General features: G+C 41.2%; 1 protein-coding gene and 1 non-coding gene across 4 annotated transcripts; both read left to right on the forward strand.

The window, feature by feature from the left end:
- Positions 1-106,444: 106,444 nt before the first annotated feature.
- On the forward strand, positions 106,445-238,674 carry LOC124711264 (N-acetylglucosamine-1-phosphotransferase subunits alpha/beta-like). 3 transcript variants are annotated; one of them, XM_047241243.1, is made up of 13 exons: positions 106,445-106,625; positions 106,753-107,000; positions 164,311-164,522; positions 164,597-164,805; positions 164,927-165,049; positions 165,148-165,347; positions 192,046-192,148; positions 226,741-227,903; positions 227,986-228,138; positions 228,236-228,416; positions 228,498-228,688; positions 234,077-234,338; positions 238,312-238,674. In XM_047241243.1, the coding sequence occupies exons 1-13, from the start codon at positions 106,494-106,496 to the stop codon at positions 238,381-238,383; spliced, it is 3,249 nt and encodes a 1,082-aa protein (XP_047097199.1). In that variant the 5' UTR covers positions 106,445-106,493; the 3' UTR covers positions 238,384-238,674. The 3 variants fall into 3 exon arrangements, 2 of the variants coding, with proteins under 2 accessions (XP_047097199.1, XP_047097200.1); XR_007005449.1 differs by lacking the exon at positions 238,312-238,674 and having other exon boundaries at positions 228,236-228,420; positions 234,077-234,214; XM_047241244.1 differs by lacking the exons at positions 228,498-228,688; positions 238,312-238,674 and having other exon boundaries at positions 228,236-228,420; positions 234,077-234,230.
- Trnaa-cgc lies at positions 138,843-138,915 on the forward strand. Its single transcript has one exon. It is a non-coding gene; the product is annotated as a tRNA-Ala (tRNA).
- Positions 238,675-261,066: the final 22,392 nt, after the last annotated feature.

Consider the following 261,066-nt stretch of genomic DNA (forward strand, 5'->3'; position numbering starts at 1 on the left):
AGGAGGCAATTAAAAGGGTTTATGGGCCTTGCCTCATTTTTTAGAAGATTCATAACAAATCAGGCGATGAACGCAGCAGCTCTAAATAGTCTGTTGAAGAAGGATGTGTCCTGGCTCTGGACATTAGAGTGTCAAGAAGCATTCGAAGAGATAAAGAAGCAATTTGTAAATGCACCGCTTTTGTACCATCCGGACATGCAAGAAGAATTTTACTTGTCAACAGATTCTTCGAATGTGGGTATTGGAGCGTGCCTTTTCCAAGTACGCAAGATAAATGGACAACTCACCTTCTGTCCTATTGCGTTTGCTAGTCATGTTTTGTCCAACTGTGAACAAACTTACACAACGACAGAATTAGAGGCTCTTACGGTCATCTGGGTATTTAAAAAATTTCATTATTATCTATATGGGTCAAAGAATATAGTGTATTGCGATCATCAATCATTAATGTTTTTACAAACGTGTAAACTGTTACACCCCAGACTGGCTATATGGACTCTCACTCTGCAACAATACCAATTTAAGATTGTGCATGTCTCAGGACAGCAAAACATTATTGCTGACGCTCTATCAAGGTCACCACAGGGTTTGCCCAAAGAGATTGAAGTAAATAATAACTCAGAATTCCCTGTATTGATGCTGCAGAAAAATCCATATAAGATGTACTACTTCAATTTGTGTGCGCATATAGCACAGTTACAGAAAAGAGATGCTCAATGGGGAAGTGTCATTCAAAGGTTACAACAGCAACCTTCAGATCAAATGGCAAATTATTACAAGCTGGTAAATGGCGTATTATTTTTCCGCTGTGGAAGGCCAAACAAAGTTCGTTGGTGTGTTTGTACACCTGAGGTGCAAATAGAGAAACTTGTATGGTTCACCCATTTAACCTGGGGACATTTTGGTGCGACAAAATGTGCAGGCAAGATAAGTGTGTACTGTTATTTTCCCAACATAAAGCGCAGAGTGCATGAGGTCTTGAAGAAATGCATAATCTGTCAAAAAGCAAAGCCGGATTCAAAAGGGAGTAAGCACCCATTATGCTCTATATTTGTCTGAGAACCAAAAGAATTAATTTCATGCAATCTGTGTGGACCATTACCTACTTCAAGAGGAGGTGTTAGATATGTGTTGGCATTTCTCGATGTATGTACGAAATATGTAAAGCTATACCCGATAAAGGCGGCTATAGCCAAAGTAATTGTATTAAGATTGACAAGGGATTATCTTCCACATGTTCGTATACCTAAGGCGATAATAACAGACGATGCTAAGATATTCACGGGACTTCGATGGAAACAGGCTGTGTCTCAAGTCAGTGTGAAACACATACTAACATCATTTTACCACCCACAAGGCAATTTGGTTGAGAGAATTTTTAGAGAGTTCAATCGATTTGTGAGGACCTGTTGCCATAATAAGCAGACTGTGAGGGCAAATTATGTGGAAGAATTTGAGCAGATATACAACAACATGCCCCACTCCTCCACTGGATATACACCTCATGAATTGATGTTAGAGGCAAAAGAAGAAAACTTCTGGACTGAACATATGCCCAAAACTCAGGAAACTGAGATGCCTTGGGAAGAAAAAATAAGACAAGGCATCATAAATAAGACGCAAAAGGCTGATCAGAGAAAACAACAATATGACAAATTAATCAAGAGGGTGCAGGCATACCACGTCGGAGAGAAGGTACTAGTCAAAAGACATACCAAATCATCCATAATAAAGAAGAGCATAAAGAAATGGGAGTTATTATATACTGGCTCATACATCATTCTACAAATTCGGAACCCTGGGGCTTATCTGTTAGCATACCCGGGATCTAACAAAATTAAAGGGTTATTTTCCCATAACGACTTGAAAAAATTTAATGAAGATTAGAAGAGAGGGAGGAATGGTGTTGCGAGTGACAGAGATGAACGCTCGTAAAAACATAACAATAATCTGTGTGTGTTTAGTGTTAGAAAACTTTAAACTGAAATAATTAATCAGTGACACAGATTGTAGAAATAGTGACTAACTATTACTATCGAGTGCTGCAAAGAAGATAGTGGAGATAGGCTTCACCTGTGTTTGGGTAAACATAACAACTTTAGCATTGCTAATGTCATCAAGAATTATAAAGGATCTGAATGACCTTCAAGAAGAAAGAAATATTTCCCTAAAATGACGCTGCATAATAAAAAGAGGTTCCCAGTGAATGTTCATATATAACTTCAAGTGCACGCTTAGATGTGTAAACGTGTGAAGTGAAGTTTTGTGGTTAAGTAGTGAATCATGAGTGACGGTTAACACCGCAAAGATAATTTCCCGCGCAAAACAACTGACGTCGGCGCGAGAGTTAGAATCGATATAGACGACACAGATATCCTTTGCAAGAGACTCGCATCAAACGCGAGGGGAAACTGATTGATGTTGAACTTCAAATAAAAGTATCATAATTAGATGTTAAGAGTTCTTGATTTATTGTTGAATGTCAAAAGAAAGTAATATTCATAGAATTAGTAGTTATTTAATGGGTCTTGTTCACTTTGGAATTTTGTTTGGAAATCCATTTCCGTATATGTGCATGTATGAATGCCAGATGAATCGGAGAATAAATGAAAGAAGTGAATCCACATTCCTCACTACTAATAACTTTTACATTACAGCAATCAAGCAGAGAAATATATGTATTTAGGATAAAATTTTTATGAGTATAGATAAATGATATGACTTTTCAAGGAAATGATGGATTATGTCTTTGTATAAAATGAACCACACTTTCCATTATTCGATGATTTGAATCCAAAATCTACTGCAAGTTGCATGAATCCTTTAAATTACAAAGAATAAATCATTGACAGAAAATGTGTCAGAATTTTTGGACTTACAAGCACAAGTGGTGATGCGAAGTCCAAAAGAAAATTCAAACTAGAGTAAATATTATGATGTTTTTGGCAACAGCATTAGTCAATCGATAAATGGAAACCTTAAGTCAATGGTTAAATTCCTTGCAGTACATCATGAGAAAAAGGATGCATGAAGCCATAGGGATTTTGTTTTCAAAAAGGAGAATCTTGGACGGTGCAACCTAACCAGTTCTTTTACAGGAAGAGTTTCCCTTTCGGTCATTGCTAATTCTTTTGGAATGAGTGTTGCATGTAAAATCTGGTATCCCTGTCCCTTCTATTCTTCCCATTGTGGGCCACGTAGAAGACCGACTACAAATGTGGACGTCGGGGACATGCAAGATCCGGGGGAGTTTCAGCACCACAAGATATTGTCCTGGGAACAAGATTGTAAAAAAAAAGAAATTCGAGTTATTCATTGTAAATTTTTTTTTTAGCTAGAGGTACAAATCACTCTTCTCCAAATCGTTATATAAATCGATCCCTATCTTTCCTTTAGAGATCAATTTCAAAATTATTTTTTTCTCTTCTGTAGGCTATCCTATCTTCTATGTACCGTATGCTAGGGGTCTAGGCTTAAGAGGTTTTCCATGGTTTCCCTGCTTAACGAAGTTCCCGAATGGGTGACCCTGATAAGAGTTTCATGAAAGATTATCTTCCTTGGTTGTGCACAGCAGACATAACACCTTGATGCACATAAAAGCAATACAGCCACGGTGCCTGTCTCTTCATTTCTTCTGTTTTCAATGTTTCTTTTCTTCGTCTGTCTTAAACATAATTTTTTTTTTTCAGTCGGAGGACTGACACTCATCACTCACGAAGTGTGTTTGGTAAATCAAAATTAGGCTCACAAACTTCGCTCGCTGCGAGGGGCATTGTAATGTCCCCACAGAAAATACCATCTACCACGCACCAATTAATCATTTTCAATCAAACCATCCACATTTATTCACTTTGGAAAAGCTATCTGATCTGATTTTCTTGTAATATATGCGGCGACAGCGCGTCGACGCCAAAGTATTTTCTAGTGCATTTATTCTTTGAAATAACACAGATGCATATATGCATTCTCCATGGTTGTTAAGAGGGTAACTAGGGCAGCTTCTGGAGTATCTGCTGAGGGATTGACGTGTTTCTGAGAGATACATATTCTGCTTTTCTTCTCGCTAAAGCGAGCCAATTAACATTTGTGCTGGTAGTGGTTTGTTTGAAGAGAAAGAGACTGTAAACGGAAAATAATTAAGGCGTGGAATCACCGGAGATCTGGACATGTAATGGAGATGGATTTAATACACAATTTCCTCCATAAATAAGGTTTGTGACTTTTTTGTTCTGGAGTGAATGAACGAATGAGTTTTTTTCTGAATCATTTGATGATCACGTTGGCCCTGTAATTAGTGGGGAAGTTTCACCTGTGTCGAAGAGAGCCTGCAATCACTGAGTCTGTGTTAAATCATCCAAAAAGGCTTTCTACACATCTGGAATTCGCAATCTTCTGTAAAAGGAACAAATTGTCCAAATGATTGATTCTCCCGACTGACTGCAGTGTTTAACAGTAATAATAAATGTAAAGATCTCTTAAAGCAAGCCAGCTGCTGATTACCAAGATGAAGGACTCCACCAAAGATCCTATTTGGCTGATTTCACGTAATGAAATATTATATTAAAAACTGTACATAGATAAAGGAGAGAAAGAGAGAGAGCGAATGAAAATAGAGATAATACTAATAATCCTCCATTAGTCTAATTTTTCGCCTGTCTTGTCATGGATCAGCCAAGAACTGGGAGGGCCTTACTTTACTGTACAGATTTATGTGTGAAGGTGAAGTGATCTTAAAGGCAACAGATACACGTCTATACAGACAAGACATTACACAGAGATAGCGGCTAGCTGCATTCATCATCTATTGTTAGATAAAGAGATGGCAACTTATTATCCGAACATTTAAAAATGTTAAATGCTGTCATGTTGCTGTCCTGGTGGGAGGTCCACTCACTGTGTGATTGTCTGACCTCTTCTCACAGTCATCTCTTCTCTTTCGTTCCTGACTGGCAAGCCAACGCTTGACTTTATGCAGTAACAATACAGATGGTACTGTTAGTTGGCTGCAAGTTGACAAAATTTTACCTTTAAGTGTCCCTAATATAGTATGTATTTGAAATTGATTATTCGGTACTTAAAATGTAACCTGAAACCTTAACTGAAAAATATTCTTGTATAACAATAAATATACAAGTATGGTCAAGCATGTCTGAAAGAAAAATGCAACACAAATTATGTTGGTAAAGTTAAAAATTAAAGGGAGTCAAGAAACCACATTCAGTTTCATCAAAATTGTTTGCAAACAACACTGCAAATGCATTTCAGAGACTAGATTGTCATGTCGAGTTATCACCACTGCAAGAAAGGGAATAATTACATATTTGTAGATGGCATCCTACTCAGTAAAATAGCAAGGTCGTCTGTACATTAATCACACTCATATAAGAGTTCTGAATCATTATGATGCAAAACCCTGGAGTATTTGTTAGTTGGATGGTGTTGATCAGTCACCATGAGACATGAACTACATTTACAGCAGGTTAAGAATGAGGGCACATACCTAGCAAATGACTGTCATTTAAAAAAAAAAAAAAAAAAAAAAAAAAAAAAAAAAAAAAAAAAAAAAAGGTGATAAGATCTCCAGAACACTGGGTGATACATAACTTTGACATCATTTATAATTAGGAGAAGGAAAGTACCCTAGTTAATAAGTCATACCTTGTGTTGACAATGTGTGATGGAAAACAGACTGCATAAGTGCACTCTGCCAGCTTCTCATCTCGCAGCTAATCTAGATATGCGCAAAGTTGCTTTTGCAGCAAAGTGTTTAACCATTAATCCATGTGTAAACAATATCAATAGGTACATGCTGGAAATAATGTTTGAATTTCAGAGCAGTTAAGATCAGAGAAGAAAATGTGCCTGTTCCTTACAACTCTCTTGGTTAGTTAGTGAAAGTTTTCCATCTTGTTTTCTGTGGCTCAAGTTGTGAAGTGTGTACCCACAGACCTACCTCATGAAAGTGCTGTGGAATTCTATTGTGTTGTGGCTGTAGGAGTTTTCATCTATAGTGTTCAGTTGCTACTTCATGCACTTTCTCTTGGTTTAATAATGCATTTTTAGCCTGTTTTCTGGACACTTTGTAATGATGTAGACTTTCTGGGGATTTTTTACTTTTGTATTCCTGGAAAGCTTGTTGCCTCTTTCTACTACATTTCTACATGTTGATTCCCAGCATGGGCGTTTAATATTCTCTTGCTGTTGTACTGGTTCATTTGCTTTTTGTGTGATCTTTCTATAGAATACTATCCATGTATTTGTTTGTTATCCTTCCCATTCCTGCTTTATACTGGATTCCATGATCTTTTCCATGTCAAACATTTCTATGTGTGCTCTTTTTCAATGGCTCTTCTTCAGTGTAAATTTTATTTGAGATTGGTAGTGTTCAGAATTAACATTCGCACCTCTGTGGATTTGAATATCAGGGTAGGAAATAATAATGGTCTATTTCGAATTGTACCATCTGTTGTATAGTTGATGTCTGTGTTTTCTGTTTTCACAAGGATTTCCTGAGGGATTTTGACATAATCTTCTGGTTGTTGTGCTGGTATAGTTCAATGAGTGTCACACCACTGCTGGTACACATGTGCAGGAGAAACTTTCCCATGATTCTCTGATATTTTTTTTTTCTGCAGATTTGTGCAATGACATAGCTTAGTCAGCTTTTTATGTCATTTTTTGCAATCTTGGCCATCACTGCTTCAAATGTTGCCCAGAATTTCTCCGCTGATTTGTGGTCCTCTTTGTTATGTCCATTTGTGTAAGTTAATCATGGTGTATTTCTTGTTAGTGCACAAATGCCGTTTTTCCTGCCCCATAAAATGAAGTCCCTGTCAAGTAGGAATGTGTATTCACTTTATTTGTTACTTGGTGAATAGCGCAACCAGCCACAAATACTTTTTAAATGTTTTATTTTAGTGTCATAACCGGTTTTAGGCTACCATGTCCATATTCAGATGGCTAATATTTTTGTACATAGATGTTTTAATCAACAGCACGTCGTCTGCTCCACACTGCTCAAGAATATTTGAGTATTTAGTGCCACTTTACCACTTGTTTCATTACTAAAAATATGCTAAAATGCTTGCAAATTATACATACAATATGCAAGCACTTTAGCAAATTTTTATTAATGAAGCAAATGATAAAGTGGTACTAAATACTCAAATATTGTTGTGCAGTGTCTTGGTCCATAAGATATCTCAGAGCTAATGTAGTAGTTCATATTTTCATTGCACTAATGATCATGGTACTTCGTAACTGTACCATGGGAGTGCCACTGTCCAACCTAATGTTTGTATATGATATACTGAGCCTCTCATTGTGTACTTTATTATGTAATTTCATCAAGTGCTTCATTTATAGTGTCCATGTGGAGTTCGTTATGTAGATCACCTATTGTGGTGTAACGGATGGCACCAAGTATCCATCGAAGTATCATATTTTGTACAACATGAAGGGGCTTTAACTGTGTTTGAGTAGGCATACTTCAAACAGAGCTGCCTACAGCATTTTTGAAAGGAATGTGGCTTTATACAGTCATAATTTGGCTGTGGTGCCTAGGTCTGAGCTTTTAAAAAAGGGGAAAAGTTTCTCAGCTGTTCCAATGGCTTTGTTACGGAGATCTTCTATATGCTTATGGAGGAAGAATTGTTTGTCCAGGGTAGCCCCTATGTATGTTGCCTTAGTACTCCAAGGAATGTACCTTGCCGTTGGCAGGGAGGCTTGCATGCCTCAGCGATACGGATAGCCGTACCGTGGATGCAAGCACAACAATCGGACAATTGGAAAGGGGGGAGGGGGGGGGGGGGTGTATCTGTTGAGAGGCCAGCAAACATGTGGTTCCTGAAGAGGGGCAGCAGCCTTTTCAGTAGTTGCAGGGGCAACAACAGTCTGGATGATTGACTGATCTGGCCTTGTAACATTAACCAAAACAGCCTTGCAGGGCTGGTACTGTGAATGGCTGAAAGCGAGGAGAAACTACAGCTGTAATTTTTCCCGAGGGCATGCAGCTTTACTTTATGGTTAAATGATGATGGCGTCCTCTTGGGTAAAATATTCTGAAGGCAAAATAGTCTCCCATTTGGATCTCCGGGCAGGGACTACTCAGGAGGACATCGTTATCGGGAGAAACAAAACTGGTGTTCTACAGATCGGAGCGTGGAATGGCAGATCCCTTAATGAGATAGGTAGGTTAGAAAACTTAAAAATGAAAATGGATGGGTTAATGTTAGCTATAGTAGGAATTAGTAAAGTTCATTGGCAGGAGGGACAAGACTTCTGGTCACGTGAATACAGGGTTATAAACACAAAATCAAATAGAGGTAATACAGGAGTAGGTTTAATAATGAATAAAAGATAATAGTGAAGGGAGACAAAAATTTAATAGTCATGGGGCACTGGAATTCATTACTAGGAAAAGGAAGAGAAAGAAAGGTTATAGGTGAATAAGGAATGGGGGTAAGGAATGAAACAGGAAGCCGCCTGGTAGAATTTTGAACAGAGCATAACTTAATCATAGCTAATACTTGGTTTAAGAATCATGAAAGAAGGTTGTATACGTGGAATATGCCTGGAGACAATGGAAGATTTCAGATTAATTATATAATGGTAACACAGAGATTTAGGAACCAGGTTTTAAACTGCAAGACATTTCCAGGGGCACATGTGGACTCTCACTACAATCTATTGGTTATGAACTGCAGATTAAAACTGCAAAAAGGGGGGAATTGAAGGAGATGGGACCTGGATAAACTGAAAGAACCAGAGGTTGTAGAGAGTTTCAGAGAGAGCATTAGGGAATGATTGACAGGAATGGGTGGCTTTGAGAGTTGAAATAGTGAAGGCAGCAGAGGATCAAGGAGGTAAAAAGAAGAGGGCTTGCAGAAATCCTTGGGTAACAGAAGAAATATTGAATTTAATTAATGAAAGGAGAAAATATAAAAATGCAGTAAATGAAGCAGGCAAAGTGGAATACAAACGTGTCAAAAATAAGATCGACAGGAAGTGCAAAATGGCTAAGCAGGCATGGCTACAGGACAAATGTAAGGATGTAGAGGCTTATCTCACTAGGGGTAAGATAGATACTGCCTACAGGAAAATTAAAGAGACCTTTGGAGGAAAGATAACTTGTATGAATATCAAGAGCTTTGATGGAAGACCAGCTCTAAGCATAGAAGGGAAAGCAGAAAGGTGGAAGGAGTATATAGAAGGTCTATTACAAGGGCCGTGTACTTGAGGGGAATATTATGAAAATGGAAGAGGATGTAGATGAAGATGAAATGGGAGATATGATAGTACATGAAGAATTTGACAACACACTGAAAGACCCAAGTCAAAACAAGGCCCAGGTAGTAGACAAAATTCCATTAGAACTACTGATAGCCTTGGGAGTGCCAGCCCTGACAAAACTCTACCATCTGGTGAGCAAGATGTATGAGACATGCAGAATACCCTCAGACTTCAAGAAGAATATAATAATTCCAATCCCAAAGAAAGCAGGTGTTGACAGGTGTGAAAATTACCAAACTCTCAGTTTAATAAATCACAGCTGCAAAATACTAACACGAATTCTTTACAGACATATGGAAAAAATGGTATAAGCCAACCTCGGGGAAGATCAGTTCAGATTCTGTAGAAATGTCGGAACATGTGAGGCAATACTGACCCTACAAGTTGTCTTAAAAGATAGATTAAGGAAAGGCAAACCTACATTTATAGCATTTGTAGACTTGGAGAAAGCTTTCAACAATGTTGACTGGAATACTCTCATTCAAATTCTGAAAGTGGCAGGGGTAAAACACAGGGACCAGAAGGCTATTTACAATTTGTACAGAAGCCAGATGTGCAGTTATAAGAGTCGAGGGGTATGAAAGGGAAGCAGTGGTTGGGAGGTAGTGAGACAGGGTTGTAATCTATTCCCCAGTGTTGTTCAATCTGTATATTGAGCAAGCCATAAAGGAAACAAAATAAAAATATGGAGTAGGAATAAAAATCCATGGAGAAAAAATAAAAACTTCTAGATTTGCCGGTGACATTGTAATTCTGCCAGAGAGAGCAAAGTACCTGGAAGAGCAGTTGAGTGGAATGGACAGTGTCTTGAAAGGAGGATATAAGATGAACATCAACAAAAGCAGAATGAGGATAATGGAATGTAGTCAGATTAAATCAGGTGATGCCAAGGGAAATAAATTAGGAAATGAGACACTTATAGTAGTAGATGAGTTTTGCTATTTGGGGAGCAAAATAACTGATGATGGTCGAAGTAGAGAGGATATAAAATGTAGACTGGCTATGGCAAGGAAAGCATTTCTGAAGAAGAGAAATTTGTTAACATCAAGTAGAGATTTAAGTGTCAGAAAGTCATTTCTGAAAGTATTTGTGTGGAGTGTAGTTGTGTATGGAAGTGAAATGTGGACAATAAATAGTTTCGACAAGAAGAGAGTGAAAGCTTTCGAAATGTAGTGCTACAGTAGAATGCCGAAGATTAGATGGGTAGATCATGCAACGAATGAGGAAATACTGAATAGAATTGGGGAGAAGAGGAAATTGTGGCACAACTTGACTAGAAGAAGGGATCAGTTGGTAGACATTCTAACATTTTGATGACATGAGAAGTGTTGCAAAACTGGATTGCATTCAAAATTCACACCTCCCTCTCATCAGTTGACCTACTTGATGCGTCTAGCTGATCCTCTTCTCCGGATAATCAGCTAGCTCGATCTTCCAAAACTTGTTCTCCGAAGACTCTCACTGATGATAGGAATTTAAAAGACTCTATTTTTGAAATAATTGGTTACTCGCTGAATACTTTCAGTTCAATCACAATATATTTTCAACTATCACAAAAAACAACTTTGCCATTTCTCGTATAAACATTTAAACTTGTGCAAGCCAACTTAGTCATCAAACAGACATGAAGTAAGTAAAAGTCTATGGTCAATTGTTCGTTTGTCTTTTTTACAATAATCACAGTACCAAAAAACCATGGAATATCACACAGACACTCCTTGTTCTTTTAATACAGCTTCCGATAAGCGACCGGCAAACACTTATTGGTGCCACTCATCTGACGCAGCTCTTGTCTTCCCACGATAACTGTCAATCATACACACACAGACAGATGTTGCACAGAAAATAGGCCCTCTCTCACACTTATCTTTAAATTATTGCGTGTTCAATGCGGCAGAAAGTCGAATGGTTTCAGAATTTACATATAAATTCTCAAAGCACTACAACATCTACATCTACATCTACATGGTTACTCTTCAACTCACATTTAAGTGCTTGGCAGAGGGTTCATCGAACCACAATCATACTATCTCCCTACCATTTCACTCCCGAACAGCGCTTCGGAAAAATGAACACCTAAAACTTCCTGTTAGAGCTCTGATTTCTCTTATTTTATTTTGATGATCATTCCTACATATGTAGGTTGGGCTCAACAAAATATTTTCGCATTCGGAGGAGAAAGTTGGTGACTGAAATTTCATAAATGGATCTCGCCGCGACGAAAAACATCTTTGCTTTAATGACTTCCATCCCAACTCGTGTATTATATCTGCCACACTCTCTCCCCTATTATGTGATAATACAAAACGAGCTGCCCTTTTTTTGCACCCTTTCAGTGTCCTCCGTCAATCCCACCTGGTAAGGATCCCACACCGCGCAGCAATATTCTAACAGAGGACAAACGAGTGTAGTGTAAGCTGTCCCTTTAGTGGACTTGTTGCATCTTCTAAGTGTCCTGCCAATGAAATGCAACCTTTGCTCACCTTCCCCACAATATTATCTATGTTGTCCTTCCAACTGAAGTTGTTCGTTACTTTGACACCCAGGTACTTAGTTGAATTGACAGCCTTCAGAATTGTACTATTTATCAAGTAATCGAATTCCAATGGATTTCTTTTGGAACTCATATGGATAACCTCACACTTTGCTGTATGGTGTGGCAGGTGGCAGCTGACGCTAAATAACGAAATCTTTTCTAAATCACTTTGCAACTGATACTGGTCTTTGGATGACCTTACTAGACGGTAAATTACAGCATCATCTGCGAACAACCTAAGAGAACTGCTCAGATTGTCACTCAGGTCATTTATATAGATCAGGAACAGCAGAGGTCCCAGGACACTTCCCTGGGGAACACCTGATATCACTTCAGTTTTACTCGATGATTTGCCATCTATTACTATGAACTGCGACCTTCCTGACAGGAAATCACAAATCCAGTCGCACAACTGAGACGATACCCCACAGGCCCACAGCTTGATTAGAAGTCGCTTGTTAGGAACGGTGTCAAAAGCTTTCCGGAAATCTAGAAATACGGAATCAACTTGAGATCCCCTGTTGATAGTGGCCACTACTTCGTGCGAGTAAAGAGCTAGCTGCGTTGCACAAGAACGATGTTTTCTGAAACCATGCTGATTACGTATCAATAGATCGTTCCCTTCGAGGTGATTCATAATGTTTGAATACAGTATATGCTCCAAAACCCTACTGCAAACCGATGTCAATGATATAGGTCTGTAGTTCGATGGATTACTCCTACTACTCTTCTTAAACACTGGTGTGACCTGCGCAATTTTCCAATCTGCAGGTACAGATCTATCGGTGAGTGAGTGGTTGTGTATGATTGCTAAGTAGGGAGCTATTGTATCAGCGTAATCTGAAAGGAACCTATTCGGTATACAACCTGGACCTGAAGACTTGCCCGTATCAAGCGATTTGAGTTACTTCGCAACCCCTAAGGTATCTACTTCTAAGAAACTCATGCTAGCAGCTGTTCGTGTTTCAAATTCTGGAATATTCCATTCATCTTCCCTGGTGAAGGGATTTCGGAAACTGCGTTCATTAACTCCGCTTTAGTGGCACAGTTGTCGGTAACAGTACCATCAGCACTGCGCAGTGAAGGTATTGACTGTGTCTTACCGCTTGTGTACTTTACATACGACCAGAATTTCTTAGGATTTTCTACCAAATTTCGAGACAATATTTCATTGTGGAACCTATTAAAGGTATCTCACATGAAGTCCGTGCCAAATTTCGCGCGTCTGTAAATTTTAGCCAATCTTCGGGATTTCGTGTTCTTCTGAACTTCGCATGCTTTTTCCGTTGCCTCTGCAACAGTGTTCGGACCTGTTTTGTGTACCATAGGGGATCAGTTCCATCTCTTACCAAGTTATGAGGTATGAATCTCTCAATTGCTGTTACTACTATATCTTTGAATTGGAGCCACATCTCATCTACGTTTGCATAGTCAGTTCAGAGGGAATGGAGATTGTCTCATAGGAAGGCTTCTAGTGACACTTTATCTACTTTTTTAAATAAAATTATTTTGCGTTTGTTTCTGGTGGATTTGGAAGAAATGGTATTGAGCCTAGCTACAACGACCTTGTGATCACTAATATCTGTATCAGTCATGATGCCCTCTATTAGCTCTAGACTGTTTGTGGCTAAGAGGTCAAGTGTGTTTTCGCAACCATTTACAATTTGCGTGGGTTCGTGGACTAACTGCTCAAAATAATTTTTGGAGAAAGCATTTAGGACAATCTCGGAAGATGTTTTCTGCCTACCACTGGTTTTGAACAAGTATTTTTGCCAACATATCGAGGTAAGGTTGAAGTCCCCACCAACTATAACTGTATCAGTGGGGTATTTATTTGTTACGAGACCCAAATTTTCTCTGAACTGTTCCGCAACTAAATCATCGGAGCATGGGGGTCAGTAGAAGGAGCCAATTATTAACTTAGTTCAGCTGTTAAGTATAACCTCCACCCATAGCAATTCGCACGGAGTATCTACTTCGACTTCACTACAAGATAAACCACTACTGACAGACACAAACACTCCACCACCAATTCTGCCTAATCTATCTTTCCTGAACACCATCTGAGACTTTGTAAAAATTTCCACAGAACTTATTTCAGGCTTTAGCCAGCTTTCTGTACTTATAACGATTTCAGCCTCTGTGCTTTCTATTAGCACTTGAAGCTCAGGGACTTTCCCAGCACACTTTCCCAGTCCACGCCACACAGCCTCCGCTACCCGTGTAGCCGCCAGCTGAGTGTAGTGAACACCTGACCTATTCAGCGGAACACAAAACCCCACCACCCTATGGCACAAGTCAAGGAATCTGCAGCCAACATGGTCGCAAAACCGTCTGAGCCTCTGATTCAGACCCTCCACCCGGCTCTGCACGAAAGGTCCACAGTCGGTTCTGTCAACGATGCTGCAAATGGTGAGCTCTGCCTTCATCTCGTAAGGAAGACTGGCAGCCTTCACCAAATCAGATAGCCACTGGAATCCAGAGAGAATTTCCTCAGATCCAAAGCAACACACATCATTAGTGCCGACATGTGCCACCACCTGCAGCCAGCTGCACCCTGTGCTCTTCATGGCATCCAGAAGGACCCTTTCCACATCAGGAATGACTCCACCCGGAATGCACACGAAGTGCACACTGGATTTCTTCCCCTCCTTAGCTGCCATATCCCTAAGGGGCCCCATTACGTGCCTAACATTGGAGCTCCCAACTACCAATAAGCCCACCCTCTGCAATTGCCCGGGCCTTGAAGGCTGAGAATCATCCTCTGAAACAGGGCAGGCAGCTGCATCTGGCTCAGCCAGAGACAGTACCTGAAACCTGTTTGTCAGACACACCGGGGAGACTTTCTGATCAGCCTCTGGGGACATCTTTTGCTGCCTGCCACGCCTTGGAACGACCTCCCAATCAACCACAGGCATGGGCTCAGCCCCACTGCGGGCAGCAACCGGGGCAACCACAGCGGCAGACCTATCTGGGGACAAACGGGACGAGGTTGACATCTCCATGATACCCGAGTCCGGCTCCCCACAGTGATGCCCATTGGCAACAGCCTCAAGCTGCATGACCGAAGTCAGCGCTGCCTGCAGCTGTGAGCGAAGGGATGCCAACTCGGCCCTCATCCGAACACAGCAATCACAGTCCCTGTCCATTCTAATCAATGTTGAACAACAGTTACTGAAACATGAGTCTGTGCCTAGATAATGCAAGGGAAACATGCAAAGAATGCATGAACTAACCTGTACAAATGCCTAACGACTGCACTACAATCTGCCTGAATTTATGATTACAGTAACTAAAACTCGAAATTACACCTCCTATATGAAACTATGCAACAAATAAGTGAGCTAGGAGTATACGACTTGCTGCTGGCAACTGCTTATCCAATGGCAGCAGAGAGCACACTGGCTGTGACCAACCGACACTGGCCATTCAAAACCAAAACAGAAGACAAACGACTACGCAAATTTACACTATTCAGGTACTAAAGCGCGATGCTACAAATCTCAAATACTATAATACACCCAAAATTTATGAATTAAACAATGCAAGTACCCAAGAACACACAAAGAAATTAAGAATTAAATTATGTAACAAATAAGTAAGCTAGGAGTATACAACTTGCTGCTCGCAGCTGCTTATCCAACGGCAGCAGGGAGCACACTGAGGCATCAAGAGATCACCAATTTAGTATGGAGGGCAGCGTGGAGGATAAACATTGTAGAGAGAGACCAAGAGATGGCTACACTAAGCAGATTCAGAAGGATGTATGTTTCAATAGTTACTTGTATATGAAGAAGTTTGCACAGGACAGAGTAGCATGGAGAGCTGCATCAAACCAGTCTCTCGACTAAAGACCTAAACAACCACATTGCACAAAGTTCCTGTTTTCATTACAAATACAAATTCTTAATTATTGCTATTTTATGAAAGATTGTTAATAAAGGCTACTTAAATTAAGAAAACAACAGTTTAATTTGTAGGACAAAAATGAAATACAAAATACTCTTTATACATGAAAAACAATAATTTTCACAACATCAAGTTTTACATTTAGCTGTCAGGAACTCCTTTGGAATCTTTCTTTTTATTATTATTTTTTACATGTGTGGCCTTTTTATGCCCTCTTCCCAGTTTGACAAGTACATCTTTTTTGCTTAATGAGGATATTTATGGCTAAAAAAAAAAAAAAAAAAAAAAAAAAAAAAGTGGTGGCAGTGCAGCCAGCAAACTTAGTTAATACTCAGGGTGGAGATAAATCTGCAGATATGATACCCCAGTCCAAATACCATTTCAAAGTTACTCACCAAAACTTTACAAGCCTGAGAGATAAGCACAATGATGTGGACAACATAGCATGTGTTAATAAACCAGATGTTTCAGTTATTACTGAGCACTGGTATCCCAAAAAAGAATCTTATTATTCACCCATTAACAAAGAATTTCTGCTCATCTTTCAGGTCAAGCCTTATGGCAATGTTGCAAAAAGGGGCAATAATTAGTGTCCCAAAGATGTAAGTTCTTTAAGTGTTGAAGGTGTTGCTGAACTTTCGGCAATAAACTATAGATGGGAAAGGAAACACAATTTTAGATATAGACAGATCTCCATCTGCAAGTACAGATTTTTTTAGCTAATCTCTATCAATTGCTTGTAGAGAGAGATAGTAAATACTCTGGGGAAAATAACTACGTAATTATGCTGATAACTGCTCACAGTCTAATAAAATCTTATCTAACAAAAACCAGTTTTCACTGTTAAGAACGACGAGTGACACACACAGAACTGTGTGAACTGATATGTAATACAAGGTATCCAGGGCTTTCTACCGGGATGCCTTCTTCTGTTGATGCATGTAAATGACAAAATACTGCTCCCCAAATTCAAGGATAGTTCCGTATGTTGATGCTACATCCAATGCGTGCAAGCATAAAGATCATGAACAACTAGAAATACTAAACTGTATTACAAATGAAATAATTCAGTATTTCAGTGAAAGTCATCTCACTGTCACCACAAGATAACAGCAGTAATCAATTTTAATTCCACAAGACAGATTTTGAAATTCAGTTGCGCTCTGGAACTGATATTGCCATCAAAGCGAAATATATAAAAATCCTGGCAATAACAATACTGGGATACATATGTTCACTCTCTGGCAAGCAAACTGGCTTAAAATATATATACGATAAATATGTGCATCAAACACTGTCACAACATCTGCGTGCTGTGGTCTGCTTATCATATGTCAATGTATTCTAGTATAAAGTATGGGATGCCAACCACAAGTAAATCTTCATAAGTGTTCACAGTTACAGAATAATGCTGTAACAATAATTTGTGGTGTAGAACTAAGAGACTCATGCTGTGCTCTATTACCTAAAGTTGGAGTATTAATTGTTATAAATTTGTACACTGATCAGCCAGAACATTATGGCCACCTACGTTTGTGTCTTCATACATTAACAAACTGTTTACTTGCTTTCATTTGTTTAAGAGAATGTAACACCACTTCAGTCTAGGAGAGAAATCTCTTAAGCAGTAGGACTGTGTCAGTCTCACCCTAACTAAAAAAAAAGTGTAGTCACAATCTACCCTGCTGTAAACATGACCAATCTGTTCAACAGTTCAGAGCAAATGGACTGAAAGGTACTGAGATTGAGATTGTAGTGTCACAGTGTTACAAACATCAAACTAAATGGAAAACAAAATTTCCTGTAGTCCACAAGACCCCACCGTAGCAATTACAGGTTAAACGGGTTAGGCCGGATGACTTGGCAGGCATTTGTCAAAACAATAAAACACCGGGAAGTTAACTGGGACAGTGAAATAAAAGAACCAAGTGAAAGTACAGAGTAAGTATGATTTTGAAGTAAAGATGCACTTGAGAACCAAATACAGGAAATAAATTTTGTCTAAGAATTGGAATATTTTTCAAACCTCTTGTATTCTAGAAACCACTGAACTTTCAGGTCAAGTAAATAATATATTTGCCTAAATAAACACTGGCATAAATTGTACATACATTTTTAATAAAAAATATTCTAGATGCCAGAATCTTATAAAAGTCATTGCATCTCACCAAACACAGTGTAAACTGCAACGTCAGAGTTTAAATGATTGTTCTGAGAGTTCTTGGTAAAGTGATCTTAAACACAGTATTAACTCATTCCATGAAATTTCTGTGAGTGCTGTGATTCACCTCTTCTTAGTATTTCAATGGCTTGTATGAATCATCTGTCATGTATTTTTAAATACACTAAAGATAGCAAAAATTGTAAAACGATTCAATTTTAAAAAAAAAGGTAAAAAGTGAAACAATGGCAGGATCATGAAACATAACAAATAATGGTGGGTTTTCCAACAACAAAGTACTGTTGTTTCTGAGTTGGGAGTATTTTTAATTATTCCTTTATTTAAATAAACACACAAGGCAATGGGGTGGAATGTAAAATTTTAATGATTGAATCACCAAGCATTGGTGTAGATATTTGACTAAATGTTAAACAAGCAATAACAGGTAAATGACAATTAAATATTGTAACTGGAACACAGCAGCTCTTTTGAGAGGCAAGATATTGTGGCATCGATAGGTCATATCGACCACGATTAACACCGTCTTTGGACTCTTATTGCTCTGCCGAGCCCCCATGTTAGTTTTTAGTTCTGTTCTGTATCTCATGCTGTGTACACATTTATGACTAACTATGAAATATATCTCTATGTGGAATTTAATGGGGATAGTTATTGCATTTGACCAATAATCGTATACCGTTCCCATACTGGTGACCCTAAAGTTTCTATGTCTTCCGCGACTTCCACACCAGGTGTTGTAAATGAACAGGTTATGAGCATGACACCACGGCTACCCCACCCAATGCTTTGTTCGAAGATGTGGAGGCCCAACTACGACAACCAGGGCACTCCAATCCTTTGCCAACGGCCAGCTCTCCATTAATCGACAGTGATTCGTGATCTCCAACCAAGTTAACCTCAAACTTTGTTGTTCTACAACAGTCGAGTGCTACACCATTAACTCAAACAATGGACTCAGGTTTCATGTCGCCGGACTGTGCTCGCCAACGTGTGAAATGTGAAGTGGATAATTTTCAAAACTGTGTAACTACCAATCGATCGTGTAATGTTCAAAGTGATCTACATTCACACACATACTTTGACTCTCAACACGCCACAACGTCGGTTACAGTAGTGCCGTGTGCAACACGGCCATTTGTGCAAAACACACACGCTATCAACCGCTATTAACATATTCCTGTTTTGCCTCACTCACAAACTAAAGATGGACGTTTTCATGCACCAAATTCCCCTTTCTCACCCACCAGACCTGTTGCTCAGTTTTTCAACCATGTGGGCTCAAGCACATCTTTCGGCACTTCACCTTCCAGAAACTTTTCACCAGTAATTTATAGTCCGACCACACGGGTTGTGTTCCCAATGTGCACAGAAAACTCACACTGTTGTTGCATGAAGTACTAACCCCCCCTCCCTCCCCCCACTTGCACCGGGGGCCTCAATTCCGACCGTTCAGCCGCTCAGCTCTCCCGTAGTTCCGCCTGTGTCTGCCACGCCAGCCTTCTGCATTATTTCCGAGGTAGACAATTTAAAATCTGTACCTCTAACCTCTAGTCCAGATTACAGGACCACCATATGTGTTGTGCAACTGCTCGTTCCTATGGTACCGACCATGCCAGCCATGTCATGTTTTCGCGACACGTCAAGGACAATGCAACCCACTGTTGCTTTCGATGTGCTTGCCAATAAAACACCTACGCCTATGGTGGTGGGCTGCAGTACGGCCCCTCCTACCACGGACCAGCAGGCCTTCCAAGATACACCGAAGCCGCCTTCGTCCCACCCCCCGGGCCAGCTGCCGAAGCTGTCCCCTTTGTACGAGGACAATTCCGTATCGTGGTTTGCACTTATGGAGCATCTGTTTGAGTTACAGCATGTGTCTGACAACAACTCTAAATTCCTATGTCTCGTCACGCACCTCCATGATCACTCGGGCTTAATTTGTGATCTACTCCTCTCGCCACCACCTCCACCGAAGTATGTGTTTGCAAAGAAAACAATATTAGACCGACTCACCTGCTCACCACAAGAATTAATCATCAAGATCTTGTATGAGGAGCACCTGAGGGACCGAACTCCATCACAACTCTGGCACCACCTTCTATTACTTATGAGTGAACATACAGTGCTGGACGTTACTCTGTGGGTGGTACGGTCGGCCAAGTTACCTACCGACCTACAGATTCATCTGCTACCGCACTCCTTCAAGTCAATTGGCTCTCGTCTTCACATCACAGACCAGCTGTATGCACTGCTACGACAACACCAACCAGCACATCACTCACTACTGGTTGGCACAACTCCTCCTGTTTACTGGCCATCTGTGGGCAGAGGAAGAGCTTGCTGCACCTCTGCGCCGTCTACACCACCTGGCAGTATCTGCTCACTCTCTCCTCCGGCCGAACACTCAAGAATCGCTCACAAACCATATGTGCCAGTATACTTCCTGGAACAAATGAATGAGGACAAGCCTCCTCCACTGCCACTGTCGCCACCACCACCACAACTGGCTCATCCGTATTGTTGGTACCACAAGATTTTCGGTGATGATACAAAGAAATGTCGATTATCTTGCCAGCACCCAAACGCCTAAAGCAGTATCTAGAAGATGCCGAGTCCTGCGGGGAACCTCACAGGCATCCTCACACATTCCACTCTGTCCACTTGTCCACCCGGCCGAACGGTCGTTTATACGTGACCGACATTTCGTCATGGCTCGTCTCCCTAGTCGACACAGGTGCTGACGTGTGTATCGTACCCACATCGTTGGCTCTTCCCAACTTTTCACCGACAAGTTCAGTTCTACAAGCTGTCAATGCATCAACATTACAAACCCCAGGCTCTGTCAAAGTTGTGGTGCACCTATCTCCTTCCCTGTGTTTTCTATGGACTTTCTACATTGCCGACATCGATGAACCAATTCTCGGTGTGGATTTTTTTGTCACTTTACAAACTCTCTTTGAACATGTTTCAGGGCTCAGTGCTACACCATCCCACTGACACTCAGATACTGTGCTCCTGCACTTATGTTCCACATTCTGTTTCTCTTGCAACATGTGAGTTAGTATGCGAGTGCTCCACCCTCGCAGGCAACATTCTGACCTGCGTCACTAACCTACCGTCAGAGTACGAATCGGTGGCACAACTCTGCTGGGAAAATGACGATCTGAAACAATGAATAGCATTCACTTACAATGAGCTGGTTGTGTCTCGTACCTCACTGCTGAAACTGCAGTCCACAGTGCCTCCACCTAATCACGTTTCTCCAGCAGACACCAGCTCAGACACTCAGCAGGTTAGTCCAAAAACATTAACTGCATGTGACGATTCACGTCCGGCAGGCACCGCACCGCCCCGATGCGCTCACTGTGTTCAGTGCCATGTGTTTCAAACAGTGCTTCTAATGACAGTAACGTGTGTGATACGAACGTGCCCACCTCGCAGGAAGCCACTCCACGTGTTGATAAACATTCCCCTCTCTCGTGCACCCGGCACATGACTCAGTGGCCATTGCTGTTCCCCGCGTGACGCCAATGCCTCTCACCTGCACTGGTTACCCAAGGCAAGGCTGACAACAGACAGTTGCTGCGCGTCCCGACCTGCTCCGCGTGAAGCCGACCTCTCTAAACAAGCATACGCTGCGCTCATGTAATAGGCATGTGACTTTTGTGCTGCCTTTTCCCACTCGCGCTAATGCTTACGCCTTGTCGCGCCTCACTCATCCAAAAACTTCATGTTAGGACATTGCTCAGTCTCGTGTGCTGTTCTCTGTTTCTTCCGTCACTGACGGAACGACACACAAGACAGTTACCACTGCCGACTCTCCTATTAGGCACGCCTCAACCTCCATAAGTTGCACACGGCCCGGCAGCAAATTAACGAACTTTTAGAGGCAGGTATCTTGCAACCGTCAGACAGCAACTGTCTTCACCGATTCACCTCGTCAGCAAACACGACGGTTCTTTCCGAATGTGTGGCGACTACAGACGCTTAAAGGCTCATACTGTCATGGACAAGTACCCAGTGCCGAGCATATACGATTTCGCTCATACGTTATTGGGCGCCACAATCTTCGGTGTTATTGACTGTAAGCGTTCCTATCACCAGATTTCTGTAACAACAGAAGACAATCCAAAGACAGCTATTATCATGCCACTCGGTTTGTTCCAATACAACTTCATGCCATTTGGCCTGAAAAACGTGGCACAAACATGGCATCGTTTCATCGACTCAATCTTACGGCAGTTTGAGTTTTGCTTTGCATATCTGGATGACATATTCATTTTCAGCAACTTGGCTGAGGAACACGAAAATCATTTATCCAAGGTCCTCCAGACCTTGAACTCCAACAAGGGCAAATTCCAATTGCGCCACTCTTCTGCCACATTTTTGGGTTACACCGTCTCCACAGACGGAATACAGCCTCCCAAATCCCCTGTGCAGGCCATCACGTCACTGCCGCCTCCAGCTACTTACAAAGAACTCCGACGTTTCTTGGGTACAATAAATTACTACCGTTGGCATCTGCCTTCTGCCGCTGCCGTGCAGGCCCCACTGACAGAGTCGCTGTAGGACAAACAGACTTTGGGCTTTAGACCAGTTCGCTGGACTGAACTTATGCTGGAGGCCTTCAAGGCTCTAAAATCTTCCTTAGCTCACGCCATGATGCTTGCTCATCCTGAACAGTTTGCCGAGTTGTTTATCACTACAGATGCCAGTGGCATCGCAATGGGGGCAGTACTATAGTAATGCAAAGACAACGTGGTTTCTCCCCTTCATTTCTTCTCTAAAACACTGTCTACGGCTCAGAAGAAATATTCCACTTTTGATAGGGAACTTCTGGCGGTCTATGACGCCATCAAACACTTTCGCCCCAACGTCGAAGGCCGTTCTTTCTTCATCCTTACTGATCACAAACCACTGGCAGACGCTTTCTACAACCCTCCCAAGGACTCACCCCCTCGGCATTTCCGCCACTTTGATTTAGTCTCTCAATTCACAATAGGCGTTTGCTACATCAAAGGCACAGAAAACATCCCCACTCAGTTTTCTCGCAGATCAATACTGTCTCACGCATCATCAACTTATGCAACCTGGCCACTCTCCAGGCCTCTGACGAGGAATCTCAAGCTCTCCTCAAAGATCCTCACACATCTCTTGAGTTTGCCGAAGCCAAGTTCCCGGGCGTTTTGGATGAGGTGGGGTGTGATTCTACTACCAGCACCCTGCGGCCGTTGCTCCCTCCCAAAATGCAAGCCTTTGACACCTTGTATAACCTCGCTCACCCTGGCATCTGGACTACCACACGGCTAATTTCCGAGTTTTTCATTTGGAAAAATATTAAATGGGACTGTCAGGCCTGGGCAGGCAGCTGCATCTCCTGTCAACGCAAGAAAATCGGCCGCCACACCTCCCCTCCACTAGGCTAGTTGGACATTCCGCAAGGAAGATTTCGTCATGTACATATCGAACTTATTGGCCCACTACCACCGTCAGAGGGTCACAGATATATTCTCTCCACAATCGACGGCATGTCTCACCGTGTGGAAGCTGTTCCTTTAGCCAACATCACTGCTGAAACTGTAGCCAAGGGTTTTGTCTCCTCATGGATTGCCAGGTTCGGTTACCCGACCATCATCACCACCGACCAAGATTGGCAGTTTGAGTCTGCCCTGTTCACCATTTTATGTAACATCTGCAGCAATAAAAGAATTCATACAACAGCCTACCACCCACAAAGCAACGAGTTAGTTTAACGGTGGCACCGCACCCTCAAAACTGCCCTAAGGTTCCATGACCTCTCGTCGGAGGCACTTCCTTGGGTGTTACTCGGACTCTGTTCGACCTTTAAACCAGACTTACAGGGAACCATCTCTGAATTCGTTTTCGGGGAGAACCCAGTCCTACCAGGGGAACTTATCCCGCCTCAAGCACCCGAGGATTTTCCCCCTCCCCAGATTTCATTAGTCTCATGCACACTCACTTCAAACATGCACAGCTACACCTGCCTATCAGCCATTCCCCACTGGAAACTTATATGACAACCACACTCAACACTTGCTCCCACGTTACGCTCAGGGATGATTCCGTTAGACAACACCTGCAATCACCCTACCTCGGCCGTTTTAAAGTACTCTGGTGGGGCGAGACAACTTTCGACATTACGGTTAAAGATCGTCCTCAAACTGTTTCATTGCACACGCTCAAACCTACTTTCGTGGACTCCGACGCCCCTCTGCCGTCTCAGTCGGACCCTCCTGACGACTTTTCTGCCACGGACCCTGAAAATTCTTTGTCTCATCCCAAGGCAATGTTTTCTTCTACCCATGATTTGTCATTGCCATTCTCAGGTTTTCCAGGCATGTCACCATCCACCCCACGTGCGGGTTTCGCCACCACTTCCCCGACTGCGGAGACTCGCTCTCCCACATTCAACCTGAGCTGCAACGTGCCACCACACCATGTGGATGACGTGTTGTCACCTTTGATGACCATGTGCTTGTGCTCCTAACAAACACAGCAGCCTCACCCAATGTCAGTGTAGTGCATAGCCTGTCCCTTCCCCACGAGTGCATCCCGTCAGAAATTTGCGTGTTCATCTCCTCAGACAGTCGATCTGCATTTGGGGCGGGCACGCGTGCACCACACTGCAGGCCATTCCACACGCCTGCTCTCGGGCCAGCTGACGCAACGTCTGCCCCTGCTGGATGACTGAATACGAGGTGGACCTACTGGCAATCACTCTGCCTCCGCAACCCACTTCGACCGAGAAGGAAATTCCGGTTGTGCGCATGCTGCCTCACATGACTGCTACCGACACTCACACCCACATGACCTCCACTCAGGCCTCACAGGTGGGTGGTACTCTCCATACTGCGAGGGGGGAGGGGGGGTGTCTCTGTGGCGTCGATAGATTGTATCGACCACGATTAACACCATCTTTGGACTCTTATTGCTTTATTTCTCCACCGAGCCTCCATGTTAATTTTTAGTTCTGTTCTGTATCTCAAGCTGTGTACACGCTTATGACTAACTATGAAATATATCTCCATGTGGAATATAATGGGGGATAGTTATTGCATTCGACCAATAATCGTATCCCATCCCCATAATATCCTGATAGGTTACTGCAGTTTCTAAGCCATGTTTGATTAAATTTTCAAACTAAAGTCACACAAGAGGCCCATAATGATTATGTGAGTAACTGAGCATGTCCCTATTACCATTTTAAGTCACTAATAACGAGAGTTTAATTGTTATTGAAACTTTCTTATTAATGCATTTTAGGCAATGCCCATCTTCAGAATATCTGTCAAAAAACATCATAGCTGCCATACAAGCACAAATTACGTACAACATATGAAGAGCAAACATAGGGGTTCATCAACAAACAAGTTTACATACCACAGAAAAACCTTACTTCAGAATATCATGTCAAGTATTATCTATTGTAACACTGGTGCTCAGCTGACAGTGCTGTGCCTTTACAAAATTAGCTATCATAACATACCATTTGGTAGCATGATGGTAGGGATGCTGGGATCTTGTGTCAAATTTTGATGGGCAGTTAACAAAATGAACAATAAAACCATAAAATAACTGTACACCATAGTAAAGGTTATTTCCTTTATGAAAACTAGGAATCATAAAACTGCAAAAGATCACATTCAAACAAAAGTTCATCATGAATACATGTGGTATGAACAAGGGATGGTGGGATGGGAAGGGAAGGAAAGGAGGACAAGAGAGAGGCAGTGGGAGGAGTACAACATAACCTCAGCTTATATAAACGACAGCCAGCACCATCTAGCATTGGCAAACTTAAACTAGGATGGTAGACTTACTGTAAGTGTACTAGGTGTTGCAAAAATACATAATAAGATGAAATTTCTTCATAGTGCATGAACATGTTGTTAAATTATTGCAACTGTATATACATATGTATTCCATATAATATTATCTACAGTCGAACAAGATGGGATAGGAAGAAGTGTGGGTGAATATGCACTGGAATGGATAGGAGGATTGTGGAGGAGCATAGGGTGCTCGACATATTTACCTTTATTGACTTACAATGCCACTGCACTAACAAAGTCACAGTACAATAAAAATTTTAAAATTTACAAACACCAAAAATGCAGTGAAGAGCAGCAATAGTATTCACCAGTACTTAGATGAGATCATGTACTCCAACATTAAATATAGGAAAATGACATGCATTTGAATACACCATGAAGAGCTTTAAAATTACAGTACCATTTTTCATATTTAATAAGACATCATTTATTCTATCAGTTAAACACAAATCACTCATCTTGGTTAAAAAAAAACATTACATTATTTTTTACAATGATTACTTGCCGGGTGTACAAGTGAAGAGAGGGAAGCAAGAAAAAAAGATGGAGTGACCATGCATGACCAGAGGAAGATGAAAACAGAAAATAAACTAAAGCTGTGGGAGGAAGGGCGCATTAGGGTAGGGAGGCATATAAACAAGGGCAGAAGGGAATGGTGCCTTTGATTGTGGAACCACAGGCTGACAGACACTATTTTACTGTTCCTTGTACTGGTGACTGTGAATGCCAATACTAACAGGTAAATGTAGATGTCATCTTATAATGACTGCTATTGACAATCGTTAGCTGCTGGGTGCAGTAATATGGTCCTTGTGAAACAGGTCTGGCCTGTGGCTTTGCCGTCAGGTGAAGGCTTTCTTCCTTCTCCCCATTTTTCAATATTGGCAAGAGGATGTAGATGAAAATGAAATGGGAGATACGATACTGTGTGAAGAGTTTGACAGAGCACTGAAAGACCTGAGTCGAAACAAGGCCCCTGGAGTAGACAACATTCCATTAGAACTATTGACAGCCTTGGGAGAGCCAGTTCTGACAAAACTCTACCATCTGGTGAGCAAGATGTATGAGTCAGACAAAATACCCTCAGACTTCAAGAAGAATATAGTAATTCCAATCCCAAAGAAAGCAGGTGTGGACAGATGGGAAAATTACTGAACTATCAGTTTAATAAGTCACAGCTGCAAAATACTAACGCGAATTCTTTACAGGCGAATGGAAAAACTGGTAGAAACCGACCTCAGGGAAGATCACTTTGGATTCTATACAAATGTTGCAACACGGTAGGCAATACTGACCTTATGACTTATCTTAGAAGAAAGATTAAGGAAATGCAAACCTACGTTTCTACCATTTCTAGACTTAGAGAAAGCTTTTGACAATGTTGATTGGAATACTCTCTTTGAAATTCCGAAGGTGGCAGAGGTAAAATACAGGGAGCGAAAGGCTATTTACAATTTGTACAGAAAGCAGATGGCAGTTATAAGAGTCGAGGGACATGAAAGGGAAGCAGTGGTTGGGAAGGGAGTAAGACAGGGTTGTAGCCTATCCCCGATGTTATTGAATCTGTATATTGTGCAAGCAGTAAAGGAAACAAAAGAAAATTACGGAGTAGGTATTAAAATCTATGGAGAAGAAATAAAAACTTTGAGGTTAGTCAATGACATTGTAATTCTGTCAGAGACAGCAAAGGACTTGGAAGAGCAGTTGAATGGAATGGACAGTGTCTTGAAAGGAGGATATAAGATGAACATCAACAAGAGCAAAACGAGGATAATGGAATGTAGTCGAATTAAGTCGGGTGCTGCTGAGGGAATTAGATTAGCAAATGAGACACTTAAAGTAGTAAAGGAGTTTTGCTATTTGGGGAGCAAAATAACTGATGATGGTCGGAGAGGATATAAACTGTAGACTGGCAATGGCACGGAAAGCGTTTCTGAAGAAGAGAAATTTGTTAACATCGAGTATTGATTTAAATGTCAGGAAGTCGTTTGTGAAAGTATTTGTATGGAGTGTAGGCATGTGTGGAAGTGAAACGTGGACAATAAATAGTTTAGACAAGAAGAGAATAGAAACTTTCGAAATGTGGTACTACAGAAGAATGCTGAAGATTAGATGGGTAGATCACATAACTAATGAGGAGGTATTGAACAGAATTGGGGAGAAGAGGAGTTTGTGGCACAACTTGACTACAAGAAGGGATCGGTTGGTAGGACATATTCTGAGACATAGAGGGATCACCAATTTAGTATTGGAGGGTAGCATGGAGGGAGGCCAAGAGATGAATACACTAAGCAGATTGAGAATGATGTAGGCTGCAGTAGGTACTGGGAGATGAAGAAGCTTGCACAGGATAGAGTAGCATGGAGAGCTGCATCACACCAGTCTCAGGACTGAAGACCACAACAACAACAACATAATTAATAAGTTGTTTTTTATCTTCATGGTGTATTACTGAAATGTGTGTATTTGTGTATTCATCCAAGCATGAGATTGTTTATAATGTTTGCATTATTTGAGATATTATGTAATATATATACTGGCTATCTAACAAATTAGCAGATGAATATGGGGTTGCTATTAATTCATATAGTACAGCGCTATAAAAATTGTGGTTATTCATTAGGATGTGTGGTCCACGGTCTTATCTTAATGCTTTGATGTAATGTCCTATGGCTTTGAATGCCTCATCACCCCAAGCCCTTATCCTCACTGCTTTATTTCCTATTTAGTTTAGTTCTTCCCTTGCCCATGCCTGCTCATGTTTCCATTAACCATGCCAAATCTAACCCAGCTCCAGCCCCATTGCAACGGATATTCTTCCTGTTTAATTAGGTCAAATCTTTCAAGGAAACCATTCAACTGAGACATGTGGTCCAACACATAGAACACTTCCCATTCTGTGGCGCAACAATAAGTAAGATAAGTAGAGCTTAAACTGGCCACAGAATCATACCGGTCTTTTGGCCAACCAGGAAAATTAAAGGAACATGATCTGTCAAAAACACTCTCTGCCTCAGAGTACCAGGGATTTATAATATTCTTTGCAAGTGCGGCATCTGTTATGGAGGGCACTCTATACAGACTGTAGCTAATTGCTGTGTTGAACATTGCTACCTTAAGTACAGAAACACTAAAAACAGCTGTTTCCTAGAACAGTCTAATAAATAAATACAACTGTTGGATATCTGTGATTAGGGAAGCGGTACAAATTAGACACTGTTAACATACTTAGCAATTAATTAACTTATTTATTTGCTATTGATTTTAGTCTTAGCTACATACAAGAACAGATAAAATATCCCACATAAGTTAATATATATGAATATAAAACATAATATTTTAACACATTTTCAAATAAAGTAATACAACTAAAGCAATGCATGGAAACATGCACTTGAGAAAGAATAATTGCTCAGGAAAACTTTACATAGTTTTACATACACCCACATACTCCACAAGCCACCTTATGGTGCGTGTCAGAGGGTGTTCTGTACTACTACTGGTAGTCATTTTCTTTCCTTGGAGTTTTCAAATTAACTTGGCTTGAGAACTGAAAAGATTTTATTCATTTCCTTTCTGTTCCATTCACAGATAGAGTGAGGGGAAAATGACTGTCCACATGCCTCCATATAAGCGGTAATTTCTCTCATCTTATGTTTTTGGTCCTTACGTGGGAGGTACTTTAGTGGCAGTAAAATCGTTCTGCAGTCAGCTTCAAATGCCAGTTCTCTAAATTTTCTCAATAGTGTTCCTTGAAGAGAACATCACTTTCCCTCCAGAGATTCCCTTTTGACTTCCTGAAGCATCTCCATAATACTTGCACGTTGTTTGAAACTAGTAGTAACAAATCTAGCAGCCCATCTCTGAATTGTTTTGATGTTTTCCTTTCATCCTGGTGGGGATCCCAAACACATTAGCAATAGTCAAGTATATGTCGCACTGGCGCCCTATGCGCAGAGTCCATTACAGATGAACCACACTTTTCCAAAATTCTCCCAATAAACCAAAGTCGACCATTAATAGCTTACGTACTACAACCCTTACATGCCTGTTCCATTTCATACGCTTTGCTACATCATACCTAGATATTTAAACAACATAATACTAATGCTGTATTTTGAACATTAAAATTGTTTTCCCTGCTCATCTGCATTACGTACGTTTTCCTACATTAGAGCTAGCTGCCATTCATCACACAACTAGAAATTTTGTGTAAGTCATCTCGTATCCTCTTAAGGTCACTTAATGAAGATACTTCTCACACACCACAGCATCATCAACAAACAGCTGCAGACTGCTGCTCACCCTGTCTGCCAGATCATTTACATATACAGAGGATAATAGCAGTCCTATCACACTTCCCTGGGGCACTCCTGCTGATACCCCTGTTGCTCTCCATGCTACTCTATCCTGTGCAAGCTTTTTCATCTCCCAGTACCTACTGCAACCTACATCCTTCTGAATCTGCTTAGTGTATTCATCTCTTGGTCTCCCTCTATGATTTTTACCCTCCATGCTGCCCTCCAATACTAAATTGGTGATCCCTTGATGCCTCAGAACATGTCCTACCAACCGATCCCTTCTTCTGGTCAAGTTGTGCCACAAACTTCTCTTCTCCCCAACCCTATTCAATACTTCCTCATTAGTTATGTGATCTACCCATCTAATCTTCAGCATTCTTCTGTAGCACCACATTTCAAAAGCTTCTATTCTCTTCTTGTCCAAACTATTTATCGTCCATGTTTCACTTCCATACATGGCTACACTCCATACGAATACTTTCATAAATGACTTCCTGACACTTAAATCAATACTGGATGTTAACAAATTTCTCTTCTTCAGAAACGCTTTCCTTGTCATTGCCAGCATTTTATATCCTCTCTACTTTGACCATCATCAGTTATTTTGCTCCACAAATAGCAAAACTCCTTTACTACTTTAAGTGCCTCATTTCCTAATCTAATTCCCTCAGCATCACCCGACTTAATTAGACTGCATTCCATTATCCTTGTTTTGCTTTTGTTGATGTTCATCTTATATCCTCCTTTCAAGACACTGTCCATTCCATTCAACTGCTCTTCCAAGTCCTTTGCTGTCTCTGACAGAATTACAATGTCATCGGCGAACCTCAAAGTTTTTATTTCTTCTCCATGAATTTTAATACCTACTCCGAATTTTTCTTTTGTTTCCTTTACTGCTTGCTCAATATACAGATTCAACAACATCGGGGAGAGGCTACAACCCTGTCTTACTCCCTTCCCAACCACTGCTTTCCTTTCATGTCCCTCGACTCTTATAACTGCCATCTGGTTTCTGTACAAATTGTAAATAGCCTTTCGCTCCCTGTATTTTACCCCTGGCACCTTCAGAATTTGAAAGAGAGTATTCCAGTCAACATTGTCAAAAGCTTTCTCTAAGTCTACAAATGCTAGAAACGTAGGTTTGCCTTTCCTTAATCTTTCTTCTAAGATAAGTCGTAAGCTCAGTATTGCCTCACGTGTTCCACTGTTTCTACGAAATCCAAACTGATCTTCCCCGAGGTTTGCTTCTACTAGTTTTTCCATTCGTCTGTAAAGAATTCGTGTTAGTATTTTGCAGCTGTGACTTATTAAACTGACAGTTCGGTAATTTTCACATCTGTCAACACCTGCTTTCTTTGGGATTGGAATTATTATATTCTTCTTGAAGTCTGAGGGTATTTCGCCTGTTTCATACATCTTGCTCACCAGATGGTAGAGTTTTGTCAGGACTGGCTCTCCCACGGCCGTCAGTAGTTCCAATGGAATATTGTCTACTCTGGGGGCATTGTTTCGACTCAGGTCTTTCAGCGCTCTGTCAAACTCTTCACGCAGTATCATATCTCCCATTTCATCTTCATCTACATCCTCTTCCATTTCCATAATATTGTCCTCAAGTACATCGCCCTTGTGTAGACCCTCTATATACTCCTTCCACCATTCCGCTTTCCCTTCTTTGCTTAGAACTGGGTTTCCATCTGAGCTCTTGATGTTCATACAAGTCGTTCTCTTATCTCCAAAGGTCTCTTTAATTTTCCTGTAGGCGGTATCTATCTTACCCCTAGTGAGATAGGCCTCCACATCCTTACATTTGTCCTCTAGCCATCCCTGCTTAGCCATTTTGCACTTCCTGTCGATCTCATTTTTGTGACATTTGTATTCCTTTTTGCCTTCTTCACTTACTGCATTTTTATATTTTCTCCTTTCATCAATTAAATTCAATATTTCTTCTGTTACCCAAGGATTTCTACTAGCCCTCGTCTTTTTATCTACTTGGTCCTCTGCTGTCTTCACTACTTCATCCCTCAAAGCTACCCAGTCTTCTTCTACTGTATTTATTTCCCCCATTCCTGTCAATTGCTCCCTTATGCTCTCCCTGAATCTCTGTACAACCTCTGGTTCTTTTAGTTTATCCAGGTCCCATCTCCTTAAATTCCCACCTTTTTGCAGTTTTTTCAGTTTTAATCTACAGGTCATAACCAATAGATTGTGGTCAGAGTCCACATCTGCCCCTGGAAATGTCTTACAATTTAAAACCTGGTTCCTAAATCTCTGTCTTACCATTATATAATCTATCTGATACCTTTTAGTATCTCCAGGGTTCTTCCATGTATACAACCATGATTCTTAAACCAAGTGTTAGTTATGATTATGTTGTGCTCTGTGCAAAATTCTACCAGGCAGCTTCCTCTTTCATTTCTTAGCCCCAATCCATATTCACCTACTATGTTTCCTTCTCTCCCTTTTCCTACACTCGAATTCCAGTCACCCATGACTATTAAATTTTCGTCTCCCTTCACAATCTGAATAATTTCTTTTATTTCATCATACATTTCTTCAATTTCTTCATCATCTGCAGAGCTAGTTGGCATATAAACTTGTACTACTGTAGTAGGTGTGGGCTTCGTATCTATCTTGGCCACAATAATGCGTTCACTATGCTGTTTGTAATAGCTTACCCGCATTCCTATTTTCCTATTCATTATTAAACCTACTCCTGCATTACCCCTATTTGATTTTGTGTTTATAACCCTGTAGTCACCTGACCAGAAGTCTTGTTTCTCCTGCCACTGAACTTCACTAATTCCCACTATATCTAACTTTAACCTATCCATTTCCCTTTTTAAATTTTCTAACCTACCTGCCCGATTAAGGGATCTGACATTCCACGCTCCGATCCGATGATACCCCTGTCTCTGACGAATACTCGCCATTCTGGATGATGTTCTAGGTTACTTGAGAAGTCTTCGAACTACTCATATACCTGGGTAGGCCTACCTATTCTGTACGGTATTCATCACCCGATATGAGTGATGGTGCTGCAAGCTATGCTGGACAGCAACACAAATGTAGCCTACGAATGCGGAGAATGTCACCTTAACATACACCATCTCCATGATGTCATCATGATGTAATTTATTCAACTGGGTGCCATCCACTGGGCATAGAAGTATGAGCCTCACCAGTTTTATGGCAGTCAGACTTAGTCTCTGGTGATGGTGATGAAGGCTGTTAAAAAAAGCTTGGGATTTTATACAAATTTGATGTGGCCAGTTTACAGAACTTTTTATCCGTGTGAGTAAAAATTATTGTGGAAAACCAATAGCTTAGCATCTTACAGAAATCTCTTCAGGGTCCTTGGGAATCTTACACTTACATGTCAATTTATTTGCTGCCTGTTAGTAACAGGTGCAATTTTTATTATGTTCATTGAAATGAACTTGCAAAATACTGGAAGTAAAAATAACGTCCATGTAGACTATGCATCCCTACCTGTGATTCCTAATGGAATTTAACATTCCAATAAAAAAGTCCTTAACATGTTGATGCTAGACATCAGACGAAAACTGGAAATCGAAAGATATTAACAAAACACAAAGTAAAAAATTATTTTATTAGCCTCTCCTTCTATAATTAAGCATAATGTTTCAACTCTCAAGAGTGCATCTGCTGGTTTACACTAAGGTTAGTATTAAACAGAATTTTAACGTTACTGTTATATGTAAGGCTGACTCTTTGTAAAATTATGAAATGCTTTGTATGAAGTGTGAGAGAAAAACAGCACTTGAATAAAAAGCTATTTCTAGCTTTCAGGACCATTAGTTCCTTCCTCTGGAAAGATGTATATATTTTGGAAAGTGGGAATGAGGAGATCACTTAGATCACCTGTGTAGAACACTAGTGTGGCCCATTCCTGAGTACTGCTCAAGTGTTTGAGACCCACACCACGTCAGATTAAAACAACACATTGAAGCAACTCAGAGGCAGGCTGCTAGATAAGTTACCAGAAGGTTCAAACGACATGTGAGTATTATGAATATGCTTGGAAAACTCATATGAGAACCCGTGGAGGGAATGTTCTTTTTGTGGAACACTACTGAGAAAACTTAGAAGAAATGAGAAAGTAGGGCTCATATAGAGGCATACAGATAGCCTTTCTTCCCTCACTCTGTTTGTAAGTGAAACAGGAAAGAAAATGATTTGCACTGGTGCAAGGTACCCTCTGCCATACACCATTTACATAGTACCGTTTTTTTAATTAATTTATTTATTTGGTCCTGTTGATTACATATTATACAACCAGTGTACAAGTAATATAGGACAAGTCAATTGATGCAATTACAGTAGTACATTAATATTTATACATCACATTGCACAGACATTGGTTTATTTTACAAGAACAATTAATTGCATGCAGTATTAAAGCCTGCATTATGCCAAAAACAGTTTAAATGATAGTTTAAAATAGTAGAATAAGTGACAGTGCATATTTTTATGCTACTGACATATATAAGGAAGTAAATTTTCTTCGTGGTCATGGTTTGAATGAATACAAGTTTTAACTGCATTCCTTAAGAAGAGGTTTAAGTGAATGCTCAAGAGATTGGGATGCATGGGAGTTCACATTTTCTCATAATGAAACAGATAAATTTACATTTTATCACCACAATTTCAGTTAAACTACAAGTAACAGCATCACACTTTATCTTTAAGGGAGTGCTTTTCTCAGGCAGTTTCCCCCACTCTTGTACATCATAACTCTAAGTAGTCATTCATTTTATAGAAAGTTTGTTTGATGAGAAATAATTTTAGTTTCCTTTTGAAAACCTGTACATTATTTATTTCCTTTTTTATATTGATGGAGAGCTTATTGAAGACCTTTATACCTGAATCAGTAACTCCCCTATGTACTTTAGTGAGAGATGCAGGGCCTTAATGAAAATTTTTCATCTGTCTTGTGTCATGGTTGTGGATGTCACAATTTTCCTGAAACAGTTCCCTGTTGTTGGCTACAAATAACATCAGTGAGTATATACACTGACCTGTGATGGTAAGTATCCTGAGAGATTTGAAGAGAGCTCTGCAAGATGTCCCATTAGGGACCCCACATATTAGCCTCACTGCTCGTTTTTGTATTCTGAAGACTTGTTCAACACCTGCAGCATTTCCCCAGACGATTATGCCATAGGAGAGAACAGAATGGAAATATGCAAAGTATGACAACAACATTATTTCTCTGTCTACTAACTGATGGAGAGCTCTTAGTGCAAAGCACAATGAGCTAAGTTTCTTGACCAGCTAATCAATTTGTTCTTTCCATCTTAGGTGACTGTCTATCTGGATACCTAGGAATTTTGTATGTGTGGTTTCATTAATTTTGTGATTGTTAACATGTATTTCAGTGGCTTTACTTTTTGTCAGAAACTGTATCATATTGGTTTTTGAAATATTTAAGGTTAGGCTATTCGCAGTGAACCATTTGTGTACTTGAGTAGAGACTGTCATGGCTGTATCCTGCATTGTGGAGCTGGGTCCTTTTACGAGGATACTTGTATTGTTGGCAAACATTACTATTTTTGCTCTGTTGTTAATTGTGATTGGTAGATCATTAATGTAGATCAGGAAAATTAATGGCCCAAGAATTGAGCCCTGTGGGACTCCATACTTTATATTTCCCCAGTCTGATATGTACATACAGGTTGAGTCACGAGGTTTTCCCCGGTTTCTGGAGGGTATTCGTTAGTTTATTTGGAACAAAAATGTAAATAAAGTAATGGGATCAGATTCATAATTAAGGGGCTACAGTAATTGAAAAATTCAGGAAAATGGCAGAAAAAAATTTTTACTGTAGGATTTCACTATCAAAAATCCACATAATAACTAAAATAATTTTGCAGCAGTCTCTTGCATTCAGAGTGGATTTAAAACACGTGTTTAAAATTTCGTCCCTGCATTTGAAGGCAAAGATCTGCATGGGAGTGAACTGCGCGAGTAGCATTTCGTAATTTCACATGCTGGTTCCTTATAAATGGTGCTGCACCAAAAATGCGTTGTATCAATTGTTCCCGTGTTTCCCCCTTAACTTCGTATACAATGTCTTTCATCCACTCCCAGATGCAGGGGTGTTAAATCTGTGGATCTGGCAGGCCAGTTGATAGGGCACCCACGATCTATCCACTGATGTGGGAATTGCAGATTCAGATAAGCTGTTACCAAATGGTGGAAGTGAACAGGTGCCCTGTCATGTTGGATCTACATATGGCGTCTTGTTTCCACAGAAAAACCTTCAAGAAGCTGCGGTAAGTCTTCTTGAAAAAAGTTACCATTTAAATTTCCCAGGAGAATAAACAGTCCCAGTAGCTGGTCACACACACCACCACACCAGACATTGACACTGAATCTGCATTGAAACTGAGATAGTACCACTGCATGGGGATTTTCGTTTGCCCACACATGCATGTTGTTGATGCCATCTCTTGTAAAGGTTACCTCATCACTGAACCGTATGAAGCGATAGATCTGCAGATTTCCATTTAACCAGTTACAAAAGTGTAAACAGTTGGCGCAATGATGTGGCTCTGAGTGGTAAACTTTCTTCACATAAAAAGGATACAGTCCATTCTCGTGAAGAATGCTAAATACTTTAGATTGTGAAATGTTGAATCGGGTAGCTAGGCGTCTTGTACTCGAACAAGGACTGCGCTCTACTTAATTAAAAATGGTTTCATCTTCTTGAATGTGACGATGTCTTTCGGAGTGAATGCTGGGGAGAGTACCACTTTCTAGCAATGTTCGATATGTTCCACTAAATATTTTGGCTCTCGGAATCCTACGATTAGGATACCGATGGTGGTATTTGGCAATAGCAGCTTTCACACTACCATCACAGAAGCCCAAAATGTACAACATTGATGAAAACTTGTACAGCATCACAAAGTGTACTGTAGACAGGAGACAATAAAGATCGATTCACACTTAACAGAACATTGTGCCCTGCGTTTCTAATGGCGACGTCCACACTCGACGTCACCAGCCCGCATTCGTTTGGAGAATGTTTCCTGTTCATGACGGCGGGTCGACGTGATGTATCGATTCTAAATAACCGAGAGCTTATGTGTGCGGACTCTGTCAAGTTACTTGGCGTATGGCTTGAAGGAAATCTTAAGTGGGAGACTCACACAAATTATACCTCAAAAAAGCTCTCAACTGTGTGTTACATTTCAAGGATACTCAAAAAATCAGTCACAAAATCTGTTCTCATACATGTATATTATGCTTACTTCCATTCTACATTACAGTATGGAATCATATTTTGGGGGAACTCACCTGGAGGTAGATATATTTTCAAAATGCAAAAACAGGCAATACACATAATATGTAATCTAAGACATAACGAATCATGCAGACAACATTTCAAAACAAATGGCATTATGACACTGCCCTCTGCTTACATTTATAATATCGTCTCATTTGTCAAGTCATACCTGTTAAACAATGACTGCACACTAAAATTCAATGGAGATATTCATAACTATGTAACAAGGCAGCAATCTGACCTACATATGATTCAGTCCAGAACTACCTGCTACCAAAAAAGTGTTTTAAATGTTGGGATACAAATATATAATAATTTACCCAATGAAATCAAAGCAACAAAGAACCCAAGAGCCTTCTCACATAAGTTAAAAAAATATCTCTTGGACCATTGTTTTTATGCAGTTGATCATTTTTTTGAAAGGGGTTAAAAATGTAAACAATATGAGAAATGTTCAATTAGGTCTGAAAATTATATACTGTGCATGTCTATGAAATATACTGGATTATTATATACTGTGCATGTCTATGAAATACACTGGACTACTTTACTATTACATTTGTATTGGCTGTTTGTATTTTACCATACAACATTTGTATTTACTGTTTTGTTAAAGATAGCTAACTTGCACATTGCAAAATAATGTAAAATCAATTTATTAAATATTACTTGTAAATATGTTCCCTTGACCTGTCCAATATCGTATGTACAACCTTAGAATTCTATGATTTGTATTAACTGCTTTGTTTGAGATAGATTATTTCCTTGCTACAAAATAATGTAAACATCAATTTGTAAAAATCTGTATTAACTGTTTTGTTTAAGATAGATAATTTCCTTGCTGCAAAATAATGTAAAAATCAATTTGTAAAAATTACTTGTAAATAGCTCTCTTGACCTATCCAATATCATATGTACAGCTGTACAATACTATGATTGCCTGGATCAATAAAAATACAATACAATATAATACAATACAATATCTCTGGTTCTTGCGGAGGACCGCCTCCATATTTGTTCGGTCCATGTAAATATTTGGAAAGAGTGATGCTATAGAGAGGAGAAGTACGAACGATTTGGTTATGTAAATATCAATTTTTTATAGCCCAAAGTTTCGCTTTGTTATTTATTCTAATTGCATGTACCTTCCTGTGCGTATTATTTTATTTTATTTCGTTTTTTTGTTGAGACAATGGACATCAACGAGCATTTAATACAATAGTTCGTTCACACTCAGAGCTGTACAACATGAGCGATCAGTGTGGAAGGAAATTGGATTAGACATCGGGCGTCCAGGTAAATGAAACACTTTGGAATTTTATATGGTACTTACATGCATGTGTTTTCAGTACAACAATAAATATCTACAAGTGGACTACCGTATGCAACGTGCCACGGTAAAAACGTTATACACGACCTTCTTTTTAAGCTTTACAAACACCAGGAACATAAATACACAGTGTTAATTAACCGCATTTTTGTTGTATTGACTTGAACCTATCATTTGAGGACCTGTTAAATTGTGTACTGCACGTGGATCCTATTTAGAACAGCAGATAGTTTGTCAGATTTTTTGTTGTGAATGTTTCCAGTATTTTTCTGAGCGTAGTATTCGGTAATTTAGCAGAAATTTTTATGCTGTGCAGTGTACACATCCGAAAAGTAAAAGACATGCTTCATAAAATGCAACACTGTTCCTGTAATTTCGAAACATTCCAGTCTGTTAATATTACTGTAAAGAATATGCCATATAGAAAAGCTGGCAGTTTCCAGTGATGGAAAATGGACATGGGGCTGCACATATTCGCATGTTTTAAATTGCAAAAGTATGATTGCCGTTTTCAACAGAAGGAAGCAACACTTTTAATGTATAAAAGGCACATTTGTGGGGCGTTAATTGTAATTTGAGACAGACACATTTCTGAAGTTCTTTATTATTTCCTATTACTGGATAGTTATCAAAAAACCTTTAAAGGGATCACAGAGTATACCATCACTGACTGCATTAATTCATTTGTAAAAATGAAGCTATGTGACAATGAAATACATAGGCAATCATTTAAGGAATCTCTGTTTGTCCTATTCTAATATATATTTGGAGCCAGAAATAGTCAACAGGATGCAAATATGTTTGTTTGTAGTTTAATACATTACTACATTAGGCCTATTAAGTTTCTTCAGCTGTGTATAGGCTATAATTGAAATTTCTGTAGTGTGTGTTTACACATGAAAATTTTTGAACAACAATACATTTTTATAGACACCTGACAACTGCATTCCTATGTTAGCAAAAATACTTTAAGATATAGCAAAAGTTATATTATGGTGTTGTTAGGAAATAAGTCATTTCATTTGCAAAAGTGCTGCAGAAAATTAGCACAGTATGAGACTATGTGCTGCTTAACAGCATAGCAAATGAAAACTACCTCATATTCCTGGAAAGCTGTAAAAATAAAAGAAGCAAACCATAGTTGGTGTTCTTGTTAAAAGTTTGGAGTGTCCCTAAGTCATTTTTAAAAAAGATTTTGACTACTCCATGCACTCTATTAATGGCTGTACATGTTGTCTGATTTCAGGCCCCGAATGCAAGCAACGATGTGTGTCACTGAGAGACCAATTTAGAAAATGTGTTAATAAAAAGTTGAAGAGTGGCCAAGGTGCCGTACCCAAGAAGCCATGGAAGTATGAGGAGGTTATGGCTTTCCTGCGCCCATACATGCAGGAACGGGAAACAGTTACTAACGTGACTGCTGACATTTGTTCAGATGAGGAAGAAAACAAGGATATGTCTTCATTGCCTATTCTGGGCAGTGAAATTGACAGTGATTTGAGGCCAGAGACAATTAATGTGCAAAAGCATAGTGCAAGAGGCATAAAGAGGAGAATTGCAGAATCTGTGTCAGCTTCTCTAATTAATAATATTCTAACAACACAGCCAAAGGGAAATCATATTGACAGTTTTCTTTCAGGGATAAGTGCCAGTATAAAAACATTGTCCACAATGCGACAGATAAAAGCTAAAGATGAAATTTATGGAATAGTGTCTGCCATAAAAAGGGAGCAAGTAATGGAAGGTATAAATGGTAATTCACCTTGAACAGTGTTGTTTGTTACAACCTGTAATGTTGATTGTATGTATAAACTGAATTAAATCAAAAGTCTTTTGAGAATGTAATTCTGAAACTTCCTGGCGGATTAAAACTGTGTGTTGGACCGAGACTCGAAGTCAGGACCTTTGCCTTTCACGGGCAAGGTACGAGATGAGGTACTGGCAGAAGTAAAGCTGTGAGGATGGGGCGTGAGTCGTGCTTGGGTAGCTCAGTTGGTAGAGCAATTGCCTACGAAAGGCAAAGGTCCCAAGTTCGAGTCTCGGTCCGGCACCCAGTTTTAATCTGCCAGGAGGGTTTCATATCAGTGCACACTCCGATGTAGAGTGAAAATTTCACTCTAGAAACATCCCCCAGGCTGTGGCTAAGCCATGTCTCCGCAATATCCTTTCTTTCAGGAAACTGCAAGGTTCGCAGGAGAGCTTCTGTAAAGTTTGGAAGGTAGGAGACGAGGTACTGGCAGAAGTACAGCTGTGAGAAGGGGGTGCGAGTTGTGCTTGGGTAGCTCAGTCGGTAGAGCCCTTGCCCGCGAAAGGCAAAGATCCCGAGTTCGAGTCTCGGTCTGCCACACAGTTTTAATCTGCCAGGAAGTTTCATATCAGTGCACACTCCGCTGTAGAGTGAAAATTTCATTTTAGAATGTAATTCTGTCTTACCAACCAAATTTTTGACATGATCACCTATTCCTTACACTCAAAGTATTTTCTGTTGTGTTTGTGACTTATTTATGCTAATGATTAGTATTTTAGAGAACCAAAAAGCCAAGTCAATAGTGATTTAACATCATATTAAAAAGGGATTTTCTTTCAGGCTAGGCTCTTTTTTTGATGGATAGAGTTTGGGGAGGGTGGAATTACTTGACAGCTGAAGACATACTTACTAATCATGTTAATCCATTACAGTGACAAATTTTTTCTTGTGATACCAATTCATTTTCATAGTGACAATGTACATGCCCCTAATGATACTACTTTTTCACTCGAATTCAAAGCAAAACATGTATGGAAAAGTGTATTGCCCAAGCCTAATTTCCAGGTTAGGGATGGGGAATAATTGTATGTGGCCACTTTTTTATGAATAAAACACAAAACTGTACTATTTCAATTTCTTTATTGCTCAGGTATCACTGTCCCAATGAAATAGGAAGCTACCAGAGTATTTAATGGTTGAATACATGGCAACCCTTTTCTCCAAACTTTATCTTTAATTACTCACAGCTGAGCACTTCAAGTGATCTGATACTACGAAAAAGTTCCAGAATAATTTACACACAAACATAGGCAGTCACTCACTGTAACATATAGTGGAATTACAGACATTTAAAAAATAAAACAAAGAGAGGGAGTTGTTTGGAAACTGTTGAACACAAATTTAAATTACTCCCATGGAGTCCACCAGTAGGGGAATTAAAAAAATCTTTCATCTGTTCCCTCACAATAAAATCAGATGATGTAGCAGAACCACCCTGTCCACCTAGTACCTGCAGCGAATGGGTCCCATTTGCTGCTTCAAGTTGTGCAGGAACATTTCTTTAATGTAGTTATGTAAAATACATGTCGTCATAGCTATCCTGTCCACATTTTCTGGCATTGCGTTAATTCTCCTAAAAAAATTCTAAATTTCTGAGCTAATTGCCCAAACGCATTTTCAGAGATTCGACGAGCTCTGGATAGCCTGGCATTAAAAGCAGTCATGCTAATATCTCCACTTGCTTGATTTTTCATATATGGTCTTAGTAAATAATGTTTTAATGGGAAAGCTTCATCGCCAACAATCACATGTGGCACTACAACAATAGATCAGGAAGTCTCTTATCTTCTGGCACTTGCAATTTGCCAAGTTCCAAAGCTTTCCCCAAACTTGGAATGAGCAAATATGCCCCCATCACTATTTTTTCCATAAGACCCAATGTCTACAATTATGAACTATAGAATATGTTTGTTTGTAATTAAAAAACTGGGATCCACTGTTTGGAGGAGCCACAGTCGCAATATGTTTTCCATCAATTGCACCTATACAAATGGGAAAGTTCCAGACATCCTAAAACTGTTGTGCTGTGTGTTGTCAATCTTCTTCTGTTGGAATTACTTCAGGCAACATTGTATCAATTATACTCTGGCAGATGTCTTTCACTATATAATGGACAGTTGAATGTCCAAGTTGGTAGCTGAATGCCATTGTCAGAAAGGAGTCACCAGTTGCCAAATGCCTGAAAAACATTAGTCATGAATAAAGAACCATATAGAAAAGTTATCTAGCATAGCTTACAATGTACACAACTTTTCGCAATTTGCTATATATGACAGAACATGCACGTACATTAGTGTATAAATTGAATTTTCAAAAGTTTTGAAGTTCCCTGCTTCCCATCTGTTGTCACAGTTTATCTATAATGCAGTTGCACTGTATAACATCCTAGATTATAGCTAGAAAGTTGTTTCAATAGCAAAACTTTTTGTAACAGGTATGAAGAAGTATCTGATTCTTTACATTCGGCCAACCAAAGCATTCACTTACAAACTCAGACAAATTTCTAGTACAGATGGTGGAGCTTTATCGAATGTAACAGTGGCCTTCACAGAGTTAACAAGTGTTACATCAAGTACAGTGTGGTACTTACCCATGAAACTATCCCATATTGGTTCAAATGGCAAAAATTTATAAACTGACAAGAGGTATTGTACGCGTATAACCCCACTTATTTTTCGCAAAGTACTTCTTGAGAACTAAAACTGTATTAATACACAGAGTGGGAAAAGAAAGAAACTTCTTAAATTGAATTTAGGCATCTTCGCACTTCCGGTAGTTCCTTCGTCAGTCATCACACTAACTGCAAATAAACAAAGCCACACTGGTGAGAACCTTCTGTGACGTCACAGGGCGTTACGTTGACGTTCCAGTGCGAATGCTCGGACGATCTTATGGCAATTGACGTTACCTGAAGTGACAGAGACGTTCAGATAAGTGTGAAGCGACCTTAACAGTACACAGTGACTGCAGTATCAGCAAATAATTTCGCCAGTCGTTAGGTTCGCCCTGCAACTCTCACAGTAAATTTACGTAAGAAAACTGCTTTCGCTTTAGCAGCCACTGTCTACACCATTTTGACCGCTTTCTCTGTTTCCTGCGGTTGGTCTGAATGTTTTTTGCAACACAAGTTGCGAACACAGACCACAACAGACCTTCCTCCATTTCTATATTTCAAAATAACTGAATTAAATTTTTGACGTTTATGTGGAGCGTAGTCGCTTGCCACTGATATTTCTTTTCTACACCTACAAATGGCGGGTGAGTAGTAGGTTGGGGTTTGTGTCGTGTGAACACACCACATTTGCAGCGATCTTTTGCATGTGCAGACATCTGCTCCGATGTCTGCGTAGACAGATCGTTGCGTGTGGACCGGGCTTTACTATTGGAGATCTCAGTACCCCCACCCCTCCCTCCGTCCTCCCCCTTTCCATAGAAACATTGGCTGGAGCAACAAGTTTATATGTAGCATATAGTCTTAGGTCTACATTAAGTTTAAAATGAAATTTTTGTGACAGTTTAGAACTCAGATAATGAGAAATAAGGTTTTGGTAACAGACAGACGTGTGGCATTGCCTAACATTTTGTTTGCGCCATATTTAAACGCACTTTCCCATATTTAACGTATTTTTCATAATTAAAAAATAAAACTACTAGGCCATGCCCGAACACCATATATTAGACAACGTGTTTTCATGCATATTACGCACATACATCGTACACAAACTGCAAAAATGCAAGGGGTGTTCCACTAGATATCTTCTACCACATTTGATCTGTTTCTCCGCATTTGCTGCTCCTTTTATGGATGCAAAGACGAATTCGTAGTTAAGTATTGCAAACGTCTAAGTATGGTCTAATATATGTGTTCGGGCATGACCTAGTTTTTAATTATGGAAAATACATTAAATATAGGAAAGTGCATTTAAATATGACGCAAACAAAATATTAGGCAATGCCACACGTCTGTCTGTCACCACAACCTTTATTCCTCATTCTCTGAATTCTACAACTGTCAACAAAATTATCCCTTTTAAATCTAACGTAGACCTAAGACTATGCTACAGCTGCACTTAATATGTTAAAAAACATTTAGAGACCTAGTCCTGTAGGCATAATACAGGGTGATTCAAAAAGAATACCACAACTTTAAAAAATGTGTAATTAATGAAAGAAACATAATATAACCTTCTGTTATACATCATTACAAAGAGTATTTAAAAAGGTTTTTTTTCACTCAAAAACAATTTCAGAGATGTTCAATATGGCCCCCTCCAGACACTCGAGCAATATCAACCCAATACTCCAACTCGTTCCACACTCTCTATAGCATATCAGGCGTAACAGTTTGGATAGCTGCTGTTATTTCTCGTTTCAAATCATCAATGGTGGCTGGGAGAGGTGGCCGAAACACCATATCCTTAACAACCCCCATAAGAAAAAATCGCAGGGGGTAAGATCAGGGCTTCTTGGAGGCCAGTGATGAAGTGCTCTGTCACGGGCTGCCTGGTGGCCGATCCATCGCCTCGGGTAGTTGACATTCAGGTAGTTACGGACAGATAAGTGCCAATGTGGTGGCGCTCCATCCTGCTGAAATATGAATTGTTGTGCTTCTTGTTCGAGCTGAGGGAACAGCCAATTCTCTAACATCTCCAGATACTGTAGACCAGTTACAGTAGCACCTTCGAAGAAAAAGGGACCAAAAACTTTATTGGCTGAAATGGCACAGAAAACGTTCACCTTAGGCGAGTCACGTTCATACTGAGTTGTTTCCCGAGGATTCTCAGTGCCCCATATACAGACATTGTGACGGTTGACTTTCCCGTTTGTGTGGAAAGTTGCTTCATCACTAAACACAATATTTGAAACGAAAGATTCATCTGTTTCCATTTGAGCAAGGATAAAATCACAGAAATCAATTCTTTTAATCTTACCAGCTGCAGACAGTGCTTGAACCAATTTCAGACAATAAGGTTTCATAACTAACCTTTTTCGTAGGACTCTCCATACAGTTGATTGTGGAATTTGCAGCTCTCTGCTAGTTCTGCGAGTCGATTTTCCTGGACTGCGAACAAATGGTTGCTGGATGCGTGCAACATTTTCATCACTCGTTCTCGGCCATCCAGAACTTTTCCCTTTGCACAAACACCCATTCTCTGTAAACTGTTTATACCAACGTTTAATACACCACCTATCAGGAGGTTTAACACCATACTTCGTTCGAAATGCACGCTGAACAACTGTCGTCGATTCACTTCTGCCGTACTCAATAACACAAAAAGCTTTCTGTTGAGCGGTCGCCATCTTAGCATCAACTGACGCTGACGCCTAGTCAACAGCGCCTCAAGCGAACAAATGTACAACTAAATGAAACTTTATAGCTCCCTTAATTCGCCGACAGATAGTGCTTAGCTCTGCCTTTTGTCGTTGCAGAGTTTTAAATTCCTAAAGTTGTGGTATTCTTTTTGAATCACCCTGTATATGCTATGCTATTTATCACGTTGCCATTCAACTACTAATCCGTAATCAATTGGATTCAATCAATTGCGTAAGACTCTAATCTGTAACTCTGATTACGCTACAGATTAGTATGTCACCTTAATAGAGATTATTCCCGTTTGAACCTAGTTTCTATATTTAATTCTCATAATGGAAGCTTGTTCCAAGCAATTTGTATTGATTTGACGTTCTAAAATGACAGATGAAGGCAGGTTTGTATGAAGGCTGTGGCCAACACGCGAGGCCAAGTTGAGATTGCCCACAGCTGTCAAATAAGTCCAGATTATTCAATGGAGCTTAACTTATGGGAATTAAATGTAAAAACCTGGTTCGAATGCGAATAATCGATAATGCGGTGACATACTAACCCGGTTGCAGCTGTGGCAAATGCGGAAAAGCGGACCAAATGTATGTAACAGTTACATACCTATTTGTTGCATTTTCTGCAGTTTATGTATGATATTGTTCATAATATGTATCAAAATATTCTTTGAATGCTTATTCATTAACTATATTTTTCCATTTTACCTTGTTCTTTTAGGTTTTATTGCGAGAAGTGCAATAAATATGGTACCTTCAAATATAACGCAAACGTAAATATTAGGCAATGCCATATGTCCGTTTGTCACCACAACAATTATCCCGCACTCAAATTTTATGAGTTCCACAACTAACGAAATTATCACCCTTCAACTAAGGCCTCAGACAACATTATAGAGAAGTCCATAGAATAGATTTCCAGGGAGGAGGGGGGGGGGGGGGAGATCCCAATATTGTGCTCCTGGCAAAGTATGTGTTATGCTTCAATTTTGGTCGTTGTTATGTAAACAAAGAACGATACGTCAGTGTTATGCATGAAGTGCATCTTCCTATACCTTGTCTAGTTTTTCGGAATCCGGGTTATGTTCATATGGTATTGTGATAAACAATGCTGAATGAGAAATTATTAATAGATTAATAGGTCTAGACAATACTCACATCTCCAAATCGTGAGACTGTTATAGATGTAGGTCACTGGTAATCACAGTTTATCATTCACAGTGAAATGTGTAACAAAACATTTGAAATAAATCACAAAGTTTTAGAGTGATACCGTATGTTTTAATGTTTTAGACTCATAGTTCTTTTCCGTATTCTGTATTACAAACATAGGGCCCAATCTGCTAGCTACAATACGGTATGTGGTGATGGGTACCTTATATGACATTTCTCTAACTTTTCTCAATAGTGTTCATTGTAAAGAACATGTTTGTCCAAGGTTTTCTCATTTGAGTTAATGAAGCACATCCATAATAATTGCATGTTGATTGAGCTTACCAGTGAGATATCTAGAAGCCCACTTCTGAACTGCTTGGCTTCTTCCTTAAACTCACCTGGTGGGGATCCCAAAAATTCAAACGGTACTTCAGAATGAATTGCATCAGCGTTCAATGCAGGTGGGTTTCTCTCAACTTGTGGTCTGAGCGACACTCCCTTCATTCCCAGTCTTCCCAAATGTATTCATCTTCCTGGAGGAAGGAACTAGGAGTACAGAAAACCAGAAATAGTTTTTTTTCTCAACTGTTGTTTCCTCTAATAGTTCATACAAACCATTTTATAATTTTTTAGAGAGCACCATCAGCTGTTCATATAACTGTAAAGTTAAATATCTGTTTAACATTAACATTATTGTTATCCAGTATATACATCCTTGAGTCCAAACATTATGATTAATCATAGGAGAGGAGGCTAATGAGATACTCTTTTACTTTGTATTTATTTTCGATAATTTACTTTAAATCATTCTCGATCACAATATGAATTTATTTGCGGTCATTGGTTTTGACTACTTACGTGGTCATCTTCAGACCTGTTGGCAGTGGCTGTCTGTGGGGCAGAACTCCATATGGCAGTAAATCACTGTTTCAGAAGTAATTACATTTATTTAATATCTGGGGTTTCCAGTTTTCTGTCTGATGCCTGCCAGCATCCTGTTAGACTACAGGGTGTTAAATAAAGGAACAGTCATGGAGATCAGCACAGATAAAATTCTGATTTTGCACCTGAATGTAAATTTCTATTCTGAATCCCAGGTAGAGAAACAGTCTATGCACGTATTATGGCATTTAATTTCACAAATAATCCTAAATTCACACTTCTTATTAAACCAAATGAAATTAGGGGGTGAGAGTGAAAAACTCAAGGACAATGAGGGGGTTTCTGTAAGATGTCAAACTATCACTTTTACACAATAATCTTACTCACACGGATAAAAAGTTCTCTCATAAGATTCCACATCAAATCTGAATAGAATCCCATGCTTTTGATTACTGTCTCCATCACTATTGTCAGGGGCCAAGTCTGACTGTCATAAAATTAATGAGGTTCACACATATGCCCAGTGGACACAATGCAGTTGGCTGAATTACATCATGGAGAAAGCATATGCTAAAGCAACACCCTCTGCATCCATAGGTCAAATTTTTGCAAGCTGTCCAGCACAGCTTGCAGTGCCATCACTTGTAATAGGTGGTGAACTATGTGAAGTTTTTCTCTGTAATTTTTCTTTCCGACGTGCATGCTTCCATGCATTGCTTAATTATACTAATTAATTTGAAATTGTGTGAACATATTATGTTATATTCATATATACTGCCTCAAGTGCAACATGTAGTCTGTTCTTCTATTAGAAAATAGCAGATAAATAAACTGATAATTACATAGCTAGTGTGTATATTGTTGTGATCATACAGTCTACTTTCAGCTGCTTCCGTAATTACAGAGACCCAGTAGCTAGAAATATGGGCCAGATCCTCATCTGCTTAAAGGCTATCTTGCATTTACTCACTAAACAGTTCTCTTAAACTGCTGATTTTCATTTTTTCATGCTTGAGGTGATGATCAACACAGCAATTAGCAGTAGTTTGTACAGGCTGGTACACTGAGCCTGAGAGTATGTTTGTCAGGTCACAACCTTTCTTTAATTTTCCTTGGTGACAGAAAGACTCCTCTGATTCCTTGCCTGTTTACACTCTAACTTACCCATTGCACCACAGAATGGAAGCCATGCTGTGTCTTTGTCCTCATGACTTCGCTGATGATTTCTTCAACAGATTTGACCTAATTTCATATACAGAATGTTTGTTTGGAGGGTGGGGGGGTTGGATTGTGAAAGAGCAATGGGAATATGAGGAGGTATGGTCAAGGGTATAAGTAAAATCAATAGTGACTAAATGGTGGTGGCAAGGGGGCAGGGGGTGGTTTTGAGTCGTAATAAATACAAAAGCACAAGAGATTATGTCACAGCATTATGACAAGACTATGGACTACACATCATAAGGCATAATCCCAATTTATACAGCAGTGTTCTATCTGAATTAATAGCAAACTTAATTCTAACTGGGAATTTGCATAGATAGCCAATACATAAATTACATGCCTAATACTGCAAAGAATTCAAACATTATAAAGAATATCATGCTTTGCTGAATATGTAAACACACACAACAATTCAATAATAATCATGAGGATAAAAAAAATTGTTTGTACTATATATATACATCAAAACAAGTGTAGAAGGAAAAATGCCTTCAGCTGATTCCAAAATCACAGAGCAGACCATATCACAAAGACCATCATACTACACCTAATGACTGCCAATACCAATCATTATAAGATGATAATCAAATTTACCTATCAAACAAAGATATACCTCTCTTCTGCTCTTATTTTGTACACCTCCATGCCCCAACCCTCCTTCCAATGACCCTTTAATCCGTGTTCTGCTTACATCTTTCCTTGATCATGAATGCTCACTTGCTCACTTTACCATCTGCAATTCCCCCCCCCTCCCCCCCCCCCATCGTCCCAATGATCTGTCTCAATGTTGACCCTTTGCGCCTCAAGTGATGGAAATGTATTACTGACCGCCACTCACCCTATGGTCAGGGCAGACCCACCACATCAGATACACTAGAAGGTACCTCAACAGCAGAGCCTATGGTGAAACAAATGATACCTGAGCTGTTCCAAGCAATGCACCAGTTTCTCCGCCAGCATTACACCTGAATGCAACAGCCTGAAGACAGCTGACCATAGTCAGAAGCACCTTCAGCCAATCATGAACTGCAGCCAGCTCCTCTTGTGTCCAGCACACACCCTATCCATACTACCATTTCTAACTTAAGGATTAAACTATAGAAAACACACAAAAAAAGCTAAATATGTGACTCACTACTGTTTGACAGAGACAGATGGCTTCTCCCCACTTGAATAACATTATATTGAATATATTGTGTATTCTTATCTAAGTGCTGGAATAATTTAATAACCTGTTTATGCACTTTAAAGAAATTTCACCCTCAACTTATTATGTGTATGCGCAATACCTAATAGACTTACAGTAAGCCTCTATTCCCCATTTTTAGTTTATTAATACCAGAGATTGCTGGTTCTCATTTACATAAGCTGAGATTAATTTGGAAGCCTCTCACCACATCCCCCTTGTGCCTTCCCTTCCCTCTGTCTCTTGCCCATACCACCTGTATTAATACTGTACCTTTGTTCCAATGTGATCTTTGCACTCTCAATTGTGATTATTGGTTTTCCTAAAGGAATAAAAAGTCATTTAGCATGATGTACTGTTTTTATGGGTCTTCAGTTGATTTTTGTTAATTATCTGTCAAAATATGACAAATGAACTCAGCACTTCTACAATCAAGGCAATTAGTGGTATGTTATAACAGCTAATTATGTGATGGCAGAATGCTGTGAGTTGAGAGCTCCAAAGTTATGATAGATAACACTTGGCATGATACTCTGAAGTAAAGTTTTTTTCTCTGGTATGTTAACTTATTTGCCTATGAATCTAAGTACGCTTAATGTGTCATACATATTTTGTGTCGTTTCTGGACAGATATTCTGATGATGGGAAATGTCTGAAATGCATTACTAATTAATCATCAAAAGTGGGTAAAACATATACGGTTGTTTGCTTAACATTTTCTGGTGATTTACCCATAATTATTTAATCCTTGCACACTATTTCCTTTTGCATTTATTTTAAAAATAAAAGTAACTTCCTATACAGATACAATGGTACATTGTACATGGAAATTCAATCATTATTTTTTGTTTCATGGTCCTGCTAGTGTTTCAGCTTGTATTTATTGTATTTATTTTTAATTGAATTATTATAATTTTTGTCTGTTTTCAGTGTGTTCACTTAAATTATGAATTAAATTATTCATATTAAAGTACATAAAACATTAATCATATAACCTGCTGAAATATTAAGAAGCACTTCGAGAATTTCTGTAGAACGGGTTAACACCATTATTCTGATCACTTTACAGAAAACTATCGAAACAATCTTTTAACTTTTTCACTTTACAATTTATTAGTATATTTGGTGGGATGAATTTGTATAAGATACATTACTTCTTGAAAAGCTGCTGGCAACCAAAACTTTTTTATTGAAAATGTTTGTACAATATTATGCAAGTGTTTATTTAGGCAAATAGTAATATTATTTAAATAAACTGAAAGGTAGTTAGTTTTGTACGCTGCAAGATTTTGAAATATTTTCCAATTAATTCACAAAATTTACTTGCTTTATGGAATTTTCAAGTGCATCTTTACTTCAATGATACTTACTCTTTACTTTCACTTGCCTCTTTTTTCCTATCACCTCAGTTAACTACCTTCATCTCTTTCTTTTACAAATGTCTGCCAAGTCATCAGGCATAGCCTATCTAACCCATAACCAGTGTGGTGGGGTAATACAGATGCCAGGGAATTTTGTTTATATTTTAGATTGAATGCATGTAAAATTTTAGTGCTTTAGGTGTGCATACTTTGCACTCTGAACTGTAAAACCAAGTGGTTGTGTTCAGAGCAGGTAAATTTGGAGCCAGACTGACCCCACCATACTGCATGTGGGATTTCTCTAACGAACTGTTTCCTGTTCCTATAGATTGAAACGATGTTATATTCTCATAAAGAAATGAAAATAAGTGATCAACTCGATGAATGGCTACAGTCTATCCTTGACTAAGTACAGCTACATACACTGATTTACCAGAACCTTTTGACCACCTACCTAATAGCCGGTACGTCTATCTTCAGCACAGATAACAGTGATGATGCGTTTTTGCACGGAATCAGCGAAGCCTTGATAGGTCGCTGGAGGGAGTTGGCACTACATCTGTGCAGACAAGCCCCTAATTCTTGTAAATTCTGTAGAGTGAGTTCTGATGCCACGTTCAAGTTCAATCACATGCCAGTCTGTGTGGTGGGCAAAATCAAGTGTGTCTGTATGATCACCCTGTGTGAATGAGTTCTTAAATGCAAAATTTAGGACTTCTGCCTTCCTTCTACAGAAAGTAACCATGTACAACACCGAGTCGGGCCTTTATCTGGGTTACATAGCACCCATGACAGTAATTCAGAGTTAGGTGAAGAAGAAGAAAATGAAAACGAGGTAGAAAATGAAGAGGTGTTGGAAGAGGTCATATTTTGATCTAGCACTTACCAGGCAGTGGTCCTGCATAGGTCTCCAAAATTCTTGTTCTGAATCCAGCATCTGGTCATTCCATGTAATGGGTAATAATTTCGGAGAAATTCTTAGGGCAATGAATGATTTTTTCGTCTTTTTGTGAATCTATCAAAGGTGGGATATAGGACTGCAGCTGGCTTCAAATTCTTGTGAAAAACCTTGTACCAAACAGCAGTTTTACTTTTTATAAATCCTCTACTATATGCAACTAGTTTCGGAATCCCATTAATCTTAAGGCTATACATAAACCACCAGATGAATGTATCACATAGTTGGTCTGCATTATGCAGGTGCCACCAGTTTTTTTACTAGATTCCACGGACTTCTTCAGACTGACGTGGACACCTCAGTCATAAGACAACTAGTTATATTTCTACAATTATATGCATGGTATCCACTCTTTCAGATATCCGAAAGAACAGTCACAATGCATACAGTTGTTTCTATACATAGCCTAGCTTGGCATTGGGGAACTTTCTTCAGTTCAGATGCACTCATGCACTCAGAGCCATTTTCAGGAATATCTCATGGATACGGCGAATGAGATGGACTGCTGCAGTGAGGTTACTACTGCAGTAGTAGTGACATATGGAATTTTTGGTCAGGTGGGAGACTTGCTGAGGTAATCCACATAGTCGTGATGGGTACTCTGTCTGGGTAGTGAAGTAGTCAGTGCATCTGCCTTGAGAGCAGGAGAGATGGTTTAAAATCCCAATCCAGTAAAAATTTTCTTGTGTCACCATTGATATACGTCAACACAGCAAGAAAGCATTTAATAAAATTATCATAATACTCTTATGTCAGAGGCATCCACATGGAACTGAAGGATACATTCACCGAATCTAATAAAAAAACTGATGGGACCTGCAGAATGCAGACCAACTACGTAGACATGTTTATCTGGTGGCTTGCATACAGCCTTAAGATGGTTGCCATTGCGTCACCAAAACTACATGCATGTAATAATGTATTGATCGTAGAAAAACAGCTGTTTGATACAAGGTTTTTCACAAGAACAAATGAAAAATTCTGAAAAACTAGACTATCTCTCCAACAGAAAATACCTGATTGGTGATGCGTGTCATGCAATTTAAGGCTTCTTTTGATTATTACTCTATTCAGCTTTCTTGAAGTAAAAATGTATTTACAATGATGCCTACACAAGTTTATCTTGTTGTCCATCTTTTCTATAACCTTTGCAAGCTTTATAATAAAATTTGTATTGAAAGTTTACTGTCCTTGTTTACTTATCCTGTAGCTACAGCTAATTGATGCATAGCATAGTGCTATTGTGATGGGTTTACTCATATGTTAATTCAACTGACAGGTTTGTTTCTTAAGGTTTCAAAAACATACAAAATTTCCATATATTATGCACATGTCAGAACCATTTCAATGTAAACAATTAAATTATGGTGAGGAGTCTGTGATTCTTAACATGCTTCACAAGTTTGATTTTAATTGCTTTAACCAAAGAAAACTAGTTTGAAACCCTGGCACAGACCTCTTTTGTATATTATCCCTTAAATGTCACAATGTTGCCAGCAGCTGTGGCAGATGGCTCTGCTGTGGCTGTTGTTGGCCTCACAGCACTTACCATGTTAAGTAATTAACAGACATTAACTGAATTATTGGGCAAAAAAATTCCGTTGAAGGAAAATTCCTTAGACAGACATTAGAATTTTGGCTGCACTTTTTAAACAAGACTTCTAGATGCATATACTTCATGCTCAAGGTCCCGAAAAGCTGTTAACTCATCGACTGCAGTATTGTCACTAAAAGCCACACACCTCATGCGATATGCCTGGTGACTAAACATCCATCACTATACATGTCGTAACTGGCATGTTAAATATAGAAAATTAGACCAAGAAAGTCAGCAAAATAGATTCTTGGGGACTGTTTTAATATAAAGAGTAATAACTGGAACTGAATAAACAATTTTCAGCTTGTCCACGCTAATTTTGCTTTTTGACTTCATTCAGTTGTCAACTGTAGGATTCTGGTGAATACTCATACTTTACCTGTGAAAAATAGCAAAACCATTTGAAATTACTAGGTACATAGTCCAATTAATGTTATAGTTTAGTAGATATTTCAGTTACGTTTTGTTAACTATATGCAATAGGATAAGTGAGTCAGAAGAAACACACAAACAGTGACGTTTTCTTTATTAAGTACACTCGGATTTCCACATCACCCTGAGGTACCGAGAATGACGCGTTATTCATTTTTTTACATGGCGAGTTTCCCCAGTAGGCCTATGAACCATGATACCCAAACATGCACACACAACTGTAGGACAGATAAATTTAATTCTTAGAGTAAGTGTGATCAAAGCCAGCATGTACACTCAACACTTCACTGTCAGGTTGCACCAAAGTACTAGCAACATTTGACGTTTCAGCCAGGGTTGGTTTACCAAAGACACTTTTGGGACTGAAGTTCTGTTTCTTAGATGTTCGTTGAACTGGCACCTCCTCATTGCTGGCACAGTGTTGATCTCCTTTCTTGGAGCGATAGTTAACAAGTGACAGCAATTTCTTCCCACAGCTTCAGAATTTGCTCACTATCTCCCGGTCCTTTTGCTAAGAGAAATCTGTTACACATGAAACTGGATCCCAATCTGGGTTCCATGCGTTGAGCGATTAAAAAAAAGATAAAAAACCAGTTTCTACACAAATTATGGACAGTAAAAATAAGGTTTATTAATTACCCATTGTGGATTACAATGATTGTGACAGTAATGTCTTCTAAGGCCAGGCCATTAATACAAATAATCCTTTCATGTGAACTGAAAGAAACTTTGCAGTACAACATTGCACGAAATTACTGAATGCACAAAGAACGAAATTCTATAGTTTTACCAGAAACATTCCTACTATTGAATAGTAAAAACTTATTATTATGCGGTGTTTCTTACTGTCCATTGTCTGGAATACAATATTTTCATCTGCAGTTTGAACCATGTGCTTTTTGTCCACATGTGCTCCCAAACTAGCCAATGTGTTGAAGAAATAGCTGCAGTCGTCTTGTGGGCACTTAATCTTACCTTCTGTATTTGGCTCTACATCATGTATTATCCTGATGTGCGGGTATAAAGTTTTTCGAAGCTGAAATGCTTTATCGCACACAAAACACGTGTTGGAATCTGCCATTATAAACACAGGCCTAGAACACACAACAGTGAAGTACTATAACGAGTTGGCCACACACTGGATCGACAGACGAGTGACCTCGTTTAAAGAACAGCGCGTTTCAGAAAGTAGCAACGATCTGAATTGGCTGGTGTGGGAGACGACGTTATGGCACGACGTGGCCAATCAGCAAAGCCAATTCCTCGGCGTCCCCTAGACGCAAGTAAAGTTGGCGGGACATAGAACGGCACTTCATAAAATAAGAGGGGAAAATGAGGGGCCTCGGTGGCTTTATGGATTCTGTTTTTGATCGACTCGTTATCAACATACTAGAAGACTTTTCCACTCCTGTAAAGTATATGTCGGATTCAGATAAGGAAGGAGTTAAGCGATTACCAGACTACTGACTGTGCTTAGTAGCTTCAGTTGCTTCAGTATTCAACAATACGGTGAAATATCTTCATTTTCCTTGTATATTACACGCAGCTCGCTCGGAATAATTACATTATGTTTAACTTAAGGTTCACAACATGGCAGCAAGTAAAGAAGCAAGTGATGTGAATGTGACTAAAAGTTATAGTTTTACTGTAAAATATGGAGTTTTTAATAATTGTAAAAGTGAAATCGAGACGCTGAACGAACGATTACACAGCATTCAGCTAGTCGTTGACATTCTGTGGCGAGATACCAGTAATCTTCGAGACTAAAACTGCGAGCTACAAGCAGTAGCTTCAGGTAACATCCACAGCAAATTACCAGGCATAAACGTGATACAGAAAACTGAAGCAGATCGAAAACTCATGTGCACAACTGGTTACCATGTATCAGTGGGAAATAATAGTAAAAAGTGCGTAAGAGAACCACTTACACTTCCGAGTGAAAATAATGGCCAAAACAAATCAAATAGACGTACTAGTAGGCCTACCAGTGTAAACAACAGTGGACAGTGTGTTCTAATATCTAATACGGAGTCTAAAGTAGGTAAGATATTACTTGTAGGAAATGTGCAGAAACATAACATGGCTTCTTGGCAAATACATGTGTTTCCGTAACATCGAGCGCAAAAAAACTAAAAAACGATCTCTGGATCGTGCAATTTCTGCACTGTTGACAGAAAAATGTAATTTAAAGGTATCAGGCTTTGTCAAACCAGGAGCTCCATTTCGTGAGATAGCAGAACAAACAAATTCTGCTCAGATATCGAACTTAAATAAAGTTGATTCTGTCGTAATTTTAGGTGGCTCAAACGATATTTATCAGAATGAAACGTACAAGTTAATAAAAGAACTGAAGAACTGTTTAAGCAAATTTATACACACCGCTATCTGCATTGTAAACATACCACCTCGTTAGGACTTGCCTATCTGGTCGTGTGTAAACTATGAAATCTGTGCTGCTAACAAACAAATCTCTGAAATATGTTGTGACTTTCAGAATGTAGAAGTTATTGACATACATGGCTTAGGTCGAAGGTTTTTTGCAGCTCATAGACTCCATTTAAATAAATTAGGAAAAGAACTTTTAGCAGAAAAACTATGTACCAATACCTGTGCCATGTGGACACATTGACCAAGCTTAACAATCGCCACAAAAACACGAATTATGGATTGGTTTAAACCAAAAACTACTACCTTGTTAGCAGAAGCAGATCACTCTCACCAACTTGACGACATATTATGTACTGATGCAGAAGGAGAAGCCATCCCACCATCAACAGCCACCACAGCAGCAGAAGTCAATCCGCTACCAACAGCCAGCATGACAGCAACAACCACCCGACTCCCAGCAGGAGAAACCATCCCCCCATCAACAGTCAGCCCAGCAGCAGAAACCAATCCACCACTAACAGCCAGTATGACAGCAACAACCACTCGACTCCCAAATAGAAAAATCAAACAACCATTGCACTTAAAGGATTTTTAGTGCCAGTGAGCCTAAGGCAAATACAAAGGCAAGAAAAGTTTTTATTCATGATTGTACTGGTTCCCATACATTTCAAACAAAAACTGAAAATAAGGAAGAAGAGAATAGGAAGTGTAAAAATCCTATAAAGAAAGCTATTCTTGAAACCTTAGGCAAAAACAGCACTTTTGTATAATGCACTTGAACATAAATGGCATGGTTACAACCCATCAAAATGAAAGAATGAATAAAATTGATCAACTACAAATTTTACTCTGAGAATGTAAAAATATTAAAATTGTTTATTTACACGAGCATTTGTTTACAAAAGATAGTATCATATTTTAAATGGGCTAAAAAATTTCAATGTAGCCTCAAGTTTTTGTGGAACAAATGGTACTCATGGAGGCTCATGCATACTTGTAAATAACTCTGTAGAGTATAAAGTAAAAGATTTTTTAATTTTCTAAATGAAGAAGGAGTATTTGAAAGCTGCTCAATTGAATTAGAAAAAAATATTATTATTGTTTCTATGTATATAATACCAGGCATAGAGATAACAAAATTATTTTTACCAAAATTAAAAAATATTTTACAGAAAGTCATCAATGAGAAAAAGAAAAAGGTATCAATAGCAGCTGATTTCAATATAAATTTACTAAATCAAACAAATGACTCAATAAAGGTTATGGACTTAATCCAAAAATTTGGTTTCAAGGTAAACTTCATGGAAATCACAAGATAAAACGAAAATACAGGAGGCTGTACTGATAAAATTTTAACAAATTATAAATTTGATGATGCAAAGAAGTTACGTGTGGAACTTAGACTCTCAAACCATTCTGCTCTGTTCATTGAAATAGCAAATGCAAATGAACCAAGCACTAAAAGTACTTACAGCAAAAGACATTTTACTGCTGAAAATTTAAAACAGTTCTGCCCTAAATTAGAAGAGGTAGAGTGGCAAGTTGAAGATGATACTCCAATCTCTGTACAAGTTAACAGGTTTCTAGAAACTTTCTTACATGTGTTTAATGAAATATTTCCACTTAGAATATTCCACATAAATGTGACAAATAAGCTAAATTGGACCACCACTGGAATAAAAATATCCAGTTAGAAGAATAGACAAGTGCACAAGGAATTGAAGTACAACAAAGACCCTGTTATCATAAAGTATGCCGAACAGTATAAAGGCTTATTTAAAAGAGTAGTGAAGACTGCAAAAGAAATGGTAAATAAATAAATACATATTGGCTCATGAAAACAAATCAAAAGCAGTCTGGTCTGTCTTAAAATCAGAACTGGGGATGAGAACTAACAGCAAAGTTCTCTCCAAAAGTAAGGTGGGAAACAAAACTCTAACAAATCTTGGTCTGATTTAAGAATCTTTTAACATTTTTTTTAAATGTATCAAAATCAGTTGTAGATGTAGATTGTTACACCAAAAAAGTAGAGAACGCTATATTACAGCTCAAAAACAAAAATTTCGCAGGATGGGATGGCATACCTACTAAAGTAATTGAATCAGCTGCCAGGATAATAGCTCACCCCCTTTGCTCAATAATCAATAAACCACTCAAAGAAGGCCACTTTCCAGACGCCCTGAAGCATGCAGAGGTAAAACCTTTGTTCAAAATAGGCTCAAGAGAAGATATGGGGAACTACCCCCCACTCTCTACTCTACCAATTTTCTCAAACATATTTGAAAAAGTTTTAGTAATGCAAATCAAAAAAATTGTAGAGAAATCAAACATACTGTCAGATAATCAATACGGCTTTCAGAAAGGCAAAAACACAATAGATGTCATAAATGAAATTTTGAAAAGAATTTGTTCTGCCTTAGACAAGTCTGGTATAGTTGCAGGATTGTTGTGTGACCTTACAAAAGCATTTGATTCTGTAAACCATCAATTGCTTGTGTATAAAATAGAAAAATACAGAATTGGAGGTCATGTTTTAGAGTGGTTCAGGACATATCTCACAAAGATAAAACAAAGAGTAGTTATATCATCAAGCAAGGGAAATTCTTCTCCGAATGGATGATTATTTCACAAGGCATTCCACATAGCTCAATTCTGGGTCCAATTTTATTATTACTTTACATGAATGACTTGCCACTAAACATAAATTCACACTCAGTTTTATAAGCTGATAAGTCTGCACTCATCGAAAACAATCACTTAGAACAAATTCCCTCAACTGTCACAAATCTACTAGAAAACTGGTTCCAACTAAATGGGTTAAAATTGAATATTGGAAAAACACATTTACTACAGTTTCAAACTAAAAACTCTAAGATAAATGAAATTCATATTATCTGAAGAAACTAGGAACTGAAAGAATCAGATTGTGTTAAATTTGTAAGAACACATTTGGACCAAAATTTATCCTGGTCCTCACATATTGAATACTTAGTAAATAAGTTAAACAGCCTGACCATTGCTATGAAGATTCTGTCATATTCAACGAGCATGGAGATAAGAAAAGTAGTTTATTGCAGATATTTTGAGGCTGTTATAGGGTATGGTATTACCTTTTGGGATAACACAAGCCACATCTTTAGAATATTGAAATTACAAAAATCAATTGTTAGAAATATGTGTAGTGCAAGACCAAAAGAATCTTGTCTCCCACTGTTAAGAAATCTAAAAATATTAAGTGCGCCCTGTTCGTAGTCTATGAACTGATAATTTTTGTATACAGTAACCATACATTATTCACAGACAACAATTTTAAACATCAATACAACACTAGGAACAAGCCAAATTTCATGCTTCCTACTCACAGGTTAAAGTTATATGAACAAACTCCAGAATATATGTGCATGAAAATCTACAACATGCTAAAAAAGAAACAAATAAGCAGCATGGAGCTAGGGCAAATGAAATCAAAGCTGCACAGGTTATTAGTGGAGAAATGTTATTACTCCATAGAAGAATTTATGAATGATGATGTGGAAGTCTGAGCAAGGAAACATGACCCGTAAATTCAGCTTAGCAGTTTCATGTCAAATAAATGATTGTAAAAGTATGTTCACTATGTAAACACTGTTGTTATATATTACTTTATAATACATGTAAAATGGAGTGTTGATGTATTGTTTTTGTAATATTGTACATACAAATTGTAATTGTAATGTAAATGTAATGTTGACGAGTCCCCAGTATATCAGATCTGTGTTTTGACTTTGTATGTTATGGGATAATAAAAATTCTGATTCTCTTGTTGTAATTAGAATACTATATTAAGTAACGTAAGAAGCGTGCAGTACTGCTGGAGTTCTGCCGAATATTGTCTCGCTCTCTTTAAAAATCAAATGACATTTGAAGCTATATTGTTTCTCTGATCGTTTCTTTTTACGTCTGAACTGCAACTGTTCACATCATTGCAGTTTATTTGGATCAGCTGGCTGGTCAGTTCTGCCGAAGTTAAATGCGACGGTAAAGCTGTTGTCCCGCATTATCACTCGGTCTACGTGCGTGTAACACAGGATAAAACGTATCCTTATGACCGTACATGAGTGTACTGGACACAACTTGGCTTCCGCTCCATGTGAAACGAAATCCAGTGAGATTTAAGCAAAAGCGGAAGAATGATAGAGGTAAAAATAAAAACAAGGTGTAATGAGGTTCGCTTGAGCAGTTGCCAGCGGGCTCGTGCGCATGCGCAGAGCTGAATTCGCGTATGAGCAGTGCCTTCTCCGGCTTCTGGCTACTTGAAGCGTGGCTGTTTGCCGTATGAGCAGTGCTGGTAACAGCAAGTAGCCAGATGCTACACGGAAAAATTTTTCCGGCGTGCCTAACCTTCCAGTTTCGCGCATGCGCAGAGCAAGCTGAGTTATACTAGGGGGGGATCCTTCTCCAAGTGACCTGTGTATATGTTTCTACATATTACTGTTCTGTCGTCGGTTACAGCTCCCACGTCAAATGAAAACAAAACAAATGTGGCCGGGAGCCATCGAGTGAATTAATATACATTCTCATAATCATGAAAGACCAAAATAAGTTAGTAGCATAAATTTTCTGATTTTATATTATTTTCACGTTATTAGCAATCAACCATTAATGTCTTAATGAAGCTATTTCTGTTAGTTTTGTAGATAAATTTGCTTCTATTAATTTTTTCCGCTGAGGCAGTTAATTTATTTTAAACGAAGTGTTTCACTCCGCACTATTGGCTACTTTCAACTACGCTCAATTTCAAGTACAAATTTTCATTTTCTGGGACGAATGACAATATACCGTAATAAAGAACCAAAGATGAGAATACAGTACTGGATCTCCAAGAAAACTGGTATTACGAAAACCACATAGAAAGGCTGAATATCAGGTACTTCAGAGTGCATCTCGACATAGAAATGTGCAATGAAGGATTTTAGTATGATTTATGAAATTCCGATGCTACTGGAGTAGTCTGGTGTCCTGTTCCTTTTATGACACGGTAAGATCTCTTAATGCTAATACGTACGAACACACGTAAACATTGACTTGAAGCTGACTAAAGGCCTGGCCAGACAGAACCCGGCGCAGCGCGTGGCCGGGCCTTTCAGCGGCCAGGGACGCCACACCATCAGATGTTACACTGTGGAAGGGGCCGAACCCCATTATTAAGCTTGCATGCGTAGCGCCATTGTCTTGGCGCTAGACGATTTGGAAGCTTAACGCGGGACACTTTATCTTTGTGCGAGGTATTTTTTTTTTTTTTTTTTTTTTTTGTTAAGTGCAGAAATGAGTAGCTCACACTAGTGATACGAAATGGCACCAAGAAGAGGAGATGTTGGGTGCACGACATTAATAGCAAGAGGGAAAGCTTAGGAGAATACCATCGTCTGTGTATTGATCGAGAGTCTGACGAAGATAGGTTCCTCAAATATTTTCGTATGTCGCGAGAATGTTTCCAGGAACTGCATCGCCTGATAAAAAGGTAGCACCGAGAAGTGCACAACGAACTGGAGAAAGCCAATTGATACAAGGCACAGACTAGTCATTTGTTTGAGGTAACTTTTACCATTTGTGGCCTCTTTGTGCTTCAAACAGAAATCATATAATTTATTCCATTTCAGTTTTGCTGTATCATATGAAAGGTTCGGCGGAAGAAAGTGCTATCCCGCAACGTAGTTACGAGTGCAGTGATAAATTTGTCTGCAGTGTTTACGAATACAGCAAACGATAGTAACATCTAGTTCCGTATGTCCCGTTAGAGAGAACTCTCTACTTAATAGATTGTTTTGTTTCATTGTATTCATAACATTGTCATTGAATTTAGAGAAATATATCTTTGGTCGTTAACTTATCTATTCGTTCTATCCGCATAATTTATTTTAACCTTTTCTGTATACTTGACAACAGGCGACAGTCACCAGACCATAGCTTTTTCTTTTCGGTTAGGACGTTCAACAGTCTCAGAAATTGTGAAACAAGTGTGCCAGGCAACCCAAGTAGTTACCTACTCCTACAACAGAGATGTGGAAGAAATCTGAAGAAGGATTTTTAGAACTTTGGGGATTTCCGAACTGCCTTGGAGGCATAGACGGAAAGCATATTAGGTTAAAATGCCTGAAGGATAGTGGATCCCAGTTCTTCTGTTACAAACAATTCTTTTCGATGGTTCTCCTGGCGATCGTTGATTCATACTACGAGTTTACAGTAGAAGACATTGGAAATTATGGACGTCACAGTGACACCACTATTTCTGAGAATTCAGCTTTCTATCAAGAGTATATCGAGGGCAAAATTATTCTACCTCGAAATCAGGATCGCGTGTATCATACAAAAAGTTGTATTGTCTCACCTCCTCTGTAAGTCTTTCTGTGTCCATGATGCATGCACTACGAGCTGCGAGACAAAAACCGCCTCACGCCGCTGCTTCTAGTGTGACCACAGAGCAGTTGTGTGCGCCAACAGAGGCAAGCAGCCGCTCCGGCTACAAACCTTTAGGGAGAGCTCGGCTCGAAACGAAAATAACCAATAGCATTTCAGGGTAGCGATATCCAATAGGATTGCTTCGTTTCGAAGGAGCCATGGCGTAGACATTTTTATCTTTCCAAAGTTACACACACACGTGCGGTTTTGTCAGCAAATACGTATGGAATAAGTGTATTTTGCCTTTACTGTTACTTTGTGCTGTGGAGTTGTCCGTGTAAGCCGTGAACTTTTTGCTGTGTCCAACATGATTTTTCAGTGTCATGTATGCGATAAAGTCTATCCTAAAAAAGGAAATTTGAATAGACACCTGTTAGAGGTTCATGGACTGCAAATAGAGCAGAAAAAATTGTTTGTGTGCGCCCTGTGTAATGAAAGAAGTACGTCTGAAAAGTGCCTGATTGAACATTTACAGGCGGCGCATGAAGTAGATGTGAAATGTGAAATATTGTAGCACCGTTCATGAATTTCAGAAGTGGAAGGAGGAAACTGAGCAGACAACGCTCTCAAAGTTCTTCAAACGTCGTGGTTCCCATGCTAAGGTTGATTCAGAAGTTGTTTCTTATATTTGTCACCGGTCTGGTAATTTTGTGTCTAGAGGAAAAAACGTGCGATGTCTTAAATTGCAAGGTAGTAGTAAGATTGATGCAGTGTGCCCTGCTAAGATGAGAGTAGATATGAAAAAGAATGGAGCCTGCTGTGTGAAATATGTTTCAACCCACGTTGGCCACAAATCCGAGTTGTCTCATCTGCAACTAACAAAAAGAGAAAGGGAAAGTATTGCTGCAGATACAGCAAGTGGTATACCACTCTCTGTCATATTAGACAAAATTCGAGATACAGTTGTAGATTCGAACTTGGAAAGGATACATTTGATTACGAGACAGGATCTACATAATATAGATCAATTTTAGAATTTGTCCTTCAAGTCAATAAGACACCATAATGATGCAATAAGTGTAGAAGCATGGGTAAATGAAGTAAATGGTGGAGACAGTCCTTGTGTGCTTTTTTATAAACCACAGGATGTAGTCCTTGATTCGTACCCTCAATTAAAGCGCTCTGATTTTGCATTGATAATTATGAACAATGCTCAAGGCGAGATATTAAAGAAATATGGGAACGACTGTGTTTGTGATGATGGGACACATGGTCTTAATTGATATAATTTTGAACTTATAACTCTACTAGTGCTAGACGATCTGAGACAAGGGTTTCCATGCGCGTTTCTAATATCTAACAGGAATGACTCCCAGATGCTGTCCATATATTTCCAGCATATAAAGAGGCAGGTTGGATCAATTTCGCCAAATGTTTTTATGTCGGATTTGGCCAAGCCTTTCTTTATTGCATGGAATGATTCCATGGCAGCTCCATATGCGACTTTATTCTACATGTCATGTTGATAGATGTTGGAGGAAGAATATCAGAGGTAAGATTCAAGGTGTAGAAAAACAAGATGAAGTATACAAGCAAATCAGAACATTGATACATGAGCAGGATGTAGATTCATGTGATGAGATGTTAAATATTGTGCTAGAGAGATTGGAATGTGATCCTGATGCAGTTCAGTTTGCCACATACTTCCGAGACAACTATATTGGGAATGCGGATTGTTGGGCATATTGCCATAGATTGAATGCTGGAATCAATACCAACATGCATATAGAAAGAATGCATCACACTATTAAATATATATATATCTAGGTAGTAAATGTGTCAAATGCTTAGACAAAGCTATTTTTGCATTGATGTCATTTGTGAAGCACAAGCTGTTTGGCAGGCTTATTGCGCTAAATAAAGGTAAACTGACGAGTAAACTTAAGGACATTTGTCTTCGGCATAAATCAGGGAATAATATTAAGGAGGACTTCATTACTATGGAGTTTTCTGGTTGGAAAGTGCGTTCTTCTTCAAGAACGTCAACAGATTATTTTGTAAATGATAATGACTTTCAGTGCAACTGCAGATTGATGTGCATTAAATGTAGGGCTTGCATTCATAGGTATTCTTGTACACGTATCGGCTATACCATCAAATGGAATATGTGCAAACACGTACATAGTGTTTGCCAGTTTCAGTTAAAGCAGCAAACCTTCTGAACACCCAGGAAATAGTGAAGTTACACTTATTGAGAGTGAAGATATTTCTGTTGTAGATGAGAAGACAGAAATACTTGCGGAGGTAACGAAAAAAAGTGGTAATGATTCTGTACGTTTGTCAGTCCAAAGAAGGGAACTTATCGCAGAGTTTTCTGGTATTGTATCTGAACTAACCTCAAATGACTTGGAAACTGCTAAAAAAATGTTATAATTACTAAAGGCTACTATAGCCGTTGGAATGTTGCAGCAAAAACAGGCACCGATGCAAATAGAAAGGAAACAAGCACAAAAGATTTTACCTCAACGTAGACTGTACTCTACAAAGAAAAGCAAAAGGAGTAATAATGCATCCCTGGTGCTACCAAATTCAGAAGAATCTAGTTTGATTAAATTATCGCTACTGGCAGACAAAGAAGATGCAGTTGTGGATAAAGGTATGTTACTAGTGCCCCCCCCCCCCTCCCCCTCAATCCCCTCCCAACAACATACATCCCTGCAGCAAAAAAAGCTTGTAGTTAAGCAGTCTGGTAAAAGTATACGTATGGCTCAAGTGGCATAGTGTGCTGATGTTGGCAATGATCAACCATGATGTAAATAATTAATGCTGTTCCTGTTCCCTAGTTGTCAGGTTCTCGTATGTACCGTTGTTTGCTCAGTAATTTAATTATCCTTGTAAAGCAAACATTTAGAACAAGTAATTACAAGAAACAAAATATACAGAATAAATAAACAGTCATTGCCAGCATCACAGCACCACGCTGCCTGAGCTATATAGCGTCCCCAGTGCCATATTACGAAAAGACTTAAAAACAATATTTATAAATAAGAGACATTCCTAAATTTAATAATATATTTTTTTTTTCATGTAGCCGTAAAACAATAATTTCTCTGCCGAGAAATGCAAAGAAATGCAATGCAAAGAAATATAACAAAGTGATCTAAAGAGACGACAAGATACGCTCTTTTGTTAATTTTTTAGTCGTCTTCACTTCCATTTTTGTCTTGAGTGTGTACAGACAGACATCTTGCGAGTGCTGGCAAATGTAAGCATATTTGTATGAGTTAAGCATATAATATACTGATTTAATATTATTGTGCACTTTTAATTTGTAAGAGGTGATCCCGATTTCATGTCCGCCTTCCTTGAATTATCCTGCATTCAAGTAATTTACAGTTCAACAATCGCAGCAGCCGATGCAGCCAACGACGCCATCACGTGGCGATATTAACTTATGAAAAATTAGCGGAAGTGGAAAACTCGTCCGCTATTAACATAATATTAACTTTTCTCCACAGCCGCCCGACGTTGCAGAAAATACTTAGCTTTAAGATTCTTATTTTCAGTACCATAGCCGAGACCCAGAGCCAGGACTCTGACTACAATACAATGGTTAACGGAGGTAAGAAAAATACTCTCGCGCGTGCGTGGACCGCAATTTTAATTAATAACTAAAGATTTCTTGCTTTAAAGTGAACTGGCTAGCCGAGGAAATTAATATGAAAAGTTTATTACATTGTACAACTTATTGCTCATGTTTTAAGATTCAGCGAGTCTAACATTCATTAATGTAACAAATAATTTAAGATTAATATTGCTAAAATGGAGAACTTCAGGAAAGCATTTAATCGTAAAAATCAAAATTAAATGAAATATCATTTTTATTAAGGCCCACCACGTAAGTCGGCAACAATCAAAAAGTAATAATAAACATAACAATATATTAAATTATGACGGCCGACGGACGCGAGAGCTATAAGTACAATTTAACCAGTGCTCTATTATCTGTTAATGTCAGCAGTCTAATATAATATTCTGTTTGCAGGTTCAACTGTTCAAAAGCCACCAGCAATTAGAAATACAGAGGGTGTAGCAGGTCCATCCCCCATTACAGCATGTGCCCTACAGCAGAGCCCGACGAATCGTGAGTATTATAAATTCAGGCGTTAATGTACCTTTTTGTTGTAAAATATCATTCTAGTTTTATGCCCTAGTTCCTCGTAAGTTACAGCTATCCGGTTTGCAATTCTGCTTGCAGGCTCAACTCCCATGATTCAGCCAATAGCAAAACGGGCTGAGGTGGTATCTGGTCCGTCTCTCGCTACATCGTATGTGCTGAAACACAGCCCGAGGAATATTGAGTATTATGAATCAAGATATTAGTGCACCTCTGTGTTATGCCATTGTTTATTTTTGTCACAGCTCCTTATAAATTACTTACTGTAGCTTAGTTTGCATTTCTGCTTGCAGGCTCATCTTCCACAATTCAACCAATACCAAAACAGGCTGTGGTGGTACCACATCAATCCATCAGTACAGTGTGTGAGTTGCTACACAGCTCAACAAATGGTGATTTTCTATGAATTCAGGCATTAGTGCATCTCTTTATTATAAAATGTTATTCCAGCTTTATGCCATAGTCCCTTGTAAGTTAGTTATAGCAATCTGGTTTTAAATGCTGATTGCAGGTGCTGTTCTCCCACATTTAAGCAGGATAAGATGGTATCAGTGCCTTCCCTTGCTACAGCGCATGTGCTGCAACACGGCTATGGAAAGGTATTATAAATTCAGGCAGTATTTGTGGATCCTTTCTGATCTGAAATTTTGCTTGCCAACTACAACCTTCCTTATGAAATTTCATTTCTCATTTATACGAAAGATGAGTGTCCTTTTGTTTAATTGAATTTTTTTTACCACTTGTCAGACTGGTTTTTCTTCACAAAATATATTAGTACAAATATAGCTATCTAACAGTGTGATGCATTCTTTCTGTATTGATGATATTATGGCCAATATTTCACATTACTGGCATAGGCAATTGTCTTGGTTACAAATTAAACTGTATCAGGATCACATACATCCTTGTTGTGAATCATGTTATCTGCACTGGCGATTTGTTCATGTGTCCCAGTACACCTCGCACATTAAGTACACTTCACTAGGGAAATTAAAAAATGTTGTCACTTTTGAATCACTGCAGATAGGACAAAAACCCTTTCACCCTAATCCATAAGAAACACTACAGTTTACATCCTTAATGGACATTACCTGCAAGGTACACCAAGAATTATATTTAGCAATAGTTTTTAAATAAGGCTAAATTTCACTCCATAGTCTTCCTTATAATAATGTCATACACACTTTATTTTACTTCTGACTAAACTTGAATTCAGAGAATCTTACCTTCCTCACTGAGGAGAAAGTGTCAGATGCAGTAAACACCAAATGAAAAGGCTAAATAAGACAATGCAGTGTGGTAGTCAGCGCTCGGTATGATATAACCACCACTAGATATTGACGTCTTCAGCCTTTAGTGCATAGTTTCAAAAATTTGATTAGTTGAACAATCTTTTTAGCTTGAAGTAAATGAAGTTGTCAACATAGAAAATACTCAACATTTTTATAATTTTCATTCAAGTTATGTCTCACTATAAATAGATTTTTAAAACACAGGATGGTTGTGAGACAGCATGGATGTGATAGATGGAACTACACCATTGACTATGCCTCTGAGAAGCACAAGCAGAATGTGGAGATGGTACAGGATGAAGCATGTATCATTGACCATGACACCTAGCCAAACTGCTAGGTACAGAGTTCGGCTGTGTGGAGATGTACTTCATAGTGTTTACAATCCCAACATCAAGGGCACCTGCAGCTGCAGGGAATGATTCTTGGAGTGAAGGTCAAAGGTGCTGCACTTCATATTGGACAGATCGTGCTTCAGTAGTGTGCTAATTTGCTGTCAGTCAGTGTGACTGCACTAGACGTGTTGGTCAAATCTGGTCAAGTGCAGACAACTTTTTTTTAGTTAGGCTGTGTACTAGGATCTCTGAATTATATTCAACTTAGAGCAACATTGTTCCTTTTATTTGATTATTTTCTCAGACTGTGCCGTACGGTATAAGGCAAGATTATGAACTCACTTTGTACGAGCGTTTTTCTCCATAATTCTCTCCCATGCCTCTCAGATGTCTAAAAATGTGTTCTTTGTGAAGATTGTCTCTGTAAGTCAAAGCAATGACCAGCAACACAATATTCTGTTTACTCTTGATTCAATGCTTAACATATTCTGCAATTGACACTTATTACAAGTTAATAGCACATGCATAAGCCAACAGTGAATGTGTTAATTGCTAATATTTGAAACTTGTGAGTAGCTAAATGACATAATGCTAGTTTAATGGCTTCCTACTGTCCTCACAAATTATAAACATTAGTTTTTGAAATTTTTCCCCCTTCATACCACTTTTCAGCACCTGATATGTGCATGCAACATTTTTGCTGTTTGGAAAGGTTTTAAAAAAATTTATTTCAACACAATTAGCCAAGATATTTTTAGCCAAAATAATCAAAGTTTAATTCTGCTAGCTGCCATGGTATGCAGTGAACTTTTTAAATGCTATTAGTAGACCTTACATGAGGATTGATTGTTGGGGGATATGGTAGTTACTTCATGCATTGATTATCTCTTTGTCCTGTGTTCAGGAGTGTAACAGGCTCATACTGTATGTGATGAGACTAAAAGTTTTCCAATGAGAGTGTGGATGTGCAGTTCTTAACATACTATACTTCCAGTTGTTGGTGTGACAGTCAATTCCTAATATAACAACACGGGTTGGTTTTTTCACTATTTTTGAAACTCCCTCCAGACTAATAGCCAGAATGCTTCTTTTGAGAATTTAGGGATTTTTCCTCCTGACTTTGGATGCCTGTTTCGTTGTTAGCTGTTTCACCCCGTCAGTTACATACAATGGTAAAATTTTACTTGCGGTTCAGGTGGCGTGCTGTGCTAATGTCAACAGCGACCAACCATGAAATAAATAATTAATCCTGTTCCTACTCTATGGTTGACATGTTCTTGCATGTACCCGCGTCTGCTCAGTAAATTAATTATCCTAGTAAAGCGAACATTTAGAAAAAGTGCTTACAAGAAATGAAATATTAGAGAATAATTTCCAGTATTGCATGGTCGTTGCCAACATCACCGCACGACGGCGCCTAAGCTGTAAGTAAAGTTTAACCCACATAAATGTGATATCTTCTTGTTTCTTCATTGTCATGCCACAAGGAGCATGAGTGCACCAGCTAATGCGCAGCAATAAGTTAATAAGTTACCTGCCCTGTGATGAGTCGGAGAATTGAAGTGCCATAAGATTGCACCAAGATTCCTGGTACGACAGTGGCCACCAATAGCCACTGTAGTATTCGTGAGGATGAATGTGTCAAGTTGACAGATTCTCAGTATGTCCTACAAATAATTATTTGATAGTGTGCACACTTGATTGTATTTGGGCCTAACTTTTTGTTCTTGGTATTGGTTATGTTGAGGTTGCTGTGCATCTCTTCTCTACTGTGATTTTCAGAGCAACTGTATTACCTAAATTTCTAATCCAAAGTTCCATTAATGTGGTTGTTGTTGAATCCTGTCGTCTAGGATTATCTTTTCACACAATTTCTTATAGTATTTCCAGTACTTGAGAAGGAACTCACAAATTGTTCATTGTTTTGAACACATATTATCCACTGTCCACTTACTGTTCCATATTGAAGCATAACTACTGTTTTGTAATAGGATTAAACATTTGGCTTGTAAATGTCATGTGACGTTACACATTGTGCCACAATAATCTTTACTAATCGTTAACTGTGTCTAAAATTAATAAAGTCTTAGGCCAACATTCATTACTACTTCCAAACTGCTTGCAGTTTTCACCACTGGCTTGTGAAATATACTTGATTACACTTTCCATACACATAATGCACTAGTACTACCATTGTGTGTCTGTGATCAGTGCATGTCAGGAGATCACCAAACTGGGCAGTGACTCTTTAAGTATTTTATTTACTGCCAGAAATATGTCAATAAATGTGTTCTTTAAAAACAAATAAATCACCAAAGTAAAATCTGAGATTAACCCATCTGAAACTGACAAACTGCCATTGCTCGACTGATTGCTGTGGGATGTTGACAGTTGGATAAAATGGTGTCTTCTTCCTCCACAACATATGGTGTAAAACATCATCCTATCCCCTGTGTTAGTCTCACCTGCAAAGTTAACAAACATCCAAAGGTTATACTGGACAGTATTACATTTCCAGATCAGGATGTTCAGTATTTAAATTCTTTACATTTTCTGTACATTTGAGGTGCAATGAGTCTCATTTGCCATGACTCGTTGATGTCTTATGCTGCTTTCTCTTCGACAAGTAACTTATTGAAACTAAATAAGCTCACTGCACTGTTCATGGTAACATAACTTATTTATAGTTTCCATCAGATAATACTAAACTTACAAGAATTCTTGAGCTATAATTTATGGGTTGAAAGGCTGTGGTCAGTGTATAAAACTACTATTCCAAGTACTGGAGACATCTTCAGAGGTACAATGGTAACTTCCATTCTACCTCGGAAGATGTCTCCTGCAGTTAGAGATGAAACGTCGGGAAAAAGTAATTTTATAGATCAACCATGGCCTTTTAACCTGGAAATTTTGACTCAACAAAATGCTGGCCATGAAAGTCTACATTGTATGACTTTGCAAAAATTGTCACCTGCTATGTCCCATAGAAGTATAATAGTTAATAGTAGTAACGTTTAAGCACATACTAAATAAATCAATTACATTCAGCAACATGTTCAAGCATATTATTTAAGGATGTATCATTCAAAATTAAGCACAATTTGTTTGTTTTCACTGAGAGAGATATAGAACTACTCGATGTATTCTACACTATGCTAATCTTTATTTTACCTCTTTGTGCTGCTGTGGATTGGAAATAATACCTAGCAGAAGAGATATGGTGTGATTTGGATCCATTGTCTGAATGGAAATGTTGGTATACTTAAAAGCTTTATAGAAGAGGTCAGGACATGTCAAATTAGCAACAGATAAAATATTTACACACCATTACTTCTAGATACTATTTTTGTACTACAATATACTAAGAGGGCAGATTACTTATATTGATCTGTTTCGCCTTGTTCAAGTACTTAACACTATGTTGCCTACTATGTAGCCTTTTGACACTGCATACAGCTAAACAAAAGGACGATTTCATTTTGGGAACTGCTTTTCAACAATGAAATTATTTCAGAGATAGTACTCAGAACCATTGAAAAAGACTACATCATTGCCAGATAAGTAAATCAAAAGTCTGTGTCAAAAGTAACTGACAATGCGTAAATAAAGATAATTGTTGGTTTTTGTTATTTTTGGGGGGCTTTCAGATAAGAGTGTGAAGAACTGGATTGGTTATATGCTATCAACGGCACTGGTAGGCTGAATTTTGGAGCAACTATACCCTTGAAATGTCTATTATTTTGGCTTTGATTTGATGTTTCAGCAACCTGTGATGCCAGGAAACTCACAGATAAACTGTATCATGTGCCAGACGTCAAGCACCATTGTGTTTGGAAGTTCAATTGTTCTGTATGCAAACGGTTTTGGAAGTTTGGATGAATCAAGTTTCTGAAACTTACTGGAAAGAAACTTAATTTTCAAAAACTAAGATTTTATTGCAATTCATGATACTGTGAAATATTTTTATAATTGCAGTACATTCAGCTAAAAGTTACAGTAAATTTTCTTGTAAGTTATGCCTGCAGAAACTTTTATACTGAATTTAATCTTTTCTTTTGGTTTATAATTTTGATGTAACATCTATTTTCTGTTTCAATTTGAAGTTTCAATTGTGTATCTTAATATTTGTAGCTGATGTGTAGAATTTTTGTAAACTGTTTTTTCACATTCTGTATGTTTTGTACGTCACTGTAGTACTACATAAAGTCTATAAGATATGATGACAAATTATGAATATAGTCTTAAAATTGTACTAATAAATCCTAATTAAAAAATTAATATTTAAATTCCAATCAACTGTTTAATTTTTTCCCATAACATACTCAAAATGTAAATGTGTCCTGATGACCCAGGTGTATCTTACGTGTTGCAATGTTTAAGTGTGCCAAGTAACAGGTAATATTGAGAGACAATTCGTATGAGTGACTCTACACTGGCAGTGTAAGCTGTAAGCGCAATTTCATGTTAGCAAAAGCAAGCATCATCTGCAGGGAGCCAGCGACTGTTGGATATTGAAATTGTACGCCAGCCACAAGTCACATGTAATTTTTCTTTATTTTGAGTAGTTTCACTCAACAAATGTGAGCAGCTTTAGAAAATTATGTGGTCAACGGCCACACATTACTTATGTCAGACTGTACACAGCACTGAAATCATACAAAAAGAAAAGAAAAAAGAAAACAACGAACAAATGGACATCCATGTTAGTTTTTGGGATTTGAAATAAGTCACAGATCTCAACCTGATACTTTGATTCTGCCTTTATTCAATGCCGAAGAGCATATGCTTTGAAAGGACCTTTTAATTTGCATAATACTCCTAAAATTTTGCAGCTTGGAAGTTTTTGAATAATGAAGTAAAATAAATTTCTGGTAACATGAAACTCTTGCAGTTAGGTGGTTGTAACCCGTATATAGTTCATTGCACTTTTAAAACTGGAGTGTCACAAACAAATTGGGAAAGACCACCATTTTCAGAGCCTTATATTGTGTGTTTCACGATTTGGCTAAACGAAGGTGTCAATATACAGAATATATAGTGTCTTCAGCTTTTCCTTTGCAATTCTGTGGCATAAAATGGATTGAAAATGTGGCCAAACTAGCTTTAAAATTCTCCCACATCTAAGAATTTATATTTCTCAATTGGCTTAAAATTAAACTCTTATCTGATTCAGAGTGTTTGAAAACTCTATCTTAGCAGTTGGAGACAAATTCTTAGGTCAAAAATTGGCTGTTTTTCACTGTGACAGCACATCCTTTCAAAAATATTTATGTGATTGTTTTACTGATGTACCTATGGCTTATTTTTGTGTAATGAGTTGTTCGCTTTTACCACCTCATTAATGCAGCAAGTTGTCAGTTCAGACATTTATCATAATTGGAAAATCCCTCGTGTAGGCTGACATGAAGAATATTAAGAATCTGATCACTGCACAATGCGTCGTGTATTTTGGACTTTAGTGCAAAGGTATCAAAAGAAAGTTAAGGACTTGGCTGACTGACATTTTGAGACTAAAAGAAGAAATGCATTCTTGTATTATTGGTATAATACAAAAGCTACTTGAAGGCGATCCACTGAAATATAAACCTACACACGCCATTTCATGTTTGGACCCATCAGCAGCATTAAATCAAAAAGCAGCTGCATAAAGATTGACATTATGACTTTAAATTCTCTTTCTGGTGAAAATTTGTGTTGTTTGTGTCAAACAATAATTTGTCAATATTTGTAACGATGCTCATATTCAAAAAGAAAAAATTGGCATTGTTCAAAATAAGTGAAACTTGTTTGGATGAACCTCATTACATTGCCACTTAAGAATCCTTTAATTTTGTAGATTTTCTTAAAATAATATCAGTACTTTCACCTGGAAATGCTGTTGTGGGAAGAGGTTTTTCAATAAACTCTGAATGTATTTCCAGAATTGATGCTCACTCTGTAGCACCATGTGTGCTGATATGAAACTTCCTGTCAGATTGAGACTGTGTGCCAGAGCTAGACTCAAACTTGAGTAGGTGGTGACGTACTGGCAGAAATGAGGTTAGGGTTTGAGTCGTACACGGGTAGTTCAGATAAGAGCACTTGCCCGAGTTCGAGTCTTGGTCTGGCACACATTTTTAATCTGTCAGGAAGTTTCTGAGTGTATTGTTGAGAGTTAGAGTGAAAAGTATTCTTGCGCATAATGCTTGCACAGTGTTGACAATTTTAAAATCAACAGAAGTTTAATTCTGTGTATGTGTAATGCAAGTTGCTTGTACGTAGATGACAAAAGAAGCAACTAAGTGAAACTGAAAAACAACAAGAACAAAAATTATCCAGAAAAGGAATGAAATCTGAAATTAATGTGTTACAGTCCCTGAAAACAAAAGAGTCAACTGAAGCACCTAAAATTATGTCAGAAATTGATGTTTGAGAAAGTATACATTGGTAAGTGTGCTACAGAATGGCCGGTCAAAGTCAAACATGCAGGGTAGCTAATGCAGATGGGCAGGGATATGCAGGGTATATGTTGTACCTGTTACACACACTTGATCACTTGTCTTGACAGACTTGATGGGATGAAAAATCAGCTTTCTTGACAAACATTCAAACTGTCACATCACCAAGTAATCATTGATGAGGCGCCACAGTTTATTCAAATATAGTGAAACACGTATGTAACGTAGCAGCGATGGTGAGGCACGTTAAAATCTTTGACCAGAGAGCCTATTATCGTGGTTAGTCTGCACTTGACCGCGCGAGTGTTGCGAGCAGTTCGCTAGTAGTCGTCATGTAGAGCAGTACGCGAGTAGCAGTAGGCCAGTGCAGTCTGTCGATAGCAGTAGCTCAGTTCAGTTGCGTCCAGCAGTACGCTAGTAGTAGTCATGCAGAGCAGTATGTCAGTAGTAGCAGCCCAGTGCGGTTGTGTGATGTAGTCTGTCGGCAGTAGTGGTCTAGTCCTGCCACGGTCGCCAGCGGGACGCAGTCGGCGAGCGTCAACATGGCATTCTGGTCAAGATGCTGAATGGGGTATATTGTTAATTAAGGTAATCATCAGATAATGTAAAGTTTATTGTAGTTAATTTCCAACAAGTGCCCCAATAATAATTTTGATTTCAAAGCAATTTTTACAAAAAAAATTATTTAATTACGATTTCCTTTATTTCCCTTAAAGAAAAGTTTCAGTTAAATGTAAAAAAAAAAAAAATTTATTATTTGCAATGCAGTTCCTCCAAGCCGTGCGCAACAATAAGAGCAGAAATTTGACAAGCAGTTTCAATGAGGTAAGAATTTAATTCTGATTTTTTTGCACAGGGCCAAAGACAGATATTTCGGTTTAATTGAATTTCATTGTCACTGAAGTTTCATTAGCACTGAATTGTTTTTCATCATTTTCGTGACAGCTTACACTTTCAGTCAGATTGCGATTCTCATTTTTATTGTCATTAAATTTAATTGCTGGGGAGGTTACGCTTGGGTCCCATTCATTTATTATTTCTCTCTTTAAAATTTCAGTGGAGAGGTTACACTTAGCGCAGTGTCCATTAGCATTCTTAAATAATATTGTCATTTATAAAATTTTTGTGGGGAGGTTACAAGTAGCAGCCCAGTGCGGTTGTGTGATGTAGTCTGTCGGCAGTAGTGGTCTAGTCCTGTCATGGTCGCGAGCGGGACGCAGTCGGCGAGCGTCGACTTGGCATTCTGGTCAAGATGCTGAATGAGGTATATTGTTAATTAAGGTAATCATCAGATAATGTAAAGTTTATTGTAGTTAAGTTCCAACAAGTGCCCCAATAATAATTTTGATTTCAAAGCAATTTTTACAAAAAAAAATTTATTTAATTACGATTTCCTTTATTTCCCTTAAAGAAAAGTTTCAGTTAAATTTCAAAAAAAAAATATATATTATTTGCAATGCAGTTCCTCCAAGCCGTGCGCAACAATAAGAGCAGAAATTTGACAAGCAGTTTCAATGAGGTAAGAAATTAATTCTGATTTTTGCACAGGGCCAAAGACAGATATTTCGGTTTAATTGAATTTCATTGTCACTGAAGTTTCATTAGAACTGAATTGTTTTTCATCATTTTCGTGACAGCTTATACTTTCAGTCAGATTGCGATTCTCATTTTTATTGTCATTAAATTTGATTGCTGGGGAGGTTACGCTTGGGTCCCATTCATTTATTATTTCTGTCTTTAAAATTTCAGTGGAGAGGTTACACTTAGCGCAATGTCCATTAGCATTCTTAAATAATATTGTCATTTATAAAATTTCGGTGGGGAGGTTACACTTGGCGACCCTGCCAGGATCGTATTTCGTTGAGAGTCTTTTGAAAAACAGTCAGATATCTGCTCTTATTTGCTTAGATATAATTAGGATTTAGCGCAACGCTTTTACTAATCTTGTGACTTTCCATCTACAGGTCAACGGCAATTGGTTGCTCTGTTGTATTTGTGTGTTGTTTTTGCATTGTGCTTATTTATTTTGTGAAAAATTTTGGCTATTGTAAAAATGCCACGAAAGACTGTGAATAGTGTATCGCAAGGTATTATGAATGAAATTACCGACTCAAACAACTTTACCGATAGGACATATGACACGCAGTATAATGAAGACAATCCTGCGTTCACTAACGATCAGTGCATTCCAACCACTAGTGATGACTTTTACCCTGATAATGAACATACGAACTCAATTGTCTCGTCTGTTAATTTGACGACAATTGATGACGCAGAACGCTCTATTGTAATGAGCGCTGCCCAGCTTAACACACCCGATTTGGAAAACTCAAGTAACGTACAGACAAATTTGTCTAATGAAAATGAACAGGATACTCAAAGTACGACGGATCTATTTAATTCCGAAATAGTGTCTGACAATGTACATTCGACTGATAAACCTTTTTGTAAATTACAGAATGACCAAATGGTCACACAAAGCGAAACAATTCCAGTTCCACCATTAATTAGCACAGAGAATAGAAATGCTAATTTTGGCTCAGATCAAATTATGGCAGTATTGCTGCAACGACTTAACCAAATTAATGAAAAACTTGGCAATAATGACGAAAAACAAGACAAACTTAGTGAACAGGTCAAACAAGATAACGAAAATCTCAAACAGCACTTAAATGAAAAACTTGACAATAATGCCGAAGATCTCAAACAACTTAGGGAACAGAACAAACAGCTTAATGAAAAATTAGACGACAATTCCAGACAGTTAAATGAAAAATTAGACGACAATTCCAGACAGCTTAGTGAACAAATTAGAGCCGTTGCCGCGTAGTGCCATGACACTAAGGAACAGTTGCTCGTGGAAATTGAGGCTTGTTCACAAAAAAATAGCGAAGAAATTAAGTCTGTTGCGCAAGAATTAAGGGAAATGCAGACAGCCGCAACAGAAACACTCAGAGACGAAATTAGCGGAGTCGCTAAACAATGCTCTGAAAAAGCTACACAATTACGGGATGAGTTTAAAGCAATGACGGTAGAACTTTCGCGCACAATGGACGCAAAGATAGACGCGAAATTCGAACAACAGAATACTCAGATTGACGAACGCTTTAATCTTCACATACAAAACAGTGATACGCGTTTCCGCAAATTTATTCAAGATCAAAACAAAGTAAAACGACAAGTCATGGAAACAATCACTGCACAAAGACAAGAAGACAAACGTAAAATGTTCGCGAAAGCGAAGACGTATGTAGACAATAATATTAGTACAGTGTCCGACAAAATTAATACCATAGAAGAGTTGAACGCGGAATTACGGGATGAAATTTCTGATCTTAAATCAAAAACAGATACACACACAGTAAATATTCAAACAGTGACAGACAGATTCGAACAGTTAGAAGTAACACAGGATTGCGATGTCATCAAAGCTGATGTTAAAAAACTGAGCGAAACTACGCGTAAGTTGCAAAAACAGATTAATGCATCTGATTCTAAAACCGATGATCAGGTTAAAATACTGACTGAAAAATGTGATGAATTGGCCAGTCGTATTGATGTTATCGAAAATACTAATGACAATAAATCAGACGATACTGCACCGGTTTCATTTAACCAAACACCTGAATTTCAAAATTTACAGCAGACAATTAATGAGATCGATTCATCTAACAACACGTTACGTAGGAAGTTGTCAAATTTACAACAAGAAGTAACAGAGATGAAAAACATTTCAGTTAATAACATACCACAACAGACGCCACTTTATGAACATTTGTCAGACTCACGCAGCGCGTATTATTTGGGTAATCTACAGAGAGTACGGGACTTAGATTCCGATCAACCACAGTTCAATAGATTCTCTTACGATCCTGAACCTGTTCCATCACACAGAGATGATAATTTCGATTACAAACATTTTCTGTCAGTGAGAAAGTGTAAAGTTTTTAAAAACGATAGAACGCAGATTCACCCACTGGATTGGATTCAACAATTTAGCTTTGCTCTTCCACCGACTTGGCCTGTAACACACAAACTTGAATATATTTGCAGTTTTTTGGAAGGCGAACCGGCAACTCGTATGAGACCGATCGCGAGACAGTGTTACTCGGTAGAGGAATTTCAGAATGCTTTTCTGTCAGCGTACTGGTCGAAGACGACACAGCGCGGAATTAAAGATCAACTAATTAGTTTGCCAAATTATGAGAACTCCAATTTTCCCAGTGTCACGCAATTTTTTGAGCATATGGTCCAACAAAACCAGTACCTAAGTGAACCGTGCAGTGAATCTGCACTTATACAATTATGCATTTCCAAATTACCACGGTCATTACGAGTGTCACTTCTAACGGGGCAGCAAAAAGATAACATTTCAGCATTCAGAGATCTTTTACAGCTCTTGGAAGTACAACAATCTGATTATTCTTTTGTAAACAAAAATTTTTCTTATAATAACCAAGGTCAACAAAAGTACAGCAATTATGATCAGACACGTAATTTCAATAGGAAAGATAACAGACGCTTTAGGAACGACAACTACCAAAACTCTAATAACAGCCAAAATTCTAATTATCAATATCGTCATAATTTTCAGCAACAGGAACCACACTTTAGTAACAATAGAGGTGTTTCACAACAACAACATCAAAACCAGCCGGTTAGCATACCTAACCAACAATGGAATGCACAAGGTCAACCAGGCTTTAATGTTTCGCCGCGTGCACGTATAGTCCCTGATACAAGAAATAGTAACGTACAGCAGCAAGGAAACAACTACGTACAAAGAAGACAGTATTTCAATTCCTATCGTAATGCACCGTATAGGAATGACTATTACGACAGACGTAAAAACGATGAGCACAATTATCAGCGTACATATAATAACAGTCGGTCTCACCAACAGCAAAATTATCCGCAAGAACCTATTCTCATGAATGAACCGGACAGTAGGTATCATCCAGAGCGTAACACGTCTGGAAGAAGTAATAGGACAGTTCAAATAGTCGAAATGCCACAGAATCCTCCTAATAATAATAACATGTCAGATAGAATCTGACTAGATACTGTACAGATCGCATCTTCCAATAATACAAGCACTACTTTAGACACGCAAAATGTTGTTCGTGAAAATGTAATTACTTTTGACGACATACGAGACACTCTTTTACAGGAAAGACCAGTTGTTCAGAAAACTATTTCACATCCTGTTATCGAAATTAAAATTGGTTCATCGAAATTCTCAGCAGTAATCGATTCCGGATCACCTATATCAGTAATAAATGAGGAAGCTTTCAACGAGTGCAACAAAGAGAATACGTATCCTACATTACCATTAGGCAAAATGAAAGTAAAAGGAGCAGTATCGAGTAAAGGTGTAGACGTTAAATTACAGACGCATTTATCATTTTGTATTGGAGGTCATACTTTCCACTCAAAGTTTTTGATTGTTCCTTTATTGACAACAGACGTAATTTTGGGTACGAATTTTCTGGTACAACACGACGCAGTTATTGATTTTCAGAATTCTTATTTAATGGTGAAGGATGAAAATATACAATTTGCTATAGAATTTCAGCACTCACTATCTGCGGAAGAGCAAACAATTATTCGCACAGAGGTCATGTCCGCGTCACATAACATAGACTGTAATCCCACATTGTTCAGGGATACGTACGTACACAACTATAATACTCCAGACGAAGCTGACTACGACGTTATACAGATGATTTCTGATAAGGTTAAAGAGAGCAGTGCAACTACACACAACGAACGAACGCAATTACATGAAATTCTTTTACAGCAAGCTCCAGTTTTCGACAACATTCCTGGTACTATGTCCGGATTTATGTATGAATTTCAAGTCAAACAGCACGACACATTTAAAGCAAAGCATTATCCCATTCCGTATATTCATAGAGAACAGGTTAAAAAGGAATTGCAGGATATGCTTGACCAAGGAATTACAGAACCAGCAGTTAGTCCGTACATAAACCCGCTACATATTGTTAAGAAAAAAGATGGCTCACTTCGCCTTGTACTTGATTCACGTCACATTAATGACATTATTATTAATGAAACAGATCGACCACAGACATTAGAGGAACTTCTACAGAAATTTCACGGTACTGCTATTTATTCTACATTAGATTTGAAATCGGGATTTTGGCAAATTCAACTTCATCCAAATTGCAGAAAATATGCAGCTTTTCTCTGATTCGGCGACGTTATCAATTTTGCAAATTACCGTTCGGCTTAACTATTTCTTCTGCAGCTTTTATTCGCGGTTTGAACACTATACTTCCGACAGAACTTAAGGACAGAATTACAACGTACGTAGACGACATTCTTATTGCAGAAGCTAACTGGTCTGAACACAATATGATTCTTGAACAACTGTTGCAAACTTTTCATGCACAAGGACTCACAGTTAATCTTAGTAAATCGCACTTTGGCAAAACTTCTATAAAATTTCTTGGACACGTAATTTCAGCAGAAGGCATTGCACCTGATCCGGAAAAACTTCAAGCTCTACGTGACATTACTATTCCCACGACGAAGAAACAACTACGCAGTTTTTTGGGCTTAATTAACTTTTTTCGCAAATTTATTCATCACTCTGCCTTAGACACGCCTAGATTATGCCAATTAACAGGTAAAAACAGTATCTGGTCTTGGGATAAGCAAGCACACTCTGAATTCATGAACCTGAAACATGCTCTGTTGAATGCACCACTTTTATCGCACCCAGATCTTACTAGAAATTTTTCCATTGCCACTGACAGTTCCAACACGGCTTTAGGCGTACACATTTTCCAGGAAATTGAAGAAGATGGCTCAACAGTAATTAAAAACATCGCATTTGCAAGCCGCATTCTGTCACCTGCTGAACGAAATTACTCCGTTACAGAACTTGAAACATTATGTGTTGTATGGGCTTTTACGAGATTTCGGCACTTTCTTTATGGCAGACATACCACCGTTTACACAGACCATAGAGCTATACAATTTTTGCTTTCAGCTAAATTTACTCACGACAGATTAAGTAGATGGAAACTTTATTTACAGGAATTTAATTTTACGATTGTTCACATTCCCGGCACACAAAATGTTATCGCAGACGCACTATCGCGTTCTCTCGGCAACAATCAGCAAGACGTAGCAACCAACTTCTGCAAAACAAATTTCAGTGTCATGTACATTCAGCAAGTTGCATTTGAAAACTTTATTTCATCGTCATTACAGGACATAGCACAAGAACAAAATAAAGACAACGTGTGGAAAGAAATTAAACACCTTTGGGAAGATAAGAATAATGTTACGATTAGAAACCACTACACTGTACGCAATGACATTTTGTTTCGCCGCTCTCATCCTGACAGCAACAATTGGTTATTATGCATTCCTGACGAACTGGTCAACAAATTAATCTGGTACACTCATTTAAGTTACGCACATTACGGAGCACGAAAATGTTTTCTTATACTGAGACAGAACTGTTATTTTACTAACATGGAGAAACGTATACGACGAGTTTTAGCGTCTTGTAAAATTTGCCAGAAAGCTAAATCAGACACCACTTCACATATTCCTCCTTTATATCCCATTATACCTGTTAAATTAAAACATATGGCCGCAGTAGACATTTTTGGTCCGATTCCGAGAACTAACAGAGGTTTTTGCTACATCTTTGTCGCTGTTGAACTCACTTCGAAATTTGTTACTTTCACTCCGTTACGCAAAGCTACTGCTAAAACTGTTTCGAAAGCATTTGTAAAACATTTTCTATTTCATGTAGGGCATGTGATGAGAGTAATTTCTGACAATGGATCTCAATTTCGTAGTGCTATATGGACACGTATGTTACGAGCTAGAAACATTTCTCCGATTTATATATCCAAGTACCATGCTTCTTCGAACCCCTGTGAAAGATTAATGAAAGAAATTGGTAAGCTGTGCCGAATATACTGCCACAAAAGACATATTGATTGGGATACACACATACTCTCATTCCAAGATGTAATTAATTCCATTCCAAATGAATCCACTATGCTATCTCCGTCTGTTATATTGAAAAACGTTGAGCCACCAAACAAAATTAAGGAATTAGTAAACTTCCCTAAATGTCGTCGACTAAGACACCACGAAATAATTGACATTGCGCTGAACAACATCAAACGTGCCGCAGAGCGCCGGAGAAGACAGCAAAAACAGGTTTGTACACGCCGCGACTTTCACGTTGGACAGAAAATATTAGTACGTACACACTATTTATCCAGCAAATTAAAAGGTAAGTGCAGTAAATTTGAACTTCTATACGCAGGTCCATATCGGATTCGCAGCATCCCTCACCCCAATGTTGTACACGTCGAAACTTTGAGAACCAGAAAATCGAAAGGCAATCACCATATCTCAAACATTAAACCGTTTATTGAATGAAGACACTGTATGATTCAACACACTATGATGTCATTTACTAATGCAATTATTTCACCTGACTAATTACTGATGATTATCGTATTTTTTCTTGGCAAGTGCCCGGCAAGGTAAGGTTAGCAGGTCGCTTTTCTTGTCGTTACACATCAGACCGTGCATATTTTTCCAGATGAACTTACGTATTTTATGAAAAATTATGCAATTCTATGTAATCACGTAGTAATTTTATCAAATTCTCTCTCCATTAAAGTCTTTAATTCTCGCCTCTATTAACTACACTACATACAAGCTGAACACAACGAACGTCACATTTTGTCTTTTTATGTATGATTGTATTTCAGTTTTGTTTGTACGCACTGTAAAATAGTTAAGATATAACACACAGCAGTTGACTTTGACATTTTTGTTGCCCTATGACATCTCAAGATCGTGACTGTTTTACGTTTTTTGCTGCTGCATTGTATTATTCTGTGTACATTTTTGCATCTGAACACTGTCAATGTCTTTGACATATTACGTTTTCTGTCATGTTATGCTGTATGGTTAATTATGTTACCATAAACCAGTCATTATTTAGTGGGTATATGATTTAAATGCAAGACATTAATCTCTGTTCATCAATTTCAGAAAGAAATGATGCGTGTAAGAAATAAATCCAACAGATATGGGAATTTCACCTACGGAATAAACGAAAGAAGATGCAATAACTTTATGAGGAAGAGTAAATGGATCAGGATTAACGAGCATCAACAAGAATATACTATACTCATCGTAGAATAGCAGTCTTAACTAATTTTTTTCTTTCAGAATACAAGGTGATTGCTGCAGGCTGTCAGACAGAACTACACATCTTAGTTTTAGTGATGAAATATGCTAGAGATAAGGAATAGTTGTATAATGAGTAATGAAGTGATTTTTTTGCAGATGATAATGAATGCTGATGAATAATGATGAAGAATATGCTACTATGAATAATGAAGTTTTTCTTTACAGGTGATGATATGAGGATAATGTTGAAGTTATATTTAGGCTATGTAGTTATTTAAGTATTTGTTGCAGTTTGTTTTGACAGCAGGTGTTATATTGCATAGTAGGATGACGGAAAGTTTTGGAAAGGACAGCTATGGAACACATTTTTATACACATTTCACTACCTGTTAATTCGAAGTTCACTACTTTTCAGCATAGTGTGCGTTTCTTCTTTCAGGTCAATAATCCATTTTGTATTTTTTTTCAGGAGAAGCTTTTCATGATACTTACTAAACCTGTTACTTATTATACCTGTTCTAGTACTTGCATTTTTATTTTTTACCCATTTGTGTTTATCATTTATAAATGTGATCACATATACTGCCTTGTTACATAACCTTGCTACAGCTGACTCATGACGAATGACGTTAACTATCCTCATTTGCAGCAATAGGTCAAAAGCAAATAGTGTTATGCCTCAGCAATTAATTATCGATCCCAACGCAATGCATTGCTAACAAAAAATGTATTACCAGTCCCAAATAGTGATACCAGTTTGAGAAAGTTCTGAGTAATGCTGATTAGCTCTGAATAGTATGTCACTTCAGTAATGACTTCTTAATGATACAAAAAAAATATACATATAAAATAATGCTTTGTAACTGGCCAAGGACTGCCACTGTTTATTGTAATGAGACTACTTATAATGGCCATGATTATTAATGCTATGACTGTAATTAATTGATTTTTAATAATGACTTCGTAATGATTTGAATAATACTGAATGAGGAACAATGTTTTATTGTAATGAGACTACTTATAATGCCCATGATTATTAATGCTATGACTGTAATTAACTGATTTTTAATAATGACTTCATAATGATCTGAATAATACTGAATGATGAACTATGTTTTATTCTATTCAATACTTGCTGGCCTCTGAGTGCCAATAATTAATGTCACTCAATGAATTGTTATTAATTATGCCATTAATTAGCTCTTGTTTTCAATGTTGATACTTTGTAACTGGAAAAGAATGTGATTGTTTAATAATGCTTTGTAATTAGGAGAAGGCTAATGATTCTTAATTATGCTTTGTAACTGGAAAAGAATGTGATTCTTACTATATTGAAATGACAAATGATGCTATGCTTTGTAATTAGAAGAAGGCTAATGATTCTTACTGTATTGGAATGATTAATTAATTATGCTATTCTTAATTATGCTTTGTAACTGGAAAAGAATATGATTCTTACTATATTGAAATGACAAATGATGCTATGCTTTGTAATTAGAAGAAGGCTAATGATTCTTAATTATGCTTTGTAACTGGAAAAGAATGCGACTGTTTAATAATACTTTGTAATTAGGAAAAAGCTAATGATTCTTACTATATTGAAATGACAAATGATTAATTAACTATGCCATACTTTGTAACTGGAAATGAATGTGATTGTTTAGTAATGCTATGTAATTAGGAGAAGGCTAATGATTATTACTATTGGAATGACAAATGATTAATTAATTATGCTATGCTTTATAATTGGGAAAGAATGTGATTGTTTAATAATGCTTTGTAATTAGAAGAAGGCTAATGATTCTTAATTATGCTTTGTAACTGGAAAAGAATGCGACTGTTTAATAATACTTTGTAATTAGGAAAAAGCTAATGATTCTTACTATATTGAAATGACAAATGATTAATTAACTATGCTATACTTTGTAACTGGAAAAGAATGCGATTATTTAATAATGCTTTGTAACTAGGAAAAGAAGGCTACTGATTCTATGTAAAACAATTAATGAACATTTTTCTGTAATACTACATACTTGGTACAGAAATGTTCAATAACTGGGCTATGAATGCCGCAAACTACTAATGAAGACTGTAATTGTCAATATTATGTGACTTAATGTCCTTCACCTCATGAGCTAACTACCCTGAATTACTGCAATGTCCATTTGTCCTGTTTATCCTAGTGATCATGGAGCACTATATTTGGTTTTGCACTAATTCTACGTTGGTGTGCCTTGTAAGAGTGTGGTGTTGACACGACATGCTGTCCACCACCGTGAGCGATGAAGACGTTATTATGGTCCCACTGTTTGGTGTACCTAGTGTACTGCCAAAATGAGAACATGGAACATTACTACGACAGTTCAGTGTCTTGGCTACACTGATAAATTCTGATGGGAAAAGAACTTCAAATTGTGTCACTTGGTGTTGTACTTCTGTGGAAAGATATGGACTTTCAGAACAGCTGTGTGCAATCTAAAGTGCTACAACCATGATGCAATCCTTCCCTTTCCTAATTCTTGTCACATAGTGAAAATCATTTTTTTGTTAACATCATTTATGTTCATGGGTTATACATTTTAGATTTGCTGAACTCCAGTGCGAGTACACTTATGTCACTTGTCAACATGATTTTTTTGCCAGTCTGTTTATTTGTTCTGAATATGCTAAAGAATTTTTTCAGTGCGTGTGCACTGTGTTATCTGTCAAATAATTTGTATATACAGTTTTCTGATATGCTACTATGTTTTGTACTCACATTTTGTCTTTGTCTGATATATTTTGTACTCGGTGCGTGTGCACCACATTTAATTTATGTACTAAATTTGAATATTCTGTAAATTGTAAAAATTTCTTGCGATGGCAAGTCCAAATGACTCACCATCGCTGCCAAATTTTTGCCCCCCCCAGTGGAGGGTTATGAAACACGTATGTAACGTAGCAGCGATGGTGAGGCACGTTAAAATCTTTGACCAGAGAGCCTATTATCGTGGTTAGTCTGCTCTTGACCGCGCGAGTGTTGCGAGCAGTTCACTAGTAGTCGTCATGTAGAGCAGTACGCGAGTAGCAGTAGGCCAGTGCAGTCTGTCGATAGCAGTAGCTCAGTTCAGTTGCGTCCAGCAGTACGCTAGTAGTAGTCATGCAGAGCAGTATGTCAGTAGTAGCAGCCCAGTGCGGTTGTGTGATGTAGTCTGTCGGCAGTAGTGGTCTAGTCCTGTCACGGTCGCGAGCGGGACGCAGTCGGCGAGCGTCGACATGGCATTCTGGTCAAGATGCTGAATGAGGTTATTGTTAATTAAGGTAATCATCAGATAATGTAAAGTTTATTGTAGTTAATTTCCAACAAGTGCCCCAATAATAATTTTGATTTCAAAGCAATTTTTACAAAAAAAAAAATTTAATTACGATTTCCTTTATTTCCCTTAAAGAAAAGTTTCAGTTAAATGTAAAAAAAAAAAAAAAATATATATTATTTGCAATGCAGTTCCTCCAAGCCGTGCGCAACAATAAGAGCAGAAATTTGACAAGCAGTTTCAATGAGGTAAGAAATTAATTCTGATTTTTGCACAGGGCCAAAGACAGATATTTCGGTTTAATTGAATTTCATTGTCACTGAAGTTTCATTAGCACTGAATTGTTTTTCATCATTTTCGTGACAGCTTATACTTTCAGTCAGATTGCGATTCTCATTTTTATTGTCATTAAATTTAATTGCTGGGGAGGTTACGCTTGGGTCCCATTCATTTATTATTTCTGTCTTTAAAATTTCAGTGGAGAGGTTACACTTAGCGCAATGTCCATTAGCATTCTTAAATAATATTGTCATTTATAAACTTTTTGTGGGGAGGTTACAATAGCTAATACACAGTTCTGTAACTTCATATTACATAGTGTAAGCGTAATGACAATTTGTTGCAAAAGGAATTTTTTTGTAAACAAATCAATGTAAGATTATGAATGCCTTAACAAAATTCAACGAGAAACTTCAAGTTTTCTTTCAAGATTAACTCTAACATTCTACCATCATTAATCCATGAGATGTGACTGTGGATTTTAATCTGTCTGTTCTGTGTCACTTTTTTCGTGTACTGGCCATTTAACCCTTCAGTTGACCCTAATATGTCTGGCTTAAACAAACAGATAGTGTTGCGCAAATGCAGCCGTGTGACATTTTGATGTGCACTATCCTTCAGATGATCACTCCACTTGGTCAGTCATGCTGTATGTGGTGTACATCTTGACATGGTTCATATCGGACATCATATATTTTTAAAACAAGCAATTTGTTCTTTCTAGTGTAGTATGTATGCCTAACCCCAAACAGTAAATATAATACATGACAACACTGAATTTGAAAATTCAAATTTGGTGGCCACCCTGATGTTAGTACAAAGAATAAATTGCTTTTCTGCAAATAGATTCTGAAATTATGTAAAGCCTCAGTTTCATTATAATAGGTAGCAGCCAAAAGCAAGGAAATGTCCGGCCATAGTGAGGTTTAATGTGGCAAAAATTGAGGAAATGTGCAATTTCATTTTCAATATTTTCGTTTGCTTCTGTTATATCATTTAGAACACTTGCTCCCCACAGAAATTGAAACAATAGAATTACTGAAGTAATCTGTAAACTAATTTTGTATAGCAATCGTACAACCTGCCTTGAATTGTCCTTAATGGGGCCGTCAGTGGTGCCTCGACCCTACTTATGTTAAGCTACCATGGAACATGTCATATCCTAGTCAGTTTGCTGCACTAACTGTAACACTTTCAGAACATAAGCCACTAAATATTACATGCAGTACATGTGTGTGAAGCTACAGTTAGGGAATGGGACAACTTTGCTTTACACCCTTTATGTGTAAAATCTTAACTACTTTCACTAGGTCCAAATATAATGAGAATTAAAACATGTCGAAAGTGCGAAAATTACGCAACAAACAAACCGGAGTCGAACACCTTAATCTCAAATTCCATTCTCTGTTGCGTACAAAATTGTTTCTTGTGATACGTACTGACACTGCATACAACATAATGATTTAAGTTTGTCACAGGAATAACTCTTTATTACTAATCTGGGGGGATATCGAAAAAGTTGCAGAAGTGGATGGCTTTGAATATATCCACAAGAAACTAAACTGAAACTTTCAAAGGAATTTTACATTGTAATGTTACAAATTATTTTTCTACCGGCTTTACGTGATTTTTTCGCGGCATATACACTGTCATTTTTTTGTTATAACATAAATGATCATTTAACGACAAAATAAACAAATAATTGTAGCAAGCAACAAACTTCGTCAAGACAGATATTCATTAAACTAAGTGCTACAAATTACAAAAATATCAGTGGATCTAAACAATACGTGAATGTTCCAGCATGATAAGCACACACGTATTGAAAATATGGACCACATTATGTTTACCTGCCGTTTTTCACAAAAATAACAGCAGTGACAAAATACACCATTGCACTTCTTATAAAAACACAACGAAACATTTCACTAGTATAGTTGAGAAATCGTCAAAAACCTGTTGCCAAACAGGTATTTTGTCTTCCTCTCCTGAGTAATTGTACCACTAAAAGACTGTCGGTGCAAGGAAAACAGGCATTTACTGATGACGCGTAATTTTGTTGCTCGTAAAAATTGTTTTCAACACGTTTCACCTGGCCGCATGTAAAAACGGTAACTATCGTACTAACATAAGGAATTTCGCAGTAACTACGTTAACTGTATATCTATATGTGAAAAGGCAACATGACAAGTCTATTTATTGTTAAAATTAGTGCCTAATTTCAGCTATAAATGAGAAAAACAATAACTATCTCAAAAGATTGGCGCGTATGCATTCCATGTTATTGAAGATGACAAGTAAAAACCAAAGATAAAGTTGTCCACGCCAGGTTCATCCAAAGCGAAGCAATCCTATTGGCTCTAGCTACCTTGAAATTCTATTGGTTGGTCTCGTTTCGAGCCGAGCTGTCCCCAACGGCAAAACTTGCATCTAGGGGACGCCAGGGAATTGGGTCTGCTGATTGGTTGAAGCTCATGACGTCATCAGGGAGACAATCTGTGCAGCAATGCCGCCTGGTGACAAGACGTATAATGAGCTCTATTGACATTAGCGATGTCGATCACCTGTTGTTTAAAAATTACATATAGATTGCCCACAGTTGTCATTGTGGAATGTCAAATAAGACCAGATTATTCAATGGAGCTTAACCTATGGGAATAAATGTAAAAAACTGGTTCGAATGCGAATAATCGATAATGCAGTGACAGACTAACCTGGTTGCAGCTGTGGCAAATGCGGAAAAGCGGACGAAATATATGTGAAAGTTACATACATATTCCATCATTTTCTGCGGTTTATGTATGATATTGTTCATAATATGTATCAAAATATTCTTTAAATGCTTATTCATTAACTATATTTTCCGATTTTACCTTGTTCTTTTAGGTTTTATTGCGAGAAGTGCGATAAATATGGTACCTTCAAATATAATTCAAACGTAAATATTAGGCAATGCCATATGTCCGTTTGTCACCACAACAATTATCCCACACTCAATCTTTACGAGTTCCACAACTAACGAAATTATCACCCTTCAACTAACCTAGGCATCAGACAACATTATAGAGAGATCCATAGAATAGATTTCCAGGGGAGTGTCCCAATATTGTGCTCCTGGCAAAGTGTGTTATGCCTCAATTTTGGTCGTTGATATGTAAACAAGGAACTATATGTCAGTGTTATGCTCGAACTGCGTCTTCCTACACCTTGTTTAGTTTTTCAGAATCCGGGTTATGTTCATACGGCATTGTGATAAACAATGTTGAATGAGGAATTAGCATAATTTTCTTTCTGACGTGCATGCTTCCATGCATAGCTTAATTATACTAATTAATTTGAAATTGTGTGAAAATATTGTGTTATATTCATATATGCTGCCTCATGTGCAACATGTGGTCTGTTCTTGTATTAGAAAATAGCAAATAAATAAACTGATAATTACATAGCCAGAATGTATATTGCTGTGATCATACAGTCTAATTTCAGCTACTTTCGTAATTACAGAGACCCAACAGCTAGAAATATGGGCCAGATCTTCATCTGCTTAAGGGCTTTCTTGCATTTACTCACTAAACAGTTCTCGGAAACTGCTGATTTTCATTTTTTCTTGCTTGAGATGATGATCAACGCAGCAATTAGCAGTAGTTTGTATAGTTAATAGATTAATAGGTCAAGACAATACTCACATCTCCAAATTGTGACGCTGTTATAGATGTAGGTCACTGGTAATCACAGTTTATCATTTACACTGAAATGTGTAACAAAACATTTGAAATAAATCACAAAGTTTGAGAGTGATACCGTATGTTTTAATGTATTAGACACTCACTTATAGTTCTTATCCGTATTCTCTACTACAAACATAGGGCCTAGTCTGCTAGCTACAATACGATATGTGGTGATGTGTACCTTGTATGACATTTCTCTAAATTTTCTCAATAGTCTTCCTTGTAAAGAGCATGTTTGTCCAAGGTTTTCTCATTTGAGTTCATGAAGCATATCCATAATACCTGCATGTTGATTGAGCCTACCAGTAAGAAATCTAGAAGCCCACTTCTGAACTGCTTGGCTTCTTCCTTAAACTCACCTGGTGGGGATCCCAAAAATTCAAATGGTACTTCAGAATGAATTGCATCAGTGTTCAATGCAGGTGGGTTTCTCTCAACTTGTGGTCTGAGCGACACTCCCTTCATTCCCAGTCTTCCCAAATGTATTCATCTTCCTGGAGGAAGGAACTAGGAGTACAGAAAACCAGAAATAGTTTTTTTACTCAACTGTTGTTTCCTCTAATAGTTCATACAAACCATTTTATAATTTTTTAGAGAGCACCATCAGCTGTTCATATAACTGTAAAGTTAAATATCTGTTTAATATGAACATTACTGTTATCCAGTGCATGCATCCTTGAGTCCAAACATTATGATTAATTATAGGAGGGGAGGCTAATGAGACACTCTTTTACTTTATATTTATTTTCGATAATTTACTTTAAATCATTCTCGATCACAATTTGAATATTTTTTGGTCATTGGTTTCGACCACTTATGTGGCCATCTTCAGACCTGTTGGCAGTGGCTGTCTGTGGAGCAGAACTCCATATGGCAGTAAATCACTGTTTCAGAAGTAATTACATTTATTTAATATCTGGGGTTTCCAGTTTTCTGTCTGATGCCTGCCAGCATCCTGTTAGACTACAGGGTGTTAAATAAAGGAACAGTCATGGAGATCAGCACAGATAAAATTCCGATTTTGCACCAGAATGTAAATTTCTATTCTGAATCCCAGGTAGAGAAACAGTCTATGCGTGTATTATGGCATTTAATTTCACAAATAATCCTAAATTCACACTTATTAAACCAAATGAAATTAGGGGGTGAGAGTGAAAAACTCAAGGACAATGAGGGGGCTTCTGTAAGATGTCAAACTATCACTTTTACACAATAATCTTACCCACGTGGATAAAAAGTTCTCTCATAAGATTCCACATCAAATCTGAATAGAACCCATGCTTTTGATTACTGCTTCCATCACTATTGTCAGGGACCAAGTCTGACTGTCATAAAATTAATGAGGTTTACACTTATGCCCAGTGGACACAATGCAGTTGGCTGAATTACATCATGGAGAAAGCATATGCTAAAGCAACACCCTCTGCATCTATAGGTCAGATTTTTGCAAGCTGTCCGACGTGCATGCTTCCGTGCATTGCTTAATTATACTAATTAATTTGAAATTGTGTGAAAATATTATGTTATATTCGTATATACTGCCTCATGTGCAACATGTGGTCTGTTCTTCTATTAGAAAATAGCAGATAAATAAACTGATAATTACATAGCGAGTGTGTATATGGTTGTGATCATACAGTCTACTTTCAGCTGCCTCCGTAATTACAGAGACCCAGCAGCTAGAAATATGGGCCAGATTCTCATCTGCTTAAAGGCTATCTTGCATTTACTCTCTAAACAGTTCTCAGAAACTGCTGATTTTCATTTTTTCATGCTTGAGATGATGATCAACACAGCAATTAGAAGTAGTTTGTAGAGGCTGTCCCACATAACTGGTACCATTCTCACAAGGAATATTATAAATTCCTGGTACACTGAGCCTGAGAGTATATTTGTCAGGTCACAACCTCTCTTTAATTTTCCTTGGTGACAGAAAGACTCATCTGATTCCTTGCCTGTTTACACTCTAACTTACCCATTGCACCACACATTGGAAGCCATGCTGTGTCTTTGTCCTCATGACTTGGCTGATGATTTCTTCAACAGAATTGACGTAATTTCATATACAGAATGTTTGTTTGGAGGGAGGGGGGATTGTGAAAGAGCAGTGGGAAGATGAGGAGGTATGGTCAAGGGTATAAGTAAAATAAATAGTGACTAAATGGTGGTGGCAGGAGGGTGGTTTTGAGTCGTAATAAATACAAATCCAGAAGAGATTATGTCACAGCATTATGACAAGACTACGGACTGCATGTCATAGGCACGATCCCAATTTATACAGTAGTGTTCTATCTGAATTAACAGCAAACGTACTTCCAACTGGGAATTTGAATAGATAGCCAATACATATATTACATGCCTAATACTGCAAAAAATTCAAACATCAAAAAGACCATCATACTACACCTAATGACTGCCAATATCAATCATTATAAGATGATATCCAAATTTACCTATTAGTGTTGACATTGATAGCCATAAAAACATAGAGGGTATTTTCTGGAGTGTAGTTCCACAATCAAACAAAGATATTCCTCTCTTCTGCTCTTATTTTGTACACCTTCATGCCCCAATCCTCCTTCCACTGACCCTTTAATCCGTGTTCTGCTTACATCTTTCCTTGATCATGAATGCTCACTTTACCATGTGCAATCCCCCCCCCCCCCCCCCCCCCGTCCCAATGATCTGTCTCAATGTTGACCCTTTGCCTCAAGTGATGAAAATGTATTACCGACCGCCACTCACCCTATGGTCAGGGCAGACCCACCACATCAGATACGCTAGAAGGTACCTCAACAGCAGAGCCTATGGTGAAACAAATGATACCTGAGCTGTTCCAAGCAATGCACCAGTTTCTCCGCCACCATTACACCTGAATGCAGCAACCTGAAGACAGCTGACCTTGTTAAAAGCACCTTCAGCCAATCATGAACTGCAGCCAGCTACTATTGTTTCCAACACACACCCTATCTATCCTACCATTTCTAACTTAAGGATTAAACTATAGAAAACACACAAAAAAAGCTAAATATGTGACTCACTACTGTTTGACAGAGACAGATGGCTTCTCCCCACTTGAATAACATTATATTGAATATATTGTGTATTCTTATCTAAGTGCTGGAATAATTTAATAACCTGTTTATGCACTTTAAAGAAATTTCACCTTCAACTTATTATGTGTATGCGCAATACCTAATAGACTTACAGTAAGCCTCTATTCCCCATTTTTAGTTTATTAATACCAGAGATTGCTGGTTCTCATTTACATAAGCTGAGATTAATTTGGAAGCCTCTCACCACATCCCCCTTGTCCCTTTCCTTCCCTCTGTCTCTTGCCAATACCACTTGTATTAATACTGTACTTTTGTTCCAATGTGATCTTTGCACTCTCAGTTGTGATTATTAGTTTTCCTAAAGGAATAAAAAGTCATTTAGCGTGATGTACTGTTTTTATGGTTTTTCAGTTGATTTTTGTTAATTATTTGTCAAAATATGACAAATGAACTCAGCACTTCTACAATCAAGGCAATTAGTGGTATGTTATAACAGCTAATTATGTGATGGCAGAATGCTGTGAGTTGAGAGCTCCAAAGTTATGATAGATAACACTTGGCATGATACTCTGAAGTAAAGTTTTTTTTCTCTGGTCTGTTAACTTATTTGCCTATGAATCTAAGTACGCTTAATGTGTCATACATATTTTGTGATGTTTCTGGACAGATATTCTGATGATGGGCAATGTCCGAAATGCATTTCTAATTAATCATCAAAAGTGGGTAAAAAATATACTGTTGTTTGCTTAACATTTTCTGGTGATTTACCCATAATTATTTAATCCTTGCACACTATTTCCTTTTGCATTTATTTTAAAAATAAAAGTAACTTCCTGTACAGATACAATGGTACATTGTACATGGAAATTCAATCATTAATTTTTGTTTCATGGTCCTGCTAGTGTTTCAGCTTGTATTTATTTTATTTATTTTTAATTGAATTATTATAATTTTTGTCTGTTTTCAGTGTGTTCACTTAAATTATGAATTAAATTATTCATATTAAAGTACATAAAACATTAATCATATAACCTGCTGAAATATTAAGAAGCACTTCGAGAATTTCTGTAGAACGGGTTAACACCATTATTCTGATCACTTTACAGAAAACTATCGAAACAATCTTTTAACTTTTTCACTTTACAATTTATTAGTATATTTGGTGGGATGAATTTGTATAAGATACATTACTTCTTGAAAAGCTGCTGGCAACCAAAACTTTTTTATTGAAAATGTTTGTACAATATTATACAAGTGTTTATTTAGGCAAATAGTAATATTATTTAAATAAACTGAAAGGTAGTTAGTTTTGTATGCTGCAAGATTTTGAAATATTTTCCAATTAATTCACAAAATTTACTTGCTTTATGGAATTTTCAAGTGCATCTTTACTTCAATGATACTTACTCTTTACTTTCACTTGCCTCTTTTTTCCTATCACCCCAGTTAACTACCTTCATTTCTTCCTTTTACAAATGTCTGCCAAGTCATCAGGCATAGCCTATCTAACCCATAACCAGTGTGGTGGGGTAATACAGATGCCAGGGAATTTTGTTTATATTTTAGATTGAATGCATGTAAAATTTTAGTGCTTTAGGTGTGCATACTTTGCACTCTGAACTGTAAAACCAAGTGGTTGTGTTCAGGGCAGGTAAATTTGGAGCCAGACTGACCCCACCATACTGCATGTGGGATTTCTCTAACAAACTGTTTCCTGTTCCTATAGATTGAAACGATGTTATATTCTCATAAAGAAATGAAAATAAGTGATCAACTCGATGAATGGCTACAGTCTATCCTTGACAAAGTACAGCTACACACACTGATTAACCAGAACCTTTTGACCACCTACCTAATAGCCGGTACGTCTATCTTCAGCACAGATAACAGTGATGATGCGTTTTTGCACGGAATCAGCGAAGCCTTGATAGGTCGCTTGAGGGAGTTGGCACTACATCTGTGCAGACAAGTCCCCTAATTCTTGTAAATTCTGTAGAGTGAGTTCTGATGGCACGTTCAAGTTCAATCACATGCCAGTCTGTGTGGTGGGCAAAATCAAGTGTGTCTGTATGATCACCCTGTGTGAATGAGTTCTTAAATGCAAAATTAGGGACTTCTGCCTTCCTTCTACAGAAAGTAACCATCTACAACACCGAGTCGGGCCTTTATCTGGGTTACATAGCACCCATGACAGTAATTCAGAGTTAGGTGAAGAAGAAGAAAATGAAAATGAGGTAGAAAATGAAGAGGTGTTGGAAGAGGTCATATTTTGATCTAGCACTTACCAGGCAGTGGTCCTGCATAGGTCTCCAAAATTCTTGTTCTGAATGCAGCATCTGGTCATTCCATGTAATGGGTAATATTTTCGGAGAAATTCTTAGGGCAATGAATGATTTTTTCGTCTTTTTGTGAATCTATCAAAGGTGGGATATAGGACTGCAGCTGGCTTCAAATTCTTGTGAAAAACCTTGTACCAAACAGCTGTTTTACTTTTTATAAATCCTCTACTATATGCAACTAGTTTCGGAATCCCATTAATCTTAAGGCTATACATAAACCACCAGATGAATGTATCACATAGTTGGTCTGCATTATGCAGGTGCCACCAGTTTTTTTACTAGATTCCACGGACTTCTTCAGACTGACGTGGACACCTCAGTCATAAGACAACTAGTTATATTTCTACAATTATATGCATGGTATCCACTCTTTCAAATATCCGAAAGAACAGTCACAATGCATACAGTTGTTTCTATACATAGCCTAGCTTGGCATTGGGGAACTTTCTTCAGTTCAGATGCACTCATACACTCAGAGCCATTTTCAGGAATATCTCATGGATACGGCGAGTGAGATGGACTGCTGCAGTGAGGTTACTACTGCAGTAGTAGTGACATATGGAATTTTTGGTCAGGTGGGAGACTTGCTGAGGTAATCCACATAGTCGTGATGGGCACTCTGTCTGGGTAGTGAAGTAGTCAGTGCAACTGCCTTGAGAGAAGGAGAGATGGTTTAAAATCCCAATCCAGTAAAAATTTTCTTGTGTCACCATTGATATACGTCAACACAGCAAGAAAGCATTTAATAAAATTATCATAATACTCTTATGTCAGAGGCATCCACATGGAACTGAAGGATACATTCACAGAATCTAATAAAAAAACTGATGGGACCTGCACAATGCAGACCAACTATGCACACATGTTTATCTGGTGGCTTGCACACAGCCTTAAGATGGCTGCCATTGGGTCACCAAAACTACATGCATGTAATAATGTATTGATCGTAGAAAAACAGCTGTTTGATACAAGGTTTTTCACAAGAACAAATGAAAAAATCTGAAAAACTAGACTATTTCTCCAACAGAAAATACCTGATTGGTGATGTGTGTCATGCAATTTAAGGCTTATTTTGATTATCTACATCTACATCTACATTTATACTCCGAAATCCACTCAACGGTGTGTGGCGGAGGGCGCTTTACGTGCCACTGTCATTACCTCCCTTTTCTGTTCCAGTCCCGTATGGTTCGTGGGAAGATCGACTGTCTGAAAGCCTCCGTGCGCGCTCGAATCTCTCTAATTTTACATTCGTGATCTCCTCGGGAGGTATAAGTAGGGGGAAGCAATATATTCGATACCTCATCCAGAAACGCACCCTCTCGAAACCTGCCGAGCAAGCTACACCGCGATGCAGAGCGCCTCTCTTGCAGAGTCTGCCACTTGAGTTTGCTAAACATCTCCGTAACGCTATCACGATTACTAAATAACCCTGTGACGAAACGCGCCGCTCTTCTTTGGATCTTCTCTATCTCCTCCGTCAACCCGATCTGGTACGGATCCCACACTGATGAGCAATACTCAAGTATAGGTCGAACGAGTGGTTTGTAAGCCACCTCCTTTGTTGATGGACTACGTTTTCGAAGGACTCTCCCAATGAATCTCAACCTGGTACCTGCCTTACCAACAATTAATTTTATATGATCATTCCACTTCAAATCATTCCGTACGCATACTCCCATATATTTTACAGAAGTAACTGCTACCAGTGTTTGTTCCACTATCATATAATCATACAGTAAAGGATCCCTCTTTCTATGTGTTCGCAATACATTACATTTGTCTATGTTAAGGGTCAGTTGCCACTCCCTGCACCAAGTGCCTATCCGCTGCAGATCTTCCTGCATTTCGCTACAATTTTCTAATGCTGCAACTTCTCTGTATACTATAGCATCATCCGTGAAAAGCCACATGGAACTTCCGACACTATCTACTAGGTCATTTATATATATTGTGAAAAGCAATGGTCCCATAACACTCCCCTGTGGCACGCCAGAGGTTACTTTAACGTCTGTAGACGTCTCTCCATTGATAACAACATGCTGTGTTCTGTTTGCTAAAACTCTTCAATCCAGCCACACAGCTGGTCTGATGTTCCATAGGCTCTTACTTTGTTTATCAGGCGACAGTGCGGAACTGTATCGAACGCCTTCCGGAAGTCAAGGAAAATAGCATCTACCTGGGAGCCTGTATCTAATATTTTCTGGGTCTCATGAACAAACAAAGCGAGTTGGGTCTCACACGATCGATCGCTGTTTCCGAAATCCATGTTGATTCCTACAGAGTAGATTCTGGGTTTCCAAAAATGACATGATACTCGAGCAAAAAACATGTTCTAAAATTCTGCAACAGATCGACGTCAGAGATATAGGTCTATAGTTTTGCGCATCTGCTCGACGACCCTTCTTGAAGACTGGGACTACCTGTGCTCTTTTCCAATCATTTGGAACCTTCCTTTCCTCCAGAGACTTGCGGTACACGGCTGTTAGAAGGGGGGCAAGTTCTTTCACGTACGCTGTGTAGAAACAAATTGGTATCCCATCAGGTCCAGTGGACTTTCTTCTGTTGAGTGATTCCAGTTGCTTTTCTATTCCTTGGACACTTATTTCGATGTCAGCCATTTTTTCGTTTGTGCGAGGATTTAGTGAAGGAACTGCAGTGCAGTCTTCCTCTGTGAAACGGCTTTGGAAAAAGGTGTTTAGTATTTCAGCTTTACGCGTGTCATCCTCTGTTTCAATGCCATCATCATCCCGGAGTGTCTGGATCTACTGTTTCGAGCCACTTACTGATTTATCGTACGACCAGAACTTCCTAGGATTTTCTGTCAAGTCGGTACATAGAATTTTACTTTCGAATTCACTGAACGCTTCACGCATAGCGCTCCTTACGCTAACTTTGAAATCGTTTAGGTTCTGTTTGTCTGAGAGGTTTTGGCTGCGTTTAAACTTGGAGTGAAGCTCTCTTTACTTTCGCAGTAGTTTCCTAACTTTGTTGTTGAACCACGGTGGGTTTTTCCCGTCCCTCACAGTTTTACTCGGCACGTACCTGTCTAAAACACATTTAACAATTGCGTTAAACTTTTTCCATAAACACTCAACATTGTCAGTGTCGGAACAGAAATTTTCGTTTTGATCTGTTAGGTAGTCTGAAATCTGCCTTCTATTACTCTTGGTAAACAGATAAACCTTCCTCCCTTTTTTATATTCCTATTAACTTCCATATTCAGGGATGCTGCAACGGCCTTATGATCACTGATTCCCTGTTCTGCACTTACAGAGTCGAAAAGTTCGGGTCTGTTTGTTATCAGCAGGTCCAAGATGTTATCTCCAGATGTTATTCTATTCAGCTTTCTTGAAGTAAAAATGTATTTACAATGATGCCTGCACAGGTTTATCTTGTTGTCCATCTTTTCTATAACCTTTGCAAGCTTTATAATAAAATTTGTATGAAAAGTTTACTGTCCTTGTTTACTTATCCTGTAACTACAGCTAATTGATGCATAACATAGTGCTATTGTGATGGGTTTACTCATATGTTAATTCAACCAATGGGTTTGGTTCTTAAGGTTTCAAGAAAATATAACATTTCCATATATTATGCACTAAATTATGGTGAGGAGTATGTGATTTTCAACATGCTTCACAAGTTTAATTTTAATTGCTGTAACCAAAGAAAACTAGTTTGAATTTATTGCACAGCCCATTTTTGTATATTATCCCTTCAATGTCACAAAGTTGCTAGCAGCCATGGCAGACGGCTCTGCTGTGGCTGGTGTCGGCCTCATAGCACTTACCACGTTAAGTAATTACCAGACATTAACTGAAGTATTCGGCAAAAACATTCCATTAAAGGAAAATTCCGCAGACAGACATTAGAATTTTGGCTGCACTTTTTAAACAAGACTTCTAGATGCATATACTTCATGCTCAAGGTCCTGAATAGCTGTTAATACATCGACTGCAGTATTGTCACTAAAAGCCACACACCTGATGCGATATGCCTGGTGACAAAACATCCATCGCCAAGCATGTCATAACCGACATGTTAAATATAGAAAGTTAGACCAAGAAAGTCAGCAAAATAGATTCTCGGGGGTCGACAGAAACGTCCGATCCCACGCGTCGGCTTTGACCCGTGACGTAAGGGTGTTGTCGTGTGTGACGTCATGATGCCGCTGTCTCCAGTTCTGTTTTATCTTATTTTATTTACTTTTCTGATCTGTTCGTTCTATCTCGTGAGATTTTTTTTTTTAATTTAAAAACACTTATTACTTATTTTAATTATCTGTTTCCTCGAATTTCTGTTTTAGTTTATTATATTTATCTTTCTGATCTGCTCGTTCTATCCCGTGAGATTTTTTTTTTAAAAAAAGACAAAAAACACTAATCAGCTACTGAAGCATCTTTATCTTCTATGGGTTGCAGGGGTTACGACCCCTGGAACGTGGGTGGGTATTCATGCATGGCTGTCTTCACTTACACATTGTAGGTACGCAAGGCGTCTAAATTTGTTTATATTTAGTTTGCCCCCCACCCAAAACACCCCGTTTCCCGCGCTTGTCCCGTTAGTGTCATTAGGCTTCTTGTGGAAAGTGAGTGTGTGTTTGTTTTTATTTCCACCATATTTGTGACGTCATGAGTCAAAGCAGACGGGTGGGATCGGACGCTTCCGTATTTCCATTCTCGGGATCTGTTTTAATATAAAAAATAACTGGAACTGAATAAACAATTTTCAGCTTGTCCAAGCTAATTTTGCTTTTTGACTTCATTCAGTTGTCAACTGGAAAACATTTGTACTGTAGGATTCTGGTGAATACTCATACTTTACCTGTGAAAAATAGCTAAACCATTTGAAATGACTATGTACATAGTCCAATTAATGTTACAGTTTTGTAGATATTTCAGTTACATTTTGTTAACTATATGCAATAGGATAAGTGAGTCAGACGAAACACACAAACAGTGACATTTTCTGTATTAAGTACACTCGGATTTCCACATCACCCTGAGGTACCGAATATGACGCGTTACTCATTTTTTTTACATGGCGAGTTTCCCCAGTAGGCCTATAAACCATGATACACAAACATGCACACACAACTGTAGGACAGATAAATTTAATTCTTACAGTATGTGTGATCAAAGCCAACATGTACACTCAACACTTCACTGTCAGGTTGCACCAAAGCACTAGCAACATTTGACTTTTCAGCCAGGGTTGGTTTACCAAAGACACTTTTTGGACTGAAGTTCTGCTTGTTAGATGTTCGTTGAACTGGCATCTTCTCATTGCTGGCACAGTGTTGACCTTCTTTCTTGGAGCGAGAGTTAACAAGTGACAACGATTTCTTCCCACAGCTTCAGAATTTGCTCACTATCTCCCGGTATGTCTAAATTGTTCCTTTTGCTAAGGGAAATCTGTTACACATGAAACTGGATCCGAATCTGGGTTCCATGCGTTGAGCGATACGAAAAAAAAGAACAGTTTCTTCACAATTTATGGACAGTAAAAATAAGGTTTGTTAATTACCCATTGTGGATTACAATGATTGTGACTTAAATGTCTTCTAAGGTTAGGCCGTTAATACAAATAATCCTTTCATGCGAACTGAAAGTAACTTTGCAGTACAACATTGCACCACATTACTGAATGCACAAAGAACGAAATTCTGCAGTTTTACCAGAAACGATCCTACTACTGAATAGTAAAAACTTATTAGTATGCGGTGTTTCTTACCGTCTATTGACTGGATTACAATCTTTTCATCTGCAGTTCGAACCATGTGCTTTTTCCTCCACACGTGCTCTCAAACTAGCCAATGTATTGAAGGAATAGCTGCAGTCGTTTTGTTGGCACTTAATCTTACCTTCTGTATTTGGCTCTACATCGTGCATTTTCCTGATGTGCGGGTATAAAGTTTTTCGAAGCTGAAATGCTTTATCGCACACAAAACACGTGTTGGAATCTGCCATTATAAACACAGGCCTAGAACACACATCAGTGAAGTACTGTAACGAGGTAGCCACACAATGTATCGACAGACGAATGGCCTCGTTTAAAGAACAGCGCGTTTCAGAAAGGATTGGCTGGTGTGGGAGACGACGTCATGGCACGACGTGGCCAATCAGCAAAGCCAATTCCTTGGCGTCCCCTGGACGCAAGTGTCCCCTAGATGCAAGTAACTGCAAGTGCTCCGGCTTGCGGCGAATCTGTAATCTGTGTAGTGATGGGCTAAACTGCGATTTTCCGATATCAGTGATTTCTGTGAATGCTACTTTTCAGTATCTGTTATTCTTAACTGTGATTTGTCGCAGTTAAGAGTCGCAGTTAAGGAACATAGGTCGTGCATCCCTCCGCCACTGCTATTTTTGCGATTTCTGCTACTTCCGCGATTTCTGCTACTTCTGCGATTTCTGTGACTTCTGCTACTTCTGCGATTTCTGTGATTCCTGCGATTTCTGCGACTTACCACCGTATGAAAAAGTTACATCTGTCAACACAGAAAATTGCATCTCAACAAAACTGTCATTGGCAAGTATGTTTTACGTTTTTTCTTCCGTTGGCTTTAATTTTGTATTAAAGAAGCAACTGTGAAAATATTAATAGTGTAATTAATATGTAAGTAGCCGTACAATACCGTAATAGTTCGTATTTAGAAAATGAATTCTAACATATTGTTATGTTCACAGGTACCTGAACTACATTTCAGTCACTCAGTAAAGTGATAACTCAAAATATCTTTGTCAACAGATCTGAAGAAATTGCCACTGCGTCTTTAGACCGTTTTTGTCAGACGAGAGGTTAGTTTGTAAGCGTTTCGATGGACTTAATTACTTCAGTGAGATCGTTCTTGCAAATGTAATATTAATTATAGCAAATATTAGCAATCTACTCTGTCAATTATATTGCTAGTCATTAATGACAGCAACAATTGTTTAATAATCCTTGTGTTTTTGCAGACAAACATTTGCAAAAGGTATGTTAATTCAAAGAATTAAATTCTTAGTTTTCAAGTTCACGTTTCAGGATAATACGTACGTATCGTCGATAATCGAAGTGTTGAGTAACTCACTTTGTCTTCATCATGTACCAAATTAAAAGCTAACACTACATTAACTGGCGTAAAGTAAGGCCTAAACAGGACACTGTGTAGATTTGCCATTCTATGTACCGTATTTTAGTGAATATTGGTGGTAATGAACAGTGTTTCCCAGTAGTGTAACGTAACTGAAATGTCCCAGTACGTATTACAAACAAGATGTATTTATGGGGCTTTGGAGGGAGGGTATAGCTAACTTAGTTTTCAGTTTCTATTATTTTGTTTGTGATACACGTTTATTACTGAATTAACAAAATTGTATCGTTTACATTGAAGGCTAGCTATTTGTAATATTACATTAAAAACTATTTTTAATCAGAAGAAACGCGGAATTTCGCCTTTACGAGATTTTATTTTAAACAAAAACTTCGAAACAACCAATCTGATGACGTTACATGCGTATATGGTGCAATTAGCGACCGTAATACACGCAGCGCTATAGCACACTGGCAATGTTTTGGTCAGAGTGTCATGGCAGCGAGCCACGCCCCCATGGCTTCAAAACGTAGTACGGCTGGGATACGTAGCGCCATTTCCCCTTATTCTTACCTCCATGGCTACTTGCGACTCTTAGTTGCGACTTGTCACTGAAATCGCAGAAAGCAGTGCTAAATTCGACCAATAGGTGGCTCACGTCTTTGAATGTGAAATACTACTTGCGACTACTAACTGTGACTGAAATCGCGGTTAGATTCTGTAAAGTTGCTACTGTGATATCTGTGACTTCTCAGTCACTGTGATTTCTAACAGATACGCGATTTCCTGCCCACCACTAAATCTGTGACAACCCGGCGGCAGGCCGGTTGCCGGTGCGTCAGAGCCGCACTGTGTGTGACCGCCGCCATACAATAACGAGAGATTCAACAGTGCGGCCTGCCGGATGCGGTTCAAGGCCACAGGCCGGACGTCCAGGCTGCATTGTCTGGCCAGGCCTTAAGCAGGCAAATTTGGTCAGCAGTTTTGAACTAAATATTTTGCTTCAAACATATTGACGGCTGTAGCAGAATTTTACAAATCTGCTTTCCGTGAAACATAGGGTTTCTTCCATCACAAGACACTTGTCTAATACTTCCTCTAGGTCTGAAGCTATTTCTTAATTTGTGTTTACATCTTAAATTTATAGATTGCCATTCTATGCTAAATTGTAGACTGGCAGCGTACCGTGTTTTATCGTTTTAACTCCCCACATGGCTTTATATTTATTGCCTCACAGACAACCTTGTTAATTTGTAACACATTTTGAAATAGTCATGAAAGTTATTGTCATTTATTCTGGTGTAAGCTACAAAAGGAACTGTTTTTTTTTTTTTTAATTTTTTTTGCAAGTAATTTGTATTCCTTCCTACTAGCGTTTTTCGGTGCTGTGTAGATGTAAACGTGATTGCAAATGCTACATAACAATATTGCAGAGTACGAATTAAACAAGAAATCTGTCAGTCACCACATAGCAAAACGTTATGGTACTTTGAGCTGTAGAGTCTAGTTTTGAAATGAGTAATACGCCAAGAACTGCTCCCTTATTTGCATTCCTTATCTGGGTAGAACTGATAAAACAATTGCTACAGGTACAACTCCGTAGTTCCTTTCAATAACATGCCGCTGGGCTGCACATCGTGACGTGATGCCCCCACAACGTACGAAATTCCACACAGAAATGCGACGAAAAGCGTATGGCAAGCACCAAGCACGGGCCGTCTACGTCATCGTAGCTGCGCATGTGCAATACGGTGCGGTGTCTGGCGCTACCGAAAGATGGCAGCACGGTAGGCAAGCGTGTATCAAATAACAGTTTACAGTGGCGCTTGCGCGGCTGAGGAGTGTGCGTCTGCGATGGGGTTTCTGCGAAATAGTGATTGACGGATATGAATTTTGTTGCTAACACCAAGAAGATATTACAGAGACGTAGCTACGACTTTCTCTCGCAGAAATATTCTATTTTATTGATTACTTTAATCATTTTTTCATTGTTAACCACTGTAATACAATTTGGTGAGGTTAGTAAAACAATCATACCCGGTTGTACAACGATTTATAAGAAGTGCAGATAATATTTCGAGATTTTGTTCAGTGTAATTACGATTCGACAATTTTTTTCTCTTTGAAGCGTTCATTTGTGTGCAGGTGTGGTTACGTTGGAGCAAGGAAAAATACGAAGCTGCGTTCAATCCATTTAGTGACAATGTCATCAAAAAACCACTACAAGATAAGCTTTGCCAGCATGTACCTATTGATGTTGTTTACACATGGGTTAACGGTTCGGACCCTTTACTGCAAGGGCAACTTCGTGAGTATGAAGAGAAGCTGCGAGAGGAGAAGCCGGCAGAGTGCCCTTACGCAGTCTGTTTGCCGTCACACATTGTCACAGCGAGGTATGGCTTATTAACCAGGGTATTTTCCATTTCTTAATGATACATTACTTCAAAGTTATTTATCATCCATTGTTCTGGAGATCTTATCACTTGTTTCATGAATGACAGTCATTTTCAAGGTATGAGCCCTCATTCTTAACCTGTTGTTAAGTGTGGCTCATGATTCGTAGTTAATGATCAACACCGTTCAGTTTACAAATACTGCAAGTTATTGATTTGTAATTGAATCTGAATTTTAATATTAGTGCAGTTACTGTACAGACGATCTCGCTGCTTTACTGAATGGAATGCCATCTACAAATATGTAATATTTCTTTCTTACAGTGGTGATAAATGGACCTCACAGTCTAGGCTCCGAAATACATTTGCAGTGTTGTAAAGAATTTTGATGAAATTGAACTTTTTCGCTTTACTCTGTTTGAATGTTTGACTTTACCAACATAATTTGTGTTCCGTTATTCTTGTAAAATATGCTTCATCAGACTTCTATGGTATTGGAATGCGAAAATGCTTTTTAGTTAAGGTTTCCCGCTACATTTCGCGTAGCAGAAAATCTGTTTCAAATACATATTATGTTAGGGTCAGTTGTAGGCAAAATTTTGCCAGTTTGTAGCCAAAGTTGTAGGTATGTCATACCAGAAAAAGTAGATGATAACTCCAGTGTATAACTTGGAAGCTGGTATGCTTCCAATTTCTATAACCAGTCAAGGACATGTATGATTTAGTGTTAATGGTATCGCCCGATTCCACCCGCCTGAATTTGTGTGGTATTGAGTTCATGTGAGCTTTGTCATCGTGCTTACGTGGTTTTGAGTTTAGGTAGTTGGTGCGGTAACATACGGTAGGTTGTGGAAGTGTTTTCAGCTAGTCACTACAGTTATTTTGTTGATGTATTTGGAGTTTTTGTTAAGTCTGATTAGTTTGGTGTTTGTTGTGCGGAAAGAAGTCTAATTTTTTTGTTGCTTTTTTGTTATATATGAATATGGCAGTGAAGACAAGTGTGTCATTACGTTTGGAGATCGGTGATACAATTTCTGACAAACAGTTTCCGTAATGTTCAGACTTTTTGCTGAATATGTTAGGTGTCAAGTTTGTGGCAACAACGTGGGGTTGACGGAAGTTCCTTCAGCTCGGACCAGGGACATGTATATGTGGCATTGTCGGCGTGCGCACCCCCGTGCGTGGCGTTTGTGTGTGTGTGTGTGTGTGTGTGTGTGTGTGTGTGTGTGTGTGTGCGGGGGGGGGGGGGGGAAGTAGTTTTGGTTTTTTCCGTAGTAATTGCGATTTGTGTGTTGTATGTTTATAGGGCCTAGTTGTCTTTTAATTGATGTATTGAGTATAGGGTATTCGAATTTTTGAGAAGTTGGGGGTTTTCATTCCACTTTTCAGAGTTGTAGGTGCTGGTCTTTTGGATGTACATAACTGCTGGTTGAGCTGTGTAGGTCACAGGAAATGTCCGATTTCACTTTTCGGGGCTAAGCGGGTTGAGGTGTTGGGTTTTTGGTGTTGATGCATGTGGTTTAGCTGTATAGCTCAAGAGAAATGTCAGGTTACTGTGGTTTTGTTGCTGTGGTGTGGTGGGGAATTTTGTAATTTCAAGTTTTTTAAACTTATTTGTTGTGTGATGGTGCGGTGTTTTTTTTAATTGTTGTACACATACATTTAGCCTGACCCCGCCGTAAACACCCAATTTTACCTGGTTGTCCTGTCATCTTCATTTTACTTTTTGGAGTGAGATGTTATCGTGTCATTTTTATTGTTTGTTTGTTGGCATGTGTATGTAGTGACGTCATCATCATCATTTTGTATATGCTAAAAGCAGCTGTTCCTGCTGTATTGTTGACATCATGGGTCAAAGCACGCAGGTGGAATTTGTTGTTACTGTGATGTGCGTATTCTAGTATTTCTGTATTAGCTATTTAATTTGCAATGTGCAGCTCAGTTAGTGGAAACATTACTTGTAACTTTGATATTTTTAGAGCTCAGTGTGCCGAATGTATGTGTAATTTGTGGTGGTCTTTGTATCACTTTGGGCATAGTGCTCTCCTTTATTATTGCGTCGTATCCAACACATCTAATTCACTTCTCCTCAATATATTTGGGATCTGTTCATTCGTTGTAGCATATCTCCATTTGCTTCCGTTCTTCATCTCATTCACTGGAGCTAAGATTCATCTCATCAGCTTCTGCCTTCCTGGTGGTACATATTTCTGTGCCACAGAGAGAAACTGTGCATCGTGATTCTTGTCCAATATTAGGCTGAAGTTCAGTAGGGCCTCCTCCACAACCAGATTTCAGAACTATTCAAATATTGATCCTCTTTAATTTTGGTTGTCCTTGATTCAGTGCTATCCAGTACCACATTCCAAATCTAAAACTTGACATTTTTGCCATCCACAAACCTTTCATGTTTTCTGAAGGTGTCTTATCCATACATATTTAACTTCTAATTTTCTCCATACAGCTTGCATTTCCTGTCATCAAACTCCCTAAATACCCAAAAGATATTACATCTTCTGAGGTCTTTTCTTTCAAGTATATTTTTCCAGAGCTCTCGTGTGTGCTGATTCTCATCACTTTTGACTTTCCTACATTTATTGTCATTCCATACTCTCTTCCCCACTTTTATGATCTTCTACATCATAAATTGTAGTTTTTTATCTGATTAAGCCAACACTGCTTGATAATCTGCATAGTTAATTCTCTTTATTCTTTCTCTTCCTACTGTTACGTATTTTGCTTTTTCTATTACTTGGTATGCTTGTTTTTGAGCATAAATATTGACAAGGATTGTGACAAACGACATACTTGTCTAAATTCTCTTCCAAAGCTTGCCTTACCTGTTTCCTCATCTTCCATCTTCTGTCCTTCTTGTGTACACCAAGTTTTCAGTACCTTCAGCAAGATATTCCAGTCCACCAAGCTGTCACCAAAACATTCTGGATTGTTCACAACCCCATTAACTTGTAGCATTATGTGTCCTGTCATCTTCGTTCGGTAGCATCTTGTTCTCCATTTCCTTTCCTGAATCCTAACTGATCCTTATCCTTGCTTTCCTCAGTTCTTCATTCTAATCTTCTGAATTAAAGATTACACATGACCTCTGTGATATGGTATACGAAATTGTCTTGTAATATTTGCATTCTTTGGTGTTTTATTTCTTAGGGTAAAGGGAGTAAAATACTTTCGAGTTGATATTCAGGCCAGTGCCCTGATGATGTATCATACTGATGAGCTTTCTTAGTCAGGATATTGCTCTTCAGCTGGTATCTTATCACAGCCCGTTGCTTTCCTCTTTGTAACGTCTTTAATGGCATTTACTTCACGTATCAATAATATCGACCCCCCCCCCCCCCCCCCAAGAACCATGGACCTTGCCGTTGGTGGGGAGGCTTGCATGCCTCACCGATACAGATAGCCGTACCATGGGTGCAACGACAGCAGAGGGGTATCTGTTGAGAGGCCAGACAAACGTGTGGTTAGAAAATTTAAAAAGGGAAATGGATAGGTTAAAGTTGGATGTAGTGGGAATTAGTGAAGTTTGGTGGCAGGTGGAACAAGAGTTCTGGTCAGGTGACTACAGGGTTATAAACACAAAATCAAATAGGGGCAATGCAGGAGTAGGTTTAGTAATGAATAGGAAAATAGGAATGCGGGTAAGCTACTACAAACAGCATAGTGAACGCATTATTGTGGCCAAGATAGATACGAAGCCCATGCCTACCACAGTAGTACACGTTTATATGCCAACTAGCTCTACAGATGACGAAGAAATGTATCATGAAATAAAAGAAATTATTCAGATAGTGAAGGGAGATGAACATTTAATAGTCATGGGTGACTGGAATTCGTCAGTAGGAAAAGGGAGAAAAGGAAGCATAGTAGGTGAATATGGATTGGCGGTAAGAAACAAAAGAGGAAGATGCCTGGTAGAATTTTGCACAGAGCACACCTTAATCATAGCTAGCACTTGGTTCAAGAATCATAAAAGAAGACTGTATACATGGAAGAAGCCTGGAGATACTGACAGGTTTCAGATAGGTTATATAATGGTAAGACTGATATTTAGGAACCAGATTTTAAATTGTAAGACATTTCCAGGGGCAGATCTGGACTCTGACCACAATCTATTGGTTATGAACTGTAGATTAAAACTGAAGAAACTGCAAAAAGGTGGGAATTTAAGGAGATGGGACCTGGATAAACTGACTAAATCAGAGGTTGTAGAGTGTTTCAGGCAGAGCATAAGGGAACAATTGACAAGAATGGGGGAAAGAAATACAGTAGAAGAAGAATGGGTAGCTTTGAGGGATGAAGTAGTGAAGGCAGCAGAGGATCAAGTAGGAAAAAAGACGAGGGCTGGTAGAAATCCGTAGGTAACAGAAGAAATATTGAATTTAATTGATGAAAGGAGAACATATAAAAATGCAGTAAATGAAGCAGGCAAAAAGGAATACAAACGTCTCAAAAATGAGATCGACCGGAAGTGCAAAATGGCTAAGCAGGCATGGCTAGAGGACAAATGTAAGGATGTAGAGGCTTGTCTCACTAGGGGTAAGATAGATATTGCCTACAGGAAAAGTAAAGGGACCTTTGGAGAGAAGAGAGCCACTTGTATGAATGTCAAGAGCTCAGATGGCAACCCAGTTCTAAGCAAAGAAGGGAAGGCAGAAAGGTGGAAGGAGTATATAGAGGGTTTATACAAGGGTGATGTACTTGAGGACAATATTTTGGAAATGGAAGAGGATGTAGATGAAGATAAAATGGGAGATATGATACTGCGTGAAGAGTTTGACAGAGCACTGAAAGACCTGAGTCAAAACAAAACCCCGGGAGTAGACAACATTCCATTAGAACTACTGACAGCCTTGGGAGAGCCAGCCCTGACAAAACTCTACCATCTGGTGAGCAAGATGTATGAGACAGGTGAAATACCCTCAGACTTCAAGAAGAACATAATAATTCCAATCCCATAGAAAGCAGGTGTTGACAGATGTGAAAATTACCGAACTATCAGTTTAATAAGTCACAGCTGCAAAATACTAACGCGAATTCTTTACAGACGAATGGAAAAAGCAGTAGAAGCCGACCTTGGGGAAGATCAGTTTGGATTCCGTAGAAATATCGGAACACGTGAGGCAATACTGACCCTACGACTTACCTTAGAAGCTAGATAAAGGAAAGGCAAACCTACATTTCTAACATTTGTAGACTTAGAGAAAGCTTTTGCCAATGTTGGCTGGAATACTCTCTTTCAAATTTTAAAGGTGGCAGGGGTAAAATACAGGGAGCGAAAAGCTATTTACAATTTGTACAGAAACCAGATGGCAGGTTATATGAGTCGAGGGACATCAAAGGGAAGCAGTGGTTGGGAAGGGAGTGAGACAGGGTTGTAGCCTCTCCCCGATGTTATTCAATCTGTATATTGAGGAAGCAGTGAGGGAAACAAAAGAAAAATTCGGAGTAGGTATTAAAATCCATGGAGAAGAAATAAAAACTTTGAGGTTCGCCAATGACGTAATTCTGTCAGAGACAGCAAAGGACTTGGAAGAGCAGTTGAACGGGATGGATAGTGTCTTGAAAGGAGGATATAAGATGAACATCAACAAAAGCAAAACGAAGATAATGGAATGTAGTCAAATTAAGTTGGGTGATGCTGAGGGAATTAGATTAGGAAATGAGACCCTTAAAGTAGTAAAGGAGTTTTGCTATTTGGGGAGCAAAATAACTGATGATGGTCGAAGTAGAGACGATATAAAATGTAGACTGGCTATGGCAAGGAAAGCATTTCTGAAGAAGAGAAATTTGTTAACATCAAGTATAGATTTAAGTGTCAGAAAGTCATTTCTGAAGGTATTTGTGTGGTATCGGGGAGGATGCTTGGCACATAAGGCGTGTCGCGCTGCAAAAATCTGCCCGTTCTGAAATGGCCATCTCTTTGAATGGTGAAGGATCATTGAATGCTGCTTTATGTGACCTAGCAACCTTCCCTTCCCTGGCTACACCATGGGAGGAGGGTCAGGCTTACTGTCTTGGGATTAAACCCTTTCCTTGTTACCTTGTCTTCCAACAAGCATGGCCTCGGTTTTCTTCTTGTCTGAAATAAACACTACCGGATCTGAAGTACTTTCACCTAAAAATTATATTTATTCGTGCTTTTTGTTTAGTAACTACACCATTTTCAATATGAACATTACTACTCTAAATGCATTATACTGCACTGGTCACATAAACACGTCCATCTCCCTCCAATACTGACAAAGAAGTGGTGGGCAAGCCAATATGTGCCCGGAAGTTGCAGACATTCCTGCGTTCTAGATTCTTTGGTCTACTGACCTTAATAAACTCCAAAGATACATATAAATAAATACATACAAATGTACAGCATTTAACATCTCAAACGAATCCATTACTTATCATAAAAGAAAATATTCATAATTAAATAAATTAAACACATTTTCTGGCAACATAATGAATTTCCTTAACTCTTTACTGCGGGCATCGTACTTTTCACATGAGATAAACTTTACCTCCGACAGTTAATTACATTACAATAGCCCACCAGGACTTCAAAGTGTACCCTGGTCCACTTGCCAGTCCGATACAGAAATTGCATCACTGTCTTGGCTTGTATACAACTTTTTATCACAACTCTAGTAAAATGTTTATTCTTGTGGTGTCACCGCCAGACACCACACTTTCTTGGTGGTAGCCTTTAAATCGGCCGCGGTCCGTTAGTATACGTCGAACCCGCGTGTCGCCACTACCAGTGATTGCAGACCGTGCACCGCCACACGGCAGGTCAAGAGAGACTTCCTAGCACTCGCCCCAGTTGTACAGCTGACTTTGCTAGCGATGGTTCACTGACAATATACGCTCTCAGTTGCTGAGATGATAGTTAGCATAGCCTTCAGCTACGTCATTTGCTACGACCTAGCAAGGCGCCATTATCAGTTGCTATTGATCTTGTTAATCATGTACCGTCAGACCGACGTTCACTATTAATGGATTAAAGTTAAGTATTCCACCAGCTACGTCCGTTTTTCTACATTCTAATTTCCCTGTCCTGTTCCAGACCTCACGCCAGCCTGCGTGAGCTAAAACGCGTGCCTTTCGGCTTCCTCTAATATTCCTGGGTTGGCTCTCCTGCCAATCCACAATAATTCTTGCATCACCCGTTGACTTCCTCCTTTGCCTCACAACATAAATTACATAAACACACACATCGGTTTGTTGCTCAGAAATTTACTATAAAATAATACTAAAGTTAAAACATTTTCTCATATTAGAACAAACATAGTACTAACTCCTATATCATCAGTGAGGTTGCAAAAGTATTTCAATTCAACAACACTATTCTCTCATGAGCCTTGTAGATTATGTGATATCAAAATTAAGAGGCAAAATAAGCCAACATAAAGTATGTGTGTTGTGTTATCAACACAGCTGAATGAAAACAGTTATCATGGTGAGCATGGTGTAAGACAAAAGCTCACTTGCATATACAAGAAAGTATAGTCTATTAACTATAGAACATTTTTTTAATATAAGCATTATGGTCTATTTAAGTGAATGAACAAGATTTCAAAAATTATGAAATTTGCTATTCTCAAACTGCAGGGGTGGGTGACATGTCTTGTCTCCTAGCATCATCAGTCAAATAAAATCCCTCATTTATCAAGTTTACATATTTTGCAATTCATTAAGTACTGTACAATTACTTAAACAAACATGTTGGCATCATGAAATCTAATCTTATAATAGAATTGAGCGACAATCAGTCTAGATACATCATCATTTTGCATGATGGAGGTTACATGGGTTAGTATGGTGATTGCAATTTGTTCCCGTGACTTTATTTCACAGCATTTAGTTCTTTTTTTTCTTTTTTTTTTCCAGTAAAATTCTTTCCAGATAAAGGCATGTTTGTATGCTCAATTTGCTCTTTTCTCAATATATGGCTTCAGAGAAACAACATTCCTAAGACCAAACAGCTTTCTCGACTTGGGATATACTAATGGGTACGTATTTGGGTGGGGTTTCTCAATAATCTCAAATGGCCCAATGTAAATATCAAAAAACTTCTTGAGTTCTGCTGTTAGTAACTTCGATCGTTCGTGGGATTTCACTAAGACATGGTCACCTACTCTGAATGTGGTAGCATTTATTTTCCTATCATGTCTATTTTTCCTAGCTTCACCTACTTTCTTCATGGTTTTCTTTACAATCTCTTCATGTTCTTTCATTGATATTAAGCTACATCGTGGAAAGTCTATTAATTCAGAAATAAGATTCGCTGGGCTGAGATGAAACATAATTTCATATGGTGAAAACCCAGTAGAGCTATGCTGCAAGCTGTTCATGATATCCTCGAAGTTGTTTACATGGTCAGACCAACTACGGTGTTTGTGACTACAATACGTCCTACAAAGTCTCCCTATTTCTCTCATGTACCTTTCTGCTGGGTTTGAAGATGGGCTGTACACGGATATCAAGATGTGTTTTGTGTTAGTTTTTTCCATGAATGCTTTCCAGTTTTTGAAACAAATTGTGAACTATCAGATAGTATAGCTTTAGGTTTCCCTACACTCTTGAAGTAATCTCTCTCAATCTTTGTAATGATCTCTTTACTTGTAGCTTTTCGAACAGGATAAAGTTTAATTAGTTTGGAAAATACACCAACCATGACGAATATAAAACAATGGCCGCCTTTGCTTTTAGGTAAATGACCATAAAAGTCTACAGCTACTAAATCTAATGGCTTATCTGGAATAATGTTCTGCATTTCTCCCTGACATGTTCTGTTATTATTCAGATAGTGAAGGGAGACGAAAATTTAATAGTCATGGGTGACTGGAATTCAGTAGTAGGAAAAGGGAGAGAAGGAAATGTAGTAGGTGAATATGGATTGGGGGTAAGAAATGAAAGAGGAAGCCGCCTGGTAGAATTTTGCGCAGAGCTTAACTTAATCATAGCTAACACTTCGTTCAAGAATCATCAAAGAAGGTTGTATACATGGAAGAACCCTGGAGATACTAAAAGGTATCAGATAGATTATATAATGGTAAGACAGAGATTTAGGAACCAGATTTTAAATTGTAAGACATTTCCAGGGGCAGATGTGGACTCTAACCACAATCTATTGGTTATGAACTGTAGATTAAATTTGAAGAAACTGCAAAAAGGTGGGAATTTAAGGAGATGGGACCTGGATAAACTGACTAAACCAGAGGTTGCACAGAGTTTCAGAGAGAGCATAAGGGAACAATTGACAAGAACGGGGGAAAGAAATACAGTAGAAGAAGAATTGGTAGCTTTGAGGGATGAAGTAGTGAAGGCAGCAGAGGATCAAGTAGGAAAAAAGACGAGGGCTGATAGAAATCCTTGGGTGACAGAAGAAATATTGAATTTAATTGATGAAAGGAGAAAATATAAAAATGCGGTAAATGAAACAGGCAAAAAGGAATACAAACATCTCAAAAATGAGATCGATAGGAAGTGCAAAATGGCTAAGCAGGCATGGCTAGAGGACAAATGTAAGGATATAGAGGCTTATCTCACTAGAGGTAAGATAGATACTGCCTACAGGAAAATTAAAGAGACCTTTGGAGAAAAGAGAACCACTTGTATGAATATCAAGAGCTCTGATGGAAACCAGTTTTAAGCAAAGAAGGGAAAGCAGAAAGGTGGAAGAAGTATGTAGAGGGTCTATACAAGGGCGATGTACTTGAGGACAATATTATGGAAATGGAAGAGGATGTAGATGAAGATGAAATGGGAGATAGGATACTGCATGAAGAGTTTGACAGAGCACTGAAAAACCTGAGTCAAAACAAAGCCCCGGGAGTAGACAACATTCCATTAGAACTACTGACAGCCTGGGGAGAGCAGTCCTGACAAAACTCTACCATCTGGTGAGCAAGATGTATGAGACAGGTGAAATATCCTCAGACTTCAAGAAGAATATAATAATTCCAATCCCAAAGAAACCAGGCGTTGACAGATGTGAAAATTGCCGAACTATCAGTTTAATAAGTCACGGCTGCAAAATACTGACGCGAATTCTTTACAGACGAATGGAAAAACTGGTAGAAGCCGACCTTGGGGAAGATCAGTTTGGATTCCGTAGAAATATGGGGATACGTGAGGCAATACTGACCCTGTGACATATTTTAGAAGCTAGATTAAGAAAAGGCAAACCTACGTTTCTAGCATTTGTAGACTTAAAGAAAGGTTTTGACAATGTTGACTGGAATACTCTCTTTCAAATTCTGAAGGTGGCAGGAGTAAGATGCAGGGAGCGAAAGGCTATTTACAATTTATACAGAAACCAGATGGCAGTTTTAAGAGGTGAGGCACATGAAAGGGAAGCAGTGGTTGGGAAGGGAGTGAGACAGGGTTGTAGCCTCTCCCCGATGTTATTCAATCTGTATATTGAGCAAGCAGTAAAGGAAACAAAAGAAAAATTCAGAGTAGGTATTAAAATCCATGGAGAAGAAATAAAAACTTTGATGTTCGCCAATTTATTTATTTATTTATTTATTTATTGTTCCGTGGGACCACATTTAGGAGAAGTCTCCATGGTCATGGAACAAGTCAATACATGAAATTATAACACGATTGTAGAAACAGATAAAATGAAATATAAGAAACATATTCAGGTGACAAGTCGTTAGTTCAAATAAAGAAAATCAAGAATGTAACACTGGAATGTGCTTAATTTTTTAGCTCTTCCAGGAGCTCCTCGACAGAATAGAAGGAGTGAGCCATGAGGAAACTCTTCAGTTTAGACTTAAAAGTGTTTGGGCTACTGCTAAGATTTTTGAGTTCTTGTGGTAGCTTATTGAAAATGGATGCAGCAGAATACTGCACTCCTTTCTGCACAAGAGTCAAGGAAGTGCATTCCACATGCAGATTTGATTTCTGCCTAGTATTAACTGAGTGAAAGCTGCTAACTCTTGGGAATAAGCTAATATTGCTAACAACAAACGACATTAAAGAAAATACATACTGTGAGGGCAATGTCAAAATTCCCAGACTATTGAATAGGGGTCGACAAGAGGTTTTCGAACTTACACCATACATAGCTCGAACAACCCGTTTTTGAGCCAAAAATACCCTTTTTGAATCAGAAGAATTACCCCAAAAAATAATACCATATGACATAAGCGTATGAAAATATGCGAAGTATACTACTTTTTGTGTTGAAATGTCACTTATTTCAGATACTGTTCTAATGGTAAATAAAGCGGCATTTAGTTTCTGAACAAGATCCTGTACATGGGCTTTCCACAACAGCTTACTATCTATCCGTACGCCTAGGAACTTGAACTGTTCCGTCTCGCTTATAACATGCCCATTCTGTCTGATTAAAATGTCAGTTCTTGTTGAATTGTGGGTTAGAAACTGTAAAAACTGAGTCTTACTGTGATTTAGCATCAAATTATTTTCCACAAGCCACGAACTTATATCATGAACTACATTATTTGATAATGTTTCAATATTACACACAAGATCCTTCACTACCAAGGTGGTGTCATCAGCAAACAGAAATATTTTTGAATCACCTGTAATACTAGAAGGCATATCATTTACATAAATAAGAAACAGCAGTGGCCCCAGCACCGACCCTTGGGGAACGCCCCATTTAACAGTGCCCCATTGGGACTGAACATCATTACCACTCTCAATATTGCGGAGGATTACCTTTTGCTTTCTGTTCTTAAAGTAGGAGGCGAACCAATTGTAAGCTACTCCCCTTACTCTATAATGTTCCAACTTCTGCAGTAATATTTTGTGGTCAACACAGTCAAAAGCCTTCGTTAAATCAAAGAAAACACCTAACGTTCGCAACCTTTTATTTATTCCATCCAAAACCTCACAGAGAAAAGAGACTATAGCATTTTCAGTTGTTAAGCCATTTCTAAAACCAAACTGTACATTTGACAGCAAATTATGTGAATTTAAATGCTGCAGTAACCTTGTATATACAACCCTCTCGATAACTTTAGCAAACACCGATGGCATAGAAATGGGTCTATAATTGTCAACATTATCCCTGTCTCCCTTTTTATAAAGTGGCTTCACTACCGAGTACTTTAATCGGTCAGGAAACCGACCACTCCTAAAGGAAAAGTTACAGATATGGCTAAGTACTGAGCTAACATACGTGGAACAATACTTCAGTATTTTGCTAGATACCCCGTCATATCCATGAGAGTTCTTGGTCTTTAGTGATTTAATTATTAACTCAATCTCCCTCTTGTCAGTATCATGGAGGAGCATTTCAGGTAACAGTCTCGGAACACTTTTCTCTAAGAGCGCTATATGATTCCCTGTTGGGACTAGGTTTCTATTTAGTTCACCTGCTATATTCAGAAAGTGATTATTAAGTACTGTACATATATGCGACTTATCAGTAACACGGACATCCCCACTACGCACTGATTCTGTATTCTCGACCTGTCTCTCCAGACCAGCCACTTCCTTTACGACTGACCATATGGTTTTAATTTTATCCTGAGACTTAGCTATTCTATCTGCATACCACATACTTTTTGCCTTCCTAATAACTTTTTTAAGCACCTTACAATACTGTTTGTAATGGGCTGCTGCATTTAGATTATGACTGTTTCTAACGTTTTGATATAATTGCCACTTTGTTCTACAAGATATTCTTATCCCTTTAGTCAGCCACCCAGGCTGCCTGTTTGTGCTAGTACCCTGTTTTGAACGTTCTAACGGAAAGCAACTTTCAAAGAGCACGAGAAAAGTCTTTAGGAAAGCATTATATTTATCGTCTACTGTATCAGCACTATAAACATCTTGCCACTCTTGTTCCTTGATAAGGTTTACAAAAGTCTGTACAGCAACTGGATCAGCTTTCCTAAAAAGTTGGTAACTATATTTAACATGTGTTGCAGCACAAAAATCTTTTAGACTTAAAATTTGTGCATCATGATCACCTTTTTGCTAACAGAATGCCCTTCTAATAATGACGAATGAACAAAAATATTGTCTATGGTTGTTCTACTGTTCCCTTGCACTCTCGTTGGAAAGAATACGGTTTGCATAAGATTATATGAATTAAGGAGGTCTACCAGCATCCTTTTCCTTGCACAATCACTTATACAATTAATATTGAAGTCACCACATATAACTAACTTTTTGTATTTCCTATAAAGTGTACCAAGAACCTCCTCTAGCTTTAGCAAAAATGTTGTGAAATCGGAGTCTGGGGATCTATAAATAACAACAGTAAGAAGTTTAGCTCCACTAAATTTAACCACACCTGCACAACATTCAAACATCTTTTCAATGCAGTACTTTGAAACATCAATTGACTCAAATGGGATACCGTTTTTCACATACATGGCTACTCCCCCACACCGCAAAGAGCTCCTAGAAAAGCTGCCAGCCAACCTGTATCCTGGTAAAGGAAGCCTCTGAATTATCTCCTTATTTAAGAAGTGTTCAGATATACCAATAATTTCAGAGTCAACATCTATAAGCAGTTCACTAACTTTATCTCTAATACCTTGTATATTTTGATGAAATATACTAATTCCCTCATTAATCGGATACCCAAGCTTTGTAGAAAGTGGTTTCTTTGTTAGAGAGACTTCCCTTAAGCAGGAATACCTATCAGATGACTTCAATCTAAAAAAGGTACGGCTCTAACACCCACAACTACCGGAATTTTCCCATGAGTGATCCCACCACCCCCACCTATGCTGTCACCTATAAGTTTTGCCAACCTCCCCTTCCCATACCTGTTGAGGTGCAGGCCATGTCTAGTGAAACCCGTCCTACTGATAGACTCCACCGACACCACTGAAATGTGACTCATGCCTTCTGTCATCAGCGCACCCCCAAGTCTCATGTTATTACGCCTGACGGTTGCATTAAGATGAGGCCGATCGTGACGCTGAAACAGTTCCACGAAATGCACATTCGTGTTGCCAGTCTGAGTGGCTATCTTTTTCAGGTCACCATCTATGTCATACTCCCCATCCCTATCAATACTATCACCAGCCCCACCCACAATCACTACCTGATCCTCTTTAGTAAAATCCCTACATAACCCCCCTATGTTAAAAAGTCACCTGAGCCAATCCTGCATTAGGCTTCACAATGCTGGTGACCTGGTACTCACTCCCCAAAACTTCCTGCAACTGCTGGCCTACACCTCTACCATGAGAACTACCTAACAGCAGAACCTTCTTCTTTCTCTTAGACTTTGCAACTGTCCTAGCCACCGTAACTGCTGAGGTCTGCTGCATACTTCCTACATCTACAGCTACTAGAGATTCCTCTCCACTAGACTCTGACAGTTGGTCATATCTATTACAAACACCAATAGTAAAACTATCTGAAAATCTCCTTCTCCTAGCAGATCTCTTGCCAACAGCCAGCTCCCATTCCCCAACCCCCTTCTCCCTCCTCATCCTATCTAGCTCCTCCTGTGCGTTTTTCAACTGCACCTGAAGGGCACATATCTTACGCTCCTGCTCCTCTATCAACTTACTCTTGCTACATAACCTGCAGTTCCAGGAGAGGATCTCACCAGAATGCCCACTGGCTTCCCCACTGCATTCCCCCCAGTGAAAATACTTCGAACAAGTCTCACACCGCAATCCACTACTCACGAACCTACGGCAAAGCCCACACTTCTCACTCATGGTAAAATTTTACAATTATTGAAACAAGAAAACAACTTTATCTAAGTTCCGCTACTACAATAAGAAGATGTTAAAAACTGACTACAATTATCACAAACTTGCTCTACAAGGGAAGTAACTACTATTATTGACAGTATTAATCAACAACAAATGAGAATACAACAAAATACTAACACAGAAAGAAAATCAAACGTCTAATGACAGTAACGAAACTGAAAGCAGTTCGCAAAAATTTCTTCTGAAGTTATTTCTCCGGAAAACACCAAGAACACCGGTTGAAGACTACTAAAGTTCCTAAATAAACTACTATACACAAACAATTAATTAGTACTTAGCTTTCGATGCGCCGCTACAGCTGCAACTGGTCAGCGCGGAATGTAAACACGGGTAAGAGGTTAAGTTGCTCGATACGAAACACTCACAAATATCAGGCCACAACACAAGAAATGCAGAGGTGAATGAAGAAACCACTAATAATTCACTTATATAGTAAATATTATCAAAAAACAGTTAAAATATATATCAGAAACATAAAAATAGATGAAAACTTAGAGAGCGATCTCACACGCAGTCACGCGCTTATCAATGACATTGTAATTCTGTCAGAGACAGCAAAGGACTTGGAAGGGCAGTTAACGGGATGGCTAGTGTCTTGAAAGGAGGATATAAGATGAACATCAACAAAAGCAAAACGAGGATAATGGAATGTAGTCGAATTAAGTTGGGTGATGCTGAGGGAATTAGATTAGGAAATGAGACACTTAAAGTGGTAAAGGAGTTTTGCTATTTGGGGAGCAAAATAACTGATGATGGTCGAAGTAGAGAGGCTATAAAATGTAGACTGGCAATGGCAAGGAAAGCGTTTCTGAAGAAGAGAAATTTGTTAACATCGGGTATAGATTTAAGTGTCAGGAAGTCGTTTCTGAAAGTATATGTATGGAGTGTAGCCATGTATGGAAGTGAAACATGGACGATAACTAGTTTGGACAAGAAGAGAAAAGAAGCTTTCGAAATGTGGTGCTACAGAAGAATGCTGAAGATTAGATGGGTAAATCACATAACTAATGAGGAGGTACTGAATAGGATTGGGGAGAAGAGGAGTTTGTGGCACAACTTGATTAGAAGAAGGGATCGGTTGGCAGGACATGTTCTGAGGCATCAAGGGATCACCAGTTTAGTATTGGAGGGCACCGTGGAGGGTAAAAATTGTAGAGGGAGACCAAGAGATGAATACACTAAGCAGATTCAGAAGGATGTAGGTTGCAGTGGGTACTGTGAGATGAGGAGGCTTGCACAGGATAGAGTAGCGTGGAGAACTGCATCAAACCAGTCTTAGGACTGAAGACCACAAGAACAACAACAACAATGTTCTGTTGCTTAGTTTTACTCTTTGGCATTTGTCGCATGTTGATATTTCGTTCCTCACCTTCTTTACCATGTTATAAAAGTAGATATTTTCTTGTAACTTTTTTACACATTTCTGTATTCCACAGTGACCATAACTCTCATGGGTGTACTTTATTAACTTGTCTGCTTCGCACTCTCGCCAACATAGCTTCCAATTGTCAGAGTCCACATTTGTTCTTCTAAAGAGTATTCCCTCAAAGACCTTATAGTATTTGTCAAGTTTAGCATACCCTCTTTTGCCTAAACAGTCCTTAACCAATTTCCAATTAGGATCGTTATTTTGTCCCCTCCTGATGTTATTGCAAAGTGTCCTTATGAGCTTTTCATCTTGGATTCCCTTCATGTATCTTATTTTAAATTCCCTTTCTTCCTCTTGATCAAACATTTCCTGATCTCCTCCTACTGGTAACCTAGATAAAGCATCAGCTGCTACATCTTCTGACCCCTTAATATACTCAATTTCGTATTCAAACTGTTGCATGAACTTTGCCACCTGGTTAATCTACTGTGATACAGTCTACACTCCTGCAAGTAACTTAAAGCTTTGTGGTCTGAATACACTTTTATCTTGTGTCCTAACAGGCAGGTTTTAAATTTTGTAAGTGCCCAGTGTACTGCGAGTAATTCTTTTTCTGTGACTGTGTACGTTCTCTCATGTTTAAATAACGTTCTGCTGGCAAATGCAATAGTACAATGAAGATTTTTTCCATTCACAACTTTCTCCTGAAATAGTTCTGCTCCTAGTCCATAATCACTACTGTCAGTGTGAAGACAAAGTGGCAAACTAAAATCTGGTCTGTGTAAAAGTCTGTTCTAACAAAGTTCATTCTTAATTTTATCGAATGCTTTCTGACACTCTTCAGACAAATTCCATGTAGCATTTTTTCTAAGTTAGTTGCTTAAACATGTTACATTAAGGCATTGTCCATTTATGTTTTCGATGGAATCCACAGAGTCCATAGAAAGATTTTAATTCTTTTCGGTTTCTAGGAGATGGAAAGTTTACGATAGATTTTATTTTCTCAGGATCTGCACCTATCCCTTCCTTAGTAATGACATGACCTAAAAATTTGAGTTCTGTCACAGCAAATCTACATTTTTCCAGTTTTAATGTCATTCCCCCTCTTCTGAGTTTCTCACACACCTTTTTCAATAACTTAAAATGATCCTCCCAACTTTGATTTGACACTAATATATTGTCTACATAAATTGTTAATTCTGACACAACTTCTTGGCCAAGTAAATTCGGCGACTGATGAGTTTAATCCGAAAGGCACTACACCATACTGGTAACATCCCCCATTGTATAAGAAAGCAGCGTACTTTCTAGAACTAATTGCAAGAGGTACTTGATGAAAACCTGAAGTTAGGTCAAGGCTTGACATAATTTAGATATTTTTAAATTTGTATAACAACTCATCGATGTTCTTTGGGTGGTCAGTTTCTCTGTATAAACATTTGTTTAACTGTCTGGAATGTAGTACTAATCTCACTTGCCGATTAGGTTTATTTACAATGACTAAGGGATTATTATAAGGGCTGATACTCCTCTCAATGATTTCACACACTTCCATCTTTTGTAATTCTCTCTCCACTGCTACCCTTTTCAAGATTGGAATATTGTATGGTTTTGTAAAGAAAGGTTCATGTGGCTTCAACTGTAAAGTACATTGGTATCCAATTACTTTACCTGGTATATTGCTAAATACATCACTATATTCCCACAAAAATAATTTCAAATCTTGTTTTTGGTTCTCAGTTAGTTCTCTAGCTTCGGCTACTTTTTCATTTACCAACTTTTCAAACTCTATCTCATCTGTATCAAAATCTGTGACACGGCTTTCAATGTACTTACCTTCTTTTGTAAATTCAATACTGTTCACAGTCTTATTCATACACAACATATTTGATGTAAGAAGTTTCGTAGCGATGACTTCACCACTTGGTAGAGTCATCATTAATTTCTGTCCAGCCCAATCAAATGCTGCACTTACTTTTGTTATCCAAGACATACCTAGGATAAAATCCTCTGTGAGATCAGGAATGGCAAGACACCCATGTGACCATGATACTCCTTCAATTTCAAAAGTAATAAAAGTCTGACTCCTTTTTGATTTATTGTGCTTCCCAGTAGCACCTCTTATTTTAATTCCTACTACAGGTAACTCAACATAATCCTTATTAGTTTCCAGTTTTTTACTTAATGATTCTGATATCCCAGATACTTGAATTCCTATGTCCACTAAACATTTTCCTTTCCATGATCCTATCTGTACATCAGTAAACAGACTGCTTACATCAAAGTCAATTTTTTTGTTAATATTCTCATGTAATAAGTCATCTTCAATTTCACTGAATCCATATCCCTTTCCAATGTCCTTACCTGTATCATTACTACCAGAGTTATATGCTGTTATTACCCTAATTGGATTTTCTTGGGTCTGATTACTATTCCTGAATATTTCATTAATCCAACTACATTCATTTGTGCTATTGTGTGTCTCTCCTTTATATTTATCTCTTGCCATCTGAGCAATGTGATACTTAATTCTATGCCACCATTCTGGATACAAAGTTTCACATATATCAAGTGTTACCTTTCTGAAATTTTCATCATCCTTAATGACACTACCTTTAACCCATAAGTTAAACAAAAATTGCTCACTATCTGACATTTCATCATCTACTCCCTTAATGCTGTTAAGATTACTTGTTGTCAATTCCTTCTCGTTTTTCTTACATGTATCAAGATCAAACAACTCATTGACTAAAATTCTGGCATCCTTATCATTCAAATTGTCAACTGTGTTCATGTGTACCTCGCTAATTTCATTACTATCCTCTTTTATACAGGGTCCGGCATAAAAAACTCCCCGATTACAAAGTAACGTGCAGCGGACAGTAGAAGGAGCAGAGTGGTGGGGGGCGCGTCGTTAAGTAGCTGCCTATGTGCCGTTTTCAGTGTACGCCATGGCGTGGTCTGGTGAACATCGTGCCTTCGTAGTGGAAGATTTTATTCAAAATGGCGAATCGCCTATTAATACTCAACGTGCTTTTCGCGTTCTCTTTGCGCTCGGACGACGGGACCCTGTTCCCGATAAGAAAACAATTTATTCTTGGGTTGCTAACTTTCGTGAGACAGGTTCCGCATTAAAAAGGAAACCACCTGGACGACCACGGACTGCAACAGGCCCCGGAAATGTTGATGCAGTTAGAGCTTCAGTTCAACAATCTCCTCGACGATCCGCTAAAAAGCATGCGGCAGCATTACGGATATCTGATCGAAGTGTGAGAAGAATCTTGCATCGAGATCTTAAAATGCATCCTTACAAAATTGTAACTACGCAGGAACTGAGTGAACGAGACTGTGGTGTCCGTGTAAGTTTGTGCCAAGACCTTCTTCGGAACATTCGTCCCAACGATATTGTGATTTTTTCTGATGAAGCACACTTTCACCTTGCCGGAACAGTGAACAGCCAAAATTGCAGGTACTGGTGTGAACACAATCCCCAAGAACTTCATCAACGACCACTTCATAGCCCTAAAGTAACAGTATGGTGTGCTGTTTACAATTCCGGAGTGATCGGTCCTTACTTTTTCGAAGAAAATGACAGGAATTTAACCGTCAACAGTGAACGCTATTGTGCCATGCTCCGCGACTTTCTCCAACCGCAACTAAGGGAGCTTTTTGGTGAAATAGAGAACGTGTGGTTCCAGCAAGATGGTGCTACTGCCCACACAGCGCGGCAGTCACTGGCATTGGTGAAGGAAATGTTTCCTGGACATGTGATCTCGTTGCGTGGAGACATTGGCTGGCCCCCACGATCGCCGGACTTAACGCCCTGTGATTTCTTTCTTTGGGGCTATTTAAAAGCAAAAGTTTATGAACAACGTCCACAATCTTTACGAGCCCTGAAAGAAGCAATTACACAAGAGGTTGAAGCTATTCCACCTGAAATGACTCAAAGAGTAATGAATAACTTCAGGGAAAGACTCAAACAGTGTGTCGACAGTGCAGGAAGCCATTTAATGGATGTTTTATTTAAAAAGTAAGACCATAAGAGTATTTTCTAAAATGGCATAATATGTACTTTTATTTAGTATAAATAAAATTGTTCTACCTTATTTGTTTTTGTTTTTATTAGCTTTCCTTAAAGGGGAGGTTTTTCTGCTGGACCTTGTATTAGTAATCCCTAAAGCTTCCAACTCCTCACTTACACCAATAAAACATCTTTCTTCACTACTATCCTCAATCTCCTTTTCTTCTCAATCAACATCACAAAAATTATCCTCATGATCCTCTGCACTCTTACCTTCAGTATGCAGATACACATTTAAATCATCTTTACTAGGTGCAATTTTCATTCCTAGCCCACCAGACTCTTCCATAAATTCTCTAATTCCCAATACACTTTGATCATTTGAACAACTATTTTTCAGCAAGGTGCCCCTCTCAACCCACTCATAGGATGAATCTAAGTTTAATTCTTCAGTTTTCTAAGCAATCAGTGTCTTTAAATAACTTACCTTTTGTTTCTGGTTTATTTGTATGACATATATTATTTGTAACAGATACTACATTAATGGGATAACACTTCTCTTTAAAATAATTACTCATTATGTCACTGGTGTCTTTCTGTTTAGTTTGACGGTTTGGGTTGGCCCTTTCCATTTGTGTATAAGTAGCTCCTACCTTGCGGACCGCCAATGGAGCCCTATTCAGTGTTTCAACTCCTGTTCAGTTCTCCCCATACCACTATGACTATTCCACTCCTTTGGTTTATTTCCAAAGTGTCTGTTACCAGATTGATTATGACTATTTCCATACTGACCTTTGTAATGGAAATTGTGTCCTTGTGATCCCTTGAAGTTGTACTGGTGATTTCTCTGATGAGCGTCACTACTTCAAAAATTGTGTGGTTCCTTTTTATTGTGTTGTGTGTTTCCCCAATTTCTATGCCCTGTCTTTTGAAAATGGTTTTGACAATGGCGTAGTGGTTTACCCGTTTTCTCAATAATTCTGTCTAGTTTGTCAACATATTTCAAAAACTGATCTATTGTATCATCTGGACCATAAGCTAACTCCCACTGTGGTTCATATGGTAGTCTCCTTTTAAGTGCATCGATTTGAGTGAGTTCACCAAAAGGTTTGCTTAGGTGAGTGAGTTTCCTTAACTGATTTCTGCAAAATTGCTTCATGCTACGAAACTCATGTTTATAAACAGGTCCATTCAAGAATTCGCTTTTTTATTCTTGCTTGTTCTGTCTCTGACCAGAATTTACTTAAGAACCTCTCCTCAAACTCTGCAAAAGCCATTCCCTCCATACAATAATGATTAGTCCATGACAATGCTTCACCTTCTAGAAATCTTTTCACAAATTTAATTTTCAAATTATCATTCATATTTGGAAAAAAGTTATTTTTGCAATGCTGCAGGAAATCTGCCGGATGCATACTGCTCTCATCTGAAAAGTTTTTTACTGGAATTGTGCACCACAAAGTGCCAATGTTGTTCGGCAAACTATTGGTGACAATATTGCTACTAACACTTTCAAGTTTCTTAGTGATGTCATTAATACTACTTTCTAAACTATTGACTTCCTTTTTTGCTTATCTGATTATTCACATCTATTTTTTCAGTAATAATTCCTATCTTTTGTTCAAATTTGCTTTCTACTTTAACAATTTTATCGTCTACAAGAAAAATACGATCAGATACTGTTTCTTCTAGATGTTTGATATCTGAATGCACAACTTTAAACGCATTACGGATTTTTTCTGTACCTGTACTAACTTCAGTTTTCAGATTTTTTACTTTTTCATCTACATTTTTAACTTTTCTCCCGACATAATTGATGAGCTTAAGATTCTGGTCTAACTGAGCAGTGTTGTTTTGCTCTATTTGTTCCAAACGAATCTCATTAGCACCGAGTCGGTCTTTAATATTTCCTAACCACTGCCCATTTTTTCTGTTAGTGTCATCAGTTGCCTTAAATTTTCCTTCCATATAATTAATTTTGTTTATAACGTGTCTTTAACTTCATCCTGTTTTTCCGTATGAGTTTCAACTTTGTCTACAGGATCCAGACTATTACCGTTGCACTCACTTTCGTATGATAAATTTACATCGATACTAGCATTGGCGACACCATCGTCAATAATTTCCTCTTTTACAGTAGTCATCTTTTAAATAGGAATAAACAAAACACAAAAATTTATCTTTTCTAAAGGATACTAAATAACCTTACTCACAGTTTACTGATTTTCTTATCTTATAACATCTTCTTTGTTGATTGGTGCATTATGGAATTCACAACACTGAAACACTACACCTATATGAACATTGCTTCATTTTTGGGTGCACAACACTTTACACTTTTTTCTTGACTTATTGCGCCATTATTCTTGCTCCAGTAACTGCATTCCGTTGTCTTGAAGGTATCGTCATATGACTTCCTTTGTCTTGAAGGTATCAGCATACAACTTCCTTGAACATTTTCATCCAGGATGTACGAATACTGTCGTTTTCTTCGCAATCTCGGTGATAATTTATTTCGGTAACGTTTTCAATAATCCCGGACGACGCCACCATATTGTACTGGTTGTTACCTATCTCGTTTCTTAGATAACTGAAAAATTGTGGAATCTTATGCGGTATATTGTGGTAGGACCACACTCTCTTCACGTGTTTCTGAATGAGAATAATATGAGTAGTTCCAGCACAATTTCAGCAAGACTTATTTATTAGTAGTTGCTGAAAGATTACACACTGCAGATCTCGTTTGTCTAGGGGTTCTCGAAGTTTTGTCTGCAAAATAATCCTTCCAACAAGCATGGCCTGGGTTTTCTTCTTGTTTGAAGTAAACACTACTGGATCTGAAGTACCTTCAACTAAAAATTACATTTATTCGTACTTTTTGTTTAGTAACTACACCATTTTCACTATGAACATTGCTACTCTAAATGCGTTATACTGCACTGGTCACATCAACACGTCCATCTCCCTCCAATACCGACAAAGAAGTGACGGGCAAGCCAACATGTGCCCGGAAGTTGCAGACATTCCTGCATTCTAGATTCTTTGGTCTACTGACCTTAATAAACTCCAAAGATACATATAAATATATAGCATTTAACATCTCAAACGAATCCGTTATTTATCATAAAAGAAAATATTCGTAATTAAATAAATTAAACACATTTTCTGGCAACATAATGAAATTACCTTAACTCTTTACTGTGGGCTTCGTACTTTTCGCATGAGATAAACTTTATCTCCGACAGTTAATTACATTACACTGTGATAGTCTGAAATATCCCAGTGGCTATCCCTCCTCACCAATCTCTTTGGTCCAGGGAGTAATTTTTCATAGGGACTTCATCCTGCAAACTGATGAGGAACTTGGGGCTAATCTGGAGCGGCGTGGCGTTCATTTTGTTTGAAGTGTGCAGAATGGTCACAAAGACAAACGGACTAATACTGGCACCTTCATTCTGGCTTTTGAGGGGGATACTCTCCCAGAAAAGTCAAGGTTATGTGCTACAGATGTGACGTGAAGCCATACATCCTTCCACCTATGCGGTGCTTTCAGTGCTTGCGTTTTGGGCATATGTCTTGTGTGGTGGCTGTGGCCACCCACTCTGTGAGGGAAGCCTTTGTGTTCCGCCACCTGTGTGTGTCAATTGTGCTGACCGCCACTCCACTCACTCGTTGGATTGTTCAGCCTGCAAAAGAGAAAAGAAGATAGAAGAATACAAGTCTCTGTATCACCGTTCTTATCTTGAGGCTCACCAAAAGTATGAGATACTCCACCCAGTGTCACTATCTTCAACTTTTGCCTCTGTTACTTCATTTCCTCCTCTTTCCTCGTCCTTACCCCAGCCCCGTACCTCTCCCCCCTCCCCCACCTCTGCAGTTCCCATGACATCCTGTCAGGGAGCCGCTCCCCCTCCCGGCCGAAGAAGTTCCCCACTTCCTCGGCATCTGCCGGTAATTGGGCTCCCTCGCAGGACCCCTCTCCCCAGCGCCTCTCCCCCTGCCTGTCCGGGGGTTAGAATAGGCCCAACGCATTCCTACCTTTCGTAAGAGGTGACTAAAAGGAGCCTCACACATTTCGGCATTATGCGATGGTCTCCTTTAGGGTTTGACCTCCATTTTTCAAAATTTTCTCGAAGAGCGAGTCAATTCGGGAATGACGCCTTTCGTGGTGCACAGTGTCCGTCGTGCGCTGAGACCTCTTGCATCCTTCGTTGCTGTGGATCTGCACTTCTGCTCGTTCTCCCACTGTTGGGTGAGGTCACCCTCCTGGGTGAGTTTTCCTCCATCCTCTGTGCACTATTGCTTTCTGCACTGTTGACGATAATGGACTCCTTAGTCTGTTTGCGCCTGATACCCAGCACGGTAGCCAGTCTGTTGCAGTGGGGCCACCGTGTACCCTGTCGGTTGTAGCCCCCTGACCACACAGGGATTGCTCTGCTGATGCCCCACGTATGCCGAGGAGTAGATGCTCATCTCCCTGGGGCATCGGGACTTGCGGCAATGGCTGTCCTACTGGGTGGCCTTTGCTGCGGCTGGGTGGCACCTGTGGGGAGGGCCCCTGGTCGGAGTGGGTGGCATCGGGGCGAATTACACGCTGTGAAGCGTGGTACATAATCTCTTGCTGGTAGTCAAACACCGTCAGTCTTAAGTGGTCGAGGTCTAACTTCAGTGCTAAAAAATACGACACCAAATTGTCCCACCCCCGCGGCCACACCCTGGGAGGAACACCAAGATAAGGATGGCAGCGAAGCTTATTCACTCCAGTACCTCGTATGTACGAGAGTTGATAGGGAATCTTTCTTGTCAATGAAACCTCAGTTTTTTTGTGGAGCATTTAGATGATAAGTTTGGGGAGGTGGAGGGCTTATCCAAAATGCGGTCAGGGTGTGTCTGGATCAAAACAGCATCCTCTGCCTAGTCACGAGCACTATTCGTCTGTGACAAGCTGGGGGATGTTTCTGTTTCCATCACACCCTATAAGACCTTAAATATGTTCCAGGGTATCATATTACACAGGGACCTTCTTTTGCAGTCTGCAGGCCAATTTAGAGCGGCGAGGTGTCCATTTCGTCTGGCGCATCCACCGGGGTCCGAGGGATAATCAGGTTGCCACCGGCGCCTTCATCTTGGCCTTCGAGGGTGACACATTACCCAAGTAGGTCAAGGTGATGGTCAACCACTGTGACGTAAAGCCATATATCCCTGCCCCGATGCGGTGCTTTAAGTGCTGGAAGTTTGGCTATATGTCATCCCACTGTACTTCCAACGTCACCTCTTGGGAGTGTGTACATCCTTTACATCCCAATACTCCATGTATCAGCTGCAGAGAGCACCATTCGCCTTGCTCACCAGACTGCAGGATTTTCGAGAAAGAAAGAAAAATAATGGAATACAAGAGTCTGGACTGACTGATCTACACTGAGGCTAAGAGAAAATATGAGAGGCTACATCCTGTGCATATGACGTCAACCTAGGCCACCACTATGACAACAGTTCTACCATCTTCCGTTCTGCCGTTTAAAGTTGGCTCTCAGAGCTATCAGACTCCACTTACCTCCTTGATGGTGGGGGGCACTTCCCTCTCTGTTGCTCCTGCACAAGCTACTTCAGGAGCAACCCCCCCCCCCCCCCCCCCCCCGCCCCTCCGACAACCATCGGGGACGTCAGTCCCCACTTCTCAGCCGAAGAAGTGTCAGTTGTCTTTGGCTCCTTTCACCAGGAAGGGATTCCTTGGGTCACTCCCTTCCCAGGTTCCTACCATTGGCAAATCTGACATCCGCCAGTGGCTGAAGCAACCACAGGTAGTTGGTCGTAAGGGCTTCATGGTCCTCCTCAGTCCCTAAGACTGACTCAGTGAAATTCTCCCAGCCGGACAAACCTAAAAAGAAAATGACCCCCAAGAACCAAGACACTGCCATGGCACCCACACCACCACTACCTACAAGCTCTGTGTCTGTGGATGAGGTGGAGATTCTGGTGTCCACTGAGGACCTAGATGTCACTGGGCCCTCTGACACAGCAGGTGACCATGAGGTGTAGACTGCCTTCCCAGTCTCACGTATTCCTCCAGTGGAATTGAGACGGTTTTTTCCACCACTTAGCTGAGCTACAGCAGCTGTTAAGCTTTACACCTGCTTTCTGCATTGACCTACAGGAAACCTGGTTCCCGGCAATGCGGACCCTTGCCTCCACGGCTATAGGGGATATTACAGGAACCGTAGCAACTATAATTGAGTGTCAGGTGGGGTTTGCATCTATGTCCTGAACTTAGTATGCAGTGTACCTGTACCCCTTCAAATCCCTCTTGAAGCTGTGGCTGTCAGAATAAGGACGACGCAGGAAATAACTGTCTGCAGTGTATATCTTCCTCCAGATGGTCCCATACCCCTGAACCTATTGGCAGCACTGATTGCTCAACTCCGTAAACCTTTCCTACTTTTGGGAGATTTTAATGCACATAACCCACGCATACTCGCACCACGCATACTGACCGAAGTATGGAGGTCGAAAATTTACTGTCACAACTCAACCTCTGCCTCTTAAATACAGGTGCCTCAACAGATTTCAGTGTGGCACATGGCACATATTCAGCCAATGATCTTTTGGTCTGCAGTCCTGGTCTTCTCCCATCTATCCATTGGAGAGCATGTGATGACCTGTGTGGTAGTGATCACTTCCCATCTTCCTGTCACTGCCCTGGCATCATGCCCACAGACACCTACCCAGATGGGCTTTAAACAAGGCAGACTGGGAAACATTCACCTTTGCAGTCACCATTGACTCTCCCCCACATGCTAACATCGATGTGATAGTTGAGCAAGTGACTACGACAATCACTATCGCGGCGGAAAACGCAATCCCTCACTCTTAGGGTGCCCTCATCCAAAGACAGTCCCTTGGTGGTTGCCGGAAGTCACTGAGGCAATTACAGTGAGTCAGTGCGCTCTACAGTGACATAAGTGCCACCCTTCTCTAGATCACCTAATAGCCCGTAAGCGGCTCTATGCCTTCATTTGCCAGCTTATAAAACGATCAAAACAGGAGTGTTTGGAGAGGTACATTTCGACCATTGGATGACGTACATCACCTTACCAAATTTGGATGAAGATCAGATGTCTCTTTGGATACTAAACCCCCAACTGGTGTTCCTGACATTAACATCAATGGCGTGTTATCTACTGACACAAACACAGTTGCTGAGCGCTATCCTCGAGCCTCTGTGTCAGAACTATCCCCCCCTCCCCAGCCTTTTGCACCCTCAAACGTCGGATGGAAAGGAAAGTTCTCTTGTTCACTACATGCTACAGTGAACCCCATAACGCCCCATTTACAGAGTGGGAGCTCCTCAGCACCCTTGCACATTGCCCCGACACAGCTCCTCGCTGGATCGGATTCACAGTCAGATGATGAAACATCTCTCATCTGACTACAAGCGACATCTCCTCGTCATCTTAAACTGGATCTGGTGCGATGGCGTCTTTCCGTCGCAGTGATGGAAGACCACCATCATTCCTGTGTTCAGACCTGTTCAAAACCCACTTGATGTAGATAGCTACCAGCCCATCAGCCTCACCAACTTTCTTCCTAAGCTGCTGGAACATGTGGTGTGATGACGGTTGGGTTGGGTCGGGTCCTGGAGTCATGTGGCCTACTGGTTCCGTGTCAGGGTGGATTCCGTCAGGATCCCTCTATCACTGATAATCTTGTGTCCCTTGAGTCTCCATCTGAACGGCCTTTTCCAGATGCCAACATCTGGTGACCGCCTTTTTTTACTTACGTGAAGCATACAACACGACCTGGCGACATCGTATTGTTGCCACATTGTATGAGTGGGGTTTCCAGGGCCCGCTCCTGATTTTTACCCAAAACTTCCTGCCGCTCTGTACTTTCCATGTCCAAGTCTGTGCCTCCCATAGTTCGTCCCCATATTCAGGCGAATGGCGCTCTGTAGGGCTCCATATTGAGTATATCTCCATTTTTAGTGGTTATTAACGGTCTAGCAGCAGCTGTAGGGCCATCGGTCTCACCTTCTCTGTATGCGGATCACTTCCACATTTCATACTGCTCCTCCAGTACTGGCGTTGCTGAGTGGTGCCTGCAGGGAGCCATTCACAAGGTGTAGTCATTGGCTCTGGCCCACTCCAGTTTTCAGATGCGATGTCGTGTGTCGTGCATTTCTGTTGCCATCACACTGTTCATCCAGTACCAGAACTTTACCTTAATGATGATCCACTCACTGTAGTGGAGACATATCGATTCTTAGGACTGCATTTTGACGTCCGATTGACTTGGCTACCTCACCTTCGTCAGCTTAAGCAGAAGTGCTGGCAGCATCTCAATGCCCTCCCCTGCCTGAGCAACACCAACTGGGGTGCAGATCGCTCTACACTGCTGCAGCTCTACAGAGCTCTTGTTCAATCCTGCCTTGACTACGAGAGTACAGTTTATGGTTCGGTGGCACCCTCAGCTTTGCGTTTACTCTACCCAGTGCACCACTGTGGTGTTTGCCTAGTGACAGGAGCTTTCAGGATGAGTCTGGTGACCAGAGTCCTGGTGGAGGCCAGAGTCCCTCCATTGAAGGTTAGGCATGCACAACTGCTCGCCAGTTACATTGCACACATTCGTAGTTCTCCTGTGCATCCGAATTTTTGTCTCCTTTTCCCAACCACAGCGGTTCATCTACCACATCGGTGGCTCAGTTCAGGGCTTACGCTTAAGATTGTGGTACGGGTCCGGTCCCTTCTGTATGAACTGGAGTCCTTCCCATTACCACCTCTCCTCGAGGTCCATTCACGTACACCTCCATGGTGTAAATCTAGGCCACAGATTGTTCTGGACCTTTCGCATGGTCCTAAGGACTCCTTCAAACCTGCGGCTCTCCACTATCACTTCCTCTCGATTCTCGACATGTACCAGGGCCACGGAGTGGTTTACACCGATAGCTCAATGGCTGATGGTCACATAGGCTTTGCGTATGTTCATGGAGGACATCTTGAACAGCACTCCTTGCCAGATGGCTGCAGTGTTTTCACTGCAAAGCTGGCGGCCATAACTCGTGCTCTTGAGCACATCCACTCGTGCACTGGTGTGTCATTTCTCCTGTGTACTGACACCTTGAGCATCCTACAAGCTATCGACCAGTACTACCCTCACCATCCTTTGGTAGCATCCATTCGGGAGTCCATCTATCTCCTGGAACGGTCCCATTGTCGAGTGGTGTTTATGTGGATCCCAGGACACGTCAGAATCCCAGGCAATGCACTTGCTGACAGGCTGGCCAAACAGGCTACACGTAAACCACTTCTGGAGATGGGCATCTCCAAAACTGATCTGCGTTCTGTCTTGCACCGCAGGGTTTTTCAGTTTTGGAAAACAGAATGGTATAACAGTACATACAACAAACTGCATGTCGTTAAGCAGACTACGAATGTGTGGATGTCTTCCTTGCAGTCCTCCCGCAGGGAATCAGTTGTACTCTGCCTGCTCCACATTGGCCATACATGGCTAATGGATGGCTTCCAGTTTTCTCCCTCCAAAACACGGGTTAAGCATTTTTGTTGTCAACCCACAGTACAGCCTGATCCAGAACTTTATTTAGGGAACCAGCTCCTTGATGCTCCTTGTAACACAGTCCCGTTTCTTAGGCCTTATTTTTGATAACAAGCTGACATGGCTGCCCCACATTTGCCACCTACAGACTACATGTATGCAGAAGCTTAATGTTCTCCGCCTCCTGGCCTACACTTCTTGGAGTGCATACCATTCCACTCTTCTCCATTTTTACCATGCTCTGGTCTTGTCCAGACTAGATTATGGCAGTCAGGTTTATGGCTCAGCAGCTCCTTCCACTTTGCAACTCCTTGACCCTGTCCATCATTGTGGAGTGTTTCCGGCTATTGGTGCCTTTTGCACTAGTCCTGTTGATAGTCTCTTCACGGAAGTGGGAATTCCCCCTCTACACATCCAACAGAGCCAACTCCTTCTTTCTTATGCAATCTCCATTTGTCAATTCCCTAGCCACCCTACGTCCCTGTGCTCTTTGCCAGTGAGGGGTGTCGCCCTCCTAACACCTGCCCACAGGTGGGCTTGCCAGTTGGCATGTGTCTCACTTCCCACTGTCGGGATCTCCATTTCCACTCACTGGACTCCACCCCGTGTCTTTCCTCCGATACCCCCCTTGGATAGTGGCTAGATCACAGTTTAGGACCGATCTATTCCAGGCTCCTAAGGTCTCTGTTGCTCCTGTGGTTTACCGGCGTCTTATATGTGCCATCCTTGCAGAGTTCCAGGGTGCCACCATTTACACTGATGGATCTAAGACAGTCGATAAGATGGGATACGCTTTCACGTTTCCTACTATTTTCGACACACCATTTATTGTTGGGATCATGTAGTGTGTCCACCTCAGAGCTTCTAGACATTCAAAGGGCCCTCTTTTTGTTTCTCAGGCCTCCCGCCACGGGGTTTTAATTTTTTCAGACTCTGTGAGCAGCCTGCAGACTATCGACTGATGCTACTCTTGTCACCCATTGGTCTCTGCTGTCCATGACCACCTCTCTGCCCTTGAGCATGCCGCCAGTTCATTCGTCTTTCTCCAAGTCCCAATTCATGTGGGAAACCCAGGGAATGAATTGGCTGACCGTTTGGCTAGAGAAGCAGATACTTACCCCATTTTCCTTTTATGATTCCCATGATTCCAGATGTGGGTGTGCGGATCTATGTCAAATCTCTCTGTGCCCAAAAGTGGAATGCCATCTGGAGTGCTACTTCTCATAGTAAAAAACTCCACACAATCAAGGAGTTGGCACTCTTCCATCCTCTTCTTTCAGAAAGATTCCAATGTTTTATGCCGTTTACACATTGGTCGTACTCGTCTCACCCATTGTTTCCTCCTATGTAATGACCCACCGCCACAATGTGATTGTGAAGCCAAACTGACGATATCTCACATATTGGTCTTCGCAATTCCTTAAATTTATCATTACCAGATGGTCCACGGATTGTTGAACTGGTCCTCAGTTTCCTCTGTTAAAGTGGCTTTTATTTCCAGATATAAGGTTCTACTTTAGTCTTGGAGCAGTGACAGGTTGGCTGTGGTTGGGACTTATTTTACAGTCTTCTCGGTCTGTGACCCCATGACTGCCCCCTTTTTTCCAGTCTTTAGATTTGGTCTCACCTTTTATGCCTTTACTGTGTGTGTTTAATGATAATTATTTTATAATTTGACTCCCCTGACTGGATCCGGCCACTTTTAGCAGATCCTCTTCCTTTTGTGATTCACTTCGGAATTGCGAGACTGATGAGCTCACCATTTGGTCCCATAACCCCTCCAATCAATCGGGCTCCCTCCCCAGCAGAAAAGACAGGGTGAAAGTGCTACACCTGTGATAAATGGGACTCATACTGCAGTGCAACATTAATGGATTCAGGACACTTGTGGTGGAGCTACAACTGCTAGCACAGGAATGCCCCCTTGTGTTTGCAGAAAATTCATTCTAAAGGAGCTGATGCCCCTGTACTGTGGAGCTATACCCTCTGTCGCAAGTATGACCTGCCTGAGGAATGGGTAACTGTGTTTGTCAGTAATGCACACCAGTCCTTTGCTCTTCTGCTGGCTACTGACCTGAAAGCAGTTACAGTTGAAATTAGTGTATGTCATAGACTCTGAAGCTCTAACAGATCTCATAGAACAACTCCCCTGACCATTTTTACCGAGCGAGGTGGTGCAGTGGTTAGCACACTGGACTCGCATTCGGGAGGACGACGGTTCAATCCCGTCTCCGGCCATCCTGATTTAGGTTTTCTGTGATTTCCCTAAATCGTTTCAGGCAAATGCCGGGATGGTTCCTTTGAAAGGGCACGGCCGCTTTCCTTCCCAATCCTTCCCTAACCGGAGCTTGCGCTCCGTCTCTAATGACCCCGTTGTCGACGGGACGTTAAACACTAACCACCACCACCACCTGACCATTTTTCCTACTGGTACCTCTGCGCTGCACATCCTCATCACAGGCAGTCTCACTCATTTCTGTGCTGCTACTTAGTCATTGTCAGCCATCAACATCTCTTTCTGCTCTCTAGCTCTTGCAGACTCAGCTCAGTGGGAAACGATTGATGACCTTCATTTGAGGACCACTTCCCACTGTGGATCTACCTATTAGATAGAGCATTACCTGAACAGAAGACACTGAAATGGATTGTCAATAGGTCTAACTGGACGCTGTTCAGCGAGCTGGCTGCGTTTGAATGCCATGAGTGTCCAGGAGTGGGAGGACTATATCACACAAGTGGTCCACCACGCTGCTGACACCTCCATCCTGAGGTCCTCCGGTCATCTTTGGAGGCAATGTTGGTGGACTGATGAATGCCATTCAGAAAGCCAAGTCATGTGTGCGGCTCTGCGACAGTTTGAGTGCCACCTAATGGTGGGAAACTTCACAACCTATCAACTGGCGGGGGCCAAGGCTTGAAATGTCATTGAGGAGAACAAGAAAAGGTCCTGGAAGGCATTTCTGGACTCTTATCTACTGTTCCACTTGTTCTAAAATTGTGTATGAGAAGACATCAGATGGATTTTCAGTAAACACAGTTGTTGGCTAATAGTGGCAGTGCTGAATTGGAGGTATTGCGAAACATCCAGAGATATCTCCCAGACAATAACAGAGCATTTACAATGACTACTGGCAATAAAAGCTGGGATCTGGCATTCTGCCAGCACCGTACAACTGTAGAGATGGACTGGTTGGACTTCATATCCAGCAATTCTGAGTCATAACAAGTGCCCCTTCTCCATGGGGTTGCTCAGTTCTACATTGACCCCTGTGGGTCTGGGGATTAGAATAGGCTCGAGGTATTGTTGCCTGTTATAAAAGGCGACTAGAAGGAGTCTCACACGTTTCGGCTTTTATGTGATGGTCCCCTGTAGGGTCTGACATCAATTTTTCAAAATTTTCCCGAAGAGCGAGCCATCTGGGGAAGGGCGCCTTACGTGGTGCATTGTGCCCATCGTGCCTAGAGATCTTTAGCCCACTTTGTCATTGTCGCACTGCAGTCCAGCTCATTATCTATCTCTTGGGTGAGGAAGCCTTTCTGGGTGTGTTTTCCACCATGCACTATGCAGTGTTGCTTTTTGCATCGACAGTGACCGTGGACTTCTTGGCACCTCATATCCAGCACGGTAGCCTATCCTTCGTGGTGGGGCTGCCATGTACCCTGTTGGTTGCAGCCTCCTGACAACACAGAGATCGCTCTGCTCGTGCCTGCGCCGTTAGCTCCTCACATATGCCAAGGAGTAGATTCCCGTTACCCTGGGGCATCGGGACTCCCAGCAATGGCCATCCTGCCAGCTGGCCTACGATGCAGCTGGGTGGCGCCCGTGGGGAGGGCCCCTGGTCGGTTGGAATGGGTGGCACGAGGGAGGATGACGCACCATGAAGCCTACCACGTCATCACTTGCTGTTGATCAAACACCAACAGTCTCTAAGCATTCCAAGTCTCAGTACAGTACAAGAAAGTACAACCCTAAATCATTGCCCTCTCTGGCCACATCATGGGAGGAACACCAGGCTAAGGATGGCAGCAAACCTTATTCACTCCAGTACCTCGTATGTACAAGAACTGATTAAGCCTCAGTTTTTTGTAGATCATTTAGGATTGTGTGGAGTTTATTACTATGGGGAGGTGGAGGGCTTGTCCAAAATGTGATCTGAGTCAGTCTTGATAAAAACAGTATCCTCTGCCCAGACATGGACTTTACACGCTTGTAACAAGCTGGGGGATATTTCTGTTACTGTCACGCCACATAAGAGCTTAAATATGGTCCAGGGTATTTCTTCCACAGTGATCTTCTTTTGCAGTCTGACAACGAGCTACGCGCCAATTTAGAGCGGCGAGGTGTTCATTTTGTGCGGCACGTCCATCAGGATCCGAGGGATAATGAGGTTGCCACCGGCGCCTTCATCTAGGCCTTTGAGGGTGACACCTTACCCAAGAAGGTCAAGGTGATGGTCTACCACTGTGATGTAAAGCCATATATGTCTCCCCCGATGAGGTGCTTAAAGTGCTGGAAGTTTGGCCATATGTCTTCCATCTGTAAGTACAGCGTCACATGTCGAGATTGTGGATGTCCATCACATCCCAATAATCCATGTGCCTCACCTCCCATCTGTGTCAGCTGCGGAGAGCATTATTCACCTTGCTCGCCAGACTGCAGGATTTTACAGAAAGAGAGGAAAATCATGGAATACAAGACCCTAGACCGACTAACCTACATTGAGGCTAAGAGAAAATATGAGCGCCTACGTCTTGTGGCTATGGCTTCCTCATACGCTGCCGCTGTGAGAACAATTGGAGCCCCATCAGTTCAGCAAATTCCAGTCGGCTCTCAGAGCAAGAAGGCTAACTTGCCCCCTTGATGGTGGGGGGCATCCCCCCCCTCCCCCAGTGCTCTCACACCACCTACCTGGGGTGCTCTGCTCCCCCCCCCCCCCCCCCAACCGTTGGGGACACCAGCCCCCACTCCTCAGCTGAAGAAGCGTAGGTCTTCTTCGGCTCCTCTCAACAGGAGGTGATTGCCTTCCCAGGTTTCTGCTAATGGGAAAGATGACACCCGCTAGCAGCTAACGAGACCAAAAGCAGCTAGTCATAGGGCTTCACGATCATTCTCAGTCCCGGAGGCTGAATCAGTGAAACCCTCCCAGCCAGAGAAGCCCAAGGAGCAGTGAGAAAAGTCCAAAAAGAAGGCCCCTAAGACCAAGGAAATTGTGGTGGCACCCACACCACTGCTACCTACAAGCTCTATGTCTGGGGATAAGGTGGAGATTCTGGTGTCTGCCGAGGACCTAGATCTCGCCAAACCCTCAGACACAATGGATATAGATTGCTCAGGCAATAAGTAGGGAGCAGCAGGTGACCCTGAGGCGTAAACTGCCTCATTGAACATTCTGTGCCTTCCAAGTCTCAAGATAACCTCATCCTCCAGTGGAATTGCGACAGATTTCTCCACCTCCTGTGACGGTTTTCTCCACCTCCTGGCTGAGCTATGGCAACTCTTAACTTCTACAGCTGCTTTCTGCGTTGCCCTCCAGGAAACCTGGTTCCCGGTAATGAGGACGCCTGCCCTCTGTGGCTGTAAGTGATATTACAGGAACTGTAGCAACTATAATCGAGTGTCAGGTGGAGTTTGCGCATATGTCGTAAACTCAGTCTGTAGTGACACTGTGCCCCTACCAACCCCTCTTGAAGCTGTGGCTGTCAAAATAAGGACGATGCAGGAAATAACTGTCTGCAGTGTAGGTCTTCCTCCAGATGGTGCAGTACCCCTTGATGTATTAGCTGCTCTGATTGATCAACTCCCTAAACCTTTCCTACTTTTGGGAGATTTTAACACCCATATCCCCTTGTGAGGTGGCACCTAACTTACGGGATTAGGTAGAGATGTCAAAACTTTACTGTCTCAGTTCAACCTCTGCCTCTTAAATACTGGGGCCGCTACACATTCCAGCGAGGCTCGTGGTAGTTACTTGGCGATTGATTTATCACTTTGCAGCCCAGGACTTCTCCCATCTATCCACTGGAGAGCACATGATGACCTGTGTGGTAGTGACCAGTTCCCCATCTTTCTGTCACTGCCCTGGCGTCAGGCCCACAGATGCCTGCCCAGATGGGTTTAAACAAGGCAGACTGGGATGCTTTCACCTCTGCTGTCACCGTTGGATCTCCCTCACATGGTAACATCGATGTTTTGGTTGAGCAGGTACCTACAATGATTATTTCTGTGGCGGAAAATGCGATCCCTCATTCTTTAGGGTGCCCCCGGCAAAAGACAGTTCCTTGGTGGTTGCCGTAAGTTGCTGAGGCAGTTAAAGGGCATCGGTGAGCTCTACGTTGGCATAAGTGGCACCCTTCCTTGGAGCACCTCATAGCCTTTAAACGCCTCTGTGCCCGTGTTTCTTCCACCTGTGGGTCCTGGTGTTAGAATAGGCCCAAGGTATTACTGCCTGTTGTAAGAGGCGACTAAAAGAAGTGTCATGTTTCGGCCTTTATGTGATGGTCTGCTGTAGAGTTTGACATCCATTATTTAAAATTTTCCCATAGAGCGAGCCAATTGGGAAAGGGTGCTTTACATGATGCATCGTGTCCATCATGCGCTGAGAACTATAACATCTTTCATCGAGGTGGATCTGCACTTCTGCTCCTTCTCCAACTGTTGGGCGAGGTCACCCTCCTGGGTGTGTATTTTTCCATCAACTGTGCAGTATCGTTTTCTATGCTGACGATGATAATGGACTTGTTTGCTTGGTTGCACCTGATATCCAGTACGGTAGCCAGTCTGTTGTGGTGGGGCCGCCATGTACCCTGGTGGTTGTAGCCCCCTGACCACACAGGGATCGCTCTGTTGATGCCCATGTATGCTGAGGAGTAGATGCCCATCACCCTGGGGCATCGGGACTCCTGGCGATGGCCACCCTGCCAGGTGGCCTTTGCTGCGACTGGGTGGCACCCGTGGGGAGGGCCCCTGGTTGGAGTGGGTGGCATCAGGGCGGATGACACGGCATGAAGTGTAGCACATCATCTCTTGCTGTTGATCAAACACCAGCAGTTTCTAAGCATTCATGGGCTCAATTCAACGCACAGAAGTATGACCCCAAATCGTTCCCCTCCATGGCCACACCCTGGGAGGAATGCCAGGCTAAGGATGACAGTGGCTCTTATTCGCCCTGTTGTATCAAACACTCGAGGGATTGGTGTGTGTATGGGGGGGGGGGGGGGGAGGGGGGAGGGCGGGTGGCGCCACTATCTTAGTATTGCCCCAGTTCAGAAATATCGTAGATCCGAGGCTGATGCGCAGAGCAGTCTGAGTTATAGTGGGGAAGTGCGTAGTCTCCACTTGACCCATGTTTACATTTAGTTTACTGCTCTCATGTCAAATGAAAACAAAATGATGGATTTCTGTGGCCAAGAGCTATCAAGTGAATTAAAATACATTCACATAATTACGGAAGGCTAATTGTGGTGTGCGTACTGTAATACCTTCGGTACACACACCATCAGACTATTTGACTTGTCGCTCTAATGAAGTAGGCGAGTGTCAGCAATATGTCTCGCGGTCTAATCGTGGCGTGTTCATCTTCTGCCGTTAGGTCAGACGATAGATATGCCACTTGCACGCTTAGAGTAGCAGATCGACGGTGACCAACTTTAAACAGAACTTGATTAATTTTCACACACATTTATTAAAATAATAAAAATCATAGAAATTACTTAACTTGATTCTGGATGCTGTTTACAATTGACAATCTGAAGTTCCTTTGGTCTTGGTATGTTAATCATATTCTCACATATCTCTGATACTTGACAAAGTGTCTATTCATTTATCTTCATGGCTATGTACAGGAATATGATAATCTTATTAGGCGCAGACTGAAACTTGACTACATACTAATGCAGTCTAATGCAGACTGACTAATCGGAGGTCTGTACACTCGTTATAATACCTCGAGGGTTCAGGTGATCCGCGAGGAGAAAAGGTTCTATGTTAGCAGCAATCTCATTGACTGTGAGACATATTAATACGCGGATCGGCAGAAACAGAATTTGGTCCGTCTCTAAGACAGCGCCATCTCGTAGTGCGGAGACGGACGAGCGCTGCACCTGTGCTGTTGTGCTTAGCGGGGCACGCTCTATTGGGAAAGTTGTGTACGCGCTGACTACAGGGAACTGTGTACACAACACTAATATACGTTATTAGTTTCAGATTTTATTCTATTTCCAATTTTCTGACAGCCATGCATTAATCCCCTTGTAGAACAATGAAGTTATTTTTGTCAGTTTGCTAAAGGAATTTGGTTTTTATTAATCTTTTACACTGAGGCAGTCAATGTGTTTGAAATTAAGTGTTTAGTTCCACACTATTGGCTAATTTCAACTGCTTGCAGCATTTTAAGTGCATGTTTTCATCTTCTAGCACACATAGCATTATGCTGTAATAAAGAATGAGCTAATACAGTACTGGTACTCCAAGAAAATTTACATCCAGAAACCCACACTGAAAAGCTTAATATCAGGTCGAGGCCTACTTCATTGGGAATCTGGACATGTAAATGTGCTCTTTAAGTATACACTTTAAATGTGCCGTTTTAGTATGGTTCACGAAATTGCGATGCTCTTGGAGTATCCTCTGATGTCTTTTTTTTCTTTTATGACATAATGTTAGATCTGTCATTGTTTTACACGTACGAACATATGGAATTCCTGCATCATAGCAGCTGCCAAAGCGCGGTGGCGCCTGTTATCTGACGCTCTCTGACGACTACTGAAACAAACTTATTTCTAACAGGTTTCGGGAAAATATTGCGAATGGTGGTTTGAAAAGCATTACTTTCAAAGTAAATTTCCTTTTATGCAAGTCGAACAATGCGCGAGAATGTATGATGAATTTCTTAAATCACAGAGCGTTTGATGACGAGCCATTTAGAAGTATTTTGAGCCCAGAAGATCAGACATTCATGTCGTTATTATGAGCAAATTGATGTAGTGCTACAGAAAGCTCTCCTCTGCGGTAGTTCGTTCTTTTGTGGAAAACTTTGAGGACAAGTCACTGGACTCGCCTAAAAATTTTACTGGCATGTTTCTGCGATATATCTTAAATGGAAATATCAACATTATATGTGAAAGCTTTGCATTTCTTGTAGCAACACTATGTATATTAATTTAAAACATTAACTTTTCCTGTTTGTGTATCTGCGCTACTTAACAGTGATGTTGCTATTAGCTGACTACTTCACGTGTTCTGTGCTTTGAATATCTTCTGTCATCGGCTGGCGGGATCACATGACATGAGCTAAGACCCACTTACAAAAGCGCATCGCAATCTCGATTACAATGGTTTGGAAAGTAACATGCAGTGTTTGGTGGAATTCGAATTTATACTTTCGTAATACAAAAATATGCAGTGTACATGTTGCTGCGCACCAAAAATCTTTCCAAAAGGAGTTTTCTTCCCTGAGTTTCGTTTTCTAAAGCAGCGGAAATTCAGCACCCATGTATAAAGACATAACCATTCAAAGGATTGATAAGTTTTACAGTTGCAAGGGAAAATATACGGTCACTTAATAACACAGAAAAAGTGTGTTTTCGTCTGGGAGAAAGTGTATTTTTATCCAGGAAATCCGGGAAAATTCCGGGAATTTGTTTTCCTTGTCCGCGTATACACACTGATACAAGCCATCAAGCCACGCTTTGGTAGCGACTATCCAGGAGTCCACCTATGCCCTGGAACAGTCAATTTGTTCAGTGGTGTTTGCGTGGACCCTAGGTCACGTCGGAATCCCTGGCAACGAACTTGGTGACAGGCTGATCTAACAGGCTACACGGAAACCACTTATGGATATTGGCTTGCCTGAAACTGACCTGCGTTTGTTTTTACGTCGCCAGGTTTTCGGCTTTAGGAGATGGAATGGCATAATCTCAGTACACACAACAAACTGCATGCCATTAAGCAAACTATGAATGTGTGGAAGACCTCTGTGTGCTCCTCTTGCAGGGTATCTGTGGCTCTCTGTTGGCTCCACATTGGCCATTGGCCTTACGTGGATGATGCACGGTTACCTGTTCTGTCGCAAGGACCCACCTTGGTGTCACTGTTGTTCTCGAATGAAGGTCGTCCATCTCTTGCTGGACTGCCCACTTTTAGCCACTCTGCGGCAGACTTTTAACTTTCCCAGCACCCTACCTTCGGTGTTGGGTGACAATGCCACAACAACAGCTCTAGTTTTAAGTTTTATTTGTGAGGGTGAGTTTTGTCATTTGCTCTAAGTTTTAGTACATGTCCTTTGTCCCTGTGTATCCTCCACCCTAGTGCTTTCAGGGTGGAGGTTTTAAAGTGTTGCAGAGTGGCTGGCTTTTCCTTTTTATCCTCATGGTCAGCCAGCCATGGTAACCTGCTTTCTTGTTGTAACCTCTTCTACCTGTTTCTTGTGTCTTTGTCATTTTCTTGTCCCCTTTTGTCCATTTAAGTGTTTGCTGCCCTTCCGTCATTGTTGTGATTTTTCCTTTCATTCTGTTTTGCGTTGCAAGTCTCATTGTCTTATTCTCACCCATGTGGCATTGTTTTCTTTGGAACAAGGGACCGATGACCTCATAGTTTGGTCCTTTCCCCCTCTTTTAAACCAACCAACCAGTTCTACGTTGTCTGAGGCCCTTAGTACTGCACACAGTCTTGAGCAAATCTGGTACAGCATGCTCTGACATTTACCTATTGTGTTGAAGAAAATTCTCCTTGAATATTTTAATTTGATATGGCAGAGAGGTCACTTTTCCAACTAGTTGGGAGAGGCAATTTTGATACCTCTCCTCAAACTAGGTAAGGACTAAACGTGTCCAGTAGTCACAGGAGTGTCACCTTAATGAGCTTTGTGGGAAAGACTCTAGAACGAATGCTTACCTTACCTTTCATCTAGTCTGGACGTTGGAGACTAGGCAACTACTTAACTGCTCTGTGTGGATCGACGAGATTTCAGTCCACTGTCGACAACCTGACATTGCTAGAGGAGTCTACCCAGCAGGGTTCCCTAAGTAAACAGCACTGTCTTGCTATATTTTTTCACAACAGTGAGGTGTACAACACTATTTGGGCAGCTCCAGAAATGGGGCTTTTGTGGCCACCTCCCTATCATCATATTGCCCTTCCTGTCTAAGACTTTTATTGGTCCAGAGTAGATGATGTGTTGTTGGATTGTTTTGAGGAGCAGAATGGTGTTCCTCAGGGCAATGTTTTAAGTGTTACCCTCTTTGCCATAGGCATAAACGGTATTATGTCTATGGTAAAGGGTTGTGGACAAATTTGCAGTTTTCTGTTCCTCCTCTAGTATTGCAACAGCAACTTGTCAGTTGCAACTTACACTGCAGCAGTTAGAGAAGTGGGCTTCAAAGAGGGGTTTTCAGTTTCCTGCAGATAAGTGTGTATGTGTGTTTGCAATCTGGATTCGCAGGACAGAGCACATCAGGTTATGGTTGCGAAGGGGGCTGTAATCGGTTACTGTTAGTTGCACAAAACACACAAACTTTTATTTTCGTACGAACCACTTAGTTACACATTGCCTTAAAAGGATCAAATTAAAACCATACAGCTGATGGAGTTAAGAAACCTTGCCATACCTCCTAGGCTGAAGGCGCAAAACCACACCAAAAACAAGAATGGCTGAAGGCCTGAACACAAGTTATAAAAATTGCTTTAAAGAGTACACGCGGCTGAAGGCCTTACTTACAAATATTTCACATAAGTACTCAGCTGAAGGCCACACGCAAGACATTGAACAACTCAGGGCTTAGGGCCAGAATAACGACAATTTCAGATAGAGCAAATTAAAAAAAATAGTTTTAAGCAAATCAATCTCCAATATTTTAATTTAAGATATCTTTAAAATATTTTGCGTAAAAGCTCGGCTGAAGGCCACACATGGGACATTGAACAACTCAGGATGTAGGGCCTAGATAACAAGAATTTCAGGTAGAACAAACTTTCAAATTTTTAGTTATTATACAAATCAATCTTCATACTTCAATTTAAGTCGGCTGAAACCTTATCTTAAAATTAAAACAAACTAAATTAATAGACGGCTGAAGGCCTCGCACAGTACATCTGACTGAAATGAAAGTTACAATCTAAAACCAACAGAACAGTGGTGCTCGGAATTGTTCCAAGGTAGCTCTAACACAAGGTGCGGTGAGACAGGCAGCCTAGAGTAAGGTTAAGTAATCAGATGGCAGCCCAAGCCAGGGACGGCTGAAGGAGGGACCAACAACCTGATCAATTTCCTTCTGCCTGACCAACGGTACGACAACAGAAAAAATTAGCCGAGGACGAACTTACCAGCTGCACTACGTCTTCAAAATTGGCGTCTAAAAACAGCCAAGCCACAATAACCACTCTTAAGAAAAAAATACGAACAAACAACTAAAAGGCTGCCGAACTACACACCGTGCCAGACAACATCAACATGGCGAGGAAAAACACACTGCTGGAAAACTACGCTAACGACCAGGGCCGGTAACTGGCATGTTAACGGCCACAAGGCAGACAATACTGCTGGTGCACTTCACTGATAAGTAACAATCAATTTAATAGTTAAAGACCATACAGGAAGACGGCTGCAAAAATTCGCCAACTCCAACACACCATATGTTGCTGTTAGCTGGAACGGTCCAGGAAGCAACAGCTGACATTGAACAAAGACATGTCACAGCAATTGAGGTTTCATAACAGGTTAACTGATCACTCCGCTTCAGTGTCCAGGTTCAGTGGGCAACAAACTTTGTAGCTCTCGCAGCCAGCGCCTCACAATCCGACCACGTGTGCATGCCGCCAGCGGTCCCGGCCTGATCTCAAGCCTCGGAGACTTCTTCTCTGCTCTGTCCCGACTGACCAACTACCACAATCCAGCACGCAGACAGCGTTAAAATAACTGCTCAGTCAAAACCACACAAGATACACATGGTTCCGTGAAAACACTTCCACAAACAACTCAAACAATACTAAAACCAGTCACTGTGGAACAACTAGGAGGAATCACAAGTCGACGCATTCGGAGAACGCGGAAGCGGTCGGCAACCAAATACACATCGTCCGATGAGACGACCAACTAAGGTCGTCCCCATTGAAGTCACGTGTTCCGTCAATGGTCGGGCTAGTCGTGGCTGTCCGGACCACACTGCTACTCCGTCCCCACTGAACTCCCGACACATGACGACCTGGAAACACTTGTGGTCGCTCCAAAAACAGTACGACAATGCTATTATCGATAAGTGCTGCTGATGCCACTCGTGGGCAGGCAAGCCAGCAACTTAGTAATGCCAGTAAATTGAATAAGAAACAGGACGGCAGTACCGCAAAGACAAGATATCGAGAATAAATGGCACAAACACGAGCCGCGCATGGCTGAGTGTTCATTGTAATTTCTCCACATATTTTTAATTTACCTGACTTGCATATGAGGGACAACATTCAACAATTTAAAGACTCAGTGAGGTTTCTGGGCCTCAGTTTCTACTCCGTAGCTTGACTACAGGCACATAGTGTATGGATCAGTGAAGCCTTCTTATCTGAGGATCACTGATGCTGTCCACCATGACAGGATCACACTGGCCACAGGTATTTCGCGACCAGTCCCTTACGCAGTCTACCACGGGGCCCCAGTCTTTGTAGCATTTTTTCCCTTCCGTGCTGCATGTTTATCCTCTCACTGTTTTCTTTTCCCTCTTGGGTGTTATTGGGAATATTCTATATTGACTGTCACTGACAAAAGAACAGTCTTGCCTCTGTTTTTCGCTCCCTTTTCCTTTCTTTGTTTCCCTTCTCCTATCATTCCTCTGCTTCGGCATTTGAAGTTCCTCTTTTTCTCCTTCCTCCCTATGCACTCTTGAAGGCCGGCCCACATGTCTGACGTGTAACAGGTGACTGGGTAATGCATAGTTCCCAGCCCCAGATCAACAGGTAGGGTTTGCACGTACCTCCTGGTACAGGCCAAGCCCAGTGAGGGGTGATTGCCTGAGCTGCAACCTTCCCAAATTGCCGATTGGTCCCTCTGTCAGGTGTTCGGGAGGTGTGACCTGAGGTGTGAACAATCACCTAAGGCGGGTGCGCTCACTTGTGAAGGGGCCCCAGTTGGAAGAAGCGTGCCATTGGAGATGCTGGCAATCACAGGGGATTTTCAGGCAATGAGCCAATCATCCTCTCCATCGACGTCGACGAAACGTAAACGTAATGAGGTTACTGATTCGAAGACCCTTCCTGCTGCACCGTGGTTCCTCATGGTCTCATGTACTGAAGACGGTTTGTCTCTCACCACAGTAAATCCGTTTATTATCCAGAAAGGTACTGATGCAATTGCCGCCCCTCTGAAAACCTGCTCTCATTTACAGAATGGTACTTTGCTTTTGGAGATTACTTATGATTCTCAAGCCCAGCAACTGTTTGCTGCCTCGCTTCGCCACAGCTACCCTGTTCATGTCGAAGCCCATAGAACTTTGAATTCTTCCTGTGGCGTAATTTACACCAGGTTGCTCAACAGTCTAACAGAGGCCAAAATCCAATCTTACCTCTCTGATCAGGGTGTCATTGTCATCCATCGGAAAATGGAAAAGGTATATTCGTCCTTAGTGCCCACCCACACTCTTTTTGTCACCTTTGACAGAGTGGTGCTTCTGTCCAAGATCAAAGCAGGCTATGAAAATATCACAGTCCGGCTGTACATTCTGAACCCGATGCGCTATGTTTCAACCGTACTAGAATGTCTTGTCGACACCCAGCCAAATGTGTCACCTGTTCTAGGGATGTGCACGAGGGCAATTGTCCGCCTCCTACTCCCCGTTGTATCAACTGCAATGGTGGTCATGCTACCGCCTCTCGGGGTTGTCCCATGTATCGTGATGAGCGGGCTGTCCAAGAGATCTGGGTAAAGGAAAAAGTGCCTTACCGAGTTGCTCGCAAGTTACTGTCTAGTAGCAAACCTTGTGTTCTCCTGTCTGGTACCTATAGTTTTGTTCGTGTTACCCCTCGCTCTATGGATATGGCCACACAGACATGCAACCTCCAATTCAGCTCCAAGGTTGTGAAATCGCCCAGTGTCAAGGGGCAAAGCAACACCCGAGTCTTCCTCTAACCGGAAAGGCTTGAAGAAGTCCTCCAAAGGCAAATAGTCTTTTCTTTCACCAACTCAAAGATCTTCTTCAACAATGTCGCCACGTGATACCTTAGCCCGGCCGGCCTCCGTGTCGCTGGTGCACACTACCAACTGTTTTTCAGCGCTGTACTCCACAGACCGACCACACAAGCAAGCCGATGCTTCTATGGAGCCCATGGAGCAGGATCGTCCTGCCTCTGTGCCCTGTAGTAGTGACTCGTCACTGGCTGACACTTGGCACTCGCTGGAGTGACATCCCTACGTATCTTCCTCACCATGACTTCCTCCAGTGGAACTTTTTCGGCCATTGATCCCATGAAGAGGATTTACAGCTGCTTTTAGCATCGCAGCACCCCCTATTACTCTGCCTTCAGGAAACCAAATTGTGCCCTCATGACTGCTTTGAGCTTTCACATTTCGTACCGATCTGTTTTAACCTTCCCCTTGAGGTCGACATTCCATCTTATGGGGGTGTGATGCTGCTCATACGGGATGACATTCATAGTCAACCCATCTCCCGGACTACCCATGTTGAAGCTGTTCAGTTTGCCGCCCCGCCCCCCCCTCCCCCTCCTACCCTGACTTTTCCACTCTATACCATTTATGTTCCTCCGTCATTCGCTGTCACCAGGGGAGACTCCATTCAGCTTATTAGGCAGCTACCTCCCCCATTTTTTCTACACAGTGAACCTTTGGGGTTCTCCCAGGTCCTGTCAGAGAGGTGCCCTATTATCTAACCTTATTAACACCATGCCATCCGGCAACACCACTGTGGTGTCGTGCGTGAAATAGCGGTCGACAGCCGGCGATACCACAGTGGTGTTGTGTGCATAGTATCGTGCAGTGGCCAGTGACAGCATTTTAGTGTCTTTTGCATTCTGTTGGTGTTTTGTTTAGGTAACAATAAGTTACACATGTCAATAAGATTTTTAAGTACTTGTGCCATTTCATCATGGCAGACAAAAAAGATGATATGATTATTTACGATGAATGCGTGGACATCTTGTCTGATGTTCTGGACGACTAGGCCGATTGGGAAGAAGACATTGGATATCAAAAAAATGAAAGTGAAGCAGAATTGTTGGAAGTTAGTGATATACACCCAAGAAGAATTCGGCAAACGCTATGGTTGCCAACTGATTCAGATGAATCAGACAAAGTAGACAGTGCGCCATGGTCAGACTTTGATTTACCAAGGACCAATAATAAATCTGAAGGATCTTTGGGTCCAAACATATTTCCCAAAGATACACAGAGCTTCGAGGGTATAATAGAATTATATATTGAGAACAGTCTATTTGAATATATTAGCAACGAAAGCAAATACTACAGTCAAAATTGCAATAGAAGGAAACTGGATTAAAAAAAAAAAAAAAAAAAAAAAAAGAATGCCAAATTTGTCAATGTTACGGGACCCAAACTTAGAGAATGGTTTGGGCTTGCTATTCTTATGGGAACTGAAAAAAAAAAAAGAAGCTAGGATCGATGATTATTGGTCAACGAATCTGTGATAGATACATCGATATTTTGAAAAATGATGTACCGCAACCGATTCAGACAAATATTATCCTTTTTACGTTTTTCCGACAACAACAATAAACCAGATAATGCCGACTGGCTTTTAAAAGTGCGATTCATAATTGATTATGTTTCTAAGAAGTTTCAAGAAACTGTTTGATATAAGTCAAAACATCTCAGTTGATGAAGGAATGATACTGTGGCATGGACGGTTAAATTTTAAAGTTGACAATCCGTCGAAAATCATTAAATATGGCATACTCATTTGTATGCTGTGTCATTCTAGTACGGGATACATTTCCCCATTCAAGATATATTCCGGCACTGGATAGCCTGTAGCAAAAACAGTTATGGAACTGTTGGCACCTTCTTATGGAAAGTGGCATCACCTCTACATGAAGAATTATTATAACAGTGTAGAGCTTGCAGAGAAATTACTTGAAAAGAAAATTCGAGTTTGTGGTACGATATGGCAAAATAGAGGATTTCTGGAAAAATTAAAACATGCAAAAGTCAACGAGTTTGAAGCTTGTCATCAACGGAAAGGTGAAGTATTCGCACAGGTATGGAGAGCTTCGAAAACTAAAATGGTATGAATGATCACTACAATACATAATGCCACTTTGACTGACAATCAAAGAAAATGTAGAAAAATCAATTGCACAATAAAAAACCTGAAAGTGTATTAGACTACAACAAATGCATGAAAGGAGTGGATCAGGCAGACCAGTATTTGAGTTATTACCCCATAAACAGAAAAACTATAAAATGGTCAAAAAAGGTTTGCATGTACCTCTTTAATTGCGCATTATTCAGTGCATTCCATATGTGTCAATATTTCAATACAGAACACAAAGTCTCCGATCTCAAGTTTTTTGATTGAAAATGTGATTCGTGGATGAAAGACCATGTACCTGCTTATGAGCAAAATTTGGAGGTTGCCACTACATCGCGTACGTCTCATCATGATCTGGTTGACAGACTTTCCGATCACATAAAGCAACACCAACTAATACTTATTTCCGAAACAAATAAACAAAAATGAAGAAACTGCCACGTATGTTCCAAAACCGAGAAAAGAACAACAACAAACTTTATGTGCAAGTCTTGTGGAGTTGCGTTACATCTTGGAGACTGTGCAGCTACGTATCATATGAAAGAGAAATACTAAGTACCAAAGACAATGCAAATAAACAAATATGTGAAACAAACAAATTTTGTATTTATTTACATCTGCATATTTTCGAAATTTCATGAGAGTAGGGGAACAGGGTTGAGAACTTATGAGAACTAACAATGAGATTAGTAAAACTGAACAATTTATAATCTTCCAATAATGTCAAGAACAACCAGTGACAAGCCAAGTAATCAGAATTAGTGCTGGTGGTGCCAAGCGAATCAGTTTGTTTGAGATGTGCGGACGGTAAAGTGTTAATCAACTTAACCTCTTCTGCCTTAACACTATTGCACCCACTTTCCTTTCCGACTCCTTGTACACCTATTTTCATTTGGACCTATCCTTCTGCACTGCCCAGCTTGCCCATCATCTTGAGTGGTCTTTTCTTTCTGACACCTACTTGAGTGACCATTTCCCGTGCACTATCCGTTTGCTGACTCCTACCCCATCCACATGCATTCCCAAGTGGCAGCTTACTAAGGCTGACTGGCAGCTTTACTCCTCCCCAGTTGTGATGACCAGGTGAAATATTTCACAGACAGTATCCTTACTTCTACAGAACATTCCATTCCTCACACTTCCTCTTTACCACTCTGTGCCTCAGTCCCTTGGTGGACTGAGGCATGCCGTGACGCAATTTGTGTACGTAGACGTGCTCTCCACATTTTTAACCGTCATCCTACAATGGGAAACTGCATTCATTATAACCAGATGCGTGCAAATTGTCGTGGTGTTCTTCGGGTAGCAAAAGAGCTAAATGGGTTTGATTCACTAGTTCTTTTAACAGTTCCACCCCTCTGTCTATTGTGTGGGCCAACCTCTGACAGCTCTCTGGAACTACGATCAGATTTCCCAGTTTCTGACCTGACAGTAGCAGACAATGTCATAGTGGACCATATTGCTATCTCCAACACCATTTTGCTGAAGTTTTGAGCTCTTGCCACTATCACCCTGCTTCCTTCATTGGCGCATAGGAGGCTTATGCGATACCCTTCTCTTCTCCAAATCTTGAGTGCTGCAATGCCACCTTTACTGTGAAGGAGCTAGATCATGCTCTCAGTTCATCCCAATCCTCTGCCCCAGGGGCAGACACCATCTGCATTCAGATGATGCAGCATTTTTCTCTTGCAGGCAAGAACCTTCTGCTTAACATGTACAACCGCATCTGGGCAGAAGGCACATTTCTTGGATGCTGGTGTGAAGCCACCGTCATACCCATACCTAAGCCAGGTAAGGACAAAAATCTTCCTTCTACCTACTGCCCCGTCTCTCTTACCAGCTGTGTTTATAAGGTGATTGAACACATGATTCGTGCCAGGCTGGTATGGCGGCTAGAGTCCCGCAATTTACTGATGAATGCACAGTGTGGATTTCGAGCGTGGTGTTCTGCAGTTGACCACCTAGTTACTTTGTCCACCCATGTCATGAATGATTTTCTGTGGAAATCTCAGTCTGTGGCCTTGTTTTTTGATTTGGAGAAGGCCTACGACACCTGCTGGAGAACTGGTATTGATTTGATTTGGACCGGGAAGCTAAAAATTGCTTTTGTCTAACTCGCCACTGCCTGCACCAAAACAGAGTTTATTGTGTGGTATCACTCCCTGTATATCTAGTAAAGCCAACCAATGCCGTTAAATAGTGCAAGGAGCCCCTTTCCCAGTTTTTTGTTAGACACAATTTCTTCAGGTCTAGTTGTCCTGAAGATTCTGTATCTCTTGCTCTCCAGTGACATGCGTTCAAAGATCAGGTGTGATGCAGTTTCTTCACCTTCAGCACAGATCCTACATTTAGGGTCTTCTTCCCTTATACCCATTGTATGTTGGTGTTTTTTGAAATTCCCATGCTGGTCATTAGTCCAGTCATGAGTTTAATCGTTTTTCTGTTCAATCCTAGGATTACTGAGCATAGGCATCATTAGCTTACCATGTTTTTGTTTATAGACCTTGGTCCATTATTCTATGTGCTGTTTCCTAAGCCAGTTTCGTAGTTCTAGTTAGATCATAGCCTTGGTGATTGTCAGGACAGGTTCTGGTCCAATAAATGGAGTCGTTGCCTCCATCCTGGGCAATTTGTCAGCTTGTTCATTGCCACAGACCCCTGTGTGACCAGGGACCCACACTAGGTTTACCCTATTGCTTCCTCCTAGCTCCACCAGAGAGCTCTGTGGCATTCTGCAACAATCTTAGATATCGTTTCAGGAGTTGCGACTGACTTCAGGGCTGCCTGGCTGTCTGAATAGATGTAGATGATATGTTCCTTGTAGTGCCTACACATCTCCTCCTCCACACATGCCCTGATTGCAGTAGTTTCAGCTTGGAATACTGAGGCCAGTTTTCGTAAAGAACCCCGTACACCCCTGCCCCAATGCCTTGGTCCGATTTCAACCCATCGGGGACCCAAACAGTGTCCCCTGTATGGTGTTGAACTCTTTTCTTTCTTACTGCTCCTGCCTCCAATTATTGAATTGTAAGGCTTGTTGCAGCAGGTGGGAGTTGTTATATAGTCGGCTGGCATTTCCCCAGCCATTCTTATGTTTACCTCACTTACTATCTTAGTATGTGATTCTGGATATCCCAGTGAGATCAAGTTTCTACCAATTTTTAGACCGTATGCCCCAGCTGCTGCCTCTATCTTGACCCAAAGGTGTAGTGGAGGCATGTCCAGCATGGTTTCCATCCCAGCAGTTGGTGTGCTGCTAATTCCGTCTATTATGGTTAAGCAGGCCAGTCTGTGCACCTTAGCAAGCTCCTTAACTGCAGCCTGCTGTTCTACCTTCTTCCACCACACTGCAGCCCCATAGGAAATCCTAGGTCTAACCACCGTGGTGTATATCCAGTGCATACCTATGGGGCTTAGCCCCCAGTTTTTACCACAAGCCCTTCTGGTACTCACTAGAGTACCTTTTGCCTTGGGGCAGATGCTCTTAATGTGAGGGGTCCATGTTAGTTTCTCATCTAAGGTTTCCCTTATATATTTCACTATCCCCTTCACAGGTAGAGTTTCATTGAAGAGCTTTAGATTCCAACTTGAGTGTTGGATATGCCTCTTCGTGAATGGCACCACAACAGTCTTCTTGGGATTAATCCTCAGAGCCTGTTTAATGCACCAGTCTTGCACAATGTCCAATGCACCTTGTGCCATATTTCTAACTGTGTCAGTAAATTTGCCAAGTATTACTAAGACAAGGTCATCTGCGTATCCTTGGCAAAAGTGTTTTCTGGAATTTAGTTCCTCAATGAGTTCGTTCACCACTAGATTCCACAATAAAGGGGACAGAACTCCTCCTTGTGGGCAACCTGTAGTGGTGTTAATTACCACATTTTCATTCATCATGGTAGCCTCTACCTTCCTTCTACTAAGCATGGCTCTGGTACACCATGGAATCGTAGGTCGTATTACTGAAGGGCCCCTCGATGTCCATCAAGATGCAGAGGGCTATTTCTTGAAAATGAAGTGCTTTCTCCACCCTCCCAACGAGTTGATGGAGAGCTGTCTCACACGATTTACCTGGTTGATACACGTGTTGGTTTGAATGTAGAGGGGCCCTAATTAGCTTCCTCTCCCCAGTGAATACATTAACCAGTTTTTTCAATGTTTTAAGAATGGGGGAGGCAGACAGACTGATTGGTCTCACATCCTTGGCCTTGGTATGATCAGTTCTCCCTGGCTTTGGAATGAATACAACCTTCACTGCCCTCCAAGCATTGGGAAATGATTCCTACTGCTAGGCTAACCCTAAATAACCTGCATAAGATTCTTATGAGATTCTCTCCTGCCTGTTGCAGGAGAGCTGGATCGATTCCATCTGGGCCAGGTGACTTGAGCGGTTGGAATGTTCCCACTGCCCATTGGATTTTATTGAAGTTCACACACTCCTTGGCTGATTGCCAGTCCTCTCTTCAAGTGCATGAGAACCATTGTCTCTCCGGGATCACATTCTGGTCTGTGTTGTCTGGCAGAGCATATTGAGAAAAGTGCGTTTTGAGGAGCAGTTCCAACATCTCGTGTGCTGTCTTTGTATATTACCCATTCTCCTTTGTCAGCGTACCTCCTGGATTGGTTGGTACTCTAGTGAGGATTCTGTGAAGTCTGGCTTGAGCAGCTCTCCACTTCCTCAGAGAATGCCTTCCAGGATGCCTCCTTTGCTTGTCTAATTGCAAGGTTGTAGTTGACAAGGGTCTCACAATATTTTGCCCATTGTCCTTTGTCTCGCAAGGTTAAGCAGTCTTCGTACGTGTTTTCTTTGCATTTCCAAGTTGTTATTCCACCAAGGCACACTCCTATTGGTGCACTTCTTGGTTATTGTGCAGTTGTCCTGATATGAGGTCACCATGGCAGAGGTAACAGGCTTTGCTACTTCCTCAAACTCTACTTGATTTCTTATCGAGGTTTTAATTTCCGATAAGCTAAAGTCAAGGTCCCTCCAATATGTCTCCCAGTCTTTTTTGGGTCATGGTCTGTCTAATTCACATTTCAACTTTGAATTTAATGTACATGTGGTCCGATGATGATGTCTCTAATGCCACACGCCTTTGTTTGACATAGCTGCCCATTCTCATGGAACCAAAAGTTATGTCAGTTACTTATTCCCTTCTGGTATCCTGAATGTAGGTTCATTGCCCCTATTCAGTACCTCCAAGTCGTTAGCTAAGAGAAATTCAAGAAGATACTCACCTATACTGTTGGTGTCCTTGCTGCCAGACACTAGGTTGTGGGCAGCAGCGTCACATCCAACCAACAATTGGTCGCTGTGCTGATGGCAAACGTGATACCTTGCTCACATTGCTGCATTCTGATGGTCACTAAGTCTCTGGAGCAGAAATCCATCATTGGCATGAAAGAAATTCCATTTCTTACATAGATGCTTGTTCTGGAGTTTCTTAGATTCCTAGCATAAATCGGCTTACCCTCAGATTAATCTGCAGCACCTCCAGTCTTTGTCTTGCTGCCATCATTCCCTTTGAGTTCTTGGATAACACTGACGGTGACCTACGAGAACCCTAGAAACAATCTCAGGTCTTGCTCTCGCATCGCCTTCAGGGACTTCTCTCTGACCTCCACCACCAGGGATTGTCCTTCCGGTACAATCTTCTGGTCGATTACTCTCCAGTCCTCTGTCAAGACTTTAGGTTTCTGGACCACTATTTTCTCGAATTGAGTCTTAGGAGAGACATCCTTAAAGATCTTTGGTACCTTTGCGGTATTAAGAAGCTCTGCTGCTGTTTTGACCAGCAGCTTTACATCTTCCCACGGGGATATAATGGGCACCTTGTCCTTAAGCCATGCCACTGTGTGCACCCCCTTACAGACAAAAATAAGGGCACCACAGTCTCGATAGATGCTCTTGAAGTTGGATCCTGGACCAGCGTCCACCCTCCCCCCTTTCCCTATCTTTCCAAGAGGGCCATATGTACATGTCCTTCCTCTTGGAAGGTGATGGCTACCAGTGGATAGCCTTCCAGGATAACTGCCATCTTAAAAACAGAGACTGCAGTACTGTAGATCTGTTTCCCTATTTCTTGCCTCAGTTTTTCTGGGTTCACTTATCCAGGGAGGAGGGGGTCTTAGATTCCTCCCATATCTTCTTGCTGGCTGTCTTTGACGTTGTGGGGGGTCTGCATATCCCCTTTAACCTGAGACAGTTTTTTCTTGGGGTTCTTGGGCTCAAGCCCTTTTAATTCCCCCCCACATGTGTTTGGGAAACCATTGTGTCCCCTCCTTTTGTCTCTAGTTTCCTAAGGAATTTCCTCATCTGGGCTCCAGACAAGGCTTTAATCTTGATCTGGTCTAACTTGTCAGTTACAGTTCCCACTTTTGGCTCAGGTCTAGACCCTCATTCAGTAGTAGAAATGCATTCCATTGGTCCTCACCCCGACGTTTGGGTGTCCGAGGTCTCAGTTTTCCCCTCAGTTTGTTTTAATTTATTGTCTTTTGTTGTGTCCATCTTCGTCGCACGAGAGTTGGGGATCTACGTGGTCCACACCTCGAATACCCCGTGTGGTGTAAGGCTACTTGCTCAGGGAGGTCGCCCGGTATCCCTGAGGCTTTGTTTGTGACACATCGTTCCGTGTGCCACGAATCCCTCAACAAGGATCGCATCAGACCTTAGGTTGGGAAAGGGAATTGGGTAAGGACTAGGAGTGGATAAGGAAGATAGGATGTTGTGGGACACTTTTAGCCTGATCCATTAACTAAGGCCTTTCCAGCAGTAGGGCCTCTACCTTCGGCATAGCCCTCAGCTCTGTTTATCACCTTCAGTTTCACGACCTTTACATGGGACTTAGCGATAGTACCTTTGTATACACTGATGACTCAGACTGACCGTGGGGTCGGGTGTGCCATCGTCATTGGCACCCGTGGCTACTGCCGAGGCTGCAGTCCTTGTACCGCAACCCACGAGTTCTTGTATTCCCTCCGATGTTGCCGTCTGTCAGGAGGTGGTGCCCCCGTAGCATCGCAATTGGTCCTCGCTTCATGGGAGTGAACTCTGGGTTATTAAGCCTGTCCCAGCGACTTGGACGACTTCCTCTCGGCCCTCCCGCCGGTAGGAGATCATTTTAGCTAGGCTGCGTGTTGGGCACTGCCTTTTTAGCCATCTTCATTTGATAATTGGCCCTACACAACCACTTTGACACATTGCGCCCAAGTTTTAACTGACCGCCACTTCCTGATGTAATGCCTATTTTTTTTAACTATTTCAGTTCCCGCTTGGGTTTGCCGTCTGAGTTATCAGCCGTTTTAATAAATTATGTGCAGGCTGTTGACCGTGTTTTACTTTTTATCGACGAAAGCAGTATGGTGAAGGCCATTTAATTTTTAGTTTTGGACCTCCGTTCCGGTATGGTGTTTTTCAGCCTTTTCTTCACGTGCCAGTTTTTGCTTTCTTCTCTTATGTCAATCAGGACTGATGTGTAGTTGTTCTTTAATTCCTCTCTGCCTTCATGTTCTATAGTTTTGACTTGGGTGCGTATGACCCCAGTTGTTTTTTGCGCCCTAAAGCACAACAAAACCAAAACCCGTACCCAGTCTCTGTGCTGAGGCCCGGGGAATCACCACTCACTACCCGGCGGCAGCTCCTCATTTTGTGTCAGGCATGCAAGTTCCTTGCTGCTCTAAATTCACCAGCCTAGCAAAGTGTTTTTCGTCCATCTCTGGAACACATTTTCTCTCATCATTCATGAGCAACAGGGCCATTTTGGATCTGTGCACAGCATTTGCTGGAATCATTTGGTGTGGAGGTAGCACAACCCCAAATCCAAGGTTTTAACCCTGGTTACTGCGGAGGCCCAGTATCATTTTAGATTTAGTGCAGTACACATATTTTTAACACATTATTTTATGACATTTCAACTGAGCACCATAACTATGTAGCTGTATTTACGGGTGCTTCTAAACAATGGAGCTTTCTCAGTTGCTCTGTTGCATTTCCTGATTGTGTCCTCAATATGTGACAGCAGAGCAGGTGCAGCGTGTTTAACAGTGCTAAATGTTTTCTCTGTCACAACATCCTGAGTGCCCTTCACACTCTACAATGATGTACCCAGCAGATAAAGTAGTCCAGAATATCCAGGACAAGGTCCTCAACCTACAAAGACTGTGGAAGGAGGTTCTTGCTGCTGGGTACCAGGATGGATGGATATTGCATGGAATGAAAGGTTTACTGTGGCAGCTAAGAAGATGTGTGTTGTGATCTTCAGATACTCCAGTGTGCCATCCTCGTACATGCTATCACTTCTTTGTTAAGGTACAGACTCGTGCATGATGGAAGAGATTGGAAATGATAGACATTAAGTTGTGTCTAATAAATTCCACTAAGCGACCATGGCCTACCTCCTTCCAGCCGTACGGGCGAGATGAGCAGGCCTATGACCCATGGCGTGTTGCTCTGGTGAGAGGACACTCCAACGAACAGTGCTTGTGGTGTACAGACTAATAGCATACCACATTTTACTAGACTGTTTTGTTTTCGGACCATAGGGCGGCAGCTCTTTTGCCGACAGGCTTCCCTCTTATTTTAATTGACAATGAAACAAATGTGAAATGACTTTTAAGGTTTTGTGAACTGACAGATTCACTCCCTAAAATTTTAGGATGCCATTTTTAATGTTTTAGGGTGGCCAGCTTATCCCTGTTTCTTGTAAGTTATAGGTTTACGTCATCTGAACAATTGTGACCCCCCCCCCCCCCCCCCCCACACACACACACACAAATAAAACTAAGGTTTTGAGGGTACATGACAAAAAAGTACAAAAATAAAAGCAACAGAATGTCAAATTGAGCATTTTGCACAACACAAATATTTAGGGAGCATACTAACTAATGATGGGATGGGTGAAAGAGCTGCAATGGCAAAGCAAGCTTTCCATAAGAAGAAATGCTTATTATGCAGCAAATTGGGGTTGGGGTTAAGAGAAAGGTTAGTTAAATAGTTTATGTGGAATGTTTTTCTGTACGGCTGGAAGCTGGATGTTGAATTAGACAGAGAGAGCCAGAATTGAAGCATTCGCAATGTTGGGTTGTAGGGCAATGGAGAAAATAAAATGGATGTTGGATAAAGTTAAGGACTGCAAAGGATAAAGGAATAAAGAACTCTACTAACCTTGAATAAGTAAAGGAGCGCTGACTGTCTAAGATGTATATTGTGAAGAAACGGAGTTCTAACAACAGCTATCGAAGGTAGAGTGGAAGGCAGGAGAAAATAGGAAGGATGGCATAAATGGTGGGTTAAGTAAAAATGGGGAAAGGTGTCAGGGAGCTGGAAATAGTTACAGCACCATTTGGTGGTGGTGGTGGTGGTGGTGGTGGTGGTGACTCATAACAAAATTCTGCAAACTAATGATGAGAGGTGGTGTCATGGGGAACCCTGTAACTCCTACCTGCAGTGAGAATATTTCTGATTGCCACATTGTCCTCAGGCTTGGAGAAAACATGCCTGAGGCTGCTGACAAAGGCAGTTCCTCTATAGGCCTGCAGAAGCCCTTGCTTGTCACAATAACTACAGTAGTATATTGCACCACTATCACTATCATTCTGAATAAAATTGCTCTCCAGATTGAAATTGGGATCAATCACTCACCTGACAATCTACCCCGGCAAGTATAAGCTCTGATATGATGCACTGTTTTAACTTGTCACATATTATGGACACAACATGTACTCTGTGTAGAGTAACAGAATTTAAGCTCAGCAGTATGTTTCTATTTAGTATCACTATGTTCATTTTTAGTCTTTATTGGTTTATAGACATGTTTCAAGAATATTTCTGGTTGCTTGCATGCTCTCTCCCCCTCCTTTGCCTATTCGAAATTGTGCACAGACATTATATTTCTGACACTACAGATCCAAATTATGTAATTAAGGTTTTAATTTAGGGATGTGTTGTATATCTTTGTAAGTAGGCTAAACGTGGCGAACCTACACTGCACCGCACTTTTCAATATCCTTCTTCCACCTAAGCTCCACTAGCCCAAAAAAAGATAGAGTGCCCACCTGGACCTTATTGACTCCTGTAAGTAATTGAATTTTGTTCACTGGCACCCCCCCCCCCCCTCCCCCCAACAACTCACTCACTCTACAAACTGAAAAGTCAGTATCAGTAATAAAGTCTATCTGATACCTGAATAATGTATGTACTTACATTAAGACCAATTGTAACTAACAGACACTGTTCTGCTGAGGAGATATGTGAATGTTTGGAAGTGCTTAAAAATCGCTATTTTAGCAACTTGAGGTGATGTAAAACATTTTAGTGAATACCAAGTACTAAACGAACCATTCCTTGATTGTTATCTTGATTGATCTGTTACATAGGTTCCCTAATGAAGGGCCAGAAAAGGAATATGACATCGCTCTGACCAACCTGTGGAATAGAGAGAAAGTGCAAAACCCACCTGAGAAGAATCATTCTCTGAATAGAACAATCATTTACTTCTCTGATCCAGAAGAGGCAGGTGATGTCGTCCAGCAGACAGTGATGGTTAAGAAGGCTAATGTTACTCTTTTTCAGGCTCACTGGACATCAGGTATTTTTCTTACAGAATGACAATCTCGATTTATATCAAACGTATGTTCTTGTAATATTAAATTTCTTTTTTAGAAAAATTTGCCCCAGCTTCTTACCCTGTGAAGAATACACTCATAATTACTGGCATACCATCAGTTGTCATGCACAACATAGAAAATGATATTCGTGCTTTATTTCAAAAATATGTGGGAGATAACATTGTCAATGTTTGGATGTACCCCAACAATGGGACATCTGTCATAGAGCTGGGTACTGAGAAAGCGGCTACAGCAATGATGGAGGTATTATCACAAATAATTAATTTAGTTTTTATATGAGAATGCCATTTAAACTGAAAGAAAAACATAGGATATAGTGATGGAGTCAGCACACTTTCACATCTAACTGTTTTCTTTCACGTAGCTATCGAGAGGCACCCTGTATTTGGAGGAAATGAAAATAACGGTCAGTAATGCGTACATAATAATGGAGCTGCCTTTTGCTAATACGGAGAGTTTGGCACCATCAAGATTTGAGGACAAAGAGGTTGAGACTAAATCTATTTTTCAGACTTTTTCAGCAGCAAAATACAATGTGAAACTACATTCACATTTCACAACTTCAGTTTTCTATTCTGCTTCTAGGAGTTGCGGTATTCCCTGCGTTCTCTCGAGAAATTTGCCCCGTGGGTTCGCCACGTGTATGTGGTGACAAACGGCCAGATACCTCACTGGTTAAACCTGGACAACCCACGTCTTACTGTGGTCCCTCACAACAAAATATTTCCCGACATGTCTCATTTGCCGACATTCAGTAGTCCGGCAATAGAAACTCACTTGCATAGGTACTTCTACATTGTGTTTTATATTTATGTCATAACAATGCAATTTCACAAATAATTTGTGTTACTCTTAGCCATAGATGCAAAAGGCAGTAGAATGAAAATGATAAAGTATGATTTGTTTCTGAAACATCGTGTCCAACCAAAAACTCAACTCATTGTCAATATGACGCACAGTTGACAGTTACGTCATATCAGTTTGTCTTAGTATCCATAGAAGTGATCCTGCCAATAGTACATTTAAGTATCATTTTGAAGATACGTATATTATGAGGGCTAGCTAGAAAGTAACAGACACTTTGATCTGTTGTGGCTGTGGGTGGGAGCCACCATTTTAGTGCCATAACTAGGGCCCGGATTTCAGTTACCTAAAAAACAGTGAAATATGCAAACATTTATGACCTAAAACTTACATAAATATGACCTTAAAAATAAAATATGACTCAATAGAAGTTTATTTAAAGCATTCTTGTTTGTTTATTTAATTTTTTATTCACCATAAAGTAATACAAAATTTGTTCCATAAAAACACGGGAGAACTGCCGGATATCAGTAACGTCCTGCCACAATATTTCGGCGCCGAGTCTTCTGGCCATCACGCTGAGCAGCGCATGCGCAATGTCACCACAGAAGGCTTTAAATAGCGGAGCTCAGCTCGTACTCGCCAGTACTACTACAGTGGCACTCACCTGAAGATGGCCAGAAGACTCTGCGCCGAAATATCGTGGCAGGACGTTACTGATATCCGGCAGTTCTCTCGTGTTTTTATGGAACAATCAGTATGCCGGGAAAGCTTTAAACATCACATCAATACAAAATTCACTTCTCAAAATATTGTAAGTATAGTTCTTTCTTTCTGTAGGGTTTGTGGCTAATTTGCACTTATTTTTTGAATGTCTGAATGTTCTATTTTCTAAATACAAATTACAGTGAAAAGGTCATTTATTGAAACAGTAAAACAATGTTTTTATTTCTACATAGTATTTAAAGCATTTAACATTATTTAACGCCGTATGTCAATCTTCAGTATCTGCAAAGTTGCACTGGATCACAAGGTGCATTTTCAGGTTTTCCATTGTCAAAGGTATACGGTTGTCACTGAGGATAGTTTTGTACCTGGAAAAGCTCCTTTCCACTTCACAAGACATCACTGGAGCGTATTTGAAGGCAGCCAGGTCACTGGAGTTCAGCTTTGTTTCCGTATATTCAAATGTTGTGGCATTCCTTGAAAGACTGTCACTAATTTGCGCAATGTACAATATCCAGGATTCCGGTGGAGAACGCTTTGCTATTTGGTTTTCACTTTGTCAGCCACATGACCACGAGCTCGACCCAACTCACTCTGCACGTGTTGCACAATACTCAGCGCCTCACATAGCTGAGTGCCAACAGCTTCCAGTCATTTGATGGCTTTTGATATCACAGAAAAATTGGCGTTGATATATGCCAAGTTTCGAGACAATGTATCTGTAAAAACTTCTTTCACAATTTTGATAGCACTTGATTCATCACTATCAAGCTCACAGAAGATTCTTTATTTGGGTGTAGTTGGTGCAGTAATACTCAGCAGCATTAAGCCAAGAACCCCATTGTGTAAGAACAGGTTTAGGTGGGAGGGGCATTGAAGGTGCTTGTTCCTTGAATTTCTGCACCTGTAGCGGAGCCTTCACGTAAGATTTTCTTGCCACAGGAAATTAATTTGTCCACGTCAGGGTAATTTGATAGCACCTTTTCGGCAACTCTGTGCAATGCATGTGCAAGGCAAGTGGTGTACACCATGCTGGCGTAGAGAATCTGAAGCCCTTTGGCTGCTTTAGCCATATATGAAGCACCATCTGTTACAAGCAGCAAAACATTCTCTCTTTTCACGCCATCCGACCACAGTAGCTTCAGAGAGTTGTCAAACAAAATAGCAATCGTCGAATTGTTTACTCTATCGAGAGCTTCACACGTTAGTATGAACATATCTCCAGGGCCATCAACTTTTAGAACACCAACAACGACATTTGCAATACATCACCCACTAATATCCGTAGTTTCATCTATCAACAGCCAGATCTTTTGCTCAGCAATAGTAATTTGTATTTTGTTGAGCACATCATTGTAGCATATGGATAAATAGTTCATTCATCTGGAACTGGATGTGTTGTGTACTTCTCCAAGAACCATCTGCAGCATGGATTCTTCATCTTTTCCTATGGGATGTTGCAGGACACCATCATTTCACACAAATCCTTGCAGAATGATTGCACGGTTGACGATTGACCTGTCTGTTCGAATAACAGCATTTGCCTGCTGTTATTTTCAGCACTTCGTTTCACACAGCTGCTGTGTTTAGCGGTATTACAGTGTTGTTACACATTAAAGCACTTTTCTGCACTAACTTCAACTTCACAAAGTTTAAAAAATAATATTTTCCCACAAATACTAAAGAACTCCTCTCCAAATTCTTGAACATATCCTCGCAACTTCACTCTGTCGGAGCACTTTGTGTTAGGTGTGATGAACAAGGCAAAGGCTGTATTCAAACTGGTTACTGAGAACACCTGTGTGACTGTGATGATTATTATGGCAGAAGCCGCCTTTGTTGGCTCTGAGAGCGTATTGTCGACTCTGCGCAACAATGTTTTATGTTCGTGAAATGACTGTTGTGGTACACCGATTTTCTGCTACAGTCCTGAGAAATAAAGCTGTGTGCTAATTTATCTGTTTATCTTTCATAATAGCACATTAAATATTGTCTCGTGAGCAACATTTTCATTTTCTTATTCCTGTGTCATGTAAGATACGAGAAAAACGGTATATGCATTTTTGGCAAAAGTTGACGGAAATATGACCTATTATATTAAAAGTTGGCCGCAATGTGACCTATTACTAAAATTTGTTGAAATATGACTTTATATGCACAATCAAAATACATCTTTCGATACTAAAATGCCTAGATTTGTGTATAAAGTGTTCTAAAATTCACCCTATAGTTCAGAAAAATATATGACTTGTCATTAAAATCCAGGCCCTAGCCTTAATGTTCCTACACTCAGTAGGCATCCAGTTGTAGCATGTGGTCTGGCTCTCTTCTGCTTTGCTTTATACGAAGTGTTAAAATGTGTGCTGCGATAGAAAATCCCATCACTTGTGAGGTGCGTTCTGTGATTAGGTTTTTCTTGGCAAAAAACTACGAATCGGTAGAAATTTATTGCAACCTTTGTTATGTGTACCGAAAAGGAATAATGAGTGAAAACCAAGTAACACAACAGTGCATTGATTTAAAAAATGGCAGTACCAATATTCATAATGAAGACCAGTGTGGTAATCTTGGACTTCTGACTGAGTAACTGATGATAAAAATCAATGATGAAATTCGTGAAAATCGTCTTTTCACGATTATGGAACTTTCACAACATTTTCCCCAAATTTCAGTGTTTGGCGCATGAAATTGTAGTGCATAAGCTTGGTTAGCGCAAGTTTTATGCTAGGTACGATTCAAAATCTTAACAGAACACTACGAAAACAGAGACTGGCTGAAGCACAGACCTTCCTCAAAGATAACAAGAAAAACTGTAACAGAGTTATCAATTGTGTTGTAGCAGGGAACAAGATTTGGGTGAAGCATGGCAATTGTGAAACAGAATGACTGTCAATGGAATCGGCACACACAAATTCTTCCAAGGAAGTGTTTCCAAATGCTAACAGCAAGAAAGACCATAGCTACTGTGTTTTGGGACTGTAAGGGAGTGATTATCCATTGATTTTCTTGAACGTGGCTCAATAACTAACGCAGAGAGGTATTGTCAAACACTGTGCAACACGAAACAAGCATCAGGGAAAACTTACCACAGAAGTTTTGTAGTCCTTTCAAGACAATGCACGTCCGTAAATGGCCAGTTATTCCCATGGGGTCCTATGGGGATTTGGATGGGATTTGGCACCGATCGATTACTGCCTCTTCTCAGCAATGAAGACTTGGCTCGCTACAATACACTGCTTTGACACTGACACGAAACTGCATGTCGGTATAAAACAGTGGTTGCAATTGCAGGTGGCTGATTTCTACAGAGATGGTATTGAAAAATTTGTCAGATAGTGCCATAAGTGCATCAGTTTGAATGGTGATTATATAGAAAAGTAGGTTAAGAGTGTATCTTTGAAATGTACACAATAAAATTTGGTTTTTCCATATTTTTAATTGTTTATTTCAAAACATCTGTTTTTTTCTGGATAATCCTCACATGTGTGTTACTGAACATTATACTACTCCTCGGCTTTAGATGTGCCCTTATTCACTGTCTGAAAAGCATATGATTTAAGCAACATATAATTATTATTGATACAAATGTTTAAAGTTTCAAACTATTCCAACCATATTACTCCCAAAAACTTGGCAGTTTGTGACTGTACCAGGAATTTTAATACAATTTACTGTATATCAAGACATGAAATCGGTGATATGTTTCATATGTTAGTGAGTTATCAGTGCTTCAGATTCATTGTGACTAACTACAGGAGGACACGGTTGTTTCCAGTTTGATTATATTAGGCTAGATATACTTTGTGTTCCATAGATCCAAAGTTAGGTAATCTTCAATAATGTTGAACATATCATAATCGAGAACTACTCAGTATAACAAATGGTAAAAAATCAGGGATGGATTAACAATATTAATTCCTACAGACTGGTACTCACCAAATAGAGGAGTCGAGTGGCAGACAGGCACATTTATACACAAACAATTATCACACGAACGGCTTCCATCATCTCTGGAGCACCGTGACCCATCTGACCCCAGTAGGACTACAACTCGCTTCCAGCAAGCTGAGTAGACGTGGCAGACAATGCAGCTCTGAGCAGTTTCGACAGACTAAAGCAATATTAGGAAACGCTGTTCTGAGATACGCTGGAAGGATTACGTGGACAAACAGTGAAAAGATAATCTCTGGGGTGAGGCATATAAAGTCTTCACTGGGAGAATAGAAATACCATTATTATTGTCCCCCCAGGGGGCTCGCAGCTCGTCGGTGGGTTCGTGCTCGGCTACCTCGGAGCCCCAGCCGTTGCAGCAGCTTTTTCCTTCTGTCAGTCCTCTCGCTATTCTTTTTCCCCTCCCTTGTGAGACATGTCTGGGATGTTTTTGGGAATGTGTTCTGCATTTTCAGTAACTGACATCAAAACAGTCTCTCCACTGTCTGTCATTCCTTTTTTCTTTCTTCGCTCACCTTCTCCTGTCCTTCCTCCCCTTTGGCATTTGAGTTTTCTCTCATTTTCTTCTTCCTCCCTTTGCACTCCTGAAGGCCGGCCCGCGTGTCTGATGTGTAACAGGTGACTGGGTAACACGTAAGTCCCAGCCCCGGGTTGACAGGTAGGGTTTGCACGTACCCTCTGGTAAAGGCCAGGCCCAGGGAGAGGTGATTGCCTCAGCTGCTACCTTTCCAAATTGCCGATTGTCTCCCTGTCACGTGTCCGGGAGATGTGACCCTGAGTGTGAACAATCACCTACGGTGGGTGCACCCTTACTGAGGGATCCTCCCCCCCCCCCCTCCCCCCCCCCCCTCTCCCCCCTCCGTTATTGGAAGGAGTGCACCATCGAAGATGCTGGCAATCGTGGGGGATTTTCTCGCAATGAGCAAATCGTCTTCTCAGCAGTCAGCATCTACTAAATGTAATTGGAATGGGGATCATAATTCAAAGACCCTCCCAGCTGCCTTGTGGTTCCTCACGGTTCCGTGTACTGAAGACAGTTGATATGGTAAATTCATTTAGTATTCAGAAATCAAACAATGGAAAATCCGTGATGGTATGTAACAACATTTGAAAAGTAAAGTTGCCACTCACCGTATAGCGTAGATGCCGAGTTGCAGATAGAAGTAACGTGTTTATCTGCGACTCGGCATCTCTGCTATATTATTCGGAAAGGTGTCGATACAGTTGCCGGCCCGGTGAAATACTGCTCTCATTTACTCAGTCACTCTTTGCTTTCGGAAATTACTTCAGATTCTCAATCGCAACAACCACTCGCAACTCCGATCCTCCGCGGCTATCGCATTCGTGTCTCTCCCCGCCGAGTGCTTCCCACGATGTCACGTACGCTAGGCCGCTCGTCGGTCCGACCGAGGCAGAAATCCGAACGTACCTCTCCGATCGGGGCGCGATTACGGTCCGTCGGGTGATGAAAAAGGTAGATGCATCCTTAGTGCCCAAAACACACGTTTTTCTCACTTTCGATAGAGTTGTCCTCCCGTCAAAGATGAAAGCGGGCTACAAAATGATCAGTCAGACCGTACCTGGTGTGCTGCTACCAGTGTCATCATTACAACCACACTCGAGAGTCCTGTCGACAACGGGCCAAATGCGTGTAACCTGTGGCAGGGACGCTCACGAGGGTGATTGTCTGCCTCCGCCTGCTCCCCACTGTATCGATGCAATGGTGACCGTGCAGCTTCCTCCTGAGATGAGCGGGCCGTCCGGGAGATCTGGGTGAAGAAAAAAGTGCCGTACCCCGTCGCTCACGTGTTGTCGACTAGTCGGAAACTTTGCGTTGCACCCTCCGGCACTTACAGTAACACTCTTGCTACATCTCGCCCCACAAATGACGTTGCCACACAGATGTGCAACTTCAAATTCGGCACCACAGGTGTAAAATCGCCCAGTGTCACGGTAGCGTCTCCGTCTCCTGCTCCAGCAGTGCGTCGAGCCGCCGGACTTTTGCCTCGTGGGGCAGTCAGCTGCTACACGACCGGCAGGCCGGAAAGGACAGGAGGAATATTTCCGCGAAGGCTTTTTGTAACCCTCCGGCCGGCAAACGTCTTTCCAACTGGAAAGGCTCCAAAAAATCGAATGGAGGCAAACTGTCTTCTCCTTCGCAGACCCGGAGATTGTCTTCGACAGTGTCACCCGGTGACCTCTGTGTCACCAGAGTACACTGCCGAACATTTTTCTGCCCTGGACTCCGCAGACTGACAGGAGGAGAATGCCGAAGCCTCTGTAGATCTCGTGGAGCGTGATCCTCCGGCCTCTGTGCCCTCTATCAGACAATATTTGGAGGCTAGCACTTGGCAGCCACTGAGGTGTCCCTCGTTAATTTTTTTCCTCACCTGCTGTCTTTGTCACGACTCTCCTTCAATAGAACATTCGTGGCTTTAGATCCGAGAAAGATGAGTTATGAATCAAACAATGGAAAATCCAGGATGGAATGTAACATGCTTCGTGGCTTGTTCCACAGCTGGAGGAGGAGACGGAGGTGCTACTGTGACACTGGGCGATTTTACACCTGAGGAATTATGGCTACTCTTAGAATTGCAGTGTCCGCTTGTTCTCTACCTCCAGGAAACAAACTTGTGTCCTCACAACCGCTTCGAGCTCTCGCATTTCTTTCGTGTCCGCTTTGACCTTCCACACGAAGACTGCATTCCATCTCGTAGAGGAGCCGTGCTGCTCACCTGGGATGACTCATGTCCATGGTCAAACCGTCTACCTGACTCGAGCTGTTGCAGTCTGGAGTTTTCTTCCTCGCTTCACCTCTTCTCTTTGTACTGTTTACATCCATCCATCATTTGGTGTCACAAGGGCAGACTTTCTCCAGCTTATTGGGCAACTCCCTCACCCCTTTCTGCTCCCCCCAGGGGGCTCGCCACTCTTTGGCGGGTTCGTGCTCGACTACCACAGGGGCCTGGCCCTTGCAACACTTTTACCCTTCCGTGCTGCATGTCTCTCCTCTTGCTATATTTTCCCCCCCTCACTTGGGGAACACGTCTGGTGTATTATTGGGAATGTTCTGAATTCTGTCGCTGACCTGCAAATAGTCTCAACTTTCTTTTTGGCTCCCTTTTCCTTTCTTTGTTTCCTTCTCCTCTCGTTTCTCTGCTTTGTCATTTGAGGATCCTCTTTTTCCTTCTTCCTCCTTGTGTGCTCCTGAAGGCTGGCCGACGCATGTGGTGCAAAACAGGTGACTGGGTAACGTGTAATCCACAGCCCCAGGTCGACAGGTAGGGTTCGCCCCTGGTACGGGCCAGGCCCTGAGAGGGGTGACTGCCTGAGCTGCAACCTACCCAAATTCCCGACTGGTCCCTCTGCCAGGTGTTATGAAGGTGTGACCTGAGATGTGAACAATCACCTAAGCTGGGTGCATCCCCTGTGAAGGGAGCCCCCAGGTGGAAGGACCACACCAACAGAGAAGCTGGGGATTCCCTTGCAATGAGTCAATCATCTTCACAATCAACGTCTACGATATGTAAACGTAATGAGGCTAACGATTCAAAGACCCTTCCCATTGCAACACGGTTCCTCGTGTTATCACGTACTGAAGATGGTCAGTCCTTCGCCACGGTCGATCCGTTTATTATTCAGAAAGGTGTCAGTGCCATTGCTGGCCCTGTGAAATCCTGCTTTCGTTTACGGAAGGGCACTTTGCTTTTGGAGATGGCTTCTGATTCTCGAGCAGAAATACTACTTGATGCCTCACTTCTGCATGACTACTCTGTTCGTGTCAAGGCACGTAGAACTTTGAATTCTTCCCGTGGTGTAATTTACACCGGGCCGCGTGACGGTCTAACTGAGGCCGAAATACAATCTTACCTCTCCGATCAGGGTGTCATTGCCGTCCATCGTCTAATGAGAAAGGTCGATTCTTAATCGGTGCCCACCCGCACTCTTTTCCTCACCTTTGACAGGGTGGTGGTGGCGTCCAAGATTATAGTGGGCTACGAAATCGTCACAGTCTGGCCGTACATTCCGAATTTGATGTGCTGCTACCAGTGTCATGGGTACAGTTGCACTAGAATGTCTTGTCGACACCCAGCCACGTGTGTAACCTGTGGCAGGGACGCACACGAGGGCGAATGTCCGCCTCCTTCTCTCCGCCGTATCGACTGCAATGGCGGCCGTGCCGCCTCCAAGCGGGATTGCCCCGTGTGTCTAGATGAGCGGGCAGTTCAAGAGATTCGGGTAAAGGAAAAAGTACTGTACCCAGTAGCTCGCAGGTTACTGGCTAGTCGCAAACCCCGTGTTCTCCCATCGGGCATCTACAGTTCAGTTCTCGTTAACCCTTGCTCTGTGAAGGACACAGCCATGCAGATGTGCGACCTCAAATTTGGCTCTGAGGTTGTGAAGTCGCCCAGTGTCGAGGTAGCATCACCGTTCCCCTGTCCCACTGTGCGACAAACTGTCCAACTCTTGCCTAAAGGGGTGAAGCTACCCGCTATACAACTGGCAGGCGGAATGAATCCCTCCATCCCTCTAGCCAAACAACACCCCAGTCTTCCTTTAACCGGAAGGGCTTGAAGAAGTCCGCTAAAGGCAAATGGTCCTTTCCTTTACTGACTTGAAGATCCTGCTCGACAGTGTCGCCACGCGCTCACTTAGCCCCACCGGCCTCTGTCTCACCGGTGCGCACCGCCGACCGTTTTTAGTGTCAGACTCCATATTCCGACTGCACCAGCACACCGATGCTTCTGTCGACCCCGTGAAATGGGATCTTCCTGCTTCTGTGCCCAGTAGTAGCAGCTCTGCACCAGCTGTCCCTCGGCGTCCACAGAGTTGACACCCCTACATCTCTTCCTCCTCCTGACAGTACTCCAATGGAACATTTGTTGCCTTCGGTCCCACAAAGAGGATTTACAGTTGCTGCTAGCATCGCAGCATCCCCTTGTACTCTGTCTTCAGGAAACGAAATTGCGCCCTCAAGACTGCTTTGAGCTTTCTCATTACTTACCAATTCGTTTTGTCCTTCCCCCTGAGGTCGGCATCCCATCTGTCTCATGGGGGCATTATGTTGCTCGTACTGGATAACATTCATAGTCAACCCATCTCCCTGACTACCTGTCTTCGAGCTGTTGCCATTCGCCTTCTCCTTCGCCACCTTACTTTTTCCCTCTGTACAATTTATGTACCTCCGTCCTTCGATATCACCAGGGCAGACTTCCTTCAGATTACTGGGCAGCTACATCCCCCATTTTTGCTACTCAGTGACTCTGATGCGCATCATCCCCTTTGGTGTTCTCCCAGGATGTCCCAGAGATTTTCCCTTTAGGCTGACCTTCTGTACCAACCCAACCTCTTCTTTCTTAACACTGGAGCACCCACTTTCCTTTCTGACTCCTCGCACATCTATTCCCATTTGGACCTATCCTTTTGCACTGCCCAGCTTGCCCATCATCTTCAGTGGTCCATTCTTCCTGACACCTACTTGAACAACCATTTCCCATGTGCTATCAGTTTGCTGGCTCCTGTCCCATCCACATGCAGCCCCAAATGGCAGCTTACTAATTCTGACTGGACCTTTACTCCTCCCTGGTGACCTTCGAAGAACAGGATTTCCCCAGTTGTGATGACCAGGTGGAATATCTCACAAACATTATCCCTATTGCTGCAGAACGTTTCATTCCTCGCACTTCCTCTTTACCACGTTGTGTCCCATTTTCTTGGTGGACTGAAGCATGCTGCGACTCAGTTCATGCACTCCACATTTTTAACCACCACCCTATGCTGGAAAACTGGATTCATTATAAACAGATGCGTACAAAGTGTCGTTGATTTCTTCGGGAGAGCAAAAGAGGTAGTTGGATTTCATTCACTAGTTCTTTTAACAGTTCCACACCTTCGTCTGTCATGTGGGCCAACCTCTGATGGATCTCTGAAACCAAGATCCATTCCCCCATTTCCGGCCTGATAGCAACAGGATCCATGATGACACCGTCTGCTACGATCTCCAACACCTTGGGCCGCCATTATGCAGACGTTTCGAGCTCTTTCCACTATCACCCTGCCTTCATCCATCAGAAAGGAGTGGAGGAGGCTTGGACGATACCCTTCTCTTCCCCAAATCGTGAATGCTATTCACCTTCACTATGAGGGAGCTAGATCATGCTCTCAGTCCCCCCCCCCCCCCCCCCCCCGCCCCCCTCCGCCGGGGGTCCACAACTCTTTTGTGGATACGTGCGTGGCGAGCACGGGACCCCGAGCTAGTGCGGCCCTCTTTCCTTTCCAGGCTGCATACCTTCCTTTTCCGCATCCTTCCCCATCCCCTATCCTGCCCCTGCCCCTCCCCCCTCCCCCCTCACCACCACCTCTTCCCTTCCCCTTCTCCCCCTCTGGGAGTATGTTTTGTGCCTACGTCTGGAGACGCTCTCTTGTAACTGTAAGACAGTCTCTCTTCTTCGCTCTCTGTGCTGGAAAGTCTCTGTCCTTCCTTCGTCCTTCTCTTTTCCTTGCCTCTTCTCTTTACCCTGTTCTCCCCTGCAGCATTTGAGACACCTCTTCCTTCCTTTCCTTTTCTTTGTTCCTCCCTTTCACGTTTTTCCTCCCTGTGCATGTCTGAAGGTCGACCCACGCATTCCCACACGTAGCCAGTGACAGGGTAATGCATAATTTCCCGCCCCGGGTAGACAGGTAGGACACGTACGTACCTCCTGGTAACGGCCAGGCCCAGGGAGGGTTGATTACCTGAGCTGGTACCTTCGGAAAGTGCCAATTGGTCCCTCCGCCGTTTCTCGGGAGGTGTGACCTGAGGTGTGAACAATCACCAAAGGCGGGAGTGCCCTCAGAAAGTGCCCCCACAAGGAAGAAGTCCGCCATCGGAGACGCTGGTAATCATGGGGGACACTTCCACAATGGTTTCCTCATCATCTACCATGCCTGCTCACAAGCGAAAGTTAAATGAGTCTCAGCCACGGACAATTCTTCCATCAGTGCAACAGTTCCTCGTTGTTTCTCGATCGGATGAAGGTCAAGACTTCCCCACAGTCAACCCTTTCATTATTCAGAAAGGTGTGGATGCAATTGCGGGTCCTGTAAAGTCTTGTTTCCGATTACAAAATGGCACCTTGTTGTTAGAAGCAGTCAGTGCCCTCCAGCCACAAAAATTGCTGTGAACTTCTCTGCTACACACCTTCCCTGTCCGGGTGGAAGCGCACAGCACTTTAAATTCATCACACGGGGTGGTTTATACATGCTCCATCGACGGATTGTCCGCCGAGGAAATTCAAAGCTACCTGTTTGCCTAGGGCGTAACGGCTGTTCATCAAGTCATGAAAAGGGCTGACAAGGACTTGCTTCCAACCCGTACTGTCTTCCTGACATTTGACAGAGTTAAACTTCCATCAAACATAAAAGCGGGCTATGAGATAATTTCAGTTCACCCTTACATCCCCAACCCTAAGCGTTGCTATCGGTGCCAGCAGTTCAATCATACCAGCCTGTCATGTTCCAATCTGGCCAAATGGTTATATGTGGAAGGATGCCCATGAGGGTGCTTGTCCACCTCCATCCCCTCTTTGCTTCAACCATATGGGTGACCAAACTGTTTCCTCTAGAGATTGCCCCATTTTCAAAGATGAATGGCTTATTCAGGAAATCAGAGTGAAGGAAAAGGTGTCGACATTTGCTGCTCATAAGTTATTCGCCAGTCGAAAGCCCATTGTGCCTCCCATAGGTAAATATAGCACTGTCGTTGCATCTCCTTGGCCTACTAAGGAGGCAGCCATGCAGACTTGTGATCTCACCTGTAGTGCCACGGTTGTTAGATCGCCCAGCGCAAAGATCGCCGGTCATCTTCTGTCTTCAGGAAACAAAGCTGTGTCCCCGCTATTGCTTTGATTTCCCTCCTTTTCAGTCCGTCCGGTTTGATCCCCTCCTGTTGTTGGCACTCCAGCACATGGAGGACTCATGATTCTTCTCCATGATACTGTCCATTATCACCCAATCCCCTTAAACAGTCCCTTCCAAGCTGTTGCTGTCCGTCTTTCCCTTTCTGGTTACACCTTCTCTCTTTGTACTGTATACATTCCATCATCCACACCAATGGCAAGAGCTGATCTCCTTCATCTCCTTGGTCAGCTATTCGCTGGTTGGGGCTTCAATGCCCACCACCCACTTTGGGGATCTCCGCGTCCTTGTCCGCGAGGCTCCCTATTGATTGATGTCTTCCACCAAGCGGATCTTCTTTGCCTCAACACTGGGGACCCTACATTTTTGTCTGCCTCCACAACAAATTTCTCTCATTTGGACTTTTCGGTCAGTACTGTTCAGCTAGCTCGGCTCTTTGAATGGTTCGCTCCTGCTGATACACACTCGAGTGACCATTTTCCATGTGTCCTTAGATTACAGCCACAACTGCCATCTATGCGCCTGAGACGCTGGAAGTGTGCCCAAGCCATTTGGACACTTTTTTTGTCTCTAGCGACATTCAATGACCATCACTTTCACGCAATACGTAAGCGGCGACGTGCTCTTTACGTTTTCCGCCACCATCCTACTTTGGCCAACTGTATTCGCTATAAGCAGTTACGTGTGCGATGCCGTCGCATCAACAGCGACAGCAAGAAGGCAAACTGGGACTTCTTTACTAGCTCATTTAACACCTTCACTCCCTCCTTGGAAGTTTGGAGTTGAATTTGACGGTTATCTGGTGCGCCTAGTTCCTCCCCAATCTCTGGACTCACTGTTGCTCATGATATCTTAGTGGACCCCGTCACAGTTTCTAGCTCATTGGGTCAACACTTTGCTGAGATTTCAAGCTCTTCAAATTACCCGCCAGCCTTTCTCCTGAATAAACATGGAGCGGAATGTGACCTCTTGCTTTCTCCTCTCAAAATCGCGAAAGCTATAATTCTATTTTCTCCATGCGGGAGCTCCAGCACGCACTCTCTTCTTCTCACTCCTTCACCCCAGGACCGGATGGTATCCACATTCAAATGTTGCTGCATTTATCATACCATAGTCTGCGCTACGTCCTTTGCCTTTATAATCGAATTTGGGCTGACAGTACTTTTCCAAGAATGTGGCAGGAAGCTATCATCGTTCCTGTTCTGAAACCTGGAAAGGACAAACAACTCCCATCTAGCTATCACCCCATTTCTCTCATGAGTAGTGTAAGTAAGGTTTTGGAGCGTATGGTGAATTGCCATTTAGCCTGAAGGCTGGAGCCCCAAAGCCTTTCAACACCTGCCTAATGTGTTTTCCGAAAGCATCGTTCTGCAGTTGACCATCTTGTTGCTCTCTCCACTTGTATCATGAACAATTTTCTCCGGAAACGCCAAACAGTAACGATAGTTTTTGATCTGGAGAGAGCATACGATACCTGTTGGAGGACAGGCATCCTCTCCACACTGTTCTCTTGGGCTTTCGAGGTCGGCTGCCCCTTTTTCTTTGTGAATTTATGGCAGAGCGCACATTTAAAGTGCGGGTGAACACTACTTTCTCCCAAGAAAATGCGGCACCCCAGGGCTGCGTGATAAGTGTTGTACTGTTTGCCATTGCCATAAATCCAATTATGGATTTTCTCCTTCCTGATGCCTCGGGCTCCCTCTTTGTGGACGATTTTGCAATCTACTACAGCTCTCAACGGACCAGCCTTGTTGAAAGACGTCTTCAAAGATGACTCAATCGCCTCCACTCTTGGAGCATCGAAACCAGCTTCCACTTTTCTCCCAGTAAGACCGTTTGTGCCAATTTTGGGCATCGTATGGAGTTTCTTATGCCTTCCCTACGTCTAGGCCCTGTCAACCTTCCATTCACATATGACGCTAAATTCTTTGGTCTTATGTTTGACAGAAAACTGTGCTGGTCCTCCCACGTTTCCTATCTTTCGGCTCGCTGTCTGTGATCCCTCAACACCCTCTGTGTCCTGAATGGTACCTCCTGGGGAGCAGACCGAGTGGTTCTTCTCCGCCTCTATCGCGCCTTAGTGTGCTCGAAATTGGATTATGGTAGCATAGTTTACTCCTCTGCTCGGCTGTCTATTCTTCGACGTCTCGACTGTGTCCACCACCATGGATTACATTTAGTGTCTGGAGCTTTTTACACCAGCCCTGTGGAAAGGCTTTATGCTGAGACTGCTGAACCTCCACTGTCCAATCGGCGAGCTGTCCTTCTGAGTTGTTATGCTAGCCATCTGTCTTCCATGCCTGCTAATCCGGCCCATGACATTTTTTTTATGTCTCCTTGGATTTAGGGTATGCAGGCCACCCTTCCTCTCTACTACCATCAGGCGTATGCGTCCATCAACTGCTACGTTCTCTTTCCTTCCACTTTCCTAAAACATTCTTGACAACTTGAGGTACAGCACCGCCTTGGCTCCGCCCCTGGATCTGCCTGCTCTGTGACCTTTGTCAATTTTCCCTTCTCTCGTTTATCCTCGGGCTTTTGCTGCTATATGTGTACAAATGAAGGATGCCACATTTATTTACACTGATGGCTCAAAAACATCATTTGGTGTAGGGAGTGCGTATATTGTTGGCGACACCCCTAATTGATTTTGGCTTCCCGGCCAGTGTTCGGTTTTTATTGCGGAGCTTTACGCTGTTCTCCAGGCTGTCCGATACATCCGTCGCCATCAGCGGATACAGTATATTATATGCTCAGATTCGCTCATCTCTCTCCTCAGTCTCCAAGCTTTTTACCCTGTCCACGGGATTCAGGACTGCCTCCACTTGCTCCACTTGGGGGGCGTCTCTGTGGCATTCCTCTGGATCCCAGGACACGTTGGTATCCATGGAAACGAGGCGGCTGATATAGCAGCCAAGGCTTCAGTCTCTCTTCTTCAGCCTGCTGTTTGCATGGTTCCCTTTGCCAATGTACAGAGTGTTTTATGTCATCATGTTGCTCTTTTATGGCACGCACGTTGGTCTACACTTCCTAGTAATAAATTGCGGGATGTGAAAGCTCTTCCCTGTGCTTGGAGCTCTTCCTCCCGACCTCGTCATCTGGAGGAGGTAATTTTAACTAGACTCTGGATAGGGCACTGTCTTTTTAGCCATCGACATCTTTTAAGTGACAATCCTTCCCTGCTCTCAACTGTGGACGGTGAGACACCTTTTACTTGAGTGCCCCTATTTTACTCTGTTACGTGCCTGTCTACAGCTGTCGCGTGATATATCTTCCCTTTTAGCAGATGACACGTCATCAGCTGATCGCATTCTCGAGTTTAATAGTGTCAGTGAGATGACGTCAGTCATTTAAAGTTCTTTTTGTGGACAAACAACCCCCCCTTCTATAGTGGTTTTCTAAGCTTTCCTTCTGTTTTTTAGTTTCCCCACTTTTTTGAGTTTCACTGCCAGTGCTGCTGATTTCCAGTTTGCTTTTTTTTTTTAAAATCCTTTTCGTAGGCCACAGACCGCATCTGGGCTGAGGGCACATTTCCTGGATGCTGGTGTGAAGCCACCGTCATACCCATACCTAAGCCCAGTAAGGACAAAAACCTTCCTTCCAGCTACCGCCCCATCTTTCTTATCAACTGCGTTTGCAAGGTGTTGGAACATATGATTCATGCCAGGCTGGTTTGATGGCTGGAGTCTCGCCATTTACTCACGAATGCCCAGTGTGGATTGAAAGTGCAGCATTTTGCAGTTGACCACCTTGTTACTTTGTCCACTCGTGTCATGAATGGTTTTCTGTGGAAATCCAGACTGTGGCTGTGTTTTTTTATCTGAACGAGGCCTACGACACCTGCTGGGGGACTGGTATCCTCCGTACTCTTTACACGTGGGGCTTCCGTGGGTATCTGCCATGTTTTCTTCAGACATTTTTACAAGACCAAGTTTTCAAGGTACGTGTTGGTTCCGCCTTGTCGGACACCTTTATTCAGAAAAGTGGTGTGCCTCCGGGCTCCATCCTAAGTGTCATCATCTTTGCTATCGCCATTAGCCGTATAACGGCCTGTCTCCCGCCGAACATCTCTGGCTCCCTTTATGTCGATGATTGTGCCATGTATTGCAGTTCTCCACGGATCTGCCTTACTGAGCATTATCTTCAGTGCTGTCTCGATTGTCTTCACTCCTGGAGCATCAACAATGGCTTTCGCTTTTCCACTGACAAAACTGTCTGTATGAATTACTGACAGCGCAAATGGTGTCTCCCACCACCTATACATCTTGGGCCTGTTGCTCTTCCATTCATTGACACTACGAAATTCCTGGGGCTCATGCTTGATAGGAAACTCTCTTGGTCCTCCCATGTCTCTTACCTGGCTGCCCGCTGTACACAGTCCCTCCATGTCCTCAGTGTTCTCAATGGTACTTCTTAGGGTGCCAATCAAACCACCCTCTTCCTTTTGTACTGGTCCCTTGTCCATTTGAAACTTGACTATGGGTGTTTCGTTTATGCATCTGCACACCCATCCCTTTTATGCCGTCTCGACACTATTCATCATCATGGCATCCGTTTAGCCACGAGTGTCTTTTACACCAGCTTGGTTGAGAGTCTGTATGCTGAAGCTGGTGAACTACCACTGTCCTACTGCCGTTTGTCTGCCATTCGTGGCCTTCCCTGCTATGCCTCCTTCTTTGATGACTCCTTAGCTCACCAGTATGGGGCTCGTCCCTCTTCTCTGTTACCTCCTGGAGCCCGCTTTCGCCACTTGCTACGGCAGCTTAACTTCACGCTACCTGTCACTTTTCCATTGGGTATGAACCCTTCACCACCTTGGCTTCGTGAAGCAGCCCATGTTAACCTTGGCCTTCATTCGCTTCCTAAGGACACTACTCCAGTCTCTGGCTGTCGCCTTCAGTTTGACGACCTTCGCATGGAACTTAGCGATAGTACCTTTGTATACACTGATGGCTCTTGGACTAGCTGTGAGGTCGGTGTGCTTTTGTCATTGGCACCCATGTCTTTCGATATTGGTTCCCGGCACAATACTCAATATTTTCAGCCGAGCTTTTCGCCTTGTATCAGGCCACGGAGTACATCCGGCGACACAGCCTTCCGAAATGTGTCTTCTGCGCAGCCTCACTCCGTGCCCTCCAAAGTCTGTGTGTGCTGTACACTGCTCATCCCTTAATGCAACGGGTCCAGGAAAACTGTCACTTGTTCACTCTTGGTGGAGCCAATGTCGTGTTTCTGTGGATCCCTGGTCATGTTGGTCTGGCAGGAAACAAGGCTTCTGACACTGCTGCCAAGGCTGCAGTCCTTGTACCTCAGCCCACAAGTACCTCTATTCCCTCCATTGATCTCTGCATTGCCATCTCTTAGGAGGTGGTGTCTATTTTGCATCGCCAGTGGTCCTCCCTTCAAGGGAATAAGCTTCGGCTAATTAAGCCTCGCCCAGCACTTTGAACAACCTCCTTTCGGCCCTCCCGGTGGGAGGAGATTATTTTAACTTGGCTGCATATTGGGCACTGCCTTTTTAGCCATCATCATTTGCTCTGTGGTGCTGCCCCACCTCTTTGTATGTATTTTGGCCATATTTTAACTGTCCGCCATTTCCTGCTGGAAGGCCTTTTTTTTTTTTTTTTTTTACCGATTTACGGTCCAGCTTGGGTTTGCCATCTGATTTATCAGCTGCTTTAGCGAATGGCGCGCGGGCTGTCGACTGCATTTTAATTTTTATCCGGCAAAATAATATGGTGAACGCCATTTAATTTTTAGTTTTGCACTTCCATTTTTGTACGGTGTTTTTCTTTTTCCACGTGCCTAGCATAACTGTCTCCTATTCTGTCCATTGGGACTGACATATAGTCGTTTCCCTCATCTCTGTGTTTGTGTTCTACAGTTTTGACTTGGGCGCGTATGACCCCAAGTTGTTTTTTGCACCCTAAAACAAAACAAAAAACAAAAATCCCTTTCTAGTGCTCAGTGGTTTTAATGGGCACTGTCTCTGGGGTTCTCCCAGAACCTGTGAGAGAGGTCCCCTCTTGGCTGATCTTCCTAATCAACTCAACCTCTTCTGCCTTAACACAGGAGCACCCATGTTTCTTTCGGACTCCACGCACACCTATTCCCATTTGGACCTCTCCTCCTGCACTGCCCAGCTTTCCACTCATCTCGAGTATTCCGTTCTCTCTGACATCCACTCAAGTGACCACTTCCTGTGTGCTACCCATTTCTTGACTCTTACCCCATCTGCATGCACACCCAAATGGCAGCTTTCTACGGCCGACTTTCTAAGGCTGTACACACATCTGGCAAGCTTCGACGAGCAATATTTTCCCAGTTGTGATATCCAGGTAGAATATATTACCAGTGCTATCCTCTTCATCACATTGTGTCCCGAGCCTTTGGTAGACTGAGGCAAGCTGTGACTCAATTCGCACGTGGAGACATGCTCTCCGCTTTTTTAACCGCCAACCCATGATGGCAAACTGCGTTTGTTATAAACAGTTGCGTGCGCAGTGTCATCATGTTCTGTGGGATAGTGAAAAAGCTAGCTGGATTTCATTTACTAGTTTTTTTAACAGTTGCATTCCTTCCATCATGTGGGCCAACCTGTGACGACTCTCTGGGACCAAGGTCCGTTCCCCAATTTCCTGCCTAATTGTAGCAGATGATGCCGTAGTAGATCCTATTGTTATCTCCAATACCTTGGACAGCTATTTTTCAGAGATTTTGAGCTCCACCCACTATCACCCTGTCTTCCTTCATTGGGAATGAATGGAGGCAGCTTGGGCAATAGTCTTCTCTTCTCAGAATTGTGAGTGCTGCAATGCAGCTTTTGCTCTGGGGAGCTAGATTATACTCTTACTTCATCCCGGACCTCTGCCCCAGGGCCAGATGATGTTCACATTCAGATGTTGCAGCACCTCTCTCTTGTGACCAAGTACTTTCTCCTTCATATGTACAACCACATCTGGGCAGAGGGCATGTTTCTCAGGTGCTGGTGTGAAGCCACTGTCATACTCCTACCTGAGTCCAGTAAGGACAAACACCTACATTCTAGCTACTGCCTTATTTCTCTCACCAGCTGTGTTAGTAAGGTGCTGGAACAAATGATCCATGCCCGGCCAGTATGGTGGCTCGAGTCTTGCAATTTATTAACTACTGCACAGTGTGGATTTGGAGCACACCGTTCTGCAGTTGACCATCTCGTTTCTATGTCCACTCATCTCACGAATGGTTTTCTGTGGAAATCCCAGACTGTAGTTGTGTTTTTCGATTTGGAGAAACCCTACGACATCTGCTGGAGGACTGGTATCCTCTGTATTCTCTAAACGCTGAGCTTCCAAGGCTGCACGCCGCGTTCCCTTCAGGAACTTTTAAAAGACAGAGTTTTCAAGGTACGTGTGTGTTCTGCCTTCTCGGAGACCTTTATCCAGGAAAATGGTGTGCCTTAGGGTTCTTTCCTGAGTGTTATCCTCTTTGCTCTCATCATTAACCCTATTATGGCCTGTCTCGCGCCAGGCATCTCCGGCTCTCTTTTTGTTGATGATTTTGCCATCTATTGCAGTTCTCCACATACTTCTGTCCTTGAGCTGTGTCTTCAGTGTTGTCTTGATCGTCTGTACTCATGGAGCATTGACAATGGCTTTCGCTTTTCCACTAACAAAACCTTTTGTATGAATTTCTGGTGGCACGATTTCATTTCTTCCACCGTCTTTACATCTTGGGCCTGTTACTCTTCTGTTTGTTGAAACTTTGAAATTCCTGGGGCTCATGCTTGATACGAAACTTTCTTGGTCCCTACACGTGTCTTACCTGACAGCCCACTGGAGGCTGTCCTTCAATGTCCTACATGTCCTCGGTGGTACTTCCTGGGGAGAAGATTGATTGACCCTCCTGTGTTTGTACCAGGCCCTTGTCCGTTCAAAACTGGACAATGGGTGTTTCATTTATGCATCTGCATGTCCATCCCTCTTATGCTGTCTCAATGTAATCCACCATCGTGGCATCTGTTTAACCACTGGTGCGTTTTATATTAGCCCGCTTGATAGTCTGTATGCAGAAGCTGCCGAACTACTGCTGTCATATTGCCATAATTTTCTGCTCAGCAAATATGCTAGCTGCTTGTCTGCCGAACCTGGCCACCTATCCTATGCCTCTTCCTTCGATGACACCTTTGATCGCCAATGTGGGGCGCGTCCGTCTTCTGTTACCTCCAGAGTTCACTTCCAGCTATTGCTCTGGCAGCTTAACTTCATGCTACCTGCCACTTTTCCTGATGGGTGTGAACCCTTCACCACCTTGGCTTTAGGCGGCAGCCCGTGTTTACCTTGGACTTCGTTTGCTTCCTAAGGACACTACTCCAGCCCCGATCTATCACTGTAAGTTTCTCGACCTTCAGACGGAACTTTACAATAGTTCCTTTGTGTACACTGATGGCTCTTGGACTGGTCAGGTGTTGGGTGTGCCTTTGTCATTAGCACCATCAGTTTTCAGTATCGGCATCTGGAACACTGCTCGGTATTTACAGCAGAGCTCTTCGCTCTGCATGAGGCCACGCAAAACATCCGGTGACACAGGCTTTTGAATTGTCATCTGCTGTTACTCTGTGCGTCCTTCAGAGCCTCTACGTTCTCCACACCGTCCACCCATTAGTGCAGTGAGTCCAGGAAAGCTTTCACTTGCTCACTCTTGCCAGAGCCACTGCGGTGTTTTTGTGGGTCTCTTGTCACATTGGTCTGATGGGAAATGAGGCCGCTGACACTGCTGCCGAGGCTGCAGTTCTTCTGTTCCCTCTGATGTGGTCTTGTGTTGTTGTCCGTCAGTAGGTGGTGTCACTTTGGAATCACCACTGGTCCTCCCTTCACTGGAACCTCCGGGGAAGTAAACCTCTCCCAGTGGCTTGCCCTCTCGCTGCAGGTAGATCATTTTATTTATATTGTGTATTGGGTACTGTCTTTTTAGCTGTCGCCATTTTTAAGTTGTGATCCCCGACTACTTTTGCTCATTGCTCTCAATCTTTGACTGTTCGCCATTTTCTGAAGGAATGCGCTATTTTTAACCACTTATGTTCTCATTTATGTTTGCCGTCTGAGTTATCGGCCATTTTAGCAAATGGCGCATGAGCTGTTGACCGCATTTCACTTTTTATCTGTCGTAGCAATATGGTGAAGGACATTTAATCTTTACTTCAGCAGCTCCATTGTCTCTATGGCGTATTTTATGACCCTTTCTCCAAGTCCCTGTATTTAGCTGCCTTTCCTTCCATCGATTGGGCTTAACATGTGGTAGTTTTTAACTCCTTTTTTGTCTTTGTGTTTTACGGTTTTGACATGCGTGCGTATGACCCTAGTTGTTTTGAAGCCCTAAAACAAAACAAAACAAACCGACCATTAGTATTGTCAACATTGAGTTAGGACAGTGGTGAAATGACTTGAGGATGGAGGCACACCATGGAATGTTTGCTGTATAGACTCCTCCCTTTGCACAAGAGGAAGCCGCTTCAGCTATTAAGAAGCAAAGGAAAGGGAAGGCATCTGGACCTGACAGAGTTGTCGGAAGTGCTACAGCTGGTTGCTCTGCAAGTCACCCTGTACCTGACTCTGGTAAACCCACAGTTACCACTACCTTCGCGGTCCACCTCACTCTAGATCTATATGCAGTGCTGGCTGAAAGTGTGTGACCACTCCAGGACACTGCAGATATTATGCAAAGCACTGAGCTAAAGCTCGATAGCTGCAGATGTGGGGATCGACACTAGAGGTTCCACCTTCGGACTCAGGTGCTAGATTACAGCACCAGCTGCACACCACAACTCGAAACTGGCACCGTTGATGTCACTGATGTCTATGCTTGAATGTATCTAGGCTGATGTGAGCCCCCTGTTCTGAGCCAATGCCGTGCTGTCAGCTGTGACTTATCATGCAGCCCTTGAGATTTTAACGTTGTTACACTACAGATCTTGTATCACCTTTGGGCAGTTTCATGTTATTGTACCTAGTGCAAAAAGGGAGGCACAGAGCTCCATGTGAAGCAGCTGTTATATAACAGCAAAGCAGACAGTAGCTCACAGATGGTATGGGCTACCACTGATTTTGATGACTGCCATGAAATTTGTGAAGATATCATAGCAACTACAGTCCCAGACTGTAGCCCTCCTTCAGCAGGCTACCATCGTGAACTTCCAGTGAGAGGCAATGATTGTCATCTGGCCTTCTTTGCATTACAGCTGAAAATCTTTTCCCTTGACTCGCTCACTTACTGATTGTGTAATTGACTGAATGTGAAAACACTATTATCATTAGCCAACATGAAGCCTACAATGAGAACAACATATTTTAGCATAGAATACTTCAGAGGTTTGTGGTAATTGACAGAAAGTCATCCAGTAAAACAGAAGAGATATCAGGCATTCCCAATAGTGTTATGGGCATTATGTAGTTCTTAATCTATATAAACAATTTAGGGGACAATCTGAGCAGTCCTCTTAAATTGTTTGCAGATGATGATGTCATTTACTGTCTTGTAAAAGTCAGCAGATGATTGAAACCAATTACAAAACAATTTAGAGAAGATATCTGTATGGTGCAGAAAGTGGTAATTTACTATAAATAATGAAAAGTATAAAGCCATGTACATAATACTAGAAGGAATCTACTAAATTTTGGTTTCACAATAAATGACACAAATCTAAAGACTTTGAATTCACTTAAATACTTAGGGAGTCTACTAGTCTACCACTGTGTGCTTGTCTGTCCTCTTCTGGAGTATTGGTGTGCAGAGTGGAATCTGCATCGGAGAGGACTGACAGAGGACAATGAAAAATTTCAAAGGAGGGCAGCTTGTTTTGTATTATTGTAAAATAGGGGAGAGAGTTCCACAGATATGACAACAAAAGTTGGGGTGGCAGTCATTAAAAGAAAGGCATTCTTCATTGCTGCATGATCTTTACTCGAAATTTTAATCACCAATTTTCTCCACCAAATGTGAAAATATTTTGTTTTGAGCCCACCTATATGACCATTGTAATAAAACAAGAGAAATCAGATCTTGCATTGAAAGATTTAAATGTTTGTTTTTCCTGTGCACTGTTTGAGAGTGGAACACAGTAGAGAAATAACATGAAGGTGATTTGATGAACCCTCTGCCAGGCACTTAATTGTAAATTCCAGAGTAGTCATGTAGATGTAGAAAGACATCTCTGATTCAGTGCTTTTTCAGAAGCTCATTTTTCTGCTCACAATAACTTCAAAATTGCTCTATTTGTTGCTGTGATTTTGATGTAATTACCAGGAACATCAGCTACTAAAATCGTTGTCATTTATAGTATCAAGGTGTGTGTTGTCCTTGTGACCTTTATGGTTTCTGGAATCTTTGGTGATGACAGTCCTGAATAAAATGTTCCCTATTTTCAAAGAACATCAAACTGAATAAGATTCTTAAGTTTTCACTAACTGTTACCACCATTTTCATCAGCAGTAAATATATGTATTATTGGAATTGATATTGTATCCTTTTACAGGTGAAGTGGATGAAGCAACAGAGTCCAGAACTTTTCAGAATTGGGCCGAAAATATGCAAAGTTACAAGAATGGTATTTACACTTCCCAAGCATGGTAAATTTACTCACTGAGCATTATGAAGAACAAACAGTCAACTCCATACCAATTTGCTCATCATCTTTACTGTTTCCTTGATATAGCTTCAGGGTACAATACTACTGGGTTACAAGAACAGTTTTACTGCGTAGGTGGAGAGATATGCCAGACTACATTCCTTAAATATGCGAGTTCAGCAGAAAATAATCGGTAACCACATGTTGTATACAAAACTAGTGCCCAAAAATTGATACTAGAATAAAACAGTTTTAATCATCCTGTCCTCAAATGAACTGTGTTGCACACATAAAAATAACATTATTGACTGTTGTGTAATTTCAGTGAAGTGAAAAGGCATTTCTAAAACCAAAATTGCGCAAATGCACACACAATTATACAAACACATACACAATGTGTATTCAGTGCTCACAGAACGTAATAGGAGGAGGATCAGTCACAACAAAACATAACAAGCTACGCGTGCAGGACACTGTACAGATGGTCCTGCAAAACTATGTAATGTAAAATCACATTAGCAATAAACAAAACCCACTGGTGATGGCACAGAGGTGCCGAAACATGTTTGGGTAATGAGAGAGAGAGAGAGAGAGAGAGAGAGAGAGAGAGAGAGAGAGAGATATGTTTTTGCATAAGAGATGGAACCTTTATCTGACAATGGTCCATAAGAATCCTGACCTTGAATATATGAGAGGTGTTCAAGAAAAATATTTGTAGAAAGTCGAGTATTGTACACACTTGCAGGTACAGTTGTTAAAGAATGACTCTTAATATGGCAGTATCTTTGGATAAACAATACACTTATTGCTGAGAACTGATTTGAAAACAACACATGCATCACATAAAACAAAGTGGGTTGGATCAAACAACTTCAGTGAAACACAGGTGGGAGAAAGGATCAAACCACTTCAGTGGAACACAGGTGGGAGAAACAGAACAAAATACAGTTTGAAAATTGTAGGAATGTTTGCCCATTCAAATGCAATACTTCTAACAAGGCTGAGATGGTATGGACACATTAAGAGAATGGAGGAGAAGAGGATACCCAGGAGGATACACGAGATGAAACTGGAAGAGACAAAGAGGAAGAGCAAGAGACAGATGGCTGAAAGGAGTAGAGGAATGTGTCCAGACGAAAGGAGAAGACTGGACCTAGGTGAAGATCGAGAGATGGTGGCAAGATGGAGAGGCCTATGTTCCATACAGACCTGGCCAGAGGCTGGAAACTGTCAAAGATGATGATGATGATGATGATGACTTCTAACAGAGAATATGATACAACTTAGAGGCAACAAATGATGGTTTTGAAGAGGTTGACAGTCCTTCATGCCATGTGACACCTACTTGTGAAAAGTCCTGAGATATAGAAACATTTTCATGAATTAAGGAGGTGGGCAGTGCCGCTCTCAGGTGAGAGTGCGTTGCAGCTGTAGATAAATACAATTTATGTCTACAGTGTTTAAACTGGTGAATCTGTGCTGATGTTCTTCTGAATGAGTATGATAAAGAGGAAGTCTTCACGAAAAGCAATAAACTGGAGTAAATGTAACAACTCGTCTAACAGGAGAGGTGTTGAGTTGTCAACAGGCACATAAACAAGACTGAAAACTTCAGTAGCTGCAGCAAAGCTGGTACATGACTGCTTTTTCATGGGTGTCCCTTCCTGTAATGGGGTAGGATAAGCGTGTAGTAGATCTGAAAAACGGTGGGGTGCTAGGTGGGTGTACCTGACATGTCTTGCACCCGGCACTCGATTTCAGTGGCTGCTTCAGGACCCTTGCCTTCTGAATACTATCGCTAGACACCAGCTTCTCCAAACTATGTACGTGGGATTCGTCCTGACAATACATCCTCTGTTCCCGTAATCTATTGGGCCTCGATGTCTGCTATACACTGCCCTGCTCCCCTGTCCACCTTGCCCCAGGACCCTAACTTCGCTCATTCTGCACCAACACCCTCCTCCCTGCAAATCTCCCCTTCCTCTGTTCTATCACACACTCCCAGTCCACTCCTTTCATCAGCCTCCCTTCCTGAGCCCATCCTGCACCCCATCTTGTCTCCCTGTGCCGACTCCACCTGACACAACCTTCCACCTTAGTCAAGCTGCAGAACAGCGGTCCCGGTAGAGTGTATTAGGCCAGCACGGTGTAGCATTACGTGTGTGCGTGGGTGGGTGCACGCATACAGCCCTCTTTATGTGCCTGTTGATGACTTGACATTACTTCAATGGGCAACATGTCATTTGTTTATCGTGGACCAATTAGACCTTGCATGTTAGATGCAAGCAACTTAGCACATTATGTGCCAGGTTTTTGTTGAATCACTTTAATGAGCACTGTTTTGTTGAAGGGCATACTGAGTCTTCACCTCAAAGTGAATAATACTGACTTCATTAACTCAGAAAGCTTATCTAGTTTTTTTCTGTGTAACAGCACAAGAATGTAATAGGTGTGTGTTCCTAATTATTCCTGGTGGTTCTTGTTCTTTTTGATTCTGATTGCAGGATTCCTGGCTTGTCAGATAAATTCTTATATTTCAATGATGATGTGATGCTTGGCAAGGAAGTTTGGCCAGAAGACTTTATTACCTATTCTAAAGGGCAGAAGGTAAGATAAACAACAGTTAATAGGCTTCTATGGATTCTGCAGCAGCATAATCAAGTGTTATTTGTTGTATCTTCGTGTTGGTACCTTAGTAATCTTTCAGAAGATTAGGATAACCTGGCTCTGGTTTTTGAGAATGGGGGTTCACTATTGTTATCCAGGCTATTTATTTGTTATGATTTAGATACATTATACTCTATATCCTGGACATGCATCATGTCCTGCTATCCAATGAGCCGACACTAAAATCAGTAACCTCTTTACATCAATATTAGCACCACCGTGACATCAAATGGTACCTGTATTGTGTGTTTTAAATGGCGTATTGATTGGGAAAGTAGTGTATATTTGTGGTGGTGAAGAGTGAGGAAGACAAACTCTTGTGCGCGATGGCATATTTATGTTCAAACTTCAAATTCTCCTGTAAATCATTCATGAATTATGCATTTTAGGCTAATGTGCTCATTGGCAAGAAGTTGATGTTTGGTGAATTGTGTACGCCTGGTTGTGCAATAGGTAAAACACTGGAATCAGGGACTAGCCTTGAGTGAAAGATGTAATTATTAAATGGCATGGAGGTGATAGGGCATGTAAGGAGACAAATGGATGGTAAATATGAATGATGGGTAGATGACATTATGAAACATTTGTCATTTTTCCTCTTCTCTGAACTTACGGTCCTTATTGTTTCTTCTCTCTCTCTCTCTCTCTCTCTCTCTCTCTCTCTCTCTCTCTCTCTCTCTCTGAAATCTTCCCATCTTCCCATTCTTCCTCAGTCTTGGTAGAGTTCCACTTCTTACAGAATTTTAATCCTTATCCAAATTTTCATTCCAACACCCTAGCTTGTGTTTTTGCATAAGGCCTGCCAAATCCTTGAATACTTTTATGAGTCTCTGATTTCTTCCCAGCTGTTAATCTCCAAATTAAACAGGTTTTTGAGGTACTTACCTTTGTTCTGCTTCAGTGTCTCCATGTTGATTTTAGGTTTCTTGTTTAAGTTGGCATCGGTCTGTTCAGCTGAATCTTACTTTCATCTTTGACAGGTAGTGATGCGAGTGGATGTTGGTGCTTTTTCTTACTTTGATCTTTAGTATTTCTTTTTGATTTTGGGCTACTTAATGGCAACATGATCAATTTGTATCTCTCCTAGTATTGTGTTGGGAGAAACCTGTTTTCTTCTTCTTCCATGGGAGGGCTTTGACATTTGTGGACATTACTTGTAGATCGAATTGTTACAGAAGGTGATGACTCATTCCTGTTTTTATATGTACGGTATGTCAAATGTTTTCCCAGTATTGTTCTGCATTTATTATTGCTGTCCACTTTACCCTCCAGGTGTCTCTCAACTCTTTTGTGAGTACATGCTTGGCTACCGCGGTGCCTCAGCCTTTGCAGCATTACTTTCATTTGCATGCTGCAAGCTTATACTTCCGCTATCCCTTTCTCTCTCTGTCTCTCCATGTCTCTCCATCAGATGGCTTCCTCGGTGCAGACCCTGCTTGGACCTGGTTTATGACTGGACCTAGAGTTTCCACTTCCGGCATAGCCTTCAACTTTTCATTAAATAAACACATGGTCCCCATTGTTCAGTTTGACCTGCCACTAATTGTAACGTGTGCATGAATAATGTTGTATGGCACATTGACATTTTGTAGAATCGCCTCGAGTAATGTTGTATATGGCAGTCTCGACCACCTGCTGCAATAGCTGCAGCAGTAAACCGTGAGGAAAGAAGCAGTTTTCACATCTCTGCGCGAACAATGCTACATGTTACAAAAATGGCAGAGTGTAGCAATGTTACATTTACTGCAAGTGGTTTGAAACGTGCAATAATGAAATTTTGACTGGGCTCTGATTTGCGAACACATTTCGAGTTTCCCATAGAATATGAGCCATTACAGCAGGAATAAATTCTCAAAAGAATGTCTGCACCCCAATCTCAACTTTTGCAGAATGATTTAATTGTTTACCGAAAATTTTCCTGATAAATCAACAGACAGGTCATACTACCGAAGTGTTTGTCAACAGATTTTGATTAGCATTTCGTAACACCAAGGTCAGATATTTGCAGACATGTGATTTATTGTTTGACAAAATAATCACAACTTATGATAAAATAGAACCACACAATACCAAACTGGAGAGTCAGTTGCATCATGTGACATGCAAAAGCAGACCAAGCAAACAAAGGGCTAAGAAGCGATACGAAATGGCCAAAAGGAACATAATATACATGACGTACCACAGGTTTTACTTTGTCTTACATTGACGCGTTCTTTGGTATTCTACCAGAGATGGCTGTCGTCATATAATTTCATATTTCACGATTTTGATACTGGTAGCATCACAGTATATGTGTGGGACGAATCCACCGCTAGGAGAGGTTTAGCGGAAATGGTTTTCTGTGTGCTTAAATTTGTGATGAACACTTAGAATAAGCTTGAAGAAGGTATGGCACGTAAACTGATTGTATGGTCTGATCACTGCACAATAACTGGAGAGTTTTAGTGCTTTTCTTCTATCTGGTCAATGGCAAGTACTTTACAGAAATGCATTAGAAGTTTTTATGTTCAGGTCACAGTTTCCTACCTTGTGACAGGGACTCTCTGGTACCGCGCGCTGCGGAATTTTAATCCGCGCCAGACGTCTTGGACGCTGAAGACCTATAGAGGTCTCTGCACCATCGTGCCGTAAGCTGTGGTGGCGCGTGCCTCCTGGCCCGCTTTTAGTGTGAGGGCGCTACAGTGGAACACTTGGTTCCAGCGGCCAATAGGGGTGCCCCCGATAGCGTACTTAAGCACGTGCCTCTCGCTCAGCCAGCCAGTCTAATCTCGCGTACGTCGGTTGACACCTCGCCTCGCGTTAGACAGTTTACTTCCTTGTTCTGTGTACGAGTGAAAGTGTTTGTTTCCTTGTGACTCTGTTGTTCGATCTTGTTTTATTCGTTCTGTCCTTCGTTGGTCGTGTCCGTCCTCTCCCGTTGTGTTGTTGTTCATGGATCCCGCCGCGCTTTGTCATTGCTACCCTGTGACCGTCCCGGTCGCAGTTACAACATTTTGGTGACAAGGTAAACGGTGGTCGTTGTTGGTATGGAGGTGAAGTTTGTCTGTCTGCTGGAGCAACAGCAGCAGCTCATGCAGCAGCAGCAGCTCCGGTTAGACATCTTACAAAAGTCGCTGCAGTTACTAACTGCCAAAGTCAATGCCCGGGACATGTTACCGCAACAGCTTCAGAGTCCTCGTGTGTCCGATGCTTTCCTGCGTCCGCCGTCGTTTCCACTCTTTAATGACTCTAAAGAGGACTGGGAAACCTACTTACATTGGCTGAAACAACATTTCACGGCTTTTCAAATCGCGGATGACTCCTTGCAGCGGTCATTGTTTTTGTCTTGGGGCCTCTCCGGACACATTCTTTCTTCTCCGCAAGTTGGCACTGTTGTCCTATCCTGTGGCTTTCCAGGAGATCTGCCTTTTGCTGGCGAACTTTTGTTCCCAATGCTACCATGTAGGCACCTCTCGGCTGGGGTTCCACCCGTACCATAAAGAGCCTGGTCAATCGTATCGTTCCTGGGTCACGGACTTGCAGGGTCTCAGCCATCAATGCAATTTTATATGCACCAATCAGCAGTGTAAGGCTTCGTATGCGGACTCCCTGATCAGGGATGTGGTGATTCAGCTGGCTCCCGACCCTGTGGTCCATACTGCGGCGTTGAAACTCGACAACCCCTCCTTGGAAGAGATTCTCCGCATTGCCCACTCCTTTGAAATTGCTCAATCGGCTAACGATCGTCTTATGGCGCGACTGCAGGTGGCGGCGATCGTGGGGTCATGGCGACCCTCACGACGTCGATGTGGCCCAGCCGACAGAGGCCAGCGCTGTCGGGACTCCTCATGTTCCGATGTCTCTATGGCGTCGGCGCCTTTGGTCGCCCCTAGTCGCCGGTCGCGCGGCCCACTTCCATCTTGCCCACAGTGCTTTACTGCCCATTCGCGGGCTGATTGTCCCCACCACTGGAAAATGTGCACGCTGTGTAACAAGGAGGGCCACTTCCGATCGGTTTGTCATAGTCGTTAGACTCGATCCAGTCCTGCCCCTCCTGAGCCTCAAGATACTGTCCATGCTCTGCAATCGGTCGTCCCGCAGGACGACCTGTCAGCATGGAAGCTTTTCCTGACGCTCCGCATTTTCACCGAAGATGTCAGTTCTCAGGTCGACACTGGGACCACCATCTCCCTGATTAACATGGCGACATATACTCGGCTGGGCTCTCCTGCGTTGTCGCCTCCCTCTTTCCGTTTGGTCTCCTATGGAGACAGTTCCATTCCCCTTCGTGGGCAGTTCGTCGTCCAGGCGACATACAAGTGTGTTCCCTGGCTCTTTACCCTCTTTGTCATCGACCGTCCGTCGGCTTCTAATATTTTTGGCCTGGATCCGTTTCAACTGTTTGGCTTTTCAATTTCCGATGAAGTTAAGGTTGTTTCCACGGCTGTTCCCTTTCAGGACTTGGACGATGTGTGCTCCGCTTTTGTGTCGTTGTTTGCACCGGATCTCGGATGTACTTCTGGCTTTCAGGCGCACATCGCTCTATGGCCAGATGCACAGCCTTGCTTTTCTGGGCTTGTCCCCTTCCGGTGGCCTTACGGCCAGCAGTCAAGCAGGAACTTTATCGGCTCCAGGCCGCTGGCGTGCTGGGACCTGTCACATACAGTGCGTGGGTGACACCACTGGTGGTCATACGGAAACCAATGGGTCCCTTCGCCTGTGTGGGGACTTCGGCGCTACAGTCAGTGCTCAGTCCCTTGTTGACACTTACCCCATTCCCCGACAGGAAGACCTTCTTGCCAAGCTTGCCGGGGGAGAGTATTTTTCCAAGATCGAGCTGGCTGAAGTGTACCACCAGTTGCCCTTGGATGCCGAATCTCAGATAATCATGGTTATCAACACGCCTTTCGGATTGTATAAGTACAAGCGCGTTCCCTTTGGTATCTCTTAGGTGCCGGCCATTTTCCAGCGATTCCTGGAGCAGCTTACACAGCTTATCCCTTCATGTGTGAATTATCTGGACAACATCTTGGTCACCGGGCATTGCCGCCAGGAACATTTGAAAAACATCAGCGCCTTATTTCACACTCTGAGATCTGCTGGTCTATGCTGTCGGCTGGTCAAGTGTTGTTTTTTTTCAACCGGAGGTGGAATACTTGGGCCAGTGGCTCAGCAAAGATGGCATTCACCCTTCGGGTAGTAATGTTGCGGCCATTGAGGCCCTTCCTCATCCCAAGGACTTATCTGAACCGCAGGTGTTTTTAGGCAAGGTTACTTATTACTTAAAGTTCTTGCCCCAGGCTGCCTCCGTTGCTCAACCCCTCAATCACTTGCGTCACAGAGGGGTACGTTTTGTTTGGACTCCTGCCTGTGACCAGGCTTTTCTCCATTTACAGGCGATGCTGAAGTCCGTCCCTTACCTTACTCCTTTCTCTCTGGACCGCCCCTTGGTTGTGGCACTGATGCATCGGCATACGGCATTGGGGCCATCCTCGCGCACGGGGATGCCGATGGCTCCGAACAGACCATTGCTTATGCCTCTAAGACATTGACCCCAGCACAACGGAACTACTCCCAGATTGAAAAGGAGGCCCTGGCGATTGTGTTTGCCGTCCAAAAATTTCACACCTATCTCTTTGGGGCAAAGTTCACCCTCCTGACGGACCATAAACACTTGGTTACATTTTTCGGCCCCACTCTCACCTTTCCGAGCGGACGACTCAACGTCTCCAGCACTGGGCATTGTTTTTACGTAATTACACTTACACTATCCAGTATAAGCCCACTGCCCACCATGATTATGTGGACACTTTGTCACGTCTCCCAGCAGGCCCTGAGCCTGCCTTTGACCAACAGGAGGTCCTCTGCTTTCACTTTCATTCCACCCACCAGGATGTGCTGGACTGTCTGCCTCTTATGGCTACTCACATTGCTGCAGCTACCCGCTGCGACCCTGCCTTGCGGCAGGTTCTCAACTACGTGGTCCATGGGTGGCCGTCCTATATTACTCGCCGGATGCAGTCTGATTTCAGCCCCTGGCGCCACCTGTCCCACAGACTCTCCGTGGTCGATGATGTCCTTCTGTTGGCCATGAAGTCGGATGCCCACTGGGTGGTCATCCCTCCGGAATTGAGCCTTCAGGTGCTCAGTTTGTTACACCGCGGGCACTGGGGTATTTCCCGTATGGAAGTTTTGGCTCGTCAGCATGTGTCTTGGCCCGGCATCGATGGCGATATTGAGCGCCTGGTCTGTGGGTGCACTGTCTGTGCGTGTCACCAGGCAAGCCCCCCTCAGACGTTTGCACCCTGGCCTGTGCCTCGCCGGCCGTGGGATCGCATCCATATCAATTTTGCTGGCCTGTTTTTGGGGTCCATGTGCTTACTCATTGTTGATGCCTACTCCAAATACCCATATGTTGTCTGCTTGGCATCCACCACCACGGAGGCTACACTCACGGCCCTGGCCCAAGTTCTCGCCATTGAGGGCCTGCCCCACACGATGGTCTCCGATAATGGTCCCCAATTCACGGCGTCCTCCTTCCATGACTTCTGTCAGGCCAATGGTATCAAACATATCTGTAGCCCCCTTTCCACCCTTCGTCCAATGGCGCGACGGAGAGCTTGTCCGCACTTTTAAACACCAGTTGACTAAGGCGGTCGACACATCTGCGACCACATCGGCCCCCACCCTGTTTTTGAGCACCTATCGCACTACGCCAATTGACGGATGCAATCTGGCAGAGCTCCTTCATGGGCGACAGCCGCAGACCCTGCTCTATTTGCTGATGCCATCCTCCTCCAACCTCACTCCCGGCCCTCGCAGTGGTATGCCCCTGGCACGGCTGTGTGGGCCCACAAGGAGTACAGGCGCAAGGCGTGTTGGACACCCGCCATGGTCGTTTCGGCCCATGGGTGGCGTGTGATGTCGGTGCAGACATCGAAAGGGTTGGAGCGCCGCCTTCATAATAAGCTCCGCCCTCGTGCTACCACGCGACTCGCGCCACAGCCTCTTTCCCTACCTCCTTCGGATACGGACGTGGTCCTCGAGTCACCGTCCCAGCCCCCAGTTGCTGTCTCCCTGTTGGCCTGCCGCAGGCCCTCTCCGCCTCCAGGTGGATCGGCGTCTCCCTCCCCCGCCCTGGTCTCTGGATCGGCTGTCATGGATACCTCGGGCGTCCCTTCCTCCCCGCCAGCTGCGGTTGATACGCCCAGTTCCTCTTCCCACTGTCACCCACCCCGGCACTGTCCGGTGCATTTCCACCCCTGCGAGCGAGTTTCATGGGCGAGGGATCTGGTACCACGCGCCGCGGAATTTGAATCCGCACCAGACGTCATGGACATTGAAGTCTCGTAGAGGTCTCTGCACCATCGCGCCGCGCCGTAAGCTGTGGCGGCGCGCGCCTCCTGGCCCGCTTTTAGTGTGAGGGCGTCACAGTGGAACACGTGGTTCCAGCGGCCAATTGCGGCGCCCCCGATAGCTTACTTAAGTGCCTGCCTCTCGCTCAGCCAGCCAGTCTAATCTCCCTCACATTAGACAGCCTGCTTCCTTGTTCTGTGTATGAGTGGACGTGTTTGTTTCCTTGTGACTCCATTGTTCAATCTTGTTGTATTCGTTCTGTCTTTCGTTGGTCGTGTCCGCCCTCTCTCGTGTTGTTGTTCGCGGGCCTCTCCACAGGTCCCGCCGCACTTTCCGTCATTGCTACCCTGTGACTGTCCTGGTCGCAGTTACAACAGACTCCACAATGATTGAGAAAAGAAAGAAGTGTCAAAGAGTTATTGTTCCTCCAGAACGGAAGGATGTCATTGCTGAGGCCTTTGTCGATCCTTCAAAACTGACCATTCAGGAGATGATGATGGAAGACTTTAAGGACATAGGATCCATTGAGTTGTTTTTAAAAAAGCTCCCTGCTTTGAAAAATAATGATGTGCTCTGGTTGAAGCTGTGTAGTGATGATCCTTGTGGTATAAGTGTGCGCCATAGTCACAACTTGCTTCGCCCATGGGAAAGACATTGTATTCTAAAACATGGTTGTTAAAATCAAGTAAAAAGTTTTCCATTGCCTTCTGGTTTTTGGCCACTGTACAGTGGGGCCTCAAAACTTCATATGGAGAAGAAAAGAGATCTACTGGACATGATGAAATATATGGAGGCAAAGTACAGGACTTTTAACAAAAACTTGCAGTTTAATGAACCAGACTTGTGTCTCGACTTGATAAAAACTCGTGTTCAATTACTTTTTGAAGCCCAGTGTAATCAGTTTACAATACACATTATTTTGTGACTTTTTATAATTTTGTTTCTTACAAATTTTAGATTCTGGACAACTTTCTCATTATAACAGAATACAGTGATTGGGAATGATGCTGTATGTCCATTTCTATGCAGCATTTTTCCATTTTAATACTTACTTATTTTGAAAAAGACTATGCTTAGTGGAATTTTAAAAAGCATAACCAAATATTTTCAACAGTCCGTTTACACAAACAATACATATCTGCTGCTACATTATTATTTTGCAATAATTCTGTAGAATTAACAGTTTTAGTCAATTTCCTAAAAACTGGAAAATGTGCCATAGAGCATTATTTGTGCACATGCTTCAATTTTCAAAATACACCAGGGGGGTGGGTTGTGCAGAGGTGGTCACCCAATGTGGTGTGTGAGCCACCTTTGTGCTTTCTATCTGTGCACCCTTCTGTTTAATGCAGTAATACACCCAAAACCCAGTACAGTAGCCGTCCCATTGCGTGGGGGGGAAGGGGGTTTTCAAGTATGTGCACAGTGGTAGCCTCTGACCACGCAGGGATCACACTGTTGTTATCTGAGCTGAAAACTCCCCAAACATGCCAATGAGTAGGTGCTTGTTATGACAGGGGCACCAGGATTCCAAGCAGTGGATTACTGGCCACGTAGCTATTGTCCAGGCTGGGTTGCACCCATCCATGAGGAGAGCCCGCATTCAGAGTGGGTGGCACGATGGTGGATCAGTTGCAAATGAAGCAGATGAAGTTAACTCCTGCTGGTGGCCATACAGTGCCAGCAATCTCTATGAAAGGATAGTCCTCTTTCAATACAGATAAATACAACCCTAAAATGTTCCTTTCCCTGGCTACACATTGGGAGGAACGTAGGGCTAAGTGTCAAACAGAGCAGTACTCCCCTCACTACTTGGCCACAAAGCCTTTCTTTTTTGTTGAGAACCTGAAGACAAGTTTGGGAAAGTGGCAGCCATCTGCAAAATGAAGAGTGGATCAGTTCTGATCAAAACAGCATCCCCTGCCCAATCGAGGGCACTTCACTGGTAAAAAGCTGGGTGACCTACTGGTGTCTTGTCACTCCCTATTACAATCTAACTTTAGTTCATGCCGTTGTTTTCCACAGAAACCTGCTCTTTGCCAACTAAGAGAGATTTTTTTTTTTTTTTTGTGGGTGGGGGGGGGGGGGGGGGGGGTCACATTTTGTCGGTCTTGTACATAGGGAGACAAAGGACAATAGGGCTGCTACCAGTGCCTTCCTCTTGGTTTTTGAGGGTGATTCATAGCCTGAAAAGGTCAAGGTCTTAGTAAACCATTGCAATGGAATACTGATGGTATACTGCTGCAATGCTTCAAGTGCTTGAAATTTGGGCACATATCTTTGCATTGCAATGCTAGCTCCATCGGTAGAGATTGTGGATGGACGCCACATGCGAACAATCCCTGTGCACCTCCCTCTTTCCATGTCGACTTCCCTCCTTCCGTGTCGACTTTGGAAAGCACCAGTCTTCGTGCTCTCCAGATTGAATTGTCCTCCAGAGAGAAAAGAATGCTAGCCTCTAGACAAACTCGGTTACCAAGAGACCAAGAAGTAGTACAAGCAGTTCCACGCAGCATGTCAAATAATGTCATATGCTACAGCTATGACAACACTGCCCCGTTTGGCGACAGTACTCCTGCCTGATACACCACCTAAAGTGTGCTTTCAGGGCCAGTCAACTGTACATGCCATCGTGATGGTCGGAGGCTCCTGTCTAGCTGCTTCCCCGTACCTACTTTGGGATCGATGGGTTCCCACCCATCAGGAGCATTTGTCCGCACCTCCCAAATACAGACAAATCGTCTACCTCCAGCTTCCCTCGCCAGGAAGAGATCCCTCAGGACACTTTCTACCAAGGTACCTCTGGTCTACAACCTACACCAGCCAGTGTTACCTAATCAGATATATGAAATATTTCATGAAAAATTGCAAGATGAACATATTTTTAGGTTTTGTCAAATGTAATTATGCTGTTGAATTTTGTACAAATACTAATTAGCAATATTAAAAAAAAAATACTTACACGAAGACAAAAATTGTAAAGCAAATATTAGTGCATTAGGGGCACCTAAACTAAAACTAACAGTCAACAATCAGTAAGTTTTAACTTGGATACAGAAAATAATAAGATAAATGATTTGTTCTCTTACACACGTGACTTCCTAAAGTTACTCATTTTTTGAAAAGTTAATACTATTTTGGAAACGGTCTTTTCTGTTATGCTCATCGTAACTGTGAAATACGATACCCCTTGTAATATATGAAGATGCTATCTGTTCTTTTGGACATGTCCGAAAGAACAGATACCATCGGTGACCATGCAGCTCTCTTAGAATGAAATGATAATTAAATCAAGACCCTAAGCTGCCAACAGGCGTTGATATACATCAACGGGATCAGTTGAAAATGTGTGCCCCGACTTGGACTCGAACCCGGGATCTCCTGCTTACATGTTGAAAGAACAGATACCATCTTCATATGGGTAGGGCTAGCCGGCCATTGACCTCCTTCTGTGCTGGAAGCACATCCATTGCCCAAACTCTTACGGGACTAGGTAAGATTGTCTGCCACGAGTAATGAGTGTAATGGGCAGGGGCACTATGAATGTAGTTTGCGGACGTTAAGTTGGGAATATGGGTCTCACAGGGAGCATGCAAGGTATAAATCCCTGCCGTCACACTATCGTCTGTGCCCTAGGTGGCTCAGATGGATAGAGCGCCTGCATTTAAGCAGGAGATCCCAGTTTCGAGTCCTGGTCGGGGTTCACATTTTTAATTGTCCCCATTGATGTATATCAACACCTGTTGACAGCTAGGGTCTTGATTTAATTATCATCCCTTGTAATATAGTATATTATGATACCAATTTCACTAACGAAAAATGCGATACCATATCTTTGAAGCAAGTCCTCTGTTCTTTTTTACATACAATACCATTTTACATTGTTCATACCATTACAATACCATTTTACATCGTCAGTAGCTCATGAAATACTGTGTGCAGCATAGACACAACTAAAACGTCGAAGCTTTTGATAAAGTTGTGTCTGCTACATAAGCACTACTCAGTTCCAGGATACTAGAGTATGTAGAGTATGTAGTTCAAATATAAGTCTGGTGTGCTAACCTAGCACAACTTCAATTGGGAATACCATGTAGTCTGTTTAAACAAACACACAGACAAATTCACTATCAATTTGGTTCAACTCATGGCTTAGGATACTATACAACATCAATGAAATAAGGTATTTATAAGCACTATGGTGAATGTCCATAGAAACATGTCACATAACTAACACTTTAATCACAAAAATGAAAATGTCCTCTCCAGATCATGGGGTTGTCTGAAATTTACATACCATTTCTGGTTGAAAATTCACCTAAAACTAGGTAGAATTGGAAAGTGTCTACTTAGGTGATACACAATATATATATAGCTAATTTTTGGAAGTGCCCACAGATTTCAATAACTCTCCTGATGTCTTTTACACACTTCGGTGAAGTAGCATTTGTTTGTTACAGGGTTCTGTGTCATAGAAATCTTTATAAAATTGCATGGATCATTCTTCACTGTTTACAAGTAGTTCAAAGACAAAGAATAGTATACATATATTACTAGTTATCAGACAGTATCTTAAAGGTATTTACAAAAATGATAAAATGTTGTGCAATGTTTATGGGATATGAGTATAGTATTTAATGGTAAATTAGTGTTGTACCAGTTAGTATCATTCAAGAATCAGCCCCCATAGTTGGTTACATAAATAACAAAACATAAAAAAACGTGTAATAGCACTAATCAAACAATGGAAAATAGCCTTAAGATATTTAAAAGTCATTGTGTGGGATATGGTTGTGTTGAAACTCTTAGAACTATAATTTCTGTACAGATAATTGTTGATGAGTACATGTTTCAGTAAGTCACTATATGGTTGTAACACTTGGTGCACTTCAAGCATGAGACAAATTCAGTATAGAGGCTCCCACCTGGGGTAAAATGTTTTAAAAACTTAGTATTTACCTCGGCATGTTTCCAGAAAAGTAACAAAATAACTCCCACCTCTCATTATATTTTCAGAAACAGTAATGTAACAGTTATATGTCTCAAGCACATAGTCTGATACAATAAGTAGTTCAGTTCATATAGCCTTTCGAGTACAGAGTTCATCAACCATTAAGTGTTCAGATTTGTCGTCCTGACTTACTTTATGTGATTCAGTGTAAGTATAAAAATTTTCATAAGTTCATAAATGAACAGTTTTCTTTTATCGTTACCTTTCAACAGTGTACAAGAATGTAGTGGTGTATAGGTATAGTTGTCAATTCACTGAAAACATTCTACATTTAACTTCCTATTTTCAAGTGTTAATGTTCTTCAAATTAATTGCCAACAAGATGCTTAAACACTTTTCAGTGTACAGATTACTGACATGTTGCCTAATTACAAAAGATGTCGCACTTCACATAGACTCAAACTTTCTGCATTAATATAAATGAGTGTTTACTTGCATCTGTTTCTTCAAATCAAAAACAACTTGCATTACAAACCTTGCTGACTATGTGTGTCTTTTATAAACTTTCTTCACAGTAAGAAAAAGAGGGTTCCCTAACCAGTCCCTACCTAATATCATTCTCCTCATTGCATCAACATAATAACTTCATAATATCACCTCATTTCTCCACTAAATACTCGATAATAATAATCACCTAAGAAAAATCACCTGCTTCATCTTACACAATAGATCAACCTCACAAAATAACGCTACATAGCAGCAGATCTCACAACTGGTGTAACTTTTCCTCTAACAATAGAAACAGACATTACACTATTTACATATTTTATTTCTTTACTGTTTCTAATCATTGCATTGCTTGCACAACTCATTACTGTATACAATCATATTAATTCAACTTTTTGGTCAGAAAGGTAATACTCCATACAATCACTTCATTACTTTCAAATACACTTCACTAGGCAACTGTACTTTCATTTGTCATATTATACAAACACTTTGAAAACTAGTGGATGACACTAAATATCTCAAGTGTTCTCTTCTGCTAATATGTACTATATGTACTACTTCCTCAAAAATTTACCAAAAATTGTGTATACACTGTGTAGTAATCTCATTACTCCTGCAATAATACAATCTTTTATAATTTCATGTTTAGTGGTTACTCAGGTTGTTCAACATAATTTGATACACTTAAACATTTTGTAAAATTCCATTACCTTACTTTTTTGGTATAATTGATAAACTTTTTTTCATAACAAACAGAAAAGCATCCTCCTGCATTACTTTTGTACTCAGAAAATAATCAAATATGTGTTAGCACTCTGAATTTTACATAATCAGTGTTGTATAGGTATTATGTTTCTGTTTATTGTCAAAAATGGCTGTTCACCAATGTTTCTCCTCAGAATATATGTGCCACTCTCTCATAAAGTTAACCACACATTACCTGAAATCGAAGACAGTTGAAGATACTACCTAACTTATTACAAACTAGTGACAGCATGGAAAGAGGAATAAGTGACATCACCACTGAAGTGTCCCAGACAGATCTTGGGACACCCTTCTTGTCTTTTGCAAATTTTGAAAACTAAGGTTTTTTTTATTATTATTATTTTTCAGGAACTGGTCTACAGAATCGTCTGGTCTGTAAACTAACCCCATTTGAATTCTTTCTGGCAGCCTTCTCTTAAGTGCATCCATTTGAGTTAATTCATCAAAGGGTTGGTCTATGTGTGCAAGTTTCATGATCTGGTCTTTGCAAAACTCTTTCATACCCCCTTTCTGCTCCCTGTACATCGGACCATTTAAAAACTTACTCTTTATCCTTGCCTGTTCAGTGTCAGACCAAAACTTTTTCAAGAAACACTTTTCAAATTCATCTATGGATAAATTGCTACAGAAAAGTTAGTTGGCCCATGACAAGGCTTCCCCTTCTAATGATCTTTTAATGAACTTAATTTTTAATTCATCACTCATACCAGGGAGAAAACTATCACAGAAACTTTGTATAAAATCAACTGGATGAAAATGTTTGTCACCAGGGAAACACTTCAGTGGCATAGCAGGAAAGCTTGGATGTCCTACATTACAGAATGTTTTTTGATAAGCCCCATCTTTTTTTTTGGTAATGGTGACATCATTATGTTATCTCAGCTATCTTCTGAACTTTTTCATCTACATCTGAAGCAACGATGTCTGTTTTTTCATTTAGCTTATTTATAAAGTTTACAGATTGTTTACTAGTGTCTCCAACAGCATCTTTACATCTTAACTTCAACAGCATGTATCTCAGATGTGAGGTCCTTGTCTTCTTCTTATATTTTTGTTTATAATGATCGTATTTTGGATTCTGAAGCCTCTACCCTCCCCTCAACTTTTTTCACACGTTCATCTTTAGCTTTCACTGGAGAAAAGCTCAGTCTTTTTTAATATTTGAAATTTGCACATTAAGCTCTGGTCTAATGAGATTACTTTGTTTTCCACTACTTTTTTCCATTGATGACAGGCTTTTTGTTTCAAGTTTTTCACTATTTTTTCCTTTGATGACATTAATGCAGTAAACATGTCTTGTAAATTAACTGTTTGGGATTTTCACTCAGCATTGTTTTACTTACATGCAACTGTACTTGTTTCTCATGGTCTGGACTCGAATCTAACACGTTACTGTCTAAAACTCCTGAGTCTGCACTGATCTCGTTTAATCTGCTTTGGTCGACTATTGTCTAATACATCTTGAAACATGTCTTTATCGGCTATGTCTTGTCTAAACTCACTAGTTGAAGCTGGTAGGTTCGGCATATTTATTTCATTGTTCGGATCATGATTCACTTTTTGTAAGTTTGTTTGTAAATTATCAATGCTAAAAGAAAAAAAAAATGTTGGTCAAAATGTCCATACAGCACAACACTGCACTGAGAAAATACAAAAATTAATATTTTAATTGGTACTTAGCTGCTTATTGTCCTGGATTGGGTAGCTGGCGTCAACTTTATTAATAATGCCTCAACCTTTTACAACCACGTATGTCCATAGTTTTGCGTCTTTCCAAAACTTCTCCACATGGTAATATGTCAAACTACATTTGGTTTAAAATCATTCCACTTTGCAACACAACTATATGCTTTTTGGTCACTTGAAACATAAACACTGTCAAAAATCCAAACGTACAAGTATCCTGGTCCCAATAGCACCACTTTAACAACCTCCTTTGTTACACACATTGGATGACTATTAATTGTAAATAATTGTTCATGGAGTAATTACATACTGTTGGCTGAGTCCAGTTGTAGTTTTAAAGAAAAAATTCTCATCTTGTTTCTTGAGGATCTCCTTAAATTTGTTGCTTGAACTTCTATCTAAAAGCCAGGTTCTCTTGTAGGTCTGGAAACCCTATAGGTTGATGTGTTTGTAGAATAATGTAGACGACAAAACTGATTCGTACGTAATTTTCACATTTGATAGTCCTAGATGCCTTGCTGCCATAAATTTACAATGTTCACTCAGTGAAATACATTCCATTTGTACACAACTCCAGAAAACTTTACATTTCTCCTTCCTTCCTTCCTGCCATACACACATGCAAGCCAACTGATCCCAGTTAACATTGCTCCAAAGTACATCAGTAAAATTATATTCATACTAAGATCGAAACATAGATATAGAACATTAAATTGAAAATAATGTACAAAAAATGAAATTTAGTCAACAGTACAATACAACAATTATGACAATATATGTCACATAAACAAAAATATATCTCTTTTTGTAGTGCAGTAATTTATGATTTTTTTAAAAAAATCACAGGGGTTTATTGTGTTAGCACATCATATACTGTTTTACAGTTGAAGTTTAAAACATTTCAAATAAGATTGAAAAAAGGATAAGATTGTAAATTTGTGAATATACATGGTCCAGACGTCTTATTGCACGTTACAGCCTGAGGTGGAGACTCCAGTGGTTCCTGAGGCCCCAGTTCACACCACACAACAGAACCCAAAACTCTGTGTAATATGATGCCGTAACCCCTCAACCATTGGCAGCAGGTCACCCAAAGGCCTAACCTTCCCCTTGGTCCCTTTATGGCATCACTGTACACCGAGAACATTATTCTCCAGTGGAATCATAGTGTTTTTTTCCACCACCTGGGTGAACTACGACATCTTTTAAGCTCATCACCTACCTCCTGTATTGCCATTCAGGAGATTTGGTTTCCAGCAGTGCAGACCCCAGCCATTCATAGATACCGGGAATATTGTAAGAATCATGCTGTCTATGACAAGGTGTTGGGTAGAGTTTGCGCACATGTTCTAGACGCTCTATGTAGTGAACTCGTGCCTCTTAGTGCACCTTTGGAGGCTGTGGCTGTTCAGGTAAGGGCATTTCAGGATATTACCATTTGCACGGTTACCATCCTCCCGATGGTGAAGTGTCTCACAGTACACTGTTTGCATTGGTTTCTCAGCTCCTCCCTCCCACCTTTTCTAATCTTGGGTGATTTCAACATCCATAACCCTTTGTGGGCTGGAACCATGTTCACTAGCCACGGTACAGACCTCGAAAACTTAGTGGCACAACTTAAACATTGCCTCTTGAATACGGTACCCTCACACACTTCAGTGTGGTGCACGGAATCTTCTCAGTAGTAGACCTTCCCATTTTGCAGGCCTTGTCTTCTTCCACCCGTCCACTTGGGGATCCACGATCACCTGTACCCCCCTAATGACCACTTCCAGATCTCTTCGTCCCTCCCTCAATGTCAGCCCCTGGACACCTGCCTGGATGGGCTCTCTCAACAGTGCTGACTGGAATGTTTTCACGTCTGCTGTCGAGCTTGGCTTCTTGCTGCATGGAGATATCAATGAGGCAATCCAGAATACGATTACAGCAATTCCTTCAGCAGCCGATTTAGCAATTCCCTTTTTGTCAGGTCCTCCCCAGTGGAAGACAGTACCTTGGTGGTCCTTGGAATTCGCAGAGGCCATTCGAGATCGTAGGTGGTTCTCCAACACCCTAAGCGTCACCCATGAATGGAGCATCTTTAAGCTGCTTTTGCCTGGGTCTGCCACCTAATAAAAAGATGGAAGCGTACCTCTCCTTCGCAGGTTTGGGTTAAGATCAGACATCCCTGTGGACACCAGACAACCTGCAGGTGTATCTGGCATACTGTAGACGCCATCGCCGAACATTTTGCTCTACACTATGCTCGAGCCTAAGCATCTGAAAATTATCGACCTGCCTTTTGTGTCCTAAAACAGCAGTTGGAGTGAAAGCAATTATCTTTTACCACACATCACGTATGTCCATGTAATGCTCCATTCAGTAAGTGGGAATTTGTCAGTGTTCTTGCCCACCATCCTGATAGAGCCCCAGGGCCAGACTGTATCCACAACCAAATTATCAAGTACCTGCCAGTGGATCATAGCGTCATACCCTTGCCACATCTAACTGTATCTGGTACAATGCCAAGTTCCCGTCACAATGGCGAGGAAGCGTCATTGTCCCGCTACTGAAACTGGGTATGCACCCTCTAGAGATGGACATTTGTTACCCCCAGGGCGTCCACAATTCTTTTGTGGATACGTGTGTAGCAAGCACAGGACCCCGAGCTAGTCTGGCCCTCTTTCCTTTCCGCCGGCCGCGGTGGTCTAGTGGTTCTAGGCGCGCAGTCCGGAACCGCGGGACTGCTACGGTCGCAGGTTCGAATCCTGCCTCGGGCATGGATGTGTGTGATGTCCTTAGGTTGGTTAGGTTTAAGTAGTTCTAAGTTCTAGGGGACTGATGACCACAGATGTTAAGTCCCATAGTGCTCAGAGCCATTTGAACCATTTTTCTTTCCTTTCTGGGGTGCATACCCACCTTTTCCACATCCTTCCCCATCCCCCATCCTTCCCCATCCTCCCCCCCCCCCCCCCCCCCACCCTCCACCACCACCGCCTCTTCCCTTCCCTTCCCTTCCTCCCGCTCTGGGAGTATGTTTAGTGCTTATGCCTGGAGAAGGACACTCAAAACTGTCTCTTTTCTTCGCTTTCTCTGCTGGCAAGTCTTCGTCCTTCCTTTGTCCTTCTCTTTTCCTTACCTCTTCTCTTTATCATTTTCTCCGCTGCGGCGTTTGAGACCTCTCTTCTTTCCTTTACTTTTCTTTGTTCCTCCCTTTCTCTTTTTTCCTCCCTGTGCGTGTCTGAAGGTCGACCCACGCATTCCCACGCATAGCCGGTGACGGGGTAACGTGTAATTCCCCACCCTGGGTAGACAGGAAGGACATCTACATACCCCCTGGTAACGGCCAGCCCCAGGGAGAGGTCATTACCTGAGCTGATACCTTCCGAAAGTGCCGATTGGTCCCTCCATCCGTTTCTCGGGAGGTGTGACCTGATGTGTGAACAGTCACCTAAGTGTGAGTGCCCTCAGAGAGGGCCCCCACAAGGGAGGAGCATGCCATCGGAGACGCCGGTAATCATGGGGGATTCTTCTGCAATGGTTTCCTCATCATCTACTATGTCTGCTCACAAGCGAAAGTTAAATAAGTCTCAGCCACGGACAATTCTTCCATCAGTGCCACAGTTCCTCGTTGTTTCTCGATCGGACGAAGGTCAAGACTTCCCCACAGTCAACCCTTTCATTATTCAGAAAGGTGTGGATGCAATTGCGGGTCCTGTAAAGTCTTGTTCCCGATTACAAAATGGCGCCTTGTTGTTAGAAGCAGTCAGTGCCCTCCAGCCACAAAAATTGCTGCAAACTTCTCTGCTACACACCTTCCCTGTCCGGGTGGAAGCGCACCACACTTTAAATTCATCACACAGGGTGGTTTATACACGCTCCATCGATGGATTGTCCGATGAGGAAATTCAAAGCTACCTGTTTGCCCAGGGCGTAAACGGCTGTTCATCAAGTCGTGAAAAGGGTTGACAGGGACTTGGTTCCAACCCGTACTATCTTCTTGACATTTGACAGAGCTCAACTTCCATCGAACATGAAAGTGGGCTATGAGATAATTTCCGTTCACCCTTACATCCCAAACCCTACGCGTCGCTATCGGTGTCAGCGGTTCAATCATAACAGCCAGTCCTGTTCCAATCCGGCCAAATGCGTTACGTGTGGCAAGGATGCCCCTGAGGGTGCTTGTCCACCTCCATCCCCTCGTTGCGTCAACTGTATGGGTGACCGTGCTGCTTCCTCTAGAGATTGCCCCATTTTTAAAGATCAGCGGCTCATTCCCTCATCTTAACCTCCTGTTTCCAAGAAGGCTAATAAGAAACCCAGTTCCTCTCCTTCTCCGCCACGGCGTGTCTCATCTACAGCACCATCCGGTGGTAACCGCCCTCGGCCGTCTTCTGTGTCGCCGAGGCGCACTGCTGGCGGCCGATCAACCGGCCGATTGCTGGTGGCAGGAGCTGCTCCTGAACAACCTATGGATCAGGATCTTCTACCTTCGGCTGAATGCTGTTCCACGCTGTCGGTCGCAAGCTCTGACCAGTCGTTGAGTTGAGGGCAACCTTGGTCACATTCTTCCCTTTTCTGTCCACCCTATGTCCATTATCCATTGGAATATCTGCCGCATTTGAGCCAATTGGGATGAATTGTCGATCCTCTTATGATCCTACTCGCTGATCATCTTCTGTCTTCAGGAAAAAAGCTACGTCCCCATGATCACTTTGTTTTCCCCCATTTTCAGTCAGTCCGATTTGATCTCCCCTTTGTTGAAGGCAATCCAGCACATGAAGGACTCATCATTCTTCTCCATGATACTGTCCATTATCACCCAATCCCATTAAACAGTTCATTCCAAGCTGTCGCTGTCCGTCTTTCCCTTTCTGGTTACACCTTCTATCTTTGTACTGTATACATTCCATCGCCCACACCAATGGCAAGAGCTGATCTCCTTCATCTTCTTGGTCAGCTTCCGCCCCCCTTTTTGCTGCTTGGGGACTTCAATGCCCACCACCCGCTTTGGGGATCTCCACGTCCTTGTCCACATGGCTCACTAGCGATAGACATCTTCCACCAAGCAGATCTTGTTTGCTTCAACACTGGGGACCCTACATTTTTGTCAGCCTCCACAACAAATTTCTCTCATTTGGACCTATCGGTCGGTACTGTTCCGCTAGCTCGTCGCTTCGAATGGTTTGCTCTTGCTGATACACACTCAAGTGACCATTTTCCCTGTGTACTTAGATTGCAGCCACAACTGCCATCTACGCGCCTGAGACGCTGGAAGTGTGCCCAAGCCGATTGGACACTTTTTTTTGTGTCTAGCAACATTCATTGACCGTCACTTTCCTAGTGTCGACAGTCAGGTCACTCATATTACAGAACTTATTCTTACAGCTGCGGAACGTTCAATACCTCGCACCTCTGATTTGCCCCAGTACCCCCCAGTTCCTTGGTGGAACAAGGCATGCCGTGACGCAATATGTGAGCGGCGAGGTGCTCTTTGCGTTTTCCGCCACCATCCTACTTTGGCCAACTGTATCTGCTATAAGCAGTTACGTGCGCGATGCCGTCGCGTCATTCGCGATAGCAAGAAGGCAAGCTGGGACGTCTTTGCTAGCTCATTTAACACCTTCACTCCCTCCTCGGAAGTTTGGAGTCGGATTCAATGGTTATCTGGCGCGCCTAGTTTCTCCCCAGTCTCTGAGCTCACTGTCGCACATGATTTATTAGTGGACCCCGCGCAATTTCTAACTCATTGGGTCAACGCTTTGCTAAGATTTCGAGCTCTTCAAATTACCCGCCAGCTTTTCTCCCGAAGAAACGTGCAGCGGAAGTGCGACCTCTTGCTTTCTTCTGTCAAAATCGCGAAAGCTATAATACTATTTTCTCCATGCGGTAACACAGGACTGGATGGTATCCACATCCAAATTTAGCTGCATTTATCATAACATAGTCTGCGTTACCTCCTTCGCCTTTATAATCAAATTTAGACCGACAGTACATTTCCCAGAAGATGGTGGGAAGCTATCGTTGTTCCTGTTCCGAAACCGTGAAAGGGCAAACATCTCCCCTCCAGCTATTGTCCCATTTTCATCACGAGTAGTGTACGTAAGGTTTTGGAGCGTATGGTGAATTGCTGTTTAGCCTGGTGGCTGGAGTCCCGAAGTCTTTTAACACCTGCCCAATGCGGTTTCTGAAAGTGTCGTTCTACAGTTGACCATCTTGTTGCTCTCTCCACGTATATCATGAACAATTTTCTCAGGAAACGCCAAACAGTAGCAATATTATTTGATGTGGAGAGAGCATACGGTACGTGTTGGAGGACAGGCATCCTCCGCACACTGTTCTCTTGGGGCTTTCGAGGTCGGCTGCCCCTTCTTCTTTGTGAATTTATGGCAGAGCGCACATTCAAAGTGTGGGTGAACACTACTTTCTCCCAAGAAAACCGGGCACCCCAGGGCTGTGTGCTAAGTTTTGTACTGTTTGCCATTGCCATAAATCCAATTATGGATTGTCTCCTTCCTGATGCCTCAGGCTCCCTCTTTGTGGACGATTTTGCAATCTACTGCAGCTCTCAATGGACCAGCCTTCTTGAACGACGTCTTCAAGGATGTCTCGATCGCCTCCACTCATGGAGCATTGAAACCAGCTTCCGCTTTTCTCCGAGTAAGACCGTTTGTGTCAATTGTTGGTGTCATACAGATCTCTTCCACCTTCTTTACATCTGGGCCTTGTCAACCTTCTGTTTGCGGACTTCACTAAATTCTTGGGTCTTATGTTTGACAGAAAACTGTGCTGGTCCTCCGTTTCCTATCTTTCGGCTTGCTGTCTGTGATCCCTCAACACCCTCTGTGTCCTGAATGGTACTCCTGGGGAGCGGGGCAAGTAGTCCTTCTCCCCCTCTATTGCACCTTAGTGCAATCGAAAATGGACTATGGAAGCATAGTTTACTCCTCTGCTCGGCCGTCTATTCTTCAGCGTCTCGACTGTGTCCACCACAGTGGATTATGTTTAACGTCTGGAGCTTCTTACACCAGCCCTGTGGAAAGCCTTTATGCTGAGACTGCTGAACCTCCGCTGCCCAATCGGCGAGCTGTCCTTCTGAGTCGTTATCTGTCTTCATGCCTGCTAATCTGTTCCATGACGTTTTTTTCGATGCTTCCTGGGATTTAGGGAATGCAGGCCGCCTTTCCTCTCTACTACCACCAGGAGTCCGCTTCTGTCAACTGCTACGTTCTCTTTCCTTCCATTTCCCTAAAACTTTCTTGACAACTTGGGGTACAGCACCACCTTGGCTCCGGCCCCGGACCTGCCTGCTCCGTGACCTTTGTCAGTTTCCCAAGGATGGTACCCCTTCTCTTGTTTATCGTCGGGCATTTGGTGCTCTGTGTGCACAAGTGAAGGATGCCACATTTATTTACACTGGTGGCTCAAAAACATCGTTTGGTGTTGGGAGTGCCTATATTGTTGGCAACACCTGTAATCGTTTTCGGCTTCCCGACCAGTGTTCGGTTTTTACTGCAGTGCTTTACGCTGTTCTCCAGTCTGTCCAATACATCCGTCACCATCAGCAGATATAGTATGTTATCTGCTCAGATTCGCTCAGCTCTCTCCTCAGTCTCCACACTCTCTACCCTGTACTCCGTCTGGTCCATGGGATTCAGGACTGCCTCCAATTGCTCCACTTGGGGGGGGGGGGGGGGGGGGGGTCTGTGTGGCATTCCTCTGGATCCCAGGACATGTTGGCATCTGTGGTAATGAGGCGGCCGATATAGCGGCCAAGGCTGCAGTCTCTCTTCCTCAGCCACCTATTCGCAGGATTCCCTTCGCCGATCTACGGAGTGTTTTATGTCGTCATGTTGCTCTTTTATGGCAAGCACATTGGTCGACACTTCCCAATAATAAACTGCGGGACGTGAAAGCTCTTCCCTGTGCTTGGACCTCTTCCTCTCGAACTCATCGTCGGGAGGAGGTAATTTTAACTAGACTCCGGATACGCAGTGTCTTTTTAGCCATCGAGATCTTTTAAGTGGCGATCCTCCCCCACTTTGTCCCCACTGCCCTCAACTGTGGACGGTGAGACACCTTTTACTTGAGTGCCCCTAATATTAGCAGATGACAAGCGCTCAGCCGATCGCGTTCTCAAGTTTATTAGTGCCAGTGAGATTTGAAGCTCTTTTTGGGGACAAACAACCCCCCTTCTATAGTAGTTTTTTAAGCTTTCCTTCTGTTTTTAGTTTCCCCACTTTTTTGAGTTTCGCTCCCATTACTGCTGGTTTCCAGTTCGGTTTCTTTACATTTTCCTAAGTCACAGACTGGGCGCTAATGACCGTAGTAGTTTTGTGCCCTAAACCTAAAACCATAACAAAAAAATCCCAATTAGTCTTTTTAATGTTCTCTGTAAGCTGCTTGAATGCACGGTGAGCCAGCAGCTGTGTTGGCTCCTAAAGTGCTGGGGTCTTCTATGTCCGTCCCGGGATGGTTTTCGCGAAGGAAATTCCACTACTGATAATCTGGTTTACCTGGAGTCTGCCATCTGAACTGCTTTTGCCTGATGTCAACACCTTAAAGCTCTCTTCGTTGACCACATGGTGACACCACATCCTTGCTACCTTACGGGAGTGTGGTCTTTGGGATCTTCTCCCAATTTCTGTACAGAACTACCTGTTGCACCATATGTTCCGGGTTCAAGCTCATGCTTCCCCCAGTAGCCTCATTACTCAAGACGTGGTCGCACAGTGCTCTGTACTGAGTGTCCCTCTCTTTCTAGTCACCATCAATGGTCTAGCAGCAGCTGTGGGGTCCTCAGTATCACCCTACTTGTATGCTGATGACTTTTGCCCCTAATATTCCTCATTTAGTGTGTGTGTGTCACTGAATGTCAACTGCAAAGCACCTTACTAAAGGTGCAGGCATGGGCTGTCACACATGGATTTTCATTTTCCACTGCCAAGACTAGCGTATTGCATTTCTGTCAACATTGTACCATTCACCCACGACCGGAAGTTTATCTGAATTACCAGCTACTCAATTTTGTTTACACTTATCGCTTTTTTAGGACTGGTCTTTGAGTCTCGGTTGACGCGTAATACGCATCTTCGCCAGCTTAAGGATCTTAATACACTTCACTGCCTGAATAACACCAGCTAGGGTTTAGACTGCATTACTCTTCTGCAGCTTTACAAAGCCCTGGTACAATCCCACTTTGATTATGGGAGTCTGGCGTATGGTTTGGCATGGCGGATACTGGACCTCACACGCCACTGCAGGATTCGACTTGTGACAGGAGCCTTTCGAACTTGACCTGTGAACAGTTTACTCGTGGAGACTAGGGTCTCTCCATTGCGGATCAAGTGCCAACAACAGCGTGTCAGTGATGCTGCCTGTGTCCGCAGCTCCCCGAAGCATCTAAACTACCGTCTCCTCCTTCCAAACACAATAACCCATCTCCCGCATTGGCGGCCCTCAAGGTGATTACAATTGCAATCTGCATCCAGTCTATCCTCTCTGGCCTTCAGTTGTTTCCTCTTCCGCCTCTCCTCTGGATCCAGTTCTGTTACACCTCCACGGTGCATCCCTCGACCGCAGCTTCATCTTGACCTCTCACACGGTTCGAAAGACTCGGAACATTCCGAGGCCCTCTGCCGCCAATTTTTCTTCGTCCTAGGTGCATCCCATAATTTGTCTGCACTGAATGGTTGCTGGTCATGTTGGCTTTGCTCATACTCCTGTGGGATATACTGAACTGCTCTCCTTGTCGGATGCTTTCACTTGGGAGTTGGTAGCCTCTCTTATGTGCTTGAGCATACCCCTTCCTGCACTGGTGGGTCCTTTCTCATCTGCAGTGACTCCTTGAGTAGTTTGCAACCTGTCGAGCAGTGCTACCCTCACCACTCCTGATCATTGCTATCCAGTATTCCGTGTATGTGCTTGAACAGTATTGATGATCAGCGACTTTGGTCTGGACTCCAGGCCACATCAGGATCCACACACATCAGGACCCTGTGGATTGAACTTGCTGATGGCCTGGCCAAACAGGCTTCCAGTAAACTGACTCTTCAGATCAGTATTCCAAAATCAGACCTCTGATTGGTGTTACACCATAAAGTTTTAGGAATCTGGAATACGGAATGGATTACCCTGACGTCATGAAGTAAACTGTGGGCAATGAAGGAGAGTATGAATCTGTGGAGGTGCTCTGTGCAGGCCTCTCACTAGGACTCTACCGTCCTTTGTCGGCTCCGCATCGGCGGTACTTGGGTGACTCATGGTCGTATCCTCTGTGGCAAGAACCACCAGACTGTCATTGCGGTTCCCATTTGACGCTGATCCACATTTTGCTAGACTGTCCCAACATAGCTGCCCTGCCGTGGACTCTTAATCTCTCTCACTTGCTATCCCTGCTATTAGGAGACGATACCTCAGCAACTGACTTGGTTTTATTTATGAAGTGTGCTTTTACCACTCTCTGTAAGGGAGGACCACTTAACCTTATCAGCCCATTGAGGGTTTGGCAGAACACTGGCCTTCTGTGCCCAGACTGGGCTGGAGCTGTCTGGGCTTGGTGGTCCAGTCCGGTCTTCATCCTACATGCTATTCTACTCTTCTTTTCTCTCCCCCCCCCCCCCCCCCCCCTTTCCCCTTCGCTCCTCTTGGGTGGTCTGTTGGACTTTGTCTATGCTTCTCTTCCCCTGTCTGTGTTGTCAGTCTTTCCAAGGCAGTCTTGCAGTAGAGTACCACTGATAAGTTGTGGGGGGCTGGGGGATATATGCCACCTGATTGCACTCTGCTTTCAGGGGATTCTGGCTGCTCTCTAGATGGAGCACCTTGTGCTTGCCCTTCTTTTTTCCTGTCACTATTTCTTCTTTTTGACCCTTACCTCAGCAGGTTTTCTTCCCCTGTGTTTTGTGCAGTAGGCTCTCTTTGATCTGCAGTTGTAGAGACCTGTCTCTTCAAGGACAGAGAGACTGCTGACTTAGTAGTTCAGTCCATTTAAGCAACCAATCAACCAACCAATCCACTTAAGCCTGAAGTCACCAAGCAAGATTTTAATACAATGATGAGGGATTGTAGATGCTGCATCTTTGAGAGTTTCCCAAAAGTCATCCACTTTTTCATGATTTCTCTTGCTATTTTTTGAATCTCCACTGCTAGTAACATAAAACTGATGATGGGTTCAGCTCTATTCTTCTTTTACAAAGGCTGAATCTAGAATCATTATGTTTCAGGTACTTTTTACCACTGGTGTTCTCTTATAGATTCTGTACTTTTCTGAATCTGTTGGGTTTCTGTCCAGGTATCTGGCCTCTTGCAAAGTGTTTCTCTCTTAGAAAATTGATCAGCCACTTTTTTTAAAAAAGGAGCATGCTGGTGTTCATGATTCCAAGCACATGTTCATTCAGGACATATTTCTTTCTTAACATTCTGGGAAGTGCAGACTTTCCTTCACAGATGTTTCAGGTTTTCCTCGATCTGATAACCTGGGCTGCACTGCTCATGCTGGTAAAAAGAGGATTTGTATCCCCAGTTACCTCTTCAAGTAGTCTTTACTCTGTTTCCATCATGTCAGAAGTTGAAACCCAGCTTAGAGGGTGGGCACAGCCCATTCCTAGAGGTAAAACTGAGGTTGTAAGCCACAGAGTTCATTTTAGGACACCCCAGACGTGGAGAACAAACAAACGTCTTTGCAGTCAGCCCTGACCTGTTAGTGTTTATGTATCTTGAGCTTTAATATTACCCCTGAAAGCAGGGTTGCTTCCTCCACTAGCTAAGCCATTCTGATGGTCTCCATCTCTGCCATTGAAGTCTCAGCACTTATTCTATTGTGCCATACCTGGAAGATGTTATATAGGAATGGTTAATCGAATATAGGGTCTGAACGTGCGTAAGTAGTGGTGACAATATAATAAATGACGGAAGAAGTTGTTCAGCATGGATCAAAACTAGGAAATGGCTCACCCATTTGATGTGACTCAGCTGCAGCAATAGAATGGTGTCATTGAAAGAATAATAAAAGTGTTTTAGGTGGCAAGAAAGCCGTGTAAAAAAAATAGTGAATTCAACTTAGAAAGTAGAGAACCATCCATTACGAAGAAACATAGACAATACGTTTGCAGCAGAAAAAAAGGTGTAAAATGAGTACCTCAATCCTGATAATGACTTCAGAGCATAGCAACAATATGTCAGATGTAACTAACAAGTAACACCTCATATTTATTTTTGCAAATATAAAAGAACTGGATGAATAACAAATCTGCTCACCAGGGAGCGGCAAGAGAAAACGTGTAGAAAAGTTAGGTAAATTTGCAAGCTCTTGGAATCAGTGGCAGGACGGTTGAAGGGGAATGTAGAAGGATGAAGGAAAAGGACTGGCTAGATTTAGGAAATGGGTACAGTTACTAAACAGTCATCCCAAAATCCATGTCAGGGGAGCATTACTGGATGGGATGAGAGGGAAAGATTGATTTCTGAGGACTGCACTGGACAAGATTTGAAAACCTGAGAGTTAAAAGGTGGAAAATATGGTAGTAAGCAAGGCAGAGATTACTGAAGAAATATTGTGCAACAGTTAATAAGATCTGAAAGTTAAGTGCATTATGTGTGATATACAGGGGAATTGGGGGCAGGGAAGAAAAAGACAGGTCAGAAAATAAAAGATATACAGAAGACTAAATGAGAGTGAAAAAAAGAAATTGTTACTGAAAAGAAATGCTGAAACCAAAGAAATTAATGTAAATTTAGGCCAGGCGGGTGGCAAGAACCAAGAACACGTTGTGAACTAGTTCCGACTTGCAGAGTTGCTGAGAAACTGGTCTCAAGAAAGAGAATCCAGGTGGCACATGTGGTGAAACAGGCACTGAGGTCAGGATTTTCATATTGTAGAGTATACTCTGCAACAGGATATTGTTTGCCAGTCTTGGTAGGTGTCGTACCAGTGTAGAAAGGTGAGTGGTACTAACATAACATGTGGTACACAGGAGCATAGGGTCTGACCAGGATATTTTCGAGGTTGCGGGGGTTGATGAAAAGCTATTCTAGGTGTCAGATAGAGTGGACCTAATTATAGGGCATGATTTTGGGAAGTCATAACTTTTTCGAAGTAGCTGATTAATAAATAGAAGACAAGAATAATACAGAGTGACAAGTGATGTACAAAAAAGTTTTTTTTTTTTCATAGGAGTCATCAGTACCAGGATCAGAAGTGATGGCCCAGGAAATCTGCTTTAGACTATTATGAGATTAGTGACGGACATCCTGAACTGTTTTCATCCTCTGCAATTGGACACACGTACCAGCTATGGTAGCTACAGAGTGTTGTCAGACTTAAGAGTGCATCTGTCTAGTGAGTTTTAGGAATGAAGCTGATGACTATTGACACAGTAAAGCTTAACACTTGCAAAACATATTGTCTCAAAGTTGACAGAAGTGATCTTATAGACATTTAATTTGAAAAAAAAATTCAAGTGAGCAAGCGAGGTACATCTTAAAACAATAAGTAATAATAGATAACAGTTAGGAAACACAGTTTCCACTTTTTCAGACCACATGCCATTATTCAGTGGTCTGACAATTAATTAATTAATTAATTAATTAATTAATTAAGTTCTGAGGATCTCACCAAGAATAACTATCTTCAGAAATGTGGAATGAATCAAGATATACATAAACAGAAGACAAGAAAACATAGTAACTTATTTTGTATTAACAATAAAGTATCACTGTACTGCTTAATGCTGTTAATTGATTAAATTAGTAAGCTGGCCTGCATGAACCATGGACATTGCCATTGGTTGGGTGGCTCGTGTGCCTCAGTGATACAGATAGCCATACTGCCGGTGCAGCCATAACTGAAGGGTATCTATTGAGAGGCCAGACAAACGTGTGGTTCCTGAAGAGGGGTAGCAGCCTTTTCAGTAGTTGCAGGGGCAACAGTCTGGATGATTGACTGGTGTAGCCTGGTAGCATCAACTAAAACAGCCTTACTGTGCTGCTACTGCAAACAGCTGAAAGCATTGGGAAAGTACAGCCATAATTTTTCGGAGGGCGTGCAGCTCTACTCTATGGTTAAATTTTGGGTAAAATATTCTGTAGGTAAAATATAGTCGCCCATTTGGATTGTTGGGGGGAGGGGAGAGGGGAGGGGGGGGGACTACTGAGGAGGATGTTGTCATCAGGAGAAACAATATTGGTGTTCTATGGATCAGAGTGTGGAAGATTAGATCCCTTAATCACGTAGGTGGGTTAGAAAATTTAAAAAGGGAAATGATTATGTTGAAGTTAGATATAGAGGAAATTAGTGAAGTTAAGTGGCAGGAGAAACATAACATCTGTTCAGGTGTCACAGAGTTATAAATACAAAATCAGAAAGGGGCTGTGCTGGGGTAGGTTTAATAATGAATAAGAAAACAGGAATGTGGGTAAGCTACTGTGGATAGCACAGTGAACACATTATTGTAGCCAAGATAGACACAAGTCAACACCCACCACAGTAGTGCAAGTTTATATGCCAACTAGCTCTGCAGATGGTGAAGAGATTGGAGAAATGTATGATGCGATAAAAGAAATTATTTAGATACCTAAGGGAGAGAAAAATTTAATTGTGATGGGGGCTGGAATTTGACAGCAGGAAAAGGAAGAGAAGGAAAAATATAGATGAATATGGACTGGGGGAAAAGAATGAAAGAGGAAGCGTCCAGGAAGAACTTTGCACAGAGCATAATTTAATCATAGCTAATACTCAGTTTGAGAATCATGTATGTGGAAGAGACCTGAAGACACCATAAGGTTTTAGATAAATTATATAATGGCAAGACAGAGATGTCGAAACCAGATTTTAAACTGTAAGACATTTCCAACGGCAGATGTGGACTTTAACCACAATGTATTGGATGTGAACTGTAAATTAGAACTAAAGAAACTGCAAAATGGTAGAAAATAAAGGAGATGGGACCTTTATAGTTTGAGAGACCAGAGGTTGAGAGTTTCAGAGGGAGCATTGGGCAACAACTAACTAGAACAGGGGAAGGAAATGCAGTAGATGATGAATGGGTATCTTTTGAGAGATGAAATAGTGAAACTTCCTGGCAGATTAAAACTGTGTGCCGGACCGAGACTCGAACTCGGGACCTTTTGCCTTTCATGGGCAAGTGCTCTACCAACTGAGCTACCCAAGCACGACTCACGCCCCATCCTGACAGCTTTACTTCTGCCAATACCTCGTCTCCTACCTTCCAAACTTTACAGAAGCTGTGAGGACGGGGAGTGAGTCGTGCTTGGGTAGCTCAGTTGGTAGAGCACTTGCCCGTGAAAGGCAAAGGTCCCAAGTTCGAGTCTCGGTCCGGCACTCAGCTTTAATCTGCCAGGAAGTTTCATATTGGCACACACTCCTCTGCAGAGTGAAAATCTCATTCATGAAATAGTGAATTCAGCAGAGGATCAAATAGGTAAAAAGACAAGGCCCAATAGAAATGTATGAGACAGGCAAAAGATCTTCACACTTCAAGAATAATATAATAATGCTAATTCCAAAGAAAACATGTATTGACAGGTGTGAATATTACTGAACTATCAGTTTAATATAAAGTGATGGTTGCAAAATACTAACACAGATTCAATATAGATGAATGGAAAAACTCGTAGCAGCTGACTTTATGGAAGATCAGTTTGGATTCCAAAGAAATGTAGGAACATGTGAGGCAACGATGTCACTAAGACTTACTGTAGAAGATAGGTTAAGGAAAGGCAAACCTGCATTTACAGCATTTGTAGACTTAGGGAAAGCTTTTGACACTGATGAGTGGAATACTCTCTTTGAAATTCTGAAGGTAGCAGGGGTAAAACACAGGGAGCAAAAGGCTATTTACAATTTGTACAGAAACCAGATTGGAGTTAGAGTCGAGGAGCGTGAAATAGAAGTGTTGGTTGAGAAGGGAGTGAGACACAGTTGTAGCCTATCGTCAGTATTATTCAGTCTGTACATTGAACAAGCATTAAAGAAGACAAAAGAAAAATTTGGATTAAGAAGTAAAGTGCAGGGAGACGAAATAAAAACTTTGAAGTTCGAAAACCTCTCGAAAGGATGGAAGATGACCACAAAGAAAAGCAAAACAAGTATGATAGAATGTAGCCAAATTATATCGGGTGATGCTGAGAAATTTAGGTTAGCAAATGAGACACTTAAAGTAGTAGATGAGTTTTGTTATTTGGGCAGAAAAATAACTAATGATGGCCGAAGTAGGGAGGATATAAAATGTAAATGGCAATGGTAAGAAAATTATTACTGAAGAAAAAAATTTGTTAATATCAAAATGACATATTGATTTAAATGTGAGAAAGAGTTTTTTTTTTAAAATTGTTTGCATGGATTGTAGCTATGTATGGAAGTGAAATAAATATGATAAACAGTATAGTCAGGAAGAGAATAGAAGCTTTTGAAATGAGGTGCATCAGAAGAATGCTGAAGATTAGATGGGTAGATCACGTAACTAATGAGGAGGTACGGAGTAAAACTGGGGAGAAGAGAGATTTGTGGCACAACCTGACTAGAAGAAGGGATTGGTTGGTAGGACACATTCTGAGGCGAGGGGTAATAATTGTAGAGGGTGACCAAGTGATGAATACAGTAAAAAGGCTCAGAAGGATGTAAATTGGAGTAGTTTTCCAGAGATAAGAGGCTTGCACAAGATAGAGTAATATGATGCATCAAACCTCTCCTGGGACTGAAGACCACAACAGCAACAAATTAGTGAGAGAGCTGCTGCCTCCTCAGTCCTACTATATTTACTGCAAAGCTGCTCTACATCTACAGTAATTTTAGTATTCACTTAATTACAGTGATATTTTTGAAAGACAATATTTACTTAAATCTGTGAATGTTGAGTCCTGTTTATAATACATTACTACAAGGTGTACAACTTTTTTTCCTCCATTTGCCTATAGATTGCGACAACGGTAAGTTGTGGTCAAAAGAAACAGATTGCACACATCAGACAGTTAGCTTCTACCTCGGTCAACACAACCTCATTCGAACATTAGCCGATTTGTGTCTGCATCATAAAGTTGTTCTCGATTGAAAATGTCACTTTACGAGCCTAATTCTCGTCATTTGTGGGAAGTGTTACTATTTTGTTTCAGTATGAAGAAAACAGTGGCTGAGTCTCATTGAATGCTCTCAAGTACATATGGTAAGGACACTGTAAGTGAAAGAATGTGTCGTGAGTGGTTTCAACACTTCAAGAACGGTAATTTTAATGCCGTAGACCGGCATAGTGGTGGAAGAGAGAATGTTTTCGAAAATGCAGAATTGGAGTCATCGCTGAGTGAAGACTTGCGTAAAGCTCTGGAAGAATTGGTGTAATTAGTGGGAGTGGCACAGTGAGCCATTCCAAAATGTCTTGAGGCTATAGGCATGATTGAGAAAGAAGGAACTTGGGTCCCATGTGAGCTGAAACTGAGAGATGTTGAAAGGCATTTGTGTGTTTGTGAACAGTTGCTTCAGAGGCAAGAAGTGAAGGGATTTCTGCATTGCATTGTGACCAGGGATGAAAAATGGGTTCAATTCGATAACCTTAAAGGCAAAAAATCGTGGGGATATCCTGACCGTGCTTCCACATCGAATATTCATGGCTCCAAGATTTGCATTTGGTGGGACCAGCTCATCATTGTGTCTATGAGGTATTAAAGCCAAGTGAAACAACAACAGATGCTTGTTATCATATGCAAATAATGCGTTTCAGCAGAGTGTTAAAAGATAAATGGCCACAATACGGCGAGAGGCACGATAAAGGGATTTTGCAGCATGACAGTGCTCGAACCCATGTTGAAAAAGATGTCAAAATGTGCTTGGAAATGTTAAATGGGAAGTCCTACCCCACCCACCGTGTTCTCCAGACATTGCTCCCCCTGTTCAAATCAATGGTGCATGGTGTGGCTGACCAACACTTCCGATCTCATGAAGAAGTCATAAATTGGATCGATTTGTGGATCGCTTCAAAAGATGAACAATTTTTTCGATGCAGAATACGCACACTGCCCAGAAGATGGGAGAAAGTAGTGGCCAGCGATGGAAAATTCTTTGAATGGTACATGTGTAACCAATTTTGTTTCATTAAAGCCTCAAATGGTGGGGAAAAAATGGCGGAAGCAAAGTTGTACACCTAGTAGTTATAATTTAGCTTTATGACACACTGTGCTACATGCTATGTAATTAACAAAACTTTTCAATACCCAAATCTAGATCTTCAGATAATTTGTAAAACTAGTGGATATTGGTACACAGGGCAATGACAGTTAAACAACTCCTTAATTCAATGTGTTGTTATCCAGTGAACTCAGTTTGTTTTACATCAGTAGTGAGGCTTGGGAATTTTCATTTGATTTGCATCGGCTTTCAAGTTTTCATGTGGTTACAAACTGTTACTTTAAAAAAAATTTGTATGGATTTTTACTTTCCAGAACTGACAGTAAACTTAAAAGCTGGGCAACATCCTCAGCTGCAACTGTCTACTAAGGTTCATAAATATCAATATAATGGAAGGAAACATTCCACGTGGGAAAAATTATATATAAAAACAAAGATGAGGTGACTTACCGAACAAAAGCGCTGGCAGGTCGATAGACACACAAACAAACACAAACATACACACAAAATTCAAGCTTTCGCAACAAACTGTTGCCTCATCAGGAAAGAGGGAAGGAAAGGGGAAGACGAAAGGAAGTGGGTTTTAAGGGAGAGGGTAAGGAGTCATTCCAATCCCGGGAGCGGAAAGACTTACCTTAGGGGGAAAAAAGGACAGGTATACACTCGCACACACGCACATATCCATCCACACATACAGACACAAGCAGACATATGTTTGTTTGTGTGTCTATCGACCTGCCAGCGCTTTTGTTCGGTAAGTCACCTCATCTTTGTTTTTATATATAAGGTTCATAAATATTTTTATAAGATTAATGGCATATTGCCATATTGCCATTATTTGTACACATTGACTTTCCTAAATGCTGGTGGTTACATGTCACCACTTCTTCTCTGTCAGACCATATTATCGTACACACCACAATTGAGACACACAGTACAGTGCAGCACTGAAGGTGAATATTACATTTACCATTTCAGAGTTGGTACATTTGTAAACAAATGATGTATTCATTGCTTATTTATGGCTTAATTCTTTCCTCCATATAATTACAGAATCAGCTCTTTTTCCCATTTCAGTTTGTAATAGTTTATCTGAAAGATAAGCATAACTACATTGTTTACAAATCTGTTTTTCATTCTGTTTGTTTGACAAAATGCAAAATTACTTTTCAGGTATACTTCTCATGGTCAGTTCCAGACTGTTCAGTTTTATGTCCATGGTCTTACATCAATGATGGCTCCTGTGATGTTGCATGTAACACTTCAGACTGCTTTTATGACGGTGGCGACTGCGATCTCGGAAATGGAGATGCCGGAAGTAATGGTGGCGTGGAAATGTATGATGAGAACAACCAGAGCATGGATGCTTTCAATGATGAAGGATTTGACAGTCAGCTCAATTTTGAAGACAATAATGACAATCCATTCAAGCACATAAACTTTTTTGATGACATGGATAGGAAAGAAGGAAGTCGCCAGGAGGATTCAGTAGCTCAACTTTTTAACACCTCAGAAAGAGAAACACTTACAGAAAATACTCTCAGTGCAATTAACAGTGTTGAAGAAAATAATGAATATACTGAACCTGTAGCATCATCATCTACAGCTCCTCATGTTTCTGTAAGTCGCCAAACTAACTATAAATTCCATTATAACTATGACAGAACATTGTCACATGATTCAGTCACCAAATTTCCTGTTGGTTCTAATGAAACTGTAGGACCGCTGACACCAGATAACAGTGTGTCACTTGGTACTGGTCGATTCTCAAGTGTTCCTGATGTAAACAAAGAGGTTGATGTTAATGACTATAACAGCACTAGAACATTTGCTACCAAGTATGTGGGCAAATTTGTCAGTTCTATCAATAGGAAGCCAAACTCCATTGATGATAACTTTCAACTTGCAGATGAAACCAGACATGTGAAAAACGCGGACGGAAGTTCTCACAAAACCAGACGCCAGTCATCTTTGAGGAAAATCGTGAAAGATATGATCAAACAAAACAGGAAAAATTATGGAAAATACCACAGATGGGACAGAACTAATGTTGAAAAAATTATTCCTAATGCTTCTAAACCAAGAAAGGCATTTCTGGAGCGTGTTAATGGCATGAGTGTCACAGAATTTCCTCACGAGAAACAGAATTACAACCAATTACGTGTTTATCGAACACCTTACGGAATATCTCGAAAGGTGCTTAGAGACTCGTTTGCTGGGTCATTGCTCTACGTAAATCGCCTTTATAGCAAGGAATTTGGTTTTGAGGTGCGAAAAGTTCCTGCACATATGCCTCACCTCATAGATAAAAAGATAATGGAAGATTTGCAGAGAAGGTAATAAATATAGTGTTGCAGCACATATTATATATTTTTTTGTGTGAATATTGTACCTTATGGTTATTTATGGTTATTTCAGATTTCAGGACGAATGGCTCTTGACCTCTTCGCATAAGATACGTAGAGCAAATGATATGCAGTATGCTTTCTCTTACTTTTATTTTCTTATGAGTGAAAAGAAGTCGCGATCTGCTTCAGAGATATTTGACATATTTGACACTGATCAGTCAGGGTAATAATTTAATTTTTGTGCTTTTAATTTTGTGCTTTTAGCTGTTCAGCAATCAAATTGTTCATGAACATGAAACTTTTTTCTCTCTTCGTTGCAGAACATTGTCTGACAGAGAAATTAGGACACTTCTGGCGAGACTTTATGAATTGCCCATTGGCTTTCACCGTGTTACAGCCTTTACCAACAAAGTAATAAATTGTTCTAGAACAGTGCCACATGTAGTATATGAGAGAGAAGCATTCACACCGATGTATGAGAGGTACCAGGACTCCAGGCTTGTAGGTAGCTACTCATTAGCTTCTTTTATGTTTCTGAGTTTGTACTTGTTGTAATAATGTCTTCCCTCCCACTTTTGCCAGCCTATTGTGAGCAGACCACTTGTGGTGAATTGTGGGCCATTGGCGAAGTTGTTAACATCCAAGTTTGGCTCAGTAAAAAGGTATAAATATGAAATAGTGAAAGATAAACATCAAGATGTGACTTTCAAAATGATTAATTCAAACATAACCCACGTGGTCTCTGTTCTAGATGAAATACGGAAGGAACCAAAGTAAGTACCAGATTATTAACCACAGAATTGAATAAACTGTGATCGGTAAATTGTAAAAAAATGAAGTTTAAAGTTCTTGTGCATGTACATAGTTACATTATATGTGCACTCTTTCATAAATACTCAGCTCCCTACTTGTCAATCAGTACAAACCAGAGGACTCTGGAACACTAGTATTTTATCTATCAGTGCCAACCGAAGTGGACAAATAATAATCTGGTACAGTAGTATAACCATTACTGAATGGGGTGTTTTCTCTTGTCGTGTGGTGTTCATACTATATGTGTGGCAGTGGTGTATGGATAATCTCTTGTAGATGGTCAGTACAGAGCACAGTCATAATCATTGGCTTCAGTGTATGAGGGAGGCAGAGCAGTTTCGTTTTGCAGCAGTCTTCCTGTCTCCTCTGTGGTCCGGCCTTGTCATCTTCACGGTGGATATCGTTTCCCCTGCCGCTTCTCTGGTCACAGCTCAAGAAAAAGTGCACGGACTGCATTTATCACAGTGATAATTGATAGAAACACACAGGACTTTATGGGAACTTGGCACACAGGCCATAGCTTCTGGTAACACTCCTGCTACAGAAGAGCCATGACAAGATTGTGTTTTTTTCTACTGTGCCTTTTGCTTGTTCCCTTCCAGAATTAGTGCTTCATACAAGTATAAATGAAAATGTGCCTTATTGCCTCCTCATGTCTCACCCACTGTCTCTGGTCTCAATTTATTCTGATTTATTTTGTTGTTACCTATCACTTTGTATTCCCATCATTCTTTCACCCCCAGCCCCCTGCCCCCCACCCCCTTCTCTTGCTGTCCCCCCTGAACACTATGCTCTGTACTCTGTACTTTAACTCTGCTTGCACCATTTTCATTCAGTCTGAACAAGGGTGCAGATCCATACATAATTCCTCATCCCAAATTAATTCCGTCTTGCCTCTGTAGATTGAATTATTTGAACGCAACACTGAAGGAGAGTTTTTTTCTAGCAAATACTGACATTTGTGTGAGATTTACCTTACGCCATGAAAACTGTCTTGACTCCTTACACACACACACACACACACACACACACACACACACACACACACACACAAGGGCAGAATGAAAAGAAAAAAAGGATCTACACTGCAAAGAAAGTCCATCACATTTCATTTTTGATCTCTGCGGCTTTTTGGTATGATAGTGTGCTTGTGGCAGAACACCCAGAAGTATAATATTATATTTCATACTGTTGTTGGTAACATAAAATGTTTTATTACCTGTGTGGAAGCAGGAAGAGGGAAATGGTGAATTGAATTAATATTTTTGCTTGAATCCATACAAATAATTGCTCAGAACTGTGCTCAGAATGCAGTTATGAGCCCAGCCAATTATGTGTTTATGTCTGAATTTACATATCACCAAAATAATCATTGTCATTGTATGTCTTTAGCTTTTTAAGTACACCTGCAAAGATGATATTCTTCCCGTTCCACTATCATATCATCAAACAATTCATTTCACGTATATTATGATCAGTTACACAGCTAGTGCAATGGAGTACGAATTCTTGAAATGTTTCTTAATATCTCACAAGTGTCGGCCGGAGTGGCCGTGTGGTTCTAGACGCTACAGTCTGGAACCGCGTGACCGCTACGGTCGCAGGTTCGAATCCTGCCTCGGGCATGGATGTGTGTGATGTCCTTAGGTTAGTTAGGTTTAAGTATTTCTAAGTTCTAGGGGACTGATGACCATAGCAGTTAAGTCCCATAGTGCTCAGAGCCATTTATCTCAGAAGTACTTGAAGAAAGGAAGTAAATGTTGTTAGAAAGAACATAAATCCTGGGTGGATCTAGGTTTTATTTTTGAAGGTTAAAACCAATTTGCCACCTACAATTTGCTTTTTTATTTTTGAAGTGATTGTGTCTTTTTTTTCATCATTCACTTGTGCACTATCATCTGATTTTGGTACATGGCAGTTACCAAATTCCACAAATAATGTATGCAATGACGTAGAATAAAGTAGAATCAGTTTCTTTACTTATAACACAGTGCTCATTCTTGCTCTGTTGTTGGCTCAACTTGTGTAACATGCACTGCAGCACATACTGCAGAGATATTTGTTTTGAAGTGTACAGGGAGCTTTGATTTTTGTAGGTCACGATAATGGGAACACATACAAATCCGCTGATAGTGCACGAGTGAGTGAAGGAACTTGTATAATCTTCACTTAGGGCCAACAATGTTGACTGAACACGATCAACTTCTGTGACAACAAACTAAACTTGTCTATTAGTTCACAAACCATACAATAATAGTTCTTGGCAGTAAATTCACCTGAACCACAATAGAAGTTAATGTGGAGTAATTGCTGATTAAGCTGAGTCCGTAATTAACTGCCACACAGAATTAACGACAAGTGATGATGAGGATCATCTGCAGCAAAAGACAGTGTCCATTGACCTAGTTCATTAATCTTAAAGTGACTGCATGTGACTAACTTTGTCCTGCTCTTGCATATTGATGTAATTCACAAATCAAAGTAAATTTATTCCAGAGAAGGCACAGTTCATTTAGGTCTGTCCAGTACAGATCTAATTATAAGTATCATACAGTCAGTTATAAGTTATTCTGTGTTTCAGTATCAGTGTTAACAATTGACATTCTTACAAACTGCATAAGTTTAGATTTGGTCCTATAAAATTACTTCCACTCAGTGTGAAAGATTATCCAGTTTACATCTTCTAATTAACCTTTATATATCAAATAATAAACAGGTTAAGCCTTTCCCACCTTAACTTTCACTTCTCAATTTCCTGCAGTTCTGTGACCAGATGCAAGAAAAGATGCTTTAAAATAATGAAAATTTGGAGGTAAGGGCAAGGTTCACTAGCTAACTTGTTCTGGGTCAAAGAGTAAAAGTGTTAGAGACACTGCCCTCTCCTAATGAAGGCAATGTTACACATATTGATACGTGTGTATCTTTGTTTTCACAATGACGCGGTTATTGAAGAAACATTGATTTTAAAAAATTAAGTAGGCAAAGGTGACAAGATGTTTTTTATCTTAAAAAAAAAAAAGGTTCAAATGGCTCTGAGTACTATGGGACTTAACATCTGAGGTCATCAGTCCCCTAGAACTGCCCGAGGCAGGACTCGAACCTGCGACCGTAGCAGTCGCGCGGTTCCGGACTGAAGCACCTAAAACCGCTCGGCCACCGTGGCCGGCTTATCTTCAAAAAGTTACTGCAACTGTGGACCAGTGCATAAGGATATTAATGTTCCCTGTAATGTCCATTAGTCATTTCATATAAATATTAATGCTGGTCCATCAGCAAGGTTTGGGTCAATACTTTTTGTGTGTACTTGTCAGTCAGAGCTGACTGTTCATCTGTAATACAGTGGCTGCTGGTAAGACAGTAAACCCCAGTAAATTCAACCATATGAATCTACAAAAACGATTGGAACTTACACCTTTGTATGCTAGGCTGTGCATTTCTACTCACACCAGAAAATTGTGGGTGGGTGCGTGCGTGCGCACACCAGACTTGAACTCTTATGGAAATTGGTGAAATGCTGTGAGTGATGAGAATAATAAGCAAGGGGCACTACATTCGTACTGTGTGGATGATTTGATAATTTGGGTCTGACGGAAGGCGTGCTAGGGTAGTCTGTGCAGTTGCGATGACCTCTGTGTCCAGTTGACTTAGTGTCAGAGTATCTGCCTTGAGGACAGAAGACTTGGTTTCGAATCCCAGTATGGCACAAATTTTCAACTTTCCCTATTGATTTAAAACAATGCCCACTTGCAGCCAATGTCTGTAATTCCTTTGTATCTTATTTACCATTGTATCATATTTTGCTTCTTTTTCCTATTGTGCCCACATACTGTTTACAAAAGCTATATGCATTTACAATTCTTACTCCAGAATTTGGAGGTCATTCCTACACTTAAGAGATGGTATGCTGGGTTGTGTGTCACCATGAGTCAGATCACATTAGGTAAGGTAGCCATTCTGCTAAAACATCTTCTCTGCAACCACTAGGTAGTTCAGGAACGTGAAAATAATTTTTCCACAATTCTTTAGTTTTGATTTTTGGTAATTTCTACATTAATTGGCAACAGTCTCCACTGGTGAGTCACAAAGCTTCTGACTGTATTTCGACTCCCTGTTGTCGTGGATGGTGGAGACACAGCTGTGCATGATTAGTAATTGTAAATGAAATGGCCTCTGGCTGCATAGCTGGTTTTACAACTTCTTTTATTACACAGTCAATTTTTAGACCTTTGGTCCCACCATTTGATGCACCATAAGTACATATCTAATAAGTTTTATGTATTTTTTTTTATTTTTTTATTTATTACAGTGGCTGTCAACCTGACAGAAACAGTGCAAGCCCCACACCCACAGTACCATGCAAAGTGACACTGGTGGGCAACAGACTACCCACCAGTTAGTTGGTTGTTCATAGAGGAAGTACAGATCCCATGAGCGGGTTCCAAAGCTTCACGTCTGCGCATCAACAGTCACTGATCCTAAGTCCAGCCTCACACATAATGGCTAAGGCAAAAGGCTGGTCACGAGGTGACTTTCTGTAGTTGGTATATCTCCTCACAGTGTAGAAGACAGTGTGTAGAATTGAGTGATTCAATACTGTACGTCGGTTTGCAGTGTGGTAATTACAAATAGTTCCTGCCGTCCTCTTAAACTGCTTGCCAAAGAGCCATGTTGGAAACAGTTTCTGCCAGCGTGACATGCACCATCTGCTCCCCAAATGAAACCTTTACAGAGCTGGATTTTGTGGCCTGTTTGTAGCACTATGTGCTACACAAAGTAATAAGACTTAAAATGGCCAGCCGTTGCAGCCGAGCAGTTCTAGGCACTTCAGTCCGGAACAGCACTGCTGCTACGGTCACAGGTTTGAATCCTGCCTCGGGCATGGATGTGTGTGTTGTCCTTAGATTAGTTAGGTTTAAGTAGCTCTAAGTCTAGGGGACTGATGACCTCAGATGTTAAGTTCCATAGTGCTCAGAGCCATTTGAACCATTTGAACTTAAAATGGAAAACCTCAGCATTTAATGTCATTCTGTGCAGCCACTATTTTTAATGGCTCAGACTACTAGTTGCCAGCTGTTTGAGCACCCAACTTTTGTCTGTTGCTCCCAATGAAGGGATCGTGTTCCTTGAAAGCCCATGTTGTGCAGGCAGTGTTTTTTTTCAAATTTTTTAGCTGCATTCATATGTTACTGTGGATATTTCGTGATAACCGTATATTACTATGGCTGCAATATTCAGTTTTAATATGTGTTAGTTTGATTTTTTTTCAACAAAATAGAAAAATCTGTGTTATTTCAAAATTTTAACATTTGAAATACAGTAACAAATTGTATAAATGCCCTTGTTAACAGGAAATTCATATGTCTGAATGACAATCTGGACCCTGCCGTTGAGAAAGTCAATGATGTGATTCGTGCAGTTCTGCAGGACTTTTATGAAGCACTGTTTCCTGCTCCATCATCTTTTGAACTGCCACCAGAATACCGAAATCGGTTTCTGCATGTATCAGAACTGGAGGCTTGGAGAGCGAGCCGAAATATTGCACGCGTGTTTGTATATTTATGCCTAGCTTTACTTCTCAGCTTTTCACTTGTCAGTTTCCTTCTGATTGAGGTGAGTAGCAGATGATCATTATTCTTTCCATGTCCTGTTTATGTTACGTGTTATAAAGTTATCAATATTGATATATGTTACTGTTGACTTGCACTATACCTATTCCATCCATGTCTGCCAACAAGTGATCCATTTAACTTTAATTTATAGTTGAAGTAAAATAATTACATTCCAGAATTGCTTGTATCTTGTCACATTAAAAGGAGAGGTACATCATTGTGAAGAACATGCACCTTCATGCACAGAAATCTTCCTGTTTGCAGTCAAAGTTATTGTGTGTTATAGCAGGTGTAGTCTACATAAAGGGAATAGAAGCATATCACAGTCTTGATGGTACATGTATGATCCACCTACATTATCCAGTAGGCAATGACATTTAGTAAAGGGCAGGGTGCGCAAGAAGTAACTAGGTATTATTAAATGGCTGTTAAATTTTTAATATTGATGGAATAATAATGGAAATGGTACAAACGTACAGAACATTAAATGGGCTAGTGATTTTTCATGCCGTGTAGTACTGACTGTGGCCATAAGAGGCAGTACACTCAGCAACAACAAATATGGCCAATTGCCATGAATATAGGTTGTTTCACACTATTGGCTGTGGAACTTGATTATGCCTGTGCAGAGATGGTAGCATGCGGCAAAAGGAGGGAATGCTGCAGTTCCCATTGAGACAATAAAGAATTGTCATGCAAAGCTGAAGACCATAGGTTTGGTAAAGAATGCAGCAAAAACAGGTGGCAATCCACATCTTGGTGTGCTGAGAATGTGGTGATTGTGCAGAACATGTTCAGACGTAGCCTGGGGAAGTCGAAACACCTGGCAGCTTGTGATAGCAGGCTGTGCAGAGTTAAACTTTGGAGTATGGATCCCATTACGTGCAACAGCTGATACCAGAAGACTGTGATCACAGAATGGAGTATGGGTAGTTGATGTGGGATTGGCATGGAGATTGGCCTCAATTGTTTCACAACATCCTCTTGACTGATGAGGTCATATTCCAAGTGGGAGGTTTCGTCAATTGGCACAATTTCCATTACTGAGTGGCACTGAATCCTGGAGTTACAGTAGAGAAGATGCATTCTTGTCCAAAAGTGACCATGACCATGTGGTGTGGAATAACGGTTACAAATGTCATGGGTCCATATTTTCTGTGTGGCACAATGAATGGTGAATGCTACCTTCCGGTGCTTCAGAATTGTGTTTGGTCTTACTAATCCTACACAACTTCCTCCAGAAAACTGTGGATTCCTTTGCAGGTTGTTTGAGTAAATACGTCAACATCATAGGCATCTACATCAAAATTTAATGAACTGGATGGGAAAATACTGACTACATTATCTTCATGCAAGGCAGTGCACCACCTCATTATGCAAATGTCGTGTGGAAATGGTTAGATGAGAAATTTTCAGGTCATTGGCTGGGGAGAAGTAGACTACATGAACGGCCTGCAAAAAATCCAGACTTGATACCTTGAGAATATTTTTTTATTTATTTTATTTTATTTTATTTATTTTATTTTATTTTATTTATTTATTTATTTATTTTTTATGGGCCCGGGCAAAACAGGAGGAACATTGAACGAAACCTCACACATTGGATGAATTAGAAAAGTGGATTCAGGAAGTTTTTACCGGGAAGTTCTTGCCTACATAAAAATTAAATGGACTTTTAACATATTCCCATATAACAGTGTACATACTGTATCAATTCCAAATAAATAACTGTGTGAAGATAAAATGTATGTAATGTTAATTAAATCGAAACCCTTAGCTGCCAATAGGTGTTGTTGAAATACATCAATAGAGACAGCTGAAAATGTGTACCCCGACCGGGACTGGAACCTGGGATCTCCTGCTTACATGGCAGATGCTCTGTCCATCTGAGCCACTGAGGATACAGAGGATATTGCGACTGAAGGGACTTATATCTTGCACACTTCCCGTGAGACCCACATTCCCAACTGTCCACAACCTACGTTTGTAGTGTTCCTAACAGATATTGGCCCATTCACTCATTACTTGCACCAGACTAAGCTGACGAGTCCCGTAAGAGTTGGAAGGCGTGCGCATTCACACGGGAGGTGGTCAATGGCCAAGTAGCCTTTAACTATATGAAGATGGTATCTGTTCCTAGAAGAACAGATACCATTGATGACTAGAATGAAATGATAATTAAATCGAAACTCTTAGCTGCCAACAGTCGCACTATCCTCTGTGTCCTCGGTGGCTCAGATGGATAGAGTGTCTGCCACGTAAGCAGGAGATCCCGGATTTGAGACCACATCGGGGCACTCATTTTCAGCTGTCCCCATTGACATATTTCAACAACACCTTGTAGTGACTTGGCAAGACAGCCAAGCCACTAGGAGGTGAAGCCGAAAGGCACGCGTTTAAGCTCACGCAGACTGGCGTGAGGTCTGGAACAGTTAAAGGATTTTATAGTAGCAAATAAAGTACGTAGTTGATGCAATACTTAACTTTAATCCATAATTGATGTACATCGCTCTTGATGATACATAATGACAATCTCAATATAAACTGGTAATGGCACCTTGCTAGGTCGGAGCAAATGACGTAGCTGAAGGCTATGCTAACTATCGTCTCGGCAAATGAGAGCGTATTTGTCAGTGAACCTTTCCTAGCAAAGTCGGCTGTACAACTGGGGCGAGTGCTAGGAAGTCTCTTTAGACCTGCCGTGTGGCGGCGCTTGATCTGCAATCACTGACAGTGGCGACACGCCGGTCCGACGTATACTAATGGACCGCGGCCGATTTAAAGGCTACCACCTAGCAAGTGTGGTGTCTGGCGGTGACACCACACACCTGTTGCCAGCTAAGGGTTTCAATTTAATTATCATTTCATTCTAGAGAAGCTGCACACACGGTCATCAATGGTATCTCTTCTTTCGGGAACAGATACCATCTTCATAAAATGTATGTGTATTTCAAAACCTAATTGCTTCCTGCAGATGATGTACATAAATACATCAATTTCATAACCTAGTTACTTGGTGCATATGATATATGTGTAAGAACACCACAATACTTGTCCCCCGCACTGACAGGCTAATAATTACACTGCCTCACCAGTAGTAAACATGCCCATTTAACAAATTTAGAACTATTTTGTCAGTTAACTCCCCAAGGAATGGAACATTCTAAATTTGAACACGTTACATTAACTTCATCCATCTTCCTGGATTCCAGTAGCAAATTGTAACCAGTAAATGACAACAGCCACAACACTGATTCATTTATTTATTCATTCATTCTGTTGCAGGCAGCTGTCGAGGAGAAAAAAAATGTGTCCTATGAAACCCCCAATTCCATATTGAACAGATAGGTGCCCTGTTGTGAAGAACACGTGCCTTCATTTAAAGAAAATTCCTTGTTTGCCCCAACCGTTTTACTTGTCCGATCCTGGTTTTTGTATATCACGTAGAGGGAGTATAGCCTATGGGAGATCAGTCTCTAATGTCAGAATTACAGTGGTTCTAATGCATGCAGCCGTGTACTGATCCCAGTATGCATTCTACAATTATTGACAAATATTTGCTGCAGGGAGTCTTTTCTTTGAAGGGGTTTAAATCTCGGGCTGCCATTTTTGTGCAAATGTCATTAAACAAACATGCTACAAACAGAAAAGACTGCTATTCGTATGGAGTAAGTGCACAAGGACCAGCTGGGAACAAAGTCTTGATCACAACTTTCGGAATGACTTTTGTATGTCAAATCTGTGGAGGCATCACCAATACGTCCGATGGCAATTTCAGCTTGACAGCTAAAAAATGATATAACTGTTATAACTGCTGAGTCATTTCCATGCGTTAGTCTTATATGTTATTTCAAAGCTTTTTCTCATTTATATTCTAATATATTATCAGTTGCTTGATGATATAGTAAGATTTCATAATTTGTAATTATTTGAGTTTAAGATCATTTATTACTTTCTCACATTTCATTTTGCAGCGCCAGGTTCGATGCCGTCGTAAAGCGTCAAATGGCAATCTGGCAAGACAATATGCAGATGTGGGCGTGTAATGTGTAAAGAATGCTACAGGTTCTGAACCACAATCTAGTCACAATGTAAATAATATTTCCTTACATTCCAGTTTTTGATGGATATATTTGTAATTTGTTTATTAATAATTTTTGTCTTAAATAATACTTTTTGTAATATGAATAGGCAATGAATGTAAGATGTGTGTGTATATATATGGCATCAGACTGTTTGTTTGTAATAGTGTGAATAAGGAAGAGCTGTACAGTTCATATAAAACATCACACCATTTTGTGTGTACAGCAAATACACCAGTGGTGTTAGAAATGTAAGTAATATTTTCTTGGAATATTTATCTCCAACATCCTTTTCCAAAAGTTGCTGTAAATGTTGACATATTGTCCTGAAACATTACATTATTTTGCTTGACAGGAAACAGAATTCCTCCTCTAGCAAATCCAGAGAGAAATTGGGCAATGAGGTAAGTGAAAGGTGAAGTATTAGTCGCTTGGGACTAAGAAACAAATGTTCACAATGCAGTCATTAGGTAAAATAACAAAGACATGTTGATAAATGATTGGATACTAACTGTTTAGGGAAGTGGGTCTTAAAGGTGCAGCAAGGAATGATGTGTGTATGAAATTTACCCAAATAGTTCAATACTTCACTGTACAGAACATTCTGCAAATATTACAGATAGCCTTGTCAACCTTTTCCAGATGATGTCCAGAACTGTTGAGAGTATCCTTTGAATGAGTCTTGGAGTATCATTCCATACACAAGTTTTATTAGTCAGTTGTGAAAGCATGTGTAATTAATTATGGAAATCATTCCTATCATGCTGCAGTCTTAATAAATAAAGAAAATTTTGGAGACTGTCAAATCTTTCCTTCAGTCAATTTTTTATTGGAATTAACTTGTATAAAAAGAACATTAATTTATGTAACTGCTAATATACCCTCAACCCGAGCATATTAATAGGTCAAAGTGAAAGGGCAACATATTATCATAAAACAGCTGGTTCTTAAGTTGTAAAAAATGGGGAAGGCTCTGTGATTTTACTTTTCCACCGCTCACAAGTGTTACAGTGCTGACAGTTTTTCGAGTATTTTGCAAATGTGAGAAGCAAACATAGTGTAAATTGCAAAACAGTAATCTGAATATCACTGACCATTTAAGCCCCGTGTAGTCTTCTTGAACTGAAAACTGTGCTGCTGTTCAGTTGGCTGGCTCAAGGCTGCTGCACAGCTTTAAAATCTCGCCACACTTCATATACAAGCGTGAGTCCCGCTTGCACGATATTCATGTTACATACTGTGATTTGTCACAGGTGTTAACAGTATTTCAGTATCCCGATCTTTACGGTTACAACAGGAAGACTGCGATAAAATGTCAGGAGGACACTTAAATCTAATTCCTTCAGGATAGTGGAACGTGTATAGAACCAATGAACTGACAATGTAATTTATGAGTGAGGTGGTAGTAGACAGCAGGTTGGAGTTCGTGAAAATGATTTGAAATGCTTTGTTGTTGTTGTGGTCTTCAGTCCTGAGACTGGTTTGATGCAGCTCTCCATGCTACTCTATCCTGTGCAAGCTTTTTCATCTCCCAGTACCTTCTGCAACCTACATCCCTCTGAATCTGCTTAGTGTATTCATCTCTTGGTCTCCCTCTACGATTTTTACCCTCCACGCTGCCCTCCAATACTAAATTGGTGATCCCTTGATGCCTCAGAACATGTCCTACCAACCGATCCCTTCTTCTGGTCAAGTTGTGCCACAAACTTCTCTTCTCCCCAATCCTATTCAATACTTCCTCATTAGTTATGTGATCTACCCATCCAATCTTCAGCATTCTTCTGTAGCACCACATTTCAAAAGCTTCTATTCTCTTCTTGTCCAAACTATTTATCGTCCATGTTTCACTTCCATACATGGCTACACTCCATACGAATACTTTCAGAAATGACTTCCTGACATTTAAATCAATACTGGATGTTAACAAATTTCTCTTCTTCAGAAACGCTTTCCTTGCCATTGCCAGCCTACATTTTATATCCTCTCTACTTTGACCATCATCAGTTATTTTGCTCCCCAAATAGCAAAACTCCTTTACTACTTTAAGTGTCTCATTTCCTAATCTAATTCCCTCAGCATCACCCGACTTAATTTGACTACATTCCATTATCCTCATTTTCCTTTTGTTGATGTTCATCTTATATCCTCCTTTCAAGACACTGTCCATTCCGTTCAACTGCTCTTCCAAGTCCTTTGCTGTCTCTGACAGAATTACAATGACATCGGCGAACCTCAAAGTTTTTATTTCTTCTCCATGAATTTTAATACCTACTCCGAATTTTTCTTTTGTTTCCTTTACTGCTTGCTCAATATACAGATTGAACAACATCGGGGAGAGGCTACAACCCTGTCTTACTCCCTTCCCAACCACTGCTTCCCTTTCATGTCCCTCGACTCTTATAACTGCCATCTGGTTTCTGTACAAATTGTAAATAGCCTTTCGCTCCCTGTATTTTACCCCTGCCACCTTTAGAATTTGAAAGAGAGTATTCCAGTCAACATTGTCAAAAGCTTTCTCTAAGTCTACAAATGCTAGAAACGTAGGTTTGCCTTTCCTTAATCTTTCTTCTAAGATAAGTCGTAAGGTCAGTATTGCCTCACGTGTTCCAGTGTTTCTACGGAATCCAAACTGATCTTCCCCGAGGTTGGCTTCTACTAGTTTTTCCATTCGTCTGTAAAGAATTTGTGTTAGTATTTTGCAGCTGTGACTTATTAAGCTGATAGTTCGGTAATTTTCACATCTGTCAACACCTGCTTTCTTTGGGATTGGAATTATTATATTCTTCTTGAAGTCTGAGGGTATTTCGCCTGTCTCATACATCTTCCTCACCAGATGGTAGAGTTTTGTCAGGACTGGCTCTCCCACGGCCGTCAGTAGTTCCAATGGAATATTGTCTACTCCAGGGGCTTTGTTTCGACTCAGGTCTTTCAGTGCTCTGTCAAACTCTTCACGCAGTATCATATCTCCCATTTCATCTTCATCTACATCCTCTTCCATTTCCATAATATTGTCCTCAAGTCCATCGCCCTTGTATAGACCCTCTATATACTCCTTCCACCTTCCTGCTTTCCCTTCTTTGCTTAGAACTGGGTTTCTATCTGAGCTCTTGATATTCATACAAGTCGTTCTCTTATTTCCAAAGGTCTCTTTAATTTTCCTGTAGGCGGTATCTATCTTACCCCTAGTGAGATAGGCCTCTACATCCTTACATTTGTCCTCTAGCCATCCCTGCTTAGCCATTTTGCACTTCCTGTCGATCTCATTTTTGAGACGTTTGTATTCCTTTTTGCCTGTTTCACTTACTGCATTTTTATATTTTCTCCTTTCATCAATTAAATTCAATATTTCTTCTGTTACCCAAGGATTTCTACTAGCCCTCGTCTTTTTACCTACTTGATCCTCTGCTGCGTTCACTACTTCATCCCTCAAAGCTACCCATTCTTCTTCTACTGTATTTATTTCCCCCATTCCTGTCAATTGCTCCCTTATGCTCTCCCTGAATCTCTGTACAACCTCTGGTTCTTTTAGTTTATCCAGGTCCCATCTCCTTAAATTCCCACCTTTTTGCAGTTTCTTCAGTTTTAATCTACAGGTCATAACCAATAGATTGTGGTCAGAGTCCACATCTGCCCCTGGAAATGTCTTACAATTTAAAACCTGGTTCCTAAATCTCTGTCTTACCATTATACAATCTATCTGATACCTTTTAGTATCTCCAGGGTTCTTCCATGTATACAACCTTCTTTCATGATTCTTAAACCAAGTGTTAGTTATGATTATGTTGTGCTCTGTGCAAAATTCTACCAGGCGGCTTCCTCTTTCATTTCTGTCCCCCAATCCATATTCACCTACTATGTTTCCTTCTCTTCCTTTTCCTACACTCGAATTCCAGTCACCCATGACTATTAAATTTTCGTCTCCCTTCACAATCTGAATAATTTCTTTTATTTCATCATACATTTCTTCAATTTCTTCGTCATCTGCACAGCTAGTTGGCATATAAACTTGTACTAGTGTAGTAGGTGTGGGCTTCGTATCTATCTTGGCCACAATAATGCGTTCACTATGCTGTTTGTAGTAGCTTACCCGCATTCCTATTTTCCTATTCATTATTAAACCTACTCCTGCATTACCCCTATTTGATTTTGTGTTTATAAACCTGTAGTCACCTGACCAGAAGTCTTGTTCCTCCTGCCACCGAACTTCACTAATTCCCACTATATCTAACTTCAACCTATCCATTTCCCTTTTTAAATTTTCTAACCTACCTGCCCGATTAAGGGATCTGACATTCCACGCTCCAATCTGTAGAACGCCAGTTTTCTTTCTCCTGATAACGACATCCTCTTGAGTAGTCCCGCCCGGAGATCCGAATGGGGGACTATTTTACCTCCGGAATATTTTACCCAAGAGGACGCCATCATCATGTAATCATACAGTAAAGCTGCATGCCCTCGGGAAAAATTACGGCTGTAGTTTCCCCTTGCTTTCAGCCGTTCGCAGTACCGGCACGGCAAGGCCGTTTTGGTTATTGTTACAAGGCCAGATCAGTCAATCATCCAGACTGTTGCCCTTGCAACTACTGAAAAGGCTGCTGCCCCTCTTCAGGAACCACATGTTTGTCTGGCCTCTCAACAGATACCCCTCCGTTGTGGTTGCACCTACGGTACGGCTATCTGTATCGCTGAGGCACGCAAGCCTCCCCACCAGCGGCAAGCTCCATGGTTCATGGGGGGGGTGAAATGCTTTATATGTAGAAATTAACAAATTAAAACATGAACTTTCATGTGTGAAGTGAGTATGAATAAGTAATCTGAGGCTAGTAACTGAGTAACTTGATATTTTGCATGTTTAACAAAGCACAGCTTTGTCTCTGGAATAGTCATTACACTAGTGTGCAGAATGTAAGGACAAAAATAGCTTTTGTACGACGTGTCACTGCCAAATAACATAGCTCGATGAAACTTGACTGTGCATAGAAACGGCTGCTGCTGTAGAGTATTCGAGGTAACTGAAGAAAATAATAAGACAAACAGAAATTACACTTTTATTCTAAGAAAATAATTACACTGAAATCACTGCGATTCATGGCCATTGCAGGAGGCAGGACAGTTGTTTGTGAGATGTGCCCTCACCACGGGTGCTCCCGTGCTGGCCGTAACTGAAGGTTACTCATCGGTGCATGTGGACGTGTTGCAGAGTGTCTTCCAACACATCCCACATGTGTGCAATAGGATTAAAGTCTAGGGGATGGACAGACAAGTCCATTTACCAAATATCGTCCCATCTCTCATTCCACGCTGTTTGGTGCAGTTGCACATTGTCACCCATAAAGAAGAAGTCGGGGTCAAATACGTCTCTGAAAAGACACACACGGGGAAAGAGTACAGCGTCACAATAATGTTGACCAGTGAGTGTACTGTGTTCGAAGAGTTGTAGAGCAGCATGCCCGTGCAGTATAATCCCTGCTCATGTTGTAACACCTGCATCACCAAAACTATTACGTTCAGCAATGTCAGACGCACCCTCGTATGGCAAAAGATAGGAACACATAATGTATCCAGTAACTTTGTTGAACACGATTGTTTTGATGTTCCAGGTGTTACGGTGTGGGTTGGCATAATGTTACATGGGCAAAATATGGCTTTACGTGCTGATGATGTGTTCAGCTAAATCCTCTGACACAACTCGGTCAAATGTAGCACTCGGTAGACATCTGAAAATTCCACAGAAATGTAGGAAGAAGTGAAGCAATGACTCGAGTACTGGAGAAAAGCAAATTTAAATTATAGTGTTTATAGATTTTGAGAAAGTCTGAGACAGTTCTGTCTGGAATACAAGGTCTGACACTCTTAAGGCAACAGGGATAAAATATAAGAAGCAAAGCATGAGCTACAATTTATACAGAAACCATACTGCTGTTTAGAGAGTCTGAGGAGATGAATGGAAAGAGTGGTCAAGAAGGGAGTGAGATTGGGATGTAGTCTATCACAATTTAATTTGCTCTGTACACTGAGTGAGTAGTGAAGAAAACAAAGGAAAAATGGGAAAGTAAACCAAAGTGCAATGAGGAGAAATAAAATCGTTGTGGTCTCCTGATGACATTGTAATTCTGTCGGAGGGAGGGAGGGACAGAGATAGGTGGGGGGGGGGGGGGGGGGGAGAAGGAGGGTGGGTGGGTAGGAAGGTAGCATGGGAAAGTGGAGAAGGATAGAGTGGTGGAAGAAGGCACTACATGTTCTGGATGGGCAAGGTGTGTCGTAGACAGAATTGAGGATAGAAAAGGTAAGTGATGCGGTGGGAACAGACTAGTGCTAGTGGAGGTTTAGACCGTGGAGATTACAAGAGCACAGGATATGCTTGAGACATAATTTGCACCCACACAATTCAGAGAAACTCATGCCGAAAGGGAGTGGCTTGTAGACTGTGAAGTAGCTGCTGCAGACATTTGTGTTTTGCTGCACAGCATGTTTAACACCTGGATGATCAAGTTTGCAGTTTCCCACAGTTTAGTTGTGTCCATTCATGTGATTTGACAACTGGTTGCTTGTAATGTCCACATAGAATGGTGTATACAGTAATTGCAGAATAGCTGATCTGTAACATGGCTGCTTCACACTGGGCCGCACATTTTACAGGGTAGGAAATGCCTGTGACTGGGTTGTGGTAGGAGGTGGTGTGTAGTCTTCGGCACAGTACTGCCCCTGTGTCGACCAGGAGGGAGCGACCTCGGGCGTGCAGGATCGGCAGCAGGGTTCCGAGCAGGGTAAAAAAGGATATTCTGTAACCTTAGTGGGCTGCAGAACATAACTTCGTGTGATACACATTCTCTCTCTCTCTCTCTCTCTCTCTCTCTCTCTCTCTCTCTCTCTCTCCCCCTCTCCCTCTGTCAGAGTACGGATTATTTTCCATCCCCCCCCTCCTAAATCGCCATTCCTACAAAAAGCTGTGTTGTCTTACCAGTGACTTCTGAGGGAATTCGTCCGGTCCTCTGGGTTACTGTCACCTGACCAATCCTAACCACTGACCACCTTCCAGGGAATATATACAACTTCTTCAAATCGAGGAGCTTTTCTGACGGTCACTTCCGTCTTGTAACCACCTATATATGCAACGGGAAAGGTGCTGCCTTAAAATTAACGTGAACTTGGGATCACAGAAAGATATGGACTCCACGAGACGGTGGCTTTGAGAAAAGAGGCTACAGTTAATATTGAAATTTCAGTTTACTTGTCTTTCATCTGCTCAAAATATCTGAATAAAAATTGATTATTTCAGAGATAACTGAATATTCCGTCACCATTATGTGCTAAATTGCAGTTTCTAAGTAATTAACATTGATACCGGACCAAGTATTTTGAAAATTCGTCAAGCTTGGTATTGGGACCTATGTTTCTACTATTCATATTGCCCTAAAAGAAGCTTATGTGCTTGAATTCATACATCCATTTTGTAAAAGGCAAGAAGTATTCTCCCAAAAAGTTTTCATTTAAAACTCACACACCTCCAAAAGTGTTGACATTTCTTGTTATTGTCTTTTTTTTTTGCCTGCTCTCTTCTAAAGTAAGTTAAATAACTGAAATAAGTGCAAAATTGTTGGAACTGACTGAGTAGTAGATTTTATTTTTATTTTGAAATGCATTTATGTGCAAAATTTAAGCAATGGAAAAACCTGGGTGGAATAACAGTCAGTATGAATTAGGACAGATTGCTGGAGAGAGAGAGAGAGAGAGAGAGAGAGAGAGAGAGAGAGAGAGAGAGAGAGAGAGAGTGCGAGTTTGTCCCATAGCGTAGCCCTCTTTTAAATGTGCCCATGTGCCCATGTGCCCATCTGCCACACAACCCCTCCTCTATGTGGTTAGTAGCACTCCACCGTAATTCATACTGTTATTCGATTCAGGTTTTTCACTGTTTGATTTTTCCTTTTTCTCTTTACATTCACAAACAGCCAAAGTGAAATTTATGCATGTTACACTCATTTCCAGAGAAGTCATAACTATAATCAATATGAATCACTGCTTCTAGTGCACAATTGTTGGCACAAATTTTACCATGCCCTTCCTCTATATGGGTGTGATAACCATACGAAATTTTAGCAATTTTTCTGTTTTTCCACTTTATTGTACTCCAAAGTTTAGATGTTTTGTTGTTTTTACCACTGCGTTGCCACAAAATGACACTTTAACATTTGGAAAATAACTTAAATTTCTCTTTTCTCGAATGAAATGGCACAATTTCGAAGACTGTACTGGTCTCAGAGTGAGATGATTTTTGTTTACCTTTTTTTATTTATCATCAAATCTATGTGAAATTATGTGGTTATATACTCAGTAGACTGTTGATTGTAAAGAAAAATCTCATAGTTGTAAATACAACTATGAAGACAGGAAAAAATCTGTACTTCCTGTTTTCTACTTTAGTTTGCATAAAACAAGGCTGACCATTACATAAAAGGAATGGAATTTGACATTTTTTCTTATTTGTTCCTTGATTTTTCTTTTGTGGAACAGATAATAGTTACTGATTGCTTCCTTGACAATGTAAAATTAATAACTGAAGATTCAAGGGTCAACATAGTGCTCTTCATTGCCACACACACTATGGTCTCCCGTTGATGACTTCTTGGCCATGAAGATGCTGTTTGGAAAACTGTCTCCAGAGCCCAGGGTCTATACGCGGGCAAGGAAAGAAAAATCCCGGATTTTTCCCGGATCTCCCGGTTAAAAATACATTTTCTCACGGGTGAAAATACACTTTTTCGTGTTAAGTGACAGTATACTTTCCGTCGGAACAGTAAAACTTATCAATCCTTTGAATGGATATGGTTTTATACAGCAGCGTAGAATCTATCGGCAGTTTAGAAAACGAAACTCAGGGGGAAAAATACGTTTTGGAAAGATCTTTGATGTGCAGTGACACCTATTTCGTATTACGAAAGCATAAATTCGAATTCCACCAACAGGAAAATTTAATGGTTTAAGTTAATATACATAGTGTTGCTTCAGGAAAAGAAAAGCTTTCGCATATAATATTTGTCTCTAAGATTAATAAACTACAAGAGAAGCTAAGCTTTCACATATAATGTTGATCTCTTTAGCGCATGTTACACTTTAAGATACATCACACAAATACGCCAGTAAAATTTTTAATACCGACATAAACCTCTGATCTTCTGGGCTTGAAATTCTTCTAAATGGCTCTTCATCAAAGACTTGATTTTTAAATGAGAGTAAACGCTCCGTGATTTAAGAAATTCGTCGTACATTCTTGCACATAGTTCATCTTGCGTAATAGGAAATTTACTTTGAAAATAACGCTTTTCAAACCACAATTCGCAATATTCTCCAGCGACCTGTTAGAGTCATTTCAGCAGTTGCCAGAGAGCGTCAGATAAGAGGTGTCACAGCGCTTGCGTAGGAAGCCTGTATGTTAGTACGTGTAAAACATTATGTCATAAAAGAAACAAAACAGATGATACTCCACAGCGTCGGAGTTTCGTGAACCATACTAAAATGCGTAGTTCCCCTTAAAGCGCAAATTCGTATGACCAGATTCCCAATGATGTAGGCCTCGACCTGATATTAAGCTTTTCGGTGTGGTTTTCGGGAAGTAAATTTTCTTGGAGTACCAGTACTGTATTATCTCATGTTTGGTTCTTTATTATGGCACAATGCCATACATGCTAGAAGCTCAAAACGTGCACTTGAAACGTAGCGAACAGTTGAAACTAGTCAATATTGTGGAATTAAACATTTCGTTCAATTAAATTTACTGCCTCAGCAGGAAAGCTTCATAAAAGCAAAATTTCTTTAGCAAACCGACAAAAAAAACTTTATTGACTGTAAGAAAGGTGGAAATAAAATATAATCTGAAATTAGTAACATATTTTAGCCTTCCGTAATTATCTGAATGTATTTTTAATTCACTTTATAGCTCTCAGCCAGAGAAAACCGTCGTTTTCATTTGACGAGAGAGCAGTAAACGAACAGGAAACAGAAAAATCACCAAATGTAAACACGGGTCTCGTGGAGACTACCCACCCCCCACTACAACTCAGACTGCTCTGCGCATCAGAACGTAAAAAACCTTTTCAAAAATAAGTTTATTTTGTAGCGCACATCTTTCTGAACAGTCTGATACGTAAAACATATATCTTCCAGGAAATGTAAGACATGTTATTTGGTCTGAAACATCCTTATACCGCACGTCACTGTATTTCGCTCTGTGGAACTCAAACGTATATATTTTGTTTTTTGTAATAGGTATCATCAAACTATTTCAGGACAGAGGAACTAGAAAATGTCCTGTAGTGTCTCTCCTGTTCCCAGTCTGCCGTTTTGAAATCTTGTCCCTTTTTTTTTTTTTTAAAAAAAAAAAAAGAAAAAATAACTCGCAATTAATACTGGATGGGATTACTTGTAACCGGGAGAACAAGAACTCGCTGCTCTCTTTATTGCCTGTAAGCTAATAACTTGCTGTTTTGTTTGTCGTAAAATTAAACGTAGGATACCTAAAACCTGTAAAGAAGAGAGACAGGCAAGACAGTACACATTTCTTCAATCCTTAGGTCCTAGCGATTTTTCTGTCTGATGTTGCTACAGCTTTACATGGCGTGCTTTCGTTCTTGCGAAAGAACTATTATCTTATCAAAGCGCATCAAACTTTTGCTACATGAAAAATCGAAATGTTGTCCTCTAACACTGAAAAAGCTGTTAATACAAACAATACCCAAGGCTGGTGCGGTTTCTGGATCTGATTACGTCTATTTTGTCACTGTGTGATGGATAAAACAAAATAGGCCTTTCTAATACTGCAACAATTGTAACACGCACCACATGAGCGAGACTGTTTTGGCAATAATGATCATTTTTATAGTTGTTGTTGTGATCTTCAGTCCTCAGACTGGTTTGATGCAGCTCTCCATGCTACTCTATCCTGTGCAAGCTTCTTCATCTCCCAGTACTTACTGCAACCTACATCCTTCTGAATCTGCTTAGTATATTGATCACTTGGTCTCCCTCTACGATTTTTACCCTCCACGCTGCCCTCCAATGCTAAATTGTGATCCCTTGATGCCTCAGAACATGTCCTACCACAAACGGTCCCTTCTTCTTGTCAAGTTGTGCCACAAACTTCTCCCCATTTCTACTCAATACCTCCTCATTAGTTATGTGATCTACCCATCTAATCTTCAACATTCTTCTGTAGCACCATATTTCGAAAGCTTCTATTCCCTTCTTGTCGAAACTATTTATTGTCCATGTTTCACTTCCATACATGGCTGCACTCCATACAAATACTTTCATAAACGAATTCCTGACACATAAATCTAAACTCAATGTTAACAAATTTCTCTTCTTCAGAAACGCTTTCCTTGCCATTGCCGTCTACATTTTAAATCCTCTCTACTTCGACCATCATCAGTTACTTTGCTCCCCAAATAGCAAAATTCCTTTACTACTTTAAGTGTCTCATTTCCTAATCTAATTCCCTCAGCATCACCCGACTTAATTCGACTACATTCCACTATCCTCATTTTCCTTTTGTTGATGTTCATTTTATATCCTCCTTTCAAGACACTGTCCATTCCGTTCAGCTGCTCTTCCAAGTCCTTTGCTGTCTCTGACAGAATTACAATGTCATCGGCGAACCTCAAAGTTTTTACTTCTTCTCCATGGATTTTAATACCAACTCCGAATTTTTCTTTTGTTTCCTTTACTGCTTGCTCAATATACAGATTGAATAACATCAGGGATAGTCTACAACCCTGTCTCACTCCCTTCCCAACCACTGCTTCCCTTTCATGCCCCTCAACTCTTACAACTGCCATCTGGTTTCTGTACAAATTGTAAATAGCCTTTCGCTCCCTGTATTTTACCCCTGCCACCTTCAGAATTTGAAAGAGAGTATTCCAGTTAACATTGTCAAAAGCTTTCTCTAAGTCTACAAATGCTAGAAACGTAGTTTTGCCTTTCTTTAATCTTTCTTCTAAGATAAGTCATAAGGTCAGTATTGCCTCACGTGTTCCAGTATTTCTACACAATCCAAACTGATCTTCCCCGAGGTCGGCTTCTACCAGTTTTTCCACTTGTCTGTAAAGAAATCGCGTTAGTATTTTGCAGCTGTAACTTATTAAACTAATAGTTCGGTAATTTTCACATCTGTTAACACCTGCTTTCTTTGGGATTGGAATTATTATATTCTTCTTGAAGTCTGAGGGTATTTCGCCTGTCTCATACATCTTGCTCACTAGATGGTAGAGTTTTGTCGTGACTGGCTCTCCCAAGGCAGTCAGTAGTTCTAATGCAATGTTGTCTACTCCTGGGGCCTTGTTTCGACTCGGGTGTTTTAGTGCTCTGTCAAACTCTTCACGCAGTATCGTATCTCCCATTTCATCTTCATCTACATCCTCTTCTATTTCCATAATATTGTCCTCAAGTCCATCGCCCTTGTATAGACCCTCCATATACTCCTTCCACCTTTCTGCTTTCCCTTCTTTGCTTAGAACTGGGTTTCCATCTGAGCTCTTGATGTTCATACAAGTCGTTCTCTTATCTCCAAAGGTCTCTTTAATTTTCCTGTAGGCGGTATCTATCTTACCCCTAGTGAGATAGGCCTCTACATCCTTACATTTGTCCTCTAGCCATCCCTGCTTAGCCATTTTGCACTTCCTGTCGATCTCATTTTTGAGACGTTTGTATTCCTTTTTGCCTGTTTCACTTACTGCATTTTTATATTTTCTCCTTTCATCAATTAAATTCAATATTTCTTCTGTTACCCAAGGATTTCTACTAGCCCTCGTCTTTTTACCTACTTGATCCTCTGCTGCCTTCGCTACTTCATCCCTCAAAGCTACCCATTCTTCTTCTACTGTATTTATTTCCCCCATTCCTGTCAATTGCTCCCTTATGCTCTCCCTGAATCTCTGTACAACCTCTGGTTCTTTTAGTTTATCCAGGTCCCATCTCCTTAAATTCCCACCTTTTTGCAGTTTCTTCAGTTTTAATCTACAGGTCATAACCAATAGATTGTGGTCAGAGTCCACATCTGCCCCTGGAAATGTCTTACAATTTAAAACCTGGTTCCTAAATCTCTGTCTTATCATTATATAATCTATCTGATACCTCTTAGTATCTCCAGGGTTCTTCCATGTATACAACCTTCTTTCATGATTCTTAAACCAAGTGTTAGTTATGATTAAGTTATGCTCTGTGCAAAATTCTACCAGGCGGCTTCCTCTTTCGTTTCTTACCCCCAATCCATATTCACCTACTATATTTCCTTCTCTCCCTTTTCCTACTCTCGAATTCCAGTCACCCATGACTATTAAATTTTCGTCTCCCTTCACAATCTGAATAATTTCTTTTATTTCATCATACATTTCTTCAATTTCTTCGTCATCTGCACAGCTAGTTGGCATATAAACTTGTACTGCTGTAGTAGGTGTCGGCTTCGTGTCTATCTTGGCCACAATAATGGGTTCACTATGCTGTTTGTAGTAGCTTACCCGCATTCCTATTTTTTTTATTCATTATTAAACCTACTCCTGTATTACCCCTATATGATTTTGTATTTATAACCCTGTTTTCACCTGACCAAAAGTCTTGTTCCTCCTGCCACCAAACTTCACTAATTCCCACTACATCTAACTTTAATCTACCCATTTCCCTTTTTAAATTTTCTAACCTACCTGTCCAATTAAGGGATCTGACATTCCACACTCCGATCCGTAGAACGCCAGTGTTTTTTCTCCTGATAACGACGTCCTCTTGGGTAGTTCCCAGCCAGAGATCCAAATGGGGGACTATTTTACCTCCGGAATATTTTACCCAAGAGGACGCCATCACCATTTACCATACAGCAAAGCTGCTTGCCCCCGGGAAAAATTACGGCTGTAGTTTCCCCTTGTTTTCAGCTGTTCGCACTACCAGCACAGCAAGGTCGTTTTTGTTCGTGTTACAAGGCCAGATCAGTCAATCATCCAGACTGTTGCCCCTGCAACTACTGAAAAGGCTGCTGCCCCTCTTCAGGAACCACACATTTGTCAGGCCTCTCAACAGATACCCCTCCGTTGTGGTTGCACCTACGGTACGGCCATCTGTATCGCTGAGGCATGCAAGCCTCCACAACAACGGCAAGGTCCATGGTTCATGGGGGGGATTTTTATAGTACGACAATATAATTCACGAAGTGCCAATACAAAACACCTATCTGGTCTACTGGTCAAAAAGCTTTATGTTAGGAAATAGTTTCACATTCATTCATACGCTCCAGTTTCTCATCCACAAGACCGAAAAGTAGTAGAACGAAATTTTTGTATAAATTTGGAATCCTCATATTCTTCCATAATTTGTGTAATGTCCCCATTTCTTTTCCTTCTTTGTTCTAACAAACAACATTGTCATCATTAATTCTGTAACTATTCCTACCAATGTCAAAACTCATTCTCCGGTTAAATTTACTAACCCTTTCACAATCACCAGTTTAGTTATCCAGTGATTATTCTCCGGTTAGGCCTTAGTACGTGTTCGTACGATGCGCTTTCCGTGCTACTCCCAGAATGGAATGTAAGCGGTTGCTAGCCAGGGACTACAACTGGCCCTGTCTACTGTAGCCGTCTGGCCAAAAATTGTTTGTCAGAATTTCACTTTCTTGGATACACCATGAAGATAACACATAATCTTTCTTGCCTCTTATTCCTGTTAGTTGTTTATTTCCACTCTAGTAGTCTGAATCTATGGTTTTCGCTGGTAATTATAACAACGTTGGACATCTGCAAACCAAATCAACCACATAAACAAGCAGCAGTAGGCATTCACCGGTTCGGCTTTATTCCGCTCCGCTCGTATAGCCCAGTCCCGTTTTGTCTGCAGGAAAGTTCATTTCTAGGTGCACAGAGACACCACATACACTATGCACGCTTTCAAAAATCAACTTATAATTCATTCAGAAATCAACTTAAGAGTGTGATCAAAAATGTCCAAAAAACAGCAGGGGTGTGTTTCAAAATCATATGAATAATACACTGATGTGTGCTTGAATGCTAGGTGCTTTGTGAAACATGGTTTATTTCCTCAAGAATATGAACTTGCCCCCTCCTCCCGAAATTGCCACCCGTTTCAGACACCCCAGTTAGCCCCCCCCCCCCCCCCCCGTCTCTCTCTCCAATCCACTAAATCCGGGCCTGTTGCGCACGCGTGAATCTGACATCTTAGGTGTGCTAGTAAAATTTTTCCGGGTACCTCATGTGGCTCGTTGCTGCTTACACAGCCAACAGCCACACTTCTTTAGCCATGTTTTAATGCTGCAGTATTATTCTGCAGTAGCGGGATACAGTAATATCCTTTCTTAGAGTATCGGTTCTTAGCACTCAAAATGACAAAAATTTAACTGAAAACTAAAACAATGAAATATTCCCGTAATGCTAAAAAATTCCCGGATCTCCCAAATCGTACACACCTTGAGAGCCACAAACATTCAACTATGCTCCATTATTTATTTATTCATCCTTAGACTATTCAGCACAGCAGTATCAGACTTGTAAGGTACATTACAGAAATAGCGTATACTAAACATGTACAAAGTAGAATAGGATTAGATGAGGATGTGGCACAGAGTTGGTCAATGGAACCATCCCAGCATTCACCTTAGCAGCCTTGGAAAACCATGGAAAATGCAAGTCAGAATACTTTTGACCTAATTGAAATTTTGAGTGACACTAAACCATTAAAAAAAAAAAGAAATGGTTCAACCACCAACTATGTTTTTTAAACAGAACTACATACATTAGAGACATTTTTTTTTCTGGGTGGAACACACACACTTCTCTGAAAACCAGTAAGTTCATCCCACTGATGTTTTAGGATGCTCAGCAACAGCAAACACTGATGAGTTGGAACCTCTCATTTGGGCCAATGCAATGTTGGCAGTGGTCCTCAAAGGTGCATAAACTGTACAGTTATGGAAACTTTTGACTTCAGGAAGTCTCTGAATTCTGAGGACCATTCTGCACAGGCAGAATTTGTCTGATTCTCTTCTGAAATAAAATAAAACTGAACTTCGCTGATGGTAACATATAAAAACTGAAACAAACCTGATGAAGATAGTATTTGAATTTTTAGGGATCTTTGTAAAATTTCCTTTCGTGCTACCTTTCAGCTGTTGTTCTCATTTCTTTCTAAAATTAATTTGTTTTATTGTCCTCCAGAGCAATTACCAAAACAGTCGATTTTTTAACATTGTTCAGAAATTTTTAGGTTCATTATAATAGGATGTTCAGTGCAAGAGACAGATGTCCATTGGTAACATTGCACTGTGTACCACTCCCAAATCCATTTCACCTGATCCTTCTCAACTCAACAAGTCATTTTCTTAGACGTCAATCTCCACCTCTCAGATGGCTCCGTAACATCTTCTGTTCATATCAAGTGCACAAACCACTAGCGATACCTCCACTATGTAAACTGTCAGTGATTCCATGTCAAAAAGTGTCTTCTTTACAGTCTCACTGCATCTGCAGAGAAAAACAAGAGTTGACTAAATATAATGATAACATTACTTACTTTACGCAATCATACCCAGAGGATCGTGCACAGCTATGAGCCTCCTCTTCCATTGGATTCTGTTATGTGCCTCCTGTCACTAATCACCAGCTGCGACGATCTACATCAAGACCTGTACATTCCATCCCCCCACCTTTCTTTTGTCTTCCTAGTGGTTTTCTTCCACAGGAGGTAAAACCCATGGATTTCAAAGGCCGTCGGTATTTATCTGTCTGAGTGATATGTCCTGTCAATACTAGCTGCTTGCTTCTCATCAGGCCTGCCGTATTTGGTTTATGTAGATTTATTACCTCATAATTAAGCCAGATCTTCCATTCTCAATGGTCTTCTTATGCTAGACCATAGACCTTTCTTAAGACTTTTTGCTAGAAAACAGTTCTACAGACCTACAGTTACGTCAGTGTTTTGCTGCAATTTGAAAGTCCTCAGGAGACTGCGTGACTTGAAAAGCAGACGCAGATAGAAGTATGATTAGTTTGCAGCTCGGATCCTCGCTTTGATTTCTGGCTCTCACAATGTGTCATCCATAAAGATTATCCCCAGATATTTAAAATTATGAACCCTTTTGTATGACTGGTACTGACTACCGAGGCTGGAGTGGGTATCTTGAACAGTCATGGGTCAAGCTCATCACCAGATACTCTGTCTTCAATTTATTCACAAGACGATCTATTCTACTCGCTTCGACCTCCACACTGTCGCTCAACCGCATCAGTTCTTCCTTGGATCTGGACGACAGTGCCACATCATTGTCAAACGGAGGTGTGCGATTTTCTCACCCTCTACCTTGATCGCTTCAAATTTGTATGGAAAGCTTCACTCATTATTTTTTCAAACACGTGGTTGAAGAATATTGCTGATACACCATCTCTTTGTCTCAACCATGTTTTTATGTAAAAGCTCTCCATGATGTGGTTCACTTTGCCTTTGGAATCAATGATACAAGTGTGAACCAGGCGGACAAGTTTTCCGGGTATTGAAAATTTGGTTAGGCAACTCAAAAGGCTCTTCAAGTGTGTGCAGTATATGCCTTCGTATTACTGTTTCCAACCGACAGCAGTGTTGAAATCATTAGTGAGTATGGTCTCATAATTTCGCTTGATGAGTTTTTGGCAGCTCTGGTACACCTTCTCGAAGAAGTTGACTTTACAGTATATCTTTTGCACCTCTTTCCCCAACAAATCTTGTTGAGCCTCCACTTTCCTCGACACACATTCTCTTTGCTCTCCTGAGTCGCTCAGGTATTTCACGATACTTCTTCAAACAGTGCTTTGCCTTGAGCAAAATCCATACCTTGTAGTCAGCCTTCCTCGACTTCTCTTCATAATGACTTAATACATTTGTTCCCAAACCAAATCTTCTTGCACCTGATCCTCTTCTTAACGACTACGACTGTATTTGCCGCCTCTTCCTGCATAACTTTAAAGCTTGCTCTGCGGCTGTAAAGGTTCATTTCCCCTTTCTTAAAAAATGTGAAAGGATGGAGGACAGGGAGTGGGAAGAAAGGTCGTTGTGAGACACACTTTACCTGGTTTGTCAACCTAGACCTGTCCGGCTCGGAAGACCCTCCCTGTAGCTAAGCCACCACCGGCATAACCCTTAGTGTCACACGAACATGCAAATCTATCGACCCACATGGATAGTACTGCTTTAAGGCGGTGTCTCCTGGAGAGACACTGATAATCATACCAGAGTTATTATTGACAGACGTATTCTATCCAGCTCATCGATAAAGAGATCTCCAGTGCCATATCCTCTGGTGACACCTGTAACCATGTTAACCAGCCAACGACCAGCACTCCTCTGATCACCCAGTATCTCCCTCGCCCTGAAAAGCTCAACCCATTCCACCTCAAGGCCTCAACTACCTCATGTTGTGCCCTGAGAAGACAGATATCCTGCCTGTATCACACGAAGTTATGTTCTGCAGCCCACTAAGGTTACAGAATATCCTTTTTTACCCTGCTCGGAACCCTGCTGCCGATCCTGCACGCCCGAGGTCGCTCCCTCCTGGTCGACACAGGGGCAGTACTGTGCCGAAGACTACACACCACCTCCTACCACAACCCAGTCACAGGCATTTCCTACCCTGTAAAATGTGCGGCCCAGTGTGAAGCAGCCATGTTACAGATCAGCTATTCTGCAATTACTGTATACACCATTCTATGTGGACATTACAAGCAACCAGTTGTCAAATCACATGAATGGACACAACTAAACTGTGGGAAACTGCAAACTTGATCATCCAGGTGTTAAACATGCTGTGCAGCAAAACACAAATGTCTGCAGCAGCTACTTCACAGTCTACAAGCCACTCCCTTTCGGCATGAGTTTCTCTGAATTGTGTGGGTGCAAATTATGTCTCAAGCATATCCTGTGCTCTTGTAATCTCCACGGTCTAAACCTCCACTAGCACTAGTCTGTTCCCACCGCATCACTTACCTTTTCTATCCTCAATTCTGTCTACGACACACCTTGCCCATCCAGAACATGTAGTGCCTTCTTCCACCACTCTATCCTTCTCCACTTTCCCATGCTACCTTCCTACCCACCCACCCTCCTTCTCCCCCCCCCCCCCCCCCCACCTATCTCTGTCCCTCCCTCCCTCCGACAGAATTACAATGTCATCAGGAGACCACAACGATTTTATTTCTCCTCATTGCACTTTGGTTTACTTTCCCATTTTTCCTTTGTTTTCTTCACTACTCACTCAGTGTACAGAGCAAATTAAATTGTGATAGACTACATCCCAATCTCACTCCCTTCTTGACCACTCTTTCCATTCATCTCCTCAGACTCTCTAAACAGCAGTATGGTTTCTGTATAAATTGTAGCTCATGCTTTGCTTCTTATATTTTATCCCTGTTGCCTTAAGAGTGTCAGACCTTGTATTCCAGACAGAACTGTCTCAGACTTTCTCAAAATCTATAAACACTATAATTTAAATTTGCTTTTCTCCAGTACTCGAGTCATTGCTTCACTTCTTCCTACATTTCTGTGGAATTTTCAGATGTCTACCGAGTGCTACATTTGACCGAGTTGTGTCAGAGGATTTAGCTGAACACATCATCAGCACGTAAAGCCATATTTTGCCCATGTAACATTATGCCAACCCACACCGTAACACCTGGAACATCAAAACAATCGTGTTCAACAAAGTTACTGGATACATTATGTGTTCCTATCTTTTGCCATACGAGGGTGCGTCTGACATTGCTGAACGTAATAGTTTTGGTGATGCAGGTGTTACAACATGAGCAGGGATTATACTGCACGGGCATGCTGCTCTACAACTCTTCGAACACAGTACACTCACTGGTCAACATTATTGTGACGCTGTACTCTTTCCCCGTGTGTGTCTTTTCAGAGACGTATTTGACCCCGACTTCTTCTTTATGGGTGACAATGTGCAACTGCACCAAACAGCGTGGAATGAGAGATGGGACGATATTTGGTAAATGGACTTGTCTGTCCATCCCCTAGACTTTAATCCTATTGCACACATGTGGGATGTGTTGGAAGACACTCTGCAACACGTCCACATGCACCGATGAGTAACCTTCAGTTACGGCCAGCACGGGAGCACCCGTGGTGAGGGCACATCTCACAAACAACTGTCCTGCCTCCTGCAATGGCCATGAATCGCAGTGATTTCAGTGTAATTATTTTCTTAGAATAAAAGTGTAATTTCTGTTTGTCTTATTATTTTCTTCAGTTACCTCGAATACTCTACAGCAGCAGCCGTTTCTATGCACAGTCAAGTTTCATCGAGCTATGTTATTTGGCAGTGACACGTCGTACAAAAGCTATTTTTGTCCTTACATTCTGCACACTAGTGTAATGACTATTCCAGAGACAAAGCTGTGCTTTGTTAAACATGCAAAATATCAAGTTACTCAGTTACTAGCCTCAGATTACTTATTCATACTCACTTCACACATGAAAGTTCATGTTTTAATTTGTTAATTTCTACATATAAAGCATTTCACCCCCCCCATGAACCATGGAGCTTGCCGCTGGTGGGGAGGCTTGCGTGCCTCAGCGATACAGATAGCCGTACCGTAGGTGCAACCACAACGGAGGGGTATCTGTTGAGAGGCCAGACAAACATGTGGTTCCTGAAGAGGGGCAGCAGCCTTTTCAGTAGTTGCAAGGGCAACAGTCTGGATGATTGACTGATCTGGCCTTGTAACAATAACCAAAACGGCCTTGCCGTGCCGGTACTGCGAACGGCTGAAAGCAAGGGGAAACTACAGCCGTAATTTTTCCCGAGGGCATGCAGCTTTACTGTATGATTACATGATGATGGCGTCCTCTTGGGTAAAATATTCCGGAGGTAAAATAGTCCCCCATTCGGATCTCCGGGCGGGACTACTCAAGAGGATGTCGTTATCAGGAGAAAGAAAACTGGCGTTCTACAGATTGGAGCGTGGAATGTCAGATCCCTTAATCGGGCAGGTAGGTTAGAAAATTTAAAAAGGGAAATGGATAGGTTGAAGTTAGATATAGTGGGAATTAGTGAAGCTCGGTGGCAGGAGGAACAAGACTTCTGGTCAGGTGACTACAGGTTTATAAACACAAAATCAAATAGGGGTAATGCAGGAGTAGGTTTAATAATGAATAGGAAAATAGGAATGCGGGTAAGCTACTACAAACAGCATAGTGAACGCATTATTGTGGCCAAGATAGATACGAAGCCCACACCTACTACACTAGTACAAGTTTATATGCCAACTAGCTGTGCAGATGACGAAGAAATTGAAGAAATGTATGATGAAATAAAAGAAATTATTCAGATTGTGAAGGGAGACGAAAATTTAATAGTCATGGGTGACTGGAATTCGAGTGTAGGAAAAGGAAGAGAAGGAAACATAGTAGGTGAATATGGATTGGGGGACAGAAATGAAAGAGGAAGCCGCCTGGTAGAATTTTGCACAGAGCACAACATAATCATAACTAACACTTGGTTTAAGAATCATGAAAGAAGGTTGTATACATGGAAGAACCCTGGAGATACTAAAAGGTATCAGATAGATTGTATAATGGTAAGACAGAGATTTAGGAACCAGGTTTTAAATTGTAAGACATTTCCAGGGGCAGATGTGGACTCTGACCACAATCTATTGGTTATGACCTGTAGATTAAAACTGAAGAAACTGCAAAAAGGTGGGAATTTAAGGAGATGGGACCTGGATAAACTAAAAGAACCAGAGGTTGTACAGAGATTCAGGGAGAGCATAAGGGAGCAATTGACAGGAATGGGGGAAATAAATACAGTAGAAGAAGAATGGGTAGCTTTGAGGGATGAAGTAGTGAACGCAGCAGAGGATCAAGTAGGTAAAAAGACGAGGGCTAGTAGAAATCCTTGGGTAACAGAAGAAATATTGAATTTAATTGATGAAAGGAGAAAATATAAAAATGCAGTAAGTGAAACAGGCAAAAAGGAATACAAACGTCTCAAAAATGAGATCGACAGGAAGTGCAAAATGGCTAAGCAGGGATGGCTAGAGGACAAATGTAAGGATGTAGAGGCCTATCTCACTAGGGGTAAGATAGATACCGCCTACAGGAAAATTAAAGAGACCTTTGGAAATAAGAGAACGACTTGTATGAATATCAAGAGCTCAGATAGAAACCCAGTTCTAAGCAAAGAAGGGAAAGCAGGAAGGTGGAAGGAGTATATAGAGGGTCTATACAAGGGCGATGGACTTGAGGACAATATTATGGAAATGGAAGAGGATGTAGATGAAGATGAAATGGGAGATATGATACTGCGTGAAGAGTTTGACAGAGCACTGAAAGACCTGAGTCGAAACAAAGCCCCTGGAGTAGACAATATTCCATTGGAACTACTGACGGCCGTGGGAGAGCCAGTCCTGACAAAACTCTACCATCTGGTGAGGAAGATGTATGAGACAGGCGAAATACCCTCAGACTTCAAGAAGAATATAATAATTCCAATCCCAAAGAAAGCAGGTGTTGACAGATGTGAAAATTACCGAACTATCAGCTTAATAAGTCACAGCTGCAAAATACTAACACGAATTCTTTACAGACGAATGGAAAAACTAGTAGAAGCCAACC

This window comes from Schistocerca piceifrons, chromosome 8 (assembly GCF_021461385.2).
Source record: "Schistocerca piceifrons isolate TAMUIC-IGC-003096 chromosome 8, iqSchPice1.1, whole genome shotgun sequence".
In the NCBI taxonomy this organism is placed as follows: Eukaryota; Metazoa; Arthropoda; class Insecta; order Orthoptera; family Acrididae; genus Schistocerca; species Schistocerca piceifrons.

What these genes read in the sequence shown, in the direction of transcription:
- LOC124711264 (XM_047241243.1), top strand. Translation starts at nt 106,494, where the DNA reads ATGAATTTTGTTGCTAACACCAAGAAGATATTACAGAGACGTAGCTAC. An exon ending in GGTACCAGGACTCCAGGCTT is followed by an intron (nt 228,417 to 228,497) that starts GTAGGTAGCTAC and finishes CACTTTTGCCAG; the next exon opens with CCTATTGTGAGCAGACCACT. An exon ending in GAAATACGGAAGGAACCAAA is followed by an intron (nt 228,689 to 234,076) that starts GTAAGTACCAGA and finishes CCTTGTTAACAG; the next exon opens with GAAATTCATATGTCTGAATG.